Raw genomic sequence first — 243,793 nt, 5'->3', positions numbered from 1 at the left:
CAAGACGACATTTAAGATGGCATCTGCAAGAAGTTAGCCTGTTTTATGTGTTTTATGTGCAGCTGGGACGGGAAAAAAGCTAGCTGAAATGTGGCAGGAACACAACTGCAGTGTATCTTAAAGGTCCCTGCAGACATGTTTTAAGATGTATATAAAACACCGTACTTAATGCCTAATAGGTTTCTAATATGGTTCCGCCACAGAAAAAGCTCTATTATCTTGTTATAATCCTTGAAATTGTGCCGATGCTTTCACCCTCATTAAAAATATCATGAATCTCTCATTATGCAAAGATGTGTCTGAAGTTTTACTGCTTCACAGGAGAGTCTGTGCGTTGGAGGCGTCAAGTTTCCACATCGCACATACACAGGTTGAGTATTGAACATTGGACCGCGATTGGCTTCCGAACCATGTGTGATGTCACTAATCGCGCTCAGTGGCCCACCTCTTTAAACTGGATTTTCAGTGAGCAAAGAGAAACTTTTCACTTTCAGCAGACAAATGTGAAAACAGCTTTCTAGTCTCTCAAGCATTCTACTGCATGGACAGGAAGAAATCGTATTTTTGAGTGGAGGGGGGCTTAAAGCAAAATGCCTGGGGGCAAAGACAAAGAGGCGAGCTGGGAAGATGTACCGCTCTCGTAGTTTCAAGTGTGTTTATGATTCAACAGCAAACAATCCGCAAGCCGGATTTCACAAACAGACACTCACCTCTCATGGGTGAATCGAGTCCATCTCTGATGATACGTGACTGTTCTCCTGAACAAAACAACAGAAGACCACAGTCAAAACACACACAGACACACACGCACACACAAATATGTACTGTAAGTATCCAAGTATTCGGCGCAATTGGCCTCAGATTATGATTATGTAAAATTTCAGGTCACATGAGGGCAACAGGGAAGGCTGGAATTCGGAATATTTTCATACAGATTCAGAAAAAGAAACCCTTTGTGAGTTTTATGTTATTCACAGCAAATCTCTTGGGAAGTTTATCTGCCATCTGTAGTCAACTAGTGTGGAATTAGAAGGGCAGAGAGCATCAGATCCCACAAGCAACAAATACAACATAGCGTCAATTACAGTGTACCATATATAACGCATTATGATGGGGAGGTTTTATAAGTATTTAAGCATTAGCCTACATAAATCATCACAAATAATCCATAAAGCAGACAACCGCTGGCGACTTTCTGACCTGCTACGAACAACTTAGTGCCTGTTATATATTCCTATCTGCTCCAGAAATAAGTCAGGAGGTAAAGGACAGTTATTGTTTTCCTTCCTGTGCAGCGGCTGTGGGACTCCCATAGGTTCTAAAAGAAAAGAACCTCCATCAGATATACATTCATTTATTCATTCGCCTAGCTTTATTTATTCAAGTCCCTGCAGGGGGAACCTTAATTTAACATGGTGCCGAGGTCCAGACGTACAGTAAGAGCAGACACGACTGAGATCCTCAAAGAAAGCTTTACTGGCCATGTGTGCACATAAAATGATTTCTGACAAAAGGCTAGTGTAGCAAAAATATAAAATAAACAATAAATACAATGAATGATGAAAATGAAAATGACAATATGTACGGATTTATGTTGAAATCTTCCAATAAAGGAAGAAGACATGGCTAAAACAAGGTCAATGTTAGAAGGCAAAGGAGCAGGAATTGATAGCAAAACGAATAAACAATAAAAACAATTAAAAGATTTAAAGCAATAACAATTCTAATCAATAAAACTTGTAATTAAATTAAACAAGGTTCCATCAAAGCCAAATAGTATGTGGGCCACGCTAACAGAAAGCAGATTCCTGCAGGGTGAGCTGTGTCTGAAAGGGGCTACAATGGCTACCAGCAGTCCAGGAGAGGGGTGCGGAGAGACGGCAGCAGCGTTCGTCAAACGGCTTCATAAATAAAGAAAGTTCTGATCTCTCCTGGTGGACAGAGCAGGCAGTTTATTCAGTAAAGTAGACAAAGGTGTGTCCCATAACCATCTCCAGCAATGAATCTTAGTGCAGAGTGATATACTGCATCTACAGATTTGAGAGTGGAACCGTCCATAAATAACGTCCCCATAATCCAGAACTGAAAGGAAATAATAAATAAAAAAAAAATAAAAATGAGTCCAAGCGTTTAGATATTCATGGCATTACACTCGATTTTATGGAGCTATCAACAGAGTGAATTTCCTGCATTCAAAAACAATATTATTTTGTCTCCGCACAGTTTATGACCAGTTTCAAGTTGTGAAGTTATAAGTTCTACATTCTTGAAGGAGGGTTTCTTGGACACTTTTTTCAGCGTACGGGGGCCTTGAATCTCTTACTATTTAAAGATCTGTATAACTTTAGTACTCTAACATACAAGCAAGTAACGGTTATCATTTTTTTCAGCACAGCCTGGATTATTTTAATATGTATGCTGCTATGATGCCACATAATATTAGAAATAGTTATAAGATCGTAAAGCCAAAAGAAAAACTAAAACAAAATTTGAATTTATAAAATTGTAACAACAACAACAAATAAACAAACAAAAAAAGTCTCTCTTGCACACAAGAGCAGAACAATTTACTGTACATTTGAACCTTTAGAACATACTCTTTTTTGGGGGGAGGGGGGGTTCCTAAATCTAACCAAGTAGTTTTGGTGCCTAAACCAAACTGTTTCAAGGTTTCATCATGTAGCTGCAGTGTCCTGTAGCTACTGTGTGTCTGCAAATAGACCTGCCTGCTTGCAAATATACCAAAACACCAAACAGAATAACACCTGCATGCATAATATGTGCACAATACGATGATTTCTACATGAGTTAGCGACTGTCAGGTTAGTATCTTTGCAGAGGATTTCATCTCTGAAGGATGCTTTCGTTCTGAACTAGAGTTCTAAATGAAAAGGACAGCACAGACCTCACCAATCAGGTTTGTAAATCTGCAATCCACCATTTTGTGGTTGGCTCAGCTTTGTACGTACAGTTCAGTAACATAGCTTTTGATGGGTAGTGATGAGACATAGAGTCAGTATGGCTGCCATCAATTTCATCCATCAGAACACAAAAGAGTTGTAAACAAATAGGTGAATAAAGACATAAAACACTGATTTATCATTTTTTAGCTGAGAACACCATCAGTTTCCATGACGGATCACAAAGACCCTGCGGGGATTAGAATCGCAATAAGTATAATCATAATATTAATCAAAATCAAAGGAGGGCTTTTCAATCATCAAATCAAGCACCACGAGGGGGTTAAATGATCTAATACAGGCATGTCAAACTCATTCCATAAAGGGCCGTGTGGCTGCAGGTTTTTGTTCCAACCAAGGAGGAGCACACCAGGCTGGAATCAATTAATCAGTTGGTCTCAGTCTTCAGCTGATAACTAAGTGAACCCTTGATGTAGATTGGTTGGCCTGGTGTGCTCCTCCTTGGTTGGAACAAAAACCTGCAGCCACACGGCCCTTTATGGAATGAGTTTGACATGCCTGATCTAATAGCTGTGAGTGTCAGCATGAATACAGTCTGCATGGTAATAAAGGACAGTGTCATCTGCGTAAAGATGGACATTGCAATTCTTCCATGAAGAGGTGATATCATTTAAATAAACTGTGAATAAGACTGGACCAAGGACTGAACCTTGAGGAACTCCTTTTGTAATTGGGAAAGGAGAAGACACACTGCGGCCAATCAGTTAATTCTGACATCACATGCATGGAAGTCGAACCACAAACTACACAAAAAGCTTTAACTAAAGCAACAAAAACAGCAGCACAGTGTTTTTATCTAATGCTGAGGCCATATTTTCAATAAGTGTGGAAGCAACAGAAATAGTGCCATGCTCAGGCCTGAGACCAGACAGAGATGCATTTAGTATGCACTTACATATTTTAACGGTTCATTCACGAGTGACTTAAGAACTTTTGCAAGACAAGTTTTGAAATGAGATGATTATTAATTCAGAATAACTATCACCTTTATGGAGAGGAAGAAGATAGGCAGTCCTCCAGACTGGTTTGCATCAAGGGTACGGATGGTTTGCAAGGAGTTGTCTCTACTTCTGGGCAGGCTCCATTCGTTGGACAGTATGTGCTGAAAAACGTGTTTTTGATTTGTTCTCTTGTTTGAATTTGCGCCGCCTCTTGTCTACCAATCCAATCAATGCGCATTGCCCCAGACAACCTGAGTCAGCCAAGCCGGCAATCAGTCGGCCACGTCAAGGCGGGTCGTCACGTCTTTGAACAAGAGCACCTCTCACCGCAGGTAATTCAACAATATTTTCTTTGTGAAATCAGAGAAGGGTTCTAACATTACTGCAAATTTCTCTTCGGAGATGAATAAAGTGTCTATCTATCTATCTGCTCAGTCTAAAGCTTATTTACCAGCAGTGAAAATGCTGTCAGCATTGAAGTGCTCGATGCTCGACCTCAGAAAACAGCTCTGTGTCAGTTCATGTAAATTAGTTAAATGAATAGTTATACTACTTATCACATCTTTAACAGGGTCACCAGTAACCTGTCATCCATTATATATTTTAAAAGTAAGCTTCCCAACACCAGCTTCCGTCCTGCTGGAGGAGAAAAGCTAAAGGAGATGCTTGCTCCAGCAGAAGTATTATGGAAAGATGACCTGCTGAACAGAAAACAGTAAAAAGTCGACAGAAGCTGCAGCAAATAAAGACCTGCTGTGTTAAAACTGAGACAGTTTATGGTGTATTTTAGTTTAAATGAACCTGTTGCTCAGTTTTTGTTGATTTTGAATAATTCCTACTAATTAACTAATCAATTAATTGACCATTTATTTCAATGCTGCACCAAAACTCTAATGTTGACTCCAATGTTGACCTCTTCAAAGCATCAGGAACATCGAGCCTGTTCGAATGTGCAGAACTTTTCATTCTGCTCAAGATTTTTCCAGTTGATCTTTGAGGAAACGTCTATAAAAAGATTTGTTTCCATTTGATTTAATGTTGCAGCCATAAAAACACGGAATTTCATATCAATCATTTTTCATTTTAAGTGTGATGCAACTCACACACACACACACACACACACACAGGTGTAAATACCGGCATATGCTCGTGGGTTCCGTCCTGCCTGTGCTCTCCCTCCTCCTCCTCGTCGTCTTCCTCCTCTTCCTCCTCCTCTTCTTCAGCTTCGCTGTTCTGTCTGTGCTCCTCCTCGTCGTCCAGCTCCGAGCTCGACTCCTCCCCTTCCTGCCACGCCTCCTCGCTCTTACACTCCTCTGCCTTCCTCAGCTCTGCACGAACCCACAGAGACGCACAAAAAAGCCCAAAGAAGAATAAACCGACCAGGAAGTGTCGCAGCGTCAGACATGAGAGCTACTGCTCGAATTCTCTACATCATCATGAAAGAGCTTCATCGTTTCCTCTACAAGTGTGCAATCACTGTAGTCCACCACAAGCTGATTGGTTGTGCTGATGAGCTTCAGGTGAGTGTCTTTGCACCATGTGATGAAGCTCTCGGTCAGTCCTCTGGACTCCTCTGCAAAAACAGTCTCTGAATAAAGACAGCATGTTTCTCATTGGACATAATTCACCGGAATCGTACATGTCAGTGTAGTGAGAACTTCCATTTCACCAGAAGAAACAAAACATTTTTTCATTTAATTCCTTCAAAGGCTTCATTACATATGTTACACGAGTCTGGACCGACATGTAATGTGAACGTAATCTGCAGCTTGACTGGTTGGTGGAGGGAAACAACCGCGAGGCTGTAATTCAAGTTAGAAATGTGTCTCCTGAAACAATTAGAAAGAAGAAAATCAGATACAGAACCAACGGCAAGTCAAAAATACACACAATACTTATGCTTTAAATGAGTGTGTGTGCGGACATGTATTACTCATGTTGTGAGGACATAACTCTGCTCACGCAGTCTCATTGCGGGGACTCGCCTTTCTTATAATAAACAAACGTGCAGACTAGCAGGGCCTTTAAATGCTCTGATTGGCTCATGTGTTTTTGGTTGGAAGCAGCCAATCACTAGAGCGTAGGCCGCTCTAGCATGGGACTGAATGGGGCACCACCAAGGTTACAACTGAATCCATGTTGTTTTCTCTGAGATTTCTCAGTGACGGTTTTTAAAATCTAAAAGCAGATCTTCTCATTAACTTATGCAGGTGTGACTGGATCCTTGCAGAACGTGGAAGCTGCATCAGACGAAGGTCATTCAAGATGAGCTGCTGGCTCGACTGACCTTACTCGCTCTGATTACTGTGGGACAGCCGGGCTCCCGGCACTACAGCAGTGTGACAGAACAGGGTTTGACCACAGTCACGTCTCATTACAGATCACACTCCAACAGTCAGGCAAGGTCAGGAGCGGAGACCCCGGTGGGACCTACTTCCCCTGTAAGTGTCTGCAGGCTGCAGCATTGTGCTGTAATGTGGAATCAGTCAGACTACACAGGAACAAGCCAGTCTGCAGGATTATAAATGTAAAGTGAGACCTGGACAGAAGAACAGTTGATCAGCATTCATGATCTTACTGTTTTATTGTTTTTTTGAGGTATGTGCCCAGGACTGCCTGGACAGCAGTATGGATATTGAGCAGATTACAGTTTATCCCAGGATTCTCCTGTATTTTACTTTTCCTTTCCGGTGTCCTCCTGTTTAAATACTCTCCCAAAAATCTCCCGTGTATTTAACCTTTTGAAATATAAAAATTTAACATGTTTGCTACAGCAGGTGGCAGCATGTAAAACATGAAGTGATGAGGAGTCAGTCAAACGTTACCTGCCAGCAAAACATGAAGAAAAAGAAGAAAGATGAAAGTGAGGGGGATGCAGCACCTGTCAAAAAGGATAAAAGTTTACGCAAGTATCTCGCCCAATGAGAGGAGGCTTACACATACTCAATGCAGGGCAACGTCAAAGTGCTTTTTGTAAAATATGCCGCACAGATTTTAATGTAAAACACAGAGGGAAAAGCCACAAACCTGCTGAGCATGAGCAGAAACATGGTCCACCAGTGCCTCTACCATCCATTTTCATCATGACCCTCTGCTAACTGTCGCCTCACTGAAAATCACAACTCAGGCATAATGTGTAAGTGACGTGTACATAAGGACACAGCCCTGCAAGGGTGTTCACAGCATTTCACTTTCAACCAGGTGTCTGATTCTGACCACCTGACTGTCGTCACTTCATGTAGGAGCCAGCTAACCTGATCCTTGTTGCTCTGCTCAGGGGTCACTATGTGCAGCCTTGTCTAAATGTAAGGTGGATGTGGTCAGGGCGGTGGGACGGCCTACACACTAATCATATGATAGGATAATTAAACACTTGAGTTAAATAAACCAAAAGTAGCTCGACCTTGCAGAGTTAACAATTCAATAATACAACATATAAAACTCCAAGGGGCCATTTTTTCTAGTGCGCTCACCTTTAATACTTTGGGCTTTGCTGGTAATACGTGTGTAGTTGTGCTCATGCAGCATTTTGAATGCAGGTCTCGCTGCTGGCACCGCTGCTAATGTCAGCAGCCAGAGAAGAACATGCAGCCCACAAACATTCCACAACAGGCAGAGGAGCTCGGCTCAGGCCCGTGAGAGCGGCGCTCCTGGCTGGACTATTCTGTCACGAAAAACCTCCTCTTCCTCCTGCGGTCTCCGTCTCTGAAGAGCTGAATATTTTATTTTTAACTTAAAAAAAAAAAGCACGTTGTTATTGTTAATGCTTAGAGCAAGTTTGAACTATCGGGAAGCGTTTGTATATTTTGGCTTATGACAGTTGAAGTTGACTTTTGCTACACGTCCGCATCTGTTCTTCGTTTGCCTGCAAATTCAATATCGCTACCGATAAATAAGCAACGCTGAAGTTCTGTTTGTGGTCCTGCAGACCGCGGCCACTCTGTAACAGCTCAAAAAAACATACGTGACATTGTTTTATCATCCTGATTCTTCCTAATTATAGGACTTCTAAACGTGATTTTGAACGATCACATCAGCTGTAAAACATGATCATGCTCATAAACAATATGCTGCATAGCTGTAATTGGTGTGCACAGCACGACCCTCCCAAGGCACAAATAAGTATCTGTATCTGTATTTCTGTGATGGGTGTTTTATGGCAGTCTGTTCATCATGCTGTCGGTCCAGCAGAGACTCAGACCTGGATAACATGCTGCTCGCTGCCTTGACTGTGAATGAATTTGAGGCAAACAGAAAGAACATATTTGTTCAGCCAATCTTGCAAATGAAAACATGAAATATGAAACATGAAATATCGCTTTATTCTGTGCAATAACAATGCTTTAATCTTCACATTTGTGGGAAAGGAAGGGGGTCACCACTTATCTCTTATTATCTTCACACTTCTGGCTGTGGTACCTCGAACAATGAGGGAGTGCAGCCAGCCTCATTAAGACAACACGCCCCAGCAAGGAACGATCTCTGGCGCCACCTATGCGCCAAAACAACACCAGAGCTCTGAATCGCTTGGCAAAATATCAGCTGTGGGCTGCGATTCCCAGGCCTGGACTCAGGCACACACACACACACACACACTTCAGAGGACACTGCATGGACCTACACCACTCATTGCCTCACCTGAACCCTAACACAAACCAAGTCCTCACCCTAAAATTGAATGTTTCACATTATTTGGACTCGTGTTTTGTCCCCATAAGGCAGGCGAGTCCCCACAATCTGACTGCGAAAGCAGATTCATGTCCCCACAACACGAGTAATACCCGTCCACACACACTTGGTTTTGTTCCTGAGCCGCATCCCAGGCTCCTGGTGCAGATACAGGTTCAGTGCTGAACTCTGTCCAGCTCCACATGCTTTCAGAGCAACTCATCACATCTCAACACTGACCAGGCTGCTGCTGCTGCTGCTGCTGCTGCTTTCTTTCATCTGGCCGTCTCTGTCTATTCACTGCGGTCTCGTATTTTTACAATTCCTGAGCAATAAAGTTATTATCTTTATTTTTCCCTGCAGTTGCTATTGTAAACACACACAGTGACCTTTTACTGCACAGTTGGGGATATTTTGAAGTACGACAAGTAACATAAAACTTTACTTTTCATAATGTGACATGAAAAGGTACAATTCCCTTCATGAGGATGTATTTAAACGTATTTTATTACCATGTTGAATGGTTGCATGGAAGACATTTTGCTGGTCAGTGCAGAAACATGTGTGTTGTGCTTTTAATGCTTGGATGTATGCTTTTTATATTGTCCTAGAAGTTTTCCATCAGCAAAGATTTGCAATAAAAGAAAACATGTTTCTGGGCATCTTTTTAAATTGGTCTGCTTTACTTTGCGGTTGTCGTTTCCTAACTACACCCGTCCTCAAGCTCATGATGTTTTACACTCATCTCAGGGTAAAGCGGTTTGGAAAAGAACTATTCAGCTTTCGCAGCTCTGGTTTCCGCATCCTGAACATTACAAGCAAAAGCAAGTTCAGAGGTGAAAATATGCACATAATCCCGATGTCAGAATACTCCCGTGACGCTGCAGATTCAGAGCACCGCAGGCCTCGGGTCGACCACATCCCCTTCGGACTGTGCAGGTCCAGAAATGTGAAGTGTTCTGAACCGCAGCCTGACGGCAGATGGGAAAAATATGTCTTGGCCTCACTCAGTGCCCTCCTGCCTGCTGTTATCCTCTGCTCTTACCGTAATTGTACTGAACATTAGAGATACTAAACGACGTGAACAGATGTCAGAGTGATGATTGCCCCCGACTGCATGCTTGTCCGGCAGAATTTGACCTTTTTTTGTGATTTCAATTTTCAGTTTTGCTTCGGAGTGGACTGCATGTTTCTCATTTGCAGTTTTTGGCTGCAGCTGTTCACACTGGTTGGAGCTGTTCGGTGTTGTTTACTGTTTTTATATTGTTTGCATGAATTGAAATGGGAACAATTAATCTGCTTCTAATATGATTTTAAATGTCTTTTACAAAATACATGCAAAATCAAACAACCTACGGAACATATTGAAACATGCTGTTTCCATCTGTACGAAAGTGACATGAAAAGTTATTATGGAGCCATTGCTGAAGCGTCCTTTATGAAACGAAACGGACAAACCTCGTTTTTACTCTTTTTGAGGCCAGACTGCATGCAAAAGCCAAAATAAATACACATCATGAAATCCTGCATATATGGAACTATTAACTGTAGATTTACAGTCAACAGACAGAAACACTGTTTGTTTTTCTGCAAAAATAAGCCTGCAATTACGTTGCACCTTTGGTTTTGCCCAAAATAAAAGTGTTGCCAAAGACATGCTAAACAGAACGGGAGGAACAAAAAGCCATATTATTAGTTTGAATCAGGTATAATCTTTCTTTAAATTATATTTTTTGTCTGTCACTCACCTATAGTACATGTTACTCCGATCATATTGAGCAATAAGCAAACAAACAGTTTCCAGCGAGACACGTTAGCGCTCTTGATGACAAATAAGGATTATTTTAAACAGACATTATCTAAATTCTTACGAGAGCATGGAATCACAGGGTGCAGTGACGGAGCAAAGGCGTCACCAAACACACAATGCAAACCACAGTCTTGCAGGGTGTGTCCCTTTTATGGCACTTAAACACACAGACTCAGACAGGATGTGCCTGAATGTCTGAATCGAGCCATGTTCGGCGCTGCTTCCGTGCTCTACAAACTTTAGTAGATCTGGTGCTGGGTCACCTGTCAATTGCCTCACAGGGCCAGAACAGTGGCCTCGCTGACGTGTCTTCACTCAGCTGTATCCACGACACCCGCCGCCTCGGGGAACCCCGAAAGACGACCGCGGATGTGTGCAACACGGCTCGCCTCCCTTTCCTCTGCTGCCATCTGGGAAACACAGCCTTCCCGCCGGCGCTCGGACTGATGAACAGATCACTAACACATCATCACACACGCACAAGATTTATGAATTGCTGCGTCTACATATTTATCGCACTTAGTGAAGTACACCGAGCACCGTATACATAATGTACGATATGAGTGACATCTTTTATTCATAAACTTTGACTTACTTTATTTTTTTTTTGTACGTTGTAGTTTTCAGAGCTTGGATTTGTAGGGTTTCAAACTGCGTTTTATTGCATGGATTCCTGGTGGGTCTGAAGCAGATGCTCGGCCATAAATAAAATACAAAAGTTTGTACTTTATTAAATCACTTATTTTTTAGTGAAATATCTTTATATTTTGCCTTAGAAATGCTTCCCTTCTTTTCTCTTGCCAGTGGATAACAGAGGAGCTCGACCCTCACTCCCGGGGCAGCACTTCTGTATCGTGAAGGTTTATAATGATGGAAACTGAATGCAGTGGATACTGGGATATCAGCGCAGCTGAGCCAAGTACAGACAAACTTCAATTGTTTGCACATGTTGTCCATCTTTCTTCCTTCCATTTGCTCGAAAAAAGAGCAGCATTTGCTTTAAAATCTTGTCAGCTTTTAACTTTTGCCACCCAGTTTTCTTAGTGCAATTTGCAATATTTGCAATTACTAAATAATAATGTCAGCTGCTTACTGGCTGCTGAACAGGACATAAAAACTGGACAGATTTACAAAAAGAGTTGTTTAATTTAAGTGGAGGCAGGTGGAGCTGAGCTGAACCTTATGTACAGATAAATCAAAAGTAAAATGCTAAAAAGAAATAAACAAATAAATCTTCCACATATTGATAAGAAAAGAAGCCATAAAATCCACAGTACTTTTCCCTCCTTATTTTTCTTTTATTACCAGCTTGGCAAACTTCTCCTTGCACAGGTTTTTTTTCTTAAGCATCTTTCCACTGGCAGTTTGCTTTTGTTTCAGCAGGTATTTCATGATGGGTTAGGCCTGATTTATAACACAAATAAAGACGCGGCCTCGGTCACTTTTTCATTGAGCTGGGAAATCAAAAAAGGCCACGTGTGTCTTCAGAGGGGAGCGCAGGAAATAACATCAGCAAGACCAAACTTTCGTATTTCGTGTTATTTCCTGCTCCTCTCTCTTCATGTGACCTTCCTGTTCTTGGAGAGCACACGTGGCCGCCACACGAGGAGAGTTTCGGACGAGGAAGCGAGAAACAAACTTTTGAAGCCCCCGAAAAAAAAAAACCATGCCTTCGAATCTGAAGATGCTGCTTGTTCAGTCAGTTAGAATATTTGATGTTTTAGAGATGTTATCATTTCTGAAGCTTCATCACGGCTGTGTGGGTGTGATTCAATCAGATTGGAACAACAGCAGTCCTGATCGGTGCAGGCAAGTACGTGATAACACCTTTTTATGAGTACATATGTGAAAATATATATATTTGTCAGTCATACATTCAAACATGAGATGTTATTTTTATGTACAGATGTTATTTTATACAATGCAAGTCAGTTTGTGTCGATTCTGTTTGTGCACTCCTACGTTTTCCCATTGATTTCTGGACACAGAGTGGATTTTTTCTAAAAAGAGCCTTTATTCCACCCTGTGACACTTCATAATCACATCCATGGTAGAAACTAGATTTTCCATTTGGCAAGGTGAGTGACAAATTAAAGGAAAACCTGAATAAACGAATGCAGAAAGATAATGAATTCAGGTGCTTCCATGCAGGACACCAGGGCTCTGTGACTCTTACACTGCAGATGATATAAAAGTTATGAAATTGTTTTCCATGGCCTTCATACTGTAGATAGATGTTTGAGAAAGACATCATCTTAATATCTGTGAAGAGTGCTGTTCATTCCTCCAGTAGAGGATTTATAACGAGCACTGCAGAGGTTGTTCTTCATCGTTCTCCTGCACACGGACGACATGGATTTCCTCCAGAGTGTCGTTCACTTCAACGAAGCCCTCTCACCCTCATCTTCAAACCCCACTGCTGAGCGCCCTGCGCTGCCTCCTCAGTGACCTCAGCAGTACCACTGTTGGCTTCATTGTCTCCAAACCCTTTAAATGTTTTTAATGGATGAGTTTTGGAGCGTTTTCTCACAGATTTAATATTTCACCAGTATGAAACTCTCGGCATCTGCCAAGATATGAGTGTCCTTCAGCTCCGTGCATGCCAGAGCAACGGAGTGCCTCTTAAAACTGCTGGGATGCAGCTTCTCTCAGTCCAGCAATTAGCTGTTAGAGCTCTGTGCTGCAGTTTATCATCTGTTTCGGTCATCTTTAGGTCAGACTTAGACATTATTCCCCAAATTTAAATGAGATTAAAATTGGGCTAAATTTGTTTGTGGGAAAAAAAAAAAAAAGTTTTTCTAGACATTTTGTTGAAACATAATCAAGCATTTAGGTGACAATTTCTAGTTCAGACCTGCATTATAATAGAAGACAATCACTGACAACGCTTCTTTTAAGTGCTCCTACATAGATACTGAGGCTGTTTTATAGTGCATAGTGCATATGCATAATGTACAAATATCATTATAAAAATACGTCTTGGTTCAAGGCTAGCAAAAACTTTGAATTGATATTGAGCTTATGTTGTTTTATAATTAAAGAAATGCCATCAATATCAGAAAGTTAATATTTGTGTTTAATGATACAGTTTCAGAGCCTTCTTGCTTCTGTATCTTCGTGTGACTCTACCAACAAAAACGTGCTTCAAGCAGCTCTTTTTTAATGTAGCTTCATCACTCAGGAGCATCTTCAGTGAAAGGTGGATGAAGTCTTATGGGCTCTTCTGCATAAACGGGAAAAGCTCTTTATAATTAGCGTCTCATTCACACACACTCACACAGCGATGGCGGCAGAGCCAGCATGCAGAGCCTTAGCTTCAAGTGACCAGGAGCAATCTGAGGTTCAGCGTGCTGCTAAAGGACACTTTGACATGTGGACCGGGGGAGATCTCACCTCCTGCACCACATGATGCATCTTCCCTGAGAAAGACACACGTCAGTAAATGTGTGTGTGTGTGTGTGTGTGTGTGTGTGTGTGTGTGTGTCACCTGTGGCGGTGATGTGTGTGTCTTCTGTGATCTGCTCCAGTCTGCCCAGCAAAGCTTCGATGTTGGCTTTAATCTGAGTCAGCTCTGACTTGATGGCCTGAAGCTCTGTCCCCTTCACTGCTGGTGGAGAGACAGAGAGACACACAGAGACGTTAGCGTCTGTCCTGAGCGATGCATTTAAGGTCAGAGGCGTACAAACATTAGGGTGCTTCAGGAACTTTCTCGAGACGACGGGACACTTCTTTAAGACTGGATCCCGGGGAGAGCAACAGGGTTTAGAAACACCGCCGCGTTCAAATGATCCTTAGCGTGAGCCAGAAAATGACTTGTCGCCATGACGCCGCCACCATCCTGAGTTTTGAACGGCAGACAGGAAGAATCACGGAGTCGCTCTTCCAAGGAAATGCTGCAAATGCATGAGCTCATCTGGAGGAGGAGGAAGAGGAGACGGCGGTGGCGTGACAGCGAGGCGAGACGCCTGCCAAGCAGCAGACCACTGCTGAGACATTTTCCAGCCACAAAACCAGATATCTGAAGCCAAAATGATCTTTTCCTAACACTAACCGAGTGGTTTCTGTGCCCAAACCTAACCAGAGCTGAACCACAGCGTCCTCACAGCACAGCATCGAGCAGTAAAGTAACGCAAAGGTTCTACGCAGGAGCGAGCAGCGCTGGCGTTTATTCTGCCGACTGCTTCGAAAATGTGAGAGCAACACGGGAGGAAAAGCCAGAGAATCACCAAAAACATCAGGAATCATCCTCCGGGATCCACGAATATTCGTACCAGATTTCACGACGGTCCGGCCAACACATATTGAGACGTCTTGCTGCGGGTCAAAGTGATGGATGAAATGTTCTGCGCTGCGAAAAGCGAACAACTTCTTCATCGTTTCACCACCGGGGCCCCGGGACGTTTCTTTGGAGAGGATTTAGTGATCAGATTGATGGTAACGTATTCGTGTTTTCAAAATGTTGCTGCACAAATACACAAATCTGAATTGTTAGTATATGTTATGTTTTGCTTTATTCAGAATTGCATCCAGTGAAATTTGATTTACTACAATCTGCGAGAAGCTTTGAAAAAAACAAACAAACCAAAAACAGATTTGAAGTTGTTTTGATATTTTTCATTTTTGCATTAAATTCACTTATTCTGTAATTACTTCCTGCGCAAGATCGGCACATCTGATTGTGACTCCTGCTGGACACTTGAACCTTTTGCACATGAATTCATACTTTTTTGTTTGTTTGTTCTGCAATAAAGTGACACTAAAAATTCAGACGACTGCGAAGGGCCGAGGAAGAGGAGGGTGGAGGGGATGTGATGAGTACATTAGTGGCAGCAGAGAACAACTGGAGCCATGCAACACATCTGGTGGTTGTTTTTGTTTCACTACAATGAACTCACAATTACTACCATATTTCACCAACTGTGTGTGTGTGTGTTGCTCAACACACACTCACCACTCCCTTCTTACCGTCTCTCTCACTTTCTCATCTCCTTTCTCTTCCTCTTGTCCTCATTTCTCTCACAAGTCCTTCCTTCTCTTGTCCACTTGTTTCCTCTTTCCTTTGACTCTCTTTCCTTCATGCATCCCGTCACTATGTTCACTTATTCCCTCTCTTTTTTCTTTCTCTCCGCCCGTCTCTCTCTTCGCTTTCCCTCTCCTCCTTCCTCTCTACGTCTCTCCCTTTGTGTCTCACGTCCTCCTGCTGTCTTACGTCTTTCTCAGCATCACCCTTCCTACTTGTCATCACGTATCTTCACTTCCTGCCTGTTTTCTTTTTTCTTGCCTTGTTGCCGTCCTCTCGCCCTCGTCTCATCTCCACGTCTCTATTAGCTGTGTCAAGAGAAATGTCTCCGTGCAGAAAACCATCTGAGTTCAAACCGAAGCAGCTGAGACGCATCTCGTGGCCGGTTACACTCAGACACAGACACACAGTCATGTTTCCATCACTTCAGGGGACATTCCATTGACTGACATTCATTTTCTGGAGGTTCATCCACCCTAAAACCCCTTAACCTTACCCGAACCCATAATCATACAAACCCTTCACCACTTCCGAACTCTTAAACCCAAAAAACCTTAACCTTACCCTAACTTTAACCCTAAAAACCATTAACCTTTCCCTAATCCTCGCCCTAAAAACCCTCAACTTTACCCCAACCCGAAACTCTAAACACCCTTAACCTAACTGTGACCATAACCCTAAAAACCCTTAACCTTACCCGAACCCATAATCATAAAAACCCTTCACCACTTCCTAACCCTTAAACCCAAAAAACCTTAACCTTACTTCAGCCCTAAAACCCTTTAACCTTTCCCTAACCCTCACCCTAAAAACCCTCAACTTTACCCCAACCCGAAACTCTAAACACCCTTAACCTAACTCTGACCATAACCCTAAAAACCCTTAACCTTACCCGAAACCATAATTATACAAACCCTTCACCATTTCCTTACCCTTAAACCCAAAAAACCTTAACCTTACCCTAACTTTAACCCTGAAAACCATAATCCTTTTTCCTAACCCTCACCCACAAAACCCTTAACTTTGCCCCAACCCTTAACTCTAAACACCCTTAACCTAACCGTGACCATAAACCTAACCCTAAAAATCACCTTACATTAACCATAACCATAAAAACCTTTAGCCTAACCCCAACCCTTAGCTCCAAACACCCTTAACCTAACCATAACCCTTAAAACCCTTACACTAAACTAAACCCAAGTGTTCCCAAAATTTAATGATTTACATAATGTGGACTGCAGACACACACACACACACACACACACACGGTACTGGATAGCACATTAAGAACACAAGATAAAATTAAATCCAAGAACTGCACACTACATGAAAATGTATTAACTTTGTATTTGAAAACTTGAGACGAGGCCTCACTGGACTAAAACTCCTCCAACTCTGGTTTCAAATTCTGATGATTTTTCAGCTCCGACACTTTAAAGTGCCAGACGTGTCGAGCTGCACAAAAACCACAGTGAGCAAGTATGAGGAGACTCCACAGACGAATGCACTGATTGACCTTTTTTTTTAATTCATTAGCATCCTAAGATCGTCACTGTAGCTTTAAGCCACAAAATACTGGAATCAAAGGGTGAAAAAAGATGCAAACTGACAGTCAGTCCGAAATCAGCAACCAGCGTGGCTACTTCATTTGAAAGCTACCAGCAGCCACTCTGAATCTCTGTGATCCATTTCAGCTTACGTCGATCTCGGTAAAAACACAAGACACGATATAATAAAGCCGAACAGTCGTGGATAGATGTGCAACTTCGCCGTTCTCATTTTATCAAGAAGTAACTCAGCTGACACATGATGTTATTAGATCCTGCTGATGTTTTCCTGGTTCTGTAAATAGAGAAACACATCACTGGCAGGCAGATATCAGACGCTCGTTTAGCCTGTTGGCCAGAATCTCAAAGATCACATTTCTATCAAATAATGCAATCCGGTGGGTCTAAAGCTGCGTCTGCTCCCTCCTTACGTCTGAATAAAACTCAGATGTTATAAATCACTTTGGGTAAAATTTGATTCTCCCTAAAATGAGAAACAATTCTGAGGAGGAACAAAAGGCACAAGGGAAAAATTTGAACATCTTGAACTATAAACTCCATTTGAAGAGTGGCTGCTTGGACCTCCCTGACAGCATCCCTGAGTTCTGCTGTGCAGAGCGTCAACGAAAATAAATCAGTGTGGAAAGAGAAAGGAAGAATCTCACAATGCTGAATTAATAACATGAATGTGATCATCCACTGTTAGCACATAGATCAGCTTGCTGCTGTCAAGCCTCAGAACAACCTGTGACATTAAGTTAATTGATAAATTGATGATGCTAATAATGAATCCTGTAACTGTCTGGAGCAGTCGCTCAGCCCTCTGCAGTATCCTTATTATTTGTGCATAGAATTATTTTTTTGGCCAAAATCCTGACTTTTTTTTGGGATTTTTCCTGCAGCCAGGCAAAGCTCCTGTCACTCACTACCACAATATGTCTACTACTACTTTCCCAGTGGAATCTCTAATTCTAGTTGTTAAGTTTACAGAGCTACGAGCCGCCATTGCCAAAAAATGTATAGCAGTGAAATGGAAGTCATCTCTCCTGCTGCTGGTTGAACAGTAACATACCTCTGCTACTGGTAACTGGTTAACCTGCAAATGGACACAAAACGTCTGTAGGTGGCATGAATTGAGGCTGAGACACATCTGCATGAGGCCAAAACTGATCAAAAAAAGAGGCTCTCACACCAAAGCTCCATGACTCCATCATGAACATACCAAGCTGACAATGTGAGCATTACATAAATGATTCATATGAACATTTTCTGATCTGCCACCACAAAGGGTTAAAATCTGGTTAACTTCAGGTAACTATGTATGGTCAAATATGGTCATAAAGGACAACATCACTGTTGCTAACTGGATGCTAACCACAATCTCTCATCATCTGTTCTGTTAAAGCCACACCTGAACTTTAAGAGGCTTTGTAGTCTTTTTTTCTGGACATATTTTCAACAATGGACCAACGCTGTGATTTTCTTGCTGAAGGCCGTCGTAGTGAAGAGATCAAAGGGGAATAATGGCAAGTTAGGTTGACTGAAGATAAGTTCTTCTCTGTAAATTGGCAAATTATGTAGTAATGTCCTTTTGACTCCGGAGTCATGGAAGTATCAGAGCTTAAGTCTAAATGTTCACCTCGTTTCTCTAACCAACACTGCCACAGTGTTATGATGTCAGCTTTGATTTTCATTCATTAAAATAAACTTAAAAAAACACCTTAAATCATTTATAAAAATACTCTTCTTTCCTCATTTATTCTGGGATTATTTTTGGCGACATCCTGCTTAAGATTCATGCAGTTTTAACACTGCCTGCCAGGTAACACTACAGCAGGGGTCACCAACCCGGTGCCCGCGGGCACCAGGTCGCCCGCAGCATCCACATCAGTCGCCCGTAAACCAGTTCTAAAAATAGCACTAATCACGAATTAGCTCTGTCTAAAATTTTATTTAATTGTGTTGCTATTCTTTTTGAATTACATTTACAGTGATGTAAATTTAAAAACGAATACATAAACGTAAAAAAAATGTATATCATAAAAAAGTTTAATATACGAACTCTGACGTAGTACGGGTCGGAGGTCAGTCTAGTGCGCATGACAAACCAGCTTTGCTGAGACGAGCTCGTGAGCGCTGCAAAGATGAGGAGACGAACGCGTTTTCTACCCACAAAAACAGCAGAAAAAAGGAAGAAAACTTATCATTTTCACAGTGAATGGGAGGAAGAGTTCTTTTTTACTAACGTGAAAGAAAACTGTGTGTGTCTCATTTGCGGTGCGACTGTGGCGACGGCTAAGCGGCACAACGTGGAGAGACACTTCAGTACACGTCACAAAAGCTACCATGATAACTACCCAGTCGATTTTTGTTAAATCTTACATAATTGATAATTTGTACTAACATGTTTCAGAGTTTATGATTTGATAAAAACTGTTAGTGGCTAGTAAAAATTGAAAAAGATTTTCTGCAAAATGTTGTGGAAGTGATCATTTGAAAATAAAACAATTGGATATTGCATATTGAAATGTATCTGTTTCCTACCTTGTTTAATCATTCTGAATAACTATTGAGATGGATCATCTGCAATCAGTGTCTTCACATAGAATATCATTAATAATAATATAAAATTAAAGGTACACTGTGCAACCTTGTTATTTCAGAAGTGTATTATCAAAGTGGTAGCCCTTTGCATTACTCAGTGCCCTTGAAGTAGCTCTTAGTTTCAAAAAGGTTGGTGACCCCTGCACTACAGTGTCTTCAATCAACAAGATTTCTATTATGTTTACAGTGTAAATCACATTTAAACTCCACCTGCTTAGATATGGATCTATTCTGCTTTCAATAACACGTCCAGGTTCCGATTCGTGTCACAGTGGAGTAAAAAAGACAAAAAGATACAGTCTGATGCTGAGAGACTGCAAGAGCAGATCAATAATGATACCTGGAGGACAGCAGGAGGCCAAATATGGAGCTGCTGGGATTTACCAAGGCAACACATGACGTTCACTGTAGATTAGACATGAAATAAAGCCCGAGATGCTGATAGCCCCTGATGTCTCTCTTCATATATCAGTTAAAAATTAATCTGTGACAAGGTTTGGTTTATTTTAGCTCTCCAACACGACTTTCACAACGTTGACCTGGAGGGCCTGTGATTCAAAGAGCGTCTCTGTGACCCGGAGCTCAACCGGCTTCACGTTGGCTTGTGGTTCTGCGCTGAGCGTTCGGGGAAAAGCACAAACTGTCAGTTCTTTATTTTGAGCTGCCAAAAGAAGTGAGTGATAAAGAGAAAACTCCAGTGTGTGTTCTGTTTTGATTTTACTTTTCAAAACCATTTGCAATGCAAGTTTGATGAGTACACAGAAAGACACTCAAATCAGTGACATGAAAACGGCTTTTTGAGCTCTGCACTTGGAGAAATCCAGTGAATCTCAGCAGAAATAAACAAAAAGAAAAAAAGTGCTGCCGGGATGGAAAGGTTCAGGTCGAAGTCAAGCATGAGAGGAGCTTACGGGACGTCGGCGTCTCTCTTCAGATCTAGACCTGAACGTGATGTGAAATGAATGTTTAATGAGCAAAATGCAAAAATAAAGTGACAACAGTCGCCCTGATGCTTGAACCTTCCGCTGACATGTAAAACACAGACTTGAAAGATAGATGAGGAGGAAGTTTGGGTCGCAAGGGTGGAGTTAGTCAGAGTCAGGGAGATGCAAAGGAGGAAATAATAAACAAGAGAGAAAAGGAAGAGGGACATAAAGACAGAGAGACAGTTCAATGACATGTGAGGATATGTGAATATTATAACAACAACAAGAAGAGTTCAACATACTTCAAGTTTACAGTCACAGCCTGGAAATCTGACTTTTTACCTGATTCAGCTGCAGCTATTGCTGTTCCTTCTGCAGTCGTATGACGAGTACCGACACAGTAGTGTTTGCTATTACTGCATTTCCATATCTCAGTGTACACATGGTACGTGATGGTTTGTTACTCAAAAGCGTCTGGGAAGTCGTCCTCAGAAAGTGAGGTGTGAAAACATCGGCATGTTCTTTCTCCAGTTCTGATTTAATTGATGCTATAGCAGCAGCTACGCTAACCTCTTTAGGAGCCACCATTGTTTTATTTACTTTACTGATCCCAAACTGGGAAATTACTTCTCTCACTGAAATAGACATTGAAAACACACATGCAACATGCAGTGAAACACACAGGAGCAGTGGGCTGCGTTCAAGCGCCCGGGGGACATATTTGAGGGTTAAGTGCCTTGCTAATGGAGGGGGAGGGGATACTCCACCACACCCAAATTTTTTGTGCCGGTCCGGTGGGGGAATTGAACCGGCAACCTTCCAATCATAAGCCGCTTCAAACAGAACCACATCTAAACAGCACCTGTGGCTGCCAGCAGTTCCTCACAGGACGCCGTTTAGCCTGGATCACTGGCGCGATGGATTCTTGACTCGCGGGATCTCACATGATCATGTTATCTCATAAATCCAGCTGACTCGCAAGGTATGACTAACATATAGTAGATTTCAGAGGCTGTTTAATTTTTATGTGTTTTAGTTTGCTAACTTTGTTAAGGATGGACAGTCTAGTTTCTTTGATTTCTCCTGTATTATATAGAAAATATTTCCTGCCAGTGATTCAATTCTGTTGAAGTCAACGAAATTGTCCAAGTCAATTATAAAAACTTAATTAATCTATTCATTAACATACAGCCTACTGGTTTGTGTTGTTTTGCAAAATGTGAAAAGGAAAAATGCTGTTTACGTCAACCGTCCGCGAAAAAACCATGAAACAGAGTCACAGTTTCAATTTTCTGGATTTTTATAAATATGCCAAACAGACAGACAGACAGACAGATAGATAGATAGTGGAACTCACATCTCTGTTTGTTTCCGTTGCTGGTGGGGAGGACTGAGGCGTTACGCGCCAGCAGTTTGACCGGCAGAGATTTGACCCGCCGTACCAGCGGCACCGCCACCCGCGGGCGTTTGACAGGCACCACCCGAGGGACCGGAGACACCCTGCCACGGTACTCAAATAACCTGGAGAGAGACGGGAGAAGTCAGGAGGGACGACAGAAACAACAGAGGGGAGAGGAGGAGAAGGGGAGGAAGAAAGGGTCGAAAAGCAGGGTCAGATGAGGAAGAGGGGGGGTTATGGAGACAAGAAAGAGGAGAGTTGAAAGAACGACCACTAACAGTCTATCAAACAGGATAAAAAGGTGAGTATCAGTGATGTTCACTGTCATTTACACCATCAAATGTCCATGTGGGTTATCCTCACAATTATTAAAGCACAGAATAAGTGAGCACAGGAACGTGACATCCCATCATTCAGGTTCCAGGGAACTTGAGAGGTGGTAACACTGATTATACACTGATATTTATCAACTTTATCCCCCACAGGATTGAATAATGGGGGATTTTATACATCAATCTATGGTAGCTTCAAGTGTTTTCATTCATCCGATGTCCAATTTCTGTAAATATTCTTAGAAACAGACAATTATGGGTCACAGTGTCTCACTTGTTCCTGTTTTTCTTTTCTTTTTCGGTCGTATATTTTGGATTATAATGTGACAGACAATGCAAGCACATTCCTCCCTCTACAGGATGTCAGTCACAGTGATCCCTGCCCTAACAAGCCAAACACTTGGGGATATAGCTTAGCATCGCTAACAGGCCTCACCTCTAATTAGTTGAAGAGCCTTGGACGAGTGAGTGGACACAACCGAAAACAGACCATCTGTCTTAAAGTAGATCAAAATGATCTGCTTAGTTTCATTCAGCACAGGAAGCTAATGTATCAGGTAAAAAGATATTCTGTAAACAGATTAGAGATTTGGTAAATATTGTAAAACCTGCTCTGAAAATATTAAAGAAAAGTAGAAAGTAAGAGGAAATGGATCCCAAAAGGAGTGAGGAGGGGGAGTGAATGAGAGAGTGGAGTCTCTGGACTCTGCTGAGTCTCTTTTAATAAGCGAGAGCAGAAGGAGAGCTCATGGTTGTCATCCCATCAGTGATCTACACATGTTGTACATTTCAAATTCAAAGTATTTTCAATAGCATTTCATTGGTTACATGAAGTCAAACTTACAGGCAGATGATGCAAATATGGTAATCTCATATATGTGAGCTCCATGTCCCACAGAGCCACATGTATTACAACAACCACTGTTTCTCTTCAGATCTGATCTGATCAGATCCCAGATCAGATCTCTGGACACCCCCATTTTAAGATAAGATAAGATATAACTTTATTGATCCTACACAGGGGAAATTAAGAAAAAGCCGTCCAAAAATAGGTGAAACTCGTTGGTTTTGGTCAATCAGATAAAATTTTGAACAAAACAGTCTGTTTTTATTTGAAGCAATTCCCTCAGCTGCATTTGATTGAAGCATTTTGTACAGATGACATCGCTTCGTGGAGAAAATCCAGCATGTTGGACGCGGTGGTCAAGCAAAACAGTGTTAGCCATGCAAATGGAGATTTCCTTTGCCAAACGGCGAAGTTATGAAGTTGAAAACACAAGGCTGCTCTGTAGCTCTCTTTAAAAGGAAATATTTGGGTACAGTTCAAAAAACAGGAAATGGAAAATCATGTTTTTCATGTAGCAGTCTTGTGGAACTTAGTGCAGTTTGCTAACAAAACATCAACCGCTGTGGATTTGAAACAGTAGTTCATCGACGGTTATTCCTCCTCCAGTGATCTAAATGCTTTGGTGATATGTTATATTAACCCTGACACTTAAATACAATATTAAAGGATTAAAGATTATTAAAACAAACAAACAAACAAGACATTTCACTGTGACACATGTATATTTCTATATAAAACACTCCAAAATTCTATTTATTGTCTAAAACGTCAGGATAAACCAGAGAAAAGAGGCCACGGAAAAACATTATGTTTTGGTGTCCCAGCATGTGAGCCTGATTTTCTTGCGGTAAACCCTAACAATCTGGTGATGGCTACAACAATTATGTTTATGTGAATAATCCAATAAAATTGAATTCCACTGCAGTAAATGCTGCTTTTGCAAAACTTGCAATTTTCAATTTTAACACTGTGGTTGTTTTTGAGGCCATATTGGTGCAATAAAAGTAACGAGCACACTGTCAAAGTAGGTGAATCACATAAATATCAAGTTTCTCCAGCTCTTTGGTAAGAACTGGATTTTGAGACAGGGGCATGAATTTGGCGCTTGTTATGTCGTTTTTTTGCGTGTGTCAGGAGCAAAAGTTAGCATTAGCTACTGCTCACTGCTTACTGCTACTGTTTACGCCTGAACACAAAGTGAACAGATCAGTCAGCATTAGCTTATGACCAACTCCTCCAAATTAAGCAACATAATGCATTGTTTGTAAAAGCCGTCCAGAATGACACATAGCTTCGTTTTCTCATTGGCACCGCAGTGGTGAAGGTATAGCTAGGTTTACGCATGAGAACAACTTTAGTTTAGGGTTAGGTAAAGACCATGGTTTGGGTAAAAAGGTTGGGGACGTTTGTTGTCATGGTTACAGTACTAAACACTTTAGTGTGCAACGATTGTGGTTATGCTCAAAAGAAACCAGAAGTGCCTGACAGTGGAAAAAGTGAAATGAACATCCTATAACAAGATCACATTACTCCCTCCTCTGCTCCCAACTGACAGCCACAGTTTTGTCACTTGAACATATCTGAATGTAGTCTCTGGCCTTTTGCTGAAACAACTGATGCTCTCATTTTTGCTGGGAGGACAGTCTTAATCATGAAACCTTAAAATATTTAGGTTGAGCTACAGAAAAAGCTTGAATCCAAGTAAACAAAAAAGGTCATGTCAGGTTTTGTCATGGTCCTGATTACCTTTCTGAAAGAACACAGTGTTTTTCCTAAAATAATATTCCATCAATATTTTAATGAGAAATGTGGAGTACCCCAGGGCCCTGTCATTGAACCTATTCTCTTCTTATATTTCAGCTTTCTTTATGTATTTCACCTCTTGACCAAATTATAGGCAGCTACAGTATAAATCTTGACTGCTACGCTGATGATACACAGCTGTATGTGCCTGTAAAGGCTGATGATCAGGCTTTTTTTAAATTCATTCAGAGGCTTGTTTATCCACTGTGAAATCCTGGATGTCACATAACTTCCTGCTCTTAAATTCTGATAAATACTGAGATGCTGGCCACTGGCCCTGAACGATTTAGACACTAGTTTGACAATTGTAACAATTGTCGACAACTGCACCATTCTCAGAGTTTGACAGCCATAAATCCTGGCGTTACGTTTGATCCTACCCTCTCTCCTTTGATCAGCACATTAAAGACACCACAAAGATTCCCTCTTACCACTTAAGCAACATAGACTGTAATGTTCTGCAGTGTGGTCTGCCACATAGCAGTATGAAGTCTTCAGATGGTTCAAAATGTTCCAGCTGGACTCAATTAAAACTAGAAAATTTGACCATATTACACCAATTTTAGCTTCACTTCACTGGCTCCATCCATGTCAGATCAGACTTTCAAGGTGTTTCTAATGGCTAATGAAATTGTAAATGGTTTTGCCCCTTCATATCTGTCTGATCTCATGATACAACTCTGATTCTAAAGAAGTTGGAATGATGTATGAAACATAAATATTAACAGAATATAGAAGTGACATCCTTTATCCAATATGTGTTCACAAAGTGGTGAACCTCCCTCCATCCTCGCTGTGAACCACTGAGCCTTTCCAGGATGATTCATACCCAATCATGATACCATCACCTGTCACCAATCAACCTGTTTACCTGTGGAATGATTCAAACTTGCTTTAAACGTGTTGCTGCATCAGATTCAGAAAAATCAGATATTTACAAAAATCAGTGAAGCTGATGAGCTCAAAGTTAAATATACTGTCTTTGTGTATATGTCAAAAAGCACGTGATCACAGTCTATTTTATTCATGTTTTACACAGCGTCAAAAAGTTTTTGCAATCTGGGTTGCATCCTATCCTCCACACTCTCAGAATACAGGCTCCTGTCCCTCCCCAGAGTCAGAATGAAGTCAGCTGCCTGCAGGGCCTTTTCCTGTCGCACCCCTTTAATCTGGAATAATCTCCCTTTTCATATTAGACAGTCTGACTCTCTGAATCTGAGACAAAAACTCATCTTTTCACTTTCAGTTCGGGCTCATCGTTCAACACCTCAGACCTTGTCCCTTTTACCATTATCCTTATGGCGGGTCGGTCTCAGTATCAACAAATCTCTTAACTTTAGTTTTTATGGTCCATTTTTGTCCTGCTGAGGAGAAATCAGCAAACTTCTGATGAAAACTTCATTTCTCTAACTTCGGTTGTTTTTCTGTCAAGATGTGTGCGTCTCTCTGTCTCTTCTCTCTTTGTCTCTGACGAGTTTTCTCCTCCTCCTCCCTTTTCACTAAAGCTCCTCTCTGCTGGACCATCAGCTGTCCTGGAACCTCTCTCTCACGGCTGTCAGTGCCTCATCCAGACCAGTTTGGATCTGGATCATCATCCCTCAGGAGATTCAGCCTCTCCTCTTCTCTCCATACTTTGTATGCTATCATGTCTCTCTCTCTCTCCTGTCTGTGTGAATGCTGTGCTGTCTCTTCCTGTGTGGTCTGTCCTCCTTCCAGGTCTCCATGCTTGAGGAGGTCATGTGGCTCCGGTTCTATCTATCTGGCTATAGCTTCGTGTTGGTCTAAGGACAGAGGGTGTGCATATATGTATGAGAGTGATGCTATTACAAGATATGCACACCTGCTTGTTACCTGTTATGTTCAGCAACAAAGAAACTTGTTCGGTCTGAATTGACTTAAAGGACGCTGATTATTTCAAAGAAAAATAAACTGACAATAACTCTTCATCTTGACAATATAATCCAAATCCGATCAGAGTCTGGCTTCCTCAATATGTGGGCCTCTGCTTCGTATGACTAAACATGACATGTTTAGTCATACACAGTTAATAAAAGGCTTATGCTCTAATAAAAAAAATGCATTCATTCCTTGTAGAAAACATGTCATGAGTTGGGAATTTAACTCAGTTCATGAAAGTTAATGACAGTTTGGGAGACTTGAGCTGAATATGAAGATTTAATTCAACCATTCCTGCACCGCTGACCTCCCTTTGGCATGCGGTCCACTGCAGCCTGTGGTTTAACCTTTTGGGACAAGCAGTAACTTTTTTTGTTGCTTTGGGTCTGTTTCTGACAACCAGCCCAAATCTCCCAGCCTCCCAGAGCTTAATCAGATTCAAGATGAGCTCAAGTTGTTACCTATAGCCATAAAACTGTCAAGTAATGGGTCTGATAGCCCTGTGCTTTCCTCCTCTATCACAGCATGCATCTCCACGGAGATAAAAAGATTTATATTCACCATTTAGACAAAACTGTTCCGCTGCGTAGGGTCTTTAATGCCCAGATTTACTGAATAGATCACACTTTAGGAGTTTAAACTGGGATTTTGGCTCAGATGATATAAGGTCAGACTGGTTTGATGTGCAGAATAAAAAAAAAAAAAGAAGGAATATACATAAAGAAGGTTCACATAAGATCAAGGGAAAGAAGGAAAATAACAAAAACAAAGGGAAGAACTAAGGAAGGAAAGGAGGAAAAAATGCTACCTTTTGCTTTCAAGGATATATATATATATATAAATATATATGTATATATTTTACATTTATCCGCTGGCAATCGGAGGGAAGGAGGGAGTGAGACTGACAGATCACAGTGACGGCTGTAAATCAACGCTGACCCAGCTGGTCAGCATGTTTCAACATCTGTTCAGACAGATGTTTTTCCACGAGAGCTCAGCAGGATTTCTCTGACTCTGGTATAGGGGCAGATTTGGGGGAATTGATAGTGAGAGGCTAGGGAAAAGTTGCTTGTGGCCAGAAAATCGCTGCGTTGGATCGTGTAATATTTTGCTTCCTTCGCAGGGTGGCTGGACTGACCCAGAGTGATGGGATGAGGAGCTTGCACATCTGGAGGGGGCCCTGAGTAGCACAGCGGCTCCATCATATCGATAAGAGCCAGTTAAGGTGGTTCTGACATGGGATAGTCGGAAAATTAATGGATGGATTGAGCACAGACATGACTGAGCCCACCTTTAATTTGAGGGTGTTTCATATGTTTCTATATCAGACGGACAGCTGGACAGTGTGGGAACTGGCCTCATCACCCAACACCAGTGCTCAACCTTATGATCTTGCAGCTGAATAGGAGTAAATCCCTGCAGCCAGGTTCCACAATCTTGTGTAAAGCCTTACAATATGTATGTGAACACCCTTGAGTACCCTGAAAGCTGAAAGTCAACATTATATAGCTTCTGTTTTATTCCAAATCCATAGAGTACAAAGCCAAAGCATTGAAAAATGTATCACTGTTGCACTGCATGATTACGCTCTCATGGCTCTCATGTTAATGAACAGATCACTGAGCCGATTTAGACACAATAAATATGTTGCGCAAAGGCCCAAACTCTGCTCTGCCTGCTTTGACTCTCAATGTGATTCTTCGGATTTAGACCTCTAAATATGCTTCCTAATAACTTGGTTTGATATTTCTGCATCCATTTCACATAATGAGAGAAGCGTCGACTATGACAGCTGCTCGATTGTGTGCTAATTTACTCCCGAACTGATGACTCATGTGTGAGGGCTCTTTCAAATGTAAATCAAACAGTCCGGATCAAAGACAAGGTTTAGAGGTCCACGTATGAGTCACATTCACAAAGGTCTTTGATGTGCTGAGGTCTGGGGACAGAAATAAATTCACAGTCATGTTTCTGGAATCAGCTTGAAGTGATGGTAAATGATCTCGCTGGAGGTTCCAATTAAACTTGAGACAAAGGCTGCATTATGAGAAGAAAAAGTTGCTTAGGAGCACTGCAAGTGAATTTCATAGGGAATCAGCTCATTATACGTTATTGATATTTCATGTAGGACATTTTCGGCTCATAGTGGTGCTACAGGAAGTGCTAGAGGGTCAGGATTCATCCTCTGGGGACCATGAACATTGAGAATAAATGAATGGAAATCAGGATTTCTTCTGTTTTTTGGTCACAGGTGTCTGAGATACAGAGCTGGTTCTGTGGTCTCCACACCATGCACTTTAACATTTTGCTTTAAACTCTTAAACATAACACACTGTAAGTTGCTTTGAACAGAACTATATTTGGTGTGTGCTGTAAATCAGCTAGTAGCATTTTTACTTCGCAGTTCTCAGTTTTAAGGAAGACTGTGGCTCCTCCTGCAGTTTCTCTGATGCTTTTTTCCAAAAGATTTTAAAAGTTTTCCTCATCCTGATCAGCAGTCGAGGACAAAAATGGTGTTATTAGCCATATAAATGTTAAAGCCCCGTGGTACAATGTTGTGAGTTTGGACCAGATTGTTGATGGAGTGACTGATGGAATAAGATCACTACACGTCAGGTCCCAGCACCAGCAGTGAAATCAAGCCTTTGGTTTGTGTGGGATGAAGAGCATTACTATCCTGCACAGCAGCACTCTGGTTTCTGCAAGTCGCATCAAAATGTAAATAATCTAATCTTTTAACTGGTTATTCCTCATCCACTCGGATGTTTTCTGCCAGACCCATGAGCCACATCTCATGCATAACAACGACATATATCGCATTCTCCTCTGCAGTGACATCGGTGCTCACAGCTTCTGTCTGTGAACGCCAGAATGCCACATGATACTCGTTGTGAAGGTCACAGCATTTGGGGTTCAAAGCTGACCTTTGGCAGCAGGAACTGGAGGGAAATCAGAGCAGCGCGGTTTGGTTTGTGAGAGCAGAGTCACAGCAGCCGCTGAAAATAATGGCCGCATGCGCAATGTCACACGGCAGGGTACTCCGATGTGATGTCCGAGCAGTGACAGAAAGAGATGGCGGTGGTTAAAGGATGAGCCACGTGGTCAACAACACCCATGAGAATGGAGCTCTCTGGCTGCTTGTTCTGTATGTGCACAGTCAAAGAAGCTGGGATGATGACACGTAATTGAAAGAATTAGCAGAGACATCTGCTCCTCCTCTTCCACGGAGGTGGAGAAACCTTGATTACCCTCCTGCATTCGGCTGTTTTATTTCAAGACAGACAAAGTTTAATGGGTTTTGACAGGAGCCAAAAGAGGCGTTGGGGGAGCTGCTTTTCTCCCACGAGCACAACCGACTTGTGTGTAACACGAAACCTCTGCACCACAGAAGCTTCAAAACCTCTGCATATAATGGCACCGAATACCCCTGGATTGTTTTATTCTTTTCTTTCTCGGGGTAAATGCAAAGATCTCTTCCTTAGATCGGAGACAGACACTTTGACATCTGGGATCTTCTGGATGCAACGTCGCTGATTCATCTCAGCTGGGCATCTTTCGTCCGTCTTTTCAAACACACACACACCAAAGAAAAAGGTTCTCCCATTGGTGCACATGCATTTTTATACGTTACCAAAGTAAAGATTCGGTTTCAAAGCCCGAACTCTCGCGGCAATCAGTTGAGACGTACCGTACATGACGGGGTCTAAGGATTTGCTTCAAGCGCGAGGAATGCCAAGACTACAGATGCAGCTTTTTCTTCTTACCGCACAACACTGATAGCTTTGATGATGACTTTCACCTGGTCTTGTCAGAGCAGTAATAGTTACCACACTGTGACATGACTGCAAAGGTCAATGTAAATGGATTGAATTTTACCAGATGTTCCACAGATTGGATTGAGAGGCGAGGCGGGTGTGGGGGACCCCAAAAAAAAAAAATCCCCAGAAGGACGGTAATCCCCTGGTTGAAAGTTTTCATCTCTGGTCTTGCAAATCTTATTATCATTATGATGAAAGACATTGTTAAACCTCTGTTGTGTTACCATCAAATGTGATCAGCTGTCAAGTGTTGCTGTCATAAACATGTTCTGTTACTACCTGACTCAATCCAACACAGATCAACCATGCTTATACAGGTTTGCCATTTATTAGACAGAACATCTGCTTTGCTTCCAATAGAGATGTTCACAGCTCCGCTCGGGTCCTATAACTGAGACCTGACCAGGGTCATGTCTGCGCCAACATGGCCGACTGACGGTCTCTTCATCGTCAGAACGTATTTTTTGAGGCACACAGAAAGTGTGAGCTGTGCTGCTGGTCTCTCCAGCCTCAGGTGTTTGATGGTTTGTGGAGCAGCATGCTGCTGCCAGTGTTGGTCTGTATCTGGGTCCGTTCAGGTCAACTCTGCTCTGGATCGTTTCAATTCTGGAACAGGTCTGACTGTCTTCTTTCTTTGAAAATTTAATCCTGCACATTGACTTTGAGTTGTTTTGGATGTGGTCCAGAAGACCGCTAGTTTCCAGTTAAATCTGGATGAAACTATTTTTTTTTTTGGTTAAAGGCCAGATTTGAGAAGAACAACAGCAACTCTTCAAGCAAATAGATATGAGAAGATTCAAGTGCCAAAGCCCTCTAGCTATTAGTAACGTCCTGTAGATGTAGATGTAGAATTATGATGGAAGCAAAGTTCCCTGACCTTTACCAGACGCTCATTATTGTAAATTTGTTTGTTATTGTAATTTCAACCCAAATCATGATGTTTCTGAAACGTTCAGAGTACTTCTTCTAACCAAAACCATGATCTTTCCCTAAACCTAACCAAGTCCTAAACCAGGCCAAACCACCACAAATCAGATTTATTTATGAGTCACAGACAAACGATGTCATCCTGCTCATAGTGGCATCAGATCAGAAAACGCTGTGTGTTATTCTAAGTAGTATGGGGACTTCATTAAATCAAAGACGTGTTCTGTGTGCACTACATATCTTTCAGGTAGGCTTCTAAAAACAAAAACCAAGAACTTCCAGTCGTGTTTTTACCTGCTTTAGAACATGTCAGCTGAGCATGAGCGTTTCACCTGACCACCAGCGCCACACCTTTCCCAAAACAACCTCCCATCTGTTGTTGTGATCTTCTGCCTCTTGCAGCTGGAGTGACCAGTCAATGCTTCTGTTTCTTTTTTTTAAATCATCAATAATTCAGAAAAAACATAGCCGACCTAAATGCACTCCCCATGCTGCTCTCACTCATCCCCACATCCACAAGTGTGAAGACTTTGTTCTTCAAATCGCTGAGTTCAGTGACGTCAAATCACCTGCACACACGCTGCTGGTTTATACACAAATATCTTTGTTAGATATAAATTAATACATTAACAAATTAACCCCCTGATATTTACTTATTGAATTGTATTAATATGATGTGTTTTATTGTCTTGAGATACTTTGTTTTAACAGTACAAACAATCCTCAAGCGTTTTTGGCACAAAACGTAGCTGTCTGTGTTTTTGGGAACGTTGACTTGTCGACTGCTTGTTCATCTCCACACAGACCAAGTTCATCTGTCCAACAATCCATTTTCAGCCTTTTTATTAAAGTGTTCAAGATAAAAGTGTGTGGAGCTGACGTGCACTCTGCCACCCGAGCAGGATTATAACAGGGTCCAGATTGGTTTTCTGCAACCAGTTGTTTTGTCTGTTTGTTTCCATGTTCACAGTCTGCACACTGTACAGCAAACCCCACATTCGCTTCATTGTCACAGCTTGATAGAGACATGTTTAACTCACAGAGGACCTCTGAACAACATTCTGCCTCAGGACTCCGAGAGGCTAACATGATTAACCTTCTGCTGATAGCCTGAAACACCAGAGCAGGTCCAGAGTCCATGTGTTGAAACCTGACTACAGCCCTGCTGACTCCACAAGTGAGGAGAAAGCTGAAGGAACCTTCAGCAGCATCCTTCCTCTTACCTGTCATAGAAGTCCTCTCTGTAGTAGTCGTAGTCAAACTCGTAGCCACTGGGGAAAAGCAGAATAGACCATAGAGTCAATGATACGGTGCTTTTTATAACACAAGAATGAAACCACATTTGCAAGAACACATGGGAACCAAAAGCTTTTTGCAGTTTTCCTGCAGTTTATAGTTGCATATACAAATGAAAAAATACGAATGCATAAAAAGGCAATAATTACAAACTGTGTGGGAGAGACAAAGAAACCACAACATATTTCATTTCATCCCAAGAGACAGGAAGAAAGAAAGAAAAATGACAAAGAGCAAAGAATATGGCAACAGAAACTGAATGCTTGACAATGCTGTGCAGTGCGTTTAACGTTCACTGACATTTTTTTAAATTGCTCTTAGCATGCATGAACTTTTAGCACACATGTCCTGGATTGACAAGTGCAAACAGGAGTGGAGTCAGAGGTTTTTCAGCAGAAAAATAAAAACCTTGTACTGTTAACTGTGTAGAAATAAATACTGCCCCATACTGAAACCAGCATTAATCATATTTTTGATGTTAAAAAAAAAAAAAAATGAATGCAGCTCTGCAGTTTTTACGCCACTTTCAGCTCATAGTTTTGTTTTTACGGCCTCTAACTTGAGTTGCAATTGTTTTGCAACTCAACTAGCTGGTGAGGAAAGTGGAACACAAAGCTGCTAAAGAGCCTGACATTTTTTTTTAGGAGACCAAAACAAGTTAAATGGGAGTGAAAATTCGCCTTTCATTCGTTAGGGGGACGCACTCACGATGCCGAAGGGATGATGTGTTGCTCTGTGTCTGCTGGATGTTTAAATATGCGACTGTCTGCTAACATGTTAGTCATACAAACCGGTGATTTGTGATGGTTGTCAGCTGACTTTTATGTTTTTGCGCAGCTTTAATGCTCAGAGATGAAAGCAGCTTTGAAATATTCGCGACTGTTTTGAGACTTTGTCAAAATGAAATGTGTTTCACATTTACAGTTTCTAATATTTTGTGTTATTTTGTACACTCTGTCCACCGCTTGATGAAGAAGAGTTTGAGCAATAAATCTTATTCAGTCCCAAAACTGATGCTCTTAAACTTTTTAACAATAGCTGTCATAGAGTAGATATTTCAACATCACATTTCCCTCTGACAGTTATGAAAAGCCTCTGAAACAGTATTCAAACAATCACAGGACACATAAAGTCTCTACTGAAGCTGCAGCTGTGAGTTACTAATATTCTTCTCGTTTAGCAGCTCCTTGAGGTGTGACTCATCACGACTTTTCAAGAGAATAAGAAGGATTCATTCATTAAAATAAATGATGAAACTGTCAAAGGTGAAAAGCGCACCTGACAGACAGTGTCGTGTATTGTTTGGGAAAGAAAATTCAGCCTCTTCCAACAATAGAAACTTCAAGTCCGAAGCCTGAGGTCCTCTGATAGAGCTGTTGGCTCCTCAGAGGTCATAGCTGAAACCGAGGATGACTCCAATCCTCTTACAAGACTTGTATTGTTTGACTTTTTAAACTATTTTACCTGTTATTATGTGATCCGTTATTTCTGTGTTACTTTAATCCATTATTTTATCTTTTATCGTTTATTTGTTATTTTATTCGTTGACTGAGGTTTTATATTTGATGGTTTTCATCCTTCTTCTCCTTCTTGTAGTTTTTAAGATGCTACATAAATAGTTATTATTGTTATAATTAATATGATTATTATTATTAAATGGTAGACAGCATTTACCAGATGAGAGCTGAGATGTTAAAAATAGAAGCCTGACTTCCTCAGTGTCTCGTCGTTAATACACCTACAGGTCTCAGCCTCCTCCTTCTCCTTCAGTGTGTTGTTATCCAGTGTAGCTGGGTTTAAAGACTAAAGCCATCTTTAATTAAAATGGTCTAAATCTCAGTCCCACATGAGCGTCTGTATTTGTTTTTGTGGCCACATATTTGTGGGTGGAATATTCTCCTGTTGGCCTTCTGATATAGATCCTGGCCTTGCAAACAGTCGTGTACCTGTAGAGAGAAGCCGCCGATCGCTTCAGGCCTTTGGGTCTGTTTGGCCTCGGTTCTCCTGCCATGTTGATATCTGAAAAAAAGCAGAAGAAAAAGGAGGAGCATTTTATTTTGGACTTTTTAAAAAGTTATTATGAAGAGAACTGACTGAACCCTACCCACTTGGTTAACCAGACAATTAAAGAGATAAGTTTGTAAAGCCTCTGCAGACCTGAATACAGTCTGATCCCAGCTTTAGTTCAATATCTGAACGAGACAATAGATCCAGAGAAAAACTACAGGGTGAGACATCAGAGAAGGAAACAGGGACCTACTCCTGGAGGTGGATGGTGTATTTCCTTATAACCTCCACTAGAGTGAGCTGTTGAGCCATTTTACAACATTTTCTCAGCCTGCTCTGTCTGTCCACATCCTGCTGTCAGTACAGTCAGCTGTTCAGCTCAGTCATTCAGTCAATCAGCTGGCCTGTCAGCTTAACATGTATTAAAATCACAAGGAAGTAAGAAATCTGATTTCCAGCAGTACTGTTTGTGGCTTTCCTCCCTTATTTGGGATGATGGGGGAAAAAAACCCAATCCTTTAGTTAAATGCAGGAGGAAAACCACATTAAAAGTAAATTTCCTGCATTACTCACAGCGTGTGTTGGTAATTGAAAAAGTGGATGAACTCCTAGTTTATGTTATTGCTAAAACATGTTACAAAACAATGAAAGATTTGAGAAGAATCCCAGATTAAACATGCTCATGTCTTAGTTATTGTGCAGCTTAAATGGTTTAAAACATGAGAAGAAAAAAGAGGATAAAAATCTAATCTTAATAACAGCAGTTTAGGGTTAATGAGGAAAATGCATTTTCAAGATCAGGACTATACAACTGTTTTGATGTTTTTTCAGTCAGGATTTCAACCACACCACCGCACCGTGACATCCACAAACAGTGGCAGCATCAGTCATGCTGCATTCAACATGGTCAGCCACAACATACTGCTGCACAGAAGGGAAAATTTGTGGGACTGGGCTCTAAACTGGTTTGAATCCTGTTTGAAGGACAGGAATCACATATCTGAGCATACAAAAACGACATGTGGAGTCCCCCAATGCTCCATTCTCGGGCCTCTTCTGTTCAACGTGAAAACGTTCCCACCAGCACAGATTGTGAACAACATGTCTTGTCAAAATTATGCAGATGACACACAGGTTTATATGATGATATCACCAAGAGACTATGGGCCCATACAAGCACTGAGTAAGTCCATCAAACAACAAGATTCAAGTGAAATGACCCAAAGAAGAATAACTACAAGTCAGCGTAGAGTGCAGTCATGGACTCAGACCTAAATTTACATCTACATCAAAATAATTACAAAATCAGACAACAGCCACATTCAGACTGTACCAAGAATGAAAAGACATGTACAGGTCTCTCTAAAAAGCCGATCAGACACTCCAAGATTGGATGCCGTTACTCCATTTCTCAGTTCTTTGGACTGGCCTCTCAAAGAATTAACTTTAAAATACTACTGTTAGTTCATAAAGCACTGAACAGTTCAGGGCTATGACACATTTCTGATCTGCTGCTCTATTATGAACCATCCAGACCCCTCGGATCAGCTCGGCCTGTGTGAAGTCTGATGTTAGGTTTAAATAGCTTTTTTTAAAATGCACCATTAATTACACACTACTAAAATAAATAAATAAGAATTTCATTCCCCTGTGGGATGTGTAAACTAGCAACAGGCTCAACAATAACAGCTGTATAAAGCTTGTTTTCAGCTGAAAAAACTGAGATCTGCCCTTATGAATCAACAAAACTGGCAGACGCACATTACACCTACTTTTTTGATTACTCCTATTCAACCCTTTTAGGATTCGTTTGTATTTTGCACATGTGGGTGGAAAGTTAATAGCTGCTCTGTGCTAACACAAGGAAACATAGATGCACCTATGATTCAGCCATCAATCTATCCAGTTTCTAAACACCTCATCCCGTTGAGGGTCTCTTGAGTCTATCCAAGCATTCATTGGATGAGAGGAGAAGAACACCACGTCAGCTCAACCGTCTACCTCAGGGCGAGTCAGAGTTTCCAGTTCACCCGACCGGCATGACTATGGACTCTGGGTGGAGACCAGAGCACCTGCAAGAGACCTGCTGGGGAGGGAGTTCAAACCCCAAAGAGAAATGGCCGAGTCAGCTGGTAGAGTTTCTAATAGAAAACTGAAGTAAAAGTATCAGTCGAAGCAGTTTGAGCGGCATCAGTAAAGAGAGACGTCTCTGATTCTTACAGTATTAAGCAGAGCAGAGCATGAAATTCTTAACGTTTCAACACATGAAGGAAAATAAATTAAAATGTCAAATAAAATCTAACAATTTTATCCACTTATCTGTTCCTACAGTATGTACTGTGCTGTATATACACACTATATGGCCAAAAGTCAGTGGACACCTCTACTAACTATTGAGTTCAGGTGTTTCAGCAACACTTATTGCTAACAGGTGCATAAAATCCAGCACATAGCCCTGAAATCTCTATAGACAAACATTAAGAACATAAAATGGTTCATAAAGAGCTCACTGATCTTAAACATGCCACAAGTTAGTTCATGAAAATGTCTGCCCTATAGATCTACCCCGGGCAACTGTAAGTGGAAGCACAGAGGAGCTACAACAGCTCAGACCTGAAGTGGTAGACCATGCAAACTCAGAGAAGGTAAAATTATCTGCTGCATCACTCACTTCAGAGCTACTGGAAGCAGCACACACAGCATAGTGCCAACTGTGAAGTTTGGTGGAGGAGGGGTGAGGGTCTGGGGCTGTTCTTCAGGGTTTGGCCCCCTTAGATCCAGTCGGACGGATCTGAATGCTGCAGGATGCCAGTAAGCACTTCCACCTTAGTGGCAACAGTTTGTGGAAGACCCTCTGTTGTTCCAGCATGACTGTCCCCATGTGCACAAAGTGAGGTCCACGTTTAGACGAGGAACTCGACCAGCCTGCACAGAGCCCTGACCTCAACCCCCCCGAACACCTCTGGAAGGAATTACAACGCTAATGGTGAGCCAGGCCTTCTCGTCCAACATCAGCGCCAGACCTCACAAATGCTCTTTTGGCTGAATGGACACAAATTCCCTCAGACACGCTCCAGAATCATGTGGAAAGCCTTCACAGGAGAGCGGCGGCTGGTGTAGCCATAAAGGGGGGTCCAAACCCATATAAATGCTGATGGTTTTAGAATGGGGCGTCCACAAAGCTGCTATAGGCGTGATGGTCAGGTGCCCACTGACTTTTGGTCATATATGTACCTCATTCTGCAGACAGTGTGACAGGTAAGCTGACAGGGCAGCATCACTTGAACATTAAACTCAATAAAATGTGCACAACTGCACACTGCATAGCTACAACTCTGAGATACAGGTGGTTCTATAATTGCTGTCATACTAAGCTATGCCTTCAGTGGTAACTTTGAAATTTCAGTTCAGTACCTTCAGATAGAATGCTTTTATCTACTTAAATCATTTCATTTGTGACGTATTATTAAAGCTACTTAATGAAGCACTTTAACAGCAAATAAAAACATAAAGTGACAAATTACATCTAATTCAGGGTCAAAGGAACTCTGCAGTTTTGACATTAAAACATAAAGCAGGGTGATTGACCTCAGGCCTCAGTGCTGGAAGATGAAGGGAAGCAGAGAAAGGAGTGAGGATAATAAAAGGATGGATGGGCGGATGAGGATGGAAAGTGAGTTTTCAGCAGCCAGAGGCTGAAGATTCAAGCCTGTTAACTTCACCGTGAAGGGCAATGTCTGTGTGTGTGTGTGTGTGTGTGTGTGTGTGTGTGTGTGTGTGTGTGTGTAAGAGTGCCTGTGTGTGTGTGTGTGTGCTTGAGCCAGTGATCCAGAACTCTGACCGCAGCCAGGTGTGGAAATGGCAGAAGTCCAGTTGTTTGCAAGCACGCACACACACACACACACACACACACACACACAATTTTATCCAACCAAAACCGTGATTGACCCTCCCCTTTATGACCTAGGGAAAAAACAGTGCAAACACACACACACACACACACACACACACACACACAGTTGGGTTTCCATCACTTTCGGGGACATTTCATAGACTTACATTCATTTCCTGAAGACTTACCAGAACCACAACCACAACTTGCCTAGTGCCAGCTTTCACCCTGTGTAAACAGATTTATGTCTCCACTACATGAGTAATGCATGTCCATGCACACACACACACACACACACACACACACAGACAGTCCACCTGCTGCTCCATTTGCCTCAGTGACTTCACTTTGTCTCCTGTAAGGGCTTGTTATTCATAGAAGTCCCTGAACGCAGCACACACACACACACACACACACAAACAATATTGATTCTTCCAAAGTCTCTCTGAGCAGCAAATTACTTCAGTCTGTCCAGAAACGCTTCACCCTCGCGTGCTGATCAGGAAATGGGAAGCTGTCAGCTCTGGTTAGCAGTTTGTGAATCAATCGTTCCCCCAGCTGCTGTCAGCATTTCAGAGCTCACAGGTTTGATATCTTTTTGTTTCCACATCGCAGAAATCTGAGTTTCTATATGATACTTTAACTGTTCATGTGATGAGAACTAACATGTTGGCATTATTCTGTGGTTTAGTGTCGCTGATTCAGATTTACTGGTGGTCGATCCAACCTGCAGTTAAACAGGCAGTTGAATACATTGATTGGATATCATGTATTGTTTGTGCCTCAGGTAGATACAGGTAACCAGGCCAACTGACTGATGAAAGACCCTCCCCTTTTCTGTCAGCGCTCCAATGACAACTGAGCAAGATCTCAGGTGAGTGTTGATAACCTGTACATCAGCACGATGAAGATTACGGACCTGTTGCTCCCCTAAAGGTATCTTTTTTTGCACTACATTTTTATTTGTCTATCAATCACTATAGAGTGTATATATATTTTTTTAGGTTTTGGTTGCAGAGGGTTTATTCCATCATGGTCAGGTTACATAAGAGTTATTACAGCAGAATGGTCATGCTTAGTGGTCCACTTGCGTTGGTGGAGTGAATCCATGCAGATATTTCCACCTTTCACCAGAGACTGAGCTACCAATTCAGCTAACTGCTAGCATGCTGGCTAACTTGGGTATCTAGCTAAGCAAACTGTCATCAGCTAACTAGCACCGTCAGTTCTCCAGGCAGTAACTGTCGCATCGTATCTCCAACACCAAACATCGAGCCAAACACCTGTTGCATGAGGACATGTCAGTTAATTTCCGGGCAGAAACCAGTGGCAGGAACTTACTGCTCAAAACACTCGGGAGGAAAAGAGTTTTAACGGTTGACCACTGTAATTAAACACTTAATTGCCACAACGAATGGCTGCCTGGTTGTTTTGTTGCCTTACATTGATTTTGATGTGTTATTAATGACTCTGAACTAGCCTGACATCCTCTGACAGGAAGCCGCTGGCTGATGAAATTTAAAACTAGGATGGAGTTTTTGGCTGCAGTGATTGGACTTTCAATAATCATCTAGTTTTATGCCCGATCAATCATTTGGTTTTACTGTACATCTTAGATTTTTATGACAGTTCTGCTGCTCTTATTCCATTTGTTGCATCTAAGTATTTTCCTTTTTATCATTTCTTTTATGTGAAGCAGTTTGCTGGTAATGCTTTGCTATAAAAACAATCTTCATTATCACATTACTTTTATTTTACTGGATGTTTTGCTTGCCAACTCGAACGGCAAGGTAGTAATTATGTGTTAAAAAGGGTTAAATGTGTCTCAAACCAAACTGTAAATCATCCCAGTAAAGCAGGCGCCATTGGAGAGCTGGATGGAGATGAACAGATGGAGAGACATGTAAAGAAAGAAGAGTTAGGTAGTGGAACAGAGGAAGAGGACAGATTTTATATGATCGCCATAGCAACACACACACACACACACACACACACACACACACACACACACACACACACACAGGGGCTGCAGTGGGGCAGTGAGCATCACTTAGTGGCCCCTTAGCTGTCACAGCTTTATCCCACATCACCCCACACACGCAAATCTGTTAACACAGTCACATTGTGGGGACTTGCCTTCCTTATGGGGACAAAACAAAGTCCCTATAATGTCAATCATTACATTTTAGGGTGAAGACTTGAGTTAAGGTTAGTGTAAAGGGTTTGGGTTATGCAAGTAGTTGTTATGGTCATGGTTAGGGTTTGTCAGAATGTCAGAATGTAATGGAAACACGACTCTGTGTGTGTGTGTGTGTGTGCATGTGTGCATGAATGTGTGGGTGTTGGCAAGTGTGTCGTGCGATAGCAACACTCCAAGATACATACTTTGATACACGTGAACACAGATACACACACACACTTTCAGTTAGACTCATTCATAAATTTTCTCTTTTTTACACACACACACACACACACACACACACACACACAGTTGTGTTTCCATTACATCCTTGCATTCATCTCCTGGAGACTGACTCTAACCGTAACCACTACTTGTCTAACCCTAAACATAATCCTGAGCCAAGTCTTCACCCTAGAATTTAATGGCTTACATTATGGGGACTTGTATTTTGTCCCCATTAAGTCCCCACAATAAGACTTTAAATAGATTTATGTCCCCACGAAGTGAGTACTTCAAGCCCACACACACACACACACACACACACACACACACACACACACACACACACACACACACACACACACACACACACACTGCACTGAGAGATGCTCTTACAGTTGTTGTGCTCACAGCTCTGCAGTGACTGAACACAAACCAGTTGAGTTCTTCGCAGCAGCTCGCTGACAGCTCGTCTCCGACTTCTCCGCCGGGGGAACGGACAGACGGAGGAAAACACTCGAGCGGCTTAAAGGCACACTGCGCTCGACTCTGATTTCCCCTCTGATACGTTATTGCACAGAGGAACACAGACGGAGAGTGGCAGAGAGACGGCACATGTAAACACTCAGGAACTAAACGGATGTAATGGTGCTCGGGGGTCATCCTAAGGTTCCTGAGGTTCGTGTGGTCTCAACACGCTGATCAATCATCAGTCTCTTTGCCGTGAGTCCCACAAATGTTGCTCATCTTGCAGGAAGTACTCACAGGGCTGTACTCTATTCAGCTTTGATATCAGGCGCCTCCATTTGTGTCTTATGTGTTTAGCCTGTTATTTTGAGATACTGGTCAAGTGGCCACGCGTAGTATGAGAGAGACCAGGCCTAAACCAAAACCCCCCTGTGAAATAAACTCATTTTCCAGTGTGCCTACTGATTTGGCATCGAGTTGAAAATGTTTTCCGATGAAAGAGAGAGCCGGAGATATTCTGAGGCTTTCATGTTGCGCTCTGATTTCCAGCCGGAGGGGACAGTCCTGACAGCTCCGAGTGTGACAAAAAGGTTAAGAGAGGCCTGGTTTTCTGCAGCCTGCAGGGTCGGTTTCCCCAGATCTCAGACAAGCAAGCTTTAAGAGTCTGCTTCCTCAAAAAACAGTCACCAAGGGGAGTGCTGAAATTATTTTTAACAGAAAACTTAGCAAGTTATTGACAAGTGACTAATTCAGTCTTTAAGCTCAAACATTTGCTGGTTCCAGTTTCTCAAAATAGTCAAACAAAACAATTCAATAAATCACCTGGGTTCTGGGAACTTGTGGCTTCTGTTTACCAATTTGATCAACTAATTGATTAATTAACCAACAAGTTCAAAGGCTATTTTGCCACCAGTTACACTCCCATTCAGAACTTGGCATCTTTGTGAGGGCGCTGAGGTATCAGAGTTCATGAGTTTTGGCACAGACCTACATAAAAAAAAAAAAAAACTGGAGCCAAGGTAACCGACTCTTCAAAAACATTTTTTTTTAAATCAGATTCTAGTTGTTTAGTGATTTATTGTCCCTGAGCATGATGTGTGCAGTCTACATGTTGAAGTATCCTTGGGTGAGATATTGAACCCCAAATTGCTCCAGATGCTGTGTTATTGGTGTGAGTGTGAGTGTGTGTGAATGGTTTCTGCTAATCACATGCCAATGTGTGTGTGTGTGTGTGTGTGTGTGTGTGTGTGTGTGTGTGTGTGTGTGTGTGTGTTTAAAAGCGCTTTGAGTGGTCATTAAGACAAGAAAAATGTCCATTTACTGTTTAAAACAGAACATGCGCTCCTGTCCCTGTTGAAATTACAACCTCATTAATTCCATTTGAAGGTAAGATAACAAAACCTTCGGCTTGCAGGTAAATCCTTCCCCAACAGTTATCTACCGAAACCACTTCGGCCTTCAGGTTTAACTCACCCAGCGTCTGTCCGGCCAACACCCTGCCGTTCTCCCCGATCACGGCCCCCCTGGCGTGCCTCTCGCTGGCGTACTGGACGAAAGCGTAGCCCTTGTGCACGGAACACCCCAGCACGCGGCCATACTTGGAGAAGATGCTCTCCACGTCTGACTTCTTCACCACCGCTGTGTTCAGGTTGCCAATAAACACCCGGGAGTTGATGGACTTCGGGTCTGTCTTGTTGGTCACATTACTGGTCTGGACCTTCAGCGACATGCTGGAGAGACGGGCGGATGAAGCGTCTGACGAATGGATGGATGCAGAGAGATGAGGATCTGAAGAGAATAAAAGAGAACAGACAACTGGCGTGAGTCACTAAAGACAGATAACGGAGGACAGCTGAGACATTTGAGATTTGTGCTCATGGCTGAACGAAAATCATCAATCTGCACTGAGCACGCAAGTCGTCATTCATTTTCCACACAGGCGTCAGCGAGTAGATACAAGAAGAGGTGAGAAATAAGTAACGATGCCACAGCTCATGCAGACTTCTTCCTGAAATAAGTACAATAACATTCTTGGTGGGTTTGGATGTTTTCACTCAGTTCAGAGGGTCTTTTATGTGCAACAAGGTGTGTTACATGCTTCTTAATGTGTTTAAACCATAATGTGATTATATCATTAACTAAATCCATAATACTATAAAAGTAAAGGTGATTCTTGTGCATGCATCATCAGCACCACATGGACCAGTGGGGGAATCAGCATCGCGTTTATTCGAGGGTCTCGCAGCAGGTCAAGCTGCACTCTACTGCAGGTTGGACATGATGTTTATTCTTTGAATTCATGCTAATCTGCTCTCCCAGAATCTGTGACTGCTCTGCTCTGCTTTCACACCACAAATGAACCACAGTCAGCGTGCAAACATGGAGCTCTCAAGCAAAGAGAGCCACAGATTTCTACGGCACGTGAAGGCACCACATTTGACATTGCACATGATGACTATGACTAAAAGATTTGCGAATGAAGAGGAAACAATCGATTCTTCGACTATGTGATAAACAGCACTGAAGGGACAGAGTTTTAAAGCATATTTACAATAATAACAGAAGCGTTATCTTCACCTTTTCATCACTCAGTGAAACACGGAGTTTCCCTCCAAACAGGGACGATTCACAGAGCAGTCATTAAACAAAACCCACGACGCTCCGATTTTCTGTCGACTCGTTACCAACGGAAGTTCTTCAATTGAAAGGGAAAGAGCAGCTCCAGACAAATCAAAGTCTCTTTGCATTAAAGAAAGAGAAATAAAAGAACAACAACAAGCAACAAGTTCGCTCTGATCAGGCGAACCACGCCACCGCTGCTCGATCGCATGAGGCGAGCTCAGTCGATCACAGGGCAGGATTTGAAAACCAAATGTGGTTTTTATCCCCATCCTCGCTGTGCGCCGATTCCATCCATCCACATAACTAATGAACACAAGCTGAGACGACAAGAGAAGGACAAGACGGAGGAGAGGAGACGAGGGGAAGAGGGATGAGGAGCGCTGGAAGGAAGCGAAAACAAAGGAAGGAAGGAAACAGGGCGTTGAATTAAACTCAACTTTTAAATGAATGAACGCGATGAATTAATTTATGGTAACAAAAGTTATTTTACTCATTAAATGACTTTTACACCCTGAAGTTGTAATCTGAGACTCATTAACACTCACAGGGTGAATAAATATTAAATGACGTTAGCCCACATCATTGATTCCCAACCTTCTGCCTTGTGATCGCGTAAAATGAAGCGAAGTCGACTCGCGATCCTTCAGGTTGTGACGTTAATGTCGACTTGAGCCGTTGATCAAAGCTGACTTTTCCATCTGAGATTGATTGATTTCGGCAATTTTTCGAGGCCCGAAGAGGTGAAAGTGTGCATTTATTTTTTTGTCACTCTAACAATAAATTCATGCCTGGAAAACTAGAAACTCCCACAGAGCCAGCAGCAGCAAATGACTCATTTGGGTCTGGTAGGTGTCAGTCTATGACAAGTTACATTAGCTCATGAAAGCACCATAAACATGAAATTTAACAGGCTGTGCTGAAATATATATATGATTTTTTTTTAGGAATGGCACAAATACATTAAAGTTTTTGAACAATATGATTTTCATACACATGTGTGGCTTAATCAGCATTGCAGGAATGATTAAAAAAACCCTCATGAATGTAAGAATCAATCATCTCACAACCTCTCAGATTTCTCTTGGGACCCCTTAATGGGCACCGACCCCCAGGTTGGGAACCACTGTCCCACATGACAATCATAAGGAGTGCTAATACTGAGAGAGATGACGAATAAAAAGCTTTTTTTTTATCCCATGCTGCAAAATGCGAACACGTCTGATCATAGGCTAAGCTAACAGTAATGCTAACAACAGCCTGCCACCTGCCACACGGTGCACGTTCAGCGGGTGAAGCAGAGCAGCAGATCTGACCTCCGTGCTGCAGAACAAAGCCGAGAGCGGGAGGTGAACTCAGGCGAGGAGCCCAACACCCAGATGAAGACCTCAGCGCCTCTCAGGCTCATGTTTTCACAGGCTGCTGAAAAGCTCCGGGGGATTACAGCGTGCCTCGCTCGAACCGTGTTTCATCCCTGCTTAATTTCCACTCGGCACTCAGATATAAACTTGGCATTTACAGAAAGCTGAGGGAGTCATGTAAAGGAGAGGATGACTCATCTGAACTGATGGTAGTACAGTAGTGGGAGTGAAGTCTGACAGATGAGTCAACAGAGAGGAGATGAGACGAGAGGAGAACAAGTTGTGATCGGTTGTTCAACAACAATGTCACGAAGCAGACAGACGACAGATCTGAGCATTAGAGACGTGGCTGCTGGAAGAGGTTTCGCTTCGTGCTCCTCAGAAAGGCTAGTTTCCATTTGTTGGAGGGTGAAGACAGCAACGTGCCTCCCAGAGCTGCAGACCTGAGATTCAGACTCAAGTCAGGCTCAGTTCACCAGAACGAGGACCTGAAAGTGGACTTGGACCTGACTGCTCTGAGACTTGGCTTACTTGAGATGTTTCATTTGCTTTCTGGCACAATAATAAATAAATTCAGGTAAAAGTGAGAAAAAACTTGATGCAAAAATAACTATTTACAGCTTTGAAAGGAAAACAGTCAAATTATCAGCATTAAGCACCTTTGGGCTTGACTTAATTAAAGACTTTTGACCAAACTCTGACGTATAAAACATGTTCTGCCAGACTGGAGACTGACTCGGCTGTATCGTGTTTCTTTGCCTGCCTTGGCTGTTGCACTGACGCATATATTTGCATGTGACTGTCAATCAGTAAAACAGTGCGAAACCTCTGGCAGGACTCACCCACACGAGCGTGCACGTGCATCCTCGTGCACATGCTCTACGTGAACTAAACCCACTCATGGAAAAACATCTCTGTAGCACTGCAAGAGGTCAAACACTCGACGGGGAACCTCAAACCAAACAGGGAGGAACACGTCTTTGTAAAGCCACAAGTAATTGCTTTAGTAGAGTCCGAGGAAATGATTATAACTCTGGAAAATTAACTTTGAAGCTGAGAAGAACCCTGCGCCAGCAGTTTCAAAAGCAGTTTTAGGAGGAACACTAGGTTTGATTTTATTCTGTTTTAAGCCTCGGTTTCATTAAATCACTGGAGAATCACTGTTCCGAACAATTTCTCTGTCTCTTCTTGGTGAGCAAATCTGAAACTGACATAAAATTGAACTCAAACAAAAGCACTTACGTAACTACTGTAAAACTTCCCGGCACATCACACACACACACACACACACGCACGCGCACGCACACACACACTGCTGAAGAGCAGAAACTCTGCAGAAACTACAATCAAAGCAAGAAAAGAAAATCAAACGTTGTGTGCAGCTTGAAAGCATCAATAATTTTCTGATATCAAGATGTCACGATATACAGTGAAGTGATTCATGCAGGTAGAAATCTACAAAACAAGCCACACACACACACACACACACACACACACACACACACACACACACACACACACAGCCCAGGTTACAGCTCAGTCGGCAGAATGAAATGTACATTTCATGTGTATCATATCAACGTTTCTACAACAGGTGTCAAAGTGACGTAGTTCAGATTGGAACATGCATATAGGAGGAGTTGGTGGTGGTGGTGTGACGGCACAGCAACGCCACTGAGACCACTGCAAGCCGAGTATTTTAAGACAGAACGTGGTCTCTTCCTGATCCTGATCAAGGGGTTTTTGTGCCTGAACTTTAATAATGTGAATAAATGTGAAGTTTCAGCACATCAGCTGCTCAAGTTCAGTTTATTGTTTGTTTGTTTTTTAGAAACACATTTTCCAGTCTGGCACTCTGACCTTCAACAGCTCTCACTAACCCTCCGTCTGCTTGTTGTCCCACAAGCACATGATTGTCCCTCTCTCTCTGTCTCTCTATCTCTCTCCCTCTCCCTCTCCCTCTCTCTGTCTCTCTCTGGATCTGGATCTTCCTCCTCCAGGTCCAGTCTCTCTTCTTGTCTCTCTCTGTCTCTGTCTCTCTCTCTCTCTCTGTCTCTCTCTGTCTGTCTCTCTGGAACAGAATAGTGTTGATCCAGCAAATCCAGTGTGTGTGTGTGTGTGTGTGTGTGTGTCTGTGTCTCACAGGTGACACACACACACACACACAGGTTTGTGAGTGAGAGAGTGAGTAAAGGTTTGCATTAATGTTTCCAGTTTCTGTGTGAGTGCATGCAGTAAACCAGCATTTACTAAGAGAAGGAAAAGGCTTACGAAGTGTGTGTGTGCGTGTGTGTGTGTGTGTAGTAAGTAAGGATTTGTCTGCATCCAACATAGATATGTATCTGTGTGTGTTTGCAAACACTGCATATACTGTAAGTAATAGTCCATAATATCTATACATGCTCCTTCCACACACGCACGCACGCACACACACTCTGACAGAAACAAACAGATGAATTAATAATGCAACATGTGAAATCTAAGTTAGATGAAATATCTTAAATCATGGAATATGTGCTTGTTCTTTTCATAGTTTAAAAGTATTTGAGGGTTGACAGTTCTGCTTTATATGCAGGCCTCTTCATCAGCATACAGCACAGCATGAAACGAGTCTCAGCTTCACACCCAGATGAACGTTACATGTTGTCATTTTAAAGCAAAATGCACAATTTTCCACAGAAAACCGTCTCCGGTGGAAACAGGAACACTTCCTGAGACGAGATACCAAAACGTGAAAACATCTCATGCTGTATAAGCAAATTAGCTTTAAAAGCTTCCTCCTGTAGTGTTTCATGGATTCACGATAAATGCATACAGGCTTCCATGAAGTAAACTGAAAGCTGGTCTTGAACCATTTGGAGCACGTGAGTGGTTCTGGTCTCTTTTGAAAGGCAGCGGTCAGACGTTTTATTCCAACACTCATATTCACTCTACGTTCTTCTGCATTGAGTAATAGAAGTCTGAGCACGCTGAAGTAGAAGGTATTGACTTCCGCCTGAACATTTTCTTGCAAATAGATGCCTGGAGCCTGAAACCAACATATGACCTGCAGGTACGTGCTTAGGAAGGATTAGCACATCCGCTGGATAATTTTAAATTATAAAACACTAGATTATCATAATGCTTTTATGAAATATTTTACTGGATTGGATCATCTGGAGTTTTGCCAGTGTATCAAGACTGTTTGTGCCGGAGTGTTTTCAATCATTGGATTACTATGAGGAGAGTTGCCTCAGTTTAAGAAATGGTTGCTGTTGATTGCACCAGCTGAGGTGATTGTATATTATATCACTGAATCACATGAATCCTTCCAACTTTCCTTCTTTCCTAAGATTTCTGGCATTAGCTGTCAGGAAGGCTGGGACTTAAGGGGAACTGAACCCAAATGCAGACACACAAGGGGGCGCTAGGCTCAATTAATAAATTTATTAAACTCAAGGAAACAAGACAACCAAACTCAGAGGGCTAATGGCTAACGACACACAAGGGTAACAGAATTCAAACAACGACACAACACAGGGAAAGACAACACATCACTATAAAGACACATGAAAGCAAGGGACGAGACTATGAATAACTAACAATGAATACAATAAAGAACACAAAACGCTCCCGAAGGAGGAAACACAAAGGGCTATGAAAAATGGAACTGACTACTGAAAGAACTAGATAAGAAAAACTCACAACTCAAATTACCTTCCTAGAAAACAGAAACAAGAATCTAAATAACAAAAATAAACAGAAAATCACTCTTTATCGAGGAGAACAAATCGGCAAGGCTATGAACTAAGAAAAGAAAACAGAGACTAAGACTCAGACCTGAACAGAAACACGGACATGAACAAAGGTAACGCCACAAGAACACAACTCGGACATGACAAAGGGCTCACAATGACAAACACTCACTTACTGGCTAGGACTAGGACAAGGAATCAAGGGCAACAGGGATACATGGACTTGGCTATGAAAACACAGACAACGACCCGACCAAGACAAAGGGGAAGACACGGACTTAAATACACTAGGGAGGAACACTAATGAGACACAGGTGGAAACAATCTGACAATCACACGGGAGGGAAAACACAGGAAGTAAAGCAACCCAAAGACACATGACATGAACCTTCAAAATAAAACAGGAAGTAACCAAAACCAGGCAAAGACAAGACACAATGGGAAGCTTAACAAAATACAAACAAGACATGGCAAGGATAGAGACTGATACAAAACATGGCATGACTGAGACAAAAGTAACTAAATGAGGCAATGGCAAGAATCAACAAGAGAAACTAAACAAAACCGCCGTGCATGGCACGGGTCATGACATTAGCACAAACTTAAAGGCAGCAGCTGAGTAGATAAGATAAGAAATCATCCTGCACTCTGTTCCACTATGGAGTTTAAAGTGCGCCATCAGAAATAATTAGGAATTAGGAAGGTATATTTAGATAATTACTGAGTTTTTTTTATTATAATCAATAAAAATGAATAATCAAAAGCTTTTAAATTCTGTTAGAATATTCTATTCTAACTTAAATAATCAGTATAAGAAGGATTTTAGTGCGAGCCATGTAGAGAGCTCTTCCAGCTGCTTACACAACTTTGAATTATTATTATTATTAACCATTAACTGTATTATTAACTGCAAATGTAATAATAAAAGCTGGAAACAAATGAATCGTGGTATAGAACAAAACACAGTGTGAACATAAATATAAATAAATAATAAATAACTATAAATAATGTAAATAAGAAAATATAAGTGTAAATTGGTCAATTTAATAAGCTATTTTTCTTTGGATCTAATCTATATTTATAATTTAAATGCTAAATTAATTAACTGATCAGTGATCAATTAAGTTTTATGATTCTGATTACCATTTCATATCAAAGCTCTCAACCAGAACCATCGTGAGTTTACACTACCGGTCGGCCTGAAGATCCTGATGCAGTGACCTGACTTGATGCCCTGAGTCTGGAATGAACCAATCAGCTGAGGCGCCCTTCAGCAAATCGCCAGGACCTTGGCAGCTGAAGCCGACCTCGCGCTCTCTGCAGCACAGATCAATGAATTTGACCAAAATCACACTGCGGATAGTTGTGGACGGCACGTACTCCCTGCTGTGTTTGTGTGTGTGTGTGTGTGTGTGTGTGTGTGTGTGTGTGTGGAGGATTAGCAGTCAGAGAAGCTCTCCAGGTTCAACGATTCACATCCATTAACATTTCTACCTTCTGAGTCCTGAACCGCAGCTTCATGGACGCAGCTTTACACTCAAATGAGCTTTATTTCCTGGGTTTTAAATTGGACTCAAATGGCGCACACGCCCCTCAGCAGGCAGCCTGTCTGTCACTCTGTGTGTGCAGGATTAGCAATTAAAGCTAGCACCACGAGGGACGCTGATTGGACAGACTGAATGTTCGGGCGTCATTGGACAGCACAGATGAAGCCCATGACGGAGTTAACATGACGCAGAGGTCACAGAAGTCAGAGGTAAGGCAAAGAAACTGATTTTCACATTGATTATTTAAATTCTGAAACTTTATTAATAAAAATGAATTACAATCATCAGATTTGATAGATGTTAGTTGATTTTATGATTTCTGTCATCTATTTTTACCTTTATTTTATTCCGCGGTTTTATTTTCCATCTCATGCTCTGCATTGTCTTTATTTTCGTTTTCATCCTCATTCTGTTTTTACTATCAATATCAAGAAGGTTTCATTCTCCATCTTATTTTACATTCATTTTTTATCCCCATTTCAGCTCTTCTATGTGAAACACTGACTTGCTGCATGTGATTTCTTTATTCTAAAGCACTTTGAGCTGCAATTCCTGTATGAAAGGTGCTATACAAATAAAGTTTATTACTATTTAATATAAAAATTTGAGAAGAAATTCAAAATGCTTTTATCAAACTAAATTTAAGCATCATATTCAGTGCTGATTTAGCGACATAGGCCAGAGACCGAGAGGTCAAACATTCAACCTGATGAGCCGCAGTTTCCGCTTACTGATCTCTGCTAATGAATTCAACATATCACTAAATGATTTTGGCACTTTTATCAGCTGATTGTTGGAGTTTTAGAAGAGTCGGTTTTCTTCAAACGTTCCTGTTTTATTCACAGCGCAGTTCCTATTGTGCTGCAGCACAAACAGAAGTTTTGTTGCTCGTGTAAGTAAAACATCTGCCAAACGAATTCAGTGCCAAGTCAAGTTGGGTGAATATCGCACTTTTATTTTGGAGAACACTGAAATGCAGCAACACAGAATAAAGACTGGAAAACCTCCTGTTTATGCTGGAAGTGAAAAGCAAAATAGAAATAGGTGCTTGTCTACAAATTATATTAGCGAGCTGTAAAGCTAAAGGCTCCATATGAAGACATGGTGTGATATTTGACATATTTCTTCAGAGGACAGATTAGGACGTAAACACACTAATCGTACACTTTCCTGTTTGTGTGCTCATGTTTAATTTATGTTAGTCTGTATTTTTACATACGGCGGTGCCGGCTACATGCAGCACACTGGTGAAGGTGGATTTAATATTTTAAATGCTGCAGCTCCCTGGAGTCGACAGTTTTTGCTGGCTTTGCATTGAAGTGCATGTTTCATGTTTGAGTTACTTAGTTTAGATAATTTGGATTCATGTCAGTTACCGAGTGCTCCTGCGGTACTAAGTCCAAACATATTAAACAAATCATGGGAACTTCTCCAAACCACTTAGGCATCCACTTCTCTGCTCCACATTAAAATGCTCAATATGCTTTAACAATCATTTTGCAAATGACAAAGAGCTAAATGTCACTGCTGAGTGAGTGTTTCAGCCTCAAAGGTTTGAGTCATTTCTGTGGATGTTTCCATGATTTCTGTCCACCAGGAAAACCTGGAACCACCACAGTTCTGATGTGGATTCAAGCTGACTGCACCCACTGTGCTTCACAAAGGGCAAAACTACAAACTCTTACAGCCATCGTTCACGTCTGAAGGGGGTGAAGATTTCTATTCACTGGAAAAAAAAAAATCTAACACAGCAATTAAAATATGAGGGACGTTAAAGCAAAGCAGTGCTAAAGCACAACACAGCAGAATGAGCTTCTTTTTGAGCAGCTTTGACTCATTTATGGAAAAACTTTCGCCTTGTTGCTGTTGCTTCAGTCATAACTGATATTTACTGTCACTCTCATACAGAACCCTCAGCTGCAACCAGTCACTGAGGTAGAGGAGGCAGGATGAGGAAAAGCAGCTTCACCATGAGAGTCATTTATATCACGTTAAACAATAAGTAACAATAAAATACAGCAAACACATCTGGAAGTTGGAGTCAGGCTGCACATCACTGACATGTTTGTGGATCTTCATCATGGAATAACTGATTCTGAACATTATGGTGCATAACTGTTGGGTCACTTAGATCCTTAGACTCAAACCTCTCGATTGTTCCTGAACCAGAACTAAACGGTTCAGAGAGGTAGCCTTTGTTAATTATCCCCCAAACGCCAGGAACAGCCTCCCTGAAGGTCTGAGGGCTTAAAAATCTGTTGACACCTTTAAATGAAATCTTAAGGCACGTCTTTTTAACATTGCTTTCTCCTGAAGTCTCCTGTTGTTTTAATTCTACTTTATTCTAGTTTATTTTCCTTGGTTTTATTGGTTTATCACATGCTATCATTTGCTTTAATGTTAAGCAATTTGTGTTGAATGAATTGTGCTAAATAAATTTTAAAAGTTTGTCATTATTATTATTATTATGATGATGCGAGACTGCAGTTTGAGCTCATATGTCATGTGGAAAGTCACAGGATAAAGAGGAGGCATCTTCCATCTTCCAACATTAAGTGGGGGGGCAGACAAAGCTCGAGACAAACGCACCACAAACAATCTCCTCAGCTCCTTTTCATTGATCACAGCTTCTGCATCAGTCTAAATGAACTCAACCACGCTGGAAAATGCACCTGAATTTGTTTAAATAAGCAGTTAACGTGTAAAATCATCCTAAATGGAGCGACGGCTGCGAGCGAGTTCAGGTAGTCCACTCGAGCTGGCTGCATATACACATGTGACATGCCTCATTATCCACAATCATGGATCCCATCCCATCACTCCCTCTGTGCTGTCAGCTGCCTGGTCTCTAAGCTCCAACACGCCAGCATCCACCTGCAGCATCTGCATGTCAGCCTATCAGGGGACTTATGAGGTGGGAGCCTCGACGCCAAAATCTGAGTGATAATGTGAGGCACATCATAAAAAGTCGAGTTTTCAGCCTGGAAGAGAAGAAGTGACGCCGCCCTCAGCGAGAGAAGGTCATTCCACCACAGAGGAGCCGGCAGGGAGAAACAATTCAAGATAATAAACAGGACAGACGAGACAGCAGCAGCTTTGGGATCAGAGTCATTTCCATGAACTTTGCTTACACAACAAGGTGGCAATACTGCGTTAGAACGAATCATTGTGGGCTCACAGTCAATATTCCCGCAGCCAATAACGCTGATGTTATATCACTGGGACATCTGATTTATTCACATACAGCGCTGACCTTTAAAACTATAAGACAGCTTCTGCTCTGTGTCCTCAGTGGCTTCCATTAAAAAGAGAACAAGTTTCACTTTCTCTATAAGAGACCTGACCGGCCGAGGAAAACATTAAAAACAAGTGGCAGACTCACATTTAGAATAACAATACATGATGTGATTAAAAACACCGAAACAACAACAAAAAAAGCTCTCAGCGGCTAGAGCAACACGTTTCCTTTCCTCTGACATGTGCAAGAAGTCGGGTGACCTGCAGCTCGCTGATGGATCAAAATCAAACAAACTCTCCTTCTGAACAGCTGTTCCTCTGAGAGAGTGCAGACACCCGCTGGATCAGCTGTCGCGGAGGATCACCTGCGGGACACACACCTGCACCGACCTGCAGGCCAGCGGCCAAATAACAGTATAAACAGATCGGGATGACGGCAAGGCATTCAACGTAGTGCTAACCTCTGCGCACATCTGATGTCTGCATCCGTTTTTATTCAGATCTTCGTGGACTGGCTGCTGACCGACCACAGATCATCACACATCCTGGTTCAGGGTCATCGCTGACCAGGGTTTTGCAGTCGAGGCCCCCAGAGCTGTGGAAGTCACTGCCTGAAAGGCTTGCAGACTCAGCAGCATCATTTAAATAACCTCTCATCATATTTTTCAAACGGCCTTTTATTGAAGTAATTCCTAATTTTTATTAGTAGCAGCAGTAGTAATCCTTATTGAATACTTCTCCGAGTATCTACAGGGAGTAACGCTACAGTCTACTGCAACCCAAAGCAATTTCCCTGCGATAAATGCTGCTTTAGGAAAGGTTAGAATATTTTCCAGGCTCTGTGTGGCTCATGTAGAAGTTACGCTGCATTACGTTAGATTGCGCAGGTGTTCATGTTATTGCGTCCCCCCCCCCCCGTGCGCTGGAGAAGGATGGCGGTCCAGGTTTTGGATAATGACTGTCAACCTGTGGCACGCTGAGCCGGAGCAGCTCTCGCCTGGATTCGCCCCATCAGGGAGACGTGGAGCGTTCTGCCCATTCAGAGCGGCGGCGCAGAGGAGGACTGATCTGAACTGCCGGGAACGCGGTCCTGTTCAACACCCGGTTCAGTCGACACCGTGTGCAGGCGAGAGCGATGGGAAGAAAGAAAGAGGGAGTCCATGTGTTTGGCAGAGATAACAAGACAGACCTGGACAAATGTGCCACAGCAAGGAAACAATTTTCTTCTCCAACAAAATGAGGAATGAGACACAGAGAGACTCATTTAGAGTCACAGGGCAAGTTGTTTGCACTTGTTGTCATGGTGTTCGTATGTAATGTTGAATATTTGACCTTGAACTGGAGACGCTCTCTCTCTCCACCTCGTCCAACACCTTGGGGATGAACTGGAGCAGCGACCTCCTCACCCGGCATCAGTGTCAGACCTCACTCATGCGCTCGTGGCTGAATAAGAAAAATCATCGAGCCTCTTAAAGGGATAGTCTTTGAAGTGGGGTGGTATTAGTTTATCACGAACAGTTTGGAGAAACAGCACTGAAGCAAAACAATGCAGCAAACTGTATAATACCAGCTTTAGTGTACGCTCTAATATTTTTAGCAGCTTTCCTTGTCGTCAGTCAGCTCTTTCCTTCGTCACTATGTTTTCTGAACCGTACATCCTCCGTATTCCTACGCATGCCGCTCACAGTACAATGCCGCAGGGTCAGACTTTCAGCAGTTTGCGGAAGAGACGACAAATGAGCGATTATGACAACGACGAAATGCTGCTGATTGTGGAGACCAGGACGCAGATGTAGACTGGACAGGTTATAAGACACACCACAGTGGTTGTTTCATTTGTTTGTAGGTATTTGGTGCTGTAGTACCTGATGGTTGAGTACAGCAGGGCCTCTATAGCGGTGGTCTGGACCAGGTCATGGAAGAGGGACGGCAAAGTAAAGCACTGAAAATATTCTGAATATAGTTTACACTTAAACTGATATTGATTATTTTAGTTTGGTCTGCTTTTATGTGGCTAAAATATGCTTTCCTCCTGCGCCATCCCTTTAAAACACCTGGATGTGATGTCACAGTTTCACAGAGACGTGTGATAAATCTGTTTTCAGTGTGACTGTACGGAGATCAAGCGAATTCACATCAAGCCGGAGCCTCGGCTCACGGACGACACGCGTGTGAATGCGTGCGCGTGAAATAATGCACAGACTGCGTTCACGCCACACATGAAACTTTCACACACCGACACACACACTGACCCTTTGTTGCTGCTTCAGATTCTCTTAAACCCTCGTTTCCACTCGGATCCATTCGTGTTGCCCAAGACCCTCTGACGCACAAACACACACACACACACAGAATTATTGCTTGAGGTAACAGCTGTAGCAAAAGGATAAACTCAGATCCATGAAATGCACACAGACACACACACGCGCACACACACACACACTTCGGTTCTTGGCTTGATGCATAACTGAAGAGTCGGGCTGGAAGCCCCCGAGCAAGGCTGCAGGCTGGGCTGGCGCACACACTCACACACACACGACCGTCCTCGCAGCACACGCAAATCCACACTGAGACTCACAAACAACCACACACGAACGAAAGTCACACACATCACGGCTCACAGAACACACGTGAGCTAGCCGAGGTGTGCGTGACCTGATGGCTGTGGCTCGGTTAACGAAAAGGCCCTCTCACCTGACGAGACCACACTGATGACGATGGCATACATACGTGTGTGTGTGCGTGCTGTGTTTTCCCACATGTATTTGTAGCATCTACAGTCCTGTTTCTCCCTGCTCCGTCCTCGCCATCCCCTCATCAGCACAGCCAACTGAGTGCTGCCACTTCAGGTCCCTGCTGCCTCCGAGCCGTATTCACGTATTAACTCTGAGATTTGGTGGACTGAGCAGAGTGGCGAGCAAGACTCTGGACTCCAGCGGGAGAAGTGAGAGATCATACGTTACTATGGTAACAGCTTGTGGTTAGCATGTGTCTCTAAACAGGCCAGAGCGAGTGAGATCAAACCAATAAAAACACACAGTGTATTCAAGATTCAATAACACCAAACTGTACAACTACTGTCAGAGTCTTAATACCTTAACGAGTCCTCATACCAGAACCAGATCCAACCCTGATCCAAAACAGTTTGGACGCTGAGTAGCACAGAAATAAAACAGAATGTGATCATTAGCTCATCCTTTTTGACATACACTCAATTATAATTATTATTATTACTGTTTGACTTCATCAGCTTCATTGATTTTTGTAAATATCTGCTTATTCTGAATTTGATGCAGCAACATGTTTCAAACAAGTTGAGACAGGAGCAACAAAAGACTGGGAAAGTTGTGGAACGCTCCAAAAGCACCTGTGTGGATCATTCCACAGGTAAACAGGTTGATTGGTAACAGGTGATAGTATCATGATTGGGTATGAGAGGAGCATCCCGGAAAGGCTCAGTGGTTCACAGGGAGGATGAAGCGAGGTTCAACACTTTGTGAACATGTGATTGGATAAAGGAGATTAATACCTGGACTCAGGAAGACTTCAGGAAACTGTTGGCAGCTGGTCAGAAATGTGTTTTTAGTAATGTTTTACACAGCATCCAGACTTTTTTTTAATTGGGGTGCACAACGATCCATGTGAGCATTTTCTGCGAGTCTCCAGTGCAAACATCAAACACCTTCTGAAGCTGCTGGAAGAGGAAATATCTGCACGATGAATGTGTTGTCTAGACCATTGATCCCCAACCCGTGGGCCGTGGGTCATTTGGTACTGGGCCGCACAGAAAGAAAAAATAATTTCCATTATTTTGTTTTTTCACATAATTTGAAAAACAGGTGGTGCCTGACAGTGCCAGTCTGCAGCCAGGTCCTCTTGACATGATTAAAAAGTGGATTTACGTTCATTATTATTGTTATTATTATTATTATTAAAGAGAAAATACCACAGTTTTTAATGCCGATCTTATCATTTTATTTTGTTTTTATCTGCTACACCTTTAGACTGGGCCGTGAAAATATTGTCAGACATTAAACTGGGCCATGGTACAGAAAAGGTTGGGGACCACTGGTCTAGACGATGTGAACAGCTGGTTCAAGGGGAGAACAGTCCCAAAGGAACAAGTCAGCGGCAGGTTCAGTTCAGCGGGGATAGTCCAAACATCCAAAGCACAGAGTGTCTCTGTAAATAAAGGCTGGGCTATGTTTGGTGTGAGTCAGTCACACTTTGCACTCGTACACTTCTCAATGACCAGCTGATCAGAGTTTGCAGCAACAGGACCGACATGTAGCCATATTGCTGTTTCTTCATTACCTTTAGCTGTGTGATAGCATTCCTGTCGGGCTAACAGCTGCCCTCTCCTGCAGGAGCTCAGTCACCGGCAGCGATGAGTTTATCTCACGTCATCTTACATCACCACTTCAAACTCCACTTGAGAAAAATCACTATTTTAAAGAAGCGTGATTCTCTCCTGGTTGAATCAGGAAACACTCTCACCGCCTCTTCCCTACAGTCTGACTCTCCCCTGCTTGGCTTTTACAACTCATTATTTCCAAATATTAAAGGAAAAATCCACTTTAACGCCACTCTAGCACTGGTGGAAATGTGCCTTTCATTTCTGGGTCCATTTTGTTGTTTGGTATTTTATTTCCTCGAGGCAAAGTGGGCTCAAGAGGAAGTACATTGCAGCCTTTCATCACAAAATAACTCCTGCGCTGCTTTGAACATCACAGAGTGATGATGTACGTTTAACAGCGTCAGAGCAGCTGGAGGCTTTACTTTAAAACAAGCATCGCATTTCAACACTTTCCCTTCTGCGGGCGCTTCTTTGATTAACGCCGCGGCGTCGTCTCACGTGAAGCTTCCCTGAGACAAACACACAATCATCTGCCACCGCAGAGACACTAATATGACTGATGATACAATCTTTGCCTTTTATTTCTTAGTCGTTTGTCTGATGCTGCTTGTGAGGATGATTTCCAGCGAGGTCCACGGCAGAATTACTGCCACCACCTGCACGCGGTGCTGAAATTCACATGTGGTGTCTTGGAGATCAGGCGGGCAGACTAATGAGGAAAAGGTCGCCTGTTTGATGGCGAGACAACCTGAAATCCAGGTGCCATTGAGTAAAGCATCTCACCCCGAGATGAAGTCATTTACAGACCTTATTTTTTACAGAGCATCACTGAGGATTCTGGCAACATCAAGGCAAACATCACTGGTAATATCTGCACACCTGACAGCACACTGCTCACTGCTGGCTTCATCCCAGTTCATTCCTACATTCCCACTCAGGGCAACATTAGCCGTCTCCATCGCCTCCACAGGTTGCCTATAAATCATTGCCATGCAGGCCAACAGGCAGTAATAGAGACAGATAGTCTCTCTTAGACCGCATTAATGAACTGTTGTTCCTGGAACCAGGACAGCCGATGGACGGATCGATACTGCATTGTTTTCTGCGCCGCTATCTCGGCAGACCCGACATCGGTTCACTATCGGTTCAGACAGGGAATTAATAACAGGGCAATTTACGAAATCAACAATTAGTTAAATAACGATTTTACAGATCCTCAAGAATGAATGTTTCCGCCACCGTTGAGTTGACTGGAGGTGTGCCGGCTCTACTGCGACTTTCCTCTGGAGGCAGAAACTACATTTCACTTAATATCAGTCAGAATGTTTAACTTTAGCCTCATGATTGTGGGTTACTGGTTTGAATAAAAACTGCCTGAATCAACTCAGAACTGGTGCAAAATAAGGCTGCATTATGGGAAAAAGCTGATTATGATGAACACTTCACACAAACAATCATACCTGTGGTTTTGCATATTTCATCCCATTAACAGTAAATACATCACATTTTGCAGACCATGCTGCTGTGTTTTAGAAAATTGCACATATTTAATGCAATTTACATTACTGCTATTGGTTTCCATTAATTTCCATGCTTTTTATAGGAGACTTTTCACGCAGCAATCGTGCAACTTTCACGGAAATGAATGCAGACTTGATCTTTCTATGTTGTGGGCACAGAAAATGTTTCATACTGTGTAAATATGAATGGAAGCCAATGGCTGTCTGAAAATGTAGCGTACAGACTGGATTTGAAATAGGTTTGCAAAAAATATATGTTGGTGAAATGTATGTTTTGAACACAATGAAGTATATTCCCAGTTATTTCCAGAATATTCTCTCTTCTGCTTTCGCCTTTTCCTTCATTTTCCTTTCTTCCTTTTCTCCAGCCCTCTTTCCTTCTCGGTCATCTCTCCTTTCAATATACCCCTCCACCCTTCCTCCCTCTAAATTCACTCATCTTTCTCCCTTTCTCCATCAGTTCTCTTCCTTCTTCATCTCCTCTTGCTTCATCCTTTTTTTGCATTTTCCACTTCTTTACTTTCATCCCCCTCCTCTATTTTTTCATTCCCCTCTTTCTCCCTCCCCGAAACCCCTCCTCCTCTCCATCACTGTGTTTCCTTCCTTGCTAGTTCTCCAGATGATGAACGACTGGTTGTTCCACTCATCCATCTACTGGGCAGCCTCATCTATCTATCCACCGCCTGCCCACACACACACACACACACACACACACAACAAAAAAGCACACCAACATAAACACTGAAACACATAACATGAAACCTACACACACAAACACACACACTCAAGGTGTCCACAGAGAGACAGGTGAAGTGTAATTTGAATGGGAATGGCCCTGTACATGCACGCACACACACACACACACACACACACACACACACACACACACACACACACACACACACACAAACACACAGGGTGTGTCAGTACAGCTTCTGATTAAAGAGCCTCTATAGAAAATCAATAGCTACTTCATTACAGCCTTACCTCTCTCTATCTCCCTCTCTTTCTCCACCTCCGTCCTCCTCTCTCCATCGAGGCCTCATCCCCCCAACCCCCTACCTTCCTCCGCTCCACCCATCCATCTCTCTCTGAAATATGCTTTAATGTAAAAGCAATAAGGTGTCCCACGAGGAGTAAATTCAGTGATGACGAATCACACTGAACACACTGTGACACAACAGAAGGCGCAGTCGTATCAATAACAGTATAATAATATACTGTACTATTATAATTCCCACAAATGAAATCCCTCCTGAGTCAAAGAGGCTGTTTTCTTTGTGCATCAAACCATAAGAAGAAGAAAAGTCTGAGCACACAAAGATGTCTCTCAACGGTAACATAATACTGAACTGTTTGGATGTGAGGGGGGTTTTAAAGAGATATTCCAGAGGTTTCATGTTTCCATTAAGTTGGCGTATTCACAGGAGACAGATTTAATAAAGACTGGTGCCTTTGTCACCCTTTATACTCCCATCTACCCTACTGGTAATGCACCTTAACGCTGACATGTTGTTTTCGAGTGGACTGCCGGGTCCATGACAGGCTTTGAATGAGCTTGGTCTGAGGGATCGTGGATACTGTTGAATTTGGAGTCGTTTAGCATTCAGCAAACTGACGGACTGATGCAAAAACGTGATTTCTCAGGAAAAAGTTGAATCATTTCTAACCAAAAGTAAGACCATGAAGTATTTTATAATGTTGTCAACAGACTTAAGTGTGAATTTACATTCAGAAAATAACTACCAGCCGCCTCTCCACTCACTTTTAGTCTCACGTTGAATTATTTTCTTTACATTTTAATTGGAAGACACCTTTTCCCTCCACCTGACTCTGTTTCACTGTCTCCTCTCTGCAGCCGTGGATTATGGGATCAACACTTAAAAGAGGAAATGCTAAGAAGTGATGGGAAAGGGGCATGGACTCAAACACACACACACACACAATAACAACATACACATTTGGATGTAGGTTTGTGTCTGGGGGCGTGTTTAATTTATCCTCCCAGAGCAGATTAAGGCCTGAGCTGTTAAAATCTGTCCACCCCGGGTTTGCCTGCTTAAATAACAAGCACTCCTACACACACGCATCAATAGTGATACAGCACACAGAATAAGGTTTTCTGCATGTTTTTCACCATATTCAAAGGATGAAATGTGTTTCAGCTGGTGCAAATGTGGCAGGAGACTGAAATTCAGCAGCAAAATGTTAATTTTAAGCCTCACCAGAGGAGACGTGTGGTTTTGTTTTTTCTGCAGAGGAAGCAGCACCTCCAAGTCCGAGGCCATGGTTCTCGACCGGAAAAGGGTGGCTTGTCCCCTCTGGGTTGGAAGAGAGCTCCTGCCTCAAGTGGAGGAGTTCAAGTATCTTGGGGTCTTGTTCACGAGTGAGGGAAGGATGGAGCGTGAGATTGATAGGTGGATCGGTGCGGCGGCAGCAGTAATGCAGTCGTTGTACCGGTCCGTCGTGGTGAAGAAGGAGCTGAGCCGAAAGGCAAAGCTCTCGATTTACCGGTCAATCTACGTTCCTACCCTCACCTATGGTCATGAACTTTGGGTCATGACCGAAAGAACGAGATCTCGGATACAAGCGGCTGAAATGAGTTTCCTCCGCAGGGTGGCGGGGCGCTCCCTTAGAGATAGGGTGAGGAGCTCTGTCACTCGGGAGGAGCTCAGAGTAGAGCCGCTGCTCCTCCACGTCGAGAGGAGCCAGCTGAGGTGGCTCAGGCATCTTCAACGGATGCCTCCTGGACGCCTTCCTGGGAGGGTGTTCCGGGCATGCCCCACCGGGAAGAGGCCCCGGGGAAGACCCAGGACACGCTGGAGGGACTATGTCACTCGGCTGGCCTGGGAACGCCTCGGGGTCCCCCCGGAAGAGCTGGAGGAAGTGTCTGGGGAGAGGGAAGTCTGGGCCTCCCTGCTTAGACTGCTGCCCCCGCGACCCGGCCCCGGATAAGCGGAAGAGAATGGATGGATGGATGGATGGATGGAAGCGGAAGGTATTCCAAACCTCACCTGTTTCCATCCTGGAGGTTGAAATATGTTGTAGATTAACTGGTTCTCAGTTTATAACCTGGTGGCATCACACTAAGCACTTGTTTGTCTGCAAATCCACATTTCATTTTCTCACAGTGTGGTTAGTGTTAATTTAAACACAAGATACTTGTGCTCAAAAAGAGGATCCATTTTCAGTGAAGAACCTCGGACCCCTACTCTGTCTCTAAACATACCAAAGATTCCTAACACGTCTCTGGGGGTCATCAGGTGGAAACCTCCCTTCAACAGTGTTTCGCCTACTTAGTCCCACGACACCTCCAGGATGCTAGGCGGTGAGCTCCGGCGTCCCAGAGTCACCCCCCCTAGTGCCAGTTCACACTGCTCCTACACAATCCAAACAGCACTGCCACGTTCAACTGACCCAGGCCTGTTTAGGAGATGTTCAGTACCGATGCTACCATTTAGCTAATGCTAATGCTAATGCTAACCGCTAAGAAGAACAGAAGAAGACAATACAGTACAGATGTTACCATTTAGCTAATGCTAAATGCTAAACGCTAACTGCTAAGAAGAACAGAAGAAGACAATATAGTACCAATGCTACCGTTTAGCTAATGCTAATGCTAAATGCTAAACACTAACTGCTAAGAAGAACAGAAGAAGACAATACAGCTCACAGTGTGGTTAGACACTAATAACCAGCAGTGATTAATCAGTTAAGAGAGGATCTTTATCATTCTTTATCGTTCATTCACCAAATCCTCTTTAAAAAGGGAGCCAATCACAACGAGGGATGTGCTGATCTGACAGACACACAGTCCTGATATGATGCCTGAGCTTTTCTTTTTGTCAATTTAAAAGTCACATGGGGGTATAAACAAATACACTCACATTCATTTCTGCAACTTCAATAAGCACACCTTTAACCACGTCCTACCCTGAAGTGCTAAACACACAAACCAAGTGATGGCGTCTGAAGCACACACTCACCAGGTGTGCCTGCAGACAGAAGGCGTCGTCAGCCGGGATGAACCAATCCGGAGAGAGAAGGCGATGGAATATTGATGCATTTCTCAGTGCTGACGAGCAATAATGCTGGAAAGTAGGACGGTGGTTTATTCTGACATGACGCCCAGCAAGACGGCACCGACATGTCCTCTAACGCAGAGAACAACGGCCGCGGTGCGTTCACGTGTATCAGATGCAGACGTAGTTTGTGCTGCTTTATGTTGTCTCCCTGGAAATATTAATAATCTAATCATGTCTGCTCTTGGAGGATGCAGCTATATATAAAAAAAACATTATACATTTCATTACTTATGAATGATTAATGTGAGACTCGGCTGATTTTAAGAGAAAAGCTTCAAATCTTCGTCGCTTCTTTGACAATTTAGGAACGCAGGCTCGTGTCGGGGATCCGGCTTCCACAGTGTTATACATTATTAATGATCTTCTTTGTTTCTTTGTGTTTTACATATACATACATATATGCCACACACACACACACACACACACACACACACACAGTATCACACAGTATGGACCTGTTACAGCAAAACACAGCAACACTTGAATACTAATGAGTCATTGGAAAGCCTGTTCAATCGAACTTCATTTACACACACTCACTTGCACACATATGCACACACACATGATTAAAGGTTTGTGTGTCACATGGGTATAGCCTGAATTTAATTTACTCAGATTTTAAAAAAAAAGCGCACACACACTCCTAAAAACACACACTCTGCAGCCAACTTGATCTTAATCGAATCCCCAAACACACACACACACTAAAGTTGAATCTATACAAAGACTCAGTGCTTTCCCTCTCTCTCTCTCTCACACACACACACACACACTCGAGGATCAGTGTCGGCCTAAGTGAATTGTCATCGGCAGCCGATCCCCTCTCGTCCCTCCTAACCAATTCATTTGCAATCTGCTCCGATCAAACCACAGCTGAGGTAGACGGCGAGGCTCCGCTCATCAGCTGCTTCATATTCACATCAGCAGAGCGCGGCACGCTTCTCATTCTAATTATTCTCTAATTTTAGCTCGCTTTTCATCCGGACTGCTCAGGCCTGGGGAGGAAGAGGGAGTTCAGCCGTAAGCCGGTGAGGTGAGAGGAAACTTCTTCTGCATCCAAAAAGGTCCAAAATATCCAGAAATGACATGTAGGTGAACTTTTCTTTACGTTCAAACTTTACATTTCTTTATGTGTCAATTTTCAGATTTAATATTGTGACAACGCTGTGTTTAAGAACAAAAGATGCCTGGTTAGGGTTAGGAAAGGAGGTTTTGGCTTAAAAAAAACGGCTGGAAAATGTCCCAAACTTAGTGCACCGGTGAGTTTGGCCACTGGACTGAGTTTTCAGATGGACTGCATGATGAATTAATAATAACACAGGGACTAACAACAGCTGCAGTTGTCTGTAATGACAGCCTTCCTGCCATTATTGGAGAACCTTGCAGATGTGCCACATTTAAACCTGCACTTCTTCTTTGAGTCTTTTAATTGACAGGTGTGAGTGGATGAATACTGGTGATCCAGGGCATGTCTGCTTCCATTTCTAATTTACTGTGGGAGTGGACATGAGGGGCATGCATGTGCACATCCACCTAAAAACTGCATATTTCTGTCTTTGTGTGTACATAAAGTCATGAATCCATATAATTTGATGCATGTGGGCCCTGTTCATCATAAGTAGAAACTGCTTTTATAAGAGGTCACAAACCTGAAATAATGGGAACCATTGCTGCAGGAGATGCAGCTTCTTTAAATCATCCAACAAAGAAGCCAAGACTGTAGTTTATAAAAGACAACACAGGTTAAAGGTGTTTGAAGTGAGTTTTAAATTGGCTTGACGGTTTAATGTATTTGAGTCTTTTGGCGGAGAGAGAACACATCATAACCAACCCGGACGTTTTATCACTGTAAAATTTGTTACGGCTAATGTGTTAGCAAGTTGCCGTGTATTTAGAATTTCCGCACACAAACAACAACATTATCATCACAACACTGGAGTGAATCCAATATAACTCCTGCCTCATCAGCTGCTAGATGCTCCACTTCCTCAGCCAGCCAGCTAGCGGCTAACTTCGTCCGGGTCTGTCAGAGCTCGTTTGCGGTGCCGTTCAACTCAAACTGCAAACTAAAATAGTGGAGCCGGTGATAATAATTATGGCCGCTGTCATAAAATGAGAGCTGCCCCCCCTCCCAGTCGAGACCCTGAGAGGTAAACTGAACCTGTATCACTGCAGCTGAGTGTTTCTCTGCTGTTTATGGTGACTATCAACCATCCTGACACAACACAGCCGCTGACTGCTGTGCCAATAGATCACTTCTGGTTCACAGCAGAACAAACCACAGCAGCATCGTTCCATCTAAGATAAGATAAGATAAGATAAGATAAAACTTTATCTAACGCAGGACTGGACTCTGTTTTCATATTACACGGCAAGACAAGCTGCACCTCCATCAGTAAAAGCCTCTCATTCAAACATCCACCATGCATATCTGTCATCAGCTGGGGCTGATGGGAGCAGACTGCCTCCCTCCGAGGCAATAATTCAATTTAATAAGAATAATTTACTTAATAATCAAATTATTCCCTAATATATTAAAACTTTACAGTTATGTCATGATTTTTATTTTCATAGTTAACAGTTTCATTGGTGCTGAGTTGCTGCAGTTCATTTAATTATAGCAAGTTATAATTTAAAGACCCCCCCAGTGAAAATCAGGTTTAAACCTTGTTAACGTCCACATGGTGTTTTTTATATGCTACAAGACACATTGAGGGAAATAAGCAGCGAGTGTCACAGCTGAGCATTTCCACCATGGAGCTGCAGTGGATCAATGACAGCCTCACAAACACAGATTCAGACAGCCAGAGTCTCATATGTGAGGTGTCTAATGAAGCAATCCCGTCAAACTGCAGGGTGGAGCAGTGTAACGAGGGGCATCAGAGGAGAAGCTGGGTGTAGCTACATATGGGCCGTCTGCAAGCTGAGTTTCATTATTTTCAAAAGGATGGCAGAGGTGCAAACGATGTAAAAGTTGCATCATGTGTTATCAAATGAGGTGAAAAGCATCAAACTGCAGCCTGCAGGAGCCTTTTTCCAGACTTAAACTGAACTTCTACTGACTCTTCCATCCATCCGTGGATCTGGATCCTGGAGACACGGAGAGCACGAGGTCGGTACACCAAACACATCTGCGGCGTGCTAATAATGTTAGCCAGCGTTAGCCTGCCAAGCTTCACGATGATTCATGTCAAACGCTGCAAATGTTACTCAGAGCAGTTCGTCAGGTCGCGAAGCTGCTGACGGGGTTTGTTTGATGAGTGGAGTCGAAGCTGCAGGCGAGAGGTGGAGGGTGGGTGGAGACAGAGCTGGGAATTATTTAGATCTGCACGTACTACATGAGGGAAAAGCTGAAGGGACTTTTATCATGTAATTTTGATAAACAGAAAAAGGCCATTTTGAAATAAAACTATAACAAGTCCAGTAAAACTGTGTTCCTGTGTGAATGATGTAAGAATGAGAGCAAGAGGAATGATGAAATAATATTTCAGTTATCGAATTATTTCATTGTTTATGGCTTCACTTAACAAGCACACGCGGCTGCTCTCCACACAGCCGTCATTAAACAGCGTCGTTTGCATATTGCACACACCGCAGCTCCTTTGTCATCAGTCTCGCCGCCTCCACCCTCAGCACCAAACTGAGGCTGGATTTCGTGCTAATTAGACCCAAACAAACAAATAACAGCAGACAAACGGAGCTGACAGAGGGGCTGACGGGAGCTCGCAGCCCGGTGACGGCTCATATTTTAAGAAATTCTTTTTATAGACTTCTTAGCGATGAGTTTTATGCAAACAGTGTGACAGAGCAAAGATAAAGGGAAGTTCACACAGAATAAACACACATAATCACACACCTGTCTCCACCTTTATTTATTCAGACAGCATCTACTCTTTTTCTATGGACTGCATGTATGAGGTAATAATGGATGCTGAGAACTGTATTCTTGCTACTTAAATAGCAATCTGAGTGCATCCAAATGTAAACTAATCATAGTGTCTCTAACTGTTAGGCTCATGTGTGACGGGACTGCTTTGCTTCAGGGATCTGGAGTCAGGGAAGAGCTTCTCCACTGGTTTTATTCCCCTGGATGCAAACACTTGTGGTTCTGCAGGTATTTTTTTGTAATTTCTCATTTCACCGCTCCCCCACACTCTGCGCCGGACGCAGCCGGCTGCTCGAATCCGATTCAAGACACTGGTACCTGCCCACCGTGCTGCCAGTGGCTCGGGTAGCCAGGACATGGTTAAAACATACACCCCTGCCTGTCCACTACTCTCTGCTACTGCAAATCACCCCCTCGCTATGAAGAGGGCCCAGCAACTGGCTGCAGTCCTGGATCCACAATGACCTCAGGAAAGCAGAAACTCGACACATCCTCCGTCGCAGACTGAAAGCCCATAAATTTATATATATATATATATATATATATATATATATATATATATATATATATATATATATATATGCAGTTCAGCTTTTTGGAATGCACATACTGTGAAGCCATTTTCATTTGAGGATGAACAGTTTTAATTTTATTTTTGTTGTTCACACAGTATGTTGTATATTGTATGTTACAGTTGAGAAGTTTTGATTGGAAATAAATAATAGTCGAAGAAAAAAATATTGTTAATTCATTTGACACCTCAACATCAAGAGAGAGAGAGAGAGAGAGAGAGAGAGAGAGCTAATGAAGAGGTTTGGAGTGGAAGTGAAAATCCTCCATCAGCTTACATTAGATGGATATTAATTGATGAGATATGTATCAACAATATAAACATATATTTTATAAAACAGCTCCAGTTCCTCACAGAGTCCAGATGTGATCTATAGGCTGTTATATCATAGAGTTGTGCTAAACCCTCTGTTAAACACCTCGATGACATCACAGGATCTTACAGGATCAAATATCATTTTTATCTAATCAATATTAATAATGAGAGAGATCAGGCAAGAGAGAGAGAGATAGAGAGAGAATCTAAATCTTAAATTTGTCCACTGTACTTATTTTAATTCAGTGAAGTGCACAAAAAAGTGTATTATTCCCAAGAACTGCAGTCATATATAATATTATTACATTATCAGCACCAGTTATTACATTTTCAAAGTGTTTTTAAATACTAGGCCAATAACGTAATAACCAGCCAATAATGTAATAACTTATTACATTATTGGCAAAAAGTTATTATGTTATTGGCTCAAAGGTTTTATTACATTATTGGCAAGTTATTACATTATTGGTTTTATTACATTTAAAATGGCCAGAATTATTACGTTATTGGTAGTTATTACATTATTGGCCGTTATTACGTTTTTGGTTGCTACACACCTGCCTTCCTTCGCTGGTGGATCGCTGCATTTCTTTGCCACCTGTCGGTCAGTAGAATCGAAGCCTGTGGAGCCACTCGCAGGAATGTGAATGCAGTAGTTGCGTTATTGAGCAACAAGGGTCGTTTTAATTTACAAAGCTTTTCAGTGGCCACCTCTGTACCTAAAGAAGTCTTGTAAAATAGATTTTTTATCTGATGCTTTTGGGAAATGAGCCCCAAAGCCGATGGTCTGTCTGATCCAGTGTCCAATCAGTCAATTTCAGTTTAATTTCAAGAGCTTCTCCACCTCTGATTTGAATGGGATTTTGTTTGTGGTGCGTATCATCTTAAAAACTCTACAGTAAAGTTTCTGCTACAAACTGTGTCCCTGTTACTCTGTCGCCATTGGCTGGCGGGAAAATACTCTCTCTTTTTCCTGAGACTACCAACCAATCGAACAATCCGCCAAGAACTTATACGTCTTTAGCTGTCAGCGTCTGTCACTTGGCTACCTGTTCCTGCCTCTGTCCTTTCTCTTTATCTCTCCCTCTCCACCTTTCTGATTGTCTGTGTGTTTCTCTGCGTTTTTTCTCCCTGCAGGAAGCAGGAAAAAAGAAAACACTAAGATAGCGGGATATAACAACTCAGGCGCCCGCCGGCGGCTGCAGACTGGCATTTCAGCTGATTGGCACTGCGGGCGGTAAACGCTGCAGCACATAGAGGATGTTAATGGGACCCACAGCCCGCGGATACACTCACATTCTGGACTTCTCTGTGTGTGTGTGTGTAACTGGTGGCTATTTTTTAACATTTGTGTGCAAGACTTGTATTTTCCATGCAGGCATTTGAAAATCATTAAAAAGTGTGTCACCGCGTGTTCGTACATTTTTATCTATATTACCACAGGCTATAATTGTACATCTGCAGAAACACACAGGCTGTGTGTGTCTCTGTGTGTGTGTGTCTGTTTGATTAATTCCTGAATCAATCTCTGCACTCTCCGTCAAGCTCAATTATCTGCCAATTCATCATGTACAGAAGCCTTTCAGAATCAGTCTCGTGGCTTCAAGGTCGCAGGTTCGAATCCCGTGAGGAGAAAGTGAAAGAGGAACCTCCTCTGTTGCCTTCCAGAGGAGAAAGTGACCACCTGTCTCTCATACACATTTATCAAGTGGTGGAAAAGTAACCAAGTACACTGACTTACTTGTACTTATTCTATTTACTTCCCTGTACTTTAGAGCAATTTTAAGGTTTTTTTCTTGTGTTCTTGTTTTATGCTACTTATACTTGGAAATATTCCACTTTTTACTCCACTTCACGTGGCAGCAGAAGTTCCAGATACATTGTTCTGGATTAAACCAAAAACTAGTTTAATTTTTGACCAGATGGTGGCGCTAGAGCAAGTGTTAAGGTTAAAGGTTAAGTGTACTAAATTTCATGGCAACCCGTCCAGTGATTGATGAGTTATTTCTTTTTTTAATTAAGACAAAAAGACAAAACACTACTCAAAAACAACATAAGGAACAGAAGAACAGTAAGAACAGTGATTGTGTACAGGCCAGCCAATTGTACTTCACAGGGAATAACAGAGCAGAGAGCTGTCGTATGATGTGTTGGTTTGATGTGTGTGTGATTACACTGAAGAGAGAGAGAAAAAAGAAGAATAATTATTAATAATAATAATAATAAAGATAAAAAGGGACACTACTGCTACACCTTTACACCTACACCTCCACCTCCACCTGCGCCTTCTGTGTACTTAACTTTTAGGTACACACATTCACTTAACTAAGGTATATTCTTTTTTTTTACTATATTGGCACATTCCATTTTCATTGGTATATTTTATTGTCCACTGGCATATTTTATTCTGTCGGTACATTTCACTGTGTATATTTTATTCTGCTTGTATATTTTATTCTGTTGCACATTTCACTTTCATATTTTATTGTTTAGTATATTTTATTGCCTTAGTACATTTTCATTTTGTTATATTTTAATTGCTTTTTCAAATATTTTTACTGCATGTTTATTTAATTTTATTGTAGTTATCTTAATTTTATTCTTTCTAATCTTCTTATCTTTCTTACTATCTATTCCTAACATGGGGGTTGCAATGGAAATTTCATTGACATGTTCAATGACAATAAAGACTCTTGAATCTTGTTTTGCTGCTACAACAACTTCCACGAATAATGATAATAATAATAACTGTAAGGTAAAAAAGCAGGATCGAGGCACCGTCAGTGTGCTCCAGAACGGGTCAATGGTTGATGAGTTATTTCAATACAAACCAAAAATATCGACCTCGAGGCGGCACTGGAGGAACAGACAGGCAGTAGATTCATCGTCTGCAGACCGTAAATGACTGCATGTCCATCCAGTATCTGCTGATATATTTCAGTCTGGAGGAAAATACACCAATAGAATATCTGAAGAAAAGGTACTTACAGTATCTTAAAGACAAAATTGTTCATTTGTCAGTACCTTCTAAAATGACCCGTATGACACTTACAAGGGAAAAATGAATAAAAACAGATTTGTGAACGTTTGTTGTCTGTGTGTCTGCCTTCTATTGCTGCTTCAAACAGTCCAGACCCACACATTCTCCTCCACCGCTCTCCTGTTTCTCCAAGATATTAACCCCAACCTCTCAGACCTCAGCACAGCCCCGACGTGCAGAGCACACACACCACAGCACAGGAACCCCCCCAACCCATTCTTCACACCTGGCCTGGAAACAGGCTTGGTTCTGTCTGATCTGCCAGCATCACTCAACAACACACCACTACAGGAAATCCCATGTGTGGCCGTAGGTGAGTATAATTATCATTATGCTATTATATATCAAATAGATAATTTGCTAATCCTTTTTGACAAATACTCGATTAAAAACAGCACAAAGAAAAAATATGTAATATTTGACCTCATCATCTTCATTGATTTGTGTAAATATCTGCTTATTCTGAATCTGATGCAGCAACTAAAGACTGGGAAAGATGTGGAACGCTCCAAAAACACCTGTTTGGATCATTCCACAGGTGAACAGGTTGATTGGTAACAGGTGAGAGTATCATGAATGAAAGGCTCAGTGGTTCACAGCGAGGAGGGAGCGAGGTTCAACACTTTGTGAACACATGATTGGATAAAGGAGATTAATACCTGGACTCAGGAAGACTTCAGGAAACTGTTGTCTGCAAACAGTTTGTATAAAATGATTGATTCTGTTTTTACTTACGTTTTATTCAGAGTCACAGAATCGAAGTTGTAGTTCTGTTGTGTTTAAAGTACGTATCTATTTATTTATATGAGACTCTGAACAGACTGTGGCATCAAATTGTCTTGGAAAGGGACAATAAAGAATCAATCAATCTATTTTCACCTTTTTCTCTCTCAAAGAACCAGAAAGTCTTATTGTTTAAGTTCATATTACTGATTATATTTCTTTACTTTTGCTCAAGTTAAAATTTGAAGGCATTAAATAAATAAATAACTCGAATCGAAGTGTTTTTTCACTGCTGCGTTGATATTTTTTCTTACATTAATATTCAGAACACAGACCTAACTAATATTTTTCCATCCATTCTTCCCTCCACCTTCTTTTCCTTCTTCGCTGATTGATTGATTGATTCACATTCTCTCTCTCGCACACGCAAACACACACACAAGACCGAGGCCTGAGGTGGAGGATGCTGAATGTTCAGTCAAGTAAGAAACAAGGTGAGATCCAGTTTAACCTTCACCTCTCTCCACCACTTCCTCTCTGTCTTTTCCTTTTTGTCCAAAAACGCCGACATCGCTCCATTTCCAACTCACATTTTCATTATTTCTCTCTCGTACTTCATCCCTCTCTCCTTAGTACTCGCTCTCTCTCTCTCTAATTAAAATAATCTTAATTTGGAGGACAAAACAAAATATAGATTATTCTGCATTTTGTACAACAGCAATCCATATCAGTGCATTCAAACATCTTGGAAAGGCAAACAGTAAAATATTAATGAAAACAAATGTTTGACCTGTTCCCTCTGATTTAGATATTAATCCCTCAGCCGGAGAGGTTGCAGCTCTTCTTACTGTATCAGCGACAGGCTGCTGATATTTGGTAATATTTATGGAAACTAAAACTTCGATATGTTTTCCTGTTTACAAACCGAACGTACGTCATTGGTTAAACGATCAATCGCATGCAGAACTTGTGACACATCTGGACATGTTCAAGACATTAAAAGCATGTTGAATTTCTATTTTTCATTCGCTCCTTGACATTAGCTACAGCTGCTATGCCTCCATGTCTGTTTAAAGGGGACGCGTCACCCAGGAGACACTCTTCTGGTCTTCAAGTATCCCTGAATGACTCCAACAGGTACAGAAGAAAGGACAAAAGACTCACTTGTGCGCTCAAGACTCATGTGTTCATTGGGAGGATCGATATTTAACATCAAACATGATCTCTGCACAGGCAGGTGAGTCCACAGACATCTGCACCCCCAAACGGACTGTGCCTCGTCCCCCAGGGAGGGCTGAATTAAGGGCATCTGGACTTGGTTGTAGAAACGTTTCGCCCTCATCCATCTAACTGACTAGTGGGGAGCCCCAGGTCTTTGACCTCTGTGGGGTCGTTATCAAGGTTCTTGAAACCACTTGGGTCTTTTGTGCTCCCGGACGGTGTCTTGTAATGTGCGACTTGTGATTCGGTGTGAAGGGGACAATTAACGCTGCAAACTAGCAGCTGATGGTCCAGCCTTAAAGGAGCAGCGAGTAAGATTTTAGTTCAAAACGTTCAAAAAATGCATTGAATTGCAGAGATATCTACTGAAATAGACTGCAGCCCATCTTGTCTTGTAATACCACTTTGTACCAGAAGGGGCCATAGTCTGATAGTAGAGCTCATAGTTTCAGCTGGGAGATGAATGCGCTGCTGTCTCAGCTTTTTCAGTATAATAAAAATCAAAATTAAGACAGAAATCTTTCATTTTGTTTCCTTAAAAAAGAAAATATAGAAAAATACAACCTTCTGGATTCAAGTTTCTCTCTTTTGCTGAACAAAGACGAGCTTAGTTGCCAAATTAACTTGCTTCATTCAAATTCAACAGAAACAACATAAAACTCACCAAAAGCATCTCGTCTTTCCATCACTACAACAATCACAAGCTCTCGGTCGGGCCAGACTCCAGTCAGCATAGGTCCACTAGCTGCAAAGCTAACTGCTAACTAGCTAGCAGCAGCTACTAGCTACAGCAAAGAGTATACTGAGCAGCAGCAGTGAGCGGTATGCTGCCCCCTGCGTGTCTGGAGTGACCTTCTTCAGGTGGCCAGTGCTCACACATTGATCCTTTAAAGTCACCAACTTTAGCACCGACTGAGCTCTGATTTCCAAAAGAGGAAACAGACGTTCACAAGAGCAACTGCACAACTTTGTGAAGTTTGTGCTTGAGAAACGTCCCGTAGTCCCGAACCGATAGGATCAAGCTCACATTTCTTTTCTTATTGTCTTTTTTCCTGCCTTGAACTCAGTGTTTCTCTCTCGAATGCAAGTTGTTTTTTGCCACTTTATAAATCTAACACCAACAAAGTAACGCACACACACACACACACACACACACACACACACACACACACAGAGGATGTTTTTTTAACAGGATTAGCTCCAGCAGACTTGCGCTTAAATAAAGACCTGACTAAATACTTTAATGAGGCATTTGGATGCAAAGTCATGACACTCTGTCCCTGCACACATGCATGCGCTGACACAAAGATACACACTGCTGCACACACACACACACACACACACACACACACACACACACACACACACACACACACACACACACTGCTTATGCATGCATATTTGCTTACACAAATATTTATAAATCCTGTTTATGTAGCAAAATTTAAATTCAGGTAAATACATACAGTAGCTGCACACACACACACACACATACACACACACACACACACACACCCCCCCACACACACACACGTGCTAAAGTGCACTAATGGAGATAAAAGGACAAAATAAGTCAGGCAGGAGCAGAAGAAGAGAGAGATGGAAGAGAGAATAAAAGGGCTGAGGACGAGGACACATGATAACAGAGGAACAGGGATGGAGAGAAAGAGAAAAGAAAACAAAAGAGAAGAGGAGGAGGGGGGGGCAGAGGAGAGAAGGAGCAAAGAAGAAGGGAGCAAGGAAGTGAACGAAAAGAAGGAGGCGCAGATGACTGAGGGGGGAAAGGAGGAAGGAGTGTTCAATTGGTCAAACTGTCACAGTGTCTGACATTTGACGGACGTTCGGCTCCACGGTAACAGGTAACCATGGAGACCAGAGACAAATGCAGAGAGTGAGAAAAGAGGTAGCATAATATATAATGTATCATAGAATATCACAATAAAATAGAATAAAACAGCTGCATTAAAGGGCCAGCACACCAAAGTGATATTTTCTCTCTTACACCTACTGCAGTGGTTTCGGATCATGCAGGTGTTGTCCAGGTTACCTGCACCTAAACTATACGACCACAAGAGAGAATGAGCTTTTAGTTGGTGAACTAGCTTAACAAACGGATCTCTGTTGGTTTTTCCATTTGTTAAGACTTTGAAGATTTCCGCTCAAATTTAAATGTCAAACCTGCTGTCGTCACAACAAAGACTTCACAATGTCAGACAGCAGAAAGTCACAGAGATTCGTTTCAGTGGCTGTTTGACAGGAAAGATCGATGCTTTGATTTCACGTGTTTCAGGGTAGAAAAACCAGACTCACAGAAGTATGTTGACCCAAACATTGACAGTATCTTAAGCGCAGCCTGTTTGACTTATGGGTTCTTTTCCAGAACTCAACGATCTCTTCTCTCAAAGCAGGTTTCAGCTGGTCCTCTGAGCCGCAACCTCCTCTGTGACCAGCGTGGTTTTCAAACAGCTCGTCTCCACGTTAAATGGGTGGATGAGGAACGTCACCTGCAGCCTTTTTAGTTGAAGATCACAGAACGGGTCGAAGCTTTCGTGCAGGTTTTCAACCATTGTTGCGTATCTGGCTGTTTGCTGATTCAGGACAGCGCCGGTGACTTTTAGCAGAGTGGGAACATGCGTTAAATCTCTCTGCTGAACATGTGTCTCGAGAGCGAACTTGTCCCAGTCATTTGCGTCAACGCGCATGCACGTACCGTTAAAAAAACACAAACACAAAATTCGACATGACCGTAAGAGACGCATGAAACCCTGCAAAGAGCCGCGTGTGTAAAGGGTCAACTGCCACACGACGTTGTACACACTTCCATTTTATTTTCGATCACCCACAATGCACCTCTTATACAGTATATACTTATATACTTAACAGTGAATATTTCCTATGGGATTTCACAATAAAATGCATGAACTTCATATTAACAAAATAAAATAGTTATGGCTGGCAGTCCTAGTTCAACACAAATTCAACTATAAAATATGCTATATATTTATAACAGATAAAGGAAAATACTCCTTATTCAATCTGTCACACATGCGGGTTGGACAGGCCTGGTCAGAACACACTGCGAACTGTTTCTATTGAGACTTTTATTGTAGTTCTGATGGAAAATATTAGGTTTATTAAATATTCCACATTGCCAGTAAATAGCTAGTAAGTCAACACATCACAGATTCTTGAACTCTGTGTCCACAATCTGTCCAATAATGAGGACACTTCATCACAGGTCACAAGGTTGCTAATATGTTACATTTTTTCCTTTAAATGAACTCTGTAAATTGCTACTAATTAGGGAAAATAAATAAAGAGTTTAATAAAAAGTAAAACTTGGGACATTTCCCAATTAATTTCAGTGTCAGGCATATCGGACCACTGCAGCAGCCATTCAGGGTTACAGCAGAGCATTTACTTTGTCTTCATCCATATGACATTTCCAGAAGTTGTTAAGACCGTTTTTAATGTACACATCTGTCATTTCTAAAATGGCTCAGTGCGTCTCCATACTTCAAACTGCGAGCGTCGGAGCGATGTTTTTTTGTTGGCGCTTTCCTGGAGGAGATTTGTTTCAGTGGGTGTCTGACAGGAAATGTTGTTATGCAGCACTGATATGAAAACATTACACCCAGGAGCAGAGACATCACAAGCAAACTTTTTCTTCACTTCACTCACTTAGATTCTTTCACTGTGTGGAATTTTTTTTTTTTTTTTTCCCTGTTAGCAGGAGGAGATTCTGACTGTGAGACATTCAGTCTCAACATCCTCTCTGGTTTCTACACGACGGCTTCTACAGGAGCGTCTCCATAAACCTGCCAGCAATAAACACCCTGATGCATGCCTGCTGCTCGTGTGTGCGTGGGCTTTTTACTGGTGTCACATGATCATAAAAGCAGACACTAATATGAGTCTCTGCGAGCATATGTATGATGCATGAAACAGTGTGTGTGTGTGTGTGTGTGTGTGTGTGTGAGAGAGAGAGGGGAGAGAGTGTGTGTTAGTGTCATTGTTTTTCTTTATGTGTTTTAGTCCAATCACTTTCACTCATATAAAACCACAGCTGCTCTCTTGTCTGTGCTTTTATGTGTGTGTGTGTGTGTGTGTGTGTGTGTGTGTGTGTGTACCTCAGCACTTAATTACAATGGACCTGTGTGCATACAGTGGATGCATTTTTATGTGTGAGTGTGTTTACAGTATATGTTTAAACAATGATAGATGGTGGCAATTCCTTTTCCACATCATAAACAAGAAAAATCTATTTACCATTAACACACACACACACACACACACACACACACACACACACACAGCTTTCCTATAGTGCAGCCTGTACTGCCTGTATGTGAACTGTTTTGAGTGAGCTCATGGATTGATGTACATTCACTTTTTCATTAAAGGTTCATTCACTGCCACTTGATGTTGCACTGGAGCAGCGGCAGCATCGACCAAAACAAATGGGTGCATCAGCCACACGTCTCCCCCCAGCCAGAAACAGCCGTTACATCGCTCACCTCAAAGCCACCAGACTCCACTGACGAAAACAGTCGTTTTACCTTGCAGATCATCACAAAACACACATTCAAAATTGACAGAAACAAAACAAAACTGATGAAAACCGACCTGGTTTGTTTTTCCACCGTCAAACACAACAAACACCGTCTCTTATTCGGCTGAAATAAATTTGCATGTGGCTACCAAACGGGCTACCAAAACAAAGAACAGAGATGTTTGTATTACCAACATCCAATCAGGGAGCGAGCCAGAATTCTCAGCTCGGGACGCCTCCACGTATGTCTCCACTGTATCTTCACTGATCAAATATTAGTTTGATGCTACATTCATGTTCAAAATCTCATAACCTTTAAACCTACTTTTGACATCAGGGGAAAAAATCCACTTGAGATTTTTTTTGTTGAGCCACACTTGCTTGCGTTGCTATAACAACCAGAAGCCAAGCCGAGCGCTATGTTCTGTGATGTTTTGAAAGTAGAGCAGTAAGGAGTGGCAGCATATGCGGCAAGCGTGCTAACATGCTAACGTTGAACACGTCCGCATGCTATGTCAGCATTCAGCTCAGAGCACAGCTGAGGATGAGACAAGCTGAGCCTGAAAAGCTCACGCTGAGATGTCCGTAGAGCCACACCATGCAGACGATAAACACAAGCTCAGAAAGGTTTCGAGAGAAAACCCTGAAGTTCACATGAACTGGCTGCAGGGTGCGCTCTCATTTATGACAAGATGACAGAATAGAGGACTGCTGTTTCTCTGCTGGTCTTTTAACAACTCAAAGTGCTGAAATAAAGCTGGAAGCAGACACACACACACACACACACACACACACACACACACACACACACACACGTTAGAAGTGAAATATAACCTAGAGCTGTAAATTATAGGAAACTGAAAGGACCCTCAGAGAGGTCAATAGCTCTTCTGTGATATGCAAATCTGCAAGCACAACCTTCACAATCAGCAGCATTTCTCTCCTCTTGAAGCATAAAGTTTGAATATTATTCCTCAGTATCTCTGAGGGACTTTATTGCAGACGATTCACATTTGGATGTGAGTGTGAGTATAATGTGCGAAATGTGCGCATTAGTTTGAGAAAACAGCGGTGCTACAAATGGGCTGATGTTACAGTTGTTGTCGGTTGTCCCTCGAAACCGCCGCCACCTCCATAACGACTGCTTTCCGTGTGAAGTTTGAGCAGCTACATGCGTCGGCAACCCTGTAGGATTACTGGGACATGTGACTGTGGATTGTGATGAGGAGCGACTGCGTTTCTACAGCTGGCTAGGTTTTGTCACTACTGAACTTTACTACCATCTACTGGATTTTTAGATGTATGACATTTACTCCGGCGGGGCTAAAAACCCTCTCGCAATGTTAACAAAGGCGAAAGATAATTTGTGTATCCGCCTTGTGAGAGCGGGAACCTCCAAGGCTGAAAGATGAAGCCGACGCCGAAGAGCAGAGTTCCTCAAATGGTCACTTGAGACTGACTTCAAAAGCAAGTCAGTCCCCATAGACCCCCATATTAAAGTGCCCAACTTAACAGCAGAAATAAACATGTTTACAGCCTGGTGCAAAAATGGTTTTGGTCTCTGTAGCTAATTTCTCCACTCGTGACAACTGTACAGGTGGTGAATTCCTATATAAGTCAGTTATGCATAATTATTGCCATGGCCGCTTTGAGTGACAGCTAGCCGCTAAGTTTCAGCAACCAGGCTTCATTCGGCCTGCCTCAGCTCCACCCACACTCCACCTCTTTAGCCATTTTTGGATCAGACTACGTCCATGTTTCATACAGTCTGTGAAACAAACCGACAAACTGCAGTGAAAACATAACGTCCTTGGTGGAGGTAATAAAAACAATAAAACAAACACACACACGCACACACACACACACACACACACACACACACGCTGTTTATTTCACCACATGGAGAACAGAGAGAAAAAGGATGGTCAACAAACAACACAGCATCCATAAAGACGTGTCTCCGTCACACACCAACAAACAACAGCGGGGATACTGTGTGTGTGTGTGTTCTGAATTTAAGTGCAGTCACACATACCTCCACATAACACACACACACACACACACACACACACACACACACACACACACACACACGGGCCTCGCCATCATTAAATCACTGTATCAAGCGCACACACACACATACACATATTTTTCGATGACAGTCATTCTATTGAACACACATGTATCCACATATATGCATAAACAATAAACACACACACACACACACACACACACACACACACACACTCAACAGGAACAATACCAGAGGTGTCAGGATGATTGACCATCCCATAAGCCTCTATGATATGAGCTGCTGTTACCCACAATACACTGCAGCAAGTCTTTGAACCAACACTTAAAAGTTTTGTGGAAATGTCAGCAGGCTCTGATCCCAAACACCAACCAGCCATCCGGATAAAACACGTCATCAGTCAGAGTGTGTCACATGACGACGCTTCATGAGGCTTCTTCTTGTCTTCAGACAACATTTTCCTTCGTAGATGTCTCAAGATTTAACTCTAACTATATATAAGAAACAAATTGATATCCTTAATGACTTTTTCGATTCCCCCACCTGACTGGCAGAAAAATCTGGGTGTGGTGGAGTATCTCCTCCTCCTCCATTAGCCGGCTGACGTGCCCTTGAGCAAGGCACTTAACCCCCAATATGCTCCCCAGGCACCGCATCAGGCACCCGGGGAGCATATCCTGTGTGTTTCATCAATCAGTGATGGGTTAATCCCAGTTTGGGATTACTAAAGTAAATGAATTTAAAAATTTAATAAATAAATAAAAATATTATTATGTCCTCAGCTCTGACATCAAGTCAAGTTAAGTCGTCTTCACGCCAAACAAAAAATGGTTCAACATTTTAAAAAAGTCATCAGGATTTTATCGTCTCGGGACCAGATTTCACGACAGTCCCTTAGTTGTGTGTCTCGCTCTGAACTTAATGACTGGACCAACCAATCAACAAACACGCCTGTGATACATGACTTCTATAGTAAGTGTGCATTGGATACTGAGTGAAATCTACTGATTGGTTTTGTTATTTTCTTCGTGTCATGCTGTTCCACTGACCCACAGGTGGCGGTAATGCACAAAGGAACGCAGCAAAGTGCAGGTAAAGACAGAGAAGAAGACTGCTGGCGAGAAAACATGGATGTAGAAAAATGTCAGGTTTGAACTTTTAAGAAAAATCAACTTTGTAGGTGTTTTAAGAGCAAATGCATTAATGAACATTGCAGGCTGATAATACAGAGCACAGGAAGAGGATGTGAGGCTGGATTTTTCCTTTATGACTGCTGAAACAAACACAGCCTTTAGTATAAATCCACTGTTTGCTTGTTTCTCATCCAGCGTTTGTTCTTTTGCATCAGACATTCAGAGCAACTGTTTTTTTATTGTTGCCACCTGTCAGCAGAAATAAAGCCTTCGCTTTGTGGTCACAATTAATCCCAACAACCACGTTTGCTTCACCAAGACAACAACCGCAACAAAAACAAGAACAACGGGGTCCGCTCGAGCGAGGAAGAGCAGCGCTCCGGAAAGAGGGCGAAGGAGGAGAGTGTGTGTTGCTACGGAGCGCACTGAAGCGAGGCTGTGTCAAGTCATACGAATAACACACACACACACACACACTCGTTCATTTCCATAGATGCACAAAGAAACACACAACTGTGCAACTGTGCTTTTGCTGTGCTGCAGTGAGGAGGTTAGGCCACATCGTTTCCCGCTGTCAAAACTGCTCAAAGTGTTGATGAAACTAAGTGAAAGTGAGCTACAGTACAAAACTACAGTGGTTTCATCTCTGCAGCACTGTGACCTGCGTTAAAGGGTCAGATCACCCAACACACAAACACACACACACTCTTACACTTGCCGTTATCTTCTTACTCAGACGGTTTTGTTTCGCTTTGATTTAGAGAGACTTCAAACTTTCTAGTCGTCCCAATAAAAAGCACTGGTGGCGTCCGGTTTGTTGTCCTTAAATCACCTGCAGATTAAAACTCAAAAGTCTCCCTTTAAATAAAAAGGTGTGTGTCGGAGACCTGATACGTCGGTGTCCTCTAAAAATAACCTCTGTGACTTTTACAAAATAAAAATGAAAAAAAGCAGCTTCATGAGCGTCTTTAGTTCACCCTGTCGATGGTGTCACGGTGTCATGGTACTCAGAGAGGACAATAAACAGGTAGACATCTGTTGTTTACAGTGTTTGAACACAACAGCTGTCGCACTATACAGATTCATTTACCGAAGCATTTTATGTCTTTAATAAATAAAACTGACAGGAAACGAGAGGAGGGAGGTGGATTCCAACGCAGACCCAGAGTCATGGCAACAAAAGCTCATCCAACCAACCAACATACGACTATGAAGGAGTTTTTGGTCTCCATTGGAATCCATTGTAAATGCTGTGAACCCAAGCTAGCTGCAGCTGCCCTCCTCCGTAACAGAGCAAGCTGAAACTTTTCAGATCCACTGTTAATTCTACAGGGAGTTAGTGTCCGATACTCGAAACACAGATTTACATGTTTTCAGTATGTTCCTTGAAAGCATCTTGGCTGGTGGATTTGCATTGTTTTCATTTCCAAACTCATGTCAAACTACTTTCTCTTTTAGTCAGTGTCAGTTTTCACCCTGTTCTCATTCGCAGGGCATCAAACACAGACGCTTTGTGATGCTTCTCACTGCTACAACACCACTGTAAACCCCTCTACGGCAATATTAAACACACAGGGCAAGTTGATTCAGAGTAAAGAGCGAGAAAGTCCACAAACGTAGGAAGGTGAGGTGGATGGATGGGCCAAACAAACACAAACTTCATCCAGGACGTCAGGGTTCATGTCCCTGAGAAACCAGATGTGAATCCTAAACCTAACCAAGTGACTTCGATGCCAAAACCTGAACTCTTCTTTCTTTAAATCTCCTTCTTCCTCACATGTAATTGAGATCCGTTTATTTACATTCATTCTCTAATTCTGCTTTGTATATTTCCTTTCCCATCCCATATTTCCAGTGGATTGTTTTCTCTCAGCGGTGCAGGTTGAACACAGCAGCAGTCCAAACTGTTTCGACTTCTCGAGGTGTGTTTAATAATTCATCTTCTTATTTCAGCCTGGTGTAAATGGACTCCACTGAGAACCGGCTATGAACTAATGTCTCAAACAGAACCAGGAACCAATGTCCCCTTTTCACAGCCAATACCCACATTACATCAGTGTTAAACTTTCAGCACGAAGCTTATTACTTATTTAACCAGCATTTATTCAAGGGAAGTCTGTTACACATGAGGTCCCGGTGTCCAGAACCACATGGCTGCCTGGAGATGACAGATCCCAGAACAACCACAGTCTGTCTGGCTGCTAAGCAGCTCCACCAGAGCTGTTTGGGAGCTGAGTGCCTTGCTCAAGGGTTCCCCGGCAGTGAGAATACAATGTCTGTATTCAGCTGGTTGTCTTTGATGCTGATCACACAAGGGCAGAGATGGTCATCACATATTGTAATTCAATATAATAGTAACATTAAGAAGCAATGAAAAGGTGCTGCTGACTCAGGAGGTAGAGCAGGTCGTCTCGAAGTGTCCATGAGCAAAGATACTGAATCCCGGGTTTCTCCCCAGCCACTGAGGATGCACAAGCCAGCACATTCCTAATTGTGGGTCAAATGGAAGGAAGGGCATCCTGGGTAAAAAGCCTTTAAACATGTGGATCACAGCGAGATGGAAACCGATGACTGAGGTGATCCGCAACCAGGGAGCAGCCAGAAGAAGAAGGATAATGTGCTTTTTTAAAAACTTATTCCTGCACAGTGATTGATTGCACTGATATAAGCTAAGATAAGATAAGATAAAACTTTATTTATCCCCAGCTGGGAAAATTTTGAATTACCTATGATTCAGCTGTATTTTTTTTTTAAAAGATATACTGTGTAATTTAGAAATTATCAATCATTAAAATTCCATATCTGTTTTCTTAAACAGAGTTAAACAAGTGTCCATCAGACAAGGATGCCGTCCAGGGTTAGTCGGACAAGGAAACAAAAACTGCCATAAAACAACACAATACGACAAAGTTAAGTCCAATCAGCGACATGTTGCTTCACAGATGAGCACATAGTCTGGCAGTACGTGACGTGTCCATCCAGATGTTTTTCTCTCTGTGACAGCTAGAAGCGATTATTAAGAGAAGGATCAAATGATGAGGGGACATTGTAATATGCATAAACAGCTTCTTCTTATTCTTCTCTCGGAGCGGAAACAGCTGATCACTTATGTGAGCTATTATATGTTCAGAATTTATTTGAAAAAGGTGCTTCCATCTCTCAAGCCAATTAACTCTTTAAAAAAAAGGCAAAAACCACCTCAAGCAAGCTTAAAAACGTTTTTTGCAAACTGGGTAGGTTTTTTTTTTAATATTATTTTAATGTTTCCATCAATCTTTTTTAATACGATACTTGTGCACAGACATACATGGATGGAAACACCTGTATGCTAATTGGCCAGCTAGCAGGATGCTAACTGAGCTGTGTTTGCTGCTGTGTTTACAGCAGACTAAAACTAAACTCTGTGTCACACTAACCCACATTTACCTTCTGACTGAACTCTGAAGTTTAACAGGCACGATCAGCTGCTGACATGACACACCAGGGACTAGCCGCTGCAGTATTGGGAGCATCCCGATAGCTACGGCGCAGTTTAGCTTCTTGCCAGCTCGCCCTTCCCACACACAAAGGTCAGCAAAGGACAAAACATGCCGGCAGTTAGCAGCCGTGCTCGCTTGGCTTCTGGGGGCCTTCTGAAAGTTGAATGCGGAACATAAATTTTAATAAAGCATGCGTGCTCTCTCCCGGCTCCCTAACCTCGACCCAGCGTAAGTGTCGACGAGCAGAGGCTGCAGAGACACGAAAACACCACATGAAAAATGAAGTGAGCGAGCTGTTTGCTGCACAGAGAGACCACAGCACACACCAAAGACGCTTCAAGTGAGGCTTCCTGAAGCAAGAGCCACGGCTGGAACCGGGCCCTCGCCGTCTGGTACGGCTGTGGCTGCACGCTGCCACCATTTTGCTGGAACTAAACACCGTAAATTATTCAGCTCTGTGCGACAAAGGTTTTTTTTTTTTTTCTTAAACCATAGTGTGATAAAAGAAGGAAGTCTGAGAGCGATTCCATGCAACTTTCACGGTCACTGTCCTATTTTTTGCCTTTTAAGGTAGTTTATGTGTTTCTAACCTGCACAAAGGGGAAAATAACTTTTCTAGAGATCAAATTTGCGAGGTTAATTTCTATGAAACCCTTTTCTTCAGTCTCTTCTTCTGTTTCTCTCCATCCTTGCCCTTTTCTCTCTTTGCTTTTCTTACGTTTTAATCTTCTCTCGTGCACCTCATCACCCCCACATCTGCCCTCTGTTCATTTCCTCTCATTTTCTCTATCTGGACGTCACAACGTTGTCCTCCTCCTCCACCTCTCTGTTCTATTTACACTTTTGCTCTTTTCTTCAATTTCTGTCTTTTTCTCACGTCATCTCATTTTCTCTCCCACTTAAAATCCTTCCCTCTTTTAATTTATCGTCATCTTTATTTCACTCGTCTGTCATTCCTGCTTTTCTTTTCTTTATCCCTCGTCCCTTCGGCTCTTTCCCTCCTCTCTCTTCGTTTCTTACACCCTCTCTTTTTCCTCTTCCTCCCCTCTCTCTTTCACCAAGGCTATATAATTAGCCCTAAAGGGCAACACTTCTTACTTATGTCCCCCCGTTCTGCAGATGAGTGCACTCCATCACAACCTGCCCGGCCATTTCATGTTATTTTCTGTTAAATAACCAGCAGGATGAAGGAACTTCCACTGCGATTTTGAATTAGATGAAATTTTTCCTAACCAATTTGAGCGATGAAGTCATCGGCATCCGGAGAATTACACCTGTCTATTAACTTCACTTAATGTTCCTAATGTGCAGCTCGGCCGTCTTCAGCGCTGAAATGACACTTTTTTCCTCCTGAGAATTCCCCAGAGACGGGGGAGGCGAGAGACGGGTGGGTGGCGGGTAACCTTTTGACTTCCAAGCAATGGATTCTGGGTATTGCCGTGAGGTGAGAAGGTGAGGGAGAAGAAATAAAAGAGAGAAAAAGGAAATGTAAGTGTATTGATGTGTGTGTATTGATGTGTGTGTGTGTGTGTGTGTGTATGTGTGTGTGTGGGTGTTAGAGAGAACACGACTGAGCAAGGCACTAATAAAGCATCTGCATATTGTGTGTGTGTGTGTGTGTGTGTGTTCTGTGTGATAAAAGATCAGTGTGTAAATGACAGAGAACCAGTAAGGTTGAAAAAAGACAGGAAGCCTGTGACAGAACAGAAGAGAATGGAGCTAGCTCATACAGTGCAAACCACCGCGACTGAGCGCAAAGCGCCCCCTATAGAAGCCAAGTGCATTGCACACTGCAGTGCACGCTTATAGACGGTCAGCAGCGGGCAGCTTTTCCTCTCATCCTCTCAAGGTGAAGACACACCGGATCCACTGCCAGATGGACTGCCTATTCCTCGCCTCAAATGTTTTCAGAAACATATTTTAGCTGCGACACGAGAAAGTCTGTGACCCAGCCGCCATGCTGATATACCAAAGCCAGCGACGCCAAACTCACAATGCATCGTCCTCCAGCCGGTGCGTTCAGGTTCATCCTCGCCGGATTCTGAGTCTGTGCCTTTAATAATATCTTCAAGCAAACTGCTGAAGGAGTCCTCTCAAGTCAGTTTGACCCTTAGCAACAACCCCTCCTTTAAATCTCCCTTTAAAATAGATGGATCAAATATTATTCTTTTCATTTAGGAAACTTGGACCATCAAATTATCCATCATAAATTATATTATTATTAGATTTTACCACAAAACTGTGGTTCTTACTAAAGCTAAAAAAAATGATGGAAACCACAACAGACTGAGATCTGGATCCTGGTTCAGTTGTTTGAGTTTTCACATTCGCCCAAATGAACTGTACTAACCAGGCAAAAGAGGACTCACTTACCCCACCACCACCTCCACCACCCCGGACCCCCATTGTTATTAACAAAATACCTGTGAGCTTTAACAGAACTGCTTTTACTGTTTGCAGCAGCAGAGGATGAAATCCCCCCCAGAAGATTAATTAAAATCAGACAATAAGGAAATAAGGATTCATTAAGATACATAAATAATGTAAAAGAAGACACATTGAGAGCGACATAATTGCAACAGTTTGCATCTAACACACACAATGAGCCGCAGATATGCAAATGTTTCGTCTCATTACATCCAGCTGGTGTCGTCCTGTAAGCGCTCGTCACTGCTGTGCGACGCTGCACTGCTCCGGTTTTTTAATTTGGATTTCTACAACTTCAACTGTGTGTAGTTTAAATTGAATCCCCCCCCCCCCCCCCCCTCCAACCCGGCGTTCTGAAGAAGAGGAGGCAGGACATCAGAGAGGGAAGAAGGAACAATGACCGTTTGTCCCGGTGGTTGAATGGCTGTTGGTATAAATCAAACACCCAAACACTGAAACACATCCCGTTCTCTCGGTTTCTCTCAGACTTCAAAATGCTGCTGCTGATAAGCTCGCCTTTGTTATCGCAGGGATACGGACACACACACACACACACACACACACACACACACAAAAAGTGGGATGAAAGCTTCTTGTGTAATTGTCTTCACATTACTTGATGCATAACTGCAGTCACCAGCGCTGACTCTGTCTTTATGTGTGTGGGGACATAAATCTGTGTATGCAGTCACACCGTGGGGACAAAAAGTCCATATAACATAAATCATCATATTTTAGGGCGAGGACTTGGTTACAGTGAGGGTAAGGGTCGGTTTAGGTTAGGGTAAGTCTCCAAGAAATGACTGCAAGTCAATGAAATGCCAAAAGAGACGTAGATAAAGGTGTGTGCGTGTGTAAGCACATCACTTCTATCACGTCAGAGAGTTTCCTGGCAACACACGCACATAAATACTGGCTGGCCGGAGCCGGTTTCATCCACTCTCGATGGACAGGACAGCTGGCAGGACAAAGGCACGCGGGCCTATTTTCATTCATGAATCTGTAATTTCTAAATCGTTTTAAATTAATGATCTCCGCCCTCGACGGCCGTCCAGCTCTTCAGAAAGCTTTTACATCTCCAGCGGCTCTTCGGCACATCTGGGCCGAAGTTCTTTTCAGGGCTGTGAAGGACTTTTCTTGGAAGGAACAGACTTCCTCCTCATGAAAGCTGGAAGTCTTTTCAGTTTTATGTGGACTGTACGTTTGACAGTAGCTGCAGAGTCAATTACAACACACAGCCGCTCGTCCCCCAGCTGTTTTCTCCTTCTTTTGAGGTGTGACTGAATGAGTGTTGGTTTCTTATTGTCTTCTCGGAGGCCTCATCACGCTCCAGGATCTTTCTTCTGTCCTTCAGCCTCGTGTTCTGTTTTGAAACTGAATTTCTGTCAGCTAAGATGTTGCTTTTGGTAACTTTTGGTACTTTTGGTCTCCTGCATCATGTTGCTTCTGATACAATGAGAATTATTTCAATAATTTTAAAAGCAGATTGTATTCCATTTTATGCAGTTTTTACCTGTTGCAGATGTGCGGTGTGTAGAGGAATGAAAAATAGACGTGAAAAATAGAGTCATTTTTTACAACCTGGACCTTATTTGTAGCATTAAATACGACCATTTACTCACCCAGAAAACTTTGGTGGCATTTGGAGTCGTTTTGTAAAAATTTAGCCCCAGAGGAGCGGCGCGTATATCCGTATAATGCGATTACTCGGGGCATCCATGCGCAGCCTCTATGCAACACATAATCTGCAGCAAAACTCGTTCATATTCCAATATTTTGTTATGATATGCTGGTGCTATTCCCCTCTGAGCCCGTGGTGGCATGTTATCGATATCCAGCGTCTCTAGACAACTACCTCTGACGTGGATGATGTCATTACCGAACGCCAGGCACTGCGAGCAGCCAACCACAACACAGCTGACTCTGCGGCAGTCGCTTACGAATACGCAATAACGAACCGTAGCTGTGCCAAACTACAGCTAAACTAGCCGACTGCCAGCTCAGAGGGGAATAGCACCAGCATATCATAACAAAATATTGGAATATGAACGAGTTTCACCGCAGATTATGCGTTTATAGAGGCTGCGCATGGATGCCCCGAGTACTCGTATTATACGGATATACGCGCCGCTCCTCTGGGGCTAATTTCTCCAAAACGACTCCAAATGCCACCAAAGTTGTCTGGGTGAGTAAATGGGCGTATTTAATGCTAGAAATAAGGTCCAGGTTGTAAAAAACGAAAGTTATCCTTTAAGCACAGCTGCTAACTCCGCCCCGCTGAGGTTTATCCAAACCAACGACTGTACAAAAATGATGCTGTGAACGTAGGACAGTGTCGTATCCCGTCGAAGGCCGCTGTGATGGGTGTGTTCAGGATGCAGTAACACCAGAACGCAGAGACAGAGACCTAGGAGCAGCAACACAGTTCAAAGTTCAGTTTGAGTATAAAGTCACTCAGAATTCTTGTTGCTGCTGAGCATCGAGCAGAGGGAGTTCACTCAGCTCAGACCTTTTGGCTAAGTTTAAAGTCTTGAGTTGTTCTGTGGAGCAAACACCAAACACCCGCAGGAAAACCACGAACCAGGAAGTGACGGGCGAATCAGAGCCGGCTGAGGTATTTACTGTGGAGCAGGGGAACAGACGTGGTCAAAGGAAAGGTAGTGGCTGAGCAGGTGAAAGGAATGGGCGTGGCTGTTGATGTTGAATGTTCAGGATGGGGCTTGATCACATTTTGATCAGTGCCTGCCTCCAAAGCATGCACACCACTTAAATTCTGTCCTCTGGATGTTTGCACATTTTCGGTGTTTGTGACGCCCCCTGTGGGTCGGCCTCAAAATGCTTCAACAGGAATATTCATCATGGCAACCTGAAGATATGAACACAGATTTATGATGACTGGACAAAATCGCTAATGAGCAATTTTTCATTTTAATGCTAAGCCAATTGCAGCCATGTTTTCCAACTGATCTTCCTCTTTTATTACATAAATATGTATCTCAGTCCACTGATGCTGTTGACACAGTAAAAATCCAACTACTTGCATTCATATTACTGTTTTTCCAAAACATTAAAAATGGCAAAGAACAACAAAGTGAACAGAAAGTAATAACAGCAGCAGCCAAAACAGAAGAGGTCGGAAATTCAACAGTCAAATTAAAACTAATGTAACGGTAATGCACCAGTATTGATGGAATATATTCAAACAGTTTTCTTTCTAAATGTCTCCTCAGGCGTCTTCGACCTGTCAGTGGCTTAATATGATGAGACAGCAGGAAAATCTTCCCGCTCGGGGCTGATCTCCCCTCTGCTGACATCTGAGCAGCAGCCGGGCTGAGACGAGCTGTCGGCAGCAGTGTGAGGGCGACAGCCTGCGAAGTCAACAGACCGGAGCTGACAACGCCGCAGCGCCAGCGGCTCGTTAGCGAACCTCGTTAAGAGAGTCCTCGTTAAGGGGGGATTTTCAACCGAAAAACACATGCTGACGTTCAACTGATTAGTCAGAAATCATATGATACAAACAGGAGCTGTGGCACGGAGAAGCAGAGAATCTGTCAGAAGTGGAGAACTTAGCGCTTCTTCCTCTTTCAGTTGATGATCTGTGGTCACGGGATCATTATCACTGACGCTCTGACGCTTCCTCCTTTCTGTCACAGCAACTTTTTCCATAGAAACGTTCCACCGTGCTTCTGTGTGCATCACCGCGTGAAACATCCGACCCCAGGGAGGCTCGAGCAGAGTCAAAGCTTTAATTTTGCTAACTAATAAATGGAGATTCTGGAGTCTATAATAGTATTCTACTGTGACGTATATGTGCAATATCATTGATGCTGTAGTCACTTTATCCATCCCATGTGCAATCTGTGTAGAGTCCGTGAGATTCAACAGCAATTTTTCTTTGCAGCAATATATATTTTTTGAATATGTATATTTTTACATACTTTTTTTCTGATATAAGACCTTTGTATAATTGTACATATATATAGTCCACTTTTATTTTGTATTTTGTATCTTGTATTTCTCTATTTCTCTTTTTTTTTTCCAACTGCCATTACCTACTGCTTTTAACAACCGAATTTCCCCAACTGGGGATTTATAAAGTGTATCTTATCTTATCTTATCTTATCTTATCTTATCTTATCTTATCTATGTATTGATGCCGATGGATGACAAACGACATAAACTTGAAATGTTCAGTGCATCTCTACTGGATGAACCTCAAAAATACTGTCTCATTTCATGTTAGGCTGGTGGGAGTGGAAAGCAGCGTGTGGCACATTACTCCAAAATCAAAATTGAGGGCATAAATATGTTTTGAGAAAGGTTTTTTCCAGAGCAGCAGGTGGTCCGCACTGACTGATTCAACACACATTTTCCTGACATTTGAAACGTGGTGGGTGGTTGTTTCAGGGACGAGCCTAAATAAGTTATTCTTAGTGTTCATTTTATTTGAGAGCAATGCAACGCACGCAGATAACGACCATGATACACCTGCGTCTGCTTGTGTTTCTAGTGATTTAGCATCTTGACGGATATTCTGCTGAATGACGAGTTAAATGTCAAATTTAAATGTGCCGTCTGCGCTGAGTGTGGGTGGTCAGAAAGTTTCCCGAAGCTTTTAGCGGGGAGTCAAAACAGAATGATGTTGTTTGCCGTCCCACACAGGGACACTAACACTTCTCTAAAAATCCAATATTTCAAAGCCTTAAAGCTTTATTTATCAGCACTGCTTTACATTAACAACACATCAAAATGGGCCTGCAGCTGTTTCACAGAACGAAGAGTTAATGTGAAGCAGTTTGGTTGTAGTGACAAACCCACAGAGAAACTCCTCCACAGCTCCACAGAGCTTTTTGCTCTGCTACGGGTCGTTTTAATGGTTTTCCGGCCTGCAGCTCCACTCATACCCACCACTTTGTTTCAGGCAGCTGTTTTCAGGGAAATGTTCTGATAAACATATGTGGAGCCTAAACCGGAGCTAAAAGGAAGCTCCAGGATGAATGTGAATGTTGCTCTGTGTCTGTTGAATGCATTAATAGGTGATTGTTTGCTAACAGGTTTGCAGTATTCGCCTCATACGCCGATACATTAATGATCTGCTGCCCCCATGTGGCCAAAACTTTATAGAACTCTTCTTGCTGTTTGAAAGCCGCTGTAATTGATTTGTTTCTAATAACAATGCATCAAATGACAAAGTGAAACAATGTGGCACTGTGAAAGTTATCACCTGAATCTGGAGCTGCATTAGCTTTACAGAGCTTGCAGTCTCAGCTGGTTGTTTAGATGTTTTTTTTGCTGAAATGTTCAGAGAAAAAGACTCTAAAAAGCCACGATACAGCACCAGCAGCACCAGCAGCAGCAGACAGACACAGCTAGCGACTCGCTGCTAAACATACTGGAGCATTTATCGGCTAAAGAACCAGATATTTCCCCTGGGAAGAAAGAAAGAGAAGATTTGTCTCACGTCGATCAGAAATACGCCTCCACATGAAAGATAGCATTGAAGATCTCCACATCAACTTAAAAAGGTGATGAAGTCAGTGTTGTGTTCATAACTTGATTCTGCTGCCCCCAAGTGGCCAAAAAACCCTCTGCTTTGCAGGTTTGACTAAAATCTGTGAGACGGAAGCTCTAAATTTACACATGACCCCAGATGCCGGAAAAAGTTCAGGCCCCAAACCTCACCTCATGTAATTTCTAAGCTGAATCACGCACGTTGTGATTGGTACATAAACTATAGTTCAGATTTCCAGTGGTTAAAAATGTGAACAGCAGTAAATCTGATTGTCAGTAGCTTTAGTGCTTCAATAATCCAGAACTTTGATAATTAGTTATTTCAATTTAATCTTCTTTCTATATATTTTTTTTCTGGTTGCACAACCTGTAGTTTCACTGCCCTCCACACACACACACACACACACACACACACACTTTTGACAAAGTGAAGTCGACACTAATCAGATGCATCCAGAAAGGTCGAGGCTTTGCCATTTCCATGGGAAGTCTTTAACTGCCTAAACACTTTACTCACTGCATTAAATTCAATAACCTTGTTCCCACACACGTGACTGAGTAATCCATATTAATACCCAGCACACCGCCATCACGACCCCACTTTCATGTGTATTCATCGTCCGCTGCTCGACAACAGCTTGTGTTTCTGCATAAATTCTAATGACCGACATCTTTGGTTCAGAGTGAAGCACCAGGACGACTGACGTTACCCTGAGATCCGGTGCAGGCGTTCAGGATGATTCAGATGTTTTTTTACTGAAGAATCTCAACAACGAGTGGACGATTTCTGCGAAATTTGGTTCAGATGTGATCCCCCGACCCTCCAACTACTGGCTTTATTAGTTCAAAATATCTGTTTGTCCAAAACTTTTATGTTTATGATCAAATGAATGCAAGACCAACAACATTCCCATCAGCCTCCGGCCTACTTTGGGTGTCAATTAGCAAATGCTAGCATGCCAACACACTAGATTTGCCTTTACGAAATGCGTAAAGAGAAAATCTACATTGTGTGTCACAAACAGAGGAAGCTGCGTGTTTATAAATCACAACAATCCACCGTCTCTGTTACAAATCTGCACTTTCTGTTCAATCAGTATTCATGTCAACCTTTGCTCTGTGATGCCTTCAGGGACAAACCCTGTTGTGTTAAAAGCACATTAGAAGCAAATTTGACTTGACTTGAATCAAACAGAACCTTTCGCTCCCTGGTTTGACCTTTTGGAGTCCATCCTCATCTAATCATGTTACTGTGAGCTGCCAAGAGGGGACAGAAACTGCACAAAGAGCATTTTTAAACAGCTGGCACAGTCAAATGTGCCGCCACCTTCACAGCCGCTCCGTACGTCTGAGGTGTCATCTCACTTCATATGCTAATAATTAACTTTTGGTTTGTAATTAGGCATCTGGAGTCCCTTGGAGGTTCTGTAAGTGTTATGCAATCACGCTTATTAGATCATTCTTGACATTTATCAATGACAAGGTACAGATGCATCATTGCTGATGAAGGTGGAAACATTCGTAATTGTCCCAAAATTGATAATTGTTCAATAATTTGCAATAATTTGTTGTCAGGCGACATCTTTTCTGTAAGTTATAGAAATTTCTATCTGCATGTGGTCAAACTGCTTTAAGACCATTTATCAGTTTTGATGCTTTATTGGCTAAATAGTTGGTATTATTGTTATATTTAACAAAATAATCATATAATCAGTTGATAATAAGATCAATTAGGTGCAGCCTATTTGTTTAATTAGAAGAAAAAAGTACACATTTTATTTGTCAAAGCTATTTAATCAGATTATTCAGAACAAAATCTGTCGGAAAAAATAATTCAAGCTTGTTTTTTTGGTCAATTTCACAGTGTTGATATTTAACTGCAGCTGACTGAATGATCATGAAGGTCCTGATATTGATTCTGGTTGGTTGTTTTTGGCTCACATCCTGTTAAAGTGCTGCTTTTCTCTGCTGAATGATTTCACTTTTTTGATGTTGTGATGACACGTTTTCATACGTACACCCGCCTGCTCACCTCCATCACCACTGCTTGTGGATCTTTACAGGCCAAATCAAGGAGGGATCCCGCAGAGGCCTTGTGGAGAGGACGGTGAACCTGCTGCCTGTGTATCCACCTCATATATCAGAACACCATCAAACTGAGCATTAGCGCCTTGGTTTGACCTTTCAGCAGAGCCAAGCACTTGTGTATTTAATCCCTTTAAGGATGTGCTGCGGGGGTGAGTTGCGCTGAGTGTTTGATATGGAAATGATGGAGATGATATGAATCCATATATATACCTGATTTGCTGATAATGTAAAATAATTTCCTTCATATCGTCGTCCATTCAGACGAAGTACTGAAACGAACTAACGGGCTGCTGGTTTTGGCCTTTTCATGAAATGTAAAATATTTCCAGCACCGGAAACAGTAAAACTAATATAAAAGTGATGAGACGTCTTTATTTCAGGCTGGACCCTCATTACAAACTGCAGGCTGTGTTGACCTTGTGTGTCTCTAATGAAAGCACAGTGTTGATTTAATGTGATCTATTAGTAAGAGCCTCAGAGTTTAAAGGCGAGCGTCCTCTGGATGCATTTGTCTTTGTCGCTAATTTTGACAATCTTCACTTCACCTCCCAGAACGCTGCAGCCCTGTTTTTTAATCAAACAGCGTCTCCTTTTGTGTAAAAACTGTTGCCGTGTGCCACACCGGCTGACGGCCTGAACTATTTTTCATGTATTTTAAATTGAAATGTCACAACAAGGATTTAGGATTCACGTCAAGTAAAAGGCTGCGGGTAAACGCTTTTGAAAGAAATACAACCTGCCTTTGTTGGGACAGGAGATAAACACTGAAGACATGTCTCCTCAGCCTGAAAACACTGAATGTGAGCGAGACGACCGGGATGGGAAATGAAACATCGTTCTCCTTTCAGGTACAAACTGTGAGGAATGGCCGGAAACATCGTCTTTGACAGACGAGACTTTGTGCGAGGTGACGAAGCAGCAGTTTCCACATGACGATATTTACAAGAACAGGCTGCAGCGGCTGATGCAGCACAGCTGAGAGGTCGGTGTCAGATCAATATAGAAAAGAGTTGAAAAGTTCAGGTTAAATCCTGCTAACTGGGACAACTACGCCCCCTGCTGTTGTAGATTTGTATCTGCAGTGAGGAGTAAAAGCAAAGGATTTTGGGTAATCACTGAAGTAACGCAGGACATGCTTGGTAACAGGCTTCAATTCTGAACTTGAAAAGCACATTAAAGATAATTCACCTTCATTTGGTTGGATTTTTTTGGTCTCACATTGAATTTGACGTGTTTTCATTAAGCAAACGTTTCGTTTAAAAATCTCTCCACGTTAACGTGACGCCTTCTTTCAAGACAGAGCGTGCACCGTCTGTCCACCGTGTGGCGCTCTACACAGTGTGCTAATATCTTAAATATGCAGATGAAGTGTCTTCTATGGTCGACCTCTGTGTCTTTTACTGTAAAACAGAACGTGATCACCTGCAAACAAACTGTGTTCACTGGCAACAGTTTTCTGAAGTGTCCCTGAGTCCAGGTATTAATCTCCTTTATCCAATCATGTGTTCACAATTTGTTGAACCTTCATCCTCGCTGTGAACCACTGAGCCTTTCCAGGATGCTCCTTTCATACCCAATCATGATACTATCACCTGTTACCAATCAACCTGTTTACCTGTGGAATGATCCAAACAGGTGTTTTTGGAGCGTTCTACATCTTTCCCAGTCTTTAGTTGCTCCTGTCCGAACATCAAAATTCAGAATAAGCAGATATTAACAAAAATCAATGACTGATGTCAAAAAGGATCATCCAATGATTACACGGTGTCATTTTGATGGAATCAGAGTTGTGCATAATTGTCTGTTGTGCAAGTCTGTTTGGAGAAATACATTTTTTGTGTATATTTTCTCCTCATGAATGTAAAAGAGGGACAGTTTCTATTCTGTTTCGTTTAATTACAGAAATTTTAACGATCACTGTGTCGATGTTCAGAAAAGTGAACGTACTGTAATCCAAGAAGCAACAGGACGGAGCACTCGCTCCCTGTCCACCACGCCACAGATGTGGGATAAACCTGCTGTTACAACAAGCCTGAGCAGCTCCGGGAGATTCATTTTAACAGGAGACAAAGGTCACACACACACACACACACACACACACACACACACACACAAAAAAAAAAAAAAACCCACCTGTACACATGTGTTGAATGATGCAGAAAAAAGACTAAAGATGCAGAATATAAACAGGGATTTCAGGACTTCAGTCACTGAGCTGTCACAAATCCTCAAGAGAAAATTCAGCACTTACACAAAATGTGTAAAAACATCGAATCACAAATGACAGAGTGTTCACAAGTGATTCTGATTGTGCACTGAAATCACATGTTTTTATTTGGAGAGAAACACCAGAAATACTGATTTGCACATATTTTCTGTTGCTACTGATGTTTATGATCTGAAATGATTGGACTCTGATTTAACCTTCAAACTACTTAACACACACACACACACACACGGCTCAGCGTGATACAGGAGCTCATTTGCTGGGAGTGGAAAAGACTTGCACACATAAAAGCATGAAAGAATAAAAGAGGAGATGAAAACAAGCTGCGGTTGTATTTGGGAAAAAAAAAAATTACAAATGTACCAAAATTACACATACATAAAATATGATATTACGCCCTTGCAAACATAATTATGTGCATTCCAACCCCATTCTGCACATTTGTGCATCTCTCTGGGGGGTTAGACACTGAGCACACAAAAACACTGGATCCTCTCGGCTTCAGCAGCTGAACTCTCTTCTTTGTGTTCTTGCATGCAGAGATTTATATTCATGCTGCTCCACAGTAACACACATAAACTGACACATTACGCACATTTCAGTTTAATTGCTCTGAGTGAACGCGACTGGAATTCTAAAGCCCTGTGGCGACCCCTAGAGGCCACAAAGCTCACTACAACCCAAAGCATGAATGTCGACATATTGTTGAATTTGCTTTTCTTTCAGTCTTACATTATCCTGATACCACACCTCTGAATTGTGCTGCATCCAAATATGATGGACAGTCAACCAATCAGAGCTTCGTGAGATGGATCGCCTGCCTGCACGGCTAGCTAGCTACACACATGAAAAATAGTGGTATAAAAATGTGGTGTTAAGCATGAACGCTGTCTGAAATCAGCATAATTTTAAGGTTAACTGCTCAGTACCGCAGCCACCACTGATTGGTTGGAGGCAGGCAGAATATAATAAGCTCCCCTTCCCCATCAGCTATCAGCTAGCTTTATCACCATGTCATAGTAAATGAATGAGGCTAAAGGAAACGGCCATTCAGCCTGATGATCAGGCTGCTGAAAACCATTCAGCCTGATGATTCTAATATAATACGTCTGTATTATAAGATACAATATGAAAGTTAAGCATGATGGTGTTGTTGGTGGAAATTGGTCACCAGAACCACTAGAATTCATCCTCTGGGTGCCCTCAGCATCCAGACTTGCATTGAAGCCATCCATTAGTTTCTGAGATACTTAGCATGCAGCGGCGTTGGTGAGAAAGTTCAGGGGGTCAGTGAAGGTGCAGGGAAGGAATACACACAGTGAATATGTTAATCTGACCTGTTGTTCCTGAGACGCCCTGCACACACTGACCGAGCTGAAACACAAAGAAATCCGATTTCATTACAGCTCCACAGGCTTAAAGCTTCATAACGAGGTAAAAAACACTGAGGTTACACGGTAATCCATCAGGAATGTGGACTTGCATGTTTTTGATTGGCTAAGCAGATGCCAGATGGCAGCCTGGTTTAACTTTTTATAGTGGAAAGCCCCTGCCATGTTTTCACTGGAGGCTCATTGAAAGGAATGGAGGGGCTGCTTTTTTTTTTTTTTTTTTTTTTTGATGCACTGATAATGTCGGTGTGAACGTGGATCTCATAACCACACAGCTGCAGGTGTGACTCACAGGAACTGCTCAAGGTGGAATTTCCACACTCAAAAATGTTGCGTCACACACTCACATTTGTATGTCCACGCTGCTGTGACCCCTCATTCTACACACACACTTCCAGGTCCACATGAACACACATGTCACGTGAACCCTGATCCTGCATAACCATCCTCCCTTTGTGTGCGTGTGTGTGTGTGTGTGTGTGTGGAGGTGAGCTGACGCCTGGATGTGGTCTGTGATTTGTGAGGCTGTTTTCAATGCAGGAGGCTGCAGCAACAGATTAAACTATAACTCAGCGCTTCGGGGTGCAGCGCGGCACACAGATACGCATGAGGCATCGTGGCTGGAAATGCACACATCATACACACAAACACACACACACACACACACACACACACACATCTACTAGAAAACACATACACAGGCCACATCAGGTTTCCACTAACTGCACCTAAACTGAGCTAATTCAGTCTGAGGACATTACATCAAGCAGCCGATATGAAGTGCAGGCAAGGCTCAAATGAACAGCTTAGTGCTTTATATCGTGTGATCAGTCACAGATTTACATGATGCATGCACACACACACACATTCGTACTTCCACTCCCCTACTTCTGAGGACACTCACCGACCTAATGCAATCCCCAGCCCCTTACCACGAACCTTAACCTAAATCTAACTCTAAGCTAACCCTCAAACCAAGTCTTAACCCTCAAACAGCCCTTTGAAAGTGAGGATCGGCCCAAACGTCCTCGTGACGCTGTGATAGAAACAGAGAGTGGACAGCCTGACCCGATCACTGCTCTGATGCCCTCACCTGTGGTGCTGAACGCAGGTAAGTCGGCTAAATGCTGATATAACCTCCTCGACTGCCGTCCTGTGTGATCGACTGGGGAGACGCTCTGAGGAGTGCTGAGTGTACAGCTGTTTTCATGTATGATTTAAAAATTTTTTTTGTCTGTTATCAGCAAAAAAAAGTAAAAACCTGCCGATGGTGCCACCATGTCGCTGTCTAGCCACAGAAGATCTTTCATTCTAGCCCGCTCTCACTTGTCCACTTTGTCCAAAGCTTTGGTTTATGACCAAATTCCCCGCAAAACAGACGATAGTTCAGCCTCCATAAATATCAGCATGCTAAGATTGTCATGTTAGCATTTAGCTCAAAACACTGCTGTCTCTAATTTCAGCCTCAAGGAGCCGTTTCATCGCCGACATGTGTGCGTAGATCATTTTCGAGTGTGTGTCCTTTTAAAAGCCACATTGACCTTCGGCCGCTCATGATTTAGAACATGTTCTTAATACTTCTTTGCAAATTCCACGTGTCTCAAAGTCTGGATTTACAGCCGTAATCCATCTGTGTGGCCTGACCAGGCGGACAGTGTGGAGACATCATGATAAACCTGGGCCTTGCTGGGCTGTGTGCGTCCTAATGTAGCTCTCAGGCCGACTGACACACATGCACTTAAACGCACCTTCTGTATGTGCAGCAAAATGTAACCTCATCTCCTTTATTTTCTACAAAAATCGCTCATATGACTCATTCATGAGCAAAACAACAGCCGTCTGTGGATGTAACGAGGTGATGATGTGATTGCCTCTAAATTCTCATCAAGGTAAGAAGTGAGTGTCAAGATTGGACGGTTGCTGAGACTTTTGAGCAACCGATCAGAAATTAGTCTTGGATGTTTGCCACAGGGCGGCTCGGGGATGGCAGAGGACCAGCATCCTGTGCACATCAGTCATTGGTGGAGGAGTCTGTCAATCCCAACCAACCCGGCGGCTGGACTGGAGTCTCGGATCAGAGCTGCGAGACACCGCCGCCAGAAATCACGTAACTCGCAGCTGTGTAGGCAGATCTCTGGTAACTCAGCTTTGAAAGAAAAATGTGCAGTACGATTCGCCCTTTCAAACTTCAAGTTTCAACGTTTCAGACTTTTTTTTCCCCAGAGCATGCACACCACTTTTCAGACAACGACAGTAATACAGTGTAGCAGTGTCAAAAAGACGGAAAACTCAAAGAATGTCTGCAGAGTTGTGAATTATCGATGAACGTTATGCCTTCAAAACCTCTGTTCTTAATAGATTTCAAGCCTTCAAACCCTGAAATTCAACCTTTAATGATAAAAACATGACATTCATCCCACGACGTACTACTAAACTAAAAGAAGTCCCTGAATTCAATGAGGCAACTCCATCTGCTGATGAAGATCATGTGACATGTTTGAAAGTCCCAGAACAGTTTCCAGACACACCTTGTGGTTTGATTATTGTCTCAAATACGTGTTTCTGTAATTACCTGTGCATGTACAGGCAGTGATGATAAACCAAGCATGTTTGAAGTTGTCTTCCTCCTTTGTTTCGTCCTTTCTTCCTTCTTCCTTTCTTCCACCCCCTCCTACTTCCTTTTCCACCTTCCAGCTAGGACCTCCCTTCCTTTTCCCCTTTCCTTTCTTTAATTTTCCCACTTACTCCTCCCTCTGTGCAGTTAGAGGTGTAATGCTGATGGAAAACTAACCTTGTTAAATCACTGTGCTTCCTTCAATTTGTATCTTTCACGCATTAATTCATTTGTTCCCTATAAATGAGGATATTGACAACTCAGGGAAAGGTCAATTCAGCCTAATTGAAGGAACTTTTTTCCTCTCTTTCCTGCCTTCTTTCCTTTATTCAATCAATTAAACTGACACAGCAAACGACTCTAATGATTCTGTCCGTGTGAAGAGCTCTTACAGGAAATTGGTTTTCTGAAGGAGTTTCTGAAATGAGATGACACATGTGTACCAGAATCTACACTTTAATGCAGTTAGACCCTCGTCTCCATTTTCTGTACTGAATTATATAGCAGATAGAACATTCATGTATGTGTGAGGGGGGAAAAAAGTGTAAAATGTATTTAATTAAGTTCTGCGCAGGTCTGTCTTGTAAAACTAAAGCGCCATCCGGTGCCTTAAGGTTTCCCCATTTAATATTTAACATGGTAATCCTGGAATATCATTGAATTTTGAGGGGTTTATTTCAGGTAGGCCAGGTCAGGACATTTTCAGGACTTTTGTTTGACTACATTAAATCTGAGGGCGCGCATTCACAAAACATCCTGAGGCTAAAAGCGGCTTGTAATTGGCTGAGTTGGGAAAAAGGAGCATGCACTCCTAACTTCACGACTGTGGTCCGACTGTGGCTTCAGACAAGAACATTTTAAAGGAGACTTGTTGATGGAAAGACGCTGTGTGATGCGAAGTGACGTGCTGAGCTGCGTCCATGAGAGCTGAAAACTCGAACTCTGATGCACGGCGTAATGAATCTGCTTCACGAATGTACACAGACGGGGGAAACTATATGATTGTTGGCACGACTACAGTGCAGATGAAGCTGAAATATCTCAACTGTGTCCGAATTATTCATCATAACCAAAAAAATGCACTCTTCAGACCCCACGTTGCGCAACAGCTCTTCAAGCGTACCTGCAGTAAATGCATAACGCTGATGTCATGGCTATGGGAGGATCGCTCTGTAAAAGAATTATTCATCAAAGGGATGAAGAATTAATCTGCTAACTGTGCAGATGTTGTTTGGTAAAATCTACGTATGAAATCTGTGACGCAGTTTGTAAAACACAATAAGTCAAAATCAAAACGGGGAAATGGGTTGACGTCCAAACTCTCTGTGCGTGGATGTGGTTTGTGTCTTGGAGCCCTCGAGCACCACGAGGCCTTGAGCAACTTTCATTTTGAACAGGAATTACAAACTGCGTTACAAGCTTTGGTTGGAGTGTGAAAGCTTGCCAGGCAGCGCAGGACCCAGCGCTTCTGGAGCTTGACCCCCGACGGAAATTAAAATGTCAGGAAATTGTGGCCCCTTTCACTTTGATTTTGACTTTTCTTTTTTAAATTTGTCTCTTGCAAGACAAACCTGAAGCAAGTGCAATACTTCATGACAGAAAATCCTTTTTAAGTGCGCACAGACAACTTTATGCAGGAATATCCTCATCAATTGGTCCTATGATGACATCAAATATCAGCTAGTTCAGTGATCTCATCCAATCCTCCACCCATCAGCTATCTTATTGATGAACACCTCTACGTTTACAGTTAACAGCTTCACTGCCTCCTCACTGTATGCATCAGAACAGCGAATAAAAGACTTTGGTGGATGGTCGGCTCAGCCTCCTTATGGAAAAAGATGACTCAGTCATTCAGAGAAGAAAGAAAAGCTTTATATAGAGGGAGGGAATCTACTTATTGATGAGATATCGTAGTCTTTTCGTCTGTCTTTTACCTCTGAAGAGAAGTCTTTGAACAGAGAAACCTCTCAGCTCTGTTGGTGACCGCTGTCCAGCTGCCCGTGAGCAAGGCACCTAAACCACACCAGTTTACGTCTCTGTATAAACAGCACAGTGTCTCCAGTGTCGGCGCTATCAGGACTTCTAACGTGATTTGACTTGAGAGCAAACAGCTGTATTTTGACCGTTAACCACTATTAGAGAACGAAACTTTAATGCCTCTCCTCACCTGAGAACAAGTCAGAGTTTCATCGGAAGTGATGGTTGTTTCATGGTGAGCACAACAACTCCCATGATCCCACAGCACTTCATGACACCATCGAACAACGTCATTGGTGCTGGTACACGCCAACTCTGTTTCTGCAACAACACGCGCCTAAATGTGAGGATGATGCCCAGTAAGACAGCGCTGCACAAATATATGAAGAGTGTGCTGCTCTCTGGACAGAGCAGGCCACACACACACACACACACACGCACACACACACACACACGCAGACACTACCAAAGCTTTCTGTGCATGTTGGAAGATGTTTATTCTATGAGTCTATACATTCATGGAGTGTGCCAAACACATACACGTCCTGTTTCAACCCTTTGCTTAAGCTTCGGAGGACTAAACTACCCCTTTAAGCATTTCTGGATAAGTTAACATAACAACAGAAAGTCAGTACCATCCAAAACAACAGACATGACCGTTCCCACCTGGATGTGGAAGCGTTTCCAAATCCACAGCCTCTAAATCTAAGGTCTGCTTAGGTTTAGGTGGGTAAAACCACTTGGTTAAGGTTCACCTTCGTGATTAAACTAAACCAAACCTAACAGTCAAAAAGTCCAAGTGCACGACTACAAGAGGTTCCTCTAAGTGTCTGAACCAATGACAGCACTGTTGTTTGCTTGTGTCTCTTCATGGAATACCAACTCTTCACACACAACCCTGACATGAGGATTTATTAAGGCTGATGGATGAGACTGCAAATGTAAAAGGGGGTTTGCAGAGACACTAAATGTGCTCATGTTCCCACAGATGTATTAAATGTTTCAGGTAGACAGATGGATAGATGACAGGCAGACAGCGTGGCTGCCCCGACAGATCGAAAGCTGCAGATAAACTTGGGGGGGATCCAGAGACTGTGGGTGGTGGCTGGATGAGAGGACCAGGTTTTGGGATGAATGGACGGATGATAGATGGAGGAAATGGGAGCCAACACATTTGGCAGCAGCTGGGCCGCGGGTATCGACAGGGCAATGCTTTATGGGAGAAGGTGCATCGCTAATGCAGCCAAGAGGAGAAGCACACAGGCGGCCACTGAAATGAAATAACTGCAAATAATGAGGTTGGATGATAATTATCATCATTTACAACCACATCTCGCTCTCTCCTTAATGAGCCAATGTTAGTTAGCATGAGCTAAAGGTCAGAGAAACGTGTGGAATTCCAGTTTTCTCCGGATTGCTTCTGCAACGCATTTCCCAGGGATCAGCTGTCAGTCAAACTGTGCCGGTGGGAGGCCGGTTGGTGGTCAGTGTCACTCATGGTGCACAGTGCACAGACTTATGATGGTGTGATCTTCTGTGCATTTATCATCAATAAAAAGCGGCTTGTTTTCAGGATAAACAGCTGTGATTCTTTTCTTATTGTCATTTTATTTTCCCCTTTTAAACAAACTTTAGTATATTTATTGTTCAGATTATATACTGCACTGCTTAAATTTCATTAAATATTAAATATATAATAGAACTTAATTAATCCCAAAGGAATTGTGTGCACAAAATGATTAGTAGTAAAATAACTGTATGTGCATACTGTAATACATATGTGAGTACATATATTTACACACCTGTAAATAAACAAACCATACCAAGTAAAAAAATAAAATGATAAGATGAAAACATGGTGATGATACAGGACGTTAGCGGAACAAAAATGATGCTGGGGTTTTGCAGGTTAAATGCAACCCCACCTTCACACAAGGGGGTCGATACTGGACGGGTCCTGTGGTTTAAGTCGCTACATAAAGGAAACTACTTCCTGTCATATGCATATGATTCCTTGGAGATTGGTCTAGATAAACAGAAACATGCTACACAATAAGACTGATGCATAAATAAAGTGTTAAGTGTTCTGTTACTATACATTATTATGTGTTTGTATATTTTTTCCTAAAAAGAAAACGTGTGCTTCGTGTGATAAACTCTTTTCCTTGTGTGGTTCTTACAGCGTAGTCTGAAGCTAAATGTCCACTATATAATCTCTTGTATGCAGCCTTGTTCAATTAGCTGAATAGAATTTGCAGATGAAGACCAGTTTGTAGACTGAAAGCTCAGGACATGATGAAGCCAATTAGATTTGCATGTTCTTGTGAATACGTGTGTGTGTGTGTGTGTTTGGGTTTAGGTGTGATCTCTAGTCTGAACCGCTTCAGTTCACACATTTATCATCAGCTGGTTAAAAATAATGTTATAATAATTATTTTACATTTTACTACTTTTTTATTTGAAGACAGTATATATCAGTTATTTACACGGCCATTGTTGTTTGTTGGGGTTAAATCATGTGGAACAGCAGTCAGCACTAAACCGATAATGACTGTAAACAGTGTTGTTAAATGTAAATTAGCCAATGATGGTGTTATTAATGCAAATAACCTATAATGCCTGGGGAGTGTAATTAGACCAAACACACACACACAAACACACATACACACACACGCGTTTGACCATTTATTTCAGGTGTACATGGTACTACATTACGGGCTATAACACAGGGCTGGTGTGTGTGCATGTGCGTGTGCGTGTGTGTGTGTGTGCACGCCTGCGTGCATCTGTGTGTTGGAAGGGTCGTATTAATTAACTGGTTATCAGTGTAACAGCAGAAGGTCAAAACAGAGCAGGTAATGAAGCTGAACATGTGTGTGTCCTCTGTTGCAGAATCACTGAGCTGCTGGGAAATGAGCCTGAACCAATCAGAGTGTTTCCTCTGACACACACTCTTTAACACACTTGTTTAGGACGTTTTCAACTCTCTCTGGCTCTCAGTCTTTCCTTCCTTCCTTCTCTTCCTCTTGGCTGCTGTTTCATTCCACCTCAACTGAGACATAATCATTATGTGGGCTGGTCAAGGTGTGAGGTATCATCAGAGTTTGAGAAAGTCCTCTCAAGTTCTCCAAAACTGCTGTTAATGAGGTTACTGCGTACCTCATTAACTAAGCTAAAGCTAAAGTAAAAGGCTAAAAAACGACTGCTGGAACGTTTTGAATGGAATTTGTGGCAGAGCAGAGACATGAGTCTGTTGTTGGGGTGATTGAACTTGAATGATCCTCCATCCTGCACCACCTGGTGTAAATCTGAGAGATCTGATGGTGTGTTCTTTTGACCGCACCACCCAAGTGGTGATGCTGCCCATCAGGATTCTCTCAATGGTGCAGGTATCGCTGACTTCAACAAGGTGTGACGGTGCCTGTGATTCTGTCTGCAACGCGTCCTTCATACTGGTCGCTGAACACAACACGCACATTGCGATGATGTCACGTCAAGCCATCGTGGCGACTGTCAACAAAACCAACAAAGATGCAGAGTGTTGCATTTTCCAAGTAGTAAAAGTTAAGCCAGTTAGTCTGTGGGGACGAGCTGGCAGTCGTGAAAAATGTGAATCTAAAATACGCTAAACTGGATGAGCTGTGAGGACAAATGTGCTTCAATAAAGTTCAATAAATGCTCTTCAGTGGAGTTTGGTAGCCCAACAAGCAGCTTTCAGAGACCATATCCTGACAGAGACAGGGTTAAGCAGGTAAGTTTTGTGAGCTAAGAAGCTAAAACCTCATTCAGAAGGAGTATTTGTGAAGGAGCCTTGTTGCTGCTGTGGAGCTGCAAGAAATGGACAAATTAACCTGTTCCAAAGATTATCCGAAGATAATTCATAGAGATGAAGGAAAACCTGATGTGGAAACTCAGTGAGAACAAGTGTCTGTGTGATTTGACCTTTATCATTACCACGATCCTCTCACAGCTGAAGCTCGAGCTCCAGCAGCTCCTCAGCTCTCTGCTTCTGCATCTGAAGTGAAATTAAAGCTGTGGCGAACAAGGAAATGCTGCATGTTCCTACTCTGCAGGAACAGAAGCTGCTCTGACATCTGAACATGCTGTTGAGTGTGAAAACTCCTTCAGCTGAAGAGGCTTCAGGACATGAAAAGTAAACAAAAGGAACTGAACATATGTGCTATACTGTGAAATGTGCATCCAGCTGATGTGCCTGACAACCTGAAACCTGAAACCTGAAACCACTGTGCTGCAAAGAAAAGATGAGCTCAAAACAACCTCCCTCTGCTGCAGCTCTGTAAGCTGAATGTACGTCCTGAGGATTTCCCCTTTATAAGGAGTTTGAATCTTTCTGCTGACAGCAGCTGACTCAGTTCTGCTCAGAACGTGCCGACCCAAACCTGGAAAACCAGCTGCAAGGAGCATCATCGTCTTCATCGTCACTACCTGGCATCGGAGGCCTCGCCAAAGAGAAGCAGCTGCAGCCGTCACATTGAAGTTAGTGTGATATATGTGTTCAGTAATTTAGTAAGGCTCTGGAAGGACTTTATAAAAACTGAAACGGCCTTTGAGAGGAAAAAAGTTCCCCATCCCTGCTTTACAGACACTCCCATCAGCCTCAGCTTCAGTTTTTGTTTGATATTAATTAGCAAATGCTAGCATGCTAACACACTGAACTCCTCCTCTCCTTCCTTCCCCTGGCCCCTCTCTACCTCCTGCTCTCCTCTCCATTTCATCCTTTTACTTCCATGTTCCTCTTCACCTCCTTATTCTCCTCAGCTCCTGGTCTCCACCGTCCTTCTTTTCGCCTCCTCCTCCTCGTCCTTCTTACCTTTCATCCACGCTTCTCCTTCTCTACCTCACCCACCCATCCTGTTATCCTCTACTCTCCCCCTTCTCTCATTCTTCATCTTCGTCCTCTCCTCCCTGCATCCTTTCATCGCTCCGTCTTTCAGGTCTTGTCTGAGGTTGTTTGACTAATCTTTGAATGGCTTAGTAACATTTTCATGAAAATTTCACCTCGGCTGCATCTATAATTCATTGCCAGCTTCGCTTTATCAGTCATTAGACACGCACACACACTCATGCAACCACACACACTCTGCAAGTTCTCCTCCTCTAGACTCCTCTTGCACATTTTCTCCTCTTCTTCGCTACCTTTCATCAGGTTCTCCCTTTTCTCTCCCCTTGTGTCCACTTCCTTTACTCTCCTCAGTTTTCTTCCCTTTCTCTTATTCTTCTTACTGCCTCCTTTGATTTGTCCTCCTCTCTGTTCCTTGCTTCCTTTCTTAATGTCCATGCTTCTTCTTCTTCTTCTTCTTCTTCCCTCCCTTCATCTGCCCCCATCACTGGCTTCAACTTTCAAGCTTGTTGTTTTTTAATTCTCTCTATAACTCATATATATTTTATCACCCTGCATATATTTAACTACCATTATCTCTAAGAACATTCTGCCGCAGATGATTTTAGTTCTGAGGTTATTTTAGGCTCATTTTTAGGAATAATACTGCGTTAAGCATTGAAGGAAGGTCATGAAAAATTTAAGAAGGTGTGCTGAGCATTGTTTTAATGACTTAGAAGCTCATGATACAGCACTTACAAATCAGAACAAGATACAATAAACACAGAAATGAGTGAGTGGAGCATTTCATGACATTACAGCCAACAGGATGGTGCAGACTGTGAGATCCTGCAGAGCACTGAAGTCACTTGCATTAGCTGATTGGCATCAGCTTATTTATTCAGACTTTTTGACGTGTCTCACTTTTGCTCTGCTGATGCTGATTTTCAGGCTGAAGCTGCTGCAGCTCTGTCCATCACAGTGTCTCTGAATGACGTGTTTGAGTCCTGAAAAAAACATCAAAACTGCGAGAGGAATCCGAGGACCTCTTTTTAAACATGGTTTTAACTTGCATTGCAGATGCTACTTCAAGGGGCTTTGCAATCAGTCAGTGAAATTTGTTTGGAACTAATTAAGTTCACTTAAGTTTAAAATCTGAAATCTCAGACCCTATAATACGGCAAACAGTCGAATAAAAGTTTAACCTTGTCAGCTGTTCATGGTGCCTTGTCTGCAAACATCTCTTTTACAATGGTGGTCTATCAGGAAAATTTTAGAGACTCTGTGGATTTTTGGTCACATGTAGTTTAACACTTGATCTGGTTGGATCAGATTCAGCAATCGTTGTCTAACTTTACAGGAAGTGGTCAAAGTGGACAGGAAGTGGTCACAAATGAATTCTGGAGCGTCTTGTTTGTCGTGGGACTGTGATACGACCTCCATCTGACCAAACTGAGCAAAACCAACAGTTGGTAGCAGCTAGCCGGAGAATGAATCCAGGTCTAACCACTATTTGGGCAGATGACTGCATCAGACAGCTTCTGCAAATCCCAAATAAAAACAGGGGCGAGCTCTAAACGTTACGACAGCGGCTGAAGAAGAGAGGATTTGAGCTGTGCCAGACCCCGACCCAGAACCTTCATCCAGTGTGACCGTTCTCATGTGGCTCTCTGTGACACATTCAGGTTCGCTTGAATTTTCTTCCGTGTGAAAAGAAACCAAAAACACAACTCATCCACAGATTTGGACCAAAGCCAACAAACTATAGGTTTGAAAATGCCAGAGGATGCTCCGAGTCTGTCACACTAACAAAAGCCAGAATTTAAAGTGAACCGGCAGCGACATTAAGCGAAATACATTACAAATGACGCCGTACAGATGGAGAGAGGTACAAAGAGAAAGACCAGAGAGCGACAGAGAGGAGATGAAGAGGAGGAAAGCAAATGATGGAGAGAGGAGGAGGAGGAGGAGGAGGAGGAGGAGAGGTTTCAATCTGTTGCTGTGTTTCTGCTGAATCAGGGGGGTGGCTGAGTTTCTAAATGTCAGGACTCCTCTTGACTCCTGACTGTGAGCACACACGCAGACATAAACACACACCGCACACACACCGCACACACACACACACACACACACACACGCACACGCGTACACACACACACACACACACACACACAGAGGAAGGCTGTGAATGTTGGAGCAAAGAGAGAGCACAGGCAATTTGCATTAATGAGAGTTTAGTGGAAAATTTTGGAGAGAGATCAAGAATAAAGGAGAGTGCAGAGAGAGAGAGAGATGCTGACAAAGACTGTGAGCGGAACAGAGACAGCAGACAAGTCAGTCAATCGACTAGTCAGTAAACAACCAGTCAGCCAAGTCCATCAGCAGTCAGTCCAGCGGCTGCACTAAAGCATATTCATGAGCTCTGTTGTCAGGAAATCAAACCCAGGAGACACAAACAAGCAAACAAAAACAGCATTGTTAAAAAGGAAGCTGCTAGTTTCTGGCATCATTATGTTTAGTTGTCAGGCAGCTGACAGCATCGGCTTCGTCAACATCGGCCCCCGAATCTTTCTGACAGACGGAAAAAAAAATCTGTGATCATCACGAAATGTAAATAATTTAATTTCCAGCCGTGGCTGACGTCCTCCTCTACACAAGCTCAGTCAGTCCATCCGAGGCCGTCGTCTGGCAGCAACACTACACCAAGAAGGTACAACTAACGCACTGACCCACTGGTTTGTCAACGAATGTAAATCCTAACTACAGACCTGTGATATCCGCCGCTGGTGCATTCGGACATTTCTGCTGGAGAACGTGGCAAAGCAATGAACACGCCCCTGGCCGACAGCAGAACATCCCGTGACGGAACGCCTCCCCGCCTGCAGCAGCATTATCATGTAATCATAACATAACTGCAAACATCACATTTCTTCATCATTTTTAAAACCAAAACCAAATAATATCAGAGAATTTTGGTAGATTACTGAGGCATCACTTCCCTTAACAAACGTGGTTGTATTGGATCTTTGAAGGTGCGCGGCTGCTTTATGGCAGCATTGGATCTGCAGGATCTTTCAGTGGTTGTTAACTTATATCATTAAGTGGATCACCCAAAAACAGACATTCCTGCTTAGTTAATGTAAAAGTTTCTCTACTGGATTTTCAGAAAATATTCTGTTGAAATATAATCAAAATAAATAAAAAAACAAACGGTGACAGAAGATTTCATGCAAATTCCCCTTTTAGTTATCAGTAAACCAGTCTGTGCTGGACTCACAGACAGAAAGACATGTTTAGATGTCACACCTGCTTTATCTGCACCCTCTGGCTGTGTGTGTGTGTGTGTGTGTGTGTGTGTGTGTGTGCGTGTGTGTTTCCAGTCTACGTGTAGGTGTGAGTTACTCTGGCCGAACACCGAGCATATGTGTGTGTGTGTTACTGTTAACCCCAATCTGCTCTCAAGTGATGTTCAGCTCGCTGCTGGCGTCACTGTGTGTGTGTGAGAGAGTGTGTGTGTGTGTGTGTGTGTTGGGGTGTTATGGTTGGCTTCCACAGGGTGTGGTAGTATCTGCTGCAGTGTGTGTATGTGGTTTGTGTGTGTGACATACTGCAGGAGGTTTGTGCCTCTACAGGAACTTCTGAAGAAATCCTTTGATAACTCATGTCTTTGCTTTGTCAAATCTTTGTAACACAGATGCAATACTCATTTAAAATAAAGCCAAGAACTTGAATGAGTCCCTTTAAAACTCCTCCGTTACTTAATATTAATAAAATAAACGTCATTTCATTCAAGGTCAAGAGTTTTGCCTGGTCCAGTCTGTCAGTGTTGGTTTCACACTGGGCCTCGCTGCAGGCCTGGAGGTTCAGAAGCTGACCATGAATTTGTTTTTCTGGATGTCATTCTCCATCTTCCTCTCCGCTGTCATCTCTCCACTCCAGCTTCCCAGCAAGGAAATAAAAACGCCTCAAACATCAATATATAAAAAAAATGGTTTTGGACCTTTGAACTCATGTTTCTGGGAAAAATAATGACTGTCTTGGTGCAGAACATGTAATGAATCCCAAGTGGAAAATGGCAAGAAAAACCTTGTAAAATCCTCATGGAGTGTGAGTTTATTTGCGGGTCAGTTTCACCCAAATCAGCAGACATTTCTACATGTTTAATGCCGTTTAACAGTCGTCCTAACGTATAGATATTAGACATTTGGGGGACATGTTTGATTTCCTGCTAGCGCTACCTGCTAGCTAGCATCTTTGCAGAGCCCCTGGGTGACAGGAAGTGGGCCGAAGAAGACGTGTTAAAAGAAAAGTACATTACACCACGTTTCATTATTTTTTTTTTTGTTTGTTTTGCTTTGTTGCTTATTGACGCCATGTTTAACACTTTTTCTGCATTTATCAAAATTCATACCTGCTACTCGTGGCTGCTGCTTGAAACAGTACTCGGATTCATTTTGATCACATGCTGCACTTTGTAGAAATGCCCTTTTCTTCCGAAACGCGGCTCTCGTTTTGGACACAAACTCCTTCGGCATTAATATAAATTGCTCGGGCTTCAGTGAAACCACTGCCTCTCTTTACAATCAGAAAAATTGATGAGTTCAGTCTTTGTATTCTCCACCGTGCGCTAAAAATTGCAGCGAGCGGCTTGTGGGAAAATCAGCAAAACAGAGATTAAGCACGTCAGTTGGACAGTCCGTGTTATCTGCTACATTTCATGTATTTGCAGTAGCTTTTAAATTATTTGTGGCTGTAATATCTTTGAAACAATGACCCCATACTGACTTCAAACCCACAGATATAATATCTCTTGCAGTTCAGTTATTTCGATTTCATGTTCATTTCTTCTGCAGACCCTTTTTTTTATTTTGATTCTTACAAGCTGATTGCATTTCTGGGACTAATTCGGGGAATGTTAACGGTTTGAAGTGGCTCCTATATGGATATTTAGATCATGATATATGGGCAATTATGGTAAAACTGTGTGTGTGTGTGTGTGTGTGTGTGCTTCTCATGTGGGGACTTAACAAATCACCTTCCTCATGGGGACAGAAACATCCCCATAATATAAATCATTTAATTTTATGGTGAAGACTTGGTTTAAAGTGAGGGTTAGGGTTAGTCTCCAGGAAATGAATGTAAGTCGGTGAAATGTCCCCAATGATGGTAACACAAATGTGTGTGTGTGTGTGTGTGTGTGTGTGTGTGTAATGAGTTTCCACTGTATTTACATTTTTCAAGCCATGGGGGCAATTTTCCAGCTATCAGAGCTCACGGCTTAATGAGTCGAGGGGAAACAGTGATATAGATCATTTAAGTAAAACGCTGTGAGGTTGGATTTGTGTGGAAATAGCTGTGATTTGTTTCTGTGTAATAAATAACTCAAATGAAAATGCCTCATCCTTATTAAGCGCGAGAGCTTCTTCTTTACAAGCACGGAAGATAAAATATACATAAGTTGAGGAGTAGCTTCAGGTTTGTTTCCTATTGTGCATTTAATGTCTAAAATGGAAAAAAAGCTATTAAAACAGACAGAGGATGGGTGAAGACTCAAAGGGCTCATAAATCACCAATCACCACGATGAAACCAAGATTCATGAAAACCAAATCAGTCTGTAGCAAATTCAACGATCCCAACCTTTGAATTTATTACGTTTGGTCAGTTCAGCACGTTTGTGAATTGATTTATTTTCCTCCGCAAGATTACAAGCATCAAATGGAGCGCTGCCTTAGTTCAAGCAGAGCTCTGAAGCTCCACCTGCTGCTTGGCTGCCAGCTGACTGGTAATGATCATGATCATGTTGTTGCGGGCATATACGGCAGCCACCAGCCTGACACTGTTCGCTATCGTTTAGCTGATGAAGTTAAAGCCATCAGCCCCTGCAGACCCGCCGCAACAGTCCACCTTTAAGACCAGAAACTAAGGAACTTTACGTTTCCTTATCTCTCCGTTTCTTTTTCAAGTTGACGTTGTGACAATGCTGCGGTTAAGGTCTGGTCAAGTTTAGGCACACGAACCACTTGGTTAGGGTTAGTAAAAGATCACGCTTTGGCTCAAAATACCCAGTTTTGTTGCCACAAACACGGCTGGAAAATGTCCTGATGTCTCGTGAAAAACACTCGGTTTCGTCCGAAGGAACACGGCTCAGACAGCTGCTCGACAGTCGTCTTGGCCATGCTGTCACAAATTTCCAAAAGCACAAGTACAGTTCTCTACCGAGTGAAACTGTTGCCAGTGTGAATGAGAACAGAATTAAGGAGCATATTTGTGGGAGAACGTTTCCTTAAATCTGTTCGAACCAACAGCTGCGTGCTTTGTTGCAGCTCCAGTGATTTACGCTACTGTAAACCGCCTGAAGCTTCTCTGGTGGGTCGCTGCTGACAGTCAGTGTATGTATATGCACACATTGGCACTGAATAATGTGGTATAAACATGGTTCTGGGTAAACATTTAAATTTCTATCGACTGTAATCATTAAACAGTGTGTATTTGTTTTTCTTTAATGTAAATTGCACACACACATGCAACACAGCACAAGGTTTCTGTTTTTTCTTCAAAAGAGACCGCCTGGTGTTTTCTTCAATATTCATTCTGTGTTGCTACTCCACAAGGAAATTACCAGCACTGCCACAGAGAATAGGAAGGAAAAATGAAAGAAATCTCCCACTTACAAAGGACTGCGAGTTTTACAATCCACATTTCTATTACAGGATCCCCTCGAGAGGAGCATTTGGAGCGATGCAACCTGCACCACAAAGACGTCACCCTCCAGCTGTGCCGCGGCGGAGCGTCTGAGAGGAAACGCTGGTCATCCAGGTCATCGCTTACAAAAAAAGACATCTGTGGTGTGTACAGTAGAACAGCTGCTGTATGTAAAGTTCAGCGGTGTGAGGTGAACCTCCAGCAGAACACTTTTCCGCACAAAGTGCTTGAGGTTTGATGGGGGGGGTTTATGAATTATGAAGTGAATGATGGACCCGCTGAGCTACAGTGTAAGCATTCAGTAAATCAGCCGCCATATGTCCTGAAAGACGTGACGATGAGCAAGACACACACCTCCTGTCACCCCACACACACACACACACACACAGTTCAGCTAAAAGCATCTGACTGAAAGCTTCAGGTGTTACATGGGAAGTCTGAAGGTCCTCATAGACTCCAAACTGTAGACTCCACACACACACACACACACACACACACACACACACACATACACGGCGTGAGTGGCTGTGACACACGTGCAGCCAAATTTAAATCTGCGTGCACACTCACTGCTGTGTGGACATGGAAAGTATAAACTGACCTTAAGAGACAACTTCTACACAAATTACTCACCAGTCGAGCAACATTTTGAAGCCACAGTGGAAAAGAACAAAGGATCCACATGATGCAATATTTAAATAACTGTGCAAGTTTTACACCAGTAATGATTAAACATGGGAGTGAAACTGACCAACACTTCCACTACATTTTGCTGCTTCTTCTGATATGATACCTGAGTTTCAGTACCAACACCAAAGCAACGTTTTTTGACATGTCGCTGTAAGAAACCAACATAAGAATTTTAACAAAATTCTTCAAAGTTAAATATTAACTTAGCACAAGCAGCTGCTCAAGGACAAAAACTTCTTAAATATGCAAAATGATTAATTAAATTCTGAATTAGACTTTTGATACCGACATAACACATTCAGGTTGTTGAGATCTGACATCCAGCATTAAATGTGATCGCTTTCCAAACACACGCGCTCCCTTTGAAATCCATACAAAAATCAATTTTCTCCAACTTAGAAGCCACGTGTTGAACAGCTCTGCCTCATTGCTGACTAAATCCCACACAACGCTGCAGAGCACAAACACTAATGAGTTTCCACACATGGAGTCAAAGTGCAGCAACATCTATTCATTATCAGCACAGAGGTGCTGAATAATTAACGCGACCAACTTTAAACCTGAATCATTATTTATTCATCCATATTTCACTCTCTTCTATCGATGCAGCAGCCGGAACACATGCAGCGGTGGAACAATGAGCACTGCAGCGCTGTAGTTCTCACTGCGACTTCTTTTTTTCCCCCCATTGTTGTCACTCAGCTGTGCGTCTGCTTGTGCTGTGCTGCCATGAAGTGTTATATTATCACAGCTGTCAGGTGAGAACCTTTCATCTCCAGCTTTCTTGCTTTCAAAGGCGCAGAGAGACGCCGGCACTGTGTGGAAAAATGCAGCCCACTCATTCATTTCAGTGGAGCGACTGCGCCGTCACAGAGCAGGTGTCAACGCTGTGGTCTCTGAAGAGAAGCGCAGGCCCGTCCAGCAAAAAGAAACCAACCGGCCTCCGCTTCTTCTCACGATGATCGCCACTGCACTTTGTTGGCCAATCAAATACCATCTGCATATTCCCATCCAGACTTTCCTCATATTGTAAACTGCTGCACAGGGTTTCTGATTCTGATTCATTCATTCAGCCTTCAAGCAGGATCTGTTCAACAAATTTGACCTTTCTGGTTTACATTTTATCTTCTTTCCTGTGCGTGAAACAAGCCTCCACCGACACACCGTTTTTAACACAGTGCCGTTTTCAGTCCGGACGGTTGTAAAAAAAAAATGCTCTCAAAGAGGTCATTAATGCTGGAAATGTTTTATTATGCAGCACAAAGGCTTTTTTCCTTTGTGCCATTTTTGGGATGCAAGCTTTTCACCTGACGGCAGTAATATGCGGCTTGCCTGGATTTGCTGACGAGTGACACGGGGCTTAACAAAAGTCAGATTTTTGTGAGCATGCATCCTGCCGTGTGACAGATTTTGGCACGAGAGCGGCAATCTGCAGGTAGTGCACAGTGGCCTTATCAGAGCTTTTTACTAGAAACAGCTGCCTGCTGCTGCTGGAAATTAGGCTGGTGAGAGCGCCGAGCTGCAGTCAATGTGCTGTAAAACAAAAATATGAGCTAAAAGAGGCCAAAGAACTCTGCAGAGCCGCAGAGCTGAGTGGCAATACTCTGTAGGCTTATTCATACAAGAGGCCACTCTAACAGCTCAGGTGTGTTCACATGCACACGAGTATCCTGGTTTTGAGCCTCATCCTGATTTGGATTCTGGATGTGGAGTTTACATAGAAGATGAAATTCCTGGTGATTGATTACATGATCATAACAGCATCAACGGCTTTTTAGCTTCTAAACGCTGTACTATGTCCACCAGCTAATCGCTAACAGAGCAGGCAGTGAGCTGTCAGAGCTTTTCTGTCGCTTGTGTTTTCCTGCTGTGAAATTCTACAAACAATAAAGCATTTCTGAATGAGAGGTCAGTCCCTCCCCCTCTCTCTAACCATGTATTGGAAAGTTTTGCATTCTTGCCAGTCCAATCTGACTGATCCGAATACACTTTGACCCATTCCTCGTAGATATGTGCAATAATTCTCAGCATAGCTCCACCCATCCTCAATCTGAGAGTAGCTGGAGTCAAAGACATGTGAGAGTGTACGAGGCCTGTAACATAAAAATGATCAGTTAGTGGAGCTTTAAGCTGCATCTGATGTGTGGGTTTAAAACATGGAAAACTAAAAAAATGAAAGTATTTGTGTTTTGCCAAATGGCTGGTTTTGAGACCATCTGTAATTGAAACAAAACAAAAATCACATTCGCTCATAAACATCAGCAACAGGCAGCCTGATCCATGCACACATTCATAGCCCGGTATCGTCAATCCTCTGCAAAACGCCGCTTGAGAATAATCACGACGCAACGCCTTCACATCGTCGAGTAACCAACAATCCACAGCAGCAGCAGCCTGCAGCGTCACTGATCTTATCCTGCAGGCTCTTTTCTTCCCCTGAGCCTTACAGTCCTGCCCGAAGCTGCATCTTACTGCACAGCACCAACTCCGCGCCACGCGGAGCAGCTCACACTGTGCACATTAAACACTTCCATGCATAAACGCGGAGCCGTGGCGCTGCGCGAGGCATGACGCGTGCTGCCACTATGGGATTATGTTTTCATTTGCACGCCTGTTTTAAATACTGCGTTCTGCTCTTCCTGAATGTGTTCTTCCCCCCACGAGCTAACACCTGACAGTTTTGGCAACATAAACCTCCATTTCTCACATGACGAGAGTCTTTAAAATGGTGTTTATTCGTGGAAAATGGTAAACGTCTTGTTCATTCATAAGGCCCTGCCTGTGGCTTTAAATTCGGATGTTATTTGTGTGGAGGAGGTGGATTTCCCTCCCAGCTGTCCAGATAAATTCAGTCACTTCTTATGTTTTCTGTTGCTCATTTTTGTCCCTGTATTTTCCAAACGTCACAGATTTTCAGCACTTTTACTGTGAAGCATACTCATTCTGACAGTTTTTTAAAAGCTCCAACACGTCTCACACTTCAGCCAGCTGCAAAACATCTGTATTCATTAATGAAGCATATTTAAGGAAGTCATCTTCCCAAACTTTGCAAGGGGACATAAATGCACCACTCTAACACAGTTTTTACTCAGCTGAAACTTTCAATGGAAATAAATTCACAATTTAAAGCATCCTTTTAAATACTGTTATGCCTGGAAATGCCTCAGACTCAATCAATGTGATCAGTGATTTGGCCAATAAATCAGATTTAATTCTCAGTTCTGGTCTGCCAAACACCAAAACAAATCCAGCCAAGACATGTCATGAAAATACAGCAGCATGCAGTGAGTTTCATATCTGTGGGGAGCAACAGCCAGTCTGCTGATAAAACACATCAGGGATGCAGAACAGGACATGACAGAGGAACAAACCCGACCTGTCAGCTCCTCCTGGTACGCTTCATGAGGACCGACAGTGAAACAGGCTGCTGAAGTGTGTGTGTGTGGCTGCAAACACACATTCACACACCGACACTGACATCACAACGGTTCAGCAGTCCCACCAGAAACACGAGCGGTTCCGTGGATGAGCTGTCCATGCAACACCTGCCCACCGAGACCAGAACCATCAGCATCCTCGTCCGCGCTGCGTCCTGGCATGCTGCGTGCGCAACGCTCAAGTTTCACAGACATTTCAATCCCCTCTGACTTTTACATGAAAAAGAGAAAAAATAAAACTGCAAGAATGAGACAAAAGAGGCTCAAACTGAAGAATTAAATGCACAAAAATCAAAATAAATCTCGTACGATCATAGAGAGAAAAGAGAAGAGCGATAGTTCTTAAAACGAAAAGAGAAGGAGGGAGGGAAATATCACCAAAACGAAATGAAAGAAACTGGAAATAAACACAAAAAAAGCCAGAAGATGGGCTTCCTTCCAGCAACAAGCGGGGAAAAGCTCCGATGAAGACTCGCAGGACAACAGAGAGACAGAGAAATCCAACTGCCGATGAAATTCAGCGCAAAAAAAAAAAAAAAATAAGGAGGAGGGGGGCAAACCAGCAAGAAAGAAAGAAAGAAACAAAGAGGGGAAGAAAAGAGGAAGAGAGAAGTGACCTACCAACGGAGGAGGCAAAAACGCTCAAAGAGGCTGAAGCGAGAGGAGAAGAGCGGGCAGGCGGCGAGGCTCGGTGTGCGCTCGGGAACCGGCTGAAGCTCCGACTGCGCGCCGGCCAGCGGGGCGGTGATGAACAGCAGCCCGGCGCCGACTGGAGCGAACCACTGAGCGCTGAGAGGCGGGGGGAGGGCAGCACAGCGGCCGCTGGGAGCTCCGTGCGTAATTAGGCACCTGGCTAAAATGCGCTCAGACAGCCAGAGACGTTCTTAAAGGGGCATCTCATCCAAAACCGAATCCACCGCGAACAAATCGGATTCTTCTGCCTGATGCCTTTGATCAGACAGGTTTTAGTTATCAGCACATGTGCACAGCCACACTAACATGAACACCTGTATGTGATACAAGCTGCTGCTGTTCACTGAGTCCCTAAACTATCATCTTAGTGTTTGTTGTTGGGCTAAAGACAATAATCGAGCTCGATGGGATTTATTCTGCTCCTTCAGTATGGAGTTAGAACAGTGGCTGTAAATTTTGACATCGAAAGTAATAAAATTTGGCATTAAAAAGTAAAATATTAGCAAAAGACGCACTGAAAAACACAAATACTAAAAAGATTTCATTTTATTTTGATATTTTAGCATTCTCCTCACACACAGCTGATTTCCCATTTTTGGCTGATCTTGTGGTCACTTTACTTTTAACTTGTCTGTTTATCACCTCCCATTTTCCTACAGCAACCTTATCGTGCTAAAACTGTAGAATTTGGGGAATTAGTGAGAAGGAGTGAGAGGGAGTTCTGCCAGCCTGCCATTCTTTACAGCGTGCCAACCAGGAGTCATTAAAGGTGCAGGACTTTCCTGAAAAACAGCAGAGACTCATACAAAAGTAAGCCCTCTCAGTCATCACTTGTGTTGCAGTAGAGGTGTGTGGTGGTGCATTTATCCGCCTGGATTCTCTGTGATTGGGATTTTTCTGGCTGCAGCCTTTCAGCAGTGGGTGTGTAGCTCCCAGCCAATGGCAGCGCGCAGGTGAGGTCAGGTAGTGACCAGGTGCCAGACAGCGAGCAGCATCCCAGAGGAAGCTGAGCAAATGAAGCACTGAAGGAGAGGATGGGATGCAGAGCGACGCAGAGTGAGCCTGTTTTCTTTAGCTTCGTTAGCTTGCTAAAGTATCAGCTTTCCATTACACGAAACATTCCTACAGTATCAGCCAGCAGCGTGTGTGCACACTAAGTCCTACTATCAACCAATGCAAATAACTTTAGATTTTAACTATTTTTTAAATTAACTATAACTGTAGATGCAGGCTTGCATTTACATTCTTTCAGGCTGAACATTTCTGTGTCTGTCTGCAGACACCGTGGATGGAGGGCCAAGTGTGAGCGTTGTGTTTAAAAACAGCAACCAACAAGTCCTGCAGAGTAACTGTACCTTTCAGGGGGAATTCCTTTGGGAGGTTTTATGCTGCTTGGTCAGAGCTGAGAATGTGTCATGTTGGACCACAACTGTGACAATGTGCGCCATAAATGGTTTCCACAGCACAGCGATGACCAAGCCACTGAATATGAATTAGCAGAATAATGCGAATCAGAATACTTTATAGATCCCCGAGGGGAAACTGGGTCGGTTGTAGTTGCTTGTAGAACAAATAAAGACAGAAAGAGGGCATAAGAAATATCTTACATGTAAAAAATATGTACAAATATGCACGCTATACTACAATATAGTCAACCTTAAATAACAAACAATATGAAATATGTAAATGTGAATATGTTAACTATGTCTGTTATGCTACAATAAAAAACAACAGCCTATATCTGAGCATCTCAGCATATTCTACTTTAACTAACAAGAATACTAGAATACTACTACTGCTAATACTAAATAAAATGCTACAGTAAATAAATCCTATAATAATAATAATAGTATATAGTAATAGATTATAGTACAGTGTAATAATAATGATAAAAGTAGTCGTAGAATAATGCAATAGAAATATGCAGTATAAATAATATACATATACATCATAGTGTTGCATCACTGAATTACCGCACAGTCCAGGAGAATCACTGCACATGCTGGTGAGATTATTCAAATTATGAGGTAACGCAGCTAATGACAGGGGTGACAGGAGTCCAGTAAATTCATCTAACGAAGTTAAGTTTGTCAGATGTGTTAGTCCAGTGCATTGAAACAGGACACAAAGAAAAGAGAACAAACCTTCTTCCACGACCCCACTTTTCCTCCAAAGTATGTATGACAGCAGGTGACGAGAGCGTAGCATCCTTTAATCTGTCTTTATCTGTGTGTATCTGTGATTTCAACGCTACCGTGTGTGATAAAAACCTGGCGAACACACAAAATGAAACGACGCAGAGCGAGCAGCAGAGCGAGCAGCAGAGCGAGCAGCAGAGCGTTCGCCTCGCCCGGCAGCCGTGAAGTCGACAGAGAGACTTGTTGAACTTGGAGCATGAAGTTATTTGTTTCATTGACATGAGTGAAGTTTGAAACTCTTGACGTTCTTTAAAAGTTAAAGGGCAATCTGGCACACACTCACACACACACCACGCACAAACACACACACACACACAGTTAATCTATGAACACAGTTCAGAAGAGACAGCGATGGGAGTTATGTGAAGAGAGGAAGATTGTTTGTTTTGTTGTGCTGCTTGTTTCTCTGCTTTCTCCTTCAAGGGCAGAAAGAGTAGCTGGGAAGACGAGGGTGAGCAGGGAAGAGGCAGATGGAGAGAGAGAGACTCTTATCAGACAAGCGGAGAATAAGAAAAACCGAAGCACAAGAAGATGAAGATCCCCGGTGGTTTCGGCAACCAGGTTCACGTGAAGAACAAATGCAGGCGGCTGTAAGTGGACAGATGAGGTCGAAACAAAAGATTTTTTTATTATAATATATAATATTTATTGCAGCAAAGTGTGCTTCAGTTTGGTGGTGTGGACTCATGTGATGCGACTGCCCCTGAGCCCACAGCGCCCCCTGCCAGAGCCTGAGACACCCGACATCCAATGAACACACACGCGTGTTCAAAACGTTCAAAATTCAGGTACAACTTCATGCTAATACGGAGGCTGGGGAGGTGGAGGGAGTTACATCTCTGAAAGCAGGCGGCAGCGAGGATGCAGCGTTCAGAGTGAGCGCCAAACGTTTACCAGGACCACCGATTGTGAGAGACAGGGCGTGGACATACATGAGTGGACGGGTGCTATAAAGCCACTTACACGCCTGCCAGAACTGCAACGAGGCTCCATTTGATCCCACAAAATATTCAGCTTCATCTGAACCTTTCAGAAAATATGTTCCTATGCTGTTGGAAGCAGTGACTAATGTCTTTTCAGACTCACCAAAGAGACCAAAACAGACCTTATAGAGAAGCGAATGTTGGACTTTGATAGCTAATGTTGCTATGTGTCAGTGGATTGTGTTATTAGACCGCTGTTTGCTCACACGTTCACCACAGCAGCTTTAAGGTGCTTTAAGGCTGTTGAGTTAACAGCTTGTTGTACTGCCCCTAGTGGCCAAAGAAACGACTGCAGTTTTAAAGGCTCGGCCGCAGCCAAATCTAGAACTGCAAAATCTTCCTGGAGTTGCCACAGTTGGTGCATTTGCACGCTGATGTAAATCAAATCTATTTGCAGCTGAACAATAAGTTAAAGGGTGCAAAATTTTAAATAAGCACTAAACAATATATACAATTATATCTGAACAAATGAATGGAGAGCTGGAGAGTCCAACATTTCAGACTGCTAGCTCGCTAACTTTACTGCACCACCCAGCGTGTTATACATTATGTGAATGACCTCCTAAAATATAGATGTTCTTCAATTATACATATTTAGTGAATATATATACAGACGAATGGCTGTGCTAGCAAATACTCTTTTTAAACGTTTCAATAATGTCCTCGTCTCAAAAGTGCTGCTTTCCAGTTTCTTTTTGAAACTGGCTCGATGAATCGTGTAGATAAAACTTGATGATAATATTAGAATATAAAACACTACAATCTGTTTTTATCAAACAGTTTGAGGTTAATGGTCAGTAGCTTCGCACTACTGCCAGCTTAACCTTCAAGCCAACAAGACGTCAGAGACACCAAAGAGACGGAGAGGGAGGTTTTAACTTTTGAAGTCTCCCAGAATTTGTGGCCATGTTCTCTTTCTTCGTGCTCATATTGAATTATTTGCCTCCCCTCAGTGCCGCAGTGAAACACAGGGCGCAGGCATTGAAGACACTTATTTGATTTTCTTCAGTGAAAAGTCTGATGTGGAAGCACAAAAGAAAGCGAGAGCTGGAGGAGTGACGGGGAGAGTTTCTTAATAAAACAGCTTACTTTGAAAGCCTGATTGAAAGTGAAGTCATCTGGAGGCACAGAGAGAAAGCAGAGATGCGAACGCTTTTAAACTCTTCGTCTCGTGTCTCCCAAATGAACCCGGACTGAAAGCAACCTTCGCACACACAGAAAGAGACGTTTGTTTACTGGGCTGTAATTTAACGATGACAGCGATTCATAGACGTGAACCAAAACCACGAAAGAGCCTGAGCAGCGGAGTCGCTGTTAACTGCATCTGTTCAACCAATAAAGTGATCTGCCTGTGTCTGCGGTGGGACAGAGGAGCGGAAGTGGACGCGGTTTTGTGGTAAATCAGTCAAATGTTGCACTTACGAGCCAAATAATCATTTCCTGCGGAGTTATTGTGCCTTCAAAGCATCAAATTAATTTAATATTGACATGTAATTAATTATGGAATATATTTCCCCATCCTGATACTGTACTTTTCATCTCTCACGAGCTGTCTGAAACCCCCTTTTAACAGTGAAAAGCAGAAACTGAAGATTCCCTTTCAAACACAAGATTCAAACATTAAAGCAAAGAGGGATGCACGGTTTTCACACACCGTGATGCTGTGTCACCAGGCAACGCAGCGGATGGACTCACCTGTCTGAGCGTCGTCCTGTGAGCCTTGTGCACCGCCACGTCCACAACAATCTGGTCTTGGTTCTTTGCTTTCCAGGGCCTCCAGACCGGTCTGTTCAGCCTCTCTGTTGCACTGCGACAAACAGAAGAGAAGAAGAAGTTCCTCAGTTCTGTCGCACATGTAGAAATCACAGCTGGAGGATTTTAGCATTTAGCATTTAGCCGGTCACACACATGCTGTTCATCAAACATTTTGGGTTGGTTTGGTTTGCGTCACTTAGCGTGCTCGCCAGGTGGTGCATTAATTAGTTATTAACTACTTAATTAAGGCACATGCAACATTTTTCCATCCACAATGATTTGGATCGATTTGAAGAAACATAATGGCTGACATGTATCATGCACATCCCTCGTTTATTCTTTTTTCCCCTTTCTAAGTGAATTTTAATGGGCCTGAAGAGGTATAATAATGATTATGAGAACGCATGACTATGTGAATATTATTTTATTGCTAATGGTGATCATGTTGCAGTTGTTTAAACTACTGCCTGAAGATGCAGTTTCTTCCAGTGCTCATTGCATAGGCGGGAACGTCCCCAACTCCTCTGCCTAAATACAGTCAGAACAAGTTGTTCCAGAAAAAGTTGGTGTTCCAAATACACATTTCTCTTCTTCTGGTGTGCATCTTGCTGGTGACTTTAAAAATTGTCGCTGTATGGAGACATTATGGTTGAAATATATGGCAAACATTTGTGTTTGTTTGATTGGCAGGTGTTTGTAACTTCCCTCCAGTGCAACACATAGAAGAGTCTTCTGATTTGGCGTTCCAATACATCGGTTTTATGACGTGACAGTGCCGTGGTTAAGGTTTGGTTAAGTTTAACCAGAGACCTGACTTGATTAGGGAACAATGGCTTGGCTTGAAGTCCACATTACATTGACCCGCCCCATCCACCCTCACCTCCTGCCTCTGCAGTTAAGCTGTTGTTGCTGGAAATCTGCCCATCATTTGTCTTCGGGTTAACTCATACTGAGAATTTGTATTTGAATAAAACAACACAACCCTGTTTAATTAAGGAGAAGTGGTTTCATTTTCCATCAGCTCTCCATCAGGTTTATTCGAGTTCATTTCAGCACCTGGAGCTGTCCACAGTCTGACTCACGTGCAGGACAGGCTCAGCATCAGCTTCATGTTTACACCTGCAAGATATTTATATACACTGTAGATTTAGGAAACATGGCTTTGACCTATAGACGAGTATTTGTCAGCCTCTTCTGTACGTGGTTATACTGTGCAAAGCTGTCTAGGAAAGAGATGCTAAACAGGAGATTTTAGGCACAACCAGCATCCTCTCTCATTCTGGTGAAAGTGCGTTTCTGTCAGTAACCATTTCTAATATGTTTAATATTTCACTGTAAATAACATTTTTGACTTTACTACATTAACGAACTAGAAGGTGAAGGTCAAAGAGAGGTCGACCATCCTCGGCCAACTGGAGGCCAGAAACAAAGATGGAGACATCCCACTGCTCAGGGGAGGATATATAAATAATAATACACATAAAATTATGACTCTCTCTATCTCATGACTCTGATCATTAGTCATGATAGATACTACATATAATATAGTAATGTCAGACATTGCAGCTGTGTATTAGTCGTGCTGCCTTCAGGGTTTGTGTTTCTCAGTGTTTTGCACCAAATTTTCTCAATGTGGTAGAATTACAATTACAAACAAACTAACAGAACAATGGTTCAATTGAAATGATAGCAGGTTTACAGATGGTCTGGATCCTCTGTTTATTAAATAATAAACTTTTTTTGCCACTTTTTGAAAAACAGCCCCTTTAAAAATACATTTACTGAAGCGAAATTGGGGTGAAAACCACAAATCCATCAATCTGAAGTGAAACCGCTGTGGTTTGTTTTTGTTTTTCGCCGGCAGCTGCTAATGCCTGTCTGTCAAGTCGCATCTGTCCCCGATGGAGGAATCCAACTGTCTGGAAATACGTGAGGAAGTACATGTCGTTTAAAGCTTTGTTGAAACACAGATATTTGTCATGAGAAAACACGCCTTTTCCTCCGACTGCTCTAAGCGACACTTCAGTGCACGCAGCGGCAGATGGGACAGGTGTGGGCTGGAGTCCTGTGAGACGTTTCAGACTTCTGTACAAGTCAGCGTCCAATGCAACAGCTGCGTCAGAGGAGTTCGGGGTTTCTGCAGGTATACGTAAAAACTGAAAAAAATAATAAAAGATTTGACAAAGCGTGCTGCAGGATAATGAAACGTGCAGCAAATCCAGACAACACAACCAAATACAGGCTTCCAAAACACTGGTTCACCGGGTTAAAGTTGTTATTGATCCCATGTGCAGAAACGTTCCTATTCTAACACACCGTATTAGCCTCACAGCTCAGAACTTGCTGTTTTTCTTTCTTTTTTTCTCCACATGAACTAAACTACAAAATTTTCACTTTTCTCAACACTTTTTCCGCTTATAGGAGGCATCGCATATATTTTAAACTCAAACTTGTGATTCTGGGTAGACCTCTTGTCTTATGAAGTTATTCACTTACCACACAGACCTCATCTCACCCCTGCAGTCGCTACACAGACGATCTTGCAGTCAAAACACAACAGAATTGGGAAGCGACATAATTACCTTCTCTCCTTTGTTTGCCCCAATTAGTGCATTTTACACAAGCTCTCAAGATCAGGAAGGAAATCCTACGTCTTAGTTTTCACCCCTTAAAGCTTCCTAACAAGTTGCCGCCCCAAAAATTATGTCTGGGACGGCAACTTCGGTGCTTAATGAGCTGAGGAAGTGTTGCGTAAGCAAGCGGGCTGTGTCTGGCGTGGCGAGACTTTCTCACTTCATGGCTTTAATCTACTTTAATACCCCGCTGCCAGTTTCCTCTGCTGGAGTTAACAGGTGTAGGAGGTACTTTAGATTATCAGCCAGGAGGAAGTCATATGCTGTGTTAAAGCATAGTGAAAGTGCTGGATGGTGGGAACATGTGTACAGGTCAGAGGAGTGGGCTTATGACCACAGGGGTGTTACATCTAAAAGCAGTTTGAATGAAATGTTTTCAGTGATGCAGCAGATGTTTGAACAGTGCACTGTGGTTATTTTCCATTGATTTATATCTGGTTAGGCTATATGTGGGCAGGAAGTGAAATCAGCTGAGGTTAATGTATTGACCACCATCAGTTTGACCATGTCGAAGGTCTTTACTGCATCTCCACCCAGTGGAGCTGATTAGGAAAAGTCTCTGGCTGATGTGCAGCTCTTGGTGGAGTCAGTTTTCCTCAGAAAACAAAGAGAAAGCTGCAGCTTTCACTGCAGAACTTCCTTACCCACACGGCATAAATGATTAATTAATTGTAAATATTTCCGTCAGAAGTTTTAAGATGAAATTTAGATCCTTCTGAGGATGAGCTATGTGTGCCTGCCAGCGTCTGGCAGTCGGGTCAGCTAATGATGGAAAATGCTCAAGCCAGGACCAGGCCTTGGTTTAAACTTGCTTCTCCTGTTTAAAGTATAAGTAGTTGAAATATTTATTGTCACATATGAGTAAGAATCCTCCATTTTCTGATCTGGCGCTTTTTAACTTGCTATTCATGCTACTTGCTGTTTGCATGTTTGTGCAAATCCAATGAGCAGAACAACAAAGTCACATGATACTCAAAATGTTTATCACATTCACACAAGACTCAATGTGACATACAAGCTGAAAACAATGATTTCCTGTGAGAGACTCAAAACTGCTGCATGTTAGCATCGGTGCTATCATTAAAGGACACTGGGACTGAACCTCAGCTGATCAAAGCTCATGGTTTTATCTGCGCCTTCAGCTGTAAGTGGCTTTGAATAAATCACAGTGGTAGAAAACATGGAGATGCACTCTCACACAGAGAGACAGAACACATTAAACGTACGTCAGCACGTGAGCTCCGCTTTCATTGTCTTGGCGTGTAGCTGAGCTTCGCCTCTGCTGAACATGACAGTTTAATTTTCTCCGTTTGACCTTTTCATACAACACACTGCCTGATAAGCTCAGGTGGAATCCGCACTCACGCGCCTGCCGTCCCAGCTTCAACTCTATCTTCTTTCCTGTCGTCTAACCTCCAGCACCTCCGTAAATACCCGCCTGCACATATATACGCACAAAGAGATAACTGCACCATACTGCACCAAAAGACATGCAATCGCCTGGTGTTTCACAAAAAAAAAAGCCTATTTTCCTGTCTGGGCTTGTGTTTGTGAGCAATTGCACACCTTGAAAACTTGACATACTATTTTTTAAACCTGTCTCAGTGCTTGTGTCGCGTGTCCCCTTACTCTACTTCAAACTAACAAAATCTAATAAAAGTACAAACACGGGAAAAAATCAATGTAGGCAACATGTACCCCACAAGGAAGGGAGACAGTATTTCATCACATGTACCTTGGAGTATGACTGATCTGTAGAGATACGCAAAGAGAGAAGCAGCGGAAAAAGGACAAGATCCTTCAGCGGTTGCATTGTGTTATGGACCACATGATGAAGTCAGAGGTGCTGCTGCTGGGAATCGAGCACTGGGTCACATGAGAATTTAACCCATGGACCCCAAAACCAAAGTCTTAATCACAAAAAACACATTTGCGATATATAGAGCCATAGACAGGAAGTGCTTCTTCAGCAGAAAGTAGCTTCACTGACGTTTCACAGTGCTGTCCAAAACAAAAAAACAACCAAAATTTCTGCAGATATCTCAAAATTTGGACAAATAAACTAAAATAATTTGCACTAATGGAGGAAACGTTTTTGATTTGGGTGAACTGACCCTTTAAACCTCAAAAAGCACACTGAAGAAGTGAGGGCTGTTTCGAAAAATGTCCTCACTGTCAAGGTTTACGTCTCAAATTGATTACCATATAAATACAAGATAATACACACACACACACGCACACACACACACACACACACACACGCACACACACACACAGCAGCTGTTTTAAAATCTTCAGTTGTCAGTGTTCAGTATTTATGAATTAAACCTTGGAGACAAACGGCCAGGACGAATGGGACAGACCTTGCTTGTGTATGAAAATAAATGAGCGAGTCTGACCGACACACACACACACTTGTTTTTGACAGATGTGTGTGTGCAGGTGTGTAACAGTACTTCTATACAGCAGGTGGTCACACACACATGAATAAACAAACTGAATATTTCCCTTTTGCATCAGGTTTGAACACACTAAACATGCATCTAAGACTTGTTAACTGGCCGTTGTGACTGTGACTGAGCAGTGGACTCAATCACAACACTGCAAGAAATGCAGCACCTCAGCGTCTACAGGCAGCAAAATCAAAGACAATAACACGCGCAGCCACACTGAGAGTGTGGCAGTGAAAATCAAGTTTTACCGCTTGCATGTAACCTATATGTTTTAAAAGCTTGTGCTTTTTACTTCCAGGTAAACTGGTGACATTTTCACAGCAACCATCAAATCCAAGCCTCTGCAGGATTCCTCTCGTCTCATACTGCGAGCAGTGCAGCATGTTTTTCATAGACCGCTGATGTAAAAGCATCAGCGAGCCTTTTCTGTGCTTCTCTGTATTTGAAAACGTACATGACAGTGGTGATGCACCTGTCTAATGCACATTAAGGCTGTGGAGATACATGTTAATGGAAAGTTACTGAATAAGTTAGTCATTCGTGCTATTGACTGGTTGCCGGACATCAACCACGCAGGTGTTACGGAACATGAGCCTGTCAATGGAAAGAGGAAGAGGAGAGGAAAGTACAATGATGAACTCTTCTGTGGTGACTGTGATGGACAATGAATAATAACCCTCAACCCTGAAGTATTTTGCTTTATTTTCTGTCTCAATTTTTATGTCAACCTAAACAAACTAAAACTGTGAGCTGTGAACTGTGCATGTTGGGGACGGACGAGAGGACGCCAGTCCTCCACCGCAACCATTGCCGCCCTGGCACACTTACAGTCAACAGCTGCATCACTTCAGTAAATGTATTCACTTCAATCCTACTGGGGAGGAGAATGGTTTGCATGATGATAATGGGAGCAGAGGAGGAAGTAAGATGATTTTGTTGCAGAGCGACAAGGTTCACATAGGTGGCGTCCGGCCAGGGTGGATGGACGCGTCGACAAACATCAGAAACTATATATATATATATATCAATGTAAAAAAGAAGAAGAAGAAGAAAAAGAAGGCCAAATCTGAGTATTATCACATTGTGAAACATCAGTGGTGATTTGTAACAGTTGTGCTGCCTGGACAGACAAGTATTTTGTCATTTAATTTGGAGGATTTTAATTTGTATGCACAGTAGCTGCGTTTCCATTACAGTTGTTTGCAAATAAAAGCGATATTTCTGAAATTTCGGCAAATTTCAAAGGCTACTTGCAGGTGTCTCCACAGTGTTTTGCGAACCAGCCGAAATTCTTGTGAATTCTCGGACGTCCTGCGAGGTTTCATTTTGAGGAAGATGGCCGAAAGTGTTAAGCCCTTCCCCCTCAGTTCTCTTTCAATCTCCTTGTAACATTCAGCATTTTGTTGCTGTTTGCTATGCTATTGCATCTTGCGGCGCGTGTAGACGCAGCGGCTTGTAGCTCCCGTGTTTACATTTTTGTGTGTTTGTTTTTACTTGTTTCCACTTTTACTACTCTATTTTATTCTAGTTATCTTAATTTTATTCTTTCTAATCTTTCTTATCTTTCTTATTATCTTGTTTCTAACATGGGGGTTGCAATGCAAGTTTCATTGACATGTCATGCTCAGTGACAATAAAGAATCTTCAATCCTCAATCTTCCTCGAAATGAACCGCTTGCGTGACCCCTTGCGTCATGTACGCTGACCTCGGTGACGTGTAAATGCGGAAAAAGTGTTTCCATTACACTTTTGCGATACACTTTTATATCGACACGTCTGAAAAACCACCTCATGAGAGCGTAAAAATGTTTTAGCAATATTTGAGAGGATTTTCAAAATAAAGGTGTTTCCATTACCAGTTTTTTATTGTGATATTTAGAATTTGTGCATTTCTAGGGGCAATGGAAATGCAGCTGGTGAGGGCTGACAGTCAAACACAACCTCGACAGCCTTCTCTTCGGTTCTCAAGTGCTAAAACCTTTTGCAACAGGAACTCACAGAGCAGTACATTAACTCAGGGAAGTGTCGCTCCGACTCTCAGCCTGACTTGTAGGATAATAAATGGTTGAATTTGTTTTGTGGTTGTTTTATTTTCTTGTTAATAGTGCACGAAAGTGGGTGTGTGCGTGTGTGTAGTAATTGGTCATCTTTTCCATCTCTCACACTGACAAAGGTCTCTCAAACACAGACAGATGACAGCACGCTATGCGATGATTCATCGCACAGAACAAACACACACACATAAACAGCAAAAAGCTATTATAAATGTTTTTACGATCTTTAGTGTAATGGCTGCAGCTTCAATAATGACACTAAATCACCTCAGACAGGCAGTGAAAAAGGGTTTTAAAAGCAGCTCTTTTGCTTCCTTTTCTTCCTCAAAAGGTTTCGAGTCATTTTGTAGACATTTGTGGCAATTTTCTGCTAAACGGCAGGCGATGTGATGAGGCGTGAGTTTTACGGTCACACTGTATCCTGTAATAGTAATAAAACAGGTATCCAGGAGTTAAATAACTACAGCTTAAATTTAGCCTAAATTCCACCAAAATGTCTAGATTATTGCTCTGTAGGTCACACAAGCCCAGTAACAGAAAAGGTTCCCAGTAGTGAAAAACCAACGACAGTATAACTACCTGCATACGAAAGATTTGACCATAGATCCAGGGTTGTTAGGCTGCATGTTGCAGGCTGTAATCTAAACGGTTATTATTTTCATAGCTTTACCCGTTTTCTCTAATAACAATCACCAAACTGAGATCTGGGGAAAAGAAGTCCGACAGGTCAAGAAACACAAGTCGTCGGACAACCAGACAGGTTGCACAAAAAATCAACAAGTCATCATCCATCACAGCTCTTCCTGCTTAAGCTTTGCCGTAATGCACTTAGTTGTGCACACAGTTTTCTGGTGCAGTGAGGGATTATTACAGATGATGGGCGTGCAGCGCTCACTTCCAGTTTGACCTTTGGGCTTCTTTGATTTCAGCAATTACAGTAACTTGGTGAGTACAAAGTTAGCATAATCAGTAGATGCGATGGGCAAAACCTTGTTGATACAATTATGATAAGATATCCTTCCTTTTATTAAATGTCAAATCCGACATGATGGATTTAACCTCACTGTAGACAGGAAGTCCAGCTGTTTGCTAAATTCACCATGAACATCCTCCAGGAGAGACTGTTTGAAAATGTGTGTGGTTACAAACATATTTAAAGAACTTTTACGGCGTGCTAACAGCAGCCTTTTCAGTTCCCCTTCAGCTGAGCAAATATAGACACGCCAATCTACACAGAGCAAATTGAGCCAAACAGGAAGTCAGACACAGGAACGGTATAGAGAATCCCGTAGACTTTCAAAATAAAACACCCTGTGCAGAGTCCAGCACATCAACAACAAACGCAATACAAACAAAAAATACCCTTTTAACTTTACAGCTTATCAAGGAAAAAAGATCAAATCAGCAAAATCAGGGGGGCAAACGCTGCTTCTGAAAGGCACTGGGTGGGGTTTGCTGCTGCATGGAGGACCATTATATAAAATCTGAAATAATCGATGCTTCTCCAGATGATGAACAATATGCACCGTCAGCACTAACAAAAACTCTGACAAAAGTTGTTTTCTTGTGTAAAAATGACTGTTACGTGACCTTTTCACAACTCTGACAAACGTGGAGGAGAGTCTAACATTCACGCTGTTCGTATCCCCCAAATCTTCATCGAACACGTGTTCAGTTCAACATCCTTTATGAGGCTGTGTTGTCTGATTAAAGCCTCTAAGCTTAACAAGGTTCTGGTACTTTATGGCTCTTTTCCCTCCTCGATATCCTCCAGCACTCTACGCTGTTAACCTCTAGTGTATTATATAATCACTGAATTGCACTGAATAGTATTTCAAAGAAGCCTATTGCTGTTATGAAAATCACATTTTCTCTATTCCGTTCACAACAGAGACTATATGCTTCAACGGCCAACGTAATACTCTGCTTTCATAACTCAACAATGGTGCATTGAAAGGACTAAATGCTATATCCATTCTATAATTTCACTCCCTAATTGAATTCTTAAACATATGTGGCTGCACAAAGCCCCATAAGAAGCACTAATCCAGGCTCCTTTCATTCACTTTGAAATAATTGTTTTCTTTGTGGTAAATATCCAGCAAGCTTAATCCTGTCAGAGATAGAAAATGTTGCAATGGATGATTGAGCAGCAGCTTTCTTTTGACCTTCATTTGTCCCAGGAAATGATGTACTGACATCTCAGACTGATTTGATGCTCTTTGAAAAAAGATTTTTTTTTTTTGTTTGACTTGGTCGTCCCACTGAGATGAGAGGCTTCTTTTCAGACCAGACTTGGCCTACAAAGCAACATTAAAACAAACGGTGCAGACAAACATGCACCGAAATAATCACAGGAAGTAACAAGAACAAGGTTGGTCTGGTACATCCTGGAGATCCAGGATAAAAATAAATCAGTTAATTAAAAGAGTGAATATGAAAGATACAATAAATACCTTGATGGACTGTATGTCTCTGCAGCTCCATCGCAGGTTCAACCTCTGCAAATCTGGTGTTGATGATTCAACTTGCTGCACTGACTTACAGTTAATATGAGCCTAAACTAGACTTCCTGTCACACTGTGACTGACAGCAGACGGTTTACAAATGCAGTCTGTCAGACTGTTAAATCAGAGGTCGGTTTCTTGCTGCTACTCGGGGTTCTGGTGCATTGCATCGTGTGCCTGCGCTGCACTGCAGCTGCTTATTCCTGATGTCTGATGTGTTAGATATGGTCGCAGTGATTATCTGGTTGTCTCGCTAAATGTTGTGCTTTGTTATATATACAAAAAAGTAAAAGTACAAGTGGTTCCTTTTGTGCCTTGAGGATGCAAAAACAGGTCAGAGTGACTAGTTAATTTCCAGTTTTTGATGGGCTCCATTGTATTGTAAAATGTAAAAAACTTACAAATGCAGCAGCTTTAACTCATTACCTCAATTTCATAATTGGATCTCTATCTTCTAATTTGTGATTTCTGCTGTTTATGCAGGATGAGAACATGTCACAAACACTCCAGCACCTTGAAGCTGAGAGTTTATGAACATCTGCAGACGTTTTTAAAAGACAAACTATCTCTAACACCATACCATATATTTAATAAGTAAATGCTATGTACACCTGATGTACACCAACATGTATGTTCACAACAAACAACAAAAACTGCAGTGTGATCATTTTGCTCCATCCCATGGTTGTGGAATGTTAATGTAATTTAGGATCATAAATCATAATGAATGCCACACACTGAGACTCGTGACGTAAACGAGTACAGCTCCTCTGAGGCTCATATGAATGAACTGTCACTAAGTCAGACGTGATAGATAAAAGCAGTCAAGAACAAAAGAAAGGCGACAAACAGAAACTAAACCATGCACTCCTTCTCTGAGAAGGAGTGAAAGTCGCCTCAGCAAACGGGTCAGCTGCCGATTTTAAAAACATCCTGGAAAGACGTCAGGCAACACAGGAAAGAAAAACTGGCTCATTGGAGAAGATCTTCTCTCCAAACAGGTGGTGGTTTTGTGAATGCATTTCCCCTGAGCCGGCCCGAGGAGCTAGTCCAACTTTGCATAAATGTCGAGCAGGTGGAGGGGTTTCAGGGAAGCGACTACCTTGAGAAGCAGATCAGCAACAAACAGGAATTTTCTCAAGGTAATATGTGATGGTGAAAAAGACCCGCTTTAGACCTGCGTTAATATGCATGACTTTTTCCTCTCTGAAAATACTTAGACAATGGTTTTGTAACAAGGGAGCATCAACCACCTCAGGAGAACCTTTCTCACCGATGACTGCGATGATTCACCGTCATCTGCATCGCAAGTGGAAAGAGCTGAGCATCCAGACCAGACACCAACAAACTGCAGTAACTAGGACGAGGAAAGTGAAACAATACCTTTGTGGCACTTGTTACTGCTGGTTGTGGACTGCAAAGAGACCGCTGAGGCCCTTCCAGGTATCGCACAGGTAAAAATACTCCTCTTATGTGGAGGTCTGTGACTTGACCTATATGCAAACTTTGAAGACGCCTCAACTGTTGTCCTATATTTCTGTGGTACATTAGTTTTAATGGTTATTCTAAAATATTAATTTCCACTCTGTCTACAGATGTTTCACCAGTCGCTCTAAAATATTAACCACAACAGGCGAGTTTCGGCAGAGCCAGAGTCATTCCGTCATTAGCATCCAAAATGGACGAGGAATTCTTAAATGAAATCAACCTTTAACATACTGCTATGTATAAACCCGTGACAGTTTTTTTAGTCCAGCCCAGCACAAAAAGGCATCAGACATCAGTTTATGTTGTACATGGTCATACTGTCCCTTCATCAGATGTTACAAGGTTAAATATAACAGGGTCATTCTTGTTGTGTTGCAATGTGTGTAAAAATGCTTCGTATGATCACATGTCGGGAAAATCATGTTGTTAATGAGCGCTGATGGGGTCCAAATTCAATTAACATGGGAGTGTAGAAAGTCCGTGTGATCCTCAGCCAACCTGATGAGATTTTAATTAGGTTAATCATATCATTGTTGATGTTCTGACACTCGAACAAAGCCTCACGATACGAACGTGCTTCGCCAAATTCACGTCAGTCGGCGTGAAATCACAGCCTCCGAACAGCTGGCGAAAAATATCAAGGGGTCTTTAACAGTAATGAAAAAAGTAAAACTCGTTCACGTTCACACTGGTTCTGTGTAGCTCACTGAGATTCCAGCGCTTTGAATAAACTACCGGCTGTTTCAATGACAGTAACACAGAGGAAGCTGAGGATCAGGCCACCTTTTTATTTTACTGACATAAATCACGATGGTCAAACTCTCCCAACAACATCTCCAGATAAATAAGTCAAAACTGTGAATGTCACAGTAACAAGGCCTACTGGAGAGTCTTGAGCCGGTCCTAAGGATCAGTATTTTAATGGATCGGTATTGACTAAAATAACGTCCCGTCCTCTTTCCTGTCCTCGGCTGTGTTTTGTCCACCTAAGCATGTGAGAGTTACCACAGCTGGATTCTACGGTGCAGCATTTCATATGAGAGTGAAAATTAGTGTGTGTGTGAATGTGAAAAAATGATTAATTAGCATCAAAGATCAGTGCACTGAACATTCAGGTAGCCGCCTCTGGTTTTTAGCCGCTGCTGACTCTCTTTCTCTGGTTGAAATGACAAATGGCGGCAGGTCGTATCAGCTGCTGTTAGTTCTGGGAGTAAAATGAGGAAATCAAACTCGTCTCTTAAGTTGCTGTAGCCAATGTCTCTGCTCAGCTGAAGATCTTTGGAGATCTCCGCCCTTTAACTCTGCTGTAAGAGTGTTTACAACGACTCCAGCAGAGTGATGCATCTTCTCTTTAGCCGATCTTGTCAAGTTAATTGCAGCATCCCAGCTCCCAGTTCGAAAATTTCAAGAATTCAAACCAGGATCTTCAGTATTTGGATGAAGGATCTTGTGAAAAATAGTGTGTACCAGATGTAATCAACAAATGTTAGTATTGTCATATTGTTTGACACCCGATTTTAAAGACTGTCAGTCCAAAAAACCTAATCAGGGTATCTCTGCTGCAGGTCAGTGCCTTCATCACTGCCACAGTGACCCATAAGCATTGTTAGGTTTAGATTCTACACTTACATAAGTGTCCCGAATCAAAGACAAACAACTGTCGACCACCACCCACTGCGACTGCCTTCCTACTAGATTTTGCATTGTTACCCCCCCCAACCACCACCGCCACCACCATCAAACACAAGAAAAACGCTGACAGAAACATGTTTGGACTCGACTCTCAGCTCCTCTGGTTTTAAGTTGTATGAGAGGCTTTTCTCACTTGGCAGGATTCAGTTGTTACTCTGTTGTTTTCTTGTGAAGGAGATAAAACTTCTGCTTCTAAAGACTTTTGAGAAAAAAATAAAAAAAACCCCAAAATGTTGAGGTCCCTGAAGGGAAGCTTGGAGCGATACCTTTTACCAGAAACCTGCCTGTCAGTCGAACGTCTTTGATGCATGTTTTTTTGGTTAAAAAGCCGTTTGAATTCCCTCATTGACTGATTATTGCAATGTAGCACAGAATCTAGGTCAGATCTGCTCTTGTCAAACAAATCACTGCAGGCCTTTTCCCTGCTGCACATCAGCCGCCAAATCAAGAGATTCTTTGTTACAATGCTGAGAGTTTCAGACCGGCCTCCTGCGCGACGGTATCACCTGAAACCACCTGTGAACGCGCTTCATTCCCTCACATGACCGGGTCAAACAGACACCTCATCTTCCAAATCCTCTTCATTCATTTCCACTTAAATAGAAATACTCTCATGTAACGGTGGACATTCTTTCTGTCCACGTCTTGACTCTTACCAGTGATACTTTCACTGCTCTCTCTGCTGATGTAACCGACCGGGAACCCGAATCAGCTAATTTAAAGGACGCGGGCGAGTCTTCAATCTCCATCTTTTCATGCTAACGGCAGCACATGATGACAGCGAATGGCACATTTTAACTTAGCTGCCGTACAGTTTGCACGCAGCTAGCTTTCAAAATCTTCTGAAAATCCTTCCCTGAACAGTGGCTGGAACAGTTTAACAGTTGGGTGTCTACATACTTTTGGCCATTTAGAAGCATTCAGAAATGAGACTCTGAAAGTTTGATCTCCTCTGGATTGTTTCTTTTAATTCAATACTCCAGATTTACTTCAGTTTGTTTGTTTTTTTTAAACGCTAAACATTATGTCATTACAATTTCATGACTTGTTTTTAATAACATCGAAAATTTGCCAAAAAAATTCGATTCACGGAAAAACTAATTTTCCGGTTCGGTACTTTTTAAGGATTTCCACGTCTGCGGGAAGCCTCTGTGACGAAATGCTGGCTGTCTGTAAATACTTGACTAGTGCACAGTTATGCACCCGCCATTTATTTATATCCTGTGGTGACTGTTGACATCATACTGAACTGTGATAGAATATCCTCAAGGATAAAGTGCCTTTAATCTCTGAGCTTGTGTGTGTGTGTGTGTGTGTGTGTCCTGCCAACAGTAAAGGACACTATATGCTCAGTCCTTTACTTTGTGAACGCATCGCTTCAGGCCTGATATTAAGGGTGAAGGTGAGGAATCAAAATTGAGTTAAGGTGAGCAGCAGCGAGCAGTAAAGCTAAAGGTCGGGGCTGCTGTAGTACACAGCTGCTGGCCAGCTTCACTCATTCTCTACCTCTCTCTGTCTCTCTCTCTCTCCCCCCTCCACCCAGATGCTGCAGTCTTCATCAGACAGACACACATACACAGTGTGCTACACCTGCAACCTCCCTTCCTCTTCCCATCAAACACACACACACACACCAGTGCAGTCTTGAGTAAGCGTGCACCACCTACTCTCTAAAGCTCAGAGATAAAGGAAACTCTGTCCTTGAGGCTGAGCGGTAAATTTACAGTGAAGTATCTCAGATCAGAATGAAAGCATTTTGGTTTCTTTCCTAACCAGCTTGATCATCTGCCAAAAGTCTTCGCCGTCCACACGAAGACGTGAGGTGCTTCTCCCCCTTTCTCCACCCCGATGCTGCTGAACTCCATCAACGTGTGTGCGACTCAGAGAGAGCGGCAGAGAAATTTATGATATGACTCAGGCCTAAAATAAAAAGTAAGTTGAGCACGATGGTGTGCTGATAACGCCATCCGGTCACCATCTGCTGCACGGAGGTGAGGCCGACTGTCGAGGATTTACCGTGTGTGTTGAGGCAGACTCAGAGGGCCGTCGGTCACGGTCACAAGAGAAGAGAACAGGCTTCGGGTGAAAGCTGAGGATGTCTCGCTCACATTCAGGTTCAACGGGCAACGCGTCTATGTTTGTGTGAGGCTAACAGGTAGAACTGTTCACGTGTCGCTGATAACAACTTCACTGAGACGAAACAGATTCAGTGTAAATGAAAAGAGCGTGTGTGTGACTTAATCCAGCATCATCAATGCATGAACAGAGTTAATCCAAGACACGCAGCACATACATCTGCACAGCATTAATGCAGCGGTGACAGGTTCGCTCATTTGAAAACAATTAGTCTTTGCTTTAGAGTAACGCAGCAGTCACGCAAAGGTGAACAGGAACAGGTCTCCTGCCTCAGAAACACTAATGCATCTGTTTCAATTTAAAGTAAGAGATTCACCATCTCAAAGGAACTGAAAAAAAAACTATTAATCTGAAATGATAAAAAATGACCTCATTTCAAAGCCATGAGTGTCCCGGTAAGTGTTAATAATACGAGGTGAGAGTCCTATTTTTTCACTCCCACCTGATCTTTGCTCTTTTGTGGTGATGCTCTGATCTAAAAAAGGTCTCATCGGTCTCCACATGATTTCTACAGCTGACTGGTCCCAAACATCCACCAGTGAAGGCTCCCACAGTCAGCTGGATGTCAGGTGATTATCGGTCAAACACTGTTTTTATTCACGTTTTACAGTGTAGAGCAGCCTCCCTCAAAGGTCTCCAGAACCATCTATAAATGGCTTTAAACCCTCACCTGGACCTTCCCAGCACCACCTACACAGTGTCCCACCCTAGTGCTACACACACAGGCACACACACACACACACACAGCTTTTCCCATGGAGTGATTAGTGGCTGAATGTCCCACAGAGGCCGCCTGGGCTCGTTAACACCTCGTTTTCTTCTCGTTAGGCTGAGATCAAAGACAGGGTGGGGGTAATTAACGAGGTTCACACACCACTGTAGGCTACTGCTCAGCCCCAATCCCTGCTCTGCTGCTGCTGCACACACACACACAAACACTTTCACACACTCAGCACTGATTCCCACACACACACACAGACAGTATGGGATGTATAGCACACTTGCAGGAGTCCTGCAGGGTTAATCTGTACGGACACTACGTTTTACTTTGGATGCGATGAATATACGAAATTACAGTTTTTTTCTACACCACACGAGTCCTACAAATACAGCATCTAGTTTTTCATACATCGTGTGCTTTTATGCTCAGAAATCAATTATCAAATGGTTCTTAACCTCAGGGTCTGGATCCTCCAAGGGCCTCCAAAATTAATCACAAAATGATTGAGGGAAGAAATAATAAAGCAAAGTTTTTCTGACTTCTCTAACGTTTGCTTTTGTATTGTGAACATCCTCCTCTTTAGGCCTCTGAAATACCTCCAAACTATCAGAGAAGGTCTGGACACAACTCGTGACCACAATCAGGCCATAACCTGTAACGAGGGCTCACAATTACACCGTTACTTCTGTATTAACGTCCAACCTTTGCTCAGTGATACTAAAATCAGGCTCAACAGTGTTCTTTTACTATCAAGCCGAGTCTGTTACAGTTAGAAATATTAACAAGCATACAGACTTTAAATTGAAACTCAGCATTGATTACTGACAAAATGAGACTATGGAGGTCAGCTTCCTCCTCTCTCCTCACCTCATCATCCCCTTTCTCTCTCTCTCCGGCTGGAAAAACAAACCCCTCTCATTCATTTGATCAGAGTCGGTCTGAGAGGAGACACTGAGGACTCGCAGGGTCAGCAAAAAAGTTCAGCTTTGCGGTGGCCAATCAAATGTTTGCAAGTGTTCATTCCTGGTTGGTCCAGGTTTGGTTTGGCTGTTTTATATCCACATGTGTGAATTCCCTCGTCATGGTATCATAAAGCGCTGTGCAGAGTTTTGCATCTGATCCTCAAGAACTCAAACTGGGCTCCCTGGATTTCATCCAGACGTGTCATCATCTCACCTGACCCGGGCCTTGACCACAACACGGCCCGGCCAGCGCATCCCCTTAGGTTGCTTCGTTTCTTAGGCTGAGCCGTTGTTGTTCTGAACACACAGTTATCCACTGTACCTTCCTCATCCTCACCAGCCCACACACACACACACACACACACACACACACACACACACACACACACACACACACATCCCGAGCTCATTAAGTAGCACGTCATGCATATGTTAATTTCCAGTCACACGCTAATTTATTTCAACATGACCAAACAGCATAGTAGCACGCAACAAGCTGCGTGTGTGTCTGTGTGTGTGTGTGTGTAGGTTCGTCAGTGAAAGATGAGCTAACAGGAAGAGATGGTGATTTTAATGGATCGCCTGCCAGGGTTCAGCATGGATGTACTCTCAACTCCGCACTTTGACCGCAGAGTTGATGAAGGCAGTCGCTGGAGGAAACAGCAAAGCGGCGGTGTCGCGATATTTTAACTCTCAACCCACAATCGAATAAAAACTACATTTTATTTGTAATCCAGGTCAAGGCCTTCCAAGGAGGGTTGAATTTAGGGCAAATGTACTTGGTTGTAGATCCTTTTAAATGTTTCGCCTAAGAGGTTCCTTCAGTTCTAGACCTTTAACGTACAAACAACTATGCAATTCTACCAACATCTGCTCAGAAAAATGTTGCATGAATGATGATTAGCACCACTTTTCTGAGGATTGTTATCCATTTCTGTTACAGCTCTAATCAGGAAGGCGTGGATCCCAAAGACAGAGCAGGTAGATCTCTAGAGTTAAGCTAATCAGGTGTGCATTTTGTCACTGCGCAGGGAGTCAGACCAACCCAAAGGGCCGAGGCAGGAATGAGCAGGTAGCAGGTAACACACAGATTTCAGGCAGGCGGCAGGAAAATATGTTCCAGGCAGAAATGACTTCATCCAGCAGCATGAGGCAACACTGGCAGTCTGGCAGGTAAACAGAGGAAACCAGGACGGCAGAAACACTGAGGGCTAATGGCCATTTGAAAGCAGGTGTGCAGGCAGGTTGCTGCTGGGCGGAGGAGAGAAAACAGCGAGGAGGAGACGAGGCAAGACGGGGAAAGTTCCAATATAATACAAGACCTCGGGAGATCTCCCACCAGATCCCACTACCCCCTCTGCTCTCTACCAGGAGGAGCAGCAGGCAGCTACCTTCAAACCGGCAACAAGTCGTTTTCCATCACAATCTCTGAGCTACACATGTGTGGTTCCTGCCGTGACCCGTCAGAAAAGGCCCGCTGTGTTCACTGATATGCACGACCAACCTGGAGGCTTCAACAGTAACAGTGAAGTGACACAATGAGAGAGAGAGAGGCTTAGAAAGAGGAAGAAATACAGTGAGAGAGAGCGATTAGACCGAGATTCTATTCAATGATCTGCTTAAATGTTTAGCAACGACTTTATTCTTCTCTTACACTTTATTGTTTTGCTAATTCTGTTTTCATTATCCTAATATGATGAACTGAAACTGACAAAGGTGGAAGATAAACATCGACTTTACGTTTTATGCAACACAGCACACATCTCTCCCTCTCCTCCTCTTTAACATGCCGTTCTCTGCTAATTAAAACACCAACTGTTGTTGATTTACTTGTTGTTTTTAATCCTCTTAATGTAAGCACTGGGCTGCTGGAACACTATCTGGTCTCTGTTCAGCGTTTCATTCAGACACACACACACACACACACACACACACACAACACACTGCTGCGTTTGTTTCTATGGACACTGGTTTCAGTCGCTGAGTTTCTGACAGCATGTTTCAGTGAGCAACAGCTGAACATGAATTTAAGATGAATTTTCAACTTGCAAATAATTTAATTGAACTCATTATTACTGATTTTAAGGCAGCAGGATCATAGTGAAATGCTTTACCAGGTATCCTGCTATAGCTTCCAGCACCTGAGCTCAAATTATCATTTAGAGCTGAGCTGGAGAGTGAGGCTGTGGAAGGATAATAACCTCATTAAATACCATCAAAGACTGCATAAAATCAGTATATTAAATGTACCAATCCTGAAAGACTTTATAGAGCTGAGCTTGTTGTGTTATTTTAACAAATCACCATTGAGTCGCGATGGTTATATAAAAGGCACTTTTCCTACCAAAGACCTCTTGAAGAAGCCTCCTTCCTTTGTGTGTATACATCTTTTAAGCATTCCTTCCTCCCTGCTCTGTGACAAGTATACATCCATGAAAGAGCACCGGGATGGAAATACCACATGCATATTCAATGTAACACGCTAAACACCTCCCTCAATGCACGCGCAGCATTCCCTGCACGACACCGTCGCGTGGTAGTGTGTGCAGGCATGTACGAAACACGAGAGGGGTTCTTCGAGTGTGCAGCCAGGCTAATCCTCGGCAGCGTGTTGTTAGGTAGCTGCCCTGAAGCTACAGGAGCTCAGTTAGACTGCAGCTGTGCACGGATCAGCATGTTGGGGTTTAATATAGCAGCAGAGCTGGTGGTATGTACACGCACACACACGTGTGTGATTCACAAAACAGGGATCTTCACAGAGGCCCCAGGGTTTCTTGAGGAAGTGTTAGCAGTCGCCAAAGAGGTGCCAAGGCTCCTGTGGGGTTCCAGGGGGTCTTAAAGAAGTTCTGAAGATGTTTCAAAGGTTGATGATAAGTTCGGAGCTAAAGTGGTTTTAAGTTCTTAAAGTCATTTGGCAAGATGATAGAAGTCTGTGAGGGTCACTTAAGGGTTTATGGGTTTCTCAGATTTTGGATTCAGGGGTCTTTTGGGGGCTTTGAATCACCAAGGTTTCCAATGCCACTTAAAAAAGCATTAAGCACCACCCAATGATGCCCCGCGATAGTCCAACACTCTGTGCACATAATCCTGACTTCTGGTCGAAAATCATCATCTTGTCTCGAGACACATCTGTCGCGAGTCAACCAGCCATATAGAGTTGCAACCCTTCAGGTCTTGGTGATGTAGATACTAGTAGATACTAAAGCAGTTACAGGGTTTCTCTGGGGTGGTTCCAGGACTTCTTCATAAGTGTCCCTCAAGAGTTTTATGTAGTCTGTCAAAAAGCTTTTTATAGGTCAAATGGAAAAATCCATAGGAGGTCCCACACAAGTCCCTCCATAAACTTCAACTGGTTCAAAACTCTGCAGCCCGCATCATCACCAAGACCCCCTCCTCTCACCTTATTACCCCCGTCCTTCAGCAGCTCCATTGGCTCCCGGTTAAATACAGAATCTCTTTCAAAATCCTACTGTACACAGTAGGATTCTCTCTGACCTCCTCTCCATAGCCACCCCTCTCGTTCCCTCATGTCATCCTCCTCTCTCCACCTCTCTGTGCCCTCCGCCCGTCTCAGCACCATGGGGAGCAGAGCTTTCAGTCGCTCAGCTCCTCCACCGCCCGACATCAGAAACATTGATTCTCTCCCCACTTTCAAATCCAAACTGAAAACTCATCTGTTCCGGACTGCCTTCTCTTTATAACTCCACTTCTGCTTGTTGCTTTTTTTTACTTATTGGGTTTTATTTATTGTGCTTGTATTCATCATGTGTATTTGTGTTTTTATTGTGCTTGTATTTATCCTGTGTTATTTGTGTTTTACCCGCTCTGTAAAGTGTCCTTGAGCGTTCTGAAAGGCGCTTCCAAATAAAACGTATTATTATTATTATTATTATTATTATTATTATTATTATTATTATTTCTCTAAACATATCAATGGTCTATGGCTTAGTTCCAGTAGTCAATGAATAGGCCTGGCCTCTTTTAGAGGGTTCTTCTTCTGAAAGAGCTTCCAATAGTTCTTGAACGGGTTCTAGCTCTTGTTGAAGTTCCCATAGTCCTTGATAGCTGTTCTGAGTTTAAAAACTGGGTTTCATGAGTCTTTTAAATACTGATGTGGGTCCTTGAGAAGATGCCAGGAGCTCTCAAGGAGGTTCAGTCTTCTTCACCTTTAGCAAATGTAATTCAAACTATTGTGAATTCACTTGTTGATATAAAAACAGAGACTGATCACTTTTCGCTTATTCCGAACTGTAATTAACACATTTTTCATATTAACCATAATGAAAAAGTGTACTTGCGGCTATATTTTGCAGTACATTTGTAGTATTGTCACTGCACTGTATCTTTTTTTTTGTCTCACCTGTGAAGTCATGTGGTTCTGAAACTGGATCCTGAGTCTGTATTTCACACTGTGCCAGTTTACTGTGTAGCATTTCTCTTCCCCAGCTCCAGTCCACTCTAATAACACACTGTATGAAGAATGTGTTTTGGTGTTGGAGCTTATATGCATTATGAATGGAGCTCGCTGCTTCTAGCTCCTCCTGGGAGGGAAGAGCAAGCTGGAGACTGTGATATGAAGTGAGGTGGTACAGGGAGGAGAGGAGAGAAGAGGAGAGGAGAGGAGAGGAGAGGAGAGGAGAGGAGAGGAGAGGACAAAATGAACAAGCAGGGATGGAGGAATCATGAGAGGAAAAAAGACAAAGAAAAAGTGAATGCTGAGATCGATGAGATGAGATCGGATTTTGTCATAACATTAAGATGGTTTGGTCTAGACTCTAGAAGAGATAACTGGACAGTGTAAATGTGCTTTGTTAAACACGATGACCTGAGGCGAGTGACAGGGAGGAAAAATGGAGGAAATGTCAAGAAATCTTACCAAATATCAAACGATCTGCCCAACTCAAATCTCAAGTCAAGATTTTTTTGCCTCATTTTGCCATTTCCTAACAAATCCTAGTTGTAGTAGTTCTACTTTATTATCACTCTGAGGCTGTTCGGATTCTGTTTCTGGGTCTTCCTGCCGGATATACCGCTCCCCTGTCAACCCGAAGATGAGACAAGCAAAGAAGTGAGGGAGGAAGAAGGTGAGCGAAGAGGAGGGAGGAGAAATAAAGGACAGATGGGAATTAAAGGTGGGAGGAATTCATTGATATTCAATGGAGGACAGAAGGAAGAAAAAGAAAAGGCAGGTAGGAGGGATGAGGAAGGAGCGAAGGAGAAGAAGGATGGAGGTGGAGAGAAAGGAAATGTGGAGGGAGGGAAGGGAAGGAAGCAATGAAGGAAGCACGTAAGAATAAAAGCAAGAAAAGAAACAGAGGAAACAGTGAAGAAAAAATAAAATGGAAGGAAACAAACGTGTCTCTAATGCACGCACACACACACACACACACACACACACACACACACACACACACACACACAAAGACTAAGTGGGATTAGTGATCGAGAGTTGCCGAGGCCAACAGAGCAGCAATCAAACTGAAGACTGAGGGTAATGGTACTGTAGCGTGCACACAAACACACATGCAGTACACACACACACACACCCACACCCACCCCCACACACACACACACACACACACACACACACACACACACTTCTTGCCAGTACGACACGATGGATCAATAGTAAAGCCTGTTTCCTGTTAGCTGTTAAGTGCATTACTGAGAGAAACAGACTGCAAGCAACAAGTTCCACAGCTGCAGTCTTTCAGGATCACACACTGCACTCGGTAGATATTTATCTGAACACAGAGGGATGACGCAGCCTTGACAGAATAAACACAGAAAGAAAACAAAAAGAAAAAGGAGGAACTACACCAAATACTGTCCACCATGATGGATTCAAAAAGGTGGTGGGTGCGCACTTGCAACAGCAGCAGGACTCCTGCCAGGACGCCCAAAAGACGGCCATTTGTCAAAAAAAGACTCCAGAAGACAACCAAAAGTACTTGGACAAAGTAGGTTTAGAAAATCAGCTTCATGCTTAAATAAACCAACACAAATCTTCTTTTTTGTCAAGTTTGAATTGATGAAAAGGTTGTTAATTTCAGTCTCATCTTAGCGAAAGAAAACCGGAACTGTTTAAGTCGAGTTTTAGTAAATGAAAGCTGTTGATATTTCATCATCAGATTAAATTGGACATTTCGGTCGATCTAGTTTAGCCGCAACTTTTTTTTTTTTTTTTTTTTTGCCATTTTAGTTAAACTTGTTTCCCATAAGATTTAATCTTATTGTTATCTGATGAAAAACACAGATGAAAAGATCAAGAACGCAGCTTTGTGGGGAATGTCTGATGGTATCGAGTGCAGGAATACAATCACAAATGTAAAAAAGGTAAAAAATGACTTATACACCTGAGAAACAGCAGGCCCACCTTCATCCAGGCCATCATCCTGTGGGGGCCATGAACACCCGCAGCAAAGACCACTGATGCCTGGAGAGAGCGTCTGAACACCAAGCATCTCCTTCCATTGATGATCGCTGTGACAAACTGAAGAAAGTGAAGGCACAGCAGTGACTTTTCCCACTTCTTCTAAGTTCTTTTAAGGACAGACGCAAGAAGTCCTGCACATGCACGCACACACACACACACACACACACACACGCACACACACACACACACACTCCTCTCTTTTCTTGCTGACGTTTGCTGTGACTTCCCTGCTGAGCTGCTTCCTTATTATTCAATTAGAGCAGGAAATTCATCTCAGTGTCTGCAGCAGAGAAAACCTGCTAGAACCTCTATTACCTTCAGACTGTACAGAGGAGGAAGAGGTGTGTGTGTGTGAGAGAGGAGAGAGAGAGAGAGAGAGAGAGAGAGAGAGAGGAAGGAGTGTGAAAGTGACAAATTGTGTGTTAAAGACAGTGAGTGCATATATGTGTTTGTGTGATACCATTTGTCTGCAGCTGTGTGTGGTTATGAAGGATTGTATCACATATACAATATACAGTATTATTGTGTGTGTGTGTGTGTGTGTGTGTGTGTGCTGTTGCCGAGAAGCCCATCCTCCCTCTGCCTTCTCTGGGTTGTTATGCAGGTTGACTGATTGTAGCGAGTCTTATTTGACGCCCCATGATTCATTTCAGGAGGCAAAGAAAAGAAAGAGAGTGTGTATGCGCCTGATACACCCCGTGAATGAGGGAAAAACTGTGCATGCGTGTGTGTGTGTGTGTGTGTCTGCAGTCAGACGGATGTAGGAAAGGGGTGATTATTTTTCTCTCTTTAACATCATATTACATGATGGATAACCACATCCACTGGGGCGCATGATGGATAGATCTCACACACACACAAAAACCGATTAGCCTTATATGTGTACTCACACACACACACACACACACTGAGCTTCCACATAGAAGCCTGTTATTGTACCGTGATTGGGGACATCAGCACCCACTGCTTTGTACAAGGCGACACCTTGACACACGACCTTACAGATTGGCGCACGTCAACCCTCTTTTTGTCCGTATGATGCATCTGTTGTGTGCCGTGTCAGCCGACGTTCGGATGTGGCCGCTTGCATTTCAGTCAACACGTAGTACAAAACAAATTGGTATGAAGTTTGATGATTGATTTGTTTGTGTGGCACAGCATGAATGTTAAAATTAGCGTGCTTCTCTGTTAGTCAGTTGAATTATTAATGCCACGAGTTAATGTGTTTCTAGCTCAGTGCGAAAATTTTCAAGACAGCAGCAATTAGAACTGACGAGTGACTAGTTGGTCAGTTATTGAAACTATAAATGCTTTTATTATATTGACAAAGTGAGTCAGATTTTATTAAAGAGTAAATTAATACCCTGATCTCCAGTCGTTTGCCGTCTAACCCTGCTGCGGTGAGGTAAAGGTGTACCCATGGTAACTGTGACATTGTGCTGACTTGTCAGTACATTGGGTGGGGTCATGTTCCCTCTAGTGGGCGATTTGGGTTAGTACACCTTTAATTGTACCTACTTCCTGTTTCCTGCAAATGACCTTTCTTTGTTTAATCTGCCATGATGACAGCAGTCTGAAATGTGTTCGCCAGAAATTTGGTTGTACTACCCTACAAGTGGAACCAACTGTAAGTTCATGTTCAAAATTGTTGCAATACATGTTTAAGGTTACAATAATGTCGAATGTAATGTTGAAAACGGTATATTTAAGCTACAAAAAGATCGCGATTAAAAGGTGTGAATTGGCAGTCGTTAACAATGGCACTTAGCTAACTGCTTAGTCATTTGGTTAGCCCAGTTGTATTGTGTGCAATGGAGCATGTGGGAAAGCTAATTAGCTCTGCATTTGGCTATGCTTAACGGTTTACTTAGCTAAGAAGCTGTTGTCTGTAAATTAAATATGTGTTAGTGTAATTTCGTAATGCCTACCTGGTTTTACGTGCCTTAAACTTTGTAACCTGTAAATATACTTACTTTGAGTTTGCAACCTGTGAAGAAAATCCTACTTATCTTAGTTGAAACCTGTAATGAAAATACTTACCTTAGTTTGAAGCTATTAGAGAAATTACCTACTTCTATAAGTGCCTGTAAGAGAGAACATGTTATATCTAGACTTTGTATCTTATTTTCTTATGTAACATTGTGCATTTTGTATATTTAATTGTGTTTCAGTTTTACAAATTATCAAAGAGACAAGACAACATTTCAGTAAACCAGTCAACCTGGAATCAGCTTCTTGGTCTTTATTGTACGCTATCTGTCTACAATACCCAGCTGTGTTATCAGGACAGAATAGTAAAAAGTTGACCACGCAGCGGGAATAGGCAGCTGAAATCCGGTGAACAGCACTCAGAAGCAAGCCAAGATGAGCCACACTGGTGAGCAGGACCGTCCGTCTCAGTTGGAGACAAGATCTAATGCCTCAACTTCTCACAAGTCTTCCAGAGCATCAAACCAGTCATCTACCAGCATCGCTGCAGCAAGAGCCAGAGCTAAGGCTGAAGCAGCTAAAATCAAAGTATCCTATGCAGGGAAGGAGGCAGTCATGATGCAACAGAGGGCTTCAGTAGAGGCTGCAGTAATGGCACAAGAGGCTGCCGTAATGGAACAAACGGCTGCCGTAATGGAGCAAAAGGCTGCCATGATTAAAGAAAGGGCTTCGATAGACGCCAATCTTCACGTGCTACAACAAGAAAAAGAAGCAACTGCATTAGCAAGAGAGGCGGCTGTTTTGGAAGAAGCTGCAGCAGCAGAGCTCGATCAAAGACACAGTGACACTCTTGGTGAGCTACAGAATCTAGCACTGGATGATCCAGTGAGACGCACACAACGCTATGTGGAAACTCAGCCATTCGATGCACATGCGCCACAGTTGCAACCAGGCCCAACTCCACAGCAACAAATTGCTCATCAAGTACATGTGAATTATCACCCTCCTAGCAAAAGAGAAGGTGATTCCCTATACGAGTCTTTTGTTGAGAAAAATGAGCATAGATCCCCAAGAGGTGGACATAATGTTCCTCATTCTGCCCCAAAGCCATTTTTACCAAAGCAAGAACATTCTCCTGTTTCCCCCGACATAAAAAGGAAAGAGACAGCAGCTAACCCTCCAGCATCTCATCCCAACCAGGGAAACAAATTCTCAAAATCCTACTTATCTTAGTTGAAACCTGTAATGAAAATACTTACCTTAGTTTGAAGCTATTAGAGAAATTACCTACTTCTATAAGTGCCTGTAAGACAGAACATGTTATATCTAGACTTTGTATCTTATTTTCTTATGTAACATTGTGCATTTTGTATATTTAATTGTGTTTCAGTTTTACAAATTATCAAAGAGACAAGACAACATTTCAGTAAACCAGTCAACCTGGAATCAGCTTCTTGGTCTTTATTGTACGCTATCTGTCTACAATACCCAGCTGTGTTATCAGGACAGAATACATCACGTTTGGTTGTGGTTACAGGTGATGCTGGATGTGGTCAGAGGTCCAGCAGGATTTCAGCAACATTCAGCCAGAGTGGGAGGTGATGCACTGCTCTTCAGCTTGGTGTTACATGCGATTGCAAAGTGTTTCTCGTGCATTACTTTTGCACCCACGCTGAGTCACTCAAACACATGGGCTGATCCCATTGGTTAAAATCTATGAGGCGCTGGGCAACATTGGCACTTAGAGAAGCAAAAGCCTCAGACAAAGCTCGGTCCATTTCAACTGAATGACAGTGGTCTTTGGATTTGCTTTCATCTAAGGCTTAATGCTACTTGAATGACCGGTCGCTACACGTTACCAAGCTTCTACACAATTCTCAGTCTGTGCAGAAACCTTCACTGACAAATGCAAGACTGAATCAAAAGTTTTTACTGAGTCACAGTAAAAAAATGTGAAATGATCCCTACTTTGACGAGCTGAAGGTACGACATTAACAGCATCATGTGACATCTGCATACTTTCACATCCATTGTCTTCCGCTTATCCGGGGCGGGTCGCGGGGGCAGCAGTCTAAGCAGGGATGCCCAGACTTCCCTCTCCCCAGACACTTCCTCCAGCTCTTCCGGGAGGACCCCGAGGCGTTCCCAGGCCAGCCGAGCGACATAGTCCCTCCAGCGTGTCCTGGGTCTTCCCTGGGGCCTCTTCCCGGTGGGACATGCCCGGAACACCCTCCCAGGAAGGCGTCCAGGAGGCATCCAATAAAGATGCCAGAGCCACCACTGCTGGCTCCTCTCGACCTTGGAGGAGCAGCGGCTCTACTCTGAGCTCTTCCCGAGTGACAGAGCTCCTCACCCTGTCTCTAAGGGAGCGCCCCGCCCCCTGCAGAGGAAACTTATTTCAGCCGCTTGTATCCGAGATCTTATTCTTTCGGTCATGACCCAAAGTTCATGACCATAGGTGAGGGTGGGAACGTAGATTGACTGGTAAATCGGGAGCTTTGCCTTTCGGCTCAGCTCCTTCTTCACCCCGATTCTATCTTTGAATGCTGAATTATTTTTAATTAAAAACGACTGATGAATCCCAGGTAGAAACATGGTGTTTTCAGAATGAAACTCTTCATTTGTTCAGCCGCCCCGCTGCTTCAGCCCAACTGTGACCACCGGTCTGCAGCTGAAGACAAAATGAGACTGTCGAATATTCAAACCATCAAATGGTGCTTCGGCTGCAACGCTCTCCTGGGACGATCATATCGAAAAATCATCTGGTTATTTAAAGTTCAGGATGCTGTACCAGCAGGAGCATTAACCTACTTCACGGTGTTGGCCAACTAACGCAAATTATTTTGGTGTCTTGTCATATTTTATTACCAGAACATCTATTTCAACTATTGACAATAAATATTTTGCTATGTTTGGCTCCACTGACAATCAAACCCCAAACGTTGGCTGTGACCAGGTTTGTTTAGATTGCACTTGAAGTTAAATTCAGTCTCATTGAAGCTTTATTTATTGTGTTAAACTACAGAAGCTACGCCTTCGACAGCAGGAGCAGCACAGCAGAGACACCAGTTGAATACTGTAAAACCTATAATGGATCACCTTTGGTTTAATAAGTCCAAGTTTGATGATTCATTGATTTGTGAGGCACAGCACAAATGCTAAAATTAGCTTGTTCTTCTATTTGTCAGTTGAATTATTAATGCTTTGAGTTAATGTGTTTCTAGCTCAGTGCGGCAGGACATCACAGAGTAATGTATGGCACATCAACACAGTTAGGCAGTGGTGATATCAGTGAATCGGGTCCTCTGTATTTACAGCAGGACTGCTGCTGTACAGCTTTGGTGAAAAAGCATTTTTTCACCAAGTTTAATAAATTGCACAGATTAAACCACTTTATTTGTAATTGTCGGACCTGTAATATACCAACCGTACACACCAAAGCTGTGAGGAGGTTTGATTTTTGGTTACACTAGTGGATGCAAATGATCAGGGGTCGGCAACCTTTACTACTCAAAGAGCCATTTGGACCCGTTTCCCACAGTAAAGAAAACACTGGGAGCCACAAAACCCCTTTGACGTGTCAAATAAAATAACGCTGCATATAATGTTTTTTTTTGCCTTTATACTATGTACAAACAAACGATAATGTGCTGCATTTATGAAATAGCTGAACGACTGCAGAGAAAACAAAATGACATTTCTGCGTGCAACAATAACATTTTGAAGTCCGACAAAAAGACGTTGGGTTGAAGGTTCTTTCAAGTAAAATTCTCAATGTCTATTGGAGTCCTTCTTGCATTTATGAAAAAAACACCAAACTTAAATTCTCCACCGGCAGCAAGGTAAAAATACCGTCCACTCTGCCGTCAGTCTTTTACTGACGCGTGCAGTCAGCTGTCAACCTGAATAATAACTAATAGTATAATATACTATTTCACTGAACAATGAAAAAATATGAATATATGCTCAATAAAAGGCAATTAAAATATTAATCAAACGTGGTTAATGTGATTTCTGCTCCTGAACCTCGGCGCAGAGCGTCTGCACATCAGCGCTGTGCGCCGTCACCTGCATCGCATACGCAGGATCGTAAACCGTCATCTGTGAGCGCGAGCGATTTGTTTCAAAACGAACGAACTAAAATAAAATACTTTTTAGTTAAATGCTCATTGTTTATTTTCGGGAGCCACATGAGAGGGATGAAAGATCCACATGCGACTCCGGAGCCGCGAGTTGCCGACCCCTGCTCTAGACCCAACAGGAGGGTGACGTTTTTTAATTTAATAAAAATGAAAAATAAACTATTGGATGGACCTGCAGCTCACATTTTTATATAATACTTTGCTTTATGGCGAAATATTTGCAAAGCTGACATTTCCACCAGCCTCAGTTGTAATTGCAAATGTTAGCATGCTAACATGCTAAACTAAGATGTGGTCCACAATTAACATTATACCTGCTAAACATCAGCATGTTAGCGATGTCATTGCAAACATGTTATCTCTATCTATCTACTTTAACTCTTGAACCTTGTCGAGCCATAAACTTGTGCTTTTCAAGGAACCAAAAGTCAGCCGGCTGCAGGCTCTGCAGCTGCCGTGCCCCCTTTGGAGTAAGATCCCTGCTGACATCAGACAGTGTGACTCTGTAGAGATCTTTGAATCCAAGCTCAAAACTCATCTTTTCAGCTTAACTTTTCAGCTCCTGCTTGTCTTTGTTCCTACTTCCACGATCCTTCTGGCGCATTGGTCTCATGGTGTGTTCTCGCAGAAAGTGAAGTGGCTTCTTCACGCAGCACGTTTGCTTACTAAGTGAAGGGTGAACAGGCGTGAATTCGTGTCTGTTCGCAAACACCTGAAATTCACGACATTTGCATGTTCACGCCAGTTGAACATTTTCAACATGAGCGGAAACTCAGTGATTATCGTGGGCCTTTGCAGAGCGTTGTGTGGGGAGGATGGACCGAGCCGCTGCTCTCCGACAGAAAGCTGCTGGAGGTCTGGACGAGAGAGCCGAGGGCAGAGCCAGAGCTTCAGGTGGAATAAACACCGGATTCTGGTCTGATGAGCACCCGTTTACCAGCAGGGGGAGCTTATTTCTTCATCTTTAAGCATCAAAAAATGGATTTCTCTTCACTCTTCTCAGCCTGTCTGCAGCAGCGAGCTACGGATGCACCAAGCTCCAATGTCAAGTGTTTTACTGCACTTTAAGTAGGTGTTCTTTGTCCATGTTGACTGCTGACCTGAGGGGAAATTCATGTACTTCAACATAACATAACATAAAACAAAAAATATTACCAGACAAAAAGCTATGAAAAAGATTCAAAAGCCAATGTCATAGAAGTAGAATCACTTAAAGATCTACTTTATGAAGTCATGAGCCTGGTTTTACATTGCTCTAAATGTTGAAAACTGATACTGAACCTCATCATTTGTTGCTATACCTATTTTCAGACTTCTAAATACTCAAGTTACTTCAAGTTTTCGGGGAATTTCCAGTATTAGGTGTGTCGCACTTTTCAGACAACAAGAGTTCAGGACACGCATGCTTCAATGTACTTAAAAATATTAAATTATTATGGATCATTGCGTTTTACTTTACTTAATGTGACAATTACGGTCATAATATCAGTGCATTATTTGTCAGGTAAACAAACAAAAATATACCAATTTATATCCATATTTTAACAAGGCAGTAGTGGAAAAAAGAAAAAAAGTAATTTCCAAAGCAATTATTATCACTAACATGCACTAAAAGGTGTCTATCAGCCAAAGTGCAGCAGTGAGTCTCGCAGTCTCCACAGGCAGCAGGAATAACATCCACAGGCAAACACGCTCTGAGCGTACCGGCTGACTCTGGTACCTGAGCGAATCTGGCGAGCCCCAAAGCCTCCAAAGGTCTCCGCGGTATTCTTCAGCGTAAGGGCGGCAGTTCGGCAAGCACAGGAAGTGTCAGTAAGTATGTACGGGATCTGGTATCAGCTTCAGAGTTTTTACTTTGTTTTTATTTGTAGAAAAAAAGTGCGAATCATCAGTCAACGTGTTGCTTTCAGCCCATTTCTCTTTATCAGCGATGAGAGGTTTAAAGATTTTTCTGTGTGCATGTGATTTATTGTTTAATTAATGCTTGGTGAGAGCTCCATCATCCCTGTTTCTATGCACAGTCAGGTCATCAATTACCTGAGCATGAGAGAGTTTAGCATGTTGGCATCAGGCTGATTTCAGGCTTCTGAACTGGCTGGATTTATGCATTGGTACTGAGGCGGTGCAGAGCTTACACAAGTTTTACCAGCTGACCTTGAAAATCTGACACTAAGGAGCTGTCACTGGTCACCATGGACTACTTTTCATCTGAAATCCGTCTCTAATGATTCTTTATGAGAGCTGATGTAGCAGAAGAGCCTCATACAGCAGGTTCATAACACAGTCTTCATCATTCATTGATGAATATCACACTGTACGTTTATGAATAGATAGATAAGGGCATGTAAAATAAGAACAAGTTTCAAATACAATGTAAAGACTATTTATTATGTAATATGAATATATGATTTGTTTCCTGTAGAGTTACTGGGTGATTTTTTGAGTCTACGCACTTCGATGTCCTTGTGCAACTTGGTTGAACTGACACACTCCTCAGCTTCACATTCAATAAATTACGATTGTATTTTGTTAGGCATTCAAATAAATAATAAATAATTCATCACTCAACAAAGTTATCGACATATGTCCAAGACTACCATGTAAATCAGGATTTTAGCTGTTCGAGTCAGGATGTTGTTATAGGAACTGCGACACCCCTCAAATTTGAACTGAAAATTGCAGCCTTGGCTCGATGTGTGCACTCGCAGAGCAGCGTGCAGCGTTTCTGCAACACGTCTGCAGATCTCTACAGAAAGTTTTCAATGAAACATGCCTTCTTCCTTGTGTAATCTGTATTTGACTTGTTTATGTAATGTTGTGTATGAGGTGGTAGTCGTCGAGGTCTACTGGAAGCCCTGTTTCACTCTCTGCCTTTAACTTCTCTTATGTAAAACCGTCCCTTTGCATGTAAGTCAAAGAAAGAAATGTGTTGTTGGTTTGTTTATGACTCTGGTCTCAGCTGTCCTTGAAGACAAACCAAACGCACCCCCTCCGCAGACAATGGAGGTCCATTCAGCAGCCGGCAGCGGGGCAGACTCCTTCAGTCAGCCTTGAAGAGGAGAAGAATCACCGGAGCACAATGCAAGTCTGCTCATTGTCAATCCAGTCAGCTCCGGCCAAGCTGACTCACACTGCCTGTCAGCCTGCACAAGGTGAAAGTGGGCTTGTTTTGTGTGTTTGTAGATCCTCTTTGTCTGCCCCCGTGTTTTTGGATGTGTTACCACTCCAGTTGTTTTTATTAATGGTAAAAGGTAATTTTGCTGTGTTTTTGTGGATTTTGATTTGTTAACATTCAACACAGCTTAATTCTAATGCCTCATTATTCAAAAGTAGTTTGTTAATTGGACAGAGTTTTGCTAACCTGTCATCCATCATAAAATTAAGCAGCTGATCTGAATTTCAGGCTCTGGAAATTTGAAAATTCTTTCACAGTAACAAAATTTGATCTGTCGTTCCCAGATTTGAAATGAAATGTTAACAGCAAAGCTCGAACTTAGAGGACTCCTTGACAGCCACGAATCTGAAATAGTTTGCTGAATGTTTGCTAAACTCGACTGAAAATCTGAAACCGTCTGCTGAGATGAGTTATTTTTACAACAAAGAAAGAACATTTGAGCAACTCAAGAAAGGTTAAATGTCAGAATTGCGAGCTGTTGTCTTTTAACAAGCTTTGCTTTGTGCCATGTTGTTCACGCCGTGATCGATATGAGACAGGGCTCCATTGTATGCTGTATCAGCTGCTTGGTAACCAGGAGTCACGGGTCATTCAAGGTCACAAGTTCCCTCAGCCATGTGTGAGAGCCTGTCGACTTCTTCTTATTCTTCTTCTTCTTCCTCTTCCTCTTCTTCTTCTTCTTCTTCCTCTTCTTCTTCTTCTTCTTCTTCCTCTTCTTCCTCTTCTTCTTCTTCTTCTTCTTCTTCCTCTTCTTCTTCCTCTTCTTCTTCCTCTTCTTCTTCTTCCTCTTCTTCTTCTTCTTCCTGTTCTTCTTCTTCTTCTTCTTCTTCCTGTTCTTCTTCTTCTTCTTCCTGTTCTTCTTCTTCTTCTTCTTCTTCAGGCTTTTATAACCACTCCGGCCCTTTTAAAGCTGAGGCAGAAAGCACAGCACAATACTGAACGTAGCCTTGTGTGTGTGTGTGTGTGTGTGTGTGTGTGTGTGTGTGTGTGTACAGTGGTATGCTACAGAGCTGACTCACCTTGCCTTACTTACTTTTGCACAATTAAGCTGCAAATCTTTCAGAGTGACGGAAGGAGGAAAAAGCACACAGCCAGTCACTCATCATCGCTGTAAATGCTACAACACTTCAGAAATGTTCATTTGTATGAAACTGATCCAAATGTTGAATCACGTGTCCGTATTTATACGCCCTGTTTGTTCAGGAGCAAAGCGGGAAGCAGACTGATGCATTTACGGTGAAGGGATGTGGAAGTCAGGATGGAGGATGTGAATACTAAGTGCTCGACTTCAAGGCCGACTTCTGCTTTAAACTAAATATCTTTTGTTGGTCGGACAAAACAATGTGAACACATCATCTTGGATTCTGGGTAATTGTAAGAGCTACTTTTATCTATTTTTGACAAAGCAACATCGTTTCAATAAAAAAACAATCAGAGCAGTCAATAGTGAATTGATCACTGCTTGCAGCTCTAGCAGGGATTATTCCATAATCTCAACTATTCATGATTTAATGTAATCAGCAGTTGTGACTGTTATGACAGTGTGGCAAACAACTTAATTAAGAAAAACAATACATGTTTTTGTCATAATTTCTTATCATTTCTAGTAAATTCAGTTTCACTAATTGCCGTCGAAGCCTCCTGCTTTGTTGCTTTGAGCAGGTTTTTCACCGCCGTCTCACCTCATTACTCCAGATTTGGCTGCGTTCTGTTGGTTTTGTTGGTGTTTGTTTGTGCCTCCCAGGTAACACGCCTCGCCGTGAGGGAGGGACGCTTTCTCGCCAGCTCGGTTTCAGGTGTTTCGCGGCATGTAAGTAGGTCACCAAGTTTGGCTGCTTGTTTGGAGGTTGTTCAAGATGCAAGTTTTTGGAAGAATCCCAACTTTTTCCTGCAGCGTCTGATGTTATTTATAGTAATACACCATTTCTAATGAAGAGCTGACATTGAGGCTTGCTGCACTGATACAAACAGGGTCTGTTATTAACTTGGCCCATGAAATCATTAGCCATGGGCCAGGAGTTTGCATTTCAATGGCTTACCCACACGTATGCAGGACTTTATATAAGCCCCCTGCTTTTAAAAAATAATCTGTCCACAACGAAACGTCTCCTCACACGCGGCAAGCTCGAAGCTCACTGACAACATAATGCATTTCCTCTACTTCATAATAAAAGTCAACTCGTGCTGCACCGTTAAATGCTTTTAATGTGAAGCTGCAGCAGTCAGAAATGTTCGGTTTTCATTTTGTGGGAATATGAAGGCCGACACCCTCATTGTAATACTGCAAATACAGAAATACTGCAATACTTTCATCAGGTCATGGGTTCAACCACTGTGTTAACTCATTCAGTGATAGATGGTGACTTAACGGCATTTAGTGTTATCGGAATTGATTCAAACAATAATCATCAGAAGACATTTTTAATTTTCTAATTACTTTGCCTCCAGTATAAAAATCTAATATGTGGCTAAAGGCTGAATCTCTCCATTTTATTATAAGTAATTATTTATAATACATTTTTCTTAATCACATTAGTTTGTTTTCAGTAAAGCTAACAGCTAAGATCGTTAATTGCACTGCATGAGCAGATCATTCCTTTGTTTTCAGATCCACTTCAACCACTGATCCTTCTTTAAGGTTTTTAAGGGGAAATAAATGTGTACTCTGTGAATGAGTGTACTCAGACTGTGCTCGTTCCTCTGTGGGAAGAAAACCGACGCCGTGTGATGAATGAAGGCGAGCAGAAACTCTCTCTGCGTCTCCACACATCATTAATGAACTGGCCTTAATTGCATGAGAACGTCCTCAGTGTAAAAAGATATTTTTGCGTCTCATTTAAAAAGACAAATTACTGAACCCGTCATGAATAATCTCACCGAGCAGGGAGAAGTGTGTGTATGTGCGTGTCTGTGTGTGTGTGTGTGTGTGTGTGTGTGTGATGATGATGATGATGATGATGAAAAGGCAGAGCATGTCAGAATGGGTCAGCATGTTTTAAACGTGGGTGATTCTGTATGTCGGCACTTGTCATCTCTATCTTTGTGTGGACCAGTTTGAGCTTCAGACCTTGTGGAAAGTGAGGATATGTTTCCTGAAAAGTAACATTGAGGTCAAGATTACAGATACATTGAATTCAGAATACGTCTGAAGCCGGATTCAGACCTGACAGACGTACGGCATCAGGGATGAAGGCCCCCCGACAAAAAGACCAGCATGTCAGAAGTTGATCCCACAACATAGTTGGTTTACAGTCCTGGAAGTTGCTCACTAGCGCCTCCTTCCTGATGACATCCATGAGAGACAGCAAGCTATGATTGGTCAGGGACCAACTTGTAGTCTGTGGTGTCTCCTGATGATGTCACAACATTTATGACCTTATAATTGGCCAATCTGACACCGTGACCATGGCAACACACAGATATATGATGCTGTCTGACCCCGGCATCGGGGTCGGTGCAACGGTTGATGTTAAGATAAGAAGCTAGGGAATGTGCTATCCTTGAGGGTCCTCACATGTAGACTAATACAAATGCGTGTGTGTGCACGTGTGTGTGTTTAGTGTGCAGACACTTATTATGAGACCCACAGAGCTTCTGTAATAAGGAGAAGCAGTTGAATCAGCAATTATTCACCACCAAACCAGTGAAGAGAGAGTCATGCAAACCAGCAGCTCCTCTCTTCACACACATGCACACATGCAACATACACACACACACACACATCACACAGACTAGCACTCAGGAGTTATCCCATTACTATCTCACTGCTACTACTGCTATTGTTACTAATACAACCATTAATACAACTGCTGCTGTAGCAGTACTGTTACTGGTAGTACTACTGCCACATAGATTTATTACCTCTAAATGACATGTACGTCCATGAATATAAGAATATTTCACTTTTTCAAACGTAATTTTCAGTCTTAAAGTCTTGAATCTTTATATTTCATCCAGAACATCTGCTGCTGCTGCTGCCACAGTGAACCAGTCTTATCTTCCACTAGATATGTTTCCTTTATCTGTTTTGCTTTATTCATGCAGCCTGACATTTCGCTCATGTTAGCCTTTTTGCTTTGCCCTAACAAATCAGCAGCCAGTATCTGCTGACGCTGTGTTCAGTCAACACGGCAGCGGTCGCTCTGTGCAGTTAACTTGACTCTTTTTTTGCCACTTTCTGTGTATAAATATATTTTAGAGAAGAAACAAGAGAGAACATCAACAAAAGATGGAAACCGAGTGAGATCTACATTTCTTGATCTACCGTCTTTAAGAATCGTTATTTATGTAAAGTGAGTTACAACACGTGCAGTTGCATCCGTCTCATCCACTCGTTTGCCCCACATGCATTAAAAAGATGCATTGCACAACACACTGACGGGAATGAGTTATACATTTTGATGATCATCGGCAGGAATCATCTCCCGTGCCGCTCAGTCGAAACACATTAAAACCGAGGAAATATCAAAACTGATGGAAATGCTATTAAAAAAAAAGGCAAACATTGCAAAAGCATGCATAAACTTAGGAAAGATAGAAAAGTTGGCGTATCAAAAAGGAGAAGGTGCAATAAAGGCGGATGGAAACAAGCTCTGACTTTGCTTCGTCTGCATACACAATAAAAAACTCTTTGTATCTGCAACATTTTCAACCCGTTTGAGTCCCGATGGCGACCAACAGTAGCACAACGGACGGTACAAACAACACACAGCAGTGAAATGTGATGATGTTTCTAAATTACTGTTGACTAATCACTCATGTAGTACTGTCGAGTCCTCTGGAGAGTATTTGCATAAAGGCAAATGATGGAAACACACGCTATACATTCATACAGGCCTATAAAAAAGAACTACTGACTCAGTCTATCATTAGTTTTCTGTCACTGTGGGTTGTTACTCAAGAAAGTAACACATTGCACATTACCAATCACATGCTGACACACACACACATACTAAAACACGTACTATTGCTTATACATTGTGCTGACTTGTCAGTCATTGGGTGGGGTCATGTTCCCTCTAGTGGGCGATTTGGGTTAGTACACCTTTAATTGTACCTACTTCCTGTTTCCTGCAAATGACCTTTTTTTGTTTAATCTGCCATGATGACAGCAGTCTGAAATGTGTTCGCCAGAAATTTGGTTGTACTACCCTACAAGTGGAACCAACTGTAAGTTCATGTTCAAAATTGTTGCAATACATGTTTAAGGTTACAATAATGTCGAATGTAATGTTGAAAACGGTATATTTAAGCTACAAAAAGATCGCGATTAAAAGGTGTGAATTGGCAATCGTTAACAATGGCACTTAGCTAACTGCTTAGTCATTTGGTTAGCCCAGTTGTATTGTGTGCAATGGAGCATGTGGGAAAGCTAATTAGCTCTGCATTTGGCTATGCTTAACGGTTTACTTAGCTAAGAAGCTGTTGTCTGTAAATTAAATATGTGTTAGTGTAATTTCGTAATGCCTACCTGGTTTTACGTGCCTTAAACTTTGTAACCTGTAAATATACTTACTTTGAGTTTGCAACCTGTGAAGAAAATCCTACTTATCTTAGTTGAAACCTGTAATGAAAATACTTACCTTAGTTTGAAGCTATTAGAGAAATTACCTACTTCTATAAGTGCCTGTAAGAGAGAACATGTTTATATCTAGACTTTGTATCTTATTTTCTTATGTAACATTGTGCATTTTGTATATTTAATTGTGTTTCAGTTTTACAAATTATCAAAGAGACAAGACAACATTTCAGTAAACCAGTCAACCTGGAATCAGCTTCTTTATTCTTTATTGTACGCTATCTGTCTACAATACCCAGCTGTGTTATCAGGACAGAATATACATACTAAAAGAAATTGACTCGAAAGTAATTTGCTACACTACTTCATAAACATCACCTGAGAGGGAGAGGTCACACTAGACGTGGCAATGCAGAAACATAACCTTAAATTACAGCATAATCGTCAGGACAGGTAGGGTCTCAGGGGAACAAGGGTTGAACGCAAATGCAGACACGAGGGGGCACTGGATCAATTTAACAAATTCATTAAACTAAAAGGAAACCAAATTCCAAAACACAGGGAACTATGACAAACACTCACTGGGAATAAGACAGAGAACGAAGACATGACAGGGAAACACTTGATGATGGACAAAGACAAAACTAAAGAAACACTCACATGAAACTTGGCCTGGGAACAGAGACAAAACTAGAAAACACAACCAACATAGACAACACGGGACAAACACTTACAAGGTTCGTGGCATGGCAAGAAGACGAGGACAAGGCTAGAGAACACTGACATGGACATGAACAAACAGACACAAACACCAGAAAAAAACACTCACAAGATATGTGGCACAGCAAGGAATCACAGACAACGCTAAAGAACACTTACATGAACGTGGCCTGGACATAAACAAAGACAAAACAAAGGAAAACACCCACTACTGGAAGAGGGCAATGGTTAGGTTTCTCAGACAATGACCTGACAAAAACTGAGGGGAAGACACAGACTCAAATACACAAGGGAGGACAACTAATGACACACAGGGGAAACAAATCAGACAATCACAAAGGTGGGGAACCTTCAAAATAAAACAGGACGTAAGAAAAACAGACTATGACAACACAAAAGGCGAATCTTCAATATAAATCAGACGAGGCAGGGACGGATCATGACAATTATAGACAAATGTACAGTGAAAGTAGTGCCCTGGAACACACACACACACAGACACACACACGCACACACACCTTTCATTCCCTCTTAATCTGCTTGTTGTTACATGTGGGTTAGAGGGAGAGAAGAACACCGTCATTCAGGTTTTGGTGATATCGTGATTGCATTAACTCAGAAACTCGCTCTCTCTGATTCGTCCTGTCACACACACACACACACACACACACACACACACACACACACACACACACACACACACACACATCGAGACGCCTCCTTCACACATACACACACACTTCACTATATTCTCTCGCAATTTTCCATGTCAGCATCGTGTTCAACAACCTTGAGCTGTTTTTTTTTTCTGTTTGTTTTTTTCTGTCAATCTGTCGCATTAAAGCTTACAGACATTTATTCGCCTCTCCCTCTGTGGCTCCAGTCTGAACATAAAGCGTTCACATTAACAGATACAGACACGCAAGGTTGCAATGTTCTCAGCCGCTGTTTGGGTATCCAGACACAAAGGGCTCCAGATCTGAAAGTTTTCATCTCCATAAACATGAATCCGTCTTCCAAATCTTACATCTTCCAAGAGGCACATGACCTTCCTTGAACTGCACACATGGGATCTAAGAAATGAATTCTATTTGCAAAACGTGGATTAACAACACATCTACCTCATCTGCTCTCCTGATATCAGTTTACGAGCAACTAAAGCACGAGCAACATTTCATACTTAAGTTTCAGCAACTTAGAGCACTTGGTTAAAGCGGGCAACGTCAGTATTCTAGAATATGAATAAGTGATGTGAAAACAGTGTGACATAAAGAGAAGTATCACCTGGATATGCAGCTCCGCACAGCTTTATGGAGCTTTATAGTGAATTTCACTCATTGTTTCACTTTCTGACCCACAACCTCACTGTCTGCTTCACTCTCACCTTTTCCATTTTGTCAATTCCAGCTGTAGCAGGCAGCAAAACAAGGTCTAAAAACTCACTGTACCCTCCCTGCTCAGCACGATGATGAACACAGTGGAACATTTTGCAGCTAAACAGGCAGATATGTCCCTGAGGAAATGGTTGAGAATAAAAACAAAGCTGACTTACATCCACCGCGTGGCCAGAAACACGACTCCGCATAAACAATAATGTAACTGCTGGATGTGCAAACGAGTTCATCATATCAACTTAAATTGACGCGTATACTGTCTGTCTGATATTGTCTTCATCGTGTCATATATGTCATGAACGAGCTGCAGCTAATCAAAGCTAAAGCTGATTTGACCACATATTGACACGCAGCCGCTGCTTTGGCAGCTTCTAGGTGCACTGATGAGGGCGATCATCTCCCAGGCATCTTGTGGGAACAAAGAACGTTCTTCTTTGTTGGTGTCATTATTTTCCAACCAGCCATGGTTCTCTGACAGCCACATATTTGATGTTTGAAGCCGGTATTTTAGCAGGTTGCACGTGTGAAGAGGACGGCAGCTTTCCGGCTGCCGGTATCATCCTCACCTCACGCTTATCAACTGAAGCTATGCTGCAATTTTTACTGACATGACATATGAACATGCTATATTTTTCTTAATTTCTTCAAACTTATTGCTATTTTTTACTATTTGCTGCTTAAAAACGGCTCCTAAACAGACCAAAACCACAGTAAATATGTGGTCAATGAAAATCCATCATGCTGTATCTGTTCAGTTGGAAGTGAAACTCACAAACACACAAATGGTTATGTAACTAACTGAATAGTGTACATTCCCTGACCTGTGACTCCATAGAGCTGTCATCTGTTTCCATTTCCGTCTCTTTATACATTTGCCTGATGGCATTCGTCCACAGTTAATTATGATGAATCATTTCCTTCATTCTCAGGAAGAAGCACAGTGTGAGGTGAGCAAAGGCCAAGGAGGATGTTTGCATACACGCTTTCATTTGAGAACGTCTGTAGGTGGATTTATAGATAACAAGCAGTGCGAGAACATATTCAGTGATACAAAGCCGTCAGCCTCTGAGGCGGAACGGCGTCCTGCAGCTGAGCGTTCACACCTGAGGACAGAATGTGAGGGTGAAATGAATAAAATAAGTGAAATCCGTAAACTCTGAGGTGTGTGTGTTTGTGTACATGCAGGTCATGTAGTTGGATTGTAAAGGTAAACTGGAGTCAAGAAGAGAAAGACTAAATGCAAAGTGTTTGTGCAGACGGGCAGATAGAGGTGAAGGATACTGAGCTGACCTGAGGGGGAAACAGGTACAGGAGATCGAATTACCTGAGAGATTGTAGCTGAATATATTTGAAATGTGTACTATTTGTTGTATTAAGTCAGAGTGAAAAACAAATACAAATCAGAATAACTTCCTTCTAAATGCTTTTGATTGCTTTCAGGCAGGTCAGGGCATGCTAGCATGCTAGCACATGCTAGTACAGCTGTTCCTCATAGCATTCCTCTTCATTATGCAAGTGTTTAGTGATGAACCAAAAGAAAATTTTTAATTTAGACCAGACGATGGCGCTAGATGAAAAGTTGGGGAGTCAGTAGGATTCATCGTCTGGGAAGAAGGGCCGTGCATTTTGTCCCAAGTAGTCCTGGTAGGAGCTGGGACGCTGGGACGCTGTGGTTTAACTCTTGACTAGCTAGTTGCTATCTAGTATCTGATGATTTTTTGGTCCACTCTCACGTTCACTTTTGGCTTTCTTTCTTTTTTTAATCTCTTTGTTCTTTCACCTGTTTCCATCTCCTACTTCTTTTATTTCCACTTATTTCCCCTCTCTCCCCTTTCGCCTCATCTGTAGACTGATACACTTATATGCAACAGATATACCTGCCCACACACACACACACACACACACACACACACACAGTTGTCTCACAGCCATCAGAGGCTCCATTACAGCAGTACAGGAACCATCTGTTGGTCGGAATTGAATCCTGCTCAATTAGCATCTCATTTGCATATGATTAGCATGCCATTAATCGAGCATTATGCAGAGTAATGTGATTGCTAAACGAGTTTTGCTTCCCCCACTGAGTTAAAACCTCTGTTCTGCTAATCGCTGCTGGCTCACCCTTCTTACTGCCGAGGACAAGTGTGTGTGTGTGTGTGTGTGTGTGTGTGTAAAACTGAACCCTTGTGCAGGTTTGTTTGTGTGCATGTGTGAGGCCATTGTTACCATGCCAACACCCAATACTGGGCTGTAGGTGTGTTGATCATTTTAGCAACATGCAGACAATAAGAAGCTGAAGGGACATTTTTACTGTCAAACAGGACAAACTGTCTTATAATTCCAAATGTAAGATGACATTTATTTCTAGAAATTACATTACTACAATGTTTGAAAACATTCGTTCTCATTGAGCCAGTTTGTTCTGACCCTACACTGTTTAAATCCGTTCACAAACAGAAAAAAGTACAACTTTCTTATTAGTTTTATGGTCTGGTCTGTAATAAGAGTATCTATATGTATATACAAACAACCAAATTTAGATTTTTTGTCACTCTTCCACTTCTTGGCATCACCTAAATCCACTCTGCCCAGTGCTCGTTGACTGGCTGCATATCTCAGCTCATCTTTCCGGATGTGAGATGTCACCGATTGTCTGGACTGTCAAACTAACATCATGTCACAAACAAACACAAACTTCTCTGCAAACCTACACTCAGACAGTGTTATGGGCAGCCGTAGGTAGGAGGGGCACTCCCTCGCTGTTTCAGAAACAAAGCATTTTGCCTGCTGAGCTTTGTTGACTTGCTAAGATCATCTTTATTTGGTTGTTTTCCCTTGGTTTTTGTGCTTCTACCCTGGGTCAGTAGGTCTCGTAGTTAAAAGGTCTCTTTTTTTTGTCCGTTTTAATTGATTGTGTTTATTATTGATGATAGATGTACGATTGGGAGTCTGCACAGGGGGTTTTATTTTGAAAGTTTACAGGATGCTCTGGCTTAGATTCGGCACCTACTCTCAGCAGAGCAGAACGTAGAAATGCTTCTGGGACGCTACGGAGATGCTACACGTCCGGTGGAAACGCACTCATTGACTGGAATGGACAATACGCGCCCGGTGGAAATCAGAGGTTAGTAACACGTCGTGCACACCAACAATTGTTTGGTTGATTGGCTTCTGATCAGAGAATTAACAAGTCACAAAGTGCATAAGTTGTTTGTTACAAGATTACAGAAGAAGCAGCTGACGTCTCTGAACAAAGCTAGAAAAATAAACATTTTAGACAAGCTTGTATTTAAGGACTGAAGACCAAAGCCAGCGTGACTGCACCTTTCAGGAATGAACAGGTGGGTCGGCAGGACTGCGTGGTTTCCAGTCTGGGCTTCCAGTCGGGGTCAGCTGATGCTGGCAGTCGGGAGATAAAATCATATCTTATGTTGGAGGATTCTGATCTGCCTTTTGATCTGCTCGCTGCCTGTTTGCCTCATTAAGATTATTTTGAATTTCAAATCTTTACATGAAGTCGAGAAGTTCAAGATCACGCAGCAGAGGGGGGAAAAAAAGAAGAGTACTGCGAGCAAAGGTTAAAATCGTGAAGTGTGCGCAGTGTGCGTGTTGGTTTGTGTTACTGGATAGTTCACAGGCCTCTTTCACAGCAGAGACTGGGTGTCATGTTATACCTGTTCTGTTTGTTTGGATGTAAGTTTGCCCATGCAGAACTCTGTGTGTGTGTGTGTGTGTGTGTGTGTGTGTTGTGCACTCTGCCAAAACACAAGGACTCGCAGTGATTATCTCAGGGTTTCTTGGCTCCTGATTCTGACCTCTCTTTTTTTTCCGTTGCTGTTTCAGCTCATTAGAGTAACAGAATCACAGATGACTCAATATATTTGTACACGGCCGGCTTTCCACATTGATCCACAGTGACCTCGGTCCAGTTTGGAAATCTCTGCAGCTTAGAAAACTTTATTATTCGGGACACTTTTGCCGCTTTAAATGTATTTACACACATTCCAGCTGGCAGCTGAGCAGGAAAACCACAGATTTTACTGCCAGCCAAGGCCCCAGTGGGTCAGCTGTGTCACCTGGCTGGACCTTAATTGGTCATCATGAAGGTCGATTCTGAAGGAGAGCAGATCATTGGCGAATGGCTGTTCCTTCCTCGCTCCTCGATGCTTCGTATTTGCTTCATTTCACATCTCCTCACTCCTTAGGTGACCTGGAAATGTTGGGATTTCCGCTGATTTCAGTTGGGAGAGGCCTGGAGGGATGCTACAGGAGCAATGAGCGAGCAAGGGTTCACAAAAACGTGCTTTGTGGATTTCTTTTATGAGACGCTCCTGATGTTCCAGATGTCACTTTAGCCATCCAGCCCACAGTTCAGCTCTGTCCATGGCCCGGCCCCCCGGGCAGCGACTGGACAGCTGATCGTTTGTCATTTGTGCATGAACAGTGCGTTTCCAAGTCCAGATGAAACAATGCTTCGAGGGTATCTAGCTTCTGTATCGTGACACGATGTGTGTGTGGGACTGAGTCAGAATAAACTGCAGTGTGTGTGTGTGTGTGTGTGTGTGTGTGTGTGTGTGTGTGTGTGTTCAGGGTAATGAAGAAACATGTCACTGGCTCACTGATGTGTTGTTAATGGACTTTGACAACAACAACGACGGAGCTCTATGAGATGATGCGACAGGGCAAAGTTCACATTTTCATCCCCATTAATGGTTTTATAAGAGACCTCTGGGGGGCCACTAGCTGGAATTTAGACCTTCACTCTTTATTCCAGTATTCCCAAGTGATTTTAGGAAGGCAGGAAGCCCTTTCAAAATAAGTGTTTTAGGATGAATGCTTTGGATGAGAGGAATGGGAAGGACTTGCATTCATACTTTATATTATTAATGAAATGTGCTGAGATTATATGAGTGTTTATAAAAGCGCAGGTTAATAATTTAGGAGGCTGTACTATAACAGTCCTCACATGTATGTTTGATGGATGAAAAGCCTCTATGCAAAGTATATATATGTATATAAAACCCTATAGAGTGAGAGGCACAAATAAGTTAGAATGAAAGGTTCTGATGTTTAATACTTTTTGGAAGACCTAGAAGAACTCTATACGTCAACATAAAACCTCATAATAGTTTGGTATGATATTCTGCTGGATCCTGGTTGTGTTTCTCCACCTTTAAGCTAAAAACAAAAGGATGAGACTGAGTTTGGCAGAGATGTGGTCAGTGGTCTGCATCTGATACCCTGCAGTCAATGTCACCTTCTCCAGCTGTTTGGTCAGTTCGGAAGGTGGATCCCTTCACAAAGAGTTTCCAAGAGGACAAAATGTAGCCGTGGCTGTGCACTCCTCAGTGTAGATGCAGGAGGCGAGATTTCCATAGAAAATAAATAATTTTTAGAAAATGTATCAGCAGCGTTAAGCCCCCTGCTGCCCTGGAGTGAAGCTAGAAAAACATCTCGACTCTGCTCTTTTTCTATTACAGTACATGTTCAAATGGAGTCACTGTCTTCCTCACTTCCTCTTTCTTACCTTTCCACTTCTCTCTTACAGCAGTCACTCATTTTTTGCTGTCGCCAGGCAACTGGTCACCAAGTTTTACATAAAGAGCGCACGGCAGAAGGCACCCTCCGTTTTCAGTGATCGCTTCTCTTTCCACCTGTTTGTTCCAACTTGTGTGCGCCAGCTCTGACGTCTGCAGTAGCGTCTGTATTACGCACAGCTAGCGCTACCTGAGCACATTCATTCATTATTTAAATATTCCAGCGCTGACTGCATGGCTTCAAATCTCCAAATCACATTTTGTAGTTATTTCTTTAATGTTTTTAACTTTATGCTGGATAATATATTATTTAGCATTTACACATATCTGTATATATATATATACATATTTGCACTGCTGTATCGGTCTAGCTGGCATACTATATGCATCAGCTGTCAGTCGTCTGGCTGACGGACTCGTTTCGATTCTCGCTGGTTTAGATTAAGACCATATTGTGGACACATTAAGAGCCATTTTGTTACATTTCAATAAAAACTCAACATTTTGTCGTTGATTGTTATTGATTGGCTGTGTTACCACACGATCAACAGAATCAGAGACACAGTGTCACACCTGTGCCAAGATAAGCAGAAACCATTTGTGTATTTAACCCGAACCGCCATATAATCTTTATCGCAGAGGGAGAAAGTTCCCAGAATCCCTTCAAAAACGGCCCCGTTTTTTTTGTTTTGTTGACTCACATCCTTCCACTCATATACCCACATATTATTATTCATGCATAATTTTATTTATTTATGTAAGAGAAAAAAAAAATGCTTATATTCAAACTGCTGTTGTAAAACACGGTTCCATTGTCAGTGCTGCTGTTTCTCCTCTTTATGGTCAAAATTCAGCAGCAAAGCAAATTGTACTGTAACCCCGAGAGTCCACCAGGCGCATCTCGATGATGTTCACCTCGCCTGCCTGATTTTGTTGATTTTTTGCTCGATATTTGTGCTTCTAAAAAAGGGTCGGGATGCTGCGCAGGGTGTTTTATTCTGAAAATTTACAGGATTCTCTTCACCGTTCCTGTCTCTGACTTCCTGTCTGTCTTGATCTGCTCTGTGCAGATTGACGCGTCGTTGTTCTCCACAGAGCAGAGTGGAGATACGCTTCTGGGACATGTCTGACACGGAGACCATGGATTGACCCGAAGTGGAATTCAGGGGTAAGACTACAACCATACAATACAAGAAAATGAGGCTCGGAGAGGCTCGGACATGTCAGCCTCAGCAGCTAACTTGGCTTTTCAGTTCCTGAACCGTGTTTATGAGGTGACACGAGGTCCTTCCTTCCTTTCTTCTACCTGATCTGTAGTTTATGGGGTTAAAAACTGCCTCCGCTTCAGCTCTCTCTCCTCTTTTCATGGTCACTCATGGGATTAAAAGCTATACCTTCCCCTTTTTTTCTAGAATGACCTTTCACCATTCCTTGCTTCTCCATCATTTATGGGGCTAAAAGCTTGGGCCCTCGCCTTCAATTTATTCTCTTTTCATTCGTTTGCCTCTCTTTAAGTCTTCCTCCGTGCTCTCCATCTGTCTGTCATTCCCGGGGTTAAATGCTATTTCCTTCCCTCGTACTTCGGAAAACATCACATATTTGTCTTGATGCTGATTATGTGTTAAACTCCTCTCTTTCATCCTCTTGTCTTATTTGTTCCTACAGTCATTCATGAGGTTAAAAGCACTTCCTCTTCCAGCCTCCTCTCAGCCATTTAATCGGTTAAAAGCCTCCTTCCTGTCGCTCATTTTTTACCTCTGTTCTTTCTCCATTAAAGAAATCTATCACAGTTCAAACACTCGGACAAGAACTCTTATTATTTTGCAAAACTCGACATGTTTGTTAACACTTTAACGCAGTAATTATCTGCAGCGTTTGTGTTACTGTGGTACTGACGCGATCCTCTTTGTCCTTTCTATTTTTTCTACCTCTTTGTCTCTATACCTGATTTTTATCATTACTTTGATATCACGCCTGTGTGGTCAGGCTGAAGTCATCCGAACCATAATGTGGATGTGCAACCGAACTCTGTGGTTTTCAGGGTACCGACCGAATTACTCCAAAGTACCGATTCATGTTAAATCAAAGATATCAGTGCCTGAGAGCACATCTGGATGAGATGTGGCATAGAGAGAAAGAGAGAGAGCGAGTCACCCAGTGACGAGACTCGACACTCGCTGCAGTAATTTGTAATGTGAAACGCAGAGCGAGCCAGGGCAACACGGCTAACCTGAGGAAACACCAGGTCAAACACAGACTGTATCTAAAACTGAAGAGTTGTTTGGTGTTTGAGAGCCTGACTAACAACTTCAGGTAATTAATTAGCACGCTGAATAAGCTGTTGTTGGAGAAAACTGGGCTTTTTTTAACTGTGTTAGCTGACGTTAGCTTAGCCACTGGCTGCGTCCCATATTCCTTCCCAACATGCCATTAAGTACGCTTAAACAATATGTGAGAATTTTCATTGCTTACTAAACCAACAGTAGGGCTATTACATCCTGTTCACAGGAAAATATATAAGACAAACCGTTATTCCTTTAATACAATGGCGGTCAGCAAATTGAGACTTAAAGTGCGGGAAGTCAAAAAGTGTGTTGCCTTGTGCGCACCTTCCACCAATCGGCATCTCTGAAGCAAACAAGTATGTGATGTAGTTCAGAATTAGTCCAAAGAATTTCCAGGAAATTCATCCAACAGACGTCTTGGGGGGTCGTGGTGGTCTCGCTTTTTTCCGTTAGTGGAGAAAACATCCTATACTTTCACAGCTTTTAGTTTCTCTGCTTCTGGTGTGTCCGCTGAGAAGCAGCATGAGGCGCTTTAATGTTTCCAGAAAAACAACACGCATCGCTCATCTCCTTTTCCCATCATCTCCTCTGACCTGCAGGAACATCCTCCATCATCTTTCTTTTCTTTCACTCTCTTTGCTCCACGTCCATTTATTTCAGTTTGATTTATCAGTTCATTGCTGTGAAATCATCTGACCTTTTATTTTTCGAGTTCAGCAGTCTGTTCTTTGTGTCTCCTGTCTGTCTCTCTGACTTGCTTCTATCGTCCATCTGTGGCTTTTATTTCATTATCTGTCCTTTAATCCACGTCCATCATCCATCTGCTGTCTCACTCTCGCTTTTAATCATCCATCCTTATCTCACTGTTTATCACATCTTACCTGTCACTCTTTCGTGTAGCTCTCAGTCCTCTCCTTATAAAGCTTTCACCTCTTATCCCTCCGAGTATGATAAATTCCTCCATCGACGCTTTTACATTTGTTTTTTCCCTCCACTTCTCTGTCTTTCATCTTTAGTTTCTAGCATTTTTGTCATTTGTTAATCTAAGTAGAAAACTGTTTTCTTAGTTCTTAGGACGATTTACAGGAATCAGTTCAAATGTCAAAGGTATCAAAGTTTGTTTTGGTAAAACATTAATAAAATGAACATGCTGTGTCTTTTCAATATTTAACCAAAACCATAATTTCCTGAATCTTAAAGAGTGGCTAAACACGAGGCTGAAAAGCTTCGGGTTGAAAGGTTAAAGGCCGTTTGACCGAGCATCACTGATGGGTGTGGTGAGGAGTGCTGCACCTGTAACCACACCCAACAGCGATGCCACCAGGTGCTCAGGTACACCTGTACATCACTGCAGAATGGTGAGAAAGTAAAGACAAGATTTAACCGAATAATTTGAGTTATAAAAAATTTGCTCTGAGCAGATATTGTATTTCCAGGGCAGACGTTACAGGAAAATAAATTAGACGTCCGGAAGCATTTTTCAGATATATTCTGTTTGAACATTTTACAACTTGGCAGATATGTTCATTAAAAATGTTTCTGCCTTATTTTCATTAAAAGTGTAATAAGGGCAGCATTAAGTTCCTTAAAACTACAAAAGCTGTTGCAGTTAGTGGAATATGCTGCAAGTACAAGATGTCTAGGAGGCTGTGGTCGCACAGTCGCACATCATTAAATTACAAAGAGGAGAGAGACTGTTGTGCTTTCATGTGCAAAAAGTTGAACCCTCACTATTCTTCAGATGTGCTGCAAATCAGAGGGTTTTAAATGAACTTCCTATAGGACTCTAAAAACTACGTGGACAAGAGTATGTGGACACCCAGACTGTCTCACCCACAGGTCTAACTCTGCAGGTTGGCCATGTAGTGAAATGACGAGAAAGAGTCAAATCAAGTCAGTTTCATTTACGCAGCTCAGTATCACCGATCACAGATTTGCAAGATATTTTACAGTCTCACAGCATACAGCCTCTGTCATTACACCCTCAGTTCAGATCAGCAGAAACTCCCCAAAAACACCCTTTAACATGGAAAAATGGAAGAAACCTCAGGAAGAGCAACAGAGGAGGGATCCCTCCCCCAGGACAGACAGACATGAAATACATGTTTGATGTTGAGCAGCTTCCTGGTTTCACCAAACAGACCTGAACCCCACAACCTCCTCTCCACCATGAAAACCTGCAGGGAGACGACACAAAGTCAAGCTCGCCGTTCATACAGAGACACAAACACAGAGAAGGAAAACATGGACACGAGGGACAGACAGAGAGAGGAGACGAGAGACTGGACCTCCTGGAGGAGGAAGATCCAGATCCAGAGAGAGAGAGAGAGAGAGAGAGAGAGAGAGAGAGAGAGAAAAAGAGAGACAGAGAAAGAGAGAGACAGAGAGATGAGACGAGAGACTGAACCTCCTGGAGGAGGAAGATCCAGATCCAAAGATCCAGAGAGAGACAGAGAAATCTGTTTTTTTATTATCATTATTATTATTATTTACTTCATGTGTTGCAGATAAATCGTTCTGTAACACATGAATATGAATTCATTGTTTTCATTATATATTTTCAAGTTATTATTGTTAATTATCTATTTAATGTACATATCTAATTTTATGTTTATATATCTAATCTATAATCTAATCTTATGTAAATTATTTGTTATATATATATTTTTTTACTCAATTACTTTTATTATTATACTTTATATTTGTAATGGCTTTGGCAATATTGTTGATCTACAGTCATGCCAATAAAGCTTATTGAAATTGAAATTAAAATTGAGAGAGAGACAGAGAGACAGAGAGAGAGGGAAATCATGTGCTTGTGGGACAACAAGCAGACGGAGGGTTAGTGAGAGCTGTTGAAGGTCAGAGTGCCAGACTGGAAAATGTGTTTCTAAAAAACAAACAAACAATAAACTGAACTTGAGCAGCGTTTCTACAAACCACTGATGTGCTGAAACTTCACATTTATTCACATTATTAAAGTTTAGGCACAAAAAACCCCTTGATCAGGATCAGGAAGAGACCACGTTCTGTCTTAAAATACCCGGCTCACAGTGGTCTCAGTGGCGTTGCTGTGCTGTCACACCACCACCACCAACTCCTCCTATATGCATGTTCCAATCTGAACTACGTCACTTTGACACCTGTTGTAGAAACGTTGATATGATACACACAACGTTTAAATCTAGTCGAGAATCAGAGCAGCTCACTTCTTCACTTCCTGTCGCTGCTCTCACATCTCCGGGATGATTTAATTGCTGTCGAATGGCTTCTTTTTTTCACTGAGATTGATGCTGTTGACTTCAGTTATGAACACTGAGCGCAGAACATCCGCCACATGGGAAATATATGTACACGGTGCTGCTGATTTTACTTTTAGTAATGAAAATATACCGTCTACCAGCTGGCGGTGGGTTGACCTCATAGTCCCACAAATACACCACAGTGTTTAAAAATCATTTATGTGAGAGTAAATACTGCTTTCCCCCATTAAGGCTGGTATCTCAGCATGGAAACCAACTCTTCACCCCTGCTTCACCCCCCTCCCTCTGGAGTCTCTGTGCTTCCTCTCCTCCTCGCTCTCTATCAGCTCTTCTCGCAGGTTCAGTCAGTCCATTTCCACTCTGTCTCTCCCTGGAGGAGACGTCTCATTCATCTCAACACCTCCTCTCTCTGGACTCACTCTTACATCCATCCCTCCCTGGGCTGGGCTGAGGAGGAGGAGGGAGGTGAGGGTAGAAGAAGAGAGATTACTCTCTATCCTCCTCTCCCCCCGTCTATCCACACTTACTGCTGCAATGCAGTTACAGTCAGAGGACGGGTGGTTCTGACTTATACAATGAATCATCAGTGGACTGGCTGATGTGTCACTAACTAACGGGAAGCAGCGTCACATCTAATATTTTTAAATTATTATCAGATTGGGACTGATGTGCTTTTACAGATATGTGTACGCAGTCATGTCACATTGCAAGTGAGTGTTTTTGAGGAATATGAAGCATTGAAGGGAGTAATTTTAAATACTTTTTCATTACGGTAACTATTCTAAATGGGATAATTAATAAGAAAACCTTCATCCTCACCCTTACCTGTGTACTTTACATTATTTAGACCGTCTCAAACTGAATCCTGCAGCTGGCTGCTGCCTCCCAGTGAGGGTTTTTCCCCTTGAAGTTAAAATTTACATTGAAATGTATAAACTGAGTGAGCTTAAAAAATGCATGAGCTTCTGTAAGAGAATAACCAAATACTTCCAAATCTACTCAGTTAAAAAAGCTTTTTCTTTCAATTATTCAGACGTATGTTTTATAATGTATTTTAAAGGATAGAGTTAGCAAACTAATATTTTTATACTACTAATATTCAACTAATCTGCAACAGTATTGTAACGTAATGCTGCCCAGATGAGCTATCAATATAATGAGGAGCCATTTTTTTAATGAACATATCTGGCAAGTTGCAAAATGCTGCACTGGCAACGTATTTAAACTGTTTACCCACATTATCTGCTCTTCAGTACAATATCTGCACAGTAACTAAGGCATGATATTTTTATTGGTCATATTTCGGCACTTGCAGCACTTTGTTAAAGCCCCTCGAGGACGAGCCGTATTTAATGGCCTGTCCGTCTATTGACACGACTGCAGCTGCATTTAAGTTTGTACTCGTGCAATCAACTGATGCAAAACACGTCAGGATACAATGACGGCAGGTACAATCAACGCTAAAAACAACCTGCCACTTATAAAACTGAGACAATTCATTGATGAAGTCTCACAACAATCCACCAGTCAGGAACACTCTGACAAAAAAAGGATTTTTACACTCACAGAGATCCAAACGATCCAATCCAATGAAAATATTTAGTCCAGAACACCAAAACAATCCACAAAAAGCTGTTGTATCATTTTAAATTAGCCGGCGACATGCGCTTCCTCCCTCATGACTCCAGTAAGCATGCTGCAGCACTCAGACCTTTTGATTGACAGCTCACTTGACCAATCAAGTTCTTCCACGTCATGTCCACAGCCTACGCTAGCCGACAAGAGTCCACACTGAAAGCAAGCGTCTCTCGTCTTTCGTGATGCATTGTGTTCTCAAACAAATATCAAAACATTTTCCAATTCCAGGTTAATCTGCTTATTCACTCATATTTCGGTTACGATAGTGACTGTTTGGGACACACAGGGCACGGGGGGGCCATGCTGCAGCAGAGGTTTGAGAGGTTTCTGAGGATCTTTTGATATGTGGTCCACAGCGAAAACCAAGAGAATCAATTGGAAATGTCTCGAATTCAAACACAGGCTTTGTTCTCTTTGAAAGAAGAGAAACTATAAAGCCTTCACACAAACCGCCTGTGAGATCTACAGAGGTCAAGTGTTTGATTCTCAAAGTGCAGCTTTGTGCTAAAAGTTGTGTGATGAAGTCCACCTACAGAGACATGTGTTCAGGACGGAGCTGGATGGTTCTGACTAAACCCTCGCCGGTTCTCACGTCTCCATCAAGGCTACTTTATTTTCCTGTCTCCTCGTTCATTATTTATTGTGTACCAGTCTCAATCTGTGCTGGGTTTTGATGTCATTTGGGTTCTTTTTCTCAATTCTCTTTTGTCTTTGTCATCTTATTTTCCCCCACTCCCTTTTGTGAAGAGATGTTTTCGCCTTTGAGCCTTCTTCTTTTTTCACTGAGTTTACATTTCTTTTCATTTTTCTTTCTCTGTGTGTTTCATCATCTGAACGTCCCAAAAAAAAGGACCAGAACTTAAACTTTCTGACTTTTGTTGATCTTTGTCTCTCTGCCCACTGCTGACTTCACATTCAGCAGGCTCGACGAGACAGTACATACAATATGTATCAGTGCAGGTCCTGCAGCCTGCATACTATTAGTATTTGCTGGAGTTCATTTGTTGATCCTGATGGAGTCTGAAGCAGCATGTAACAGCAGTGTGATCTGCAGGCGTAAAGGTGTGGAGCACGTCATGAAGCACTTTTACTAAAATTGTCCAGTAAATGTTGCACGTGATCAGGTTTAGTGGCCATTTTGATCTGTATGAAAATTATTTCTTATAATTGTCTTCAGGATTTCACTGAAATATAGACATACACTCGGTTAGCATGGTGCAAGTATTACTATCTACAGTGAAGAGATCTCATGTCCACTGGATTCCCCCTCTGTGAAACACTGTGTGAGTAAGCCTATGGTTGCCAGTCCAATTTGGCGGTCCTAAATCACGCTGCTTAACATGTCCAACGACAGACGATTGTGAGCTCCGGAGACCAAAGACAGGCTGGATCAAAAGTCAGAAATTTGGGACCAAAATTTCTTCAATGTGACTGCTGCTATGAGGCTGAGAACTAACCAATCACAATCACATGACGCTATGAATCTCAGCAACTATTGAATCACCATGAAGTTTTAAAGAGACATTCACGTTCCTACAGGATGAACTATTATAACTCTGACGTTTCATCTTGTGCCACCATCGGGTCAGTCTGCAAAACTAATCACATTCCCACCATCCTGAGCTGTGCTCCGTAATTATAGCATGATGACTTATATGCCTGTAGACCCTCAGCTGTGTTTAAAAAACTAAGAAATGAAATAAAAACTCGAAGAGTTGATGACATGTCTCAGCTGGAATATTTTCTTCTATTGATTTGTTGTGCTATGATTCGCCAGACATTTATCGGCCAATCTAAGACACCTCATGCCATTACACTGCACACAGAGCATGACCAAGATTTCATCAGACCCATCTCTCACAGTGTGACATACAATAAACCTGCAGGATTGCTGTTATCACACAGATTCAGCTCATATTTTAAGCACTCCATGGGGCACTTTCTTTTTTAGTGTCTCGTGCTTTAAAAAAACTGTGAGCTGATACCTCTGCTGCCGCTAACATGTGATTAGCAGGTAAAGACTGCTTCCCTCTTCCTTACTGTCACACCGCACCTTCTTTCGTTGTAGCAACATAAATATCACAATCTCTCCGGAGGATCTTGCTGAAGGACCCTCGAAGGAACCAGTCATAACCTGAAGGAGCTCACATCAAAGAGAAACCGAACTGGCAAAATGCAGCTTTGATCACATGCTTCCCGCTCTCCCAGATGACACCAGATGTTACCTGCGTGTGTTTGTGTGTACAGGGTGCATGCGTCGGAGCTTTGTGTCTGAAAACATTCATTTCTGTATGAATTTAAGGCATCATTCACATTTCGGCCCATCGTGCTTGCATGAAATGTGTTCAGAAAATAAGTATCAGCTTTCAGGCTCCAAACACGACAAGAAACCTTAAACGTTTAACCCCGTGTTTCCCCAGACAAAAATGAGCTGGGTGAAGGCAGCCAGAGGAGTTTTAAATGGCTTTATTGATGCTAATCATGTAATCGATGGTTATTTGGTTGTACATCTGCTTCGTTTCATTCGCTGCTTTATTTATCATTAGCTTGTACATCAAACCTAGAAGAAATCCTGCACGCTGAACATTTTTCTCTTATGTGAACTGTACTTTTAGGTTGTTTGCTGTTAGATTCAATGGAGGCAGGAATCGGGGAACACTGACAGAGTGACAGACTCACTTGTGGGAACTTTTCTGGAAGGAGGCCAATACAAAGAGGGGAACAAAGCAAGAGACGTTGAGAAGCCCCACATACACACAAATGATCATTTACTGATTCGGCTCTCGGAGGCTTTAATTTTTATTGGACACGATGACTTGTGTTGTGGAAGAGTCGTTTTGGAGTGTTGATGATGCTCAGAAATGTTTACCCATTCACAGCTGTTCACTTCGCAGCGATTGTGCATAAGGAAAAGTCTTTGCTGGCCAGTGCAGTCACATGACCTGTGAGTCCATCAGCGGCCACGAGGTCAAGAATCACCTCAGAGCCCTGAGCAGGTCATGACATCGTACAAAGCCTGAGAGGAAGATCTGCAGACACTACTCAGGGCTGAAAAAACTACTCAGCACCCTCTGTGTGATTTCAAGGGGTAGAAATCAGATCATATCTTAGATAATATCAACAGTGTGCTTTGATTTATAGGTGAAAGTGTGTAATATTCTCAAGATGCTAGAAGTACGCACCAGTAGTCTTTATAGTAAAGATACAAATACAACATGATCTATGATCCATGATTAAGATACACACACACACACACACTTATGTGTGGAGGGGAGTAACTGACACACTGCGAGTTAAAGTGCAGAGCAGCAGAAGTGAAAACGACTCAGAATTAATAAACGTTAAAGTTCAGTCCTGCCCCTGAGCAAGGCACTGACAGGTTACACTTTATCTTGCCCTCCAGTGTGTGTGTGTGTGTGTGTGTGTGCAGTTGTGTGTCCCTGATATTGATGTACATGCACGTGTACCAGTGGTGTACACATTCCAGCGAGTGTGTACTTACTTTTAGGCTTGCACATGTCGGCGTTTGTCCCAGTTTTTTTCATTTCTGTCTTTCCCTGTGTGTGTGTGCGTGTGTGAGTGTGTGTGTGTGTCCAGGCTTTAATAAGCCTCTGTGTGATAAGTGCGGCTCTCTGCAGCCTGGAGGAACAGGTTCCACTGTTGAACTCTAAGTCCAACAACCTTTTGGTGTCTGACTGAAATGAAATGCCGGGTGCAGCCTGACACTCTGCTCAGACCTCCAGCCTGCAGATACAGCGCTGCACCACAGCTCCTTAATCTTTTAAGATTGTCAAATGTCAGATCAGACCATCAGCTCTTAATGCATCTGGATGACCAGACGTAAAGTGTGGCTGACGCTGAGCACGTCAGACAGGGAGAAGGAGCAGGGCTGGAGGGCCTGGCAGGACCGACCTGTGTGGTGGATTTATTTTCTAACCTGGATCTTATTTTGTAGCTATTTAATCTTTTAGATCACTACAGAAATAAGAAATTTCATTCCGTGACAACATTTTGGACACAATTACTAATGGGAATAAAAACATCTCACAAACTTAAATAAGACAAATTCCACTTGGGCAGAAACTGCAATCAGAGGATTCAATAGGTTGTAAACAAGCCAGATGATATGAACATGAGCACAGGACAGTGTTTTCACTCGGTCTGTCCTGGACGTCCTGACCTATGTGCGACATTTTCTATAGTGAAATCTGAAGCTTGCATAGAGATAATACCACAGCAGAGGAAACAGTGTTATCCATCTAATCAAGGATGTTTAAACCTGCAACAAGCTTCCACTTACTTTGGTGCTAAATCATGTGTCGTCCTTCAGGAAGACGTCCATCCCGTCTGTCCTCGGGATCAGCCGCCGTCGATACTCTCTCTGCAGAGCGTGTTTTCACCTCCACGAGTCGATAGCTGCTGGTCTGTGTGCACAAGAGGACACAGACACGGGATTAAAAGGCAAAACGCCTCCAGGCAATTTAAAAACAAGTGTAGATTCTGAGTAAAAGCACCTGTAGATGCACAGAAAACCTGCAGCCTCGCTCTCACGACTGCATGCTTTTCAGTGGCGCCTTGGTGGCGGACTCTTTAAAGTGATGTAACAAGTTATTTTATGTTATTTCTGCACCATTCATTTGCTAAATGTTGTTGCAGCATCTCTAAATCTTTGGGTAATAATTTCCAGTAAAAGACCCGGTTTGTAAATGAACAGAATTGTCCTTTGAAGGGCTACTCCACCAAATGTTTATGCCTTCAGTATCAAACACTGATGCAAGATTCACATCGTGTGGAAGAGGTGGGAGAGGCTGTGTGATTCCAGAGTCGGTCATGTGAGAGTGCATCAAAGCATCATATACACTAAATGTGGGTTAATTACCCTGATTGGTGGACTTTCCCTCATTTGAATCATCCATATTTGTCTGCCTCAGTTTCCAGGCGTTCCCTTGTTGTGTCGCGCTCCTATTGGCTGGAGGAGCTGGGGGACTAAGAGTTTTCTTTTAACAACAGATCAGAGTTTCCAGTTCACCAGGGTGCTTTATTAACTCAACAGGGCAGCGCATGAGCTCAGCAACAGACCACCGCAGCATTCCACTGAAGGTGGGTCACCAAACCTCCACAGAGAAACCCTCATGGTCTCGCTACATTAGCTCCCAAATCAGAAAACATTGATGGAACAGTGGAAACACTACATCACAACTGGTCAAACATAATAATATTAGCAACGAGAAACATGCAGAAACAGAGCCTGATGTCCTTAAAACTGTTGCCCTGGTGCATGCTGGGATGCTTTAAACTACACCTACCTCCCAGTGTAGAGGGTGGATACCAACCTGAGCCCATCAGGACCCTTCAGGACCTGACTGGTCGGGCTGAGTTTGAACAAAAATTGAGAAATGATGATGTTTGGTTGGGGTTCGGTCACGTTGGCTGGGTTAGCCTACTTGACACAGTGTAATCGTCACTGGCAAGACTCAAGTTTTAATATATTTCTAACTGCTGGTGACCTTTTGTAAAGTGTGTGTGTGTGTGTGTGTGTGTGCTGATCTACTTGTGGATGCAAGGTGCCCACACAAGGTTAAACAGGCAAGTCGCAACCATGGTAACAACAATTGCGTGAAAGGATAAAACAGGATCAGTCCTCCAGCTCACATTAACTGTGTTGGACGTGTTCAGGCATAAACCAGTGCTGCCACAGTGTTTTTGTACTGTATATCACAGCTGTCAGACATATCTGGGTCTCTCAGCCACGATTACGACTTGGATGTTGATGGGAAAGACGTTCACAAGTCAGGAACTGGTAATTATGGTAACTCCCATATCACATGAATGCAGCATTACCCCCTGTGGGTCTTGGAGGTGGCTTGAAAGCCTTCACGGAAGTCTTTAACCGGCCAACCCGCCTCCTCGTTGGAGATCAGTTATTGATTGGAAGCTACAGCCGATCGGACTGATCTGATGCAGCACGACACCACAGTTTCATTCCAGAGTGAAGACAGATTAAACTCCGGGGCATCCTTCCCGAGTTTCAGATTTTATTTGTTCTGTGATCCACCGCCTAGTTACGATTCTCAGACTGCAGGTCTGAACAACAAAAGGACCCCAAACAGCTTTCTACATTTATGAGAAAGATTTTCTTTTCATCATGCTATTTCTCCCTTGAACTTTTATTACGGCTGTAATTAAACAGCACTCTGTCAGCAACGAACACTCTTTACATCATTTACCGTCATTTCCATTCAGTCACACACATGAGTCTGATGAGTGTCGGGGATGTGGGTTACATCATTTCAATTTCCCCTGAAAAATGTAACCTAATAAATGATTTCCAGTGTTCAAAAGACAACTTAATCACAATCTGGGTTATTAGATAATGATTTCACGTTCAGAATATTAAAAAAATACAGATTTAATGAACATATTCTGCCAGTAACAGTGGTTCCTCTGTATAAATACAGGATACAGGTGTTTGTTAAACAGGAAACGCTGCTGCTCTGGCTCTGATCAACTGTGTCTTTACGAGTATGAACACAGTGCACATGGCAGTATATTTATTAGTATTTGGGAACATAATGAGCATATGGCTGGACAGTGGAGATGTGGCTGCTGCAGCTGTTTGAGAGGCTTCTCTGAATGTTTTGATGCGTTTTGACAAGTCTTCCTTTGCTATGAATCCGCCCATATTATCTGCTCTGAATCCTTACATTACCTTACATTCATGTGTCCAAAGTGACTTCCAGTAAGTGCACAGAAGGAAGTAGATGTCATTAAAAATTGGAGCACAGTAGCTCAGGCTAGATTTTCAGTGGTCGAGTGTGTTTCTGTTGTTTTGTTTCGGTGTCCGCTGGATGCTTGGACGTTCCTTTTCTTTGGTTAAATGGATTTTCGGCAAAAATACTTCCCCTTGCCCTTCACCACCCGCACTTTATCTTTAGCCCAATTTCTCCCTTTTCTCTTTTCTTTGTCTTTTTTTTTTTTTTACAAGCTTCAGTCCACCTCTCTCTGCCTCTCTGCTGTCCCTGATAAGCACCAGTGTCTCTCTCTCCGCTCTTTCATTAGCAGCAGGGTCTTTGATCTGAGTGAAGGAGGCTGTAAGTCGACTGCCTCACCGGTCGCTATAAGCCTCAGACCACACAAACACTCAAGACCAAGCAGAAGAAAACACATTGATTTGGACTCGATGATATTTCCCAGCACACAGCTCTCACTGCGTCCGCTGTGTGCAAACAGAGCAGGAGGATTTGTTCAGAGGAGGGAAGGTGCTGCTCTGCTGCTGCTGCTTTGAGCTGCAAACAGGCCGTCAGTACAGCTCTGGGAACATTATCACTGTGGCTGGTAATAACTCAACTTGTAGGAATTAAAGAGAACATAAGAAGGATGAAGCAGCAGCTGCCCTGAATGAAATGCAACAGCTTATGTGCAAAAATACCAAAAACAAGCTGAAGTTTCACGTCTTTGTCAGCACCGGGTGGGGAGCACGAAGCCTGACCAGCATGATGACAACTCATTACATCATATATATCATATATAGTTCTAAGATTGATGGAATTGCATAAAAATACAGAAAGTTACCGCATAGGTAACCTGTGAACATGCATGTAGCTGAGGTGGATGGGATTGTGCAGCCATCCAAATCTTTGAGTGTAGTAGAGTCACATCAGTCCAACATTATCGTCTGCACAAAGTATGTGAGGGGTTTTTCTATCACTCAAGGTTTGCAACGCAGAGACCTCAGACAGACACACACTAACATAATATTTAGAAACCATTCTAGCAGATGGCAGTCTCTCCCTGTCTCAGTTACCGTAGTAACCAAGGTCTTATAGCTGAACTGTTCACACATAGAGAGGACCACTCAAGGAGGACTGCTCAAGTATTCACATTTTTGATTAAGATTTTTAATAAAAACGCAGGTCAAAGTGTCCTCAGTGAGCGGGGTCAGGGCATACGCAGGTACGGTAGGAGCTAATGTTTAGCTTTGAGCATCCAGTAGAGCATCACAAATGTACAAGATCAGTATAGAAGAGCTATAATAGGGAATACTTCCAGGAGTAGAAGTGAGAAACATGTGACATTGGGCGTATTAATACGCCCCATTAGAAAGGGCATCTTCAAGATTTGGTGTGGTGCTATGTTGGTTCTCTGCATCAAGCCTCCAGTAAAGATGTTTGCTTCAGACATCTGCAGTCTCCTGGCGAACTCCTTCCTTCCTTCACAAGAATTTGCACCACACACTACTTCTACCCGCTTTCATTGAAGTGAATAAGAGACCGAGTGAAGACTTGCAGCAACCGGTGTACTGTTGTACTCTAAGTTTCTAAACTCCAGCTGGGACGACCCTGAGGACATCACTAAGACATCATCACTGGCTATTTGCTCAGACGCCACAAGCTCCCTCTGACATTATACAGCTGTACTCCATCAAATGCCACAAGCTCAGTTTTGAATGACTGTTTTTGCAGAGAAGTTACTGCAGTTTGGTTTGAGAAGTCGTCCCTCTGCCTTTTGATGGAGTTTTCTTTAAATATATTGAGTTTTCCTTTATCCTGGAGGAGGCCAGAGTTCAGAAGGCAAGGGTGTTAGAAGTTATGTCTTTGTAGGAAGTGATTTGTATGACAAAACTCTCCAAACTAATCAAACTAAATACAGAAGTTTATACTGCTCTAATGCAGGACTGCCTCAGCAGCAGCTTCCATTTTGTACAGTACCACTGTACAACAGATGCAGGCTAAATTCATTAGGGGCAACCGACTGAGGCTGACACTCTATAAACATGACAAACCAGGGCTGGCTTTGAAGAAGTTCCCTCCTTTTTCAGTAATCAGAGAGATGGTAAAGAGTCTGAGTCCTGGAGGAGGTGGCCGATCTTCAGGGCAGATAGTGCTGCCGAGCTCCTGCAGAGGTGTGCGAGCCGAGATGCGAAAAAAAAAAAAAATCTGGAGTAATGCGAAGTATGACTTCAAGGGAGGAGGTCAAGTGAGTTGAAGGAGCGAGCAGCCTCTCTGAGTCCCAGATTAAAAGAGAGCTGAAAATCTACGTTTCACGCTTTGTACTCGACAGCGGGGCTCCACTTGTGGGAGTAATTAGCACCGCAGCTTTTCTTTTGAAGTGAGCTTGAAGAAACAGTCGAGGAGAAAGCTGCTGCTGCTGCTTTTGGGGGCCACACAGTGACGGAGGTATGAGGAGCAGAAAAAAGTGAAGCTGGAGGTGACGGTTAGTTTCATGCAATCGTGTCATTTGGCACAATGCAACGCATTAAAAAAGAAAGCAATAGATGGATTCTGTGCAGCAGCTGGAAGGAAAAAACACACTCGACTGAATTTTACCTTCCAGGAGAGTTGCACCAAGACACAACAACACAGCTCATTTACAATAAAACTCAAATCAAAAATATATATGTTCTCCATTTTTTGTTCTAACCCTGGTAATGACAATGTCTTACAGCCCTTTTGCATAAAACACTCCACAAACTGAGTTCAGCAGAGTGAAATCTCATCCTCTATATGTGTGATTTCATTCAGTGGTATGTTTATTACACAACATGCTAATTGATCACATTAAAACTGCACTATGTTAAAGACCCTGTCCAGTGAAATCAAGTTTTTAAGCTTATTAACATGTCCAAATGGTGTCGATGTCATGACTGAGTCATTCTGATTCAGGCAGTCTGGGGTTAGTACGACACACAACTTAGGCACCAATCGCATCAACTTGCAGGGTGGGGCTACAGTGAAACGAAGGGTGTAGCTACACATCGGTGTTTTGCAAGCTAAGTAACCTGCTGTAACCTGCAGGAGACCATGTCCGGAGCACTGTTTTACCAACTTTTTGCTAAACCGTTCTTGTGCTTTATCCTGCATCTGCAGTGCGCTAACAATGCTAGCCAACGTTAGCCTACCAAGCTTCATGATGAGTCATGTCAAATGCTGATGGGACGTTTTCGCGGCTTCGAGGTGAACAGTTCGTCAGGTAGCGAAGCTGCTGATGAGGTTTGTTTGTTGGATGAGCAGAGTCGAAGCTGCAGGCGAGAGGTGGAGGGGCGGGTGGAGATCCGAGCATACTACATGGCTGGCTCTCACCCTTCCCTTAGCTCCACCCGAGCTTCTTCTGCTTTGCCCAGATTTGAGAGTTATGGTTCCACTTGGCTGCCAAGATGGAAACAGTCGGCTTTTTAAACGTCCCGTCAGTTCACCTGTGGGTTCAGTCTATGAACACGTCCTGTTATTTTGGAATGGATTTGATGCTACGTGTTAGCTGAGAACCTGACATTTCTATGTCTGCTGTCTGCACGAGAGCTTCCATCACTAACGCTCGCTCTGCCCAGGTGAAAACCATATTTTGGGCTAAATTGGACCAGACTGGAACAGGTTCCAGGTCTGGAGGAGGTCTCTGGTGAGGGAATAGAGCGGTTATGAGGCTAATTTGCATGTTATGTTCCCAAATACAATTTGCTGGTCTCATCTGTTCGTGTTTGTGGAAATAATGGGCAACGGTGGCTGGAAGATGCCAGCTAATCAGGGCATGTGCCTTTTAAGTCCTCCCTGAAGGGCAGAGACCAAAATCTGTGATTGGCAGAAAAACTTTCCCGCAGAGAGCAGAAACTATTTTCTATGAAACAAAGAAAACAGCGAAAACTGTTCACAGAATCTAGTTAGATACTATTAATGTCTTATTGCCAACAAATCCCACAAACACATCGAAGCCAACAGTGAAAAGGTCCTGCGAGTACAGTGGTACTGTGTGTTTATTAGAGCCTGATAGATCTTATTCCTCTGTGCCGTAGAGCTCCACTGTGTCCAAAAACATTAGAAACACATCAAACACACTGCAGCACTGGGTGACATGTTCCCATCATGACTCAGTCCCACACACCGCATCAAAAACTCAGCACCGCAGCGCCAAATCTGGATTCATCCACCATTTAAAATAGTCCCCAACAAATGCAAAATTAGCTCTTTTTTTAAGTAACATTGGCTAAAAACAACAATGCTAATTCAATCAAAGTTCAACCTAAATGTAGCTAATGTTGGTTTGAGAATCATCTTCAGTCTGATTTTCACCTCCTTGTTTAGTGTGAACTCACATCAGGATGTTTCTTGGATCAGCTGCACATCCTGCAGAGCAGATTTCCTGCGAGGCTTTGAACAGGTCACATTCAGACTCCAGATGAAAGCAAATGGAAATAAATTACAGCAACACTTTCAGCCTGATCATGTTATGGATCTACAGCCAAACTGATCCCCAGGCTACAGATACGGCTGAGGAGCCAGCCAGTGTGTGTGTGTGTGTGTGTGTGTGTTTGAGATGCTGGCATTTGTCAGGCATCTAGTTGGCACAACCTGCACCTGACTAGCGACAGGTGTGTCTGTTTAGTGACAGACACACACACACACACACACACACACACACACACACACACACACACACTATATACAGCCCTGGCTCACCGTCTATTTGGTTTAATCCGCTTGCTGGAAGGTTGCCGTGGCAGCCACAGGCTTCCAAGGTTGTATGTGTGTGGTGATCATCGCTCATGTGTGCAGGTGTGTATCCATGCGTGTATGTACTTCTGCTGTGTGTGTCTGTTGTGTGTGAGCGTGTGTGTGTGTGTGTGTGTGTGTCTGCTGTCCTCAGGATAACTTTTGTCACTAATTGTGACGGTTTTTCACAATGAGGCTCATCATTTTTTTACAGTTTTTCTTCAAAAAAATCAAAAGTGCCTGGATTTTTCTTAAAGAAGGGGATGGCTTTACATTGAGTGTTTTCTAAAATTAAACTTGTTCATTATGGGAAGCCAATTTTCACAATTTCTCTGTATTGAATGCATACTTATACATCCCCCAAATGTTTCAAAGAATGTAGACCAAACAAACTTCCCTAAATAAGTCTTTCACTACCTCATGTAAAATATTAATCTGACAGGAAAGACAGGCTGGAAAGAGACAAGAGGAGAAATGTGTGGAGGATACGATGATTAACAAAGAAAATAAAAGGAGAGAGAGACACAGAGAGAGGAAGGAAGATTTATGAGCGAGAGGAAGCTCTGATAACACAAACAGAAGCCAATTTGTCACAGTGATAGTGGAGAGGGAGAATTAAATAAAAGCTTCGCTTAAATGTGAAGGATGGAGCCGTAGTGAGGGAACAGAGGAGGAGAAGATGAAGCAAAGGCGGAGAGAAGAAACGAAACTGTGCAAGAGGAGAGCAAAGGAGAGGAGAGGCTGCAACACAAGCAACCAGGGAAAGCAAATATTGAGTCACTTTGTGTGATAGGCAGCTGCGTGTGTGTGTGTGTGTGTGTGTGTGTGTGTGAGTGAGAGAGACTTTCTGCTTTGTAAAATGTCAACTCCTTTGGCTCTTTCGCAGCATTTCCTGAACTTCCTCCACTTCTTTTTATTGGTCAAACTGCAACCTCAGTCTGCTCTCAACCACGGTGGGAAACACTAACAAGACGTTGGAGGCTGCGAAACTTCTTCAGATGAGCCGACAGACGCAATAAAAAAAGTGTTCAGAAGTATGATTTCCGTGAATTTGAGCATTTTTTCTCGCCATGCGTCTTTCTACTGAATGCAATCAGACTTTGAACCACGATTATAATCCACATGGTGAATGTCTGTTTTATTTCTGTCTTTTTACCTCTGCAGTCTCATCTGCTTTGTCCTGTTTTTGAGCGCTTCTTTATTTTTAAGGACTTTTTTCTTCCTTTCCATAATGTAGATGTAAATTGTAGGTACCCGGTGTTTTAAAAAGTGACGACAAGGGGTCCTGAACAAGCCATCAGTGTGTGATGAACCGGGAGTGAGAATGTGTTGTGTAGGAGGGACTCGAGCGCTGAACAGGAGAGACTGAATGAACTAGAAGGGGTATAATATGGTCATGGATCTCTAAGGACTCAAGTTATAGAATTAACTGGAAAATGTGACTTTTGAGTGCTTAAAAAGATGTGATTTCAGACCCACTTGGGGCTCCATGATGACGAACACCTGCTCTGTTAATTATAATGAAGGCGCATGTGACCCAAAAGCAACTGAAGCTCATTTACGTGGTTTTAATAGTTTCCTATACGGGCCCCTCGAGTGAGGAGGGGCCACATAGATGCTGGAATGAACAGTGGATGGAGGAGGGGTGCCACATGTACAAGCTTTGTTGTTGTATCCTCACATTAGAGGATAAACTCATCGCCGCTTTATCTTGTTTGTTTCACGAGATTTGTTGAGAAAAATAAAATGGTAAAATAAAAGTGTAATTATTTTTCGATTGATTATGTCTGATGAGGAAAACACAAAGGCGGTGGCGAGGATTTTCCTCTGCTGGGTCTGTTGTTTTCCTCTAAATTGATTTAGTGATTTCAACATAATGGTCTTTTTTTCTCTGACTTACACAAGTGGGACAGTGTTGAAAATAACAGAGCATTACCAAAATGATGATGGCAGTTTTGGAGCAATGGGGCACATCCATGGGGAGGCATAAAAGATGGAAGACGGGAGGTAAGGAAAAGGCAGAAGAGGGAGGAGAGAGAGATTAGGAGAGGTAAAGGAGTAGATGGAGTAGGAAAAAGCCTGAGTAAAAAAGGAATGAAAAATGGTCCGGGCTAACCCATGAGCTGATGATGTGCGATAACATTATTATATATTACACTTTTTGATCCAGAGCATTTGAGGAAAGTCAAATTGTGAAGGGAACGGGAGAGAGAATTGAATCAAAAATAGTATTATATGCAATTTTAATACAAAGACAGGGAGGGAGAACAAAGACGAAAGGAAGGAATTAATGATTGTGCAGCTGAAAATGATTCCAACAGCCAAACTAAAGCAAATCTAAAGCAGCTGAATTACAACACAATGCAGCACATAACAAACCAACATGCTGGGAAATGTCATGAGAACAACAAACAGCCAAATAATTTATGTCTATGTCACCTTCCAACAGCAAGGCAATTCAAAGTGCTTTACATGAGACAGAAAGGCATTAATACAAGATATAAAAGAAACTAATGCCAATGTAAAAAAAAAACAAAAAACACATGAGTGGATCTAAAAGGATTAAAACAAAGTAAAATAGAAGACTAAAACAAGATGGAATAAATCAGATTAATAGTCCCAAATTTAACTTTGGGACTATCTCAAGCGTTGTTGGAGTTTGTGAGGCATAAAAACTGAATGCTGCTGTTTCCTGTTTTGTTTTCACTCAAGGGATCAGATCAGATCTGTCTCAGACCACCTGAGAAGTCTGGGTCTGGGACTGGGCCTCATGGAAGTGGCATCTGACAGTTCTTCATTGTAGAGGCCCAAACAACAACCCTATCGAGCTGAGACAGATTCCAGCTTCAGTTGGTGCCGGCCTGCGTGTCCCAGATGATTTCAGTGTCCCAGACAAATAAACATCATGGCTCCTGTTTTCCCTTGTATTTGCATCCAAGTGACTAATGGAGACAACAACTCAAACTGGTCCAGTATTGAACGAGAGAGCTGCAGCAAGCAGTTGGGAATCAGGCTGCATTGTAATCCCTCTGTGCGTTTGCAAAATGTCAATGTACGTCCAATAAAAGCGCTTGTTTTTGCCACTGACTGGCTCAGATAGCGTCTGACAACACTATGAAAATCTACAGCGAAAGAGCTTTATGTGAAAGAGTAAGATCCTTTTTGTTTGACCAGAAACAGCCACTATATCGCTCGCCAGAGCCACCAGACTCCATGTACAGAAACTTGTTGTGAGATTTCAGACGGATTCTTTGGCCGATTATGGTCGTTTTTCTTCAGCGCTGCTTTGGGATCAGAGCATTTTGCTATACAGCTGAATGTGTTTATCGGTTACAACAAGCTGTCAGTGGGTTTCACTGGTGCACGTAAATGACTGTTACACATTTTAAGAAAGCTGTAGGTCCACATACTTTCTAAATATATTTCAGTTTGTTCTGTTTTCTGAGAAATATAATGTGTTTGGATTGTTTGTATGGAAGCCCATTCGCAAGACTAAACCCTGCTGCAGACTGTCATATTTTCAGACATGCTTAAAAAAATGAGATTTCTGAAGATTTTTGGTGTGGTTTGTGATTTTTAAGGTCAGCACCGACTTTACAAAGCTAAAAGGTGCACAAGCAAACGATGGGAACTGGCTTGGCGTGCTTTCTAATCATCGGAATGAGCTTTCTGATTTTAAACTGAAAATAATTGCATCAGTAACCGGCGCCTGGCTGAGCCAACAGCATTATAAACATGAGAGATCACGAAGGTGCTGCAGAGAACCAGGTTGATCCAAGTCGTGCGTCTTTATTTATTCTCCACGAGGATGATTAAGGAACCTGAGGGTGTCAGCAGAATCCTCGGGCTGAGGAGACCACGTGGGAGGAAACGAGTTAATGAAGGAAAGCAGAGGAGGAGGAGAGAAGCTGGGGTGTTACACTGAGTCAGGAGACGAGGAGGAGGATGTTCTGCAGGTGGAAGACGAGGAGGAAAGCAGCAGGATGGATTAGGGAGAGGATTTGGTGTGTTTGTGTTTGTATTTCTATCTTTGTGAGAACCAAGTCGAGTTTTAGACCTTGGGAGCGAGGACATTTTGGCTGGTCCTCACTTTGGGACGGTTCGAGGGTTTGGACTTGGTTGTAAGGGCTGGATTAGATTTAGATTTAGGTTAGGCATTTACTGCGATGGTTAAGGTTAGGTAAAGGGGCTGGGGAATGCTTTATGTCAGTGGGGGTCCTCACAAGAACAGAAGAGCAAACCTCTGTGTGTGTGTGTGTGTGTGTGTGTGTGTGTGTGTGTGTGTGTGTGTGTGCTTAAGAAAAGCTTTTTTCCTTTGAGGTAAGTGTTGGTGTCAAAATTGACGACCTTGCTGTCTTTCCAAGATCCTCGTGTTAGTATTTTTTTTCTCTTTGTCACTGAGGAGGTGTCACTGTGTTCATCTGTCAGTCAAACATTGTGGGCAGCACTGTGTCGTCTTCCCATGACTTCCTGCGAATGATGGAGGCTGACTTGCTGTTAGAGGTGCTGTTGTGTTTATTTGTCCTGTTCGCTACTGCTCACAGAAAACATTTCTCCATGTCTCATTATCAAAGCAAAGCTTCAGCCTCTCCGTTATGTCCTGGACAGTGATGCGTTTGGAGCATCAGAGCTGAATGAAGCTTTAGGATGTCCACGAAAGACTAATTTATGCTCTGTCACACGAATCACGAGTTACTGTGTCACATATTCCTCCTCTATAGAAATGATGATGCAAAGTGATCAGAAAGTGAACTCTGTCAGTACGCTTTGGCTAAAACGTTGTCAATTACTGAAAAGCAGATGAAAAATAGCGATAAATCATCCTGCTACCCTGTCTGCTAGAAATGAGGTGTGTACACTGATAATGTGCAAAAGCAAATCCATGTTGCGAGAAAAATGATGGCACCTAAATTATATTTGATGTCAAAATAACGCAACAGGTTTTAATGAGCATATCTGCAAAGTAGAAAATGTTCAGACAGGCTCGTAGCAACTAAAGCAAGGCAACTCTTGGTTTCGGATCGAGACGGATTGTGGTCTTGGTTCAATACTGTTTCATAAGGTCAAAGGTGAATAGAAGTACACATTCACTTGTTTACATTGAAGTGACTGTTGCTCTAACCTGACCGCACACACTTGGTGCAGTGTGGTGAAAGTTTCACAGCAAAGAGAATATCATGGAAGTCAGGGAAATCCGATTCGTAAAATCGCTGGTTGAAATAAAAAAGTTGGAGTCCAAAGTGTCAAAGGTGAAACGTGAATAAATGTGAGAGTGAGTCCGAAAGATCCAGTCTTTAAAGGATAACTTTCGTTTTTTACAACCTGGACCTTATTTGTAGCATTAAATACGACCATTTACTCACCCAGACAACTTTGGTGGCATTTGGAGTCGTTTTGAAGAAATTAGCCCCAGATATTTTGTTATGATATGCTGGTGCTATTCCCCTCTGATTTGAAGGGATGGATGCCCCGCTCCTCTGGGGCTAATTTCTTCAAAACGACTCCAAATGCCACCAATGTTGTCTGGGTGAGTAAATGGTCGTATTTAATGCTAGAAATAAGGTCCAGGTTGTAAAAAACGAAAGTTATCCTTTAAGGCTGAAAGAAGAGTCCGCAAGTCAGCTCGCGCTGCACTCCGGCAGCCTCTTCTGAGCTCCTACATGAAAAGGTCGACCACAGAAACTAAAAGCAAATCCTCAAACTAAATAGAACAAAAAGGAAATAAAAATAAAATGACTGAAACAAAAATGAAAATATTGTTGCAATAATGAGTAGCAGCAGGAGCAGGTGCAGCTTCACAGGTTAAATTCAGTCGCTTTTCCCTGATGTTTGCTGAGTTGGTCTCTGTAACAAAGTCACTTTTCATGCGCCAACAGCCCCGTTTTTCAAACGATCCAATTACTGGAGTCAAATTTGGAGATACGTGGTTTTCACTGGACAGAAACAGTATTACCAAGTATTACCAATCCAACACTAATGCTGAATATCGAAGCCACTGTGTTATCAGAGTGCTTTTATTCTGCTCCAGACTGTTTGCACTGTTTGATTGTGTGGCTTCATCTCATATGTCACTTCTTAATTATGTTTTGCAGTGTGTGTGTGTGTGTGTGTGTGTGAGAAAGAGAGTCAAAGTGTGTAAGTGTGCACTGGCTGGCCTTATTGTAGCAAACTCTGCAGAGACCTTGGATGAAAATTGTGTGTGTGTGTGTGAAGGTAAACAGACGTCTCTATTAGCTGCAGACTGCGTCGCAGAGTGAGGCATCAGGCTGCGCTCTATGGAGGGAGGTGTGCATGTGCTGTGTGTTCGTTCCCAGAATATCTGTTTCCAACTTGTTCTCGTGCAACTTTGAAGTGGAATTTCATTGTCACCAAAAGAAGAAAAGAGAAAAAAAAAGCAAAGATGGAAATTAAGGGCGTTTCCAGCAAACTAGGCTATGCAAACCATAGATTCGTCAGCAGGTGGCAGTATAGGCCACGCGTAGCGTTGTTTCTAATAAACAGAGTAGAAAGAGGAAACAAAGCCAGTTGTTTGCCAAGCCTCAAGAAGAAGTGAGAACCAAAACCAGCTGACTTCGCCATCTACGAGAGAACTTTATATTTTTGCATTTTTTCGGGAACATCCATGAAGATGCCGACGGCGGAAACGATTTCTTCTTCTGCATTCGATCTGTGATTTAGGTGACAATCCACAGCATTAACTGTTGCACATCACAGTCAAACGTGCATACTTTCATTTGCCTCCAGTGTCACAATATCTGTCTATGCCAGCTGAAATTTATCGTGGACCAAAAAACTGTGGTGAGCAGAAACAAACAGAGAGCAGCTTCAACAACATCCCAAAATCGAGCATTTTCATAATGAACTCACAGCGCAGACACAAGCTTCTTCCAAAACTAAATCAGAGCAAATATCAACACTATTTTGATGATTTATGTGAACAGACTCGACACAGTGACACATTAATCGAGGACCCGAAGAGCACCGGTAACCTACTTCTGAAAATCGAAGTCAGACTTGGAGAACATTAAGTGAACGGATGCACAGCTGCACCGCAACCAGCTGCGTCAGCTAGCTCTTTGTTTCCAGCCCGGCTGTGCTGCGGCGAGCCGCCACGACTGAACGAGCCGTGACTGCTGGGAGATTTATGATATGCACAGCCGCGAAAACCTCTGGAGGCTGCTGTCATCTTGTTATGTGCATCCAGCTTCTTTGTTGATCCAGTCCAGTGTGTCATGAAACCGATGTATTTTACATGAGCGCGAAAATGGGCCGAGGCAAAGGGAGCGTTTAGCCTCCGGCCTCCGGGGAAATTCTCCGCTCCACATTTACATTCTACTGTGGAAGTCCAGCGGGCGATGAGACTGGACACACACACGCACGCACACACACAACTAGGCTAACACTGGCATATTTAGAACTGAAGTGTTTTATTCTTAACTGAAATAATGAATGACAGCATTAATAAATAATTAAGTTATCATTCTGCCACTTACATTCATTAAACAATACAATATCACAAAAAAGGACAATAAATGAGCATAGATTTGTAGGAGGGTTGCCTTTTGGTTCATTTCTCCTTTCACAAGTTATAAAAAAAAAAACCTTGCATGATATACAGACTGTTTTTAAGCTGCATTCTCACGAGTTTCACTGCACCGCACTCCACACAGTACTCTCATGTAGTTTTGTATCCCTGCATGTATTTTTAACCACTTGTTGTCCTGTTTTATCTTTATTGATGGAAGGAAAACTGAATCATCCGTAGCAGACCAGATGTCTCCGAATGATGAACAGTGAAATGCGGTCTGCTGTGTCTCTTGGCCACAGCAAGCTAGAAGCATTTATGTCTGTGATTGGCGATCGCCTAAACCAGGGTCATCAACTGCATTTGTCCAAGGGCCAGAGTATTTCGGGAGCCAGACTTTAAAATAAAAACCCACGGTTCAACTGCCAGTGAATGCGTCCTCCAGGAAAAATCTCAAGAAGCGAAGAAATGTACTCACTTTGAGACTCAATACAAAAGCTGGGCAACAAAAACAATCCCAAGTGACGCCTCTTGTGTCTAATAGACAAGCTTAGTGATTCCCTCCAGTGCTGCCTCCCGTCGTCCAGCCAGGGCCCTGCTGTCGGCTCCAGGGGACGTCCCGCCTGGGAGCTGAGCGGTTTAATGGTGGAGTAACATTAAATGCACGCATATTCTAAATGTATTAATATTCTGTGGGCTGGATGGGAAGCTTTGGCGGCTGAGTTGATGATCATTGACCTAAACTGACTCGAAGTGTTCAGTCCACCTGCTGAAACGCCAGAAATGAAAAAAAAAAATGACTGGAACGACTGTACATGACACGTGAAACAATCACAATCGTGATCACACACACACACACACACACGCACACGCACACAGACTTTACAGCTCTCACTTTCGCTCTATGTGCATTTTTCAGCTCAGGAATGTGACGCCTTTCAGCCAACAATAAGTCGACATGAACAGTGTAAACCTTCAACTCAGATGGAATTCCAGAGGCGTTATTGCGGCGTATGGCTGCAAAATCAAGAACAGAGTTACAGGAAGTTTGTCATCAGCTCCGAAGTTCGTTTGTGTGTGTGTGTGTGTGTGTGTGTGTGTGTGTGAATGATGGGGCCATTAGTCGGTGTCGGTGAGAACTGTTGTTTCTTACTTTTCATGTCCGATTCTTTTATACATCCATTATCTGCTTGTATGTGTGTCTTTATGTGGGAGTCTTGTTTATTGTGCATGCCTATGATGTCATGGAAGTTTTCTAGAGGAATTCATGATCAGTGCAACAGCGAGCTTAAAGTGTGTGCGGCAAGAGCTCTGCTGCCTGTGTCTGTGAACTACAGTGTGTGTGTGTGTGTGTGTGTGTGTGTGTGTGTGTGTGTGTGTTCATGGTAATGCATGAGCCCAGTACATCATAGGTGTGATTTTAGTAGTTTTTCGACACTAGTGGAGCTCTGTGGCGCAGAGGAATGAGATATATCAGCCTGTGGATACACAGACAACACATTGGCATTTGCTGGCAGTAACAAAAATGCACAGGCTGCAGCATTAACTGACACCCTGCAGACCTCTGGCTGATCTCTACATCCTGCTCTTCCACAGGGCAGAAAACAAATATGGAATGGGTCAAAAGTGCCTCATTATCGCAAACATATCGTTCACTCTGTGTTAAAGCTATTGTAGCCTTCTATATGCTAATGCTTTTATTTTGAAAACCACGCTGTCAGTGCCAAGACGAAAGATTCAGCGTTCGATCTTTTTACGTGTCTTTGACTGCACTGAGATCAGCACTCCCCGCAAACTCAGCATGAAGCTCTGCAGTGAAGAAAGTGACGTCGTCATCGACATGATGTCAGAAGACAAAAGAGATGAAGCTGAGGCTTCACAGAGACCCCCAGCACTGACGTACCACATCACACGGAGCCTCGTACAATCATTGCATTCCTGAGTAGAGTGTTTGAGTCCCAGAGCAGCAAGTCACAACAATCTTAATTAACCTTGAGATTTGGGAGGTTGTGTTTAACAAGTAGCAGGGACAATTTAAATTAACAATGTAATTAGATTTAATTACATCTCCTGCAGTGCTGTCACTGTCGAACACTTAGCTGGGTCTCCTCTTTCTTTTCCCTCGCTCTGTGTCTTTGTCCGAGTTTCTTCTTTCTTTATTACTTCTTTATTTATTCATGTTGTGTTGTAAAGCCTGGAATTATTCAGTGATCTCCCTAAAATACTATAAGCGTCAGTTTCAGGTTTAATTCATTAAAACCCTCTGAAAGGACAACTGGTCTTAGCTGTTTTCACATGGTTTGATTTTACTTCCATCCCGTGTTTCCGTTGATTAAACCTCACGGGAAATCGATGTTTTCCACATCCTCGTGCAACTTTGGAGGCTTTGCCGCTCAGTTTTTCCTGCCTCTGCTGAATGCAGGAGCACAGAGAGGAGGCAGAGCTGATTAAAGGATAACTTTCGTTTTTTACAACCTGGACCTTATTTGTAGCATTAAATACGTCCATTTACTCACCCAGACAACTTTGGTGGCATTTGGAGTCGTTTTGAAGAGATTAGCCCCAGAGGAGCGGCGCGTATATCTGTATAAAGCGAGTACTCGGGGCATCCATGCGTAGCCTCTATAAACGCATAATCTGCAGCAAAACTCGTTCATATTCCAATATTTTGTTATGATATGCTGGTGCTATTCCCCTCTGAGCCTGTGGTGGCATGTTATCAATATCTTGCGTCTCTAGACAACTACCCCTGACGTGGATGATGTCATTACCGAACGCCGGGCACTGCAAGCAGCCAGCCACAACAAGGCTGACTCTGCGGCAGTCGCTTACAAATACGCAATAATGAACCATAGCTGTGCCAAACTACAGCTAAACTAGCCGACCGCCGGCTCAGAGGGGAATAGCACCAGCATATCATAACAAAATATTAGAATATGAACGAGTTTCACCGCAGATTATACGTTATATAGAGGCTGCGCATGGATGCCCCGAGTACTCGTATTATAAGGATTTACGCGCCGCTCCTCTGGGGCTAATTTCTCCAAAATGACTCCAAATGCCACCAAAGTTGTCTGGGTGTCTGGTCGTATTTAATGCTACAAATAAGGTCCAGGTTGTAAAAAATGAAAGTTATCCTTTAACATCTGGACACGTATCCAAATGAATCTGTGAATCTTTTTGTTAACGTTTAATCATTTACATTTTGCACTTTCTGTGTACTGATGCAGGAGGTCCACAAGTAGTTTTGCTAACAGTTGCTGTAGGTGTGACTCCGAGCTGAAGCCTCAAATCTGATATGATAATCTATTATTATATTTCTACAAAAAGTGTCCGTGAGAGAAAAGAGAAAAGATGATCCAATTATTAACAAGCTGCTTTAATGGTGTCAGTGTTGGTCACTCGGCTTAATTTGCAGTACTTTGCAGCCAAATAGTCATTTTACTAGAACCTGACTTCATAAACATCTGCCTTGTGCTGAGTGGAAAATATAAAGTATAAATTATTCGTACTTACAGTATATTTTGTATTGCATTTGTATTTATCTTAATGCATTAAGGTCTAAAGAACAGATGTGCATCATCTGCTGAAGACAGCCCACTGAACCGAAGCTTGTTCTCATTAGACCGGAGGTGTTTGGCCTCCAGAGGCGCAGATCAGCATCAGCATATCATCGCGTACAGCAGAGACAGCTGACTGACACACCGTCGTCTCCGGAGGCTCGCCCAGCTTATTGGTAGCTTTTCTTGTACATATATGATTTAATTGGTCATCTCTCTCGTCTCATTTTCTCTCTCCTGTGCCTGCTCAATCTCTCTGGAAATTTGTTTTTTAATCCCGGTGACGTATCATTTCTTTTCTTCCATAAATCAATTGCTCCCCGAAGGATTAATGAGGCTGAACGGGATTTCAAAGGTGATTATAAAGGCATGGAAAAAGTCCACATGTAGTGTTGTATTCTGTGAATTTTGCCTGCTGTGTTTCTCTTCATAAAACATTTGCAAGCAGATTCTTTTAAATATTCTGAAACCTGCATTGCTTATATTTTATAGTGCGTGGCTACAGTCTTCTCCACCATTTGCTGATCAGAGGAGTTGCGTGATGCTGTCAGCAGTAATGTTTATTGCATTACACGCTATGAGGGGGTCACATTAGGGTTCATGTCAACAAAGAGCAGCAGTTTAACATCTATACAGGCCACAGCTCACCAACACCTGTCACCAGACTCTGATGTATAAAACCAGTGGAGATCCTCGTTAAATATATTCAATGATGTGCAAATACGTTGACTCGATCTGCTTGATTTTCGAGGGCGCTGTCCGTGGACGTTATCATCACACAACTACAAAAGGAAGTAGACAAGCTTTCTTTTAAATTAAAACAAAAAAAAGGATCTCACAAACAAAGAATTAATATCTTGCTTTCTGTTTGTGAAATGTAATTAGAAGTGGCCCTAAAATCTCAGTTCCTGTATGTACAGTAGCTACAAACCACTATACTATTACAATTAGCACAGACTATATGCAGCACAGTGTACCAGTAGTATGTAGCAGGGGTGTAACGGTACGCGTATAATAACAACCATTCTGTGCAGGACAGAAAGCTTGTTAAGTCTCCTGAGACGGGGTGAAAGGACAGCATTGCAGGTGGGGGGTAAGTGGTGCCGTAGACCTCCTCCTCTGTCCAGGGAGTTTCTCTACCTGGCTTTCATCTCTTCCCAGGAGATTTAACAGCTATTCACAGTTGGCCTTATGTGACAACTCCGACTGCCTCGTACACTTGGCCCCAGGTGACTCCAGCGACACTAACGGCTGCCGTTACACAGCCAGGAGCACGAATGACCCCAGCGGTCTCAATGCCCCCACAGAGGTTAAATGGCAAACCGAGAATCGTCACAGACAAATGACGAAAGTTTTATTTTCTACACTGAACCGCTACAAAACTGAAGCCCATAAGAACCGTTCGCTGTGTGTGCCGTTAGCCGTGGGAGCAGAAAATTCCACATACAGAGGCGTGTTGGCGCGGCGCCACATCATATATTCATGTGATTATGGCAGACATGACGGCTGACAGGCTCTCTGGGGCCCTCAGTGGCGTTCCAGCTGTCAGACAAGGCCTGATGGGACCAGCGACTGCAAACCAGACAAAGCTTGTTAGGACAGAGTTCAGAAGCCGCACACACCAAAGCAAACCTGTAACCGGCCGTGATTTAGAGTCGGGAGCGTAAACAGGCTTACCGGCTGAACAGTCGGGGTGGTCGTTGGCCTGAGAATTCATGATAGTCTTCGGTGTATTATTGGAAAGCGTCTCCGTTTCATTTTCCGGTTCATTGCCTTTGTTTACTGAGTTAACGACTTGCTGTCGACTCTTTCAGATGAATGGCTTCGGGGTGCGGCTTCCTGAGCTTTTCAGCCGGTGTCAGTACCCTGATGACCAATCAAAAAGCTCCCGAAGCCTCCTGTGTGCTGAGGCGCCTTTGCCGCTCTTCCAGTAAAGCCCTCGTTCCTTGCGTCGCTGTTGTTGTTAGTTTCCCCAGGTTACACTTATTAGTCTTCAGCCTGTGAAAAAAACCCAACTAACCTGCCAGTTCCTTTAACATTTATCACTGTCTTCAGATCAGTCGCGGTGCTTTATTGCTCAGAGTTCAATTTGGAGTTTTTGGAGTCCAAACTTTCCTGATGGAAACCGAAAGAATTCAAACTTTCCTTCCGAAAAGTTATTCTGCTGCATCAAACACGACATCTTTTTGTCATTTTTACGGGCTTTTAAGGTTATCACTACCTAAATGATGCCTATCAGATATCTTTTCAATTTCTCCATCCATCCATCCATCCGTCTATCCCTCTTCCTCACCTTTTCATTTTTTAAATCACGTCTCCTCTAAACCCACCATCTGCCATCTGCCCATTCATCCGTCACACCGACAGTCTCTGGAGCAACAGTGTATTTATCCTCACCTTTCTAACCCTCTAATTATCCACACAGCCGAGACCCGAAGCAACAGAGCTGTTTGTTAGCAAGACAGGCAGAGAATCCAACCGAATGGCAGAAGGTTCCTCCTGGTACAAAAGAGTTTGAGGAAAACGAAACAAGCCTGACGATGAGACAGGCTGGATTATTATTATTTGGAGGAGCAGATGAATTCTGACGGAATATGGCTGAAGATGAAGCCTGTAGGGTGTGGATGAAACCTTCCTGTTGGAAGTATCTGCATAGTGAAACGACCTTAAATCTACACTTAAGCTGATCAGGACGGTGATGATTAACATGCTGATTGACTTTAACCAAAGGAAGCAAAGGCTACACCAGTGGACAAAACTACTCTGAGTGGAAAACATCAGGAAAAATACAAAGCAGCAAATATTTTATGCAAGAATAAGAGTCTGAAGTTTGTGATTATAATAACACTCCTACAACACCCACGACGCCACCTGTTCATTCGCCTGCAGATGTCTTTCAGTCCAACTTATCTGAGCAGAGAACCCATTTCATCTGCTCTGTGCAAATTCTATGGAAATCTGCATTGTTGCTCAAGACTCGTGAGTTTTTCAAAGTGATCGCCAACGGATCGTGATCCGCGAGACACTAAATGTAGACTTTCCTACGTTCCAGCACCAAAGTGTTGGTGCAAAAAGGCTAAAGTTTTCAGCTAATCCGGCAACCTGCAAATTCCAGTGCAGACACAAGGTGATCAATCACTGCTGCTCCAAATTAAAGGTGCTCTGTGAGGCATTTTAAAATCAATAGCGAAAGAAGAAGTGAAAGTACATGTTTCTCTTCTTCATGGAGGAAGGGCAGTGTTTCTGAGCGACACGGCGTAGTTTGGAGTTTGGCATCAACGCCTCTTTTTTGAGGCAGAGGTGACCAGTCATTACTGTCCCATTCTCATTTGCTGAACTTAATTACGCCAAGTGCCAAATACTAATTAGACAATTATACACTTGCGGTTAAAAATGATCCACACAGCACCTTTAAATGATTTTAAATTCTCTCATTTATCTTTCGTGACACCGTCAGGCTCTGCGAATCCTCTTTGTGCTTATCTTCGCATTTCCACCTGAAGTCATTTGGTAAAAGATGAAATTACTTGTTTGACATGAACATTTTTTTTTAAGTGCAGAACTTGACTGTCTGACAGCTCCATTCTCTCCTGGAGGATTAGCTCTGCCACTGGGACGGCACGGCTAATTTGACAGATAAAAAGGTGGAGATGTTAACATGCAAATGCAACACAAAGGAAATCCCACTGGCCTACTCTACCATGGGTGTGTGAGCGTGCGTGAATGGGTGGGGGGGTGTGTGTGTGCATGTGAGTGACAGGCAGCTGTAGTGCACCTGAATTGATTGCTGCATGACCTAGCTTGTTAGCACTCTGAGCTGAACCCTCCATGCTAATAAGCTGCAGATGATTGAACCATGAGATTAATGACTTCAGTATCAGCAACCTTTGGTGCATCTTTGTTCGCTGAGTTACATAAATAAAAAAGAGGAAAAAATTTAAACAGTAAAACACAAAAATCGAGGCTAGCTGCTGGTGGCAATGAATGGCTGGCTGCTTGTTAAACCATAATGTCTTATTTTCTATTTCCTCTTACGTTAAACACAGAAAGCAACAGCTTAACAACTGACTGACTACTTTAGCTGTTGAGTAATTTGTTAAGTAATGTAATTACTTTCCCAAAACTGTTCCTCTCTCTATCATCGTGAGCTAAATACTGTGCAACAGTGTGAAAACTGCTGGATAAAACACAAGAAATTTAATGATATTGAGAAAAATCTGAAAAAAAGGCGAGACACCTGAAACAAAAGGTTAGATAAATGTAGTGACAAAAAATTATCAGTAACAAGGAAACTGGATTCTGGACAACAAATTGGTTCCACTATGTCAGGAAGATATAAAAAGATCTCGGCACAGTGGAGGATGTACTTCCTGTGGCGGCTGAAGTTCAACCTGCCAAAGTCATTGATGTCATACTTCTGCTCCGCCATCATGGAGTCCGACCTCACATCCTCCATCCTCCATCACCATCTGGTGCGCTGCTGCCGCCGCCCAGGACGAGGACAGACTGCAGCGGATCACTTCTGCTCCACTGAGAGGGTGATTGGGTGCAATCTGCTATCCCTCCAGGACCTGTACCCCTCCAGGACCCTGAGGTGGGCAGGAAAGATTGTGTCTGACACCCCTCACCCCAGCGGCGAGGGGCTGCGGTCCATCAAGACCAAAAAACCTCACGCCACACCAACTTCATGCAATTTTATTTTTTTTCCCACACATATTCTTTATACTGTGAGCATGTGCAGCTTATTTTTTTAGTTTTTCTATATATTCTAAATATGTTTCTATATTCTTTGTATTTTATATTTAAGATTCCTGACTGTTTTTTCCTTTCCCCTTTTCTCTTACTTCTATTGTGACCATTATGCACCAAAACACCAGGCAGATTCCTTGCTTGTGAAAACCTACTTAGCAATAAACCTGTTTCTCAGTCTTGAGTCCCCACAGCATTAATTTAGTGTGAATAAGAGCAAAAGTAAAACGAGCGAACCAGATAGCAGTTAGCTCAACAGCAAATCAAATGAACAGTTAAACAGAGGATATTGTATTAACATATTAACCTCAGACTGCTGGTATCATGTTTGCTGTTTGCTATGTGCAAATAGTTGTTGCCAACAACCTCTGTCATCGTGGTCCAGCAGTTCCTTTGCAAACGTGAAATTACATTTGCGTGTTACTAAACTGTCTCCATAATTAGGTTGTGGACATAATCGCTGGCTGGATGTGGTTCAGAGATAATGGCTCGACTGAATGAAACGCTCCCAGGGCTCAATAATGCCCCGACAAGTGCGCAATCTGTTGTAAGAATGCCTGTTTTGGTGGCAAACAAATGAAATATGCCTTCAGTGAACATTTTGCTGATGCATTCAGTATCAGCGTTTTTGTGACTTGCCATGCACGTTAATTAACATTTCCTCATTATGTGAACAGAAAACGTACTTCAGTCGGACATAAACACAGTTTTTAGGACACAGGGCTGCTCCTTCCACATCCAACCCGGTGGATCACGATGACAAACGCAGACTAAAGGCAGCAGCTAATTAATCATCTTATCTGTACACCGTGTGTCAAAGTTAACGCGGTGATGATTTCCTGGCGTTTAAATGCTGCGAATCGTTACAGCACATGCAAGTATTTTCTTTTTCATATAAGTTACTTTTTAAAATGTACTACAAGCTATTCTCTGCTACGCTAAAACACTGCAAGCACACACACACACACACACACACACACACACACACACACTTAGCATTAACATGTTTTTATGATGTAATATTTGTGTTAAAATGCAAAGGAGCAACCCCCCCTCCATCAGCCCCCAGGGCCTTCAAGGCCTCGTCCTGCCGACACTTTGATGGATCTGTTTACATGCTATGCTAATCCACCAGACGTCACACTGGACTGTAATGTCATGAGATTTACCGCCGTGCAATTGGGTTTTGAAATGTTGATGTTTCGGGTGTTGATCTGGACGAATGTAACAGACAGGTGTGTGTGTGTGTGTGTGTGTGTGTGTGTTTTCAGTATTCAATAGTTAATAACTCCTCCAGGTCATGTTGCCCCTGATGTTTCCCTTTGAGATCCCAGTTCATCAATGCGGCGCTGTAATGTTCCAACAACACACACAGGATATTTCCCTCATGGTTACACTGGAAAGACATAAAATACAGCATCTGGTTTTATTATACATGTTGTTATTGTTCACATACACACTCTGATTTTTAATATCCCCTCGTTGTGAAAGAAAACTGTAAAGCCGACAACAAAAAATATGGTTTTTGGCTCAACTTTTGTTCTCGCAAGCACACACCAGCGCAAAACACACACTAAAACCTCAACGTATGCACACACACACACATATACACACACCCACTGGTTATAAAAACTGAAAACACAGAAGAAGAAGAAAAAAAAAAACGCCATCTGGACTCACTGCTCATGTGGTCACTTTTCACCCACACAAACCAACACACACAAACACACACATGCCTGGAATATATCCCCCCCGCGTGCTGAGTTAAATGTTGAAGCAAAAGAGATAAGTAATCAGATATGAAACGTACCCCGAAGCAGCTTTTCCATAATGATACCACCTGGGACACTTACTGTACTGCATCAGCGGGACTGTCGGTGGTCTAAAAATGGTCAATTAGCAGTAATAAATATCAGCTGTCAACAGTTTCAGTTCAACAGCCAAACCACAGCTGGGCCAAAAGGCAAAAATAATTCATAGCAATAAACATACATGATATGGAATACAATCTAACTTTAATTAAACTTTTAATAAATCATTTGAAAGTACTGCTGGTGTCTGAGGCGCGTCCTGTCAAAGGAATAGTCAAATTTGACTCTTAGGTGTGTGTTAAGTATAGAGTTAAAGCCAGGAGGTTATTAGATCAAACAAACTGGAAGAAAAGAAGGACAACTAGCGTGACTCTGTCCAAAAATACGCCCACCAGCACCTCTAAAGCTCACTGATTAACACAGTACAGTATACCCTTGTTTTTCGCGGGGGTTACGTTCCAAAAAGAACCCGTGATAGGCAAAATCTGTGAAGTAGAAACCTTTATTTTTATTTTATTTTTTTTTACAATTATTATACAATTAAATACTCTATTATACATTGAAAAGAAAGAACAAACCATTTTACAGGCTCAAGCATTTGTTTCACAAATAAAAGTACTTTAGAAACGTTTTTTTTAACAAATAACTTCTGTACTGTACTGTCAAATAATAATTTTAATCATCGATGTGAACAGAAGGCTTCAAATTGCGGAGATTAGCACCGCCCACCGCGACCCGAGTAATTGGATTAAACGGGAGAAAATTAAAAATGATTATGAAAAAAATACAAAGTACAGTCGGACAAATAGTGACTCAGGTGTATTTCACTGCTCTTCAGACTGAGCCGCTGCATCCTGACTCCGCTCTGCAGTGTTTTATTCTTGTGAAGCCCGCAGTGCAGGTGTGTTTGTTCGGGAGAAGAACATAGTGATCGGCAAAACTCAAAATTACAAGAGAATTTGCACGTACGTAATGTAAATTTGGCGAGCTGTTTTACGTACGTGTTCATATTAAACTGCAACGTTACTGACGCACAGGTAGAGAAGAAGCGGAGTGACTTTTTAGCCAATCAGAATGCAGAACACAATGCACGATGCAAATCCGTGAAGTAGCGAAACCGTGAAAAGTAAACCGCGTTATAGCGAGGGATCACTGTATAGCTCATTAGTTTCATACATACACGAACAAACGTAAGAACAACGAGCTGCCGTGTCACAGGGAGTTTCGTACTCTAAACCATCAACCTGAGTTTGTATGAGTGTTAAAGGCTGTAATGTTTCCATCTTAACCTTACAGTTAGCTGGGTCATGCACAAACACAGAGTGGGCAGGTAAAGGTGAGAGCTGCTGTCAGGATTGGCTTGTGCCGTCCTATTTCCTGGAAACCTGAGAACGTATCGGTACAAAGATTTTTTTTCAAAGAATCAAATGTAAAGCTTTTTAAAAAAACCAGAGCCAAGAGGTAAAACGACTGCGTACAACACGTGCTTTGTTGTCCTACAGTGGTATTTGATTAAAGTGGATCTTTCACTGGGTTCTGATTACTCTAATTAAAATAATCAAGTGCAGGCCTTGATGTGACAGCTTCGACAGCCACGACTGTTTAATAGACAAGCATTTTGCTATGAATGTGTGTGCTGCAGCCCGAGCAGAACAAGTAAGTGACTGCTTCTATTCCCATCGAGCCCCAGATCTGCTTCTCATTCAGCTATTAGAGGGTAAAGTGGTTTGTCTGATTAGCTGAGTGTTTACCAGCCTGATTCCTCGCACAGCCACAGTATCCATCCACATATCCATTTTAATTAACACTTCATCACAATTAGCTTCATGATCAGCACCACGCTGGGCTGGGGTGCACACACACACACACACACACACACACACACACACTCCTGTCAATGACTTAAGAGCCTACAGAGGCAGCGTGTTGGAATATTTTCCATCGAGGTGCCCGGAGCAAAACATGAAAACATAATGGAGGTCAGCTGACCTCTCCACACTCCACAAAAACTGATGTGTCGCCTCTGCGCTGCACAGTGAAAGAGTAGAGAACGAGTCATCTGGCACCCAGGTTGAACTTCTCTGTGCCTGCTGAGCAGCTCTGAAAAATGCGAGACGCGCTGAGGACAGCAGAGGTTTTGGGGTTTCGAGGTTTGGACGGACAGAACAGATCTGTGGACTGCGTCTGCATTCAGATTTTGACAAACCACATTGCTCTGTTCACTAACTGGAACATCTCAACATCTGGTACAGATGTGAGGTTTTTCTTCTGGATATGACCAGCGTCTCAAAACTGTTCAGCATCTCTGCCATCAAAAGAACCAAACACAAAAGTGCTGCGAAACTCCCTGCGTGAATTGATACATTTAATTTACTGGGTAATTTAACTGGCTTTAAAGCTTTCTATTAATCATCACGATGGAGCAACATGGGGAACAGCTTGAAAATATTTTCTGTCATGCAACAGGCAGAATATTTTTCCACCCAGGTATTTGGAGGAGCGTTCAAGGAGTCTGGAAATACCCTCAGAATGGCGGTAAATGTTCTTAAATGTCCTCCTAGGTTTTTGAAGATCACCAGGTAATTATCTTTCAGAAAATCAGAGGCTTGGCCCTGTGACTCGAATGCAGACATCAACACATGAATGTGCTGCACATGTTGTTTTTTTTGCCCTGATAGCACAAAATGTACAAACCTCTGACAGCACAGAGCAGTTGCCAACAGATGGCATCTAAAAAAGACTAAAACTGGCATCACAGCTTAATATTGATGACACCCTGCAGGGTCTGCACACACTCAATACAGTCTTGTTTACACATTTCAACAGTGGAACATTTCTAATCATTAGTTTGGCCTGTGTTTACCAAAGTATCAAACCACAATCATTCATTATTAATTCATGAAAGTCTCATATATACCCAAACAGAATCTTAACCACAAGATTTACAGAAGGAAACAGACCACTACAATTAGACGCCATTCAGACCGAGGGTTCATTAGCACCATCCAATCAGGCCGTGATGAGCTGACACCGATACAACAGTTGGATAAACTGCTGGAGAGGAAAAGAGGCTGATTGAGCCGACGTGTGAGCGTTGTTTATTTCTCTGTCACGGTTTAAATTTTACAGTTACAGTCACGGTACACTTTATTTTCTACACACTGCCATTTGCTGTAGATATTCTTTTTTGTGCAATACTTTTTCATTACTACTCTTTACTATTTTGCTATTTTATTATTATGTATATAATCTTTTTACTGCTCGTTATTTTGATATTTTATTATGTATAGTTTGTTCTATATAGTCTTATTTCCCAATTTTTCACTTATTTCACTGTGTGTAATGCTGCTGCTGCACTGCAATTTCCCAGCTTGGGATGAATAAAGTATATATATATATATATCTATCTATCTATATATAAATATCTATCTATCTATCTAAATACATTAAAGCGCCGACATGACAGCCAGTCACACATTGGCTGCAGATCTGATCCATCCATCGCTCAAATGACGCCTGATGCTGCAACAAAGCACAACTGAGCGAGAGTCTGATATGAGGTTACCATCACACAATAAGTTAAAAAAAAAAAACTGACCAAACTCGCTGCATAAGTCAACATTTAGCCCGAACAATGACCCTGAGGTTGCATGTCACAGCAGCCAGCGAGTGAGCGTGACCAAACACATTTGCCCAACAGAAGAGCAGCAAACATATTTTCTAAACATATATAGCAGAAAAGTGCAAGTTTCTTCGAATCTCACTTGTAATTTTTTGAACCAGGGTCATAGGGTTAAGCAATATGACCCCATAGACTGTAATAAATAATATTATATGTTTCATATTATTTCTAGTAAAGTAGTTTTCCTTTTGGCTGTTCCTTTAAAGGCCTACATGGTAAGGTCATTGCGTGCAATGCTGCAAATCAATATGAATGCTAAGATACTGTGGACGATTATGCAGGGTTTAATGTCAGCAGCCGATAAAACAGAGTTCTCCACAATGCAGTAGTACTTTTGCTTTAGAGGGAGGTTTATCTTCTTAAGGCACATGGCTGCTCTTTTCTGACATTTAATTAATTAAGTAAAATTATCACATAATGTCCAGGACTGCTGAGCAATGCTGGATTTACAGAACGTGTCCAACAATGTGATTTATCCATTAAATTACTGTCTATACTATGACATCACAATCACAGCATACAGTACATTCAGATTTGGAGTGACAAACAGCTGTATTAATTGAACCCACCTCTGCTGGGTCACCATTAGATTCCACTGAACAACTCTCAGCAACGACAACTCTTAACAGTCTACAGAGCCTTTCATAACAAGATAGATCTGATGTGGAGTATCACTTTAACAATCGTCGCTAGATGTGTTTACATGCAGTGATTCAGCCTTGCAGTAATTGAAATGCTAAGAGGATGTTCTCACACACACACACACACACACACACACACACAAAAACATTGATGAAAGGGAGACTGGTGGCAATACATCTTACACATACACATGCAAGAACTCTATTACACTGTCTGCCTGCAATTAGAGTCAAGGTGATGGAATGCGCACACACACACACACGCACACACAGAGTGATCAGTCTATTTGTCAGTGAGTTAGTTAACCTCATTTGCTTTGCTGAGAAGAACTCTCCACAGTCCCTTCTCAATCAACAAGTATTGATCGTGTGTGTGCACACATGACATTTATGTAGTCATGTTTGTGTGCATCTGAATGAGCGTGTGTGTGTGGACGTGTGTGTACATGTCTGTGTTGCACAGTCAATTCCGCATCCTTCCAAATTATGTCCAGATGTGTACTGAGCTATGGCTGCAGAGAAAAGCAGTATATGACTTTTAAGCATGACTAATCTGTATTTTTCTAACGTCAGTGATTCAGTGGCTAAATAGAACGAGAACTCAGAGATAATTCTCCCAAACTGTGCAGCTCTACTAAGCTTCTTATGCTAATAGTTTTAGTTTTACAGCACATTTGCTGTATGGTTCGGTCTCATCAGTCTCACTTCCAGCAGCAGCAGCAGCAGTTTTCAGGAGACAACCTGAAGACCCTGACCACACATTCATGGATACAACGAACATTTTTTAAAAGCCTTCTTAGTTGCAGATTTCTCAAAAGTCTGCTCTCTGTGCACACAAGAAAACTGACGCGTTTGGGAAACAATGATGTCGTCACGTCAGTTTGTGCATGCCCGTTGTGGCTTTGTGCAATGAGCACGCACCTGAAACAACAAGTGGTTAGTTCATGTTTGGTTAGCGCTGCTCGGCCGTGTGAAAGAAAGGTGTTAAATAACTACAAATAAGTTCATTAGGTTACAACCACCAAAGAAAAATAAGCTCAGAATGTTGCAGACTCTGTCGCCACCTACTGGCCGAGGACAATAAATTTGCATGCAAGCGGACACAAGCATGATTACGACAGGATGACTACGCCGCTCTCTGTCTGCTGGATGAGTAAATAACACTGGACCATGATTGGCTTCTAAATTAGTTTTGATGCTGCAAAATCATATGTACACAAAGTCAGATTGGCGTTGAGCGCGGGGAAACTTTCCTCTTTGAGCAGACGAATGTGAAAGCAGCCTTCTAGCGTCAAACTGTGCACATCCATCATCCTGCACCGTGAAGGCCAAACAGCCGAGTGAAGGAACGCATTTTGAGCAGAGGGAGCTTTCAATTCTTTATTGGATTAGTTCTTGACATTCAGAAACACCGCGGTGGACACTTTTTCTCATCAGTCACTATAAGCACACAACAAACTCGGTTATGGCAAGACATTGTCATGGCAACAACCAGTACTTGATGTCTATTGCATGATCTTGCCTGTTGTCAGTTTACCACCCACTAATTCTTGACCCTCACACCCACCTGTCCACCTGTCCCCAATCCCCTAATCAGCTCGCCAGCAGAGAGACAGTCCACTTAATATGACCGCTTTCTTCTCTTTTGTTGGACTTTTTGCCTGCCTGCCTTTCATTTTGTTTGCCTGTTTGGACAGACGACCTGTTGGAGAACCCTGTTATATTCAACTCTACCAGCTGCAGGAAAATTGAAAATACCGTAACCTGGTTAATGTAAAACCTGGAGCTGCTTAGTTATAAGATATCAGGCCTAACCCAACAATATCTCTGAATAAAGGCTGGAAACTTTAAACGTTATAGAGATATATGATGCTGCAGCTGTTCAGCTGTAGAAACTGACTTATTAAGGCTTATTTTTGTTGAGGTCTAACTTGGACTTCATTCTTATTTTGGATGTAAGGACACACTGCTTCAAATACTAATTATTCTTCGTTAGTCTGGACAGAGGCAGGCAAGTCTGTTTCTTCCTGCTTCAAGTATTGTTGTAATGTTAACCTTGGTTAATCACCTCCTTGCTCCAGCTCTGTATTTAAAGTGGAAACAGGCGACTCCACTGGTGTGAAATTGCTATACATTTATATGGAGTAATATAACATAGTTTGAGTATTGCTTCAGGCAAACAAGTAGCTACAGCAAAGGTTGGTGCCGGGGTGGAGGGGGGAGTTGAAGTTCGTGCATTCAGTCTATAATGGAGACATTAAGGCAGATTAAAAAATTTTCAGCACACCATGTTATTTTCTGTTTTTACAAAATGTAAAAAACTGCAACAGAGATGATAAAAACATATTTTCAATCACTGCTTTTTCATTTAAACAAGTACAAACCAGATTCCAACAAAGTCGGGATGCTGCGTAAAATGTAAATAAAAAAACAGAACACAGTCATTTCCAAACAAACTGTGTTTACATGCATTAATCTCCTTTATCCAATCAAGTGTTGAACCTCGCTCCATCCTCGCTGTGAACCACTGAGCCTTTCCAGGATGCTCCTTTCATACCCAATCATGATACTATCACCTGTTACAATCAACCTGTTTACCTGTGGAATGATCCTAACAGGTGTTTTTGGAGCGTTCCACATCTTTCCCAGTCTTTTGTTGCTCCTGTCCCAACTTGTTTGAATCGTGTTGCTGCATCAGATTCAGAATAAGCAGATATTTACAAAAAAAAAGAAATGACGCTGAGAGGTGAAACATCATTGAGTATATGTCAAAGAGGATAAGCAAATCCAAACATTCGGTTTATTTATGTTTAACACAGTGTCCCAACCATTTGGGAGTCAGGGTTGTAGATCTACTAACTATGGCTGACACACTTCCTTTGCGCTGTTGAGACTTATAGGGAACCAATATAGACACAGGTGGTGTCAGTATTCTATAGCCTTCACACTGTGCAGTCAACATTCACTCTAACATACAGACAAACAACAGACATCTTCTCTTCAGACTCAAAATAAGGCAAATAGGTGCTTCCCAAATAGTTCAACTACTCCTTTCATCTATGTGTGATTAAAATGCAGTGTGTATGGAAATTATAGTTATAAAAAGGCTGATGTTGTGTCCTTTAGCAAAGAAGCCAAGAGGGAAGTGAACCTGTTATTCAGTCAGTGTTTGGAGCCTCACTCTGCTCATTGATTCAATGGTTTTAGTGACTGCTGTGTGTTCAGCTTTAAAGCTCTGAGCTGTGTGTGTGTCTGTGTGTGTCTGTGTGTTTACTGTCATTACTGCTGATGCTAATTGCTAGCAGAGAGAATAATGAAGTAGTTTGTGCGTGTTGGGGTGTATGTGTGTGTGTGTGTTTGCGCGTGTTCATTTTGCTGTCGTTAGCACTGATGCTACTTGCCAGCACACAGAATAATGAAGTACTTCTGGTGTGTGTGTGTGTGTGTGTGCGTGCGTGCGTGCATGCGTACATTCCTGCATCCCTTTGTGTGTGTGCATTTGTGTAACCATGTGTATCCTAAGTTTGTGTGTGTGCACCATCAGTCAGTGTCCTGTCTTTAGCACTGGTGCTAATTGCTAGCAGACAGTGTAATGGAGTGGTCCCTCAGGACCTCAGACTTCAATACAGCCAACACACACCACTCACACCAACTGTGTGTGTGTGTGTGTGTGTGCGTGTGTGTGTGTGTGTGTGTGCGTGTGTGTGCGTGTGTCCTGATGGGAGGATTAATGAAGGAAGCAGGTGAATAATGTTTGCGTGTTAGTGTGTGTGTGACAGAGACACACTTAGTCGTGTGTGTGTCAGCAAGAGACAGAAGGACTGATGAAAGCATCGTGTGTGTGTGTGTGTGTGTGTACATTGTGTGCTGTTTCACTCCAGACAGATGAGTAAAACAGTCCAGTAAGGATATTTATCCAGTCCTCTCTATCAGACCTAATTAGACGGAGGTGAAGGAGGGAAGTCAATGTGAGTAGAAGCATCTCTCAAAAAAAGGTCGCATTTAAAAAGTTTCCTTTGGAGGAAATTGAAATGTTCCCTCACACATAGACAGTCATAATAATCTAAATAAACTACACTAGTTTGTTCCACTCAGCAGTTTGACATGTTTGATGTCTGTTCCTGACGATTCCCATATATCACATACTGGTGTCAAAAACAGTACAAATACTACAGTACCCATGGGTCTCTGCCGCTGTTACTATAGAGGGAGTCCGGCCTCCAGGTAGACTCCTAACTCTCATAGCTTAGCAGGTAAACCCTCTGATGGAGCCCTAGCGGGGGGGGGGTTGCACATGACTGAGGGAAAACTGTGAAGCGAATCTCAATATGACTGAAACCAATTAATGAAGAGCAATAGCCGAACGAGCGCTCTGATGCTGAAAAGGCCGTAAACATTTATGTTGGCAAAATTTATTCAGCAAAACAGGAAAAAAATGTTTGACTTGGAAGTCGAGATGCTCGTTGAGCAAACATGTCAGTCAAATCCAAGTTCACTGTAGCAGGACAGCCTCGTGTGTTTTGTATCTAAAAACTGGGCGACCATGAACCTTGAGTTTGAAAACAATCCCAACTCAAGGTTAACTTACTAACTTTTTTACAAATCTTCCAACCACGTTGACAGACTTGATCAGCAGATGGCGTTGTTGAGTGCTTGATCCTTTTAAGACAAGTATGAAAGTTCATTCTCGGCCTTGGTTTGACAAAACACTCTCAACTCAAGGTCCACTTATTAGCTATTTTCTAGAACTTTCGACCATACTACACAGTCTTCATCAGCTAATAAATGTTAACAGATATGCTAAGCCAATATGGATAAGTCCTACAAGTGCCATGGATGACGTCATAACAGCCAATGAGCTTGCATGTTAACGGATTAGTCATCATGACAATGGAGCTCCGTCGGCTGATGATGAAGACCATGTGATGCAGCTGAAAGTAAGAGAAAAAGCTAGTAAGTGGACCTTGAGGAAGGAATGGTTGTGCTGTTCCCAAGGTCGAGATCGTAACATTTAACCTGCAACTGCACAACTTCACAGCTGTACAAGAGTAACCGATGAGAAACTTGTGAGTAAATAATCTACATAATGATATTTGTCAGTTTCCTGTCATGGTCAGTTCCTCCCCACTTCAACCTCTGGTGCCACCGTATGTTTTCAAAGCTAGCTGGCCAATTTTTAGGTGTCAACAAAGAACCGAGCTGGTTTTCTTGACGTTTCTTTGAGTGTAAAGCCGCTGACCAAGCCTCGTCACAGACTTCAAACATTGTGGATGCTCCAGTCTGCAGCATGCAGCGCAATATCTGGAAATCAGTACAAAATATAAATATGGATTTGGTGGTGTGCTGGCTCTCTTCCAACCGTTATGTGACCAGGAATGTAAAATATGATTTAATACATTTCCCACAGAAGAGAACATGTGATCTAATAACCGCGGGGGTGGTAAAATGCTCGAGCTGCTGACGCTTCACTACTGCCCGCAGTGTCGATCAGAGCTTTAAATTAAGAACATCAAACCAGACACGTCAATTACTGCTTTGCAAAGTGTTTGGGCTTAATGATTCCTGAGGGGGAAATTCATCTCATCTGCGCATGCATTACTTCCATGTGTAATTCCGACTAGCCAGCAAAGCAGATTACACACGGTGTGGAGGCTCTTGTAATTTGTGGATGAGTTACCTGAAAACAAATGTTGACATAAAACGTGTCATCTGTCAGCACTTCCACAGTCTGCAGCGTCTGTGCTGTATTATAGCATATGAGTACAGTCATATCACACATCAGCAGGATAACATCATCTGTCTGTGCCTTCTAAAATAGGAAATGGACCACAGCCTCCCGTGTTAAACGCTGATTTATCCAATCATCCACCCGACCTCCTCCCTCTGTGGATTTCGAGGCTCTAAAACGACATACTTCCTCCTTTGCTTTTGATGGAAAGAGTCATAATTCCTGCTGACACTTGAGGGCTTCATCATTTGAACATAAAAAAGTTGTGGATTTGCTGAAATGACTGACGCCTTAGTTTTTCTTGGTAGTCTCAATTTTACTTTATTTTATTTATTTATTTATTTATTTTAACAATCGTGTCATAGTCAAATTCCAACTTGTTTTTTTTATCTGATTCATCATGAGTGCGTCTTATGTTTTAGGTTCTTTGTGGTGCTGCAGCAACAACACTCCTGTGTAGAAGAGTCTCAATCAGGCCCTTTCATGGTTAAATGAAGTATAAGTCAAACCACATGCAGGACATCTGCCCACCACGACCACCTCCCTGCCACTTCAACCCTTCAACATAATCCATTTCCTCCAAAGCTAATCTAGCAAAACCATTTTGTAGTGTATAGACGTCATTTTTAGTTGAGTTGTCATGATGCTAAGTTTTTAAAAAAATATTCTACAGAAGGTAGACTGGCAGCTATCCAAATCACAAAAAAACATATTTTCTCATTTTGGTATATTTGTTTAGGTTTAGAGGTCCAGGTATCTGTTTCTGATACTTCTGCCGCCACAACAACAACATAAGTATTTGCAAGATGTTAGCCGACACCATCTTGTTGTCTGTCTTTGAAACAGTTTTAAGATAAGATAAGATAAAACTTTAATAATCCCCAGCTGGGGAAATTTGGGTATCACAGCAGCACGTGATAGCAGTTGGAAAGAAAAATAGAAATTCAAAAAAACAAAGTTGACTATATATATGTACATATTATACAAGCGAGTATATAAAAGAAAAAGAGTATGTAGAAAAAATACAGTATATAAAAAATATGCATTGGAAAAATGTCCATAAACTGCCAGAAATGAACAGATTTTTACATGAATTGCACATGATAATACTGAGAATGCTGCTGCCACAAGAGTACAAAAGGTATGCTGCCTTCAGATTAATAATAATAATAAATAATTGTTAATACTATTGCACAGAAGAAGAAAAAGAGGAGGATTCAGGACATTCTGATTATCACTCTGATGTGGACATTTTCTTCGTAAGCCTGTAATCATTTAAATCAGCGCTTCATGTCAAAAGAAACAGCCTCTAACCAGCAATCAACAGTTTTGTGCTCAGTGAATAGTGGGTCATTATGTCAAACATCAGCGTTATTCACATATGAAAGGCCACAAAATTACTTCATCAGCCAATCAAACATGAGTATTGAACTGAACTGCGTATTAGATCTTTTAAATTAAACTTTTTTTCTGCCCTGACCTCACAGCTGACATGTGATACCAACCAAACGCATACACTCAACATAAATGATGGACATGCGCAGTGGAAATACATTACATGTCTGCATGCACACGCACAGAAACACACACACCTGCAGTACAATCAGGTAAAGACGTTGAATTTTTCCAGGCCTTGTTTTCTCTTGCAGAAATCTAAATCTCAGCGCTCGTCAGGACTGTGTCCAAGGGTTGGATGTATGACCGTAGAATGAATTCTTTATAGCTACAGAGGGAGCGGGTCCTCTTCCACAGAGTCCAACATGTTGCACCTTCATGTTTCTACAGTAGCCCAGAAGGGACAAACCAAAGACTGGCTCTAGAGAGAGCCTTTCACCCTTTTTACACACTGGTGCTCTAATGCTAGGGTGAAGAGCTGGGTGAAGGTTTGGGTTAGTGTTAGGCATGCAGTGATTATGGTTAGGAAGTGATGGAAATACAACTGTGTGTGTGTGTGTGTGTGTGTGTGTGTTTCCCTCAGAGACCTCTAGAAAGAAAATAAATGGTGAGTAATTGTGTTTAGCTCCTCTGGTCCAACTGCACTGTCAGCTCAACATCAATCACTTGCTCACACACACACACACACACTGCATAGACACAAAATGCACACACAAGTGTGTGTGTGTGTGTGTGTGTGTGTGTGTGTGTGTGTGTGTGTGTGTGTGTGTGTGTGTGTGTGTGGAACATCTACATTTAATCTTTAAACACTGAAGAGGACCCTCGTTGACACAATGCAACAACAAAAAGACGTCCATAAAATCAGGTCTTGCCTGGAAGACACCAACAAGAGCACTAGATTCTGCTTCACCCAACTAATGCTTATCCTGGTTTTATTGTACTGTGCTGCTCTAAGCCTTAAACTTGTTTCCACTGATGACCATGCCAACCAACACTGTTGTAACAAGTCTTTTTTGCCCAACGCCACCGTTATATAGGCTATACACAGATGTTAAATTGGTCATCTCCGCTGCAGCAAGGCAGCCGGTGCAGTTTGTACTAGCAGCAGTTGCCATCACAACTGAAAGTGAACGTATCTAACGCTCAGGCAGTTAGTATCTAGCCCTCGTTGACAGAAAGAGAAAACGACAAAGGCCTGGCTGGGTGATGCCACAAAGTGTGATGAGGACAGTGGCGAAGAGGAAGAAACATCAAATAGGAGTAAGCAGGTGCGTTGCCAAGCTTAGGCGAAATGCTATGTGCCGTGAGCTAGCTAAAGGAACTAACTGAAGAACATCCCGGTTTTGTTAACGTTGAGGTTTTAGTGCTCGAGTCTGCTGCAGGTTTGGCCATTTCAAAGCTTTAACAAATCAGTTTACGCTAAATTCCTGTACAGTGTTTTAAAAATGGTCATCAACTTCAATTTAAACATGTTAACATGCTCATTTTCTTCTACTCAAGCATTCCTTTTCACATCATAGCCTATAAGGTATACATTTGTTGGCCAGCCCAGTCATAAAAACATCTAAATATGTTCTCTATAAGTGGATAAAGCTGTGAACACGAAAGGGTGGACGAGGAGGGAGGAGGAACCAGCACAGATCCAATTAGAGGTGCAACGCTGAACGTTACTGTGAAGTGAATCACAACACATCATTCATGTGATCAGGTTGGTAGACTTCATTCACGTTATTTACAGCTGCATTACAAGAAATACAACGAATGTTGCACAGTACACTACATGTGTATTTGTCTTTGCAGGGACACGTGAAGACCGGCAAGACGACCATCCAGGTCACCGAACAAGCGTTTAACAGTAACTGATGTATACATTTCTTTTACGCTCTTGCATGTATGTGATGAGGAAAACCTTGGAAAATTAGTGTCATCATTTCAAATATTAACCTGACACAAACACTACGAATTCACAGATTGTAGATAATGATTCATTGATCGACAAGCATGTTTGTCAGTTTGAATTTGGAGGATCAATTTGAGCCCCAGGCTGCTTTTTGTTCCAAGGCCTCACCACACTGTGCTGGTGACTTGTGAAGCAGCTATAGGAAACACAATGAATTCACCCGCTTGGCGGAATTGTACCGCTCACAAAACATTTTTTCACACAACGGCACATCACTGCTCGATGCTGCTCGCTCCGCGGATCAGTTGTAGCAGGTAAGAATGGAACAAGCAGGAACAGCCGCAGTGAGCTGTTAAATGAAGATCTGCAGACCAACCAGCACACCTCCAGCACATCATCGAAGTAAACAACACCTCCTGCTTTGCCACGCTGTGCTGTGAAAAGCCATTTGCGCTGTGCCAGCATGGCTTGAACGGTCACAGTTGCTTGTGGCTCAGCTTGGCGGAAGCATCAGCTCTTTCACACCTGTTTCCAAAGGGAAGCATGTTTTTTTAAAGCGGTTTTTCGGCTCTGGGTGGTCCCCACCTACACCGGGACTCCCAATGCTTCCTGTACTATGCAGTACTATGCAGCTGTGTGAATTCTAATCTATCTAATCTATTTCTATTCAAATACAAATTAATTCAATGATTCAATTGATTCTAACCTAAAACTAAGTCTCAAACCTTAAACAGCCCTTTGCAAAAGTGATGAAAAATGTCCTCCCTCTCAAATTAGTCCTCACAAGCACTACAAGGACACACACACACACACACACACACACACACACACACACACACACACAGAGTGAGGACAGGCCATCCGTCATCATTGTTTAGCTGATTGTGTGAACTGTTGCTTTCAGACGAATAATGCAGCCTGCGACCTTCCACAGAGGACAGACGGACTCACACCAACACCTGTGATCACGTTCAGCCGCGGTGAGTCCCTGCATGTTCCAGGATCCCTCATAATCCTGCTCAGGTTCATTTGTTGTGCAATGTGTGCACATTTCCTGACATAACCATGTTGTTGTTGCTGCTGCTGCTGTTTCTTCTGACATGAGTAGCAGTAAATAATGAGTTTAATCTGCAGCTGTTCTGTGGTCGAGTCTGAGGCAGAAGGGAGCTGACAGCTGTAATGTTCCCGAACTTTTAAAAATGAAAAGTAATAGATGGAGATATGCCTAAAGGCATCATAAAACTGCAAAGATGCGCTTACTTTAACATCCCACAGTTTATCCCGAAACACACCAACTTTCTGTCTCGATGGATCCCCCTCTGCTCTGGAAGAGGCTGTTTACGTTCGACCCACATTAGCAATAATCCAAGCCGAGATTCGTGATTTCAAACCCCCACAATTCTGCTTGAAGGCATCTAAGTAACCCCATTACTGACGTTTCACAGCAGCAGCGACCACACTGCAAATTCTATTGATTTGTACTGATTGTACTGTACCAATCTTACTGATTATCAACAGATATTAAAAATGACGTGTTTCACCCTGGAGAAACCAAACTGACTGGAAAAGCTGCTGTGGGTTTGTAGCTCTGCCTTTACATTTACATTTGACCCACATTATACATATTATTTATTCTATTGCATCATTGTATAATCATGTAAAAACACTAACTTATTCATGAAGGCATCTATAGTCCATCAACAATTATCTGAATTTTAAAGAATGAGATGATTCACATTCAGCATTTGAAGCATTAATATGAAGTTATGCTTTTCTGTTTCATCACAGCACAAACACACTGACCCACATTCGGAGTTTTTAGGATACTGTAAGTCATTTGATAAGTTTTCTGTTTTAGGTCAAAAGCTTTCAGTCCACTGAAGGTTTATTCTGTAGTTGGTTTAGTGTCTCTGTGGAAAAATCTGTGCTTTCTTCAAACTAGCAGGACCACAGCAGCCAAATTAGGCTTTAATATTCGTACACACTATCTATCTGTGGCCATTTCAGAGCACATTTACATTCTCCACTTTCATCATTCTACAGGTGCAAAAAGCAGACAGGACAGGAAATAACACGCTCAGAGCTGGCTAAACTTCTGCAGCTTTTAACAGCTGCGGTCACTCTCCATCAACGTATTAGTGCGTCACAGCAGCCGTGCTGCTTCCCTCCCACTGTGCCGCTTGTGTTCCTTCACCACACACATGAACAAAGATAGAAATAAGGCCTGACGCATCTTCCCTTTCAAAGTCAGAGCCACGCTATTTTAGCCATGTGAATCAGCCAGAGCTGACTAAGTTTACTGCAAACATGTACTCTGGTTTTGTCAATCATACAGGCGTGAAATATTCGGGAATGCTGACATACGGTTTGAGGACAGCTCTATGAAACAGTAAATAAAATAAAACTTTCAGCAGACTGAAAGTGGATGCTTGTCTTTTCAAACCTTTCTAACCTTGATGCCTGACATCTACAGAGGTTTGTTAAAGTGCTGGCAGGCCATGACTTCTGTCCATCTTGTGCTTTTACCCCTTCAATGTAAAAAAGATCTCTGTGATAAAGACACACAAGCCTGAGTCCAAAAAAGTTGGGACAACAGAATCCAATCACCTGCAGACAAACTGTGTTTACTGACAGCAGTTTTACAAAGTGTTCCTGAGTCCATATTAATCTCCTTTATCCAATCATGTGTTCACAAAGTGTTGAACCTCGCTCCATCCTCGCTGTGAACCACTGAGCCCTTCAATCATGATACTATCACCTGTTACCAATCAACCTGTTTACCTGTGGAGTGTTCCAAACAGGTGTTTTTGGAGCTTTCCACAACTTTCAATGCACATAAAATATTTATTATGAATTTAAATGTAAAACGAATCTGCATATAAAAGAAATGTTCACGAATGCGGCACTGAATGCCAACAGTGAGAATAAGATAAAAAGAGGTCCGAATATAAATCATCACTATAGAAGTGATATTTGTTCAGAAACACACACACTGACCTCATTTCCAGGAGTTTGTTGTAGTTGTTCCAAGTTGTTTTCTATTCGTGGTTTTAATCTGAATTCATGTCCTTTGTTCAGGTCTTTTAAAATAGACCCATGAAAAGGAATTCAATGATTATGATGTAAAACCACACATCAGCTTGGCCGAAGCTGTGTTACGAAAACCAGCTCATTGAGAAGGAGTTGAAAAGACAAAGGAGGGAGGACAGCTGAGGTCTGATCTGATCATCATCTCATTATATCGGAAACAAAGAGCAGGAAAAAAAAAGCAACAATGCTGTTTATATTCTGCGACCTAAAAGAAAATCAGCTGGAGCGTTTCCACCCCTTCAGTTTGAATAACCCTGGTACTGTCGCTCTGTTTATCTTTTTCCTCTCCACCTTCTTTCTCTCTGGTCTAATCCACTTTGCCACTTCTTCGTCTGTCTTCTACACTGTTGTAGTTTACACATTACATTACATGTGACATGTTGCTGTACGAAAAAACCATCCCAGATCTGAATTTTACTCCACAGGAAACAGTTTTTTTTATTTACTTACATACTAAATAATCTGTGTAGCGTGAATCAACAGCAATGCTGATGAACATTTTGTATCTTTTATTGATGAACAAATTAATTGTCCATCTGGCCTCTGGGTCAAACAACAGGCCTGCAAGATTCACGGAGGATGAACACGGGAACGCAGAGTGCCAATGGGAGGGAGAAGCTCAGCCAGGTTATTGATTCATGACCTGCTTTCACAGATCGGTCCTGACACCGACCTGCAGCTGACCCTTTTAAGAGCCAGTTTTCCATGATCTGGACTTCATCAAGGACTCAGAGGGAGGGCAGGACGACAAAACTGACTTTGCAATGCAGAGCTAAATGTACATCAACTGATACATTATGTGTCATTGACTTCGTGAAAGGAAAGTTTTCAACGTACTGACTTTGGACACAGGGACAACAAACCACTGAATTAACACAAACCTATTTTTCATGTTTTTCATATGCCTAGGTTAGTTATCGTAGCTTAGGTAGTGTGTTTAGACTCTTGTTCACATGCACATGTTTAAACAGAAAATTGACCACAGCTTGTAATAAAGGGAAAAGTAAGACTGGGGTGCCAAAACTCACACAGGTCACCATCAGAGCGCCTGCATGTGTGGGCCGCCCTCTTCTGCATTCAGACGCAGAGAGGAGAAAGTAATTAGAATAATAATGATAGCAAACTTAATTTGTATAGCACCTCTCATACAGAAACTGCAGCTCAAAGTGCTTTACAAGAAATAAATCACTCGCACCAAGTGAGAGCTCTGCATAGGAAAGACAGAGTGGACATAAAAACAGATAAAAAATGAATGTAAAATAAGATGGAGAATAAAACCCACTTGATAATGGTAGTAAAAGTAAGATAGAAAAATGATGAAGATAAGAATAAAGACAATGCATAAAACATGGAAAGTGGATGTGATATAGTCATCCACTCGTTTTAATTAAATTATTGGATTAACAAACACTGCTCTGCATGTATTTTCTCTTATCCTGACTGGATGTAATGTGGAGAATCGATACTTAATAATATGCTATTTCCAGCTGTCTGTGTGTCTTTAGTTGTTCGTGTATATACATGGCAAGATGCCCCAAAATACCGGAAAGGCTCCAGGAAGCTCCGGACGAGAGAAAGAGTCGCATCAGATGCCAAGCTGCTCCGTAGGAGAATGCCCGAGAGCGGCCCACAGGACAGACAGAGGTGAACCAATACCTCTTCTGTGATATTGGGCTGATGGGCTGAAAACCGTTAGATCAAAAATTGGGATTTGTCATCAACACAGTTAGTTGGTTTGCCATCCATCCCTCTCAGTTGCTAAACGGTGCCCTAAGCTTTATTTTAAGGTTTCTCTTCATCCACTTGTTCTTTTGTACTTCCACTAATTGATGCTTCTAATTAAGAGACTACTTGATCTGGTCTGAAGGTCCTCATTCACAACTTCAGTCATTCAATGACTTGTTGATGTTGTTGTTCATGGCTGTATTTCTTGTAGTTAGCATTTAGCCTATTAAGGTTCACATTCATTTGTTCATTGACTTGTATGTGCAGTCCTTTTTAGTTGCGTTAAGAGATTTCGTTTATAAAGAACATGCAGCAATCTGTAGCATCCTTCAGACTGAGACGCAACGTATTAACTGGCTGTCAATTTTGTGACATTTTTTGATTCTGAGTTTTCGGACATTTTCATATTAGCCCTCAATCTGATGCACACAACATCTGGACATCTTGGCTTTCTTGAGGTTGGCAACACATTGTCTGACCTTCATCTGTCACCTTAGCGATGTGTGTGCGTGTGCATGTGTGCGTGTGTGTGTGCGTGTGTGTAAAGGCCACGCAGTTGTCTTGGATGTGAACGTCGGTGGCAGCTTGTCTGCTCTCCTCTCTTCACCTTGTCACCACACCTCATCTTTCAGCCCACCCTCTCTTCTCTGTCTCTGTCTCTATTTGTCTGTCCATCAACTTTTTCTCATTCTACATCTTTTCTTTGGTTGTTCCAGTGGTCTGACCTCTATTTCACCTCTGTCTATAAGGGCTTCCAAGTAGTCTGTCACGCATACACACACACACACACACACACACACACACACACACACACACACACACACACACACACACATGCAATCATGTTTGCATCACTATTAGTAAAGCACACAAATTAATGCCTGCATGAAGTTGCAGTACCAGCAGGGGGCGATAATGATGTTAGTAAAGGACAACAGATGAAGTAGAAGGGGCAACACAGTCTGTTTTGGGGTGGAGGCCGGGGCAGGAGACCAGGGTCTGATTCCTGCATGAAACAAATGGTTAATGCTGATCGTCTAACCAAAATGTAACTTGAAATGTTTCTCAGCGAGCTTTATTTTCAAAGTGTAACCGAACGTTGCAAGTTTGTTTTTGCTATTTTGACCATGGAATGAGACGGTGCTGTTTTCACGCCTAGACGACACAAAATGTGACACAGACACGGTGGACCGGCGGGTTTATTACACGCTTCGGCGTGATACCGGGTTGCTCACACACACACACACATAATAACCCATACAAACACACACACACACACACTCCTCACCACTATTTACTATTCGCTGCAACATCAATGCATCGTTCATGTTTCGTCTCAACACATTTTAAGAAATAACGTTACGCATCATCTTTTCCTTGACAGCTGCAGTTCACAGAAACCAACAGATCAATAGATGAATTGGTTGACTGATCCATCCATCTAGTTTCATTCAGAGCCGGCCGCTGCTCGTTTCCTCATCCTGAGAGATGGCAGCCGGGCCCGAGATGTCATTTATTCTCACAGTAACAGTCCCGACGCCACATAAAGGACAGAGAGGAGAGAATTATTCGGCTGAGCAGTCAGGGATGGAAATGACTGCATTTATCTATGTAGAGGGTCTGCTATAGACAAGACAGTGTGCGAAGAAACGAGACAGAGAGAGGTAAGCGACGAGAGGAGGAAATCACAAAAGGAGTAAAACTACAAGTCTCCAGGCAAAATCAAACCACTCTTTCTACTGGTGGGATAAAACACTGTGCAACTCAAAGTGCCTCCATGTAGATAAGATTCAGTAGCTACACCTGATGATTCAAGGGCGGAGTCTGGGGATATTCAATATTCTTGCTTTTGTCAACAAATTCCACGGAAAGACGATTTGTTACTACCGACGAGTATTGTCTGTGCATTCAAAGCCTGATAAGTCTTATTCCTCTTTGCCATGAAACTCCATTGTTGTCCAGAATCAAAACACATCAGTGAGCCACTAACTGGAGCAGCAAATGTGGATTAATCCACCACTGAAAATAGTCCCCAACAATTTCACTCCTGAGTAACATTTGCTTAAACCTACAGTTTTATGCAGTTTTGCAGTGCGAATCACAAGTGGCAACCATTACTGACTCCCATCACATCGGGCAACCCAACAAGCATTTCAACACTTGACCCAACAAGTCTGGCTCTCTTTCAGGTTAACTGGCCAAGTTTGATTCATACTGGGTTTGCACAAACACACCATATGCCCGCACTCTTAAGTCCGGCACAAACAACGGTCCTCGCCTTCTCCCGCGTTGGCTTTTAAATGTGACCAAACTAACTGACAGCCAAGAAAATAAAAGCACTACAAGCTTAAACAGTTGAAGACAGTTTAGCCTGTTTTAAGCAGCGCGGACAGTGACTCATACATTCTAGCACAGCAGCCGTTCAGGGCATTCAGTACTACAAACCTGTATACACAACTCAGCCTAACTCGACTTGGCTGCTGAGATAGCACTTGGGAGCTTCAAGGCTCAGCAGATTTGTTTGTGTACCAGAGTCAGACAGTAGCTGCTAGCAAATGCTAGCCTGTTAGCCTCTGGATATCATTCCTGCCAGACAACATTTACTGGATTTTTGGGGCGTTTGTTTACTATCAAAGTAAAACACATGTGGCATCAACACAATTATCAAATTTAAGTAAAACACTTGTTGGTTTCATAATTTATAATCTTTATGTTGCCAGCAACTTAATATTTTGGAAGGATAATAAAGTAAAATTGCTTTACTTCTAGTTGATATCTGTACACCCTGTTAGCATGCCCTACACTCTTCTGGTCTGACGGGTGCGCAGGTACCTGAAAACTTAGAAGTCTGATATCTTTACATGTAAGAACCTGAGTCTACGAAGGTAACACTCGCATTTCCTGTCACTATCAACAGGTATCATGATTATCAGCTGTCTCTTTTCAGTCTTCATTAACCTTGTGAGCACGTTCATCTGGAACAGGTTGAGTTTGCAATCACAAGCCAATCACATGCAACATTATCTTAGCAAGCAAGATATTCATAATCTAGCAGGTGGATTGCCGTGATATTTGATCAGGGCAGTCAAGCTGCCGAGGGAGCATCGGTGCTTCAGGGTTTGACATTGATTTGATCCTCCAGTAGACTGCAAATAGAGATGTGAGTACAGTCCACACAGTCAATGTGTTTCCTCTTCGAAAATATATCGATGCTTCTCTTCTTGGTTGATGTTTCAGAGAGATGAAAGTAGCCGGTAGGATCGATTTTTGGGGGGGTCGGTAAATGAATAAATTGGGGTGCAGTTCTGTCAGGGGAAATAGGAGGTGAAGGTTGGTTCAAGGGTTGTTTTATCTACTGGCTTGTCCAGCGGGGTGTTGTCAGTTTGAGTCTAAGTTTGTATGAAGTACAGAAAGTCTTGATGCTTAATTCATAGAATTTCTCTCTCTCCACTATATTTAAGTCAGACGAGTAGTAATTCATCCACATGCTCAGACAAGCGCCCAGACTTCATGTAGAGATTGATCAGTCGTTTGGAGGAGTGAAGGTAAACAGCGTTTGAATTTCTCTGTAAACTTCCCTTTTTTGTTCCTCCACACCACTACTTTTGTCACTTTTGAGCGCAACATCATGAATTACTTTGAGACCACCCAAAAGTGTGCACCGTGATCCCCATTTGTACAATTTATCACATCGAGACTAGAAAAACACAAAAAAGAGGCAGGGTGCATCCCTTAATGCCGCACTTAATTGCATCCAAATTTCCCTTACTTTCATCTTTCCCTCACATCTTCAGTGGGCAGGACTAAGACAGAAGGAGAGACGCAAGAAAAGATGATGAAAGAAAGATGATGATGACTGAGAAAACATGTTTGAGAGAAATTTCTTTCTTACAAACAATCATCTGAGGGAACGAGACACAGCAAGATCACCTGTCAACAGCTCAGCAGTCTTTTGATGCCTTGGAGTTAGTATTTTCTAAGATGGTGTGATGTTCTGTCTAAATGATAAGGGGGCACAAACACTGGGGCCAACGTTTTCTATGTGTTGCCACAAGCACAAGTCCCATGTATGACAAACATTGACACATGCATGCAAAAGGTTCAGCAGATCTGTTACTTGCACTCTTTTTTTACTGGCAGCAATATGTTTTCTTATCTACTAATATTTTCAACTTACATTATTTGCCTTGTTTATTGATATTATGTTTGTAAATTAATGGTTTGCTAATCCAGGCAATGATCATAATAGTAATAGATTGTCTTTTGTTAATTACAGTTAATATACATCTAATAACTTGAACTAGATGGCAAAGCCATCATCAATAAAATCTAAACTGTGAGAATGCTATTCTGCCTAAGTTGGTCCTGGGTTTTCTCTTGTTATAAAACAGGATGTGTTGTGGTGATCAATCAATCAATAACAGATTTCCAATAACTGAGTGTCTCTCTTTTGTATCTAGCTGCTCTGAAGACTCGAGAAAGCCTGCACTCATTGTTAGTCATTGTAACTGTTGCCATCTAGTGGCTGTTGGTATATTGCTCCTGCTGTCATTCGGCAACATAAAACCTGAGCGTCAAAATATTCGGAAAGGCAAGTTCACAAAAATAGGACAATAATAAGCTGCTTGACACTTGCTGCTCTCCTCTAGCCACCTTAGTGTCGAGTGTCGAGCCAGGCTAGACGCCCTGGATCCTGAGCAAGCAACTTGATCTCATCTGAGCGCCAACTTACATTATTGCTGTTTTATTCACCACAGCACTGTAAAACAAAAAGCATTTTTGGACATAAGTTACCCTGCTAGAAAATGGTGCACGGGATAAACTGCACCTGTTATTTCAAGAAATGGCATATGGCACCTGGACCACTGCACCACTAAAACGCTCTATATCTCAGCATTAATGTCTGTGCCAGCAACAGGTAATGATGAGAATGCCACTACGATATTATTGCTGACAGAGAGGGAAATGATAGATCGTCTTTTCTTAATTACAGTCAACATATACCCAACAACTTGAACTAGATGGCAAATCAGCAATCAATAAAATGTAAACATTGAGAATACTATTCTGCCCAGGTTGGTCCTGGGTTTTGTCCTGTTGTAAAACGTGTGTTGTGGCGATGGGGTTTTAAAGCACTCTGATCACCTGCAGCAACCAATCAATAACAGATTTCCAATAATTGAGTGTGTCTCTTTTGTATCTATCTGCTCTCAGGACTCATCCGGGAAGCCTCCTCAATCCTTGTTGCTCCAAACAGACAAAAGAGCATTACAGCAGAGATTGTAAATACTGTAAGAATAAATAAATTTAATGATAATAAAATAGAAACAATCTCTGAGTTGCTGATACGGACCAGTAACTTTACCAAACTGTAGAAATTGATCATGCTGACTTGAGGATGCAGGGGGGAAATATGTGCTTTGTTACTGAATAGTCTGCTGCAACTTTACTGTGACATTATCAAGCATATAGACCATAATCTCATGATTTACATCGGGTACAACATCACTGACTACTACAATCCCAGTGTATAATCCTCCTGTACAGTAGATGGTTGATGTACATTATATTAAAAACCCTTCACCTTTCCAAAGGCCCGCAGGCGGGGTTATTAATTATTGTTCATCCCGTCTATTGAACCAAACGCTACATTCACATTTATACTCATATCAAACACTGTTAGAAAGCTGAGATTCTCCTTAAGCAATTGATGCAATTTCAGGATACTATCAAAACATTAGACACAATAAACGCCAACAACAGACAAACAAACACTTTTAAGTTTGAGGCAACATTGAGGCAACTCACCGTTTATGTGTCTTGGTGATCCACAGATTGATAACACTGGGGCAAAAACGGCCTGCTAACATCCACAAAGGGCCAGACGAATCCACCACTGCAGTCAAAATATTTAGTCCAAAACACGATAATAATCCTCAGAAAAATGTTTCCTCTTTTCAAATTCGCAGGTGATGTGCTCATCTCCCGCGTTTTTCCCATTACAACTTCCGGAAACATACGCAGGCCGGCACTGCAACGTCTCCAGCTAGTCTGTGGTGTTTCAGGTTTGAAATCACTTGACCAATCACGACTTGCCATATGAAGCCTAGCAGCCAGAGAGGCCAATCGGTCTGAGCTGAACAGAAGGCCCTCCTTCTCAAGCCAATCGCAATGGAGTTTGTAGATGACTGACACTTCAAATAGCCAATGAAATTCTGAACACACATATGCCACTACAGCTCCAACACCTCAAACCATGGATTTCAGTACTAATCGGATCACAATGATTCACAATGATTTGAAGTGATAAAAATTGTAAATGGCCTCAATATAAAGATATATAGCCAAAATATAATTAGAGATACCTTAAATATGAGTATACATGGACAAAATTTAGATTTTATGGATACAAATATAGATAGATTTGTCTAGACAAATAAAACTTTTTATTGGACTTTGACTGGAGTAAGGCTTCATGCTGTGGTCCCATGGTGTTTTTCAGCTAAGTGTCAGACATAGTCAGCTGCAAGCATCTATTTACAAAAAAATACATCCTGCCAGTAGCACTTAAAGTGGTTCTCCTGCTGGGGATAAAAGTTCACTTTCAAAAGAGACCAAAACCACACATGTACTCCAAATGGTTCAAGAACAGCTATCAGTTTTCTTTGGGTCTGCCTTGGAAAGGCGTTTTAGGCTAATTCTTTCTTGACTGCCATGAGCTTAGTGTGTGATGCTCCATTCAAAATGTCAAACCCTCACCTCATCCAGGTACGTTTCTGTCATGCGTCAACCAGCCAGCTCATATGGAACAGACCATAATGTGAAGACAGAATACACAGAGTTGATATTTACTGTATGTCTCTGATGACCAGAGGGAATGATTGATGATGAACAGTAACATGCAAATATATCAATCTACACAGACTTTTTTTTTCTGTTGCAACCTTAATGAACTGAAATCTCCACAGGCAGCCCTGCAAAAAAAAAAAACACAGATCTCCAACTGTGTGTATGTTGTGTCTATAATGACTGATCAAGGCCCTCAATTCTCAGATGGATGCTTCAGTAAGGCTGAGCAGGCTTTTAGTTCAAAAATGGCGCTGCATTAAAACAAAGCCAGCAGCAGTATTGATGTGGACATGTTGTACCCGTGAGATGATGAAATATGCTCCAGCACCAGTTTGAGTAATTCATTCATCAGTCTGAAAGCTCTTCATATGCCAAAATACTCCACAGCGATTTATAATGCATGAAGAATTTTACAACTGCATGAAGTTATCATTGCAGCAATCACTTTATCCTACGTCTTGATGATTTGCTGTTTAACAGTAGGATTATGTCATTCACATTACTCTTTTTGTATTTATGAATTGCCTCGCAGGCCGGATCAAACAGTCTCTTGGGCGACATGCGGCCCGGAGACCTGACTTTCCCCACCCCTGGTTTAGATCTCTGCTTTGAAGCTGTTTGAATTGGCAGGTCATCAGCTGCTGTACAAAGATAAAATATAAAGAGTGTAATAACCTCCATACTGCTGTGATGAATGATACAGCCTGCTACCACACACACACACACACACACACACACACATTGTTCTGAGGTACTTGGTGGAAATGCTTCTCTCAGCATTTACCTCAGAGTAATTAGCTAATATCTCGTCTCATCTCTCTCACCCCTTTACATCTTCATGCTCACTCTTCCTGCCTCCATCTTTCTTTCACCAGACATATTTTGTTCGTACAGCTCCCATCTGATATCGTGACGCATGGGAGGAATTACCGACTTCCTGCTTAATCCTCAGAATTCACTGTGTGGGACAGAAATGAGATAATGATTACAATGAGACTCTGACTGTGTGTGTGTGTGTGTGTGAGAGAGAGAGTTTTTTAATAGCCATTGTCAATTACACTCTATACTTCTTGTTCAGGTATTTCATATTCCACAAACTCAAGGGGTATATTCTACACTTGATGTGAAAAAATTAGCAGGAAGTGTTTCAAAGTTTCATTGACAGAAGATTAAAATAAAAGCCAAGTCACACCAAAAACTGGTACAGCCAATTTCATTTATACAGGAAGTTGGTGTACTACCGTCGCTGGCAAGCTAATGGCTAACACGCTACCAAGCCAGCAACATGCTAGTGCTCGTCAGTGACAATAGCTCTCCCAGATCCTTTCTACTTTCTCTGTACTGTGTGGTTTTGTTTTGTTTTTTTCAGGATTGTATGTTGCTTCATTCAATAAAGAGATATTGAGGAAGGTAAAAAAGCTCAAAGCCAGCTAGTTTGCTAACTGTCAACAGTCTTGGTCGCTAAAGGGACAATAAGTTCACACAATTTACTTAAAATATGTATAACAGTGACTTCTGTCTCTGCAAAAACTGCAAAATATTTCTCTTTTGAGCACAATGTACTCCAGAGTACCTAACAGAGGAGGTTAAAGTAGTAAAACTAGGTGGAGCAGCCAAACGTTAAGCTACAACAGCTCCTCGTCCTTTCAGAGGTCAGCGCTGTCAACAGGGTTGTTGTACTGAAGGAGTTTGTGATGTAGAAATTACATTAAGCAGAATTTACCATGTGATCCACTGGATACCTGTAGGTGATTCACCACCCTGAATGAGTTTTGCGAGGCCTTTATTAGTGACAGGCCTTTATTTGTTGGTCACAACCAGCTTTGGTTTGAGATTTTGCTTATTATGCATCGCAGTGACATGAAACAGAGGGCCCAGCAGCAATAAGGATAACACACACTGTTGTAAAAACCACCCCCTTCAGCTGACCTCACCTTGTTGAACCTACTTATCAATACGCCTCTCCTATCACATTTATCAATACTCCTTGCTGCTTGATAACAGCGTCAGATTCACCCATCAATATCAGCCACTGTTGTATTAAATTATAGCTCTTTGCTATCAATACCCAGGACCGTGTATATTCAATTAGAAAGAAGGGCGGATCAATACCCAGTAGCTACTGCAGCCAATCCTGAAGCCTTATCAATGCCAGCCGCCGTCCTGACAAATGATAACACCGACAGATCAATAGGTTGTGCTGATAATGTCACCTCGCCCGGGTGTTACTCCTGGGTCGGCAGATGGAGGACTTTCATGTTACACTTTTTAATGCTACAACAGTGGTTTAATGTATTTGCAGAAGAATCCAGGAGCTTTAGATAGATAGATAGATAGATAGATAGATAGATAGATAGATAGATAGATAGATAGATAGATAGATAACTTTATCCGTCTATTCCAGTTAAAAACAGTCATGGCTTAATTGAAATAAAGACAGGCACATTTACCCACACAGTCGGTACAGTGGCATATAAAAAAGTAGCTTAAAAAAAAGGGTGCAGTTTACCAATGTTTTGTGTTATTAAGGTCAGCTATTGCAGAGGGGATGAAGGATTTTGTGTAGATGTTTTTCTTGGCCAGCGGTGTCTGGTACCGTTTGCCTGATGGCAGCAGCCTGAAGGAATGGTGGAGTGGATGGGAGGGGTCCTCAGTGATGAGGGGGGCTTTCCTCATCACTGAGCAGTAGTACAGTTCAGACAGAGGGGCTTGTGCTGTTTGGGTGATTTTACTGGCCTGATTTATTTTTCGGGAAAGCTTTGTTTTGTGTTTCATGGTCAGAAAATTGAAACAGGTTGAGATGTTAAAGGTGACGATGGATTCAATGAGTGATTTATAAACGAGAGTTAAAATGTCCTTGCTGGTGTTAAAAGACCTGAGCTTCCTGAGCAGATGGAGACGCTGCTGGGCTTTTTTATTCACAGCATCGACATGAGGTCCAAAGGACAGGCAAGTGTCCATCTCCATACCGAGGTGTTCAAAAGTTTCCACCTGCTCCACACCCAGACCGTGGATCTGCAGGGGATCAAACAGGGGTTCGGGCAGGTCTGGGTTTTTCCTTGCAGGCCCACAGCAGAGCTCCTTGGTTTTCAGCAGAGCTTCTTGGTTTTCAAAGTGAAATTAATAAACTGACTAATATATCACACATAAATCTGATTTTTGTGACCTAATTTTGATTCAGTGGTAGTCAGTCTTTTGATAAAAAAAAGTTGTTTTTATCATGTTTTTGGCAATTTCATCAATTTTCTGTAGTTGTGAGTAAAAGTTTGGCATTTTTACAACTTAAAGCCACCTTTGAAATGGACAGTTGCCATGGCTACAGACGTTTTCTGTGGTTTGCCACATTTTTTTTTTTTTTTTTGACTTTTTTTGGCAAATTGTAAGTGGAACTGTAGGTAAATTTAGTTCATGAAAAAATACATTTTCTTCACATTAACCCCTGATAGAGACATAACCTTACTAAAATTCAAGATTCTGTTTATTAGTGCAACAGGTTGAGCAAAAAGAAGATATTTTATTTTGGACAGTGGAGAGTACACTTTAGTTATTATAAGCATGTGTCTTACGAATACACCTAAGAGCCGTGTGTGACTTTCCACTAAAACAGCACTAGTTCATTTTTCAGTGTGTCCTGAAAATGAAAATGAAAAATGTTACTTAACAAACTTTGTTGTAGGTTGTCAACAAATATTTTTTTCATAGCTTTTGTTCCCAAGATTTACTCTAAACACCCATATGCTGCTTAACTGATATAATTTGACTTGAAAAGATCGGATGATAGCTTTATTTGCATATGCACATAAAACACTAAGAATCTGTCACAAATGCCAAATATCAAGAACACAAGGCCAAACCACAATGTGTGTGAAGCCTATGTTTTTTATCATCTACACAGATTAAATAAAACACACTGCTTAGTGAACAAGCCAATGACACCACACGGAAATGAAACCAACTCTGCTGGTATGTTTAATTAATAGTTGAGCAAAAAGCACGAAGGGCACGAGAGAGCTCCACCCCTTACCAAGCCCACAGAAAACCAAGAAAACAGGTTATTGTTTTTGAGACGTGGCACTGAGAGACAATAAGAGTCACCATCAGAATAAAATCACAACACTGACGGAGAACAACATACAGAAGAAATACTCCAGTCGTGGATGGAGGAATAGATAAAACCGACAGGGGAAAGTCCTCTAAAGTGGACAGAGTGCACTGACACCTGACGGGCTCTCTTTCAGATTTAGCTGAGTGCCTGCTGTGTTTTCCATCTCCACTGAAAGAGAAAATGGCTTCACGATCAGAGGAAGATCTCTCCTGTCCTGTCTGCTATGACATCTTTAAAGATCCTGTCATCCTGTCATGCAGCCACAGCTTCTGCAAAGACTGTCTGAGGAGATGGTGGACAGGAAAACAAATAGAGGAGTGTCCAGTTTGTAAAGGAAGGCCCTTGCAGAGTGATCCACCTCGTAACTTGGCGCTGAAGAACCTGTGTGAGTCCTTCATACTGGAGAGAGATCAGAGATCTTCAGCAGGATCTGAGGCTCTCTGCAGTCTGCACGCTGAGAAACTCAAACTCTTCTGTCTGGACCATCAGCAGCCAGTGTGCGTCGTCTGTCGAGATTCAAAAACACATGCTGACCACAAAGTCATACTTATCAATAAAGCTGTACAGAATCACAAAGAAGAGCTCCAGAAAGCCCTGAAGCCCTTAAAGAAGAAACTGAAGCTCTTCGAACAAGTGAAAGGAAACTGTGATCAAACAGCAGAACACATTAAAGTCCAGGCTCGACACACAGAGGGGCAGATTAAGGAGCAGTTTAAGAAGCTTCATCAGTTTCTACAAGAGGAAGAGGAGGCCAGGATCACTGCTCTGAGGGAGGAAGAGGAGCAGAAGAGTCAGATGATGAAGGAGCAGACTGAGGCTCTGAGCAGTGAGATAGCAGCTCTTTCAGACACAATCAGAGCCACAGAGGAGGAGCTGAGAGCTGAAGACGTCTCATTCCTGCACAACTACAAGGCTGCAGTAGAAAGAGTCCAGCAGCGCCCCCTGCTGGATGATCCACAGCTGGTCTCAGGAGCTCTGATAGACGAGGCCAAACACCTGGGCAACCTGGCCTTCAACATCTGGAACAAGATGAAGGAGATGGTCTCCTACACTCCTGTGATTCTGGATCCAAACTCTGCTCATCCAGAACTCATCCTGTCTGAAGATCTGACCAGTGTGAGACGTGGACAGAGACAGAAAGTCCCTGAAAACCCAGAGAGGTTTGATTCCCTCATCTCTGTCCTGGGCTCTGAGGGCTTTGACTCAGGGACTCACAGCTGGGACGTCGAGGTCGGACACAGTCCGGCCTGGGTTCTGGGTGTAGCAGCAGAATCTGTCCGCAGAAAGGGAGACGTCGCCATTCAGTCTGGATTGTGGAGAATACTGTTTTATGAAGATAAATACACAGCATGCTCACTACCAGGACCAAACACCGTTCTCTCAGTGAAGAAGCTGCAGAGGATCAGAGTTTGTTTGGAGTGGAAAAGAGGAAAGTTGTCCTTCTTTGATCCGGATACCAACACACACATACACACCTTCACACACACTTTCACAGAGAAGTTGTTTCCATACTTCAACTCTAACAAAAAATTGCCACTGAAGATATTACCCGAGCATCACTCTACAGAACACAAAGTGTCCAGCAGCGGTTGGTGGCCTTTTAGTTAATGTGTTCTTCAGTTCATTTCAGAAAACAGCTGTGAATACTCAGTTTTCCTCTCAATTTTGATGAAAATTTGAATGTACTAAATAGAATCTGTGCTGTATAAAGTTACTCTTATAATGGCAGTGATTGGGGCTCAGAAGACATTTTTTATTTAGCCAAGTGTAAATGCTGTCATTTTGACATAGTGGACACGTTTTCCAAACAGACGATTATTACATGCAGGACTTGTGGTGTGCATGACAAACATGTTCTTTTGTTAAATCACTGAGAATGATTGAGATCCAACAGACAATGTATTTTACAAGTTTGTATAGTTATAATCAAGTAATTTGAATAAAACATTTCTGTATATTATATAGTGTTTGTACTGTTTTATAAATGAAAAAATATTATATATATACGTATACTTGTTACTTCCATTACTTTGAGAGAAAGAGAGAGAGAGTGTTTTTGTGGGACATGGTTTCACTTTACATTATATCACACTACATGCATTAGATGTGATCTGAATCTAAAAAATGTAGAGCTGGCAGTCGGTCCTGAATAACCAGTTACCAAACCCTAGGTGACGTCAAACTGTCACCCTTTTTCTGAACTCTTTGTCTATGACCAGCTACAGTTTAGACACAACACAGCATTTTTCTCAGGTGTGCTGATTATAAGTGAAGGCAAAAGTCAGCACATACAACCCAGATTCCCAAAAAGTTGGACGCTGTGTAAAATAAAAACAGAATCAATCATTTGCAAACAGACTGACACTGACAGCAGTTTTCTGAAGTGTCCCTGAGTCCATGTATTAATCTCCTTTATCCAATCATGTGTTCACAAAGTGTTGAACCTAGCTGCATCCTCGCTGTGAACCACTGAGCCCTTCAATCATGATACTATCACCTGTTACAATCAACCTGTTTACCTGTGGAATGATCCAAACAGGTGTTTTTGGAGCGTTCACATCTTTCCCAGTCTTTTGTTGCTCCTGTCCCAACTTGTTTGAAACATGTTGCTGCATCAAATTCAGAATAAGCAGATATTTACAAAAATCAATGAAGCTGATGAGGTCAAACATGAAATATATTGTCTTTGTGCTGTTAATGTCAAAAAGGATGAGAAAAATGATCACCTTCTGCTTTATTTGTGTTTCACACAGTGTCGCAACTCTTTTTGAATCAGAATTGTACCATTTTGTCCAACCAAGACTTCAAACATGAACATAATATCTCAACAACTGGCTATCAGATTGAACAAGTTTTCTTTGTCTTCCAAATGATGAGCCATTTTAATTTAAAGACCCTGTGGCCTGTTCTCAACAACTATCCTCTGGACATATCTCACAGTCTTTTATATTAAAAACAGAGTCAACAAATAGCTGTAGGAATTATGGAAGACATTCATGCTCCTCAGAGGACGACCCTGCAGCATTTTGGACCCTCGATCGTTCTCTCGCTCCACTCTCAGGACAAACTGCCCACTGTTCACATACACAATCATGATCAAACTGGCCAAATGTTATCAACAGTTGCTCAGTTTATTCATGCATCTCACAGGATGAACCTGATTGATTTTATTGACCCCATAATGTCTCCTGAAGTACTTACTTCAGGACAAATGTTGTATTTTTAGCTCCTTCGTGATTTATTTCTCTTCACTTTATCGATTTTAGTCTTTAAACTTTCTAGAGTTCTGTAATCAACCTCAGTGAACCACACACAGAATCTGTGTTAACTAACAGCAATAATATATATGGACACATTGCTGTATGTTCACTGTAATGGAAAAGAAAACTTTTTCAAGAGTCTAACAGATTACTTTCATAACATACAGAACAAATGAAAATTAAAGGGAATTCTGGGAAAACTTCCAAGAAGTTGAATAAGACGTTGCTGTGAGAGCTTTACATCAGGCAGGTTTTAACATGAAGCCATGAAACACTGTCTGCACAGCTCTTCCTTTAAGTGTTTAACTCAAACACAGAGAAGAGAAATTCAACCACGGAACGAAAGGGCAGGACAAAGCTCCTCCCCTTACCTGACTCACCTTACCTGAGACAAACCGAGAAGTCAGATTGTTGTTCTTCAGCTGTGAAGAGACACTGAGAGACGGCTCGATTTAAAGTAAAGCCAGGACGTCTACTGGGGGGAAAAAACTACAGGAACACTGGAAATACAGTGAGTACTAGAATACTGGAGCAGTGGATGAGAGCTAGAAAACAAAAGTACTTTCAGAGAGTTCTTTAGTGAAGAGTGTGAAGTTTTATCTGTGTACCGACTGTTTCCGTCTTCATTAGAGAGAAGATGGCTTCCCCATTAGAAGAAGATCTCACCTGTCCTGTCTGTCAGGACATCTTTAAAGATCCTGTCATCCTGTCATGTAGCCACAGCTTCTGCAAAGACTGTTTGCAAAAATGGTGGGAAGGGAAACCTGTACAGGAGTGTCCGGTTTGTAAAGGAAGGGCCTTACAGAGTGATCCACCTTGTAACCTGGCATTAAAGAACCTGTGTGAGGCCTTCTTACTGGAGAGAGATCAGAGATCTTCAGCAGGATCTGAGGCTCTCTGCAGTCTGCACGCTGAGAAACTCAAACTCTTCTGTCTGGACCATCAGCAGCCAGTGTGTGTCGTCTGTCGAGATTCAGAAACACACAAGAAACACAGATTCAGACCTGTCGATGAAGCTGCACAGGATCACAGAGAGGAGCTCCACAAAGCCCTGAAGCCCTTAAAGAAGAAACTGAAGCTGAAAGTGAAAGTGAAAGGAAACTGTGATCAAACAGCAGAACACATTCCAGTCCAGGCTCGACACACAGAGAGGCGGATTAAGGAGCAGTTTAAGAAGCTTCATCAGTTTCTACAAGAGGAAGAGGAGGCCAGGATCACTGCTCTGAGGGAGGAAGAGGAGCAGAAGAGTCAGATGATGAAGGAGCAGATTGAGGCTCTGAGCAGAGAGATAGCAGCTCTTTCAGACACAATCAGAGCCACAGAGGAGGAGCTGAGAGCTGAAGACGTCTCATTCCTGCAGAACTACAAGGCTGCAGTGGAAAGAGTCCAGCAGCGCCCCCTGCTGGATGATCCACAGCTGGTCTCAGGAGCTCTGATAGACGAGGCCAAACACCTGGGCAACTTGGCCTTTGACATCTGGAACAAGATGAAGGAGATGGTCTCCTACACTCCTGTGATTCTGGATCCAAACTCTGCTCATCCAGAACTCATCCTGTCTGAAGATCTGACCAGTGTGACACGTGGAGAGAGACAGAAACTTCCAGAGTATCCAGAGAGGTTTGATTCCTTCATCTCTGTCCTGGGCTCTGAGGGCTTTGACTCAGGGACTCACAGCTGGGACGTCGAGGTCGGACACAGTCCGGTCTGGGCGGTGGGCGTGTTAGCGAAGTCCGTCCTGAGCAACGTCGGCAAACGGTCTGGGTTATTCCAAATTGTGTTCTGTGACGATGAGTACACAGCGGACTCTGATCCAGATCACCCCACTGTTCTCCCAGTAAAGACGAAGCTCCAGAGAATCAGAGTCAAACTGGACTGCAGCAGGGGAAAGCTGTCGTTCTCTGATGCTGATACTAACACACACATACACACCTTCACACACACCTTTACTCAGAGGCTGTTTCCATACATTAACACTGTAAATGCACACCCACTGAAGATATTACAAACTCCTGTCTCTGTGATGGGAAAACAGTGCAGTTAGACAGGAATATGAGTGGTGATGTACTGTTGTGATGGCTGTAACAGAGCAACCATTTACTGATTGGATGTTGTTTTTGCTACGGTCAACAATGAGCTAGTGTATTTGTAGAAAAATGGAAGTTTGAACATGTACACAGCAACTGTGAAACATCTGTAGATGAAGATCACATGGTACGATTGAAAGCTCCTGAACAGCTGCTAAGTGGGCCCTGTGGTGTGAATTTTTCATCAACCAGCAGCCACAGTAATGTAAGGAAATGTAAAATCTTTGTGGTGTTTTGGGGTTTTTTTCCCTCTTCCTGTGTTCCCTCCATGTTTTTCAAGGTCTTCATGATCTTCTCAGCTCTCATAAGCAGCTGACATGACACTGTTCTTGGACTGTCTGCTGCACTAATGAATTATGAATGATTTGATGAAGTGACTCATTTAGTCAGTTTGGTAGATACAGATTTATACAGCGATGTTATGTTCAAGTCCCGAAGTAAAAGTGTGCTTTTCTAAAGACGATATTATGCGACGGTTGGAGCATTTCAAGACTTGGATGGACGTGAAGCTCTCCAGGTTGAAGTTTCAGTTCAACAGATGAATAACTGTGCAAGAAAATATTGCATTAAAAAAAGACAATGGTACAAGTCTGGTTACATAAAAACTTGGCCCGTCTTTTGTCTTCTTTCATGAGAAAATTACACAAGGATGAGTTTTTGATGTATAGTAAAATACCTGATGTACAAATCAAACAAATTCAGACTGACTGTTTGAACATGGAGCCTTTCACTTCTTATTCTGGTGTCAGCGGAGAACAGTAAGTGGTAGCGACCGAACAAAGGAAGGCATGTCGTAAAGCTGTGTCCTCCTCTCCTTGGCTGCTCGCCCCTGTCAGGTTGCATTAATGGCGGCGGGTCGTCTGTTAAAGGTGACGATGGCCTGCAGAGAGCTTCAGGTTCAGTCTGTCGGCAGCTCGGGAGATTTAACCCGCTGCTGTAATCACTATCGACATCAGCAGCAGCTTCCTCTCTCCTGCTGTGTGCCTGAGTGTGTGAATGGGACACTTCCCGCCAATCACAGTGCTAGTTCTCCCCAGGGCCATTAACGAATCATTTCTACTGTACAAATGTATTATCATGTCTACTTCTTCAAAGTGGAACTCTAATTGTGGCCGGTGCCCTCGAGACACACAGCACGGCCACAGCATTGCATAACGAAGCTCGTGGGGGTCACTGAGGTACAAGAAGAAGCAAAATTAAGCTTTTTAGACACCAGGATTGCAGTCTGAAGCTAGAACAACACATTAGAATAACATGAACAGTACCTGAGCTGGTGCAGGTGCCTCAGTCATGGGGGTGTCCCAAGATTCAAGATTCAAGATTCAAAATGTCTTTATTGTCATTGAGCATGACATTTCAATGAAATTTGCATTGCAACCCCCATGTTAGAAACAAGATAATGAGAAAGATAAGAAAGATTATAAAATAAAATTAAGATACTAGAATAAAATAAACCAACATGCAGTAAAAATATTCGTAAATGCGATTAAAAATATACCAGAAATGAAAATATACTAAGACAATAAAATATACTAAACAATGAACAATAAAATATACCAGTGAAATGTGCCAACAGCAGCTGAAATATACTAAAATGTATAGAAACAATAAACAATAAAATAAAATATACCAATATACTCAAATGTATACTGAATGCTAATGGCTGACCATTTAGTTAAGTGTGTGTGTACTTAAATGTTAAGTACACAGACGGTGCAGGTGGAGGTGGAGGTGAAGGTGTAGGTGAAGTGGCAGACCTGAAATCCCGGACTAATGAACTGAAAGTAGTCCCCATTAAGTGCATCATTTGCTGTTTCAGTATTTTCCTAACGAAGCGCAGCCGTGAAACTACATATTTTGAGCCGTCTTTAAAGATTTATGTCTCCAGTTGGAACCTCGGGAGCCACAGACAGACAAGTCAGAAAGTGTTGAGGGATTCACGAGCACATTGTTAGTTTTCCTGGCATTTGTTGACAATGATGTTATAGCAAAATGACAGCCTTAAAGGAAATAAAAGACACAGAAAGGCTCTGCAAAGGCTGTGTGAATGTTAGTGTGTAATCTCCAGATATTCAAAACAAGTGCGCCTGCCAAACACCGTTGATTTACATCTGAAAGAAAACCAATCCTGAAATATGAAACAATAAGCAAGCGTGCTCACAATTAAAGTCGAATGTGTTCTAAACTTCGTCAGCCAACAGTCATGTCTTGGGTGTGGCGATTCCCACGGCACTGGAACGCACCACAGCGAAGCAGCAAGTGGCAGATAAAAGCAGCCTGCAGCTGAGTTTCTCAAGCAAACGGGCTGAAACAAGCAACAACGCCGGGATGGAGTTTAAACATCGTGATAAAAAATGAATGAGCGAAGGAGAGGAAGCAGTGAAATCGCTGCTCTGAAGCCAAAAGCTCAGCAACACTCAGAGAGGCCTGATGTGTTAAATATAAAACAACCCCGCATGCACTTGAAAAATGATCATATATTTCTCTGACTACAGATATTGCATGTGATGTTGCATATTGTGTGTCTGACTACTCTGAAATGAGCTGAACTTCTTGCCCATGCGAGAAAAACACAAGAGAAAAGTAGAAAAAACAGACATTTAAGAACAAGCAGACAGTACAAACCACAAAGTATGATGGAAGAAATTCAACAAAAAAGTGGGCTTTACAACAAAATGTTTTTTTTAAAGATCTGTAAGGACGCAGCTTCTCTCGGGTTTTGCAGGAGGCTGCAGTTTCAAGGTGGAGGAGCAGTGAGAGCACAAACACAATCATCTTCATTTTTCAGTCCCGACCTTGGACCTGCCACAAATCCCCGTTCTAAAGACCTGAGACTCCTCCCAAAGGTCAGAGGGCTCTACTGAATACAGACATAGCAAACTGATTGTGTATCGTAGCTTTGCTTAACTTTCAAGAATCCATGAGCATCTGGTTCTCAGTTCTGTTGTGATGTATTCAGTTCAGATAGGAAAAGAACAAAAATATCATCGTTTC

The 243,793-nt window shown here is 42.3% G+C and overlaps 3 protein-coding genes across 3 annotated transcripts; 2 read left to right on the top strand and 1 right to left on the bottom strand.

The window, feature by feature from the left end:
- Positions 1-713: 713 nt before the first annotated feature.
- Positions 714-119,608, bottom strand: raly (RALY heterogeneous nuclear ribonucleoprotein). Its single transcript, XM_041959770.1, has 8 exons — positions 119,525-119,608; positions 43,057-43,371; positions 34,762-34,834; positions 32,743-32,790; positions 21,855-22,018; positions 13,888-14,007; positions 5,060-5,250; positions 714-758 (listed from the first exon to the last, which is right to left on the bottom strand). Exons 2-8 carry the CDS (start codon positions 43,310-43,312, stop codon positions 714-716), a joined length of 897 nt encoding a protein of 298 aa, XP_041815704.1. The 5' UTR covers positions 43,313-43,371; positions 119,525-119,608.
- Positions 119,609-235,425: 115,817 nt separating this feature from the next.
- Positions 235,426-237,409, top strand: LOC121614656 (nuclear factor 7, ovary-like). Its single transcript, XM_041948645.1, has one exon. The coding sequence runs from the start codon at positions 235,636-235,638 to the stop codon at positions 237,061-237,063; it is 1,428 nt and encodes a 475-aa protein (XP_041804579.1). The 5' UTR covers positions 235,426-235,635; the 3' UTR covers positions 237,064-237,409.
- Positions 237,410-239,110: 1,701 nt separating this feature from the next.
- LOC121615017 (nuclear factor 7, ovary-like) lies at positions 239,111-241,388 on the top strand. The gene is made up of 2 exons (XM_041949152.1): positions 239,111-239,226; positions 239,346-241,388. The coding sequence occupies exon 2, from the start codon at positions 239,353-239,355 to the stop codon at positions 240,754-240,756; it is 1,404 nt and encodes a 467-aa protein (XP_041805086.1). The 5' UTR covers positions 239,111-239,226; positions 239,346-239,352; the 3' UTR covers positions 240,757-241,388.
- Positions 241,389-243,793: the final 2,405 nt, after the last annotated feature.

This window comes from Chelmon rostratus, chromosome 2, assembly GCF_017976325.1.
Source record: "Chelmon rostratus isolate fCheRos1 chromosome 2, fCheRos1.pri, whole genome shotgun sequence".
In the NCBI taxonomy this organism is placed as follows: domain Eukaryota; kingdom Metazoa; phylum Chordata; class Actinopteri; order Chaetodontiformes; family Chaetodontidae; genus Chelmon; species Chelmon rostratus.
This window is presented reverse-complemented; position numbering and strand designations above follow the sequence as displayed.

Coding starts and splice junctions, on each gene's coding strand:
- raly (XM_041959770.1), bottom strand. CDS start 43,312: ATGTCGCTGAAGGTCCAGACCAGTAATGTGACCAACAAGACAGACCCG. Junction 22,019..32,742: donor AGAGAGGACTTCTATGACAG/GTAAGAGGAAGG, acceptor GTCTCTCTCCAG/GTTATTTGAGTACCGTGGCA. Junction 5,251..13,887: donor CACACACATCACCGCCACAG/GTGACACACACA, acceptor GGGTTCGTGCAG/AGCTGAGGAAGGCAGAGGAG.
- LOC121614656 (XM_041948645.1), top strand. CDS start 235,636: ATGGCTTCACGATCAGAGGAAGATCTCTCCTGTCCTGTCTGCTATGAC.
- LOC121615017 (XM_041949152.1), top strand. CDS start 239,353: ATGGCTTCCCCATTAGAAGAAGATCTCACCTGTCCTGTCTGTCAGGAC.